This window comes from Macrosteles quadrilineatus, unplaced genomic scaffold, assembly GCF_028750875.1.
Source record: "Macrosteles quadrilineatus isolate MER2022 unplaced genomic scaffold, UCM_ALF_1.0 Scaffold_2__2_contigs__length_208266976, whole genome shotgun sequence".
Taxonomy (NCBI): Eukaryota; Metazoa; Arthropoda; class Insecta; order Hemiptera; family Cicadellidae; genus Macrosteles; species Macrosteles quadrilineatus.
Genome location: NW_026542595.1, coordinates 58,615,035 through 58,903,392, shown reverse-complemented (window position 1 = coordinate 58,903,392; position 288,358 = coordinate 58,615,035). Strand labels below are relative to the sequence as shown.

The 288,358-nt window shown below is 35.9% G+C and overlaps 4 protein-coding genes and 1 long non-coding RNA gene across 9 annotated transcripts; 3 read left to right on the top strand and 2 right to left on the bottom strand.

Moving 5' to 3' along the window:
* Positions 1-37,829: 37,829 nt before the first annotated feature.
* Positions 37,830-39,723, top strand: LOC128984249 (trichohyalin-like). Its single transcript, XM_054403551.1, has 2 exons — positions 37,830-37,906; positions 39,222-39,723. Exons 1-2 carry the CDS (start codon positions 37,830-37,832, stop codon positions 39,721-39,723), a joined length of 579 nt encoding a protein of 192 aa, XP_054259526.1.
* Positions 39,724-85,851: 46,128 nt separating this feature from the next.
* On the bottom strand, positions 85,852-142,163 carry LOC128985777 (transmembrane protein 165). Of its 3 annotated transcripts, none has more exons than XM_054405645.1 (7): positions 141,400-142,163; positions 131,628-131,838; positions 115,259-115,434; positions 112,091-112,204; positions 98,548-98,718; positions 93,174-93,279; positions 85,852-87,168 (listed from the first exon to the last, which is right to left on the bottom strand). In XM_054405645.1, the coding sequence occupies exons 1-7, from the start codon at positions 141,529-141,531 to the stop codon at positions 87,080-87,082; spliced, it is 999 nt and encodes a 332-aa protein (XP_054261620.1). In that variant the 5' UTR covers positions 141,532-142,163; the 3' UTR covers positions 85,852-87,079. The 3 variants fall into 3 exon arrangements, with proteins under 3 accessions (XP_054261620.1, XP_054261622.1, XP_054261621.1); XM_054405647.1 differs by lacking the exon at positions 141,400-142,163 and adding an exon at positions 133,026-133,119; XM_054405646.1 differs by lacking the exon at positions 112,091-112,204 and having other exon boundaries at positions 141,400-142,161.
* A 15,190-nt stretch (positions 142,164-157,353) lies between these two features.
* Positions 157,354-163,265, top strand: LOC128987435 (uncharacterized). The gene is made up of 3 exons (XR_008490239.1): positions 157,354-157,662; positions 161,122-161,293; positions 163,126-163,265. It is a non-coding gene; the product is annotated as an uncharacterized LOC128987435 (long non-coding RNA).
* A 1,227-nt stretch (positions 163,266-164,492) lies between these two features.
* Positions 164,493-197,639, top strand: LOC128986897 (serine--tRNA ligase, cytoplasmic). Of its 3 annotated transcripts, XM_054407501.1 has the most exons (11): positions 164,493-164,686; positions 173,036-173,106; positions 181,512-181,757; positions 185,249-185,482; positions 186,713-186,853; positions 188,093-188,248; positions 190,960-191,184; positions 192,275-192,464; positions 193,105-193,202; positions 193,945-194,074; positions 197,375-197,639. In XM_054407501.1, the coding sequence occupies exons 1-11, from the start codon at positions 164,551-164,553 to the stop codon at positions 197,473-197,475; spliced, it is 1,728 nt and encodes a 575-aa protein (XP_054263476.1). In that variant the 5' UTR covers positions 164,493-164,550; the 3' UTR covers positions 197,476-197,639. The 3 variants fall into 3 exon arrangements, with proteins under 3 accessions (XP_054263476.1, XP_054263477.1, XP_054263478.1); XM_054407502.1 differs by lacking the exon at positions 181,512-181,757 and having other exon boundaries at positions 197,375-197,631; XM_054407503.1 differs by lacking the exons at positions 164,493-164,686; positions 173,036-173,106 and adding an exon at positions 179,672-179,700 and having other exon boundaries at positions 181,595-181,757; positions 197,375-197,635.
* Positions 197,640-199,622: 1,983 nt separating this feature from the next.
* On the bottom strand, positions 199,623-287,554 carry LOC128984247 (uncharacterized). The gene is made up of 16 exons (XM_054403549.1): positions 287,492-287,554; positions 271,521-271,639; positions 271,325-271,459; positions 262,251-262,501; positions 261,276-261,334; positions 248,502-248,797; positions 246,785-246,971; positions 243,535-243,710; positions 242,439-242,586; positions 237,467-237,628; positions 235,946-236,197; positions 235,241-235,354; positions 233,721-233,900; positions 230,561-230,680; positions 227,475-227,594; positions 199,623-201,212 (listed from the first exon to the last, which is right to left on the bottom strand). The coding sequence occupies exons 1-16, from the start codon at positions 287,543-287,545 to the stop codon at positions 199,650-199,652; spliced, it is 3,936 nt and encodes a 1,311-aa protein (XP_054259524.1). The 5' UTR covers positions 287,546-287,554; the 3' UTR covers positions 199,623-199,649.
* Positions 287,555-288,358: the final 804 nt, after the last annotated feature.

Here is a 288,358-nt window from a genome sequence, read left to right as displayed (position 1 = left end):
TAAACTTCGATATATCAAGTATTGCCAGTATTGGATTTGAGTCAGAGGGAGGAAGCGTCGGTTTCAGTCCACAAATCCATCGAGTTTCATTATTGAGTCCAACCACCAATCAGAGGTCTACAACTTTATCGATTGAGTGAAGATGGGATGTAGCAACCGTTGGAGCGAAGAGTATGAAGTGGTAGAGGCGTACTATATAAAATATTTTACAGTGACGAAATGAAATTCAGAATGCGGTCAGGCAGTCGATGCGCGCTTAAAGACTGAGATGAAATATTTAGTGGGTGATCAGTCCGCTAGTCTGTATGTAGGCGTTGCTGAATTTCAGAGCGTTACAATCAACTCTGGCATCCATGGCGGCAGCAGCAGCAGCAGCAACAGACACCGACACCCCCACAGCCATCACCCCCCCCCCCAGCGACGCGATTCGTTTGTCCGGACTGTGGTTGAGCCTTTGCCAGAAGATTTTGTCTTAGGAGACATATGGAGGCCAACTGTCCGGCCTTTAAGACCAAGAATGTCGCCGTTCTCCGGTCCACCGACATAGACGAACTGTGCAGTAATTTGTTTCAAAAGTTGGTGGACGAAAAGGAGGCGTGCGAAAGGATGGACTCGGGATGGACCTTCGCAAGGATCATAGACATGGAGAATTATAAGATTATAGATGTAACAGGCTTTCTTGAAATAATAATCACTTTAGATCAAACCATAATTTATATTAGTTCACCCGCTAAATATTTCATCTCAGTCTTTAAGCGCGCATCGACTGCCTGACCGCATTCTGAATTTCATTTCGTCACTGTAAAATATTTTATATAGTACGCCTCTACCACTTCATACTCTTCGCTCCAACGGTTGCTACATCCCATCTTCACTCAATCGATAAAGTTGTAGACCTCTGATTGGTGGTTGGACTCAATAATGAAACTCGATGGATTTGTGGACTGAAACCGACGCTTCCTCCCTCTTCTCCTCTAGCCATGATTTTGTGACGAAGACAAAAAAATTAGAAGTTGATTTTTTTTGTTAATCAAGAATGAGATGTCATCTAAATTCAACTAAATTTACTTAAAATGAATCACCCTCGAGGGATATGTGCGGGGCATGCTGGCTCGTGAGATGTCCTTGTCTGCTGGATGAGACCTGGTCACCTATACAAGACTAGGCCTGCCTATCTTCTAGCCCTTCTAGTTGAACCGCACTGGAATCCTGTTTGTCTCGCCAAATACAGTGTTGTGAAAGGACCTGATACGCCTTACCGCTAAGTAGACCAATTAAGTTATCCTAAACTTCACTTTAAATTCTTTTTTTTTGACAAATTGATCTCATAACTGTTACCGGTATCTAACTTGTATTTCTTTTACTGTTCATTGCTATTTGTCTTAATTTATTTATAAGTTAGACAGAGTTATTCAACTTAAGTTAAGGTGGCCACCAATATTTAACTATGTTTTAAACTCATATTTGATTGAGCTTTGAGTTATTGTTATCCCATAATTATGATATGAAATCTGTTCGACTATCGTTAACTTTTGTGTCAATATCTTGCTTTGGAGAGTTGTAATCCTCTTAAATCTTAATTTGCTTATTAAATTATTGTAATTCAAATTGTAATTGTTGTGTTTTCACTATATTAATAATATTCCTACTGTGTTTAAAATCAAACTTTAGTCACTCCCTTACAAATTAATTTTACTCCTCACGCTCATGCAAAAAACCATTAGCGACATTAACACATTAAATTGTCTAGGCTTAGTAAATGAGTGAGTCTGAATGATAAGCTAAGTGGTCCTCGAGGGTAAACCCTTAAATCTCAACCCTGTACTGCCATTGGACTTCCTTGTTGGCCGGTGGACGTTCCGCAGTAAACAAGGTGGCGCCTTCCCGAAGAGGATCCTTTCTGACATTGTGACTCTTTGAAAGCATTCAGTAATAACCCCCCCCTTTCTCTGAGTTAACCTGGGCTTAGTTCAATTAACCTATAACTATTAAAATTAAAAAAAAAAGGTTACAAAAGTTTTTGCTTCCGAAGTCAAGTATGGTTATGGGTGGATTAGTCTAGTAACTTAAGCGAACAATTTAGAAGAATTTATAGTCAATTATTAGTGTATTAAATTATTATTACAATAGCATTACAATCAAAGATCAAGATGGTTTAAAGTTAAGGATCAAGATGATTAAAAGTTTAGTTTAATCGTAATTTTAAATTGGAGATGGGCCCACGAGGGGGACATTTCTATAAGTGTTAATATTATATAGTGTATGTGTATATATACAAAATGGGTAATTATAAAGAATGGATAGTTGTGAGTGGATTGTGAAGAACTTAGTTGGTGGGGTTGTTGATCGACAAGCGCTGGAAGAAGTTAGACACTGTGTTAGCCGTAGGGAAAATTTGCTTCAATATATTAAGGATGGTTCATCTTTAATACCAGGTGTATCTGAATCAATCACTGGCATTTCGAGATGCGGACTTAAATTAACGGTTGATCTTATTATTCCTAGATGGGTTCAGAATCCTCCTCGAACAGTTCCCCGAGCTCTTGTATATTCTGAATGTGAAGGTGGATTTACAAAAACGACTTGGCAGTACATACCGACCTTTGATGCTAGTCATTTCCTAAGAGAGATTGAACGACTAGATCCCAGCGATCGAACAGTCAGAGACAAGGTTCTGATAAGACTTTTGGAAAAATCTGGTTATCAAGCTAGGGTTGGTAGTATTTGGAGAGAGGTCGCGACAGCTGTGCTTGCAATTTCCGCTGTAAAGGGGAGGGATCATTTGTTGCTGCGCTATATAAGAGGTTTGCTATGGGGAGTTACTGTTCCACCGTTTTTCGAGCAAAACGATGTGATAACCTGGACGAGAGAGGGATCGAGCTTGTCAATTCACCTACTCTTGCTTCTCGGAGCGTGCAATCTAGCGACTCTAGTCTTAACCGACGCAATCGCCGAAATAGATATCGCTTACTGTATCCTTCATTGGATGGAATGCGGCAAGGAGACCTTCCAAGACAAGAAACTTTTCACCCAGAAGGCATGTCGAAATTGGCTTCCAGAAGCTCTCAATCTTCTTGGTATAGAGATAATACCAGACTGGAAAATTGGAGGTGTTCTGAAGGGGGTCAAAGAGAAAAAGATGAAGGAGCCAAGGGTAGTGACGAAGACCTTTCCGGAGGCTCAATCCAAGAGGAGAGAGAGACTCAGTCATCCGCTGAACGTTTTAATAGACAATATGATACAGTTGAAGAATTTGGAGAGAATCAAGGATGGATATCAGACAAGCCGAATAATTTCGAACGACGGGACGTATTATATTTCTCTTTCAGAGCTGACGATAGATGCAGCTGTACTACCAAAGACGCCCGAGGGAGTATTAGGGACTTTAGCACCACTGTTAACTTTGGAGACCGGGCAAGTCCTTCATTACGATTTAGAGAGCGTCGCCGAATTTGTGCCAACTTGGAAGTATTTGAAGAGGGCTGTCCCTAAATGGGTCTCAGAGTTACGTGGCTTAAATATGACCGAAGAAATTCTTCCTTTTTTGACGACTTCCTCGGCTGGTAGGCAACAGGTAGACACCTACAATCGACCTGAATATAGTCCTAAAGTTAACCAGCTCTTTAAAAAGCGAATAGGTGCTTATACTATTCAACAGGAAGACCTTAATAGTCGTACCAGATTTTTGAGAGGCCTTCAAGCTCCCATTAAAGCGGTAAAACGTGAGCAGATTAGTCGTAGGCAAAGAGCTGTAGCCGGCGTGAACAACGAGAGACTATTAGGCTCTTTGCCAGCTTTGAGAGTTTATGAACTTTTCCAAAAGGTGCTAGGCCATGCTTCTTCTGGGAAACAACAGGGTCATTAAGGGGATATCAGTTTATTGTTACTTTGGAGTAGTGAGGATAACGTGGTTCTGAATGGACTTGATGTGACAGGATTTGACGCCAGTGTACGGATGGTGTCACAGACATTCTTCCTCGACTTCGCTTCTCAAATGGTCGGTCAATATTTTAAGGACACATATTTATGCTATTCGACGGCCGAGGTGGAAGTCATAAATCGCGATGGTGGGCGAGAGAGGAGAACGGCTTCGCCATTCCAGATGCTAATGAGCGATGTGATGATGCACTTTCAGCCACAGTCAACAAGGGTGAAGGGATATGTGGTTCCTTACGTTACGACCAAGGATCCAACTTTTCCTTCTGGGTTAGCGTATACTACTGTTCATCACACGGTTAGATTAATAGGAGGCATTATTGGTTCGATTTGTGAAATGATGACTTCTAGACCGAACCCTTCCGTCTCAACTCTCCAGTCGTTGAGAGTTCAAGGTGATGATATGTTCTTGGCCTACTATGGCAGTGATGATATGATAGAAAGAGATTTAAACTTCGATATATCAAGTATTGCCAGTATTGGATTTGAGTCAGAGGGAGGAAGCGTCGGTTTCAGTCCACAAATCCATCGAGTTTCATTATTGAGTCCAACCACCAATCAGAGGTCTACAACTTTATCGATTGAGTGAAGATGGGATGTAGCAACCGTTGGAGCGAAGAGTATGAAGTGGTAGAGGCGTACTATATAAAATATTTTACAGTGACGAAATGAAATTCAGAATGCGGTCAGGCAGTCGATGCGCGCTTAAAGACTGAGATGAAATATTTAGTGGGTGATCAGTCCGCTAGTCTGTATGTAGGCGTTGCTGAATTTCAGAGCGTTACAATCAACTCTGGCATCCATGGCAGCAGCAGCAGCAGCAACAGACACCGACACCCCCACAGCCATCACCCCCCCCCCCCCAGCGACGCGATTCGTTTGTCCGGACTGTGGTTGAGCCTTTGCCAGAAGATTTTGTCTTAGGAGACATATGGAGGCCAACTGTCCGGCCTTTAAGACCAAGAATGTCGCCGTTCTCCGGTCCACCGACATAGACGAACTGTGCAGTAATTTGTTTCAAAAGTTGGTGGACGAAAAGGAGGCGTGCGAAAGGATGGACTCGGGATGGACCTTCGCAAGGATCATAGACATGGAGAATTATAAGATTATAGATGTAACAGGCTTTCTTGAAATAATAATCACTTTAGATCAAACCATAATTTATATTAGTTCACCCGCTAAATATTTCATCTCAGTCTTTAAGCGCGCATCGACTGCCTGACCGCATTCTGAATTTCATTTCGTCACTGTAAAATATTTTATATAGTACGCCTCTACCACTTCATACTCTTCGCTCCAACGGTTGCTACATCCCATCTTCACTCAATCGATAAAGTTGTAGACCTCTGATTGGTGGTTGGACTCAATAATGAAACTCGATGGATTTGTGGACTGAAACCGACGCTTCCTCCCTCTTCTCCTCTAGCCATGATTTTGTGACGAAGACAAAAAAATTAGAAGTTGATTTTTTTTGTTAATCAAGAATGAGATGTCATCTAAATTCAACTAAATTTACTTAAAATGAATCACCCTCGAGGGATATGTGCGGGGCATGCTGGCTCGTGAGATGTCCTTGTCTGCTGGATGAGACCTGGTCACCTATACAAGACTAGGCCTGCCTATCTTCTAGCCCTTCTAGTTGAACCGCACTGGAATCCTGTTTGTCTCGCCAAATACAGTGTTGTGAAAGGACCTGATACGCCTTACCGCTAAGTAGACCAATTAAGTTATCCTAAACTTCACTTTAAATTCTTTTTTTTTGACAAATTGATCTCATAACTGTTACCGGTATCTAACTTGTATTTCTTTTACTGTTCATTGCTATTTGTCTTAATTTATTTATAAGTTAGACAGAGTTATTCAACTTAAGTTAAGGTGGCCACCAATATTTAACTATGTTTTAAACTCATATTTGATTGAGCTTTGAGTTATTGTTATCCCATAATTATGATATGAAATCTGTTCGACTATCGTTAACTTTTGTGTCAATATCTTGCTTTGGAGAGTTGTAATCCTCTTAAATCTTAATTTGCTTATTAAATTATTGTAATTCAAATTGTAATTGTTGTGTTTTCACTATATTAATAATATTCCTACTGTGTTTAAAATCAAACTTTAGTCACTCCCTTACAAATTAATTTTACTCCTCACGCTCATGCAAAAAACCATTAGCGACATTAACACATTAAATTGTCTAGGCTTAGTAAATGAGTGAGTCTGAATGATAAGCTAAGTGGTCCTCGAGGGTAAACCCTTAAATCTCAACCCTGTACTGCCATTGGACTTCCTTGTTGGCCGGTGGACGTTCCGCAGTAAACAAGGTGGCGCCTTCCCGAAGAGGATCCTTTCTGACATTGTGACTCTTTGAAAGCATTCAGTAATAACCCCCCCCTTTCTCTGAGTTAACCTGGGCTTAGTTCAATTAACCTATAACTATTAAAATTAAAAAAAAAAGGTTACAAAAGTTTTTGCTTCCGAAGTCAAGTATGGTTATGGGTGGATTAGTCTAGTAACTTAAGCGAACAATTTAGAAGAATTTATAGTCAATTATTAGTGTATTAAATTATTATTACAATAGCATTACAATCAAAGATCAAGATGGTTTAAAGTTAAGGATCAAGATGATTAAAAGTTTAGTTTAATCGTAATTTTAAATTGGAGATGGGCCCACGAGGGGGACATTTCTATAAGTGTTAATATTATATAGTGTATGTGTATATATACAAAATGGGTAATTATAAAGAATGGATAGTTGTGAGTGGATTGTGAAGAACTTAGTTGGTGGGGTTGTTGATCGACAAGCGCTGGAAGAAGTTAGACACTGTGTTAGCCGTAGGGAAAATTTGCTTCAATATATTAAGGATGGTCCATCTTTAATACCAGGTGTATCTGAATCAATCACTGGCATTTCGAGATGCGGACTTAAATTAACGGTTGATCTTATTATTCCTAGATGGGTTCAGAATCCTCCTCGAACAGTTCCCGGAGCTCTTGTATATTCTGAATGTGAAGGTGGATTTACAAAAACGACTTGGCAGTACATACCGACCTTTGATGCTAGTCATTTCCTAAGAGAGATTGAACGACTAGATCCCAGCGATCGAACAGTTAGAGACAAGGTTCTGATAAGACTTTTGGAAAAATCTGGTTATCAAGCTAGGGTTGGTAGTATTTGGAGAGAGGTCGCGACAGCTGTGCTTGCAATTTCCGCTGTAAAGGGGAGGGATAATTTGTTGCTGCGCTATATAAGAGGTTTGCTATGGGGAGTTACTGTTCCACCGTTTTTCGAGCAAAACGATGTGATAACCTGGACGAGAGAGGGATCGAGCTTGTCAATTCTCCCACTCTTGCTTCTCGGAGCGTGCAATCTAGCGACTCTAGTCTTAACCGACGCAATCGCCGAAATAGATATCGCTTACTGTATCCTTCATTGGATGGAATGCGGCAAGGAGACCTTCCAAGACAAGAAACTTTTCACCCAGAAGGCATGTCGAAATTGGCTTCCAGAAGCTCTCAATCTTCTTGGTATAGAGATAATACCAGACTGGAAAATTGGAGGTGTTCTGAAGGGGATCAAAGAGAAAAAGATGAAGGAGCCAAGGGTAGTGACGAAGACCTTTCCGGAGGCTCAATCCAAGAGGAGAGAGAGACTCAGTCATCCGCTGAACGTTTTAATAGACAATATGATACAGTTGAAGAATTTGGAGAGAATCAAGGATGGATATCAGACAAGCCGAATAATTTCGAACGACGGGACGTATTATATTTCTCTTTCAGAGCTGACGATAGATGCAGCTGTACTACCAAAGACGCCCGAGGGAGTATTAGGGACTTTAGCACCACTGTTAACTTTGGAGACCGGGCAAGTCCTTCATTACGATTTAGAGAGCGTCGCCGAATTTGTGCCAACTTGGAAGTATTTGAAGAGGGCTGTCCCTAAATGGGTCTCAGAGTTACGTGGCTTAAATATGACCGAAGAAATTCTTCCTTTTTTGACGACTTCCTCGGCTGGTAGGCAACAGGTAGACACCTACAATCGACCTGAATATAGTCCTAAAGTTAACCAGCTCTTTAAAAAGCGAATAGGTGCTTATACTATTCAACAGGAAGACCTTAATAGTCGTACCAGATTTTTGAGAGGCCTTCAAGCTCCCATTAAAGCGGTAAAACGTGAGCAGATTAGTCGTTGGCAAAGAGCTGTAGCCGGCGTGAACAACGAGAGACTATTAGGCTCTTTGCCAGCTTTGAGAGTTTATGAACTTTTCCAAAAGGTGCTAGGCCATGCTTCTTCTGGGAAACAACAGGGTCATTAAGGGGATATCAGTTTATTGTTATTTTGGAGTAGTGAGGATAACGTGGTTCTGAATGGACTTGATGTGACAGGATTTGACGCCAGTGTACAGATGGTTTCACAGACATTCTTCCTCGACTTCGCTTCTCAAATGGTCGGTCAATATTTTAAGGACACATATTTATGCTATTCGACGGCCGAGGTGGAAGTCATAAATCGCGATGGTGGGCGAGAGAGGAGAACGGCTTCGCCATTCCAGATGCTAATGAGCGATGTGATGATGCACTTTCAGCCACAGTCAACAAGGGTGAAGGGATATGTGGTTCCTTACGTTACGACCAAGGATCCAACTTTTCCTTCAGGGTTAGCGTATACTACTGTTCATCACAAGGTTAGATTAATAGGAGGCATTATTGGTTCGATTTGTGAAAGGATGACTTCTAGACCGAACCCTTCCGTCTCAACTCTCCAGTCGTTGAGAGTTCAAGGTGATGATATGTTCTTGGCCTACTATGGCAGTGATGATATGATAGAAAGAGATTTAAACTTCGATATATCAAGTATTGCCAGTATTGGATTTGAGTCAGAGGGAGGAAGCGTCGGTTTCAGTCCACAAATCCATCGAGTTTCATTATTGAGTCCAACCACCAATCAGAGGTCTACAACTTTATCGATTGAGTGAAGATGGGATATAGCAACCGTTGGAGCGAAGAGTATGAAGTGGTAGAGGCGTACTATATAAAATATTTTACAGTGACGAAATGAAATTCAGAATGCGGTCAGGCAGTCGATGCGCGCTTAAAGACTGAGATGAAATATTTAGCGGGTGATCAGTCCGCTAGTCTGTATGTAGGCGTTGCTGAATTTCAGAGCGTTACAATCAACTCTGGCATCCATGGCAGCAGCAGCAGCAGCAACAGACACCGACACCCCCACAGCCATCACCCCCCCCCCCCAGCGACGCGATTCGTTTGTCCGGACTGTGGTTGAGCCTTTGCCAGAAGATTTTGTCTTAGGAGACATATGGAGGCCAACTGTCCGGCAATGAGATCCTTCAAGAGATTTCGGTGCCCTGAGTGCGGCCACCAGTTCAAAACTGAGTACAGCATGAACAGATATTTTCGGTTTCACTGCAGGTCGAAGAGATCGACAAAATGGGGCACCGAGAATTCTCCTCCACCACCCCCGCCGCCACCACCGACACCGCCTCCACCAGCTGCGGGACCATCCAATCAATATGGAGGCCTAGGCAGCCAAGGTAGTAGCTACAGCCCTAGTGGTAGTGGTAGTGACGAACCGTCAGACATTCCGGGGAATATTGCACCCGAGAATTTTGAAGAAGTCGAGACGGCGTTTCGCGGACGTTTAAAAACATACAGATTACGCGACGAAGCACCCTCTCGGCTTACTATCCCGGAGTTTCTGACTCAATTGTTTGAGGATCTTGTAAAGCTTATGCACCGCATATTGGAACACGTGACAGCCGTCAAGACCAACCTGTGGTTAGATTGCGAATTCACGAACGTTCACGACCAAACGTGTCAACGCGCCTTTAAGACCAAGAATGTCGCCGTTCTCCGGTCCACCGACATAGACGAACTGTGCAGTAATTTGTTTCAAAAGTTGGTGGACGAAAAGGAGGCGTGCGAAAGGATGGACTCGGGATGGACCTTCGCAAGGATCATAGACATGGAGAATTATAAGATTATAGATGTAACAGGCTTTCTGGAAATAATAATCACTTTAGAACATACCATAATTTATATTAGTTCACCCGCTAAATATTTCATCTCAGTCTTTAAGCGCGCATCGACTGCCTGACCGCATTCTGAATTTAATTTCGTCACTGTAAAATATTTTATATAGTACGCCTCTACCACTTCATACTCTTCGCTCCAACGGTTGCTACATCCCATCTTCACTCAATCAATAAAGTTGTGGACCTCTGATTGGTGGTTGGACTCAATAATGAAACTCGATGGATTTGTGGACTGAAACCGACGCTCCCTCCCTCTTCTCCTCTAGCCATGATTTTGTGACGAAGACAAAAAAATTAGAAGTTGATTTTTTTTGTTAATCAAGAATGAGATGTCATCTAAATTCAACTAAATTTACTTAAAATGAATCACCCTCGAGGGATATGTGCGGGGCATGCTGGCTCGTGAGATGTCCTTGTCTGCTGGATGAGACCTGGTCACCTATACAAGACTAGGCCTGCCTATCTTCTAGCCCTTCTAGTTGAACCGCACTGGAATCCTGTTTGTCTCGCCAAATACAGTGTTGTGAAAGGACCTGATACGCCTTACCGCTAAGTAGACCAATTAAGTTATCCTAAACTTCACTTTAAATTCTTTTTTTTTTTGAACAAATTGACCTCATAACTATTACCGGTATCTAACTTGTATTTCTTTTACTGTTCATTGCTATTTGTCTTAATTTATTTATAAGTTAGACAGAGTTATTCAACTTAAGTTAAGGTGGCCACCAATATTTAACTATGTTTTAAACTCATATTTGATTGAGCTTTGAGTTATTGTTATCCCATAATTATGATATGAAATCTGTTCGACTATCGTTAACTTTTGTGTCAATATCTTGCTTTGGAGAGTTGTAATCCTCTTAAATCTTAATTTGCTTATTAAATTATTGTAATTCAAATTGTAATTGTTGTGTTTTCACTATATTAATAATATTCCTACTGTGTTTAAAATCAAACTTTAGTCACTCCCTTACAAATTAATTTTACTCCTCACGCTCATGCAAAAAACCATTAGCGACATTAACACATTAAATTGTCTAGGCTTAGTAAATGAGTGAGTCTGAATGATAAGCTAAGTGGTCCTCGAGGGTAAACCCTTAAATCTCAACCCTGTACTGCCATTGGACTTCCTTGTTGGCCGGTGGACGTTCCGCAGTAAACAAGGTGGCGCCTTCCCGAAGAGGATCCTTTCTGACATTGTGACTCTTTGAAAGCATTCAGTAATAACCCCCCCCTTTCTCTGAGTTAACCTGGGCTTAGTTCAATTAACCTATAACTATTAAAATTAAAAAAAAAGGTTACAAAAGTTTTTGCTTCCGAAGTCAAGTATGGTTATGGGTGGATTAGTCTAGTAACTTAAGCGAACAATTTAGAAGAATTTATAGTCAATTATTAGTGTATTAAATTATTATTACAATAGCATTACAATCAAAGATCAAGATGGTTTAAAGTTAAGGATCAAGATGATTAAAAGTTTAGTTTAATCGTAATTTTAAATTGGAGATGGGCCCACGAGGGGGACATTTCTATAAGTGTTAATATTATATAGTGTATGTGTATATATACAAAATGGGTAATTATAAAGAATGGATAGTTGTGAGTGGATTGTGAAGAACTTAGTTGGTGGGGTTGTTGATCGACAAGCGCTGGAAGAAGTTAGACACTGTGTTAGCCGTAGGGAAAATTTGCTTCAATATATTAAGGATGGTCCATCTTTAATACCAGGTGTATCTGAATCAATCACTGGCATTTCGAGATGCGGACTTAAATTAACGGTTGATCTTATTATTCCTAGATGGGTTCAGAATCCTCCTCGAACAGTTCCCCGAGCTCTTGTATATTCTGAATGTGAAGGTGGATTTACAAAAACGACTTGGCAGTACATACCGACCTTTGATGCTAGTCATTTCCTAAGAGAGATTGAACGACTAGATCCCAGCGATCGAACAGTCAGAGACAAGGTTCTGATAAGACTTTTGGAAAAATCTGGTTATCAAGCTAGGGTTGGTAGTATTTGGAGAGAGGTCGCGACAGCTGTGCTTGCAATTTCCGCTGTAAAGGGGAGGGATCATTTGTTGCTGCGCTATATAAGAGGTTTGCTATGGGGAGTTACTGTTCCACCGTTTTTCGAGCAAAACGATGTGATAACCTGGACGAGAGAGGGATCGAGCTTGTCAATTCACCTACTCTTGCTTCTCGGAGCGTGCAATCTAGCGACTCTAGTCTTAACCGACGCAATCGCCGAAATAGATATCGCTTACTGTATCCTTCATTGGATGGAATGCGGCAAGGAGACCTTCCAAGACAAGAAACTTTTCACCCAGAAGGCATGTCGAAATTGGCTTCCAGAAGCTCTCAATCTTCTTGGTATAGAGATAATACCAGACTGGAAAATTGGAGGTGTTCTGAAGGGGATCAAAGAGAAAAAGATGAAGGAGCCAAGGGTAGTGACGAAGACCTTTCCGGAGGCTCAATCCAAGAGGAGAGAGAGACTCAGTCATCCGCTGAACGTTTTAATAGACAATATGATACAGTTGAAGAATTTGGAGAGAATCAAGGATGGATATCAGACAAGCCGAATAATTTCGAACGACGGGACGTATTATATTTCTCTTTCAGAGCTGACGATAGATGCAGCTGTACTACCAAAGACGCCCGAGGGAGTATTAGGGACTTTAGCACCACTGTTAACTTTGGAGACCGGGCAAGTCCTTCATTACGATTTAGAGAGCGTCGCCGAATTTGTGCCAACTTGGAAGTATTTGAAGAGGGCTGTCCCTAAATGGGTCTCAGAGTTACGTGGCTTAAATATGACCGAAGAAATTCTTCCTTTTTTGACGACTTCCTCGGCTGGTAGGCAACAGGTAGACACCTACAATCGACCTGAATATAGTCCTAAAGTTAACCAGCTCTTTAAAAAGCGAATAGGTGCTTATACTATTCAACAGGAAGACCTTAATAGTCGTACCAGATTTTTGAGAGGCCTTCAAGCTCCCATTAAAGCGGTAAAACGTGAGCAGATTAGTCGTAGGCAAAGAGCTGTAGCCGGCGTGAACAACGAGAGACTATTAGGCTCTTTGCCAGCTTTGAGAGTTTATGAACTTTTCCAAAAGGTGCTAGGCCATGCTTCTTCTGGGAAACAACAGGGTCATTAAGGGGATATCAGTTTATTGTTATTTTGGAGTAGTGAGGATAACGTGGTTCTGAATGGACTTGATGTGACAGGATTTGACGCCAGTGTACGGATGGTGTCACAGACATTCTTCCTCGACTTCGCTTCTCAAATGGTCGGTCAATATTTTAAGGACACATATTTATGCTATTCGACGGCCGAGGTGGAAGTCATAAATCGCGATGGTGGGCGAGAGAGGAGAACGGCTTCGCCATTCCAGATGCTAATGAGCGATGTGATGATGCACTTTCAGCCACAGTCAACAAGGGTGAAGGGATATGTGGTTCCTTACGTTACGACCAAGGATCCAACTTTTCCTTCTGGGTTAGCGTATACTACTGTTCATCACACGGTTAGATTAATAGGAGGCATTATTGGTTCGATTTGTGAAATGATGACTTCTAGACCGAACCCTTCCGTCTCAACTCTCCAGTCGTTGAGAGTTCAAGGTGATGATATGTTCTTGGCCTACTATGGCAGTGATGATATGATAGAAAGAGATTTAAACTTCGATATATCAAGTATTGCCAGTATTGGATTTGAGTCAGAGGGAGGAAGCGTCGGTTTCAGTCCACAAATCCATCGAGTTTCATTATTGAGTCCAACCACCAATCAGAGGTCTACAACTTTATCGATTGAGTGAAGATGGGATGTAGCAACCGTTGGAGCGAAGAGTATGAAGTGGTAGAGGCGTACTATATAAAATATTTTACAGTGACGAAATGAAATTCAGAATGCGGTCAGGCAGTCGATGCGCGCTTAAAGACTGAGATGAAATATTTAGTGGGTGATCAGTCCGCTAGTCTGTATGTAGGCGTTGCTGAATTTCAGAGCGTTACAATCAACTCTGGCATCCATGGCAGCAGCAGCAGCAGCAACAGACACCGACACCCCCACAGCCATCACCCCCCCCCCCCCAGCGACGCGATTCGTTTGTCCGGACTGTGGTTGAGCCTTTGCCAGAAGATTTTGTCTTAGGAGACATATGGAGGCCAACTGTCCGGCCTTTAAGACCAAGAATGTCGCCGTTCTCCGGTCCACCGACATAGACGAACTGTGCAGTAATTTGTTTCAAAAGTTGGTGGACGAAAAGGAGGCGTGCGAAAGGATGGACTCGGGATGGACCTTCGCAAGGATCATAGACATGGAGAATTATAAGATTATAGATGTAACAGGCTTTCTTGAAATAATAATCACTTTAGATCAAACCATAATTTATATTAGTTCACCCGCTAAATATTTCATCTCAGTCTTTAAGCGCGCATCGACTGCCTGACCGCATTCTGAATTTCATTTCGTCACTGTAAAATATTTTATATAGTACGCCTCTACCACTTCATACTCTTCGCTCCAACGGTTGCTACATCCCATCTTCACTCAATCGATAAAGTTGTAGACCTCTGATTGGTGGTTGGACTCAATAATGAAACTCGATGGATTTGTGGACTGAAACCGACGCTTCCTCCCTCTTCTCCTCTAGCCATGATTTTGTGACGAAGACAAAAAAATTAGAAGTTGATTTTTTTTGTTAATCAAGAATGAGATGTCATCTAAATTCAACTAAATTTACTTAAAATGAATCACCCTCGAGGGATATGTGCGGGGCATGCTGGCTCGTGAGATGTCCTTGTCTGCTGGATGAGACCTGGTCACCTATACAAGACTAGGCCTGCCTATCTTCTAGCCCTTCTAGTTGAACCGCACTGGAATCCTGTTTGTCTCGCCAAATACAGTGTTGTGAAAGGACCTGATACGCCTTACCGCTAAGTAGACCAATTAAGTTATCCTAAACTTCACTTTAAATTCTTTTTTTTTTTGAACAAATTGACCTCATAACTATTACCGGTATCTAACTTGTATTTCTTTTACTGTTCATTGCTATTTGTCTTAATTTATTTATAAGTTAGACAGAGTTATTCAACTTAAGTTAAGGTGGCCACCAATATTTAACTATGTTTTAAACTCATATTTGATTGAGCTTTGAGTTATTGTTATCCCATAATTATGATATGAAATCTGTTCGACTATCGTTAACTTTTGTGTCAATATCTTGCTTTGGAGAGTTGTAATCCTCTTAAATCTTAATTTGCTTATTAAATTATTGTAATTCAAATTGTAATTGTTGTGTTTTCACTATATTAATAATATTCCTACTGTGTTTAAAATCAAACTTTAGTCACTCCCTTACAAATTAATTTTACTCCTCACGCTCATGCAAAAAACCATTAGCGACATTAACACATTAAATTGTCTAGGCTTAGTAAATGAGTGAGTCTGAATGATAAGCTAAGTGGTCCTCGAGGGTAAACCCTTAAATCTCAACCCTGTACTGCCATTGGACTTCCTTGTTGGCCGGTGGACGTTCCGCAGTAAACAAGGTGGCGCCTTCCCGAAGAGGATCCTTTCTGACATTGTGACTCTTTGAAAGCATTCAGTAATAACCCCCCCCTTTCTCTGAGTTAACCTGGGCTTAGTTCAATTAACCTATAACTATTAAAATTAAAAAAAAGGTTACAAAAGTTTTTGCTTCCGAAGTCAAGTATGGTTATGGGTGGATTAGTCTAGTAACTTAAGCGAACAATTTAGAAGAATTTATAGTCAATTATTAGTGTATTAAATTATTATTACAATAGCATTACAATCAAAGATCAAGATGGTTTAAAGTTAAGGATCAAGATGATTAAAAGTTTAGTTTAATCGTAATTTTAAATTGGAGATGGGCCCACGAGGGGGACATTTCTATAAGTGTTAATATTATATAGTGTATGTGTATATATACAAAATGGGTAATTATAAAGAATGGATAGTTGTGAGTGGATTGTGAAGAACTTAGTTGGTGGGGTTGTTGATCGACAAGCGCTGGAAGAAGTTAGACACTGTGTTAGCCGTAGGGAAAATTTGCTTCAATATATTAAGGATGGTCCATCTTTAATACCAGGTGTATCTGAATCAATCACTGGCATTTCGAGATGCGGACTTAAATTAACGGTTGATCTTATTATTCCTAGATGGGTTCAGAATCCTCCTCGAACAGTTCCCGGAGCTCTTGTATATTCTGAATGTGAAGGTGGATTTACAAAAACGACTTGGCAGTACATACCGACCTTTGATGCTAGTCATTTCCTAAGAGAGATTGAACGACTAGATCCCAGCGATCGAACAGTCAGAGACAAGGTTCTGATAAGACTTTTGGAAAAATCTGGTTATCAAGCTAGGGTTGGTAGTATTTGGAGAGAGGTCGCGACAGCTGTGCTTGCAATTTCCGCTGTAAAGGGGAGGGATCATTTGTTGCTGCGCTATATAAGAGGTTTGCTATGGGGAGTTACTGTTCCACCGTTTTTCGAGCAAAACGATGTGATAACCTGGACGAGAGAGGGATCGAGCTTGTCAATTCTCCCACTCTTGCTTCTCGGAGCGTGCAATCTAGCGACTCTAGTCTTAACCGACGCAATCGCCGAAATAGATATCGCTTACTGTATCCTTCATTGGATGGAATGCGGCAAGGAGACCTTCCAAGACAAGAAACTTTTCACCCAGAAGGCATGTCGAAATTGGCTTCCAGAAGCTCTCAATCTTCTTGGTATAGAGATAATACCAGACTGGAAAATTGGAGGTGTTCTGAAGGGGATCAAAGAGAAAAAGATGAAGGAGCCAAGGGTAGTGACGAAGACCTTTCCGGAGGCTCAATCCAAGAGGAGAGAGAGACTCAGTCATCCGCTGAACGTTTTAATAGACAATATGATACAGTTGAAGAATTTGGAGAGAATCAAGGATGGATATCAGACAAGCCGAATAATTTCGAACGACGGGTCGTATTATATTTCTCTTTCAGAGCTGACGATAGATGCAGCTGTACTACCAAAGACGCCCGAGGGAGTATTAGGGACTTTAGCACCACTGTTAACTTTGGAGACCGGGCAAGTCCTTCATTACGATTTAGAGAGCGTCGCCGAATTTGTGCCAACTTGGAAGTATTTGAAGAGGGCTGTCCCTAAATGGGTCTCAGAGTTACGTGGCTTAAATATGACCGAAGAAATTCTTCCTTTTTTGACGACTTCCTCGGCTGGTAGGCAACAGGTAGACACCTACAATCGACCTGAATATAGTCCTAAAGTTAACCAGCTCTTTAAAAAGCGAATAGGTGCTTATACTATTCAACAGGAAGACCTTAATAGTCGTACCAGATTTTTGAGAGGCCTTCAAGCTCCCATTAAAGCGGTAAAACGTGAGCAGATTAGTCGTAGGCAAAGAGCTGTAGCCGGCGTGAACAACGAGAGACTATTAGGCTCTTTGCCAGCTTTGAGAGTGTATGAACTTTTCCAAAAGGTGCTAGGCCATGCTTCTTCTGGGAAACAACAGGGTCATTAAGGGGATATCAGTTTATTGTTATTTTGGAGTAGTGAGGATAACGTGGTTCTGAATGGACTTGATGTGACAGGATTTGACGCCAGTGTACAGATGGTGTCACAGACATTCTTCCTCGACTTCGCTTCTCAAATGGTCGGTCAATATTTTAAGGACACATATTTATGCTATTCGACGGCCGAGGTGGAAGTCATAAATCGCGATGGTGGGCGAGAGAGGAGAACGGCTTCGCCATTCCAGATGCTAATGAGCGATGTGATGATGCACTTTCAGCCACAGTCAACAAGGGTGAAGGGATATGTGGTTCCTTACGTTACGACCAAGGATCCAACTTTTCCTTCTGGGTTAGCGTATACTACTGTTCATCACACGGTTAGATTAATAGGAGGCATTATTGGTTCGATTTGTGAAATGATGACTTCTAGACCGAACCCTTCCGTCTCAACTCTCCAGTCGTTGAGAGTTCAAGGTGATGATATGTTCTTGGCCTACTATGGCAGTGATGATATGATAGAAAGAGATTTAAACTTCGATATATCAAGTATTGCCAGTATTGGATTTGAGTCAGAGGGAGGAAGCGTCGGTTTCAGTCCACAAATCCATCGAGTTTCATTATTGAGTCCAACCACCAATCAGAGGTCTAAAACTTTATCGATTGAGTGAAGATGGGATGTAGCAACCGTTGGAGCGAAGAGTATGAAGTGGTAGAGGCGTACTATATAAAATATTTTACAGTGACGAAATGAAATTCAGAATGCGGTCAGGCAGTCGATGCGCGCTTAAAGACTGAGATGAAATATTTAGCGGGTAATCAGTCCGCTAGTCTGTATGTAGGCGTTGCTGAATTTCAGAGCGTTACAATCAACTCTGGCATCCATGGCAGCAGCAGCAGCAGCAACAGACACCGACACCCCCACAGCCATCACCCCCCCCCCCCCCAGCGACGCGATTCGTTTGTCCGGACTGTGGTTGAGCCTTTGCCAGAAGATTTTGTCTTAGGAGACATATGGAGGCCAACTGTCCGGCAATGAGATCCTTCAAGAGATTTCGGTGCCCTGAGTGCGGCCACCAGTTCAAAACTGAGTACAGCATGAACAGATATTTTCGGTTTCACTGCAGGTCGAAGAGGGCGACAAAATGGGGCACCGAGAATTCTCCTCCACCACCCCCGCCGCCACCACCGACACCGCCTCCACCAGCTGCTGGACCATCCAATCAATATGGAGGCGGTGGCAGCCAAGGTAGTAGCTACAGCCCTAGTGGTAGTGGTAGTGACGAACCGTCAGACATTCCGGGGAATATTGCACCCGAGAATTTTGAAGAAGTCGAGACGGCGTTTCGCGGACGTTTAAAAACATACAGATTACGCGACGAAGCACCCTCTCGGCTTACTATCCCGGAGTTTCTGACTCAATTGTTTGAGAATCTTGTAAAGCTTATGCACCGCATATTGGAACACGTGACAGCCGTCAAGACCAACCTGTGGTTAGATTGCGAATTCACGAACGTTCACGACCAAACGTGTCAACGCGCCTTTAAGACCAAGAATGTCGCCGTTCTCCGGTCCACCGACATAGACGAACTGTGCAGTAATTTGTTTCAAAAGTTGGTGGACGAAAAGGAGGCGTGCGAAAGGATGGACTCGGGATGGACCTTCGCAAGGATCATAGACATGGAGAATTATAAGATTATAGATGTAACAGGCTTTCTTGAAATAATAATCACTTTAGATCAAACCATAATTTATATTAGTTTGCCTATCAACTAATATTTTTCAAACTGAATCTAGTAACAAAAGTCCAAGCATATTAGAAACAGGTGTTGCCTAAACTAATACACGCAAATTGTGATATTTCAGACTACCTATTAATAGTGAACAGGCCAGTATGAAAACTAATATTAGATATTAGATATTTCCAACTAATATGGAAGTAACTAATATTGAGAAACATCTAATATGGCACATCCCCTAGAGGGGAATTATGGATAAAATTATAGTAGCAATATTTACCTTGTAGTGATGATGAATGTGGAGAACGTCTATTCAATATATTGAACAGTAGACGTACCTCGTATATATACGGTTGGGAGAGGAAACGCTTGAGGTTACCACATTATTTCCCCTACTCCAGCTCCAATGCTTTACTATCAGTCACAGCTTTGCAAGATGCCCGACGCTAGAGACGGTTTTGTCTGTCGGCGATTTGTATATTGCTGTACGTTAATACAGATTTGGGACGATGGAATTTACATTTGCTGTAGGTATGTATCTTTAAACTTAGTTTTGTCTCATGTAGGATTTAATTATGTATTGTTTTTAATGCTCTGCTTATGTGATTGATAGATGTGAGATGTTAGGGCCGGCAGAATTTGTGGCAGCATATTTTGGCCCATATCAAGAGATTAATATCAGATGTGAGCATGAGGCTGTGGATGGTGGATGATTGGTAAGTTGTTACTTTTAAAAATTTCACTTCGGTTACCCAAGATTCCACACCACAGTAGACCAATAGGTCAGGCTGTACGGTTCTCGGCGTGTTGATGTATAATTTACGTGGGCATCATCCCCTGTAGGCCTACCCCACGGTCTAAACAATTTTTTTTTTACTTTTTATGGTTTTTTTTGTGGCTCTAAGTTCTATTCCTACGGGCTTGTTGTACACCAAGCCGTTCCTTGGAGAATCACAGGTTCTTCTAAATCTGAGCTTCTCTTAAAAAAATATCTTTATGATTGGATTTATTTCAATAACGATTGTTCTTTACAATTAACTGCTATAAATTAACAATCGATTGAAGAAACTGATCATTTGATTTCAGAGAGCCGTTCTGCTAGTATGCAGGAGGAGGAGGAGGCAGACATAACGGCTGGTCCATTGTCGGGAATTTTGTCACCCTCTTCTGTCGCTGCCACAGTTGACAATAATTCCAAAGGAGACAGTGTCAACGACGTCGACGACGACAATGTAGACCACAACTCGTCACCCGACAATTTTATCATCGGTAATTATTATTTTTACTTAAAATATGTATATCCTATTTGTGAAAAAAGTCTTTATTATCTTAAACAGAAATATATCAAATAAATTTCACTTGATTAACTTAAAACAAAAAAATAAAATAAATTAATAACATAATTGAATAATAAATTAAAATGTCACATCAGCAGCCGCCGCCCCAGCCGCATCAACTCTGGCATCCATGGCAGCAGCAGCAGCAACAGACACCGACACGCCCACAGCCATCACCCCCCCCCCCCAGCGACGCGATTCGTTTGTCCGGACTGTGGTCGAGCCTTTGCCAGAAGATTTTGTCTTAGGAGACATATGGAGGCCAACTGTCCGGCAATGAGATCCTTCAAGAGATTTCGGTGCCCTGAGTGCGGCCACCAGTTCAAAACTGAGTACAGCATGAACAGACATTTTCGATTTCACTGCAGATCGAAGAGGCCGACAAAATGGGGCATCGAGAATTCTCCTCCACCACCCCCACCGCCACTACCGACACCGCCTCCACCAACTGCGGGACCATCCAATCAATATGGGGGCGGTGGCAGCCAAGGTAGTAGTTACAGCCCTAGTGGTAGTGGTAGTGACGAACCGTCAGAAATTCCGGGGAATATTGCACCCGAGAATTTTAAAGAAGTTGAGACGGCGTTTCGCGGACCTTTAAAAACATACAGATTACGCGACGAAGCACCCTCTCGGCTTACTATCCCGGAGTTTCTGACTCAATTGTTTGAGGATCTTGTAAAGCTTATGCACCGCATATTGGAACACGTGACAGCCGTCAAGACCAACCTGTGGTTAGATTGCGAATTCACGAACGTTCACGACCAAACGTGTCAACGCGCCTTTAAGACCAAGAATGTCGCCGTTCTCCGGTCCACCGACATAGACGAACTGTGCAGTAATTTGTTTCAAAAGTTGGTGGACGAAAAGGAGGCGTGCGAAAGGATGGACTCGGGATGGACCTTCGCAAGGATCATAGACATGGAGAATTATAAGATTATAGATATAACAGGCTTTCTTGAAATAATAATCACGTTAGATCAAACCATAATTTATATTAGTTTGCCTATCAACTAATATTTTTCAAACTGAATCTAGTAACAAAAGTCCAAGCATATTAGAAACAGGTGTTGCCTAAACTAATACACGCAAATTGTAATATTTCAGACTACCTATTAATAGTGAACAGGCCAGTATGAAAACTAATATTAGATATTAGATATTTCCAACTAATATGGAAGTAACTAATATTGAGAAACATCTAATATGGCACATCCCCTAGAGGGGAATTATGGCTAAAATTATAGTAGCAATATTTACCTTGTAGTGATGATGAATGTGGAGAACGTCTATTCAATATATTGAACAGTAGACGTACCTCGTATATATACGGTTGGGAGAGGAAACGCTTGAGGTTACCACATTCTTTCCTTACTCCAGCTCCTATGATTTACTATCAGTCACAGCTTTGCAAGATGCCCGACACTAAAAACGGTTTTGTCTGTCGGTGATTTGTATATTGCTATACGTTAATACAGATTTGGGACGATGGAATTTACATTTGCTGTAGGTATGTATCTTTAAACTTAGTTTTGTCTCATGTAGGATTTAATTATGTATTGTTTTTAATGCTCTGCTTATGTGATTGATAGAGGTGAGATGTTAGGGCCAGCAGAATTTGTGGCAGCACATTTTGGCCCATATCAAGAGTTTAATATCAGATGTGAGCATGAGGCTGTGGATGGTGGATGATTGGTAAGTTGTTACTTTTAAAAATGTCACTTAGGTGACCCAAGTTTCCACACCACAGTAGACCAATAAGGTCAGGCTGTACGGGTCTCGGCGTGTTGATGTATATTTTACGTGGGCATCATCCCCTGTAGGCTTACCCCACGGTCTAAACTATTTTTTTTACTTTTTTTTTTGTGGCTCTAAGTTCTACTATTCCTACGGGCTTGTTGTACACCAAACCGTTCCAAGGAGAATCACAGGTTCTTCTAAATCTGAGCTTCTCAATTTACTAGGATTTGTGCCCATAATAAGAAACCAGTGTTCTACGGCTTATTAGGCCAACCTGTTCGTCTGCCTAAGGACTTACAATGGCTAAGCTCGGCCTTTTTTGAGTAGGTGACAGTATACAGACACCAAATTTTAAGCACAGAGTAACTCTGCTTTGCCATACTTAACTTTGCGTAGTATCACTAAGAAAGTATCGACAGTTTTGGTAATGTAGATGAACCCCTAGATGTGGATAATGTAGCTTTAGATAGCTTGAACTTGGGAGATATCGATATCCAAATCCTTGAATTTGATCAATGAAGCAGATCTTGTAAATTTTATTCTTTTAACTAGTAGTTTGAATAGTTTACAAACCTTGTAACGATTAGCACTAGTAATAATCAACATCTTATTATCAATAATAGTAATATTGTTGAACCGACAACCACTTCAGTAGAGCCTATTTTTATTACCGTAGATGCAGATCACAATCACACCAGAGATGTGGAACAGAACATTGAACTTAACCTATAGGATGAAGATGACGAGACTGTGGGTGATATTTCAAATGATTTTAACGTAAATTTTACTGTAGTAAGTGTTCACCAAGAATGCAAAGATGTTCAAAGTTTTTGGAAAAACACAAATAATAAACCTGTAGTTCATGAATTTACAGGAAAAAAGGAAATCCTTATCGATTCAATTAATTCTATTGAAATATTTTCAAATTCACCAGATGAAAGTATTTCATCTGATATTGTAACTTAAATAAAAGGGGTGTACGTTTACAAGGGAACCCACCAAGTACACACTCTAAATTGTGGTACTGGAAACCAACTACCATGCAGGGACTAAAACAGTTCTTGGGAATATGTAAGTTGATGGGGCATGTAAATCTACCGTCCATAAAACACTACTGATCATAAGTGAGCTTTATTCTCACCCAATCTTTGGGAAAACGATGTATAGAAACATATTTGAAATATTATTGCAATGTTTATGTTTTTATGATATCAAAGCCCCTCACGGAAACAGCAAGCTGTACAAGATAGAGAAGGTTTTGAACCAAATTTTGGCATATTTTAAGAAGGCTTTTAGTCCAGGTAGATGTTTATCCTTAGACAAAGCCATGATCCTCTGGAGAGGCAGGTTCAGGTTGTCTTTTAGACAATATTTTAAGAACAAAAGGCACAAATATGGCATCAAATTATACCAACTCTGCACTCTTGATGGGTTCATACTTAACATTATAGTCTATACCGGAAAAGGGACTATCATTGATTACACGCCTCATTGAGGATTACCTGGACAAGGGACACACAGTGTTCCTCGACAACTTCTACAATAGTGTTGCCTTGGCAGAACACCTAATGGAGCTCCATACCAACATGTGTGGGACCCTTCAAGCCAACAGAGAGATATCACCATCATAAACCATCAGTCGCCAAAAAGAAAATGTCACAGCAATGAAGTGAAAGGATAAAAAGAAAGTCCTGACTATTTCCACCACACATGGACCTGAAACTGAAATCGTGACAAATAAAAGGGAGAATCTGTTACCAAGCCTCTAATGGTAGTAGAATATAACAAGAACATGTCTGGGATCGATTCATCCAATCGAGTCATGGGATCGAAGTGATCAAATGATATCATATTGTTCTACACCCAGCAAATCGTTACGATGGTATATCAAGACTCTCTTTGATCTAATTGATGCTTGCCTATGGAATGGGACATTCATTTATTCAAAGAAAATGAATAGGAATAATACCTACTTAAACTTCGGAGAAATTATAATTCGGGACCTACTTGGAGTACAACCTACTACCCCCTAAACTTTTTTAGCTAAAAAGCTAAGACAAGTGGGGCATGTCACATCTGCAGAGCAAGGGCAAACTGTAACAATGTAATGCATTAGGGAATAGTATCCCACCTATTTTATATTCCCGTGTATGAAAACAAACCCTGCTTTCCTATTTGGCCCTCCACCAGGATCTACCGCAGCTGCCCACATTTCAATATTTTTTTAACACTTTGTGAAATTTGTGCTCCAAGCAGAATAAAACACTCCTTATTTTAGATAAACATGAGAGTCACATCTCATTAACAGCCATAGATTATGCACGAGCGAATGGAATTGTGCTACTGACATTTCCTTCCCACTGCTCTCATCGCCTCCAGCCACTTCGTGTGGGAGTCTATTCTGCTTTCAAGAACTATTACAATCAGCAGTGTTCAAACCGAATAACAGTAGAGAATCCTAGACAGAATCCATTGACAGTATACAATGTATCTGAAATGGTTGGTAGGGGATTCTCACTTGCATTTACAGCCGGAAATATTACCAGTGGATTTTCAGCATCAGGCATTTATCCCCTGAATATAAATAAATTCACAGAGGCTGATTTTCTGTGTGCATCTATGACAGATAGACCTTATGAAGAAGAATCGGCCTACATTGAGAATGAAAAATCAGCATGCCAAACAGGACAGCATCCTACTGAGACAGTTTTACCATCTTCATACATTGTTAGTCCAGTTCAAGGTCCATCCTTTCCTGGATTTGCTGTCAGTCCTCAAGATATTTTACCTTATCTTAAAGCAGGTAAAAGAAAATTGACTATCAGAGGTAAAAAGAAAGGCAAAACAATGGTTGCAACTGATAAGCCAAACAAGAGCGAAATTGAAATATAAAAAAAAAAAACAGTGTAAAGAAAATAATAAACTCCAAGAGAAAAAGAAAAAAAAACTCTATTTACAAATTCAGTGTCATAAGTTGAAGTGTCCTATAGTTCAGACTCGGACTGTAATTTTGCTGATTTTAAAACTGATAGTAGGGCTGACAGGATATTCCGATGAAGAATTTACAGTTAAGTTTGCTTGCAGGATTGATGGTAACAAGTTCGAGTGGCCAGAAGGGGATGATATTTCTGCTGTCGATGTGGACCAAATAGAGTCGACTGGACCCTCCCCAGTTCTCTCATCAAAATGACAGAATCACCAAGTTTGAGTTAAGGCCTAAAGGTCTCCTGTCCTGAAAACTGACTATTGACTTTAGGCTATAATTTCTGTATCTCGTTAATAAAAACTGATAGGCTATTATTTATTAAGTACTTCCTTTATTGACTTGCTGAATAATGTGTTTACTTATTGTTTGGTAAACTGGGTTATTTTGTGCTTTTGAATGTGTACATTTTATTAGTAATCCATCAAAATTCCTTAAGTGGGAGGCTGGGTCAAATCTCCCAATGTCCTGGGTCAAGTCTCCCTACGGTTGGGGTCACTAGACCCTTTTGCAGAGTTTTACTAAATAATTTGTAGTAATTTTATGGATTAGTAAAACTATTACATGTTTATTAATTATGTATATTAGGTACTAAACTACACATTTCTGTTGTTTCAGCTTAAACAAAAATTTTAAACTGAAAATTGGGCCAAGTCTCCCACTTCCCCCTAATTGATTACATTATCTTTGAGTTGACACCTATAAGTCATTGAAAATTGTGACTGTTATTGATTTTGAAATTACGCTTGTAATATTTTACAATAGATCAAATTGGAGCAACAGGTGCACTAGTATGACTATAAGAGGCAAGTACATTGTTCAAAACTAAACATCCAACAGCCGAGATTAGTAAGTCCAAATTCTATTAGCTTGGACAGGACAACATTGTTTTAGCTACAGAAATCCTGCAGAGTGTATGTGTATGACTGGCAACTGTGCAAAATGTGTCGTTAATTTACACAGTAGTATGTGAATCTGAGGTTTACTGGAAGCAGTGGAAAGATGATAATGTGGGCCGACCAAAAGTGGACTAAAGGGATTATGGATGAAACTGTGAATGAGCTAAAAACCAGTTTCTTTAAAAAAAAAAAAAAAAAAAAAAAAACATTGTTTGTGAAGAAGCTACAAACAAAAACCTTTGAAAAGGATGAAGTTGTACTTCAAGTAGACTACACTGAAAATAACTTGGCAACATCACAAGATGAAATTCAACGCGCTCATTGGAGCCACCAACAAATCAGTGTGTTTACTGCCTGCCCCTGGACAAAAGGGGAAAGCGTATTGCCTTTGCTGGAGTTAGTGATGAGACAACTCATGATAAGTATTCTGTTTTTGCCTGCTTGAAGCTAATAATTGAAAATACAAAAAAAGTTCCTAACTTATTGGATATGATGGAAGATTATTGTGTAAATGATCAGGTGTTGTATTTAGGGCATGGAAGAAATGTGCAAAAGCTGCAGCTTTAATCCATCAGGTCACGATTCTTGCTGATATTGTCTCTAAGCCACCACACTATGAAGAGTTTAAAAATCAACGAACATCCTAGTCAACAACTCAATTATGTTTTTGAGGTTAAACAAATGTGGTGGGAGAATGTTGCCAACATACTAAACCAAAAGGTAGTAACTGTTATGTTACTAAGATAAAAGTAGTATTTTCACTATAGCAAGACATCACCAATAAGAATGTCCCAGATTTTATTAACCCATTGGCCTTGTATCACGGAACCGTTCCGTGACAGCTGTTATGGGCTCAATGACATCACCTAAACAATACTCGAGTGTTGATCAATTTTGTTAATATCTCTATGACTTTTATTCTCTCCTGTGTTGACTTACGTCAGTTATAACAAACATAACCAACATCTATCTGTGTCTGTCAGTTGTAAACATAACCATCTGTAGTGACTTTGTTTATAAACAGTTTGTTGGTTTAGCTGAACGACACTATTATGTTGCCGTTGTGTTGTGATGTGAAAGTTATGTGATATAATGGCAAGTTCTTATAAGAATAATTTTGATAGCATTTTATCAAGTGAAATAGACAGACTATTAGAAGAATCAGATGATGAAAGTAGTGATACATCCAGTGACTGTGGTTAGATTGATGAAGCACAAAAGCTAGATATAAGGGATAAAACACATGACATGAACTTAGGCCCAGAAGAGGATACCCCAGACAAAGGTGAGGGTTCAGAATTTTTTGACATTGATGAGGTTATGAGGATTTACAGCAAAGAGGAATCTTAAGCAGTTGTTGAAGAGATAGGCCAAGGGGATGATTTAAATAGAAGAGATCATGTAAACTTAGATGTAGACCCACAGCATATTTACATACCAGAATAAACAGATTGCTTACCCGTAGACATAGATGATAATTATAATGAAGAAGGGGAAATTGAAGTTTATCAATTCACAGAAATAGGTAGTGCTCTACCAAGTCGGCCTAGGAAGAGGGGGAGGCCTAGAGGCAAGAAAAACAAATCTGCAAGGCATAGGGGTATGCCTAAACATAAAAAAATCAAGAAGTATGATGGATGGAAGTGGGACAACTGTGATAACACTGTGAAAGATATCGCTTTTATAAATATATCAGGATTGAACGCTATTTCGAGTCGAAGGCTAGGTAGTAACCCTACAGCCCTTCAATGTCTAAATGAATTTCTTTGGGACGAATTTTTTAGCATAATTGCAATCGAAACAAATGACTATGCTCAAAAAATTCTATCCGATCCAAACCGACAGAAAAAACGTTTTGAGGAGGCATGGAAGCCAGTTGACATAAACGAAATAAAAGCTTACTTGGCTTTATACATGCTGATGGTGCAGGTTAAAAAGCCCAGTAGGGTAGAATGGGTGAAATCGGTGGTAGGGTGGAATGGGGGAAGTCGGTGTGGTCCGAAAGTGGGGTAAATTGGAGGTAAATTTGAAAATAATTATTTAACCCTTTTTGAAATGTTTTAATTAGGTTTTAAAATCACTAAAACATTGTTTACATATTTTCTAGTAATAAAAAACAACTACTAAAAAACTATAGACTAAAAAAATAGAAAAAAATTAAACGATTAATCCGTTTTTTCAAAATCTCCGAACCCAGAACATTATTCGTTTTAAATTAATATTTTTTACCCTACACTATACAGATGTAGAAAAAATGTTCCAAATCTGTCCCTATAAGAAAAAGGACATTCTAAACTACAATTATTTATATTTAAAGAAGGTATTATATAAAGAAGATTATATTTAAAAGGCCATTGGGGGGGAGGGGGTTAAAATTTTACCTCCAAAATTACCCCACGTGGGTAAATTGGTGGACATGTTTTTTTTTTTTTTTTTCTCTTTGTTTAAACATAAAATCATTTGAAAATGCCATAAACATCTTGTTAAAGGCATATACTATCATCCCAAGACTAAATTAAGACTTTTTTAAAGTACCACCAAATTACCCCACATGAGGTAAATTGGAGATATTTTTTGCATTGCAAAACTGTATGTTTGGTAACACTGGTTATTTTGGTTTGTTTTAGGTTATGTGTTCTGAGGACTGTTGTTGTATGAAGATAGTATCATTAATTATTTTAAAGTGTTGGAACTGTTTAATTTTAAGTGTTTGAACTTTTTTAAACAACATGCCTCGCACCTATCGGAAGAAACGTGTTGTAAATTACAACTTAGATGATCTCATCACCTAATGTAGTGAAAGGACCTGGAAGGAATCAGTTAGTTCCAAAAGAGGTTGAAGATGAGTTAGCCTCTCATACTGTATTCCTGAGTGAGATTCAACAACCATTGACAAGGTTGGAAATACTAAACTTAGTTCAAGAATACTTTTCAACAGCCAAGATAAAAAATCCATTTTCAAAAGTTGGTCGTGGACCTGGAAGGGAATGGTTAATGAATTTCCTTTAAAGATATCCGGAAATCGAAAATCGTAAGGCCCAACCCCTACAAAAGGCGCGTGCTCAATGCGCAACTGTAGAATCATTCACTAAATTCTTCAATATGTTAGAAGAATACGTTGCTAAACTACAGATTAAGAATTGTTTTTTTGTTTGTTTTTTTTTTAATAGAGGTTGGCGGCCTTTTTTAACCTTGCACTTGCCCGTCCGCACAGACTAAGCGTCCGTGCGTGGATCGTTAACAGCAAAGCAAGGAGTGAGCCGATACAGTACAAAGGTGAACTGTACTGATAAAATGTTATCGGCAGTGACCAGGATCCGAAAACACGACATCGCTGCCTTGGGCCCAAAGTCCGCGACGCTACCGACTCACTAAATCACAGAATGCATCACAATAATAAATTTAATAATACATTTTTTTATGCATCACAGATAATAAATTTAGATGAAACGGAATACGCATCAAGTATTGGTACAACTGTTTTAGCAAAGAAAGGCACACGATGTGTCCCTCAAATCCAAGGAGGGTCAGTATATGTTTCATCTGACAATGGTTGGCAAGACAAAAAAACTTTCAAATCCTATTTTGCCAAATTCATCGAGTGGACTAAAGACTGGCAGAAAGATTAGATATTAGCCTATTTTAATCATTAAAGAAATTACTGTAAGTTGGTAGGCTAGATGGGTAGCTAAATTTAAAGTTTATTTGAGAGTTTCATGTATTATTGTGTTGTTGTGTTTATTTAAATGGTTAATTACAACTCGTTTCTCTCAAATAGTGCGTTGTTCTTGAACCTCCATCCATGGTTCTCACTTTGTTTTTTTTTTGTGGGCCGCTCCTCGGGCCTGCACATGGATTCACGCTTCCAAGTTGTTAGCCTGGGTGCAGGCACGAGGGCGTGGTTCAGATGGTAGCAGAGCGTGGTTACCTGGTTGCGTCCTGGGTGCCCTGTCGTGAACCTCGTGGTTTAACGACTGGGTGACTTAGGGATCCGATCGTTGTCCACGTTCTGATTTGTTTTAGAATGACCGTGGATGGATCGTGTGGATGGAAAGTTCTGGCCTGGCAGTTTTGGGAAAAGGTCTTGTTGTTGTTGTGGTGGGGCGTAAACACATTTTCTTCGGAGCTCGCCCTTTGGCCGAGTCACCGGGTGGAATCGGTGGTAATGACTTGCATCCTTCGGGAGCAAGAGTCTCTAAAGCATGGTCATCTCTCTCTCTCTCTCTCTCAAAAAAAAAAGGTTTCTGTGAAAATTCCATTACACAAGTGTTAGGTGTTGTCTAGTGTACATCTGTGCATGTCTTTGTGTGTGTACGTTCGTGGGTCATTTGTTGTTTTTTTTTGCGGAACATGCGGTATGAATGGGCATGTTCTTCTTTTTGAGCCCCATCATGTGCGTAGGCATCAACGTCCAGAACCCTTAGGAATTAGATTTTTGTGTTCAAGTGATGTTTTTTGTTGAATGTGTTGAGTTTGATACTGACTGGGGGCAAAATGGGTTTGGAAATGTTGTGTCGGGGCGAGATAGGGGCGCAGACTCGAAGTTTGTTTGCGCCACTGCCTCACCCCGTTGCGTCTGTTTTAAGTGGGGTTTGTCCAGTAAATGCGTTGGAAGTGTTACCTTTGCTGGGATTTTTAGAGAAGGGATTGTACTTGAGGGAGTTTCCAGGTATGACGGACCCGGTAGTGATGGAATTGCTGGCTCCGTTCTGCCTGAGGCCTCTTAGTGACCGACTGTTAGATTGTTTGAGACGGGGTATGGATTTTGACACCTTCCACAGTGAGGTGCTTGAACTCTTTGTTCCCCTCAGAGATAGAGAGAAACTGAAAGTTGAGAAGTTGTTTCGACCGCAAAACTTTGATGAAGCTCTCAGTCAGTATTTTTGTGACATTCGCATGGTGGAACTTGTCTTGCGACTGGGGATCGGTGAGCTTGAGCTCATTGACATTGTGCTTCAGGGGTTGAAACCTGAGGAACGCTCTCGTTTGGTTTTTGCGCAACGACCATCATCTTTTGCGGATCTGGACAGGGTTTCCATCTTTTCAAGGTCTGTCCAGGACGCTGATCTCCACAGAGACCAAGCAGCGGGGCATCATTCCCCAATTGGTCAACACACCGTTATAGCACCCGTGGGGTTGGGTCCCGAACCGCCGCAGTGGCAGAGGCAGCCTATTGTTGGTTTTGCTTGTGGTCAATCAGGGCACATAAGGCGGTTTTGTCGCCAGAGGTTGGGTCGTGTGTCTTGGCCCAAAAATTTGAGTTACTCACAAGGGAAAATTTTGCCTGAATCGCCCTGTGAGGTTGTTGTGGAGAAAGAGAGCAATAATTTTAACGTTTGTTCAAGTACAGTAAGGTCAAAGTCTAAGTTAAAGTCTGAAAATGTTTCTGTTGCCTCCCCTTCTGGGAGTTGTGTGCCTGTGACTGAGCCTCTGCTGCGGGGGATTGCGGGCCTTGCTTCCATGGGCGTGAAAGCGGCGCGCTCAACTTGCCCACGTCTAAACATCTTAATAGGTTCCACGGTGCAGAAGGCCCTAGTGGATTCTGGGTCAGCCCGTTGTCTCATTTCCTTGTCCCTTTTTGAAAACTAGAATCGTCTGGGCTTATCAAGCAAGTTAAGCGAAAAACCCCTATCTGCTGGACCGCGTCAAATTCACCCCTTCCAATCATCTATGAAGCCCGTTTCATGTTCAAAATTGAACATTTTTCTTGGGTTTGGAGTTTTTGGGTGGCAAAGGACCTTTGTTTTCCTGTCATTTTGGGAGCGGATTTTATCAAGCACACTGGCCTAATTTTGGATTTCGGCAGAGGTCAGTGTTTACTCCGATTTGGATAGGAAGAAGAAAAGTTAGGAACCTTTTTTGAAGATGACACCGTTTCCCGTATGTGCCCAGGCAAGAACGATGTAAAACGATTTGGTAAAAAGAAGAAGCAGAGGCGCATTTTAACTGACACAATGAAACACTTGTATGAGCTATATATTAAAGAATGTAACTCAACTATCTCGTACACTTCATTCACAAGAAGCCGCCCTTTTTGGGTAACACCACCGAAAGCCTCTGATAGGGATACATGTTTATGTTCCATTCACAGCAACATGGAAATGATTATTGCGGGACTAAAGAATTTTAATTCAATAGCAGAAAAAAAATACTAGAGAAGTACTTAACTCAGTCGTCTGCTCAATAAAAAATTAGAACTGTGTAAAAGGAAATTGCACTACTTGCAGAAATAATGAGATTGAATTTACTGCAGATGGTGACATAAACGTGAAATACTACCAGTGGAAAACTGAAAAAAGGATCATCAAAGGCTATGAAAAGGAAGTAAAACAAATAACAAACTAAAGAAATTGCTTAACTTTCTGTTCTGAAAGAAAAGTTCACTGTTATGTTGGCAAAGTTCAAGAAACGTGTTTTAAATTGCATTCATCAAGCAGCACAGATGAAAGCTGTAAAGGCAAATTTAAAGCAAGACGAACTGATGTTCATTGTGGATTTCTCAGAAAACTTTATAGAAAGTGAAATACAGTGAAATACGATGCATTTTGGCACATCGAAAAACCAGATCTCCCTTCATACTGGCATAAGGTACAGTAATGTAGAAAAAAGGTTTCTGCACTGTCTCGGTTGAACTAGTCCATCAAGTCTATGAAGTCTGGGCGCACTTGCAACCCATTTTTAAAGATTCTTCAAACTTGTACCCTTTAACTAAAACTATTCACATTTTTACAGACAGCCCATCCTCCCAATATAGAAATCGGTCTAATATACACCTGTTAAAAACTCTTCCTCTGCTATAAGTATTTTCCTCTGCTACAAGAAACAACATGGAATTTATCTGAGCCAGGCCATGGGAAGGGACCCATGGATGGCATTGGCGGTACGCTTAAAAGAAGAGCAGATGAACATGTACTTCATGGGAACGACATCTCTTCTGCTACAGATTTTGTCAAGTCTTTTGAAAACAGTAAAATAATGGTAGTTGGAGTTGAGATAAAGATTTATTTGAGGCTATGAAGAAAAAGATTCAAGCTGATATCCAGCCGGTGTCAAAAATTATGCAAATCAGGCAAATAACCTACAATAAATTGGAAGGATTCATGGATGGACGATCACCATCTTGCTTTCAATGTCCAACTGACCAAATTTGTCCTCACTATTCTGTTACTAAGTCTAATATACTGTTCAATAGTGACAAAAAATCCAAGAAATTTAGAAGAGAACACACAATAAAAGCAAAAAAAGGTCACTTCAAAAAGAGGTAGGAAAACGAAACCCAGCTCCAGTGATGATAATGACCAAGACGAGTTTTCGCCGAGAGATTCTGATTCTGACTTAATTTTGAGCGTGTTAACTGATGAAGAGTTTGAGACAGGTGCAGTTTCAGAAGAAACCAATAAGCCAAAGAAAACATCATTGGAAATGGAAGATATTCAACCAGAAACGTTTTTTAATGTTGATTAGCAGTATCTTTTAAAGAAAATACTAAGAAAGAAATAAAAAAAACAATTCTACACTACTGTTCATGATAAAGACATAAAAAAGGGATAGTAAGTTAGTAAGTTAGTTACTACAGAATGGGTTTGACTTTTCAAAATTTGAAAATGTAGAATAGATGTTTTTTATAGTTGCTAAACTCCCTGCCTCTTTAGGCCTAGGTATCTAGTGGAGGTACTGAGCAAGTGGCCCTCAAAATGAACTTTGGTTTTGTGAATAATGAACTACAATTCCCTCCATTTCTTCATCTTTTTGTTGGTCATTGAAGTTGGTTGCTAAAATACATGAATTGTTAAGTGTCTGTACTTTTGGAAGTGTGCACATTATTTCTATCTGAATTCAGGTAAGATATATATTTTTTAACAGCTACACTCATTTTATAGTTAAACAATAACTTTAACTAGCATTAACTTCGTTTCTATGGCAAATAATTGTTTATTTTTTCAGGTTATGTTTTCGGAAATATGGGGTTACTTTACTCCACGTTTTTGTTGGGGTAAAGTAACCCCAATGTTTTTTCCTTGCCTTTTAATTTGTATCGCATTGTTTCAAGGTGCCAAGGACCTATAAAAGTAAACCTGGATCCAGGAAATATTCTGATTATACATCAGAACAGCTAAACGAATCAGAAATGGTGAGATAACTCACCGCCAAGGTGAGTCTCAATACAATATACCAAGGAAAACTATATACAATAAGCTGAAAGGGAAGCAACAAAAAGCACCTGGAAAACCACAGGTATTTTCAATTGAAGAAGAATTATCATTTGTAAATTGTATTACAAAATGTGCAGAATCTGGCTTCCCCTTAGATTCTTTTGATGTACGAATGATTGCCAAGTCGTATCTTGATAGTAAAGGGAGAAAAGGGAGAAAAGTGAAAACGTTCAAAAACAATGTACCATGATCAGAATGGGTTAAATCATTCTTGAAAAGACATCCAACCTTAACTGGAGCTTGATTTGCTGCTAACATAAACAGGAGCAGAGCTGCCATAAATAAGGAAGTTTTAACAGAATACATTGATAATATGAAAGAGGTCACAGAAGGTGTTCCTCCCGGGAACTATGATGAATCCAACCTAACTGATGATCATGAAAAAAAAGGTAATAAGCTTAATCAAACGTGGTTCCAAGTATCCCAAGAGGATCATGAACAGTACTAAAACCAGTATATCTGTTATGTTTTGTGGTCTCCCACCATTTGTAGTATAAAAATCCTTAAATGTGTGGGATACTTGGACACAGAACGGTCCTTTGGGGGCTAGCTATACAAACTCTAAATCAGGTTGGTTTGAGGCTGCTTCCTTTTCTGATTGGTTTGAAACTCTGCTTCTACCACGCCTTAGAAAACTACCTGGGAAGAAAGTGGTCATTGGTGACAATTTGTCAACACATCTGTCGTTGAATGTTCTAAGATTATGTGAAACTCATGACATAAGCTTCGTTTGCCTAGCAGCAAACAGTACCCACCTTAAAAGAGGATGGAGAAAACTTCTGTCAGAGTGGAAAGAGAATGGAGGTTTCTCTTGTGCAACACTCCAGAAACAGGATTTCCCCTTGCTTTTAAAAAAGCTTGTGGAATTCATTGAACCTTCTTCTGCAACAAATCTGATATCTGGCTTCAGGACTTGTGGGATATATCCGATAAACATAGAAGAGCTGTTAAAGAAAATTCCACAAGCACCTGTTAATGTCAGCGACATTGAAGACTTGTTTTTGAAATCCTTGGAGCAAAAACGAAGCCAGTGGACCGAAAAAACTAAGAAGGGGAGAAAGAAGAAATTAAATGTGGCTCCAGGAAAAAGCATCGGGCCTGAGGAATTAGACAAAGAAGATGAAAACATAAGTCCAATGCCTGGAACAAGTGGAACGGCCTCGAAAAAGAATCTTGGAAAGAAGAAGACGGTGAATACGATATTTCCAAAAAGGAAGATGGCTAAAGAAGATGATGAGAGTGACATGGATATTGACTTGAACGAAATGGTAGAGGAATACAAGAGAGAAAAATTAGAAGAAAATAAATTTGAAGAATTTTTAGGGAAAAAAATGGAATTGGACACGCATCTTGTTTTGGAAAAATGTAAAAAAAAGTGGGCGAGTATGTTGTGTTTAAGTACGAAGGTGAGCAATTTCCAGGAAGAATTGTGAAGTTTGATTATTTAGAAGTAACGATCACATCAATGCAGAAATCTCTGAAATCATGGAAATGGCCAGAGCCAGAAGATGCCCATAATTATCCATGGGAGGACGTAGTGGGTAGGATTGAACCACCAAAACTTAAATCAAAATGTGGATTTTATCTTGTGCCCGAACTTGATCGGTTGTGGTTAAATTAACTCAGTTGCCTAGCCTGGAATTATTATTAAATCCCAGCTATGTTGGGTTTTTTATTGAAAAAGACTTATTGTCGTTAAGGACTTCAATTATATAAAAAATATGCTAATCTTTCATTTTTTACCAACTATTTAGAAGTTTTTTTTAACAATAGGACTATTTTATGTTGAAATAAACCTGTAAGTTCATTTTAAACTGTATTTGAGTATTTTATTACCTTAACATGGGGTTACTACACTCCATTCATTGATTCTTATGTGTTTTTAATGTTATTTTTAAGCTGGAGTAAAGTAAGCCCACTTTATGAGTATGAGGTAACTTTACCCCAAAAATAATAAAATATGAAAAATTACCATTAAAATGCATCTGGACTTGTTTTGTGTTTTACTTCTTTTTAACTGTATTAAGTAATTGGCTTTTGGCTTTTACAATATTATAAGACTTAAAACTGGAAAATTCTTGAAAAAGTGCAGAAACCGGAGTTAAGTAAACCCTGCTGACGGTAGGCCTAAAAATAATTATTTTTTGTTTTTTTTAATTCCAAGCCTGATAATTTAAAGAAGTGTTTACGACCGGGTCAAACCTCCCATACTATGGGTCAAGCCTCCCATATACTGGGAATGACCATACTTGCAAGCCTTTTTAATTTTAATTTTTTTAAGGGTGTGTATTAGGCCTAGAGTATTAGGTTTCAGTAACTTAACACGTTCGCTGCTACCGACGTTCCGGAACGTCAAACGGGCCACAGCGCCAGGAGCTAGGAACGTCGCCGTTCATTGATGTTTAACGTGACCATGGATCAGCCAGCTCGTCACGAGTGTTTTATATTTCTTTGCAGCTCGAGGGGACGTACTTTTCTGACAATAAAAAATATAGTTTCCCAAAATTACCACCAGGGTCGTTTAGAACAGGGCTTTGTCCCACCTCTTTCCTGCTAGATAGCGACACTACTTTACCAACTGCAACCTGGGTAGTACTGCTATCTATCAGAATCACTTAGTACTATGTCCAAAGCCAGTTTTATAGCAGAACATTGCCATCCAGTACGACTACTGTTGTTTTTACTGTAATTCAGTGTATCCGCAGCAATGTTTACGCAGCGGCGAGCGTTAATTCAGCTCCTGGCGCCGTCCCGGCATCTAGCGGTCAGCAGCGAACGTGTTAAGGCATCACAAATCCCTCTTGAGTTTGTGATGATTTAGGGATATCTAGGATGGAGTGACCAGTAATTAATTGATCAGGTGCCAGTAATTGATCAATGCCAACTTATTTAGGGGAAAACTAGGGTAATTGTTGGTTTTGGTGAGATTTGTTGGTAAATTATGTTCTATGTTGGTATACCTGATGTTTTGTTAGTTGATGTGGTAAAAAAAAAACACATCAGATGTCCTGTGACATTTTTTTTTAGTCTCCCTCCTTTTTCTGAAGACTGCCTAATAAGGAACTCTGCACATGCCAGGTAAGTGTTTTTTCAAAAATGTTCTGGTTAGAAGTAAAGGTAATATACATTATTTATGCTTAAAATAAGCTGCATTTAACCCTCTTTAAGATGATATCACTGGGAAGACCAGAAATCAAACATTAAGGTATAGATTAAGAAAGATCAATTACTAAAATTTACCATGTGCTTCAGAACAGTAATTGATCAAATTGACCAATCATACACTTTCCTTATGTTGAAGTAATTGATCGGCTTGACCAATCACTTGTTTTTTTAAGTACAAGTAATTAATCACACAAAATTGCTTGTTGCTGGTTTCTAATAAAACATATTTGCTTTCAGAATGAATAGAGGTTGCACAAAGAAACGTAAGGGAGAAGGAGGAGGCACCCCAACAGCCGTCCGACCACAAAAGAAACCGTAATTTCTCTACTCTGAGGAGGCCATGACTGGTGCGCTACAAGCGGTTCGTCAAGGAATCTCATGTAGAGAAGCTGCCAGGCGTTTTGCCTGGTAGTAAGGTCCAAAGGTGATCTTGAGAAGTACCTTTCTCAAGCCTTCAATATAAGGTCAAAGGTAAAGTACCAAAAGGGTGCAGGATGGGGCCAAAACCAGTGCTGTCAGATGAAGAGGAAACCTTATTGGCAAAGTATATAGTTGCTAAAGCCAAGAAAGGATTTCCTCTTCAAAAAAGAACTCTAATTGAAACAGTAAAGAATATTGTTTCTGAAGATTAGCGATAAACACCTTTTGTAAACAATAAGCCTGGGATATCGTGGCTAAGGGGGTTTTTAAAGCGCCACCCACAATTGACTCAGTGCCATGCAGAAGTTATAAACCGGGGAAGAGCTGCAGTCACTGAGGAGAAGATCAGAGGTTGGGGGAAAGGATTAAAAACCATTTTAAGGAGGAAAATGCTTTAGACATCTTGGATGATCCAAAACGAATATATAATGCTGATGAATCTGGATTCAGAACGAACCCGGAAACTGGATAGGTTTTGGGGCCAGTTAATTATGACAATTTTTACATAATCAAAGACGGCTCTGAAAAGGAGAGTATATCCTGCCTTGTGACAGCTAATGCAAATGGGGACATTTTGCCTCCATGTGTCGTATACCCATATGTCAGGATCCCTCGACACATCGCTGAGGCTGCACCTAGAGGGAAAGATTGGGTGCTAGGGAGATCATCGAGTGGTTGGATGACCGGCCAAGTTTTTTTTTTTTGCTTTATTGGCAATTCTTTTTTGCCCTGGCTAAAAAAGGAAAAAGTAAAATTTCCTGTTTTGTAATAGATGGGCACAGGAGCCATTTGACACTCAATGTTTGCCGCCTTTGCAGCGAAAATCAAATCCTGCTATACGCACTTCTGCCAAATGCCACCCACATAATACAGCCCCTTGACGTCTCTGTCTTTCGGCCTCTCAAGGCAGGGTGAAGGACCTTGGTTGAGGACTGGAATGAAAAATAAAAAAAACAAAGTAATAAGCAGGGCACAGTTCCTTAGCCTATTTGCCGTTGTTATATCAGAAAAGGCTACTCCCAAAGTGATCCAGAATGGGTTTAGAAAGTGTGGCATCTATCCGTTTAATTTAGATGCAATTGATTATACAAAATGTATATCAGATGCCTCAAGAGTTGGTGAAGTTAGTCTACAAAAAAACTTTCTGTCAGCTAAACCAACTGACTTTGGAATAACCCATCTTTTGTATATCGAATCTCTGATGGGAAAGAGCTGAAGAGTTTAGGGCAAAAAAGGGGAAAGAATGGGACGGAGATGAGTCCGCCAAAGAGCTATTTCTCTTATGGCAGAAACATAGAAAAAAATGTTTACTACAATGTGAAGAAGAAAAGATAAGCTGTAGCGGTAGAACAGAAACTCATCAAAGAGCAGACGAAGAGGCCGTAGATGATCCTGCCATAATTGAAGAAGTGGAAGCGGAGGTAGTAGAAGACCTCTCTGGCAAAGAAAGCTCAGATATTGCCCCAGAAAAAGAAAAAAATATCAAACAGAAGAAAAGACTAATGAAACAGGAGAAGAGGCTGAGACAAGAGGAGAAGAAAAGACAGATGAAACAGGAGAAGAGACTGAGACAAGAGAAGAAAAGAGTAATGAAACAGAAGAAAAGACTGAGACAAAAGGAGAAGAAAAGACTAATGAAACAGGAGAAAAAGAGACTGAGACAAGAGGAGAAGAAAAGACTGATACAAAAGGAGAAGAAAAGACTGATTTAGGAATAGAAAACAAACGTACCGTAACTGAAGTAAGCCAATCTGAAATTATGTACCCAAGTACTAGCAGCTACGAGAATCCAAGAGAAGTTTCAACGCCATCAAAAAGTATTGTGAAAACTCTCAAGAAAATTCCTTAGTGTAAGATGAATATCAGCCCAGCATTTGTTTCGAACATTGTGTGGCCGGTTGAATCCCCCAACAAAAATCCAACCAAAGGGACTAAAAAAGAGCGTTTACCACATGCTGCTACATCTCGCAAGTGGTTAAACTACTGGGAAGGAGAGGAAGAAAAGAAGGTAAAAAAAGCTGAAGAAAAAGAGAATAAGAGACAAGAAAGAATTGAAAAAGCAGATTTGAAGAAAAAAGACAAACCAACAAAAACTGGTAAGGCAAAGAAGACCAAGAAAGACTGGATCTGTCCACACTGTAAGGGTAGTTACAACTATGACGTTGGAATGTGCAATGGGCGAGTATGGATAGGGCCAAGCAACGAGTGTAAAAACTGGTTTCATAAAAAATGCATATAAAAAGATTCTTACTGAATTTGGGTTGGATGAAGACAATGTGGAAGATGAGGACACAGAATTTGTGTGTGATATGTGCTATGGAGACACAGATGACGAAATGTACCAAGACTTGTTCGATGGACTTGAAGACAATGATAGTCATTAAATACTTTGTTATTTATTTTACGATGTTAGACCTAAAGAATACAATCAGTGCTCATTAATGTTTTTTTGTAGTCAAGTGACAACATTAAACCTGGTAAATTTAGCCTAAGTAAATGTAAGTTGAGTTGCGTACTTTTATTAAATCCAACAGAAGTTACCTAGCCTATGTAACGGGAGTTGGGTACCTCATGTGATTTTTTTGGCTAAATTACATAAAAAAATATAGGCCTAATGCATTAAGGACAATCTATTTGTAAATAAAATTTTATGGTTGGTTACTAATTTATTTTTATTTACCTACCTATATTGGCCGTGTTACCTCAGTAGGCACAATTTTTCTTGTTTAAATATAACTGATCAATTAATTACTGGCTATTACAGTATATCAATTAATGGCCTCACCCAATTAATCACTGGCACTTAAATTATTTGTAATTTGTTTATTTTTTAAATAATACTTACTAAAATTAAAACGGGATTTGCCATATATCAAAAGAATTGCAATAAAAAAAAAAAAAACTAGGGTAAACATACCAATAGTGGACATCAAGCCAGTAGTGGACACCCCATCAGGTTTTTTAGGAATATTTCCTAACCTATAATTGGTTTATCCACCCTTTCTTTACCACTTAACGTAAGTTAGTAACCAATCATATGATGTCATCATAAGTTGTCCAGCTGATCAGTTTTGGAGGGAAGAGTAAGATATTCTACATGACATCACAGTTCGTCCTCCTTTACTTTCAAAATTAGGTAAGTAAGTGTTTTAGGTATTAAGTTATATATTATAAGTAATTGTAAGTATATTATAAGTAACACTCTAAAGAGTGTATAAATGTGTTTTTATTATTTATTTATCATGTAATAAGCTAACAAAGTTATTTGCTTTCAAATGGCACCCAATAATTTTTATTGTGGGAGTCCTCTACTAACTTACAATTCTAGTGAAATTTTAATAGTGGACACTCTTATGTCCACCTCTCAAATAAAGAATTCTATAGTGGACACCTTGGTTAATCACTTTAAAAACTTCCAACTACATACATTGTTTTTTTAAAATTTCTTATGTTTTTTGTAATAATAAATATATGAAGATATTATTATTAAAGTCTCATGATCTCTGAATAAAAAATCACCAATATTTAGTGTTAATAATCTTGTTTTTCAAGTTCACATACTAACTTTCATAACCCATAAGTAAATCTATAATCCCTCTTAAATAAGCTAATAATATTAAAAGAGTGCCTTCTTTGTTATTATTTTCAAATTACATTATAATGAGACTTTATAATATTAATTTTTCTATTAATTGGTTTATTAGAAACCTTTAAGTTATAGTTTTAGCTGGGTGTCCACTACCAACTTTCAACTAACGAAGAAAAGCTATTAGTGGACACTACATTTAAGTACTTTGGTATTTTAAGGCAGGCTACTCTTATACAGCACACTGCGGAGGTTATGTTAGGTTAGGTTATTATTATTATGTTTCTAAGGCCTTCCTCTTTAGTTACGAATCAAATAACACACCAGATAAGTTACACTTCTGCTTGCCAAGCCCTCTTTGAACAGGCCAAGGTCGTAAAGGTGTTAGGAGCTTGCACATTAATTGTCAGTGCTTATGCCTGGGCATTGTCGTGCGACAGTACGGCTCATCTGGTATCATTCAGTTTGTACCCAAAACGAGGAAAGTCCTACAAACATATTTAGGCTATAATAACTAAACCTAACTGCCACAGTGGGTTGTGAAAGGGTGAGTTGATCTCCATATTAGCAGCAGCGACGTGTTCAACACAAGTATCGCTGACATCGCCTCCTTCAATGCAATGAGGAAAATTCCTGTCTCAAATAGTGTTATAGTAATATGACCCACCAGATCTTTGTATTTTATTTCTTTTTTCAGAAAAATCAAAGATGAGCGATATTGAAGAGATGACTCAACCTAAGAGGAAGCCAAAAACAAAAAAGATGCCAAAGGCCAAATTAAAAAAGGTCTTTTTCTGTACAACAAAGATAATATGAGTGAAGCTGTAGATGCAGTCAGAAGTGGACATATGAGCATGAAAAAGGCTGCTAAAACATTTGACGTCCCGAGGACATCTTTGATAAGGAAAGTAAGGGGAGAGATTCCTGTTGTTACAAAGATGGGGCCCCAAACTATTTTGACAAAGGAAGAGGAAAACATGTTAGAGACATATATTATCTCTAAAAAAAGGGTCTAAAAAAGGGTTCCCCTCGCACAGAGAGAATATACTGGACAGCGTCGGGAAATTAATGAAGGAGACACAGAGGGAAAATGCTTTCCCTAATGGGACGCCCTGGCATTTCATGGTTCAAGGCATTTTTACAGAGGCACCCAATATATCAGAAAAAGAGTCAGAGTCGTTGACCAAAGCTAGAGCTGCTGTGTCTGAAGAGGGGGTGAACAAATGGTTTGACCATGTTGAAAACTATTTCCAGGAGGAAAAACTACAAAACGTATTAAAAGACCCTTCTTGCATATTTAATGCAGATGAGACTGGGTTCATGTTGTGCCCAAAAACTGGAAAGGTTCTAAGTTAGAAAGGAGAAAGATATTGCTACAAGCAAGTTAGGAACAATGAGAAAGAACAGTTGACCGTTTTGTGTGCATTTTCAGCAGATGGAAAAAAAGTCCCGCCGACAATTGACCCCTACAAGAGAAAATTGCAACGCACCATTGCAGACAATGTTCCAGATGATTGGGGGACTGGTATTTCATCTTCTGGGTGGATGAATGGTGAAGTTTTCTATAGTTACATAGCCAATGCATTTATCCCTTACATTGCTGAAAACAAAATAGAATTGCCTGTTGTATTGTTTGTTGATGGCTATTCATCTCATGTGACTCTTCAAGTTAGTGAGCTGTGTTCTGAAAACCAAATAGTGCTGATTGCCTTACACCCCAACAGCACACATTTTCTACAACCAGCAGATGAGTCTGTTTTTGGACCTTTAAAGAAAAGTTGGAAACAAGTTGTACGTAAGTGGCAGTATGAAAATTACCCCAGTTCAATTACACGCCAAACATTTGCAAAAATATTTCAGGCTGCCTTAGAAAACATCACAGAAGAAACGATCAAAAACGGGTTTAGAACATGTGGAATTTATCCCTTCACGTCAAATGGCATAAACTTTGATAAACTCATCAAGGCCAGAAATATTGAAAAAGTGACAGAAGCAGTTTCATCAGAAGTTCCTAAAAGTTCGCCGAAACCAACAAAGGCAAGTGGAGCTCTTGCTGCAATCGAAAAGTACATTGAGGAAGATCGGTTAATAATGTTTGAAGAGGTTTTTGCATCAAAAAATGAATGGTTTGAGGAACAACCAACAGAAATAAGAGCGACAGAGTTATACCAAGTTTGGCGAGCTTTAAAAAATGAAGCAATATGGGAGCACTCTGATTCCACAAGTTGTCTGATTAACACTGGTATACCCCAGAGCAGTTGTAGCAATCCTCTCTCAGAGGGTTCTGATGTTCCAATGATGTTCAGCAATGTTTTGTCTTCTGGTGAACCAATAGTTATAAATGTACCTTCGCTTGAAATAGACATAGAATCTGAAGAAGATTTGGAAAATCTCTACAATAATGAAATACCCCTATTTGACATTAAAGAAGTAGAGGTACTTGATGCCTCTGTATGCAATGCTTTTAAAAATTCTGAAACTATTGATCAACCTAAGGCCCTAGATTTAAACGACATTACTATTGAAAATGCATCAGATGAACAAGTACCTAGTACATCATCTTCAAGTAATCAAATTGGGCACAAGAAGAAGTTTTCTAATGTAAGCCCTTTCAAAAATTGTCCGTTATGGCCCAAAACACCACCAAAAAAAGGGCCTTCTAGATCCTCTCGCCGAAAATTGTTTCCCGTGGTAAGTGAAATAAAACATAGCAACATGTCAATCCGAACATAGCCTGCATACCAGTCAAGCTATATTTTCAAGACAACTACAGTATTAGCATGGTTTTAGTTTCTGGTTTTATAAACTAGGCCTCTATTGGTTTTTATAATAAATTTGCTAAAAAAAGTAGGTTGGGGAAGCTGTTGTACCCGGGACCCAATGTACCCAAGTCCTAGTGCTTATTACAACACCATCTGTTGAGGAAATTCTAAACTGTTACTAATAGATTTAGTATTGCCACCAGAGGTCTCAAAAATCCTCTCCTTTCTTACTTGCTGCCATGTGTAAGCCAGAGAGAAAAACACAAATTTTCAACTGCAAATCGTAAGTAATTTTTCAGATTAATATTACTTTATATTCTTTTAGTGCTATAAATTTGATCAGAACAAAGGATCTACTGGGTAAAAGCATTTATTCAGGATTAATTTGATATGCATAACATTGGTTCTGAAATAACCTCAAAGGCAGTATTCACTCTTTAAATTACAAGTACAGAAGTTGTACCCAGGACCTATTGTTGACGTTGTACCCAGGACCTATTGTTGACGTTGTACCCAGGTCCTATGTCCTGGGTACATCACTGGCTCCTAAGGTTGTGTTTGAAGATTACTTTTTTGCAATTCAATTAGTAATTTTTTATGTTATGAAGTATGTGTGTGTTTTAATTCCACAAATAATGTTAAGTAGGCATTTATAAAGATGTTAGGTCCTATGTCCTGGGTACATCACTTGCTCCTAAGGTTGTGTTTGAAGATTACTTTTTTGCAATTCAATTAGTAATTATTTATGTTATGAAGTATGTGTGTGTTTTAATTCCACAAATAATGTTAAGTAGGCATTTATAAAGATGTTCCTGTTACTAGACAAACAGGGTTAGGCCTAGTATTTTACTTTGTTTTTGCAATGGATATGTGACACTGTGAGAAACTTAAAAAATAAACTGAACTAATTTATTTATTTAATTTTTTAATTGTTGTTTCAAACAACTAGGCCTAATAAGGTATTTTCTGATTCCCGGTTAAGCCTACTGCAACCATGCCAAGAAATAAAGATGGAAAGAAAGATGATCCCGTTAATGAAGTTGATTTAGCTGTAGCAGTTGAGCGCATCGGAAAGGGTGAACTGACATACTACAGAGCCGCAAAAGACTACAACTTGTCAAAAACAACTTTGATTAGACAGGTGAAAAAGTTGAAAAATTCAGGTGAACTGAGTTTTTAATACCACCATAATCGAGACAAAATAGTTATTTGTGTACATAGTGGTGAAAGTGGCAATTTGCTACACACGAGAGCAGCGGAATGATCTGAGTGCAGCAAAGGCCTTTTTCACTCGTGTTACACATTATATTTTGCCTACAGTCACTATAAAGCATATAAATAATTAATCTTTCAAACACTATACAACACGTTTTTAGGTTCAGCTGGCAACACAAATAGGTGCCCTAGAGAAAGTAGTAGGGGAGACCGGGGTAATACCGTGCAGCGGGGCAATACCGTTCACCTTATTTTCTTGTCCCCTGGTGGTTGGAGCGAGTACTATGAAGTGCTGCTCCTAGCGGTGACGATTTGAAACAGATTGAGCCGTTCGCGACGCTTCTACCACTACTCACGTTAATGTGACGAAAGATTTTTGTGTTTTGGCTGATTTTCTTCTTATTTGAGATATTTACTGGAACTGAGGTAAGTAATGCATAATATTAGTGACTATTTTTAAACATGTAGTTTTGAATAGACCATATTATTGGCTATTTTTTAGTACCAAACTCAAGTCCTTACGAGTTCTTATTAGAGGTTAGGTTTTTAAAATGCTGTGTCATGTCGTTTTGGGGCAATGCCGTGCACTTAGTATGGGGCAATACCGCACAAGGCACGAGGTGTACGGTATTGCCCCATGTTTTACAATATTGACCTATGTTATAAAAAGATTATTTATTGGCATCCTAAGCATTCAAGTATTGATATTTAAGGTGTATATATGAAGTTCTTTTGAATTAATGATATTCCAGCCATGCCAAGTATTGCCTTATCACATAATTTAATTTAAATATAGTTTGAAATACAACTTTATTGTTTTTTTTACAGATGGTGCGAAAAAGAAAGAGGACAACCGAGAGGGGGGACGGATGGGGTGAACACGAAATGAGCTGTGCCATAAATGATGTGAGGGAAAATGGTATGTCACAACGAGAGGTATCAAAGAGGTATGAAATTCCACTTTCTACTCTGAGAGATAGATTAAAAAGTGGTGATTGCACTAAGGTGAACCTAGGCAGAAAACCAGTGTTCACCAAAGAGCAAGAAGAAGACATTGCCAAACACGTATTGTTATTGGCAAAGACGTTTTATGGAATATCTGCCGTAGAACTTAGAAGATTGGTTTTTGAGTATGCTGAAGCAAATGAAATTCAACACACATTTAATAAGTCAACAAAAATGGCAGGTCCGGATTGGTTAATTGGATTTCTTAGAAGAAATTCATCGATTAGTGTGAGAAAGCCAGAGGCCACGAGTCTTAACCGCATCTCAGCATTTAATTCGAATGAGGTTAAGCTGTTTTTCTCCAACCTATCTTCTATGATGGAGATTCACAAATTTGATGCGTCAAGGATATATAACTTTGACGAAACTGGAATTTCCACGGTACAGAAACCGGGAAAGATTTTAGCGCCTAAAGGAGCCAAACAAGTCGGATCTGCAACTAGTTGGGAGAGAGGAAAAAACATAACAGTATGCTGTGCGGTCAGTGCAAGTGGAACCTATGTTCCTCCAATGTTTATTTTCCCCCGGCAAAGGATGACACCTGCACTGGAAAGAGGAGGACCGCCAAATTCTGTGTACCAATGCACTAAAAATGGTTGGATGACAGAGGATCTTTTTCCGAGATGGTTGAAGCATTTTGCTGCGTTTACAAAGTCGTCGAAGGATAATACTGTACTCTTGATCATGGACAACCACACAAGTCATGTTACGTTAGAGGCTTACAACTTTTGTAAGAACAATGGGATAGTTGTTGTTACATTACCACCACATTGTTCACATCGACTACAGCCCTTAGATGTAACCATCTTCAGTAGCTTAAAAGCTGCTTTTAATCAAGAATGTGACAACTTCATGAGAACAAACCCTTATCAGAAAATAACACCTTATGACATTTGTCCGATCTTCACAAAAGCCTACTCAAGAATTGCCAACATAGAAAAGGGCGTCTCTGGGTTCTCTAAAACTGGAATATATCCGTTCGATCCTACAAAATTTACTGAAGACGACTTTGTCCAACTACACCAGGAAGAAGAACCTAATTTTGGTTGTCCTGTCATAGAAGAAGATGATGCTGCCACAATTGATAGAGCTACCGACTTCTCCATCCCGACAACTTCTAGTAGGCCTGCAGAAACTGCTTTTGACCTTGACGACGAAGAGGAGGACCCGGAAAACCAGCCAACAATTGCTTTGCCTTTTAAAGATATTTCTCCACTACCTGTTCTTCTTGAACCGAAGAAAAGCGGCAGAAAACAACATTCGACCATTTTCACTTTGACCCCCAATAAAGATAAATTGGAGAAGGCTGCAGTCGTGAAAAAAGAAAAGCTACAAAAGAAAGAAAACAAAGCAAATTCACTAGCATTAGGTAAATCTAAGTTTAAGGTCAAAGGTAAAAGCAAACCACGGAAGTATGCGTCAAAGGTCGGCCATCAACACGTCGATAAAAAGAAATGCCGTCGCAACATCTCTTTCGAGTCATCATCAGAAGATGATCATTTGGATCCTAAGAAACTTTGTAACGATGAAGAGATTGATGACATTGATCCTGCTGACTTCAGGGGAACTCCGATGAAAAGATCCAACACTGATAAAGACTCTGTCTGCTTACTTTGTGGTGAATTTGGAAAAAACAAGGAACTGTGGTTCAGGTGTGTTTTTTGCAGTGGCTGGGTACATGCTGAATGTAGTGGATATGACACAGCAGAAAATTTCGTTTGTGACTTTTGCAAAAACTGACCTGCATAAGATAACGGCAACACAAAAGCTCATTAACTTTTCATTTTTTAAATTCCAAAGACGATATCTTGAGCCATGATTCTATTTCATTTTAAGCTTATAAAACAATACTCTTTTTTTGTGTTTAGGCTATGTGTCTTTGTTGTATTTTGCTCTTGTTAGATTTAACTGCAGTACAATAATTGTATGTTGTCATAAAACAGTTTTCCTTTTAGTTTTCATGCTGTACAATTCCCTAAGCGCTCTAAACAGAGATTGATTTTATTTTAATGTAATTAGAAATGCTACAGTATGTGTTTACTTATTTGTGTAGTTAAATAAAACGTTAAACTAAATGTTCTATATTTTTTCTGCTGCCTCACTAGTAATGTTAATCATGATGGGGCAATACCGCACAGGGCGGTATTGCCCCTAACTTGCGTGCGGTATTGCCCCGGCACTCGGGGCAATACCGCACATTGTAAGGGTTTAGTAAAGTTAGATTAACACTCAAAGTTAATTTGATATTCCAATTTTGAACCAAGGAAATTGTAACAAATTACCATTCCTTTAAAATGTGATAATCGTCAATTTCATAGAAGCTTTAGAATTAAATATATAAAACAATAATGCTTAAGTGTACGGTATTACCCCGCCCTCCCCTACCCGCGGTCCGTATCATTCCGCTATTTTTCCTCGGCAAGAAATGTGTTCCGCGTTTTGAGAATATAGTTCCGTATGTTTTTGTAATTTGAAGTGGTTTCCGCAACAACAAAAAATGCTTTAAAGGTATTTTCTTGTTTATTAAGATCGTAGGAATGTTTTAAAAACGTTTAAAAGAAAAGTCCAGAAAGTTCAGAAATACCGAAACTATAAACACGAAATGACAGGTTAAATCGTAGTTATAATAGTCAATCAGCTGCTCATAGTATTATTATCTTTAAGTGTCCCCAACCTATTTCCAAGCGTACACGGATTACGTGCATAATAGAACCACGCTGTTTTGTGTTGTTTCATTGGAATAAACATTTATGCGCAAAGTATAAACCGTACGATAAAGTATAAACCGTACGGCAAAGTATAAATATGCAGCAATTAGCAGCTTTCTGTACTATAAACAGTACAAGGAAGCCAACTTTGTCGGGTGACTGTAGGAAAAGAAGGTTTTTGATGAAGCCGAAGAACTACAATTAGTTGAATACATAGAAACAGCGGCTTATCTCCGTTACGGATTAATACTGAAAGACATAAAAATATTAGCTTACGAGTTTCCAAAAAAAAAAAAAAAACAATAAGAATTACGATAAATCTTGGGATGAGAACGGCATGGCTGGTGAGTTCTGGTTAAGACTCTTTCGGTCAAAGTACAGTGATCGCATATCCCCGAGAAAACCTGAAGCCAGTAGTTTGGCCCGTGCCACAGCATTCAACAGAGCAAACGTTGCTACTTTTTTTGAAAATTTCTGTAACACTGTCAAAAAGATTCCAAACCTACTTCCACAAAGAATTTGGAATTGCGATGAGACTGGCGTAACTAATGTTCACCCGCCAAGCAAAGGTCATGGCAAAAAAGGGGGTCAAACAACTAGGTGCTATGACCAATACAGAGTGTGGCACCAATGTAACAGTGATAGCAGCTATTAATGCTGGTGGAGGTTACATCCCTCCTATGATAACATTTCCCAGGGTAAATTACCGTGATCACATGATCAAAGGAGCTCCAGTTGGTAGTATCGGAGGCGCCAATATCTCCGGATGGTCAAATGAAGAGCTTTTTGTTCAATTTCTCTTACACTTATAAAGCATTCAGGTGCTAGTATTGAGAATCCAGTAATTTTGCTGCTTGATAGCCTAACCACGAGTCACATATCTCAGTTGCAGCTATTCAGACAGCAAAAAGCAACGGTGTAATAATGGTTACCTTTCATCCCCACACCTCACATAAGATGCAACCATTAGATGTAGGTGTTTTCGGTCCCTTCAAAACGTTTTACATGAAGGACTGGATGACCAGACCAGAGAACGTTGCTAAGCCAGCTACTATCTATGACATTCCTGAGCTAGTCAATCGTGCCTTTTTAGAAGCATTTACACCCAAAAATATCTTGGCTGGTTTTGAAAAAACTGGAATATCGCCTTTGAACTGTGACATTTTTAGTGAAATCGACTTCTTGTCTAGCAGTGTAACCGATAGACCCCAGGAAGACCAACCTAATGAAAATGTTCCAGCTCTGCTGTCACCTTCCACGTCTACCTGTTTGGCACCTCCAGTTGAAACATCAACCACTTCTGCTCCGTCAACCAGTGGAATACTTTTCCCATTACGGTACACGATGGTCCATCATCCAGTAGGCTTAACACACCAGCAGCAAAAAACTCTTTATAAGGCTTCCTGCCACCAAAAAAATTTTCTCCAGAGGAAATACAACCTTTTCCAAAAGCTGCACCTCGAAAGCTGACCAGAAAGGGCAGGCCCAAAGGAAAATCTTGTATTGTAACAGATACGCCAGAAAAAAATCGTATCGAAGCTGAAAATAATGCAAGAGCAGCAAAGAAGATGAAAAAATGTGATAAAAAACAGCATCTGATTAAACGTAAAAAACCGCAAAAGAAGCTGTTTTTTATGACTCAGAATCAGACGTAGATAATCCAGAAAAGATCATGAGCAGCTCAAGTTCAGATGATGAAACAAATTAGCAACAAAACAATGTTGCAATTATAGTGGGGAGTTTTGTTCTAGTTCAAATCACTACTACAAGGAAGGACAAAAAGTACTTTATAGCAGAGGTGAATGAAGTTCATGACGATCACTACAAAATTAGCTAATTGAAGAAGCTTCAAGATTCGTTCAAATTTATTAGAGCTGATTACACCAGTTATGATGTTGACAAAGACGATGTGCATCTCAAGTTACCACCACCAAAAATCGAGGGAGGAACAGCAAAGCAGCTTGTAAACCTGACTTTTGGAGTCAACTTATCAACATTTAATATGGAATGAAATGTTAATTAAGTTTCATAGAAGTTTGAAGAATTTTTGAAGCCTTTGCTACTTTTTTTATTAGGCCTATCATTTACTTTAATTCATTAACTATTAATTAAGTTTATGTAATTCATTCAAGATATTATAATTCTTAAAACCAAAACCAAATAAACTGAATAAAAACATAGTTTTGACATTTACTTGAACCTAGCCTACTTTTAAGTTTACTTTGATGACTATTGAAAAACTTAATTTCACATTTTACTAATATTTCACAATCAGGACCTGGGTACATCAGGTGTAGGACCTAGGTACATCGTGGCGTTGTACCCAGGTCCGATTGGTCTTATTTTACAAATTATAACACATTATAAGAAGGGAGAAAAACAAAATACCCCCGCCGCAGCAAACCTGCAGACTAAGCGAATTTCCATTTGACTGATTGGATTTACACTGAAATGTGTACTTAAAAATATAAAATTTATTCCCTATTTAAATAGAAGTTTAACAAGTACTTAGGTTTGCTACATCAGGGAGGGTCAAACTGTTTTTTTTGTAAAATGTTAATTGATATGTTTAACTTCATCGGGTATCCAATGTATTGGGAACCCTACAGATTTGTCATAGTTAGTAAGAAATAAAAACATTTTCCAAATTTGATAAAAATATGTTCATAAACAAGCAAACTACAACAGTTGACTTATTCTCCATAAGAATAACATGGGAATTTTAAATTTACAATTTTTGGAATTTTCTCCGTAACCATTAGGCGCATAATAACACTTCAATATACTAAATTATTTGTTTTTTAGAGCTCTACAAAATGGTTTGGAAAGAAAATGCTAAATTTTATGTTTTTTTGGTCAAAAATGGGAAAAACCTATTTTTACCCCATAAAACCCCCCGTAAACCTTGTTCCCATGGTCCGATCATGCTTACTGCTTACTGCTTACTGCTTACTGCTGTTCTTCTCCTCCGCAGTCATCAAGAATGGGGGAGGCGTCATCTTTTTCTTTATCTTTATCTTCTTAGTTGTATCTTGGTTTTTTATTGTCTTCTGTTAAAAGTATGGTCATCCAGGAATTCATTTAAACTGTAGTAGGGTCGTTCGAGGAGATAGTTTTTCAGTTGGTTAGCAAATTTTTTCGGGTCTGTAATAGCTTTTAGCCGATGTGGTAATAAGTTGTAAAGTTTCATCCCTCTATATGTTGGGGTTTTTGCTGTTTTTTCTAATCTGTGTTGCGGTAGGTTCAGATCGGTTTTTTTCCTGGTGTTGTAGTTATGAGTTTCTGATCGTTTAGTGGGATTCAGTTTCATTGTTTGGGTTATCACTTCAATCAAGTATAAGGATGTTAATGCGAGAATTTTGTTTTTTATAAAAAATGGTTTGCAATGTTCTTGATAGTGGGTATTATTTAGGGTTCTTATTGCTTCCTTTTGTAATATGAAAATTGATTGGAAAAGGTCTGTATTTGCTGCGCCCCAGGCAACTATTCCAAAGCGGAGGTGTGATTCTATGAGTGCATGGTAGGCAATTTTAGCTGTAGTAAAGTCGGTTAGGTTAGTTATCCTTCTCATAGCATAGATTGATGTAGATAGTTTTTGTTGCAGTGAATTAATATGGTGTTCCCATTTTAGGTTTTCGTCTATTTCTATTCCCAGAAATTTGGTATGGTCTGATCTGTTTGGGTTTGAGTTACCTAGAGGGGCTTTGTTTGGGTTTGATTTGCAGGAAAATTCTATTGTAACAGTTTTGGCGTTATTGATTCTAAGGTCTATTGATTTGCAGAATTGCTCGATATGTTTTAAAATATTTTCTATTCCTCCGTTAGTTATGAGGTGATGATCTCGAGGGATTAGTACTGTGGTGTCATCGGCAAAAATAATACAGTCCGTTCCTGTTGGCAGGTTTTCTGGAAAATTGTTCATATATATGATGAATAGGAGGGGGCCGAGGATGCTTCCTTGTGGAATTCCTTGGGTCATATCTTGAAGTCTAGATTTGGTTTTAAGTTCAATGTTGTTTTTTATATAGCCTATTTCTACTTGTTGTTTTCTGTTTGTGAGATAACTTTTGATCCATTTTTGAGCGTCCTGTTTTATGTTAAGTGCATTTAATTTACTTATAAGGGTTTTCCAGTTTAGACTGTCAAATGCTTTTTCTATATCCAGGTATATTCCTATGACATTGTTATTTTCTTCCCAGTTTTTTGTTATAAAGTCACAGAATTGAAATACTGCTGTAGTAATGGATTTTTGAGGTCTAAAACCATGTTGTTTTTCAGTTAGGAGGTTGTTTTCGTTTAGATGGTCCATTATCTGGTTAAAAATTATTTTCTCTATATATTTTGAGAGGGTGGGTAGTATTGAGATTGGCCTGTAGTTTGTTTTTAAATTTTTTTCTCCTTTTTTATATTTTGGGTAAATTGTTGCTATTTTCATTTTATCAGGTACATGTGAATTTAGGATTGAACTGTTTATGATGTCTAGTAGGGGGTTTATTAGTTCTTCCTTGCAGTATTTTATAACAGAGTTGGGGACTTCATCAAAGCCGCAGACATTTTTTGAATCAATAGTTTTAAATATATTGTTTAATTCGGTTTTGTTTATTGTATTGAATTTTGATAGAATTCCTAGTGAGGGTTCTTGAGGGGTTTGCATTTCTTCTTGTTCTTGCGATATTTCCCTGTTGTTGTGGGAGTTTTCAGCAGAGCCTCCGATTTTGATAAAATAGTCGTTAAAAAGTTCACTTATTTTTTCTGGGCACGAGATGATTTCATTTCCCTCCCTAAGCATAATATTCTCTCTGTTGTATGGGTTTTTATTTATTTCTTTATTTATGATTCTCCAGATTTCTTTATTTTTGTTTTTTGATTCTTCAATTTTAGATGATATTTTTGACCTTTTCTTTAGTTTTATTTCGGAGTCATACTTCTTTTTTGTTTCTGTAAAAGTAGCTTTATCCTCAGGCCTATTTGTTGTTAAGTATTTTAGGTGTGAGTGTTTCATCTCCTGTCGTAGTTCATTTATATTGTCATCATAAACGAATTCGTTTATGCCATTATTGCCATTTTTTAAGGTTTTGTAGGTCTTTGGCATGTGTGTCTGCAAGATTTCCACGATGGTTCTTAGGAATGTATTATATTTTTCCTCTGTGCATTTCTGTCGATAAACTATTGACCAGTCCACGTTTGATAGTGCATGTTTTACATCAGAGAGGGATTTAGTTGTTATCTGTCTTGAGTATTTTTTTATATTTGATGGTTTAGGATTGAAAAGGTTTATTTTGCAAAAAACTCCGAGATGGTCGGAAATAAAGTTTTGTGTGGTTTCGGATTTTATATTTGCAGGGTTTATATCTGTGTAGCAGCAGTCTATACTAGTTTTTGTAGTGTGTGTAATTCTGGTATGGGGCAGTTCTTCTATTCTTATGTCAAAAATATTTAGTAGAGCAGTAAGATCTTTGATGTTGCTTTTGTCTTTGTCGATTATATTTAGGTTTGAATCGCCCATAATGATGATCTTCTTCCGGGGTTTTGAGTGAGTGTGTAGTAGGTTTTGTAGGTTTGAGAAAAAAGTTTGTAGGTCCCCATTGGGTGGTCTGTAGAGTCCCAAGATTAGAAGGTTTCTTCTCCTTTCCTTAATTTCTATTGCCGCCAGTTCAATATTCATTTCATCTGTATAGGCTTCCATGTTTACTTTTTCCACATTTAGTGGCATTGCTTCAATGGTGTAGATAGCCACCCCACCCCATCTATGAGATCTTCTTGAGAAGTGAGAAATTAAATTGTATCCTGGTATGTGGGTTATTTCAAGTTTTTCACTTTGTGTACCATGTTCGGTGATGATAAGTATATGAGGTTTTAAGTCGCTAATTTCTATAAGAAATTTATCTATTTTTCGTTGTAGGCCTCTTTGTATATTTAAATGAAAGATTTTTAGTCCTTGTTCTATTGTAGTTTTGGCTATCGGTTTTTTGGTAGCTTTTTGGGGTATAGGTGTGCTGGGTCTATTGGTTTGGTTAGGTCTATTGCTTTGGTTTAGTTTTTTTGAGGGGTTTGTTTGAAGTTTGGGGGGTTTTTTTGGTTGTTTGTCAGGTCCTGTGATGGGGTTCCGTGCTGTGATGGTCTATTTTCTTGACATTTTTCTGGAGTGTTTTGGGTAACTGGGCTTTGTATCTGCAGGGGGAGTTGAGATCGGTCGAAAGATGCATTAGGATCTGGGCATGTTGAAATTTCAGTTAGGCCTATATGTTTTGGGGTTTCGGGCCGTTTTTCCGGGTTTGTTACATTTTTTTCTGATTTTGTTAGTTCTGCTTTAGTAAAATAGTACAGGGTTCCTTCGATGAAATTCACCAGATTCTGTGCTCCTCTTTGGTTCAGATGGAGTCCGTCCCTTCTGTAAGAGTCTGAGTTCAGTCTTTTGTTAGGGTTAGCATATCCAACATTTAGCTGTTCACACATAAATTTAAACGAGTCATTTACTTCTGAGATTGTACGGGAATAGTAGTCTTCTCTGTAGAGTATTCCATTCACTATCCAAGTGGTAGTTGGGGATCTTTTTTTATTTGCTTCAATGGTAAGCCACAAAGGCCGCATGATGTGGTTTGCGTTTTTTGCATCGGGTAGATTATTTGTTCCTATGTGGATGTAGACAATTTCGGGGAGTGCATCTAGGCTGTTTAGGTATCTGCTCAGGTCTCTTATTTTACCGCCAGGCATTACATGGGACTGTAGTCCTTTCTGCCGGAGCAAGCCTGCAGCTTCCGATATTATCGAGTCTCCGACTAAGAGAATTTTTTGGCGTTTAGGCCTATTTGTTTCTGGGTGGTTAATATTGTTAGCCAATTTATCATCAGTTTTTGAGGTATTGTTGGGTTTAGATGAGTTTTCTAGGGGCCTTTGTGTATTTTTGCATATTTCCATGGTTGTTGGGTTTTCTGGGGAGGCAAGATTATATAAATTTCCCTTTGTTAGGTCATGTACCAATTTTTCCAGTTTGTATATTACTTCCATCTTTACTACAATTTTTTCAGAGAGCCTATTATTTTCATCAGACTTTAGGTTGAGTTCATGTCTTAAAGAGTCAATTTCCTGAAGTAGAATATCTATTAAAGATTCATATTGTTTTAGTTTCTTTTCCTCATGAGTTTCATTGAATTCTGCATTTGATAGTGATTGTGAGGTCTTATCTTCGGGTGGTTTTGTATTTTGAGTGTTCTCCAGATTTTGGATTTGACCAAGGGGTGTAGGCCTGCTTTTGTGGGTTTCTTTTGCTTTAGTGAGTTTTTTTTTGCATTCAGGGCAGAGCCATTCAATAGGTTTATTTGAGGGGGCGTTGTTTATTTTATTATAAAGGATTTTACTAATTTTACCGCACAGTCTGTGGTGCCATGATTCACATTTGTCACAAGTCACTGCCTCACATTCCTCAGATACATCCTCCTTACAAACAGGGCAGAGAGGCTGCGACTGAGGTGAGCTAGGCTGAGTGTTATTTCGGCTCGCTGGTGTGGAGCTATTGTCCTTAGGTCTAATCATTTCTAGTTTGTCGGAAGGTTTAGTAGTAGATCTATTATTTGTTTTAATACTTTGCCTAAGTTTAGGGGTTTTCATTATTTCCAGTTTTGTTTACGTAACTCAGTAAGTTACTCTTTCCCCTTTGTGACTGTCCCTAGGCTACTTTTTGGTTTAAGCCTGGGTAATTTTATTTATTTTACTATTTTTTTGTTATTAACTTTTGCTGTATTTTCTTTTGTTGGCAGGCAAATTTTTCGTATTTAGAAAAAATATGTTTTCTTGTAAAGCCTATATTAGTTTGCAGATGGCCAGATTTTATTTTTGCTTAGCCTACTCTCCTCTATGCTAGCTGCTTAATTTGCAATAGAAAAGCTTTTAAAAGATAGTTTTTCTCTAATCCATGCAATATTATTCTAGATATCGTCATATGAATTCTATACTAGAGATAGGTCTCACTGTCTAGTTGATGGTCCTTCCTAGTAGCTTTTAAAGCTTGTTCCTGGTTGGCTAGTTTGTGGGATGTTCTTCTTCTTCTAGCTTCTCTGAGCCAATCACAGTTTTTGAAAGGAAATCTTATACTGACGACATCTTGAGCAATTGCTATTTGGTGTTGAAAAATCACTTTTAAGTATTTATAAAAAAGGGGTAGTTGTCAAGAAAATTAAAATATGTTTGCTCACTGTAGCTTAAATGTATTGAAAGATTGGAAAAGGTCGTTACTACTTTAAATATAGGTGAAAACTGATTTTGAAAATTTGCAGACTGTGTGAAACGGCGTGGTGAAGCCACCGGACAGAAATTACACTTTTAAAAGAAAATAAACACTTCCGCACTGAAATTATTTCATCAGACCCTTTAAAAAACTTATAGAAACTGTTTTGAACTAAAAATTAGGTTTAAAAACTGTTAGAACTTTGCAAAAACGATTTATTTCCAAGCAGGTATCACAGAGAAACTTACTTCGGCAAGCAGGCCTGCCAACCTCTCTAGTATCAACATCTATGTCTTGTGGTGCTGGATCGCGAACTCGTTCAAATAAACGTAGGTTTACACGTTTGTACCAAATTTCATCAAAATCGGATCATTTTTGCTCGAGTTATCGTGCTAACGGACACATATATATATATATATATGAATTTGAACGGATGGTGATTTTAGCCTCTAGGGACCTCAAAACGAAAAAAAAAAATTGGTCCCGCGTCCAGGTCTTACTATGAGTACTACGGTAATAGCTTATTCCCTATATGGGAAATTCGCTAAAATGCAAAAAGAAGTCAAAAGAAACAACAAGAAAAAGAGAAGCAAATCAAGTACCGGCACAGAAGACGATTGGGTTTGCAAAGAATGTAATTCTAGTTGGAAAAAATAAAATAAAGAAAAGACAGGTCTAAAGTGGGTCAACTGTGATAAGTGTAAAGCAGCTTTCCATTTTGGATACCAAAAAGGGCATCGAGGCAGTTTTGGATTGGAAAGCGATAGCGAAGACGAAGATAATGTTACTTTTGAATATCATTACTGTGTAGTCTCAGAAGAAAGTGACTTTGAGTAAGTTTAGTTATTCGTGTGATTTTAAAAACTGTAGCTATTGGACTACACTGTATTTCTGTGATACTACCTGTGGCTTTCAACTTAATAAGAGAGTATCTATGGCCTGATTAGTTCCTATGTCACTTTAATTTTATGTTGTTGGTTTTACATAAGTTTATATATGTTTAAGATAATAGTTCGAGCAACTGAAATAGGACATGTTAAGCTATTTGTTATAATTGTTGTTATAATGAGTCTTATGATATTTTTATTAGACTTGAAGGTGATTTTATAAGTAACCAATGATCTCAAATAGTATTGTTGTGTTAGGGTTACTCTTTGACTAAACTCTTGAGTTTTACTATATTAACTGCTTAGATCTGAAGACTAAGTTTTTTAAAAGACTGTTAGTTATGAAACAAGATACCAAAATGAATTGTTATTGGTGTTATCTTTAAAAGTTGAAGAGTTTTAAAGTTCAACATTTTAAGAGTTTAACCCTCCGAGTGTTATTTGTCGCTGCAGCGACACATAACACACTTTGCGTAGTGTTTTGTGTCGCTGCAGCGACTCACAAACACTGTTTACGGCGAAGGCTCTATGACTGACAAAATCGGATTGAACTGGATCGAGCTAGGTATCGTTTTATTTTACAGATTCAGAGCTTTCTCTGGAGGTCTGTCTCTACGCGCTTTTCATTGTAGTTCCGAAAATATTGTAGCAGACAGCTGACGTGCGTATTTGTAAACAGCTTGGTTAACCTTGAACCGATGACTGACGTGTTTTATTACGTTTATCATTGTTAGCGAATTTCCCTATAGGGAAGTAGGCTAGCTATTACCGTAGGTGGCATGGTAAGACCTAAGCCCGGGAGCGATTTACTTTTTCATTTTGATGTCCCCAGAGGCCAAAAACACCATTCGTTCAAATTTTTATATATGTATATATATATATATATATATATATATATATATGTGTCCGTGAACGCAATAACTTGAGTAATTTTTGTCCGATTTAGATGAAATTTGGTTTAAAGGTGTAAAGCGGGATAAACTTGAATGAGTTCGCGAACCAGCATGATCGGACCATGGGAACAGGGCTTTACGGGGGGTTTTATGGGGTAAAAATTGGTTTTTCTCACTTTTGACCTTCAAAACACAAAGTTTCCCAATTTCTCTTTAGACCTTTTTAAAGAGCTTAAAAAAACAAATAATTTAGTATATAAAAGTATTTTTGTACGGTTATTGGTAACGGAGAAAATTTAAAAAATTGTAAATTTAAAATTCCCATGTTATTCTTATGGAGAATATTGTAAAATATTGTAGTTCGGTTGTTTATGGATATATTTTGATCAAACTTGGCAAACTTATTTATTTTGTACTAAGCTATTAATATTTTACTAAAAAACACACTTTATTATTTTCCTTGTAGCAGCAAACCTAGGTACTCGACCTATAATGTTATTTAAATGTATATTTAATTGAAAATCAATTCAGACAAATGGAAATTCGCTTAATTGTCAGGTTTGCTGCGACGGGGGTATTTTAGTGTTAAAAATCAAAAGTAGTGATATACGTGGTGCATTATAAGAAGATTTAAGTGATTTTGAAGGGCTGGTTGATGATCCTGAAGAAGTAGGTAGTGATATTGATGTAAATTATCAGCCAGATTCCTAGCTATGGTTAGGCTATGCATTCTTAGCTAAACGTTATGTACTGAAATCTATTTTTTGCCCATAACTTATTTATTTGCAAATCTACTTCCTTATATAATTATATATTTGTAATCCTCATAAAATTTAGAACAAAGTGGCTATTTTCAAATATTTATAGGCCTATAATTTATACAATTTTATTGAGCGCGAACTTATTTTCTTTTTGAAAATTTTCCAAAATATTTTTTTATTTACCTAAAAAAATTTTTTGAAACAAATGTTCCTTATGTTTTATGTATAATATTGAAGCCCATGATTTTCCAAACAAAATGGTATATATAACAGTATAATTAACATTGTTTTCAAGCTTCTCAGATCCGTTTTATTTTAATGAAACCTTGCAAATGAGCAATAAATAGGCAGACATTAAGGCCAAAACAAGGGACACTCGGAGGGTTAAAGAATTACCTCCAATTATAATAGGTAGGCCTACTGGTCATGATAAACCGACATTATTTTATAAGTTTAATAAAGAGTTCTGATTTCTGAGACTATAATTATTGTCAATTTATTAACTTCCTTACGTTAAAGTCCAATGCCTAATTATATTTTACATTAAGACATTATTTAACCTAGCAAGGTTTGCATTAACGTTGGAAGGAAGGCTGCTTTTTACAGATAATAGGGTGTTCACTATAGGTTTTGCATGTGGTCCCTACTGGTATTTTGGGGTCCACTTATGACATTTTCACAATTATTGAGTTTAAGTGTGTTATTATCACGGCCGCCTTTAACTCCAGGCCGCGGCCTTCGAAGTGGCAACGTCGCAAGTGGTGTTGTAAAAGCTGTTTTGTTTGGAAGCCGCTGATGGCATTTGTGTAACTTATTTACGAAAGATTGGTTACTGGACTATGACAATATTGACCCCGCTAAAAAGTGTAACTTACAGATTTAGATTTTTTATTCATATTGTTTAGGTTTTCAATTCTGTATGTTTTTCTTCAATATTTATGTTCATAAATTTAAATTTAAATCAATAAAGTGTGAATTAATGAGCTGATGTCACCTGTCTGCCATGTTATCTTGGGACGTCTGTCACTAAACATCACCATTGCCAATTCTACCAGGCCGCGGCCTGTAGTTAAAGCTGGTTGTGGTTATTATGCTTAATAATTTCATTCGTCATTAATTATAAGTGTGTATATTACTCTTTAATTCCTATAGTATGCATAAATGTTACCATTGGTCCTACCAATTGGTACCTATTTTACTGGCTAAAAACTTAATAAATTCAGAATATGGCCACTATCAGAATAAAGGGTGTCCACTATTGGTATGTTTAGGCCTAGGCCTACCCTATAGGCCTACAAAGATTTTTGCTTGAAGTAGCCTACTTTAGAAAATAAATAAGTTAAACACTCAGCAAAATATATTCCAAAATGACATAAGTCGATCAATTACTGGTCACTCCATTCTATATAAAGAAATAAAAAATAAAAGTAAAAACGTGGTCAAACCTCCCCTGCCTCCCTTAGGCCTACTGAAATAGCCTATGTGCAGAGACAATTGAATAAATTAACTTTAGTAGGCCTACCTAGATCTAGACAAACTAACTTAGGCCTACGCCTAGAACACACTTCTTGAACTGTACCACTGTGCCGGTAATTTTACAAGATGTGACACTGAAATTGAAAAGAGACCTGACCTAAGAAATCGAATTGATGAATAGCTAAGCCTATTGAAATTGAAACATTGAAACGAAACACTGATATCCCGGTACAAGCCAGCACAAACCAACAGCACTAAATACGATTAGAAACAAGAAAACCTCATCTCGATTTTATAGACTAAGAAATTAATCGAAAAATATGTATCAAAACAATGCTGAAATGAATAACTACTAAACAACGAGCACATAATATAATAAATATGGGCGCTATACCAGAAGAACCACTCTGCTTAAAGCCTGTGTCACACTACGCTACTTTACTAGCAGCTAGCGAAATAGCAGCTACTAAGTAGCCAATGTGACATAGGCAGTAGCAGCTACTAAGAGTAGCGCGCTAGTGAAATTTTACTAGCATGGAAAGTTGAACATGTCCAACTTTCCGTGCTACTAAACTGTGCTAGTGAGTCACGTGACCAACTAGCAGCTATCAAGTAGCGACTGTCGCCCAGTGTGACAGCTTCAATAGCAGACTAGCGGCTACTTGCACCACGTGCTGTCTGCCTGATTTGTTTATTCTCGTTCATTTTGAATAATTTCTGAAGTAATCATGAGTGATCCGAAGTGGGGTGGGGGAGATGTGATTAATTTTTTGAACCTGTATAGAAAATATCCGTGTCTTTGGGACATAACCTCTCTTGAGCTAGACTAGTAGTAGCAGCTAGTGAATAGACGCTACCAAAATAAGTGTGACAGGAAAAGTAGCTGCTATTTCAGTAGCTGCTACTAGGTAGCTGCTAGTAAGTAGCCAAGTGTGACACAGGCTTAATGCTTAAGCACGGGTCACACTAGGCTGGCATCAGCGGCGAATTGAAAGAAGCCGCGACTGTCAGCTTAATGTGACCACAAAATTCGCAGCTGACACTGAGCTGACTCAGCTTGGATTGGTGAGCCGGTGATGCTAGTGCCAGCTGCTGATCACCAGCGGCTGGCGAACAGCCTAGTGTGACCCGTGCTTTAGTGTCGGTCGCCAATTCCGCCATATTGAATTGGTCAAAGAGACAAAGAGCAAAGAGTAAAGAAAGAGAAAGACTCAAAGAAAAGCGGTGAGAGAATATACGGAAATGGGATTATTACAATTTTTCAGAATTTAAAGGACTACATACTACCATAGATAAAACATACTCCCTTAGTAGATTTCTCATCCTTATGGAACAGCTGAAGACAATTTTATTGTTAGTTCTGTACGGTTTTCTGTAGAGGTCGTGTTTTGTTTACAATTTGTTTCCCGTTATTACAGCCATTTAAAACCTCGTTTAACCAAATAATACTATCTAATCATAAACAATAACCTGTCCCCTAGGCACGATTTTTATTTCAGCTGCAGTTTTTTAATACGGACAAAATGAGAGTTTAAAAATTAGAAATTAAAAAAAAAATTATTGTAGGCCTAAAACTAAAAAAATATATAGTTAATTTTTTAATTAAACTGTCATAACCTAACCTAACTAACCAAACTTGCTGATAATGAAAAAAATTGAATGAAGGTTTACTAATAGAAAAAATAATTCTGTTCACAAAATAAAACTATAAATGCCTCAAATTAAATTTTATATTTTTTAATTATAAAATTAAACTGTGATAACCTAACCAAACTAACCAAACTTGCTGATAATGAAAAAATTGAATGAAGGTTTACTAATCGAAAAAAAGTTCTGTTCATAAAATAAAACTATAAATAGCTCAAATTCAATTTTATAAGGTTTTAATTATAAAATTTAACTGTTATAACCTAACAAAACTAACCAAACTTGCTGATAATGCAAAAATCTTAGATAAAAAGTTAGTGCCCCAGATGGGTTTCGAACCTGGTACCATAAGTTTCGTGGCCAGGCACGCTATCCACTAGACCACCGAGGCTAATGGCTTCATTCCGTTTCATTGCACTAATGGTGTTCCCTCAGCCAATAGAATGCTCTCATTTTGTTCTTATTAAAATAACTGCAGCTGAAATAAAAATTGTGCGTCCCCTAGTTATATAACCAAACGGTAAAGCACAAATCAAGAAATTAACCCTAAAATAATAGAAACAAAGTTTCGTTGACACTAGCGCCTTTGTGTCACTTACATGAACTAGACACGAAAAACGTGCTTCAAAATTTACAAGATACTACATTTTTATCAAAATCGTTTTGGCCATTTTTGTGTAAGTCCGATTTTTCCTGTTATTTTATGGGGTTTTAATGGGAAAATGACATAATTAGAAATTCCATTCCAGACATTAGTCACATACTAACTTATAGTACGTGTTCTGTGCTATAACATACCAAATTTTTATCAACATCCTTCGGGCCGTTTTTGGGGAAATCCTATTTTTCCGTTATTTTATGGGGTTTTATCGGAAAATTCTCATTAAAAATAAAAAATTTTAAAAATGAAAAACTATCAAAATTTTAAGGACCATAACATACTATGTTAAATTAAAACCAGATTTTTTTCTAAAATCCTACTTTTCTTTTTTTATGGGGTTTTTTTTATGGAAAAATGACATAATTTACCATAACTTTTGAAGCGTAATTTTTACAGAAATGGGATTGGTACAACTTTGTTCAGAATTTAAAGGGCTACAACATACTAACAAAATCGTTCGGGCCATTTTCGAGAAAATCCGGTTTTCCGGTATTTTATGGGTTTTTATGGGAAAATCCACATTAAAAATCAAAATTTCTAAAAAATGAAAAAAAAAAACGCCTGGAGATACCATGGATTGGAACCTACATGCCAAATTTCATCGAAATCGGACCACAGGTGTAGTCCCTAGCTCTGTACACATCCAGACACATACACACACACACAGACATCACTTCGAAAAGCACTTTTTGGGTCCAGGGGGACCCAAAACGTATATATCCACTCAAAACTCAAACTCGAAAATTTTAACGAAAGCAACTTTCTCCATATACTATGGTATAGGGGGAGAAAGTAAAAAGATGTGGGCCTACGTATTGTCTGCAAAGCCTCTTGTAGTTTGATAGCTTTAGGTTTGGTTCTCGCTCTTATTATTGCTCTCTGATTTCGTGATTTGACTAGTCATGTCGGATTCGAAGAATCTGGTTCTCTGATCCTAGATTGTATTTGTATTATGTTGAAGAGAGAAGACCAGCAGTTCAACGATCCGCTTCATACTCTTAATAGTACAGGAAAAATACTATATAAAAATGAAAAAATTAGTTCAGGGATGAAACTTTGGTTTTAACTTCGTTTTATCAATAGAAGTCAAGATCCGATGAGTCCCTAACAGTCCCGATGGGGGAACGTGGTTTTTAGGGGGTGGGGAGGGGGAATTTTGATATAATTAATTATTCACGATTTGAAGTCATTTAGGAAGTCGTTTTTAAGGTTTGTATACACGGTGAATCGATAGGAACCATATTTAGGTCGATAGAACCACCTCTATAAGAGATTTAGCATATTGGTACATGTTTAGTTGTTATTTTTTCTAGGAGGGGTTGGGTAATTTTAAATAATTTATGATCTTTGACTTATGACTTGTTGGGTGTCGTTTTCAATGGATTTCTACATGCCAAATAGAATGGAACCACTATTTTGTCGATATCACTACATTATTTACAGATTTGGCGTGCTATCTGACTGAAATAAAATAAATGTTTGTGCACAAAATTAATTATTTAATATTTAAACATAAAAAATAAAACAATTAACTTAACATCAAGTATTAATTGAATGAATTTATTTTTACAATAAATTTAATTTTACAATAAATTTAATTTTTCCTATTAAAATAAAATACCCCCTCGCAGCAAACCTGCAGACCAAGCAAATTTTCATTTACCTGACAGGATTACTATTTATTTTCTATTTAAATAACATTAATTTTAATGAGGCATTATGTTTGTTGCTACAGGGGAGGTAATAGGGGTTGTTTTTATTGAAATGTTGATAGCTTAGTATAAAATAAACAAAATTGCCAAGTTTAATTTAAATACATATATCCACAAACAAGCGACTACAACAGTTTATTTATTTTCCATTAGTATAACATGGGAATTTTAAATTTACATTTTTTTTAATTATCTCCTTAATCTTAAAGGATAAGAATCCTTAAGGATAAGAAGTCGGTGAAAAATTACTTTAATTTTTACGGAAAGTAAATAAAAGAAACGTAAATAAAAAGAAACTTATTTAATAAAAAAAAAATTAAAGTACTTTTTTACAATGTAATGATGGAATGGCAATTTTTACAGTGTATGGTTTGTATATTTTTAAAACTATTCAGCAGGTTTATAAAGATAAAACACTGAAGTATCCAATAAATACAACACAAGGTGGAACAATCTTACTGTAAAAAGTCATCATCGGCTGAAACTTTCAAAAATGAAACCTTCGTATATCGACAATTTATTCATAAGAAGTTTGCCTGCCTTACTAAAAAAAGATCAAAACAAACCCAATTTTTTAAAGAAATTAAAATCATTCTTAATTAATCTGGCTCCTTATAGTACTGTATAGATGAGTTTCTAAATAAAAAATGAATTAGCTATACATTCTAAAATAATTGTAAAATTGTATGGTTAAGTCTTATAGATTAAGTTGTATAACCAATTGTGTACGCTTTGACACTATTCATGTATGTAAAATGTATAAAGTGAATAAAGATAATTTGATTTGATTTGATTTTAACCGTTATGCGTACAACTAGACATATACTAAACTATTTAATCTTTTAAGCTCTAGAAAGTGGTTTGGAAAGAAATTTGTGAAATTCTTTGTTGATGAGGTCAAAATGGGAAAACCCAATTTTCTCCCCATCAATATTCCCATAAACCCCTGTTCCCATAGTCCAATCTAGCTGGTTCGCAAACTCGTTCGAATAAATTTAAGTTTACACGTTTGTACCGAATTACATCAAAATCGGATAATTTGTGCTCGAGTTATCACGCTAAACGGACACATGTATATATGAATTTGAAAGGATGGTGTTTTTGACTTCTGGGGACCTCAAAACAAAAATGTAAATTGGTTCCGGGTCTAAGTCTTACCATGAGACCTACGGTAATACCTTATTCCCTAGGGCCTATATGGGAAATTCGCTAAAAACCTCGTTGAAACTTAGAATGTATTCCTTTGACTTGCTGAAGGATATAAAAACAGTATACATATGTACAAAACATATCAACCATATATACAAACTTTGTAGGGGCTACGCAAAGGGTAATACATATTTACTTGAACTTTAAATCATAAAACATGGTTTAAACCCTGACTTAATGTCAATGTATTGCAATGTATTATGGGTGTATGGAGACTTTTGTGGGGAGAAATTGTTTTTTCCCATTTTTGACCCCATCAACAAAGAATTTCACAATTTCTTTCCAAACCACTTTCTAGAGCTTAAAAGATGTAATAATTTAGTATATGCCTTGTTGTACGCCTAACGGTTAAGGAGATGATAAAAAAAATGTAAATTTAAAATTCCCATGTTATTCTAATGGAAAATAAATAAACTTTTGTAGATAAATAAACTTGTTTGTGGATATATTTAAACCAAACTTGGCAATTTTGTTTATTTCATACTAAGCTATCAACATTTTAATAAAAACCACCCCCATTACATCCCTGTAGCAGCAAACCTAATTATTAATTAAAAATAATGTTATTTAAATAGAAAATAAATCTGACAGTTTCTAGGACAAATTTTAGTAGAAATCCTGCCAGATAATTGGAAATTCGCTTGGTCTGCAGGTTTGCTGCGAGGGGCTATTTTTTATAATGGGAAAATTGAATTTATTGTAAAAATAAACTCATTCAATTAATACTTGATGTTTAGATAATAGTTTTAATTTTTATGTTTAAATATTAAATAATTAATTTTGTTTACAAACATTTATTTTATTTCAGTCAGATAGCACTCCAAATCTGTTAATAATGTAGTTATATCGACAAAATAGTGGTTCCATTCTATTTGGCATGTAGAAATCCATTGAAAACGACACCCAACAAGTCATAAGTCAAAAACATAAATTATTTAAAATTCCCCCTACCCCTCCTAGAAAAAATAACAACTATACCTGTACCAATATGCTAAATCTCTTATGGAGGTGGTTCTATCGACCTAAATATGGTTCCTATTGATTCACCGTGTATACAAACCTTAAAAACGACTTCCTAAATGACTTCAAATCGTGAATAATTAATTATATCAAAATTCCCCCTCCCCACCCCCTAAAAACCACGTTCCCCCATCGGGACTGTTAGGGACTCATCGGATCTTGACTTCTATTGGTAAAACAAAGTTAAAACCAAAGTTTCATCCCTGAACTAATTTTTTTGTTTTTTTGGCGAATTTTAATCTATTTTGCCTGTACTATAATAATAAAGATAAAGATAGGATAATTGATGGAATTTACTGTTACTGAATTCTATCAAGTACTGGTCACAGCGATTTCGGAATTCGGACGAGTCACGAACGGTACTTTTCGCTACACTACTGTGAAATCACCCCTGTTTTCATTTTAATGTTTATCACCTGCGAAAATTCACCAATACATTGCTGACTCCAGAAAATTATGTTTTTTTATGCGAAAGTAATGTTTACTATTTTATGGAGTTAGCTGACGAAAACAAACAATCAATTGCTATTGTTTTGTCAACTGTTTATATTTTCAACAACCAAAACTGTATAGCCAAAGTAAATTTTTAACTTTTAATTGGAGGCATTACCTTAAAATGTCGTGAGTTTTGTATTGTTCCTAACTGTATGAATAAATACTCAATGTCTGTTTTAATTGAGAAAATAATTTTTTAGTCTTTGAAGTGTATCCAGACACACACACACACACACACACAGACATCACTTCGAAAACCACTTTTTTGGGTCCAGGGGGCCCAAAACGAATATATCCACTGAAAACTCAAACTCGAAAATTTTGACGAAAACAATACTTTCTCCATATACTATAGAGGAGAAAGTAAAAATCATCCAATTTTCATGAAATTTGGTATAAACGTGTAAATCTACATTTATTCGAACGAGTTCGCAAACCAGCCTAATCGGACCATGGGAACGGGGGTTTATGGATGGTTTTATGGGGTAAAAATGGGCTTTCCCCATTTTTCACCCTAAAAACATAAAATGTTGGAATTTCTTTTTTAACCATTTTATATAGCTTAAAAAAGAAATAATTTAGTATATTGCAGCATTGTTGTATGCCTAATGGTTACGGAGAAAATACAAAAAGTGCATATTTAAAATTCCCATGTTATTTTTATGGAGAAAATGAAAACTGTTGTGGTAAACTTGTTTATGGATATACTATGTTGATCAAATTTGGCAAATTTATTTATTTCATCCTATACTATTGTCGTTTGGTCAAAAGACACTGTTTACCTTCCCCGTAGAAGCAAACCTAAGCACTACAGTAGTTAAATCTAATATGTTTTTTAAATTGGGAATAAATATGTCTTATTTTTATGGAAATATTTTAGTAAATATGTAATCAGACAAGTTGAAATTCGCTTAGTCTGCAGGTTCGCTGCGGCGGGGGTATTTTTTAAGAGGTTGGCGGCCTCTTTTTATCTTGAATTTGCCCATCCACATAGACTAACCGCCCGTGTGTGGAACTTATACAGCAAAGCAAGGAGTGAGCCGGTACAGTACAAAGTTGAACTACTGTACTGATAAATTTTAGTGGCAGTGACCAGAATCCGAACCCACGACATCGCTGCCTTGGGCCCGAAGTCCGCGACGCTACCGACTGAGCCACCGACTCACTATTTTGAGCAAATTAACATTCGTAGTGCTGTTATCAAGACGACGCCGATCACAGCAGGGAAATGGTGGATCCATCCAATATTAAGCAACGGAAAGTGCGAAGGGATGTTCCACACATTGCATACTAAACTACAAAAGTATTCAGACAAGTTTTTTTTTATATTATTGAATGTCCCAAAACTCATTTGGTTCTTAATAGAATCAGTATCAACGCGTTTTAAGACGGATACCAAACTAAGAGAAGCGATTGGAGTAGAGGAAAGGCTTTCATAGTGGCATTAAGGTAATTTTAGTGTACTGCATTTTAACTAAATAATTTTATACAGTGAACCCTCAATTCAACAATCCTTGGTGTGTCGAATTACTCTACTTTAATGGTCATTTTATCTCTATTTCTATTCTATTTTAATTTTATTCCACTCATTCACCCTCAGAAGTAATATTTCTTAAGTAACCAAAGTAAGGTGAATATCAATGAGTTTCGTGAGTTTTTGTTGTAGGCCTATTAATAATAATCTAAAACAGCCATTAGGAACTTTTTATTATAGGGCTAATAATCATAACAATTGTACGACTGCTGCATTTAAAAACAAATTGAATGTTTTCAGGTATTTGTTTCTCCAATCACTACTGTATTACTTTATAATATTAAGTAGGAAACCCCTACACAACCTCTATAAAACAAGATTCATACACTCCCGATGTAATAATTTCACAGTTCAGGCTCCATTGATTAGAAATCAATCCACAAAAAAAAAAAAAAAAAAAAAAAAAAAAAAAAAAAAAAAAAAACTAAGGACACCAAAAAGTCGAGGCTGATTGTAGCGTGTGTCTTGTCCATGTATGCCGGTCGCCTATACGTACACTACACTCAGGGCCGGGGATAGTAGCTAGTACCCCTACTAGCTAGATAGTACTAATCCCCGGCCCTGCACTACACTGACTTGGCGCGGCACTAAAATCTACAGCTAGTGGATCCACCTGTTGGCTGCAAAATGAAGCGCGAAAATGGTCCGAGTTCCATTCCCGCGCGACGCTACATTCTACCATTGACTATATATACCTACAGTAGGTATATATAGTCAATGATTCTACCTACGGCGCGCCGTAAAATGTAGCGCGCTGCAGACTGTCGCTAGTGGAGCCACCTTCGTTTGATCGCTGCCTTCCCATTTCCTCAACTGACCAGCTACAATTTGCAGCACGGCAAGTGGAGCCGCGGCCTAAGCGAATTTCTATTTGCCTGATTGGATTTACACTAAAATGTCTCCTTAAAAATTTAACATTTATTCCCTATTTAAATAACATTAGTTTAACGAGTACCTACTTAGGTTGCTGCAACAGGGTAAAAAGGTGTTTTTTTTTGTAAAATGTTAATAGTTTAGTATGAAATGAATGCATTTTCCAAATTTGATAAAAATATATTCATAAACAAGCAACTACAACAGTTTACTTATTCTCCATAAGAATAACATGGGAATTTTAAATTTACAGTTTTTTGGAATTTGTTACGTAACCATTAGGCGGGAGTATTTCAAAAGTTCCAAAATCGGAAGATCCAAAGAAAATATTGCCGATCGGAAGTTCCAAAATCGTAAGATCCAACGTTTATATTGCCAATCGGATGTTCCAAAATCGGAAGATCCAAAATCGAAAGATCCAAAGAAAATATTGCCGATCGGAAGTTCCAAAATCGTAAGATCCAAAAGTACAGTCATAGCTAGAAGTACAAATTTATTTCTTAAAGTAAACTTATGAAATAGACTGTCCGTTTCACTTTGGAGCTTGTGATCATATGCCGGGTCGGAAGATCCAAAACTCTAGTAATCAGATCGGAAGATCCAAAATACTAGAACTGTTGCGTCTCTCAGATTGAAGGCGTTTAAACACACTTCGTCACGAGCAACGCTAATGGTTATTTGTTTTGTTAATTGATGTTTTTAATTAATAGTTTTGTATTCATATTTCCAAGTACACACACTTAAATACACAAATATATTTATATATATTTTTAAATGCAGTGTTGGTATTGTTTACTTTTTATTTACAGTCAATAGTAAAATATCGTGTTTTTTATTTTTAAAAGATGGTTTAAGTATTAACCTTGACAATAACAATACTAAAATTATCTGGCAAACGTCTTAAAGAGATAATAACTTATTTTTATAGCTTATGAAAACGTTTGTTTACTCCGTAAGAGAATCCAGAATAAATCATTTGAAAAATGAAAAGATAATGAATTTGTCGTGGTTTATTTGAGCTGAACTATTAAGTTATAATCGTGTACTAGTAACCAACGCTAAATATTTGAAGTTGTTTCCGGTTGTTGTAACAAGCAGGTAGTTTTAAATTTAATTAAATTGAAATGGTAATGTTAAATTATATTTATTATCCCCACAACTAGCGAATGTCTGCTGTAACCTAATTTAAGTGAAATGTAATTTTTTCCTCGTGAGTGTGAGTGTACAGGCGTCAACTCAATGTTTCACCCGTATTTAATGGTAGATTGTACAAATTGTAAACACTTTTTTTGATAGTTGAAACAAATTATGGACAGGTCTAATCAGTAACATAATTATTGAAATTCATTATTTAATTATAATAATCTTTCCAGTAAACAATTTAAGCTCCAATAGGACTTATCAGTCTTCGACTTCAACTAATCAACGAAAAGTCTAGTGTGGTACCGAGAAATAAAGTATGCCCCTTACCTATGAAAATAATCATATTTTTCATGATAAATGTTTTAAAAAACTGGAGTAGGATCTTAAATATTATTTTTTTTTTACTGCATACCTTATTCAAGTAGTTCTGCGATCAAATTTCTATGGTATTTAATAAAAATTATATTTGTATTGTAATACAACATGTCTGTTTAGTATATTTCTTTAACAATTAAATGTAATTAACCAAACCCAGCAAGGATCAGTCCCCCGTTACTACCTTTTAGTTTAATATTCATTTATTTTTGTTTAAGGTATATCATTTTCTACAATTTAAAAACATTTATTAGAAGTCTAATTGTCTAAATGCAAATTTACTTGCTTTTATTGTCCTGCCATGTATAAACTAATGTTAGTTAGTCCAAATTAAACTACATAATTTAGTTTAACGAACATCTGTTATACTTTCTACAAAGTGTCTATGAGGGAACGCGCCAAGGCGCCACCACGTCAACCCGCCACCAAGTCAACCCGCCATCAAAAAGAAGAAGAAGTTTGAGATGGCGGGTTGACGTGGTGGCTCGTTGTCGGGGTGGCACGTTGACTCTAGGGTGCACGACAACCCGCCACCTCGGAAAAATGTGTGGTGGCGGGTTGTCGTGGTGGCACGTTGTCCTGGTGGTGCTTAGACATGTTCATACACGTCAACCAGCCACCTCTTTAGTGTGGTGGCGGGTTGACGTGGTGGCTGGTTGACGTCTACGTGCGAGGTGGTGGGTTGACGACACCGAACATTAAGCGTACACGACAACCCGCCACCTCATAAAATAGTGATGGCGGGTTGACGTGGTGGCACGTTGTCGCTTACATGCGAGGTGGCGGGTTGACGAGAGTTAACATGTGGCGTACACGACAACCCGCCATCTTTGTTGGCAAAAGCCGCTGTTGTCTGTGTATTATAAAATGCATCACTTTTTGCAGTTTACCTGGACTTGTGTTATCTAGTTTACTGTTAAGTTAACTAGACATTAGTTATTGTGAATTCATTGTGGTTAAAATAATAATACATTCAACCAAAAACATAAAACAAAATATACATCGTTGATACAGAGTACAACAGATTAAATGTACTTTGTGTGGACTAGCGCGCACCTGTTTTTCTATTTAGAAGAATTTGAGAAAGGATACAGAACTAGACTCGACCCAACCGGTAACGTACTTTGACCTCTTGAGTCAAGGATATTGCCCAGAGAAGTTTATACCAGACAGATATATTCCAAAAATATCATTAGGAGATATCTTAAACCAAGATTTCTATTGAATTTATCATGCTCTGCTTGAAATTCCATTTCATGCTTCAGGAAATACCGTACCGTTACTTTGGTATTATTCGGAGGCCACTTGTTTTCTAGAGGGATTTTTTTACCTAAGACAAAAAAAAACACATAATTAGAAAGAACATACTTGAATTAACTTACTGTCCAAATATGATTGCAATTGCAATTAGCGGTTTTTGAGTTATGCCTCCCAGAAGGCAAGATTGAGTTGAATGCGTCACCGCCCCTAGCTTCCACACGAACTCCACCGAGTAGATACTGAGTAAATAGGCCCTACTGCGCGCTGTAGCGGTTATGTTAGGTTGGGTTTCCTCGTTTCATTATGAATCTAACAATACAACATGAGTGACGATACCTGAGATACAGGCGGTGACAGGTGATGCGCGCGCTCCGGCCATTGGTCAACGACCTGACCTTGGCCTACTTGGAGGGGATTTGGCGATGGTATGACTCATCTGGTATCATTCCATCCATAACAAAACTAAGAAAGTTCTACAAACATATTTATGATAACCCAACCTAACATAACCGCCGCAGCACGCTGTATAAGGGTGGCCTCCGGATTATCAAAGTAGCATTAATACCGTACTTTTACTCTTGGCACAATGGGTTCGGGGCATTCCACTAATGTACTGTTGAAAATTGTATGAAATAATTGATTCATATTTAAAAGTATCTTTTACTAACTAAACTAAATCTGTGTACAACTTGTAAACAAATCAAATATAAACAATAACAATAATCACATAATAATGACATCGATCTATCCACCTATCATCTTCTAAATCTATCTATACTATTATAAAGAAGAGGTGGTGTTTGTGTGTTTGTATGAGATAAAGTATAAGCTACTGAACCGATTGGACTCAAATTGGACAAAAATCAAGCTACCGCTCCGAGGATTAGAACTACCCCCCACCTTCAATATTGAACTAGTATCTGCTCCACGGGCTTTCAAAATTCTGAGGTGAGGGATTTTTAAATTATTTAATACGCAAGCAGGTTTTTCTTTTACATTTACTCCTCCGAAACTACTAAACCGATTGGCATGTTTTTTGTGTCATTTGGAAAGAGCGTAACGTGAAGTTGTGCAGGAAACTTTCTTTTTAGGGAAATAATTAGGGTGAGGCCCTGGGGCCCTTTACGGGTTCATATTTCTCCATAAGATTCATGGGAAACAGACATTGTTATGTAACTCCAGCTGTTGTCAGAAATTAAAAACGAGAAGAAGAACATATGTTAATTGTAAACATTATGTAATTTACACAACTATGTGGTAGGTTTATTTATGCAATTGATTATTGAAATGAAGAAAAATTCTATAACCATAAGTTATAAAAATTATGTTATTGATATATTTTAATGTAAACAGTAGGGTAATTACAATGTAAGGCATACATTTTTGTAAAAATTTGATTGCTATTTGTTTAAAAATTCAATCTAATTAACAAGTGTTTGGATTAGGCAGTATGGACTTTTGGTACATCTTCCCGTTGCGAATCACGGGCACAGCAGCTAGTTCCGTTTATTCACTAATTGAAATTGTAAATAAATTATAACGTAAAGATATAATTGACAGTTGGTAGGAAGATGATTACACTAAACAGGTCGCCAATTGTTTTCAGATAACGTATTATCTCGTCACATTATGGTATTTGGTAAGTGACGTTTTAGTACAATTTTAAAGAAACGTGTCCAATATCACTCAAAACAGTGATTTGGATTGTTTTGTCTAAAAATAATTCAAAAAGTATAATCCGACGACTAAATAAAATAAATTAATACAAGAAATAGAATAGTTTTATCAACAGCAGAATATTAGTTTGGTTCTCTTTTGTGATTACTACGTGAAATGAAAACAGTATTTAGGTTGGAAATTAAAGGACAATCGCGATCTCGCAACTACGGGAAAGTGAACTGACCTGATTGACCCGACACCTCAATAACTGGAATGGTTGATGTGAAAGAAAAATCTAAGAAATTTCAGATTAAGTCCATTCGTAGAAACGTGCGAGGGGATTAACGGGACATCCCTGAATTCGGTTCCCTAATATTTCCTTTAAAGTCCCCAGTACTGACTGTAATGGGTTTGTTTATATTAAACAATTGGCCAAATACTTTGCACCAGGTGTCCACGTCTACATTTTACAACATGCATTTCGTTCACCTTTCCCAGTAATAATTCGCGGTTCGTTCCTGATTTTTTAATAATGAGGCATATTGTGCTATTGTTCTAAATACATACGAGAGATATTCAAAAAGGCAAAAAGAAAGAAAACAGTTTTGAGGTAATAAAAAGCCTATATTTTAATCAGGAAAGTTCCAAATCAAAAAAAAAAAAAAAAAAAAAAAAAAAAAAAGTGCCTGAAAGTGCCAAATTTCAGCCTAATCCCGATGTGCCCAATGAATTGTTATTGAATGATTGAACCCCAAACAAACACACAAACATTCATTTGTAATATTAGTAAAGTAGTACTTCAACGTATGAATCAGGCCGTAACTTGAAATACACGCTTAGGCCAGTTACATTTTTAACATCCAAATGTAATATTATTTCGCCAAACACCGTTGATCAGTTATTAAACGGAGGCAACTGGTACCAAAAGTCATTATCTTACGAAAAAAAAACAATTTTTTCAAACAAAAATCAGGTTAATAAAAAAAGGACTTTGGCTTTGACTTTTTTCAGGTTATAATCCTAAGTCAAATTTGTATCTAATCGTATAATGAAACTGCTTGATGCATAATTGAGGTTCAAATGAATCAGTAATATTATTTTAACCTATGTAGTAGATACGATATCCTGCACATTGTGAAAATTGTTTAGTCGAGGATACATTTACACATAAACATCATCATTATTTAAATATTTAATTGGCCAACACAAATGTTGTGATTATTGTTTTGAAACTGCTACACATCCGATCATCAAGTTTAAGGTGTCGTTGGATAGGTCGTGACATGTAAATTTGCCATAAAACAAAACACATTTGAAATTCCATCAGGGCTCTGCCCCAGTGGCCTTCAGCCAATTGAAACCTTCAATATACGTGATTCAATTTATTTCATATCACGGACGATTACTTAATATCAAACATTAGAAATGACAAAATAAATGTAAAAATAAACGGTATCAGCATTCTGAAACATACTTTCTCCCATAAGCTTGTTAACATCCTATATCATGGGAAAGCGGTGATAGTATATAGTTCAAAATCACAAAAGCTGAAATATTTAACTTTTGGACCATGATTGTTACAGTAATGGGATGTTGTAATATTTTTTAAAACATCATTTGTTTATGTTTATAATCCATACCGGGTCTCTTCTAGTACTCGTGGTCTAATCACAGAATACCGATAATTTCACCCGAATTACCTTTTGAATTCATGTGAATACAATTTTCTTTGCGTCTTGCTTTCGCAATCACCATTATAAAATGGCACAAGACTATCCCTGACTATCGCCGGTTTAAATGTATAAAATGCATGCTTTTCACACGTATGTTGCGTGCGCACGTGGTGGTAGGTGCGCATAAAAACTTATATATATATGTATATACGCCTAATGAAAAAAATGTAATTCACTGGCAATTAAGTAAAATAACTATTCCATTTTTGTTTTTGGTATACGTTTTTATCATCTCATATTAATACGCGAGGACTGTGTTTTGTGAACACTACTCCTCCTTTATTTGTGGACAAATTTCAACGTTTAAGGTGTTGGTGTTAAAGGATTCGGACCAATTCGTAGTTTTGCATTAAGGTTTTAGAATTTAAAAGTTCCTACCCTTAAGGGCGTGAGACCCTTTCAAATGTCGGGTTTTCACCATGTTAATAATTGTATTACCCACGTATTACCTATCAATCTTTCTTCCGAAAATAAACTAAAATGTCCAGATATGCTATTTAAGAGTTAGGTACATTAACTTTCTCTAAATTAACTGAATCAAAGTACAATATATTTAATGCTACAGAATATAAATCCAACCGATTTATTTATTGATAAATCCAACCGCGAGATGGCGGGTTGTCGAGGTGGCACGTTGTCGCCTATGAGCGAGGTGGCGCGTTGACGGCACCGAACACTGAGCGTACACGTCAACCCGCCACCTCGTAAAAGAGTGGTGGCGGGTTGACAGGGTGGCACGTTGTCGCCTACGTACGAGGTGGCGGGTTGCCGACATCGAACATGGAGCTTCACGACAACCCGCCACCTCTGATAAAAACTGGTGTTGGCGGGTTGTCGTGGTGGCTTGTTGTCGTGGTGGCTCATTGACTTGAGTGTGTACGACAACCCGCCACCTCGGAAAATTGTGTGGTGGTGGGTTGTCGTGGTGGCCTGTTGTCGAGGTGGCGGGTTGACCTGTACGTACAGGTCAACCCACCACCTCGGTTTTTTTGTGGTGGCGGGTTGACGCCTCTGACCAAAACACCGAGGTGGCGGTTTGACGTGGTGGCGCATTGACAGCGACCCGTCTATGAAATGTACGTTATGAGTAGTTTACCTAATGTTGAACGATATATTTTATCATTATATGAAATGTAGTTTTTAATATCAAAAAGGCTTGTAATAAATTCATACTGCAAAACAAAAAGTGCTCCGGTGCTTAAATTCTCATTAAAGATTTTGTTAGTCCTATTCAAAAACAATTATAATTCGTCTGAAAAACATCTGATATACTTTCTGCAAAGTGTCGCTGGAAATGTTCACTTTCAAGTTTTTACAACATGTTGACCGTTGGTCTATTTTATGATTATACGAGATGTAGGTAGTTTTTTCCTATCGAAAAATATTTCAGTTTTTGGAAAAAAAAATATAATTTTGTACTACATAACCCTAAATGTTAAATTTAATTAAGATTTGTCGTAAATTCATACTTCCAAACAATAAGTGTTTCAGTGATTTTTATTGGAAGTTGCGTTAGTCTTATTCAAATGTACGAATGATGATCTGATCATCAATCATCATGGATGATTGAACTAAATATAACCAATCAATTAAACTAAATATTGGTCTATTAAACTATAAATATAACCAAACACAAAACTGCAATACAATTTACATACACATAAATTATTAATACCATTGACTATACACAGAATAATAATAACTAGTTCAATAAAGTTAGAGTTTTGACAACGCGATAATTTATATTGGCATTTACCTTTTCAATGGAGAGCTTAGCATTGTATACCTTTTATTTACAACAAAAATGTGTAATCACTAAACAGTAGAGACTTTGACTTTCGTATAAAATATTAAGGTATGGAGGTGTTGTGTTTGTAACTATCATTACATATGCTAATAGGAAATAGTGTTCAATGTTAATAATTCAATACGTTTTTAGATACCTTTTTAGAGTTTTTAGATTCTTTTTTTTAGTTTGTCCAATAATCGTCTTAATGACCACTACTACTAGGTCTGGCTAGTTTAAGTGCGAAGATTTCCAGCAATCGCCGTTTTCCAACTACGATATGACGGAAATATTAGTTAATATTTTTTATGAGGTGGAATAACCTCAATGGCTACTCTTAAAACATAACCTGGGAATAAACGTAAAATAGGTTCGTACAGGAAATATATATTTGTTAATTAAGTAAGTACTATAACAAGTTCCAATTGGAGGAAAAACAATATTTTTTGGATATTTAAACAGGTACTGTCTTTTGCTCGCAAAAAATTAAGAATCAGCCGATGATTAAGCCATAAACTTACACTAGTTATAATTTTTTATGTTGATCAGAAAAAAATTAGGGTTAAGTTTGGTCAAAAGGATGCCTTTTTACTTTGCCCTAATGTTGTTAAGCCTTAACAAAAGGAGTATACACTTTGAAATATTAACTGGGTAGGGATACACTCCTTTATTTACCTTTTCATATTTGACGAAGACAATTTCCAAAATTCCAATCAGGGAAGTCTTTTTTATCACCATTAACAACAAGACCAAAGCTACCTAAATAAACCAGCATCATATTTATTCACCAGTGGCGTAACAGTATTTCCCCGGGCCCCCCCGCAAATATGTCTGTGGGCCCCCTACTACCCCTCCCATTCCCCACCACAGCACTATATACCACAACCATCACCACACCACAACTATCACATGACGTAGGTGACGGCAGGCATACGGCCTACACGATCAGACTGGCAGAGGATGGTCTCTAGCAATATCAAGTATCTTACCTATTCTTCAACCACACGACCAGAGTCGTCCTTGAAACATATTTTATATTTTGTCACTGTCACAGTGATAATAAACTTGGGAGTTATGTTTGTGATTAATATATATGGGCTACTCCATTACTCCACCATTCACATTCATTACTAAACTCAACCAAGCTTCCAACTATAATTTGAGTCGGGACCACGAAAGTTTGCAGTTGAGGGAGTAGCATATTTACCATTTGACTTCAAATGAGCCAATGAGGGCAGTGCGGTGTTGCCAAATCGAATAATACCAGCTGTTTTAAAAATATTGTTTAGTATTTTAATTAGTGTCGTCAAAGGGCGATATGGCAACGTCGCACTAGTCTTGTGATTGGCTGCCGCCAACTGCAAACTTTCGTGGTCCCAACTGTAAATGTTAGTGCTTCACTAAATTAGCCCAATTTAATGACATGCCACCTGATTGAGAAACTCTCGCGACATGCACTACTGACGAGTCACTCGCAATCCGCATGGAATGGATCTCCAAAATTAGGTGATCTACGGTCAGCTGAGTAGACGTGAGCGGGTAGTGGGGGAGGGGGGAGGGCCGAGGGGCTGGCTCCGAGTGTGTGTCGCCACGGCGCTGCGGCAGGCCGGCAGGCAGGCACACAGCTCCTAGCGCATGAAGCTACACAACCGCACTGACAATACACATCGTCGGGTGATCGTAGTGAGCGTTGGCGTTTCGTTAACAATATTGTTAATTAAAAGATAAAACTTTAGTAGATTTGGCAGAATAAAAGTATCTACCAACACATCGTTTTTTTATTTATAATTTGTCAGGAGAGAAAAACATTTGTGAACAAAGGATCGGTTTTACGGACGGTTTTATGAGAAAAGGGTATCTTAACCTCGCGGGCCCCCCCGCACCGCGGGGTCTGCGGGGGCGGCTGTTACGCCACTGTTATTCACAATCAATCATATGTTTGCTGTCTTTAGCATAGTTAAACGGTTAAACCTAAGTAGTGATTCGATTGTTTTTAATGAAAAAAAAAACATCAAAGACAAACAACTCTGTTTTACACAAAATCTTTTTCAACTTAACAGCAAAATTTTGAGTTAATGTTTATCGCAGCAAGAGGTAATAAGAACACGTGGTTTTTTAACATCGACTAAATATAGCTATTAAATATTATTGAGGTTGTAAAGATTTTTGATCGCTGCAGATTACTTAATGTTTTCCATTTTTTAAATTTCTTGAATAAATTGCCCGTTTCATTTAATTATTCATAACATAGGCTAGTCCAAAGTTAATCAAAAATGGCATTTTATACGTACATATTATATTCATGTACGTTGCAGCTTTGACTATTACTATTAATACGTTGCAGTGAAAAGAGATTTTATTTAAAAAACTAATTCATATCACCTAAGAAACCCTATTAACTAAACTTTTTCCCCGACATTAGCAACGCGGCTGGTTACAGCGTTCATCGCCTTCAATCTGAGAGACGCAACAGTTATAGCATTTTGGATCTTCCGATCTGACTAGTAGTGTTTTGGATCTTCTGACCCGACATACGATCGCAAGATCCAAAGTGAAACGGACAGTCTATTTCATAAGTTTACTTTAAGAAATAAATTTGTACTTCTAGTTATGACTGTACTTTTGGATCTTACGATTTTGGAACTTCCGATCGGCATTATTTTCATTGGATCTTTCGATTTTGGATCTTCCGACCCGCTAAATAACCTTTGGAACTTCCGATTTTGGAACATCCGATCGGCAATATAAACGTTGGATCTTACGATTTTGGAACTTCCGATCGGCAATATTTTCTTTGGATCTTCCGATTTTGGAACTTTTGAAGACCATCCCATTAGGCGCATAATAACACTTTAATATATTAAATTATTTGTTTTTTAAGCTCTACAAAATTGTTTGGAAAGAAAATGCTAAATTTTAAGTTTGTAGGGTCAAAAATGGGAAAACCCCATTTTTACCCTATAAAACCCCCCATAAACCCCTGTTCCCATAGTCCGATCATGCTGGTTCGCGAACTCAAGGTACAAGGTTTACACGTTTGTACCAAATTTCATAAAAATCGGATGATTTTTGCTCGAGTTATCACGCTAACGGACACATATAAATATATATATATATATTAATAAATATATACTTATTTAAATATATTAATATATATATATATATATATATATATACTAGCTGTACCCGCGGGCTTTGCCCCGTTTAACTTCATAAGTATTCGCATGGCTCATTCACGTCCTGGTTGAAGTTCGTTCGCTACGCTCGCTCACCTTTAGTTTGGAGCTCGTTCGCTGCGCTCACTTGCCTTCAGGTTAGCTCGTTCGCTACGCTAACTCGCCTCCAGGTTGAAGTTCGTTCGCTACGCTCACTCACCTTTTGGTTGGAAATTAGCTATTGTCATAAATAAAATAAAATAATAGTGCTGCACCCTGTTGGTAATCCTTGTAACTTTTATGCTATTGAAGTTGGTTCTGTTCTATGATGTTCAATACTATTGAACATCATAGAACAGAACCAACTTGTTCAATTGAAACAGCTGTTAAGATTCACTAATTCCTTTTAAATATGAAAAATCATAAGGTTAACATGGGGAACTACAGAGCCACTGGGGCGGAGCCCGAAAGGATTTTTGGGATAAGGATATGCTTGAATGTTAATCGGGAATGTGAGCTATCATCATGCCAAATTTTAGCCCAATCCGTCCAGTAGTTTATGCGTGATTGAGCAACAAACACACACACAAACTTTCAGATTTATAATATTAGTAAGATATTAATAAATATATAAATATATATATGAATTTGAACGGATGGTGTTTTTAGCCTCTAGGGACCTCAAAACGAAAAAGTAAATCGGTCCCGGGTCCAGGTCTTACCATGAGTACTACGGTAATAGCTTTATTCCCTAAATGGAAATTCGCTAAAAGCTAATAACCAAACAGTGAGATACAAACAATGAGAACCTAACAATAAAATCATGTAAACTAAACGATAATAAATTATGAAGCATAATTTATTAACATGAAAAATCTTAAATATTAAAAAAATTTGGTTTTTCTTTTCCGACTGGAGTTTAACTAATTTAACTGGAGTTCGTTAGGCTCTGCTAAGCGATCGATTTTCATGATCGAGGTCTCAAATTGAAGGTATGCATGCACAGATTTACCACCAAGCATCGGCATATATTTATGTGTAATCCCACTTGGCTTATACATAAACGAAATTAGCTCCCCATGTATTTCTTATGGAAGTTAAATTTGGTATTTCTTTTCCGAGTTCATTTGGGTCTTCTACCCGACCGACTTTCATGATTGAGGTCTAAAATTAAAGGTATGCACACAGTAATAATAATAATTTTGACGCTGAATACCAAAGGTTTATTTGAACTATTAGATGCAAAATTGCAAATGTGTGAGTATATATTAATTATGAGCAAGAGCAATGATGTAGACAGTACGATGGGTGAAGCGCGATTGATACCTAGATGACAATGCCCGTGTGCCCACTCCCCTATTCCAATACGGGATCATAGTAACTTTAACGCGTCTCTTTGTTCTTACATTGAAATCACGTGATTCGCCGTTAGATAAGCCTAAAAGGCTGAAAATAAGTAATTGTCGCGGCCACGGCTAAATCATGAACATCTGCCGCGGGCCTCAATCACGGGGACATCATCATCGACACTTGCGACCGCGGCTAATTCTTAAACCTCTCCCGCGGGCTTCGATCATGAGGACACATCACCGTCACCCGTGGCCACGGCTAAATCTTGAACATCTCCTGCGGACCACAATCATGGAGACATCATCATTGACAACTCACGACTAACTGTTTATGGGCAATATATTTTTGATTCAATTTTAATTTTAAAAAATCAAACCTCATTCGATGTATCCAATCTTACAAATATGAAACGAGGAAAAAAAATCTGTTTTTGCAAAATAGGCACAGATTAAAGTTTAATGAAAAAAGCCATCATTTGCTTGTAAAAGTTTTTTTTTAACATATCCCTGAAGGAAATAGAAATGAAAAAAATCCAAAAAAGTTTAAAGCAAAACTAAAAAAATTCTTAATAAACATGGCCATTTATTCTCAAGAAGAATTTTCCACCTAACTCAAGAATACTAGATATTAAGAAGGCATCTGTAAGGAGAGATGTTTTTTTTTAATTTATAATTTATTTTTTAATCTGTATTTTATATTTTAACTAGCTGGCCCGACAGACGTCGTCCTGTCCTAATGTGGTTTTATGTCAACGCTAGTTCATTTTCAAGATGAGCTTGTTCGCATGGCTCAATCACGTCCTGGTTGAAGTTCGTTTGCTACGTTTACTCACCTTTAGGTTGGAGCTCGTTCGCTAAGCTCACTCGCCTTCAGGTTAGCTCGTTCGCTAAGCTAACTCACCTCCAGGTCGAAGTTCGTTCGCTACGCTCACTCCCCTTTTGGTTGCAAATTAGCTGTTGTCATAAATTAAAAAAAATAATAGTGTGGCACCCTGTTGGTAAACTTATTAACTTTTTAATGCTATTGAACATCACAGAATCAAATTGCTTAGTTGTTCCAGCTGTTAAGATTCTTTAATTCCATTTAAATTTGAGTACTCATAAGGTTAACATGGGAAACTCCAGAGCCACTGGGGCGAAGCCCTTTTGACGGATCTGCACCAAACTTTATTCAAACCATACTTGAATAATGCCTGAAAGTTTCATTACAATCTGCTGAGCGGTTTCGGAGTCCACAAAGGACAAACATACATACATTGGATTTTATACATATAGAAAACTAGCTGTTGTACCCGTGCTTTGCAACGGGAAGAGAACACGAAATAGAAACATTTTAAAATTTACATCTGTTGATAAAATAGTTACACATAAGCCTTTTAAAACAAAATTTAACCTTTATGGCCTTTATAGGATATAATAGATGTTGTCATAAATGTAAAAAAATAATAGTACTGCACCCTGTTGGTAAACCTTGTAACTTTTTAATGCTATTCAATATCATAGAACCAACTTGGATAGTTGAAACAGCTGACAAAATCATTTTATTCCTTTTAAATATGATTACTCATAAGGTTAACATGGGAAACTCCAGAGCCACTGGGGCAGAGCCCGAAAGGACTTTTGAGATAAGAATGCGTCTATATGTTAATCGGGAATGTGAGCTATCATCATACCAAATTTCAGCACAATCCGACCAGTATTTTTCGCGTTTACTTGTTACAAACATACATCCAAACTTTCTCATTTATAATATTAGTAGCATAGTAGGATTGTAATCTTTGACACTATTAAAATGCTGTATTATGTATAGGCTACTTCTCAATGAATAAAGAAATTTAAAATTAACTATAGACTACCAGTAAGCATTAAAATGCATAAACATAGGCTTGTACATTTAGTTACCATTCTTCGTAATGTAATGCCATATTTGATGTAATATAATGATAATTAAATGCTAGAAACTCAGTATCCATATCCCGTAAACTGATGCTGAGCCGGCCGAGCTCCTAGCGCCAATGCCGCACAAAGCGATTTTATGCCTATTTTTAATCGCTTAAAAATTATACAAGCAGACTCCGTATAAAAAAAGCTCCAAATAAAAAATAAAATTCATACTTTGATCTAAAACTTTGCTGCAGGATCTTTTTCCTGACCAAAAAATAAAAAAGTTCCTCGCTTACTACATTTTTCATGTTTTTAATGGTGTTAAAAAACAATAATCAGTTTTAATTTGAATAAATAAATTATAAAAAATATGTTAAGAAAAAAACTAACTAAAAAAAAAAGCACTGGCACTCCACCAGTGCTCTCTCCAGTGGTATAAGCACTGGTTTTCCAGAAAAATAAAATATCAATTTGAAATTTTTATATTTACAAATAAGTGTAGCAGAGCAGGTTGAGTGAATGTATGTTTGTGTAAAACAGAGAGGTTCATACCCGGTATCCTGCCAATTCGAATGGTGGGCACGGACCGATTTGGCACCACACAGCGCACTATCCAGTAGAGTAGTTATTATACATCGATGTGTTTAACAAGGACTCAAAAAATCACTAATTTTCTGAGCCAGGTGATGGCCGAGTTATCCAGACTGCCGGGTTATCGAATGCCGAGTTTGCGGGACTCTACTGTATTTTCAACCAGTGTTGGAACTGGCCCCACATTTTGTCAAATAAGTTTAGTCACAGGTTGGAAAATGAAAAAGAACAACTAACTAAATACAAAAAATGTATTTGCCATTTAAACTGGTGTTTATTGTTTAATAGAACTCAAAACATCATTAATAAATAACACAATACTGATTAACAAAGAAAAATGATACTAGCTTATCATATATACAATATTACACATAAGATTACAGATTACTTTTGAAGTTCATAGAACTAAAATACCAATCACAGTCACTTCCTAAATTAAATAAGTTAGTGTGAAGATGAAGTATTTATGTTAGCTGACAATATTTACACATACTAAGTATATTTTATTATGTACATGTTAGAAAAATAAGGTAACATTTTAAATATAAAATGTAACAATTTCATTTTATTTATCTTTTAACTTTTTCAACAAAAATTAAATGCAATGCCAGTAATTAAAAAAAATTACCTAATACCAATAAACGTCTATTAAGTTTTCTGAATACAGTTTAGTCATTTATTCTGAATCTCATAAATAAATTGGCATACAAAGACAATATTCCAAAGGATAGTAAATAATATAGGCCTACAGTATCTAAAACATTATGCAGGATAGATTACATTTATCATTAAATGTTATTCCTGCAACAACAATTTGCAACTAGGATCTTAAATTATAATTACCTCAGAAAAGTTAGATTGATTTGTACTGCGTGACAACATAATACTATTTTTAGTACATGCATCTAAAAAAATTGAGATAAAAAACTCAAGCAAATTTCACTAAAAAACGTAACTTATTAATAGGTAGTAATAAAATTTCACTAAGACAAAACTAAATAAGCGTAGAGTAACATTTATTATGTGCTATTAAGTGGAGAAAGCTATTGTTGAAAACTAGAAAAATTTTAAAATCAACTAACTCATATAGACTGAGCAGACACAATGAAAACACATTTTGTTACTGTTTAAAACATATCCTAAAAGCATGATAGCATTGTTGCAAGAGTTGACCATCATTTAACTACTGAGGGTTCTATGGAATTTTAAATGAAAATTGCTAAAATTATAGCAAATATTTCAAAAATCAGATATATTGTGCTAAATGATTAATTGTATTGTGAAACGGTTATAATTTTTTGGATGATTCACTTTAGTGATGCAAATAAATAATCATTTTCTCAGTAAAAACTCAAACCTCAAGACTCAAACCTAGTAGAGTGTAAGAAATAACCCTGGTGACCTAACAATAGTTTTTGTTAAAATGAGAGCTGTTGCCACTGCCACTGGCGGCAACACAGGGGTGTTATGACGAAACCTTGTCATCACTGAGGGGGTTGAAGATGAGAGCTGATAGGGCAAAGATGAGAAACACCACACCACCGATTATTGTCACTGAAATACACAATAACAACTTTATAAAAAAATGTTCTTTGTATTAATTTAAAAATTATATCATAAAATCGTATCAACATGCAACCAATTTGTCAGTTTTCTTCTATAATACTCATCAACAAAACCACTTTTTGGACAGGGATGCCTCTGAGCTCTGAGGCTTATCCTTTTTGTCTACATAATCTTACGACTTAAGGCAAACTCAATATCACTCAGCATTATCACTAAAACACCGTCGTCACAGAAAACCAGCAAAAATGAGCAAATTCCCGTTTGCCTGGTTGGATTTTTACTCAAATATTTCTTAAAAAATATCAAATTTATTCCCTTTGAAAATAATCAAGTTGTTTTATGAATAGGCCTACTTAGGTTTGACGCTATAAGGAAGGAAATAAACAAGTTTTTAGTGAAATGTTAAAGATTAATATAAAATAAGTAAATAAAAAAAATATCAAAATGTATCCATAAACAAGCAAACAAGCAAACTAGCAAAGAAGCAAACAGTTGACTTAATCTCCATTAGAATGTAATAAGAATTATACATTTTAGGCTAAAGCTTTTTTTATACCTCCCCATCTATTTAAGTGTACAAAGCTTCAATGTACAAAGGTTCAATGTAGGCCTACTACATTAATTGTTAATACCGTAATACCTCCTTTTTCGTCTTTTACCCACAATGTGGGATTGACAGTGTCACTTTACACGATTACTAATACAAAAAAACAATATTTACAACTATTTACATACTTCCGGCAGGCTACAGGCTTCTTAAATCATCCCCTAAATACTCTGAAATATCGTAATAGGCCCAGCTCTTGATGAAAGTGGTTAACACTGCCTCAAATGTTCTCAAGTCCAACAACTGGATCTGTCGTGGCAGATTATTAAACAGACTTATGGCTGACACACTATAACTAGCCTGGGTCCTAGATAGTCGCACCCTGGGTACATCAAGCTGATGGCGCTGCCTGGTGTTATACTGGTGGACGTCAACACGAGTGGTGAAGGTTGTTATATTAGCCCTAACGTGCACCAGACAGAGAAGTATGTAGTGGCCAACTACAATTAGCACACCAAGTCGTGCAAAGAGGGGTTTGCAATGAGCACGATACTCACTCCCAGTAATAATCCTTAATGCACGCTTCTGGAGCCTAAGCACTTCAACAACCTTTGGCGAGTGTCCCCAGAGAAGAAGACCATAGCTGACATGGCAGTGAAAGAGGGCATGGTACACCATCACCAAATATGCCTCCGTTACACAAAATTTAAGCTTGAAGAGGAGGAAACAGATCCGTGAGAGTCTGTTGGTGGTCTGGTCTATGTGATGTATCCAGCTGAACTTCCCATCAAGAACAAATCCAAGTAATTTGACTGGATCCTGAACCCCAGGCTGATCTCTGGAGAGGCTGCAGATGATGTGCTGCGTCTTATCCTCGTTCAGTTGGAAGCGGTTTGCCAGAAACCAGGCAGTTGTATCAAAACGCTGTCTGGAGATGGCCAAAGATTGATCGATGTTCGTACCAGCTGACAGGAGAGAAGTGTCGTCTGCAAACATGAGGGTAGTGCCAAGGTTGTCGAGATCATTGATCATGATGAGAAAAAGGGTAGGCCCAAGCACTGAACCCTGGGGAACACCAAAATCAACCGGCAAAGTGCCGGAGACAGCTCCACCAACTACAACGACCTGCGAGCGCCGTTCGAGGTAAGTACTCAGGATGGCAAGAGCGGCATCCCTGATCCCATAGAAGTGGAGTTTCCTTTTCAAGATGGAGTGGGAGACACAATCAAATGCTCTACTGATATCACAGAGAGTCAGAGAGAGAGCTTGGTGGTTTTCAAATGCATTTTCCACGCTTGCAGCAACTTTTGCAACAGCATCAACGGTTGACCTGCCCTTACAGAAGCCAAACTGCATATTCGAGAAGAGGTCAAGTCCCTCAAAAAATGCTTCAAGCTGGGGTTTTATGGTGGCTTCTACCACCTTTCCGAAGACAGGTGTTATGGAGATGGGCCGATAGCTATTAAGCCTCTGGTGGTCACCCTTCTTATAAATAGGGACAGTTTTCGAGGTCTTCAGAAAGTCCGGGAAGACGCCACAACTAAGGCAGTCGTTGACAGCAGCAGCAAGTGGAATGGCGATGGCATCAATAGTTTTTTGAAGTATATAGGTGGACATACCAAACACATCAGGGCTCCTTGATGGCTTGAAAGACAGAACCAGCTTTCTAAGGTTGTGAGGAGTTGTAGGTTGGAAAACTGTTAGAGTATCTGGTGGAGGATTCACTCTAGATTCCAGAAGCTGGATGGGGTCCACATCTACATCAGGTAAGGCTTCAGTGATAGCTCTTACAGAATCAATGAAAAAGCTGTTGAAGGTGTCAGGGCTTGCAAATTCAACAGGCCATCTAGTGCAAGACCTGTGCGAGTTGATGACATCCCATGCAGCCTTACAGCGATTTGGGACGAGTTCGATTTGTGACTCAGTAGCCTTCCTCTTCGCCATCTCAATTTGTCCCTTATAATAAGCCTTGGCCTGTCTATACCTTAAAAGGTACCTGTCATTTTCACCACCAGCTTCTTTTAAATTCTACAGATAACCCCCCCAGATTAAAGGTCTTGATCCCGTGATGGCGGGAAAATAGTGAAATTCCCAAAATTTTAACACAAAGTTAGATATAACGTAAAATGTTTCCCATCACAGCTGATTTTTGTTTACTTAAATATAGGTGATCGTGCTATATCTCCAAGCCAGTATTCAACACACGTAGTTGGTCTACTTCTTAGCCAGTGAATTCTGCAATATACTGTATTAAAAACCAGGGATAACGTTATCTATATTTGAGACTTTTTGAAAGCCACAAACAAAACCAATAATTTTCGTGTCAACTGTCAATTCTGATGGAAAGGAATTTTGTGATTTGCTATGACAACTGGGAAATTGAACCCTAAAACCATAAAATATTACTCAATGTGGCTAATAAAACTGTTCATTTTCTATAGTACTAATTTACTTCCCTAAAGTTTCATTACGATTGGATGGTCGTTTAGTAACGCATAAAGGACAAACATTGGATTTCATATACATAGATAAAAACAACCAAAGCAAACCATATCTTTTTTTGGACAAAGATATGGTACTTACTTTCCGTGTCCGGAAATCAGATTTCGCTTTTCCAAAAATTAGCCACCGTTATGGCTTTGTCATTCGCATGTAAAAGATCATCTAATGTGCAAGACTGATCTAGGCGTGGGCAGATCAGCAGATGGCCAGGATCCTGAACAGCACCACACGCGCATAAGATGTTTTCTTCGTCTGGTAAGAGACCCCATTTCTGCATGTATGTCTTGCATTTTGGTACAGTACCTCGACAATAATTCAATTTAGGGTCTTCTACACAGTGTAATGAAGGCCTCCACCAGGAGCCAGTTCCTCCCTCGCTGGTATGGGAGGGTTAGTCAACGTGGCCTCCCACCTTGCTACCCGATTGTTTGGATCTTTCCCAGGTTTGAGCAGTGCAGCTACACGAGCTTTCCTCCATGCCTTTGGTATATGCATTTGGCTTACGCACATGTTCATGAGGCTCAACAACCATTGCATGGCATTTTTACCTAGGTTCTTTAGTTGTTCGACTCTAATCTCGTCAATACCTGGAGCTCTATTAGTATTTAAGCTGGTAATGACTGCAGTTAGCTCGGACATGGTGAATGGTTCTTCCAGGAAGTGATTCTCACTTGCCTCATCACGCACAACAGGCTCCCGGTATTTCCTTCCATAGGTTTTGCCATTTAAAAGAAGGTTGATAGCGACTTGATCGGCAGTAACTGTTGTAAAGTTGCCTTTTGGTTTTGTCGCATCTCCATTTATGTTCTTGAGGAACTTCCAGGCCCGTCTGCTGTTCACCTGCATATCTAAACTCTCCACAAGATCACACCACTCAGTTCTGCGATTTTCGGCAATGACTGACATAAGCTCTTCACCTGCTAGAAGTGTGTCCTCAGCAAAGGGATCATTGTCAAAGAGACCTTGGTATCATTTTAGCAGTGGCTTTGCCTCTTCAGAGAGTCCTGCGATGTAATGGGTTCGACAGCCTCTAGGTATCATTTTTCTCGAGACCTGCTGGACAAGCTTAACGAAGGAGTCATACATATCAGGTTGTGGGGGGATATTGGCGATTTCTCTGTCAATTATCTCCCAAAAACCCGTCCAGTTGACCTTTTTGAAATTAAACCTGCGCCTTAGAGGAACAACTTCAGGTTTAACAAAAGCACTAACGGTGCATACTATAGGTCTGTGTTGAGTTTGGGGAATCGGATCACCTACAGACTTTTCACACTGGGAGGCAATCCTGCTGCTCACAAAGATGTTGTCAGGGTTATAACCCCTCTTCCATCTACCGCTGTTAAAGGAGCAAGGGAGCTTAGGATCGTGTATGAGCTGCAGGTCATTTGCCTCAGCCCAGGTTTCAAGTTTTGTCCCATTTTCACTTGTCTCTTTGTATCCCCAAGCAATGCTCTGACAGTTAAAATCCCCCATGACGAAATTAATGTCATCATAGCATAGATTATCGGGCTCTGTAAATACATACTGAGATTCGGGAGGCTTATACAAAGAGGTGACACTGTACTGTGGTGTCCTGACCGTTAGTATCTCAGTATTGTTCCTCTCAGTAAGCGAAGCTCAGGTGATGTCAATGTATGGCCTGGCAAAAACAGTACTACCATATTGATCATGAGGTCTCTCTAGAACCAGTCTCATTCCCTCTATGTTGGGTCTAGGTTTTAAAATGCCCCGGTGTGTTTCTTGCACAAGGAGGAAGTCGCATTCGTACGTCTTGCACATATCAGACAGTAATACTTCTTTGTCTCTCGATATTCCCTCGATATTAATTGAGATCATTATGGCCTTGAAAAAGACCGTTTAGGCAGATTCATTTTTCAAAGTCGTCCGGTTGTAGAAGGATTTGCCACTGACATGTCAGCGTTGCCCAAGGTGCGCCCGATTGTGATGTTGTTCATAGCGTGTAATGGTCACAATCTTCGGGGAGGCTCCTTCTGTGCACCCCGAAGATATGGTGTACAGGCATGTCCATCTTGACAAATAAATCATTTGAATCTTAGTATATTTGAATATTAAAATAAGTTTTTTTTACATTTTGAGCTTTCTCTAGATGCAGAACTTCTTTAATCTGCCATTTAATCTTTGAAACGGCTGCCATTTTTTACCCAGCTGATATTTTGAGCTGAAATATGCGGCATTGTATTATACTAATAAAAGACCTTTAATGTGATGTTCATATCAACCTATGTATGCTTAGGTTTAACATTTTCATCTGACATCTAGAAGGTGCCTCACAGTAGCCTATAATGAGCATTGCAAATTCAAGGAATATTTGAACAGCTGTAATTTTTGACAGTATTGTCTGCTTGAGTTTGGGTTTGTGGCATTGTATTTTACTAATGGAGATCTTTAATTTGATACCAAACTCGACCTGCTATTTAAGAATTTTGTCTGACTCCTTGTGGACCCTTCCCCAAAGGGGTTATCCGGCCGGTAATAGGGCTGATATGGGCGTTACTATAATTTAGGTAATTTTTACTATAATAGGTAATTTTTTAACAGCAGTTTATTTCTGTTACAAATCTTTTTAATGATTTCATTTTGACATGTTGCTTGATTGTGTTATTGTGTTAAAACCAACCATTTTTGTGATAAGAAAATTTCTAATCCAATATAAGCAAAGGCTGTGGTAGAACTGAGCATCCTATTGTCATCGAACGAGCTTGAAAATGGAGGGGGGATGTCAAGCAACTCAGCAATATAGTATTTAGCCTACGGGCTCACACCATTTGTCTCTTGTATAACAAGTCTCATAATTTTATAGCCACACCTCGTAATACAAACTTAAAAGAAAGGAAAATACATAGGCCTCAAGAGTTAAAATGATAGCGGTTTAACCTAAAAATAATAAAAATATCATAGAATTGATGTTAGTTTGTTGACTTACCAGTTCTGACAGATATCCTCTGAGCTACAAATCGACCACCAACGACTGCTATTCCCGTGCACAGGGAGTGACCTACTACACCTCCTAACATCACTCCATAGATGTCCTGTCACAAAACAAACAATCATATTATAGATATCTTCTGAGCTACAAGCCGGCCACCAACGACTACTATTCCCCTGCACAGGGAGTGACCTACTACACCTTCTAGCATCACTTCATAAATGTCCTGTCACAAAACAAACAATCATATTATAGATATCCCCTGTACTTGTGTATTTACAGCATTTTTGTTACTGTTCAAAAAAACTATCATAAAAAATAAAAATAAAATAGGGCTGCAATCTGTTGTTTAACCTTGAAAATTTTTTATTCTATTGACTATCGTGGAATCCAACTTATTTGTTTAGTTGAAACAGCTGTCAAGATTCTTTGATTCTTTAAAATAAAATAAAAAACTGTTAACTATTACAATATTTTATACAAAATTACAAAATATTCCAATTCAGAAATAACACTTCTACCTATTTCCTCATAAACACTGATTTATATTCTGGGTTATGTTTATTTGTTCCAGTCTCATGACAGTTTACTGTCATTTCGATTTGCTCTAAAGTCTCGTTTAAGAAACCAGCGTTAGTTTTGACATGTTTTAGTTAGTGAAATCAGAATTCCTTAACTGTGGTTTAAATCATCAGTGAGTTTTAACCGAAGAATAACTAAACCATCGTTGGCATGAATTTGGTGAAATTGGGCCTAATGTTTTTGCCTTAACAATTTCTATGACATCTAAATTTAAACAATTAGAACAGTTAAATTTGTTTTTAATCAGAATTTATTTTACAATATGTTCATATGAATATGAGAACAATAAGTAAAACATTTAACACAAAAAATTGGCAGGGAGCAAGCACCTGTTCATCAACAAGTCTTGCCAAAAATTGTATCAATCATTTAAAGAATTAAAGAAATCTGTAGCTCAGGTCCAACACATGAACAAGACTTTTTATTCTGGTAATACACTGACTATTGTCCAGCAGATTAACAGCAAGACTGTTTGGATGATATCCTAATTTTTCTTGGTACTTTTTGCTATGGTCTGTAATTTCTTCTTTCACTGATTTAATTTTGAAGTCATTCGTAATTGTAGTGTTAGATACGAACCATGGTGCTCCTATAATTCTTCTCGGCGTCTTAGCTTTAAATCGTTCAAGAATTTCGATGTTGGATTTGCTCGAGGTCTCCCAAAGTTGAATGCTGTATGTCCAAATTGGTTTGCTCATAACTTTATATAGTAAAATTTTGTTAGCCAATGATAATTTTGAATTCGTACCTAGTAGCCAATTGAACTTATGAATTTTTAATTCCATTTGCTGTCTCTTGCACCAGATATGAGATTTCCAATTTGATTTTTTGTCAAGAGTTAGGCCTAAATATTTTACACTGTCTGCCTCCGTTAAAGCTACATTATTAATGGATACTGGAGGATTGTACTCTGTTCTCGGAGTAAAAACAATATGTTTGGACTTGGTTTGTTGACTTTTATCCTCCACTTTTTTAATTGCGGTGTCATCAGCAAATGTAGCAACTGTGACGTTGGGGACCATAGGGATGTCTGCTGTATGTATCAAATATAGCAAGGGACCAAGGACACTCCCCTGAGGTACTCCAGACTAGATAACAAATTTTTGAATTTTATTTGATAAGATCAATTGGTCAGATATGATTTTAGAAGGTTATACAAAGAGTGAGGGAGAGACGTTTTGAGTTTAAACAGAAGTCCAACTTGCCACACCTTGTTAAAAGCCTGTTGAACATCCAAAAATGCAGCAGGACAGTACTGTTTTCTCTCAAATGCGTTGTTTATAATATCTACTGATCGGTGAGTTTGTTGAATGGTGGAATGTTGTTTGCGGAAGCCGAACAGTTAAATTGAATTTATTTTGCAATACCACACAGCTGGCTTGAGAAACTAAAATACATTATTCAGCAATAACATGTGGCAGGTTTATTAATTTAAGTTAAGGACATTGATAAAGGAAACAAGCTAGACTCTATAGCCATTGATTGTCTGTATTTGCTGTCGAAGCTAGCTTTCTTTCTAGGTTTTCAAAATTAACAATAGATATTTGTACAAAACAGTAGGAAAATTATTAAAAAATGACATTATTTAAATAATTTTGATATTTTTTGTTAACAATCCTAAATTAATTATATTTGTTTGGATGAGGCCATAAAATATAGATCATGCACATATTTTTACATATTAACACGTTCCCTACCGAGCGTCGTATATATGCGACACCACGATCATTACCATGGACTGAGGTATACAATTTAATCTTACACATAGACTGGCAGTGACTTGGTTAACAGTACACGCAGACTTTTCAAAAACAGTTTATAACTGAACAAATATAAAAGCTATGGGATAATGCAACATAGGCTATATACAGCGTACATACATACAGTGAAGCAGCAAAGTAAAGAACAGTTTTTTTCAACTATCATATGACGTCACCAATCAGTATATCCACAGACCAAGTGATACAGTTGTGTGTCAGACATCCCTGTAGACCACTGCAGAGAATTCAGTGCCTTTAAATAGACCGTTACAAAGATATTAGCGTTTTGGTAACATTAGAACACCGACACATATATACGACGGCAGTCTATGGGTAGAGAAACCAGCCGTGGCATATGTGCGACGCTGGTCCATATGAATGACAAATTTTGTACTATTGCGGTAGCGAACGTGTTAATAGTAATAATATTGTTAATAGCAGTGTTGGGAAGTAGCGCGCTACAAGTAGCGACGCTACAGTAGCGCGCTACTTTTTTTGTAGCGTTAGCTGTAGCGTCGCTACTTTTAAGATTTTGTAGCTTTAGCTGTAGCTAGCTACATTTTTAAAGTAGTTGTAGCGGAATTTTAGCTACTTTTCTCGCTACATTAACATTGTTTGAGATAGTGATTTTTACTATAACCTCAACCTTACGTGAAACAACATCTTTCAAACTGAGATTTTCAAAAAAATTAGGCCTACTTTCTTGGCTTCATACAGCTGGTTGCAGTTTTTCATTCCCTATTACAACGTTGTGTGGACATGGAGGCCATTAAATGAGTGTTATCCACATTTTTAGCTCTCATTTCCTTAATTTACTACTCTATGATTACTGTCAGATAAAATAAAATCGCTAGATGCAGACGACGTTTAAACGTTACCGGTACCGGTGACAAGACAAGCTATTGAATGCTTGCAAGTGATTGACAGGGAAATTAGTAATCAATTTAGTTTCTTTGTTATATCGATAGTGTTTTAACTTGGGTTTTAATGGAAACCAACACTAAACCTTAAAATAATGAGAAAGCTGGTCTATCAACCTTTGCTTCAGCTGTTGATTGTGGTTAATCATCACAAGCCCTTCCTTGGTTAGATTACAAAGATTTTTCCAAGGTTTACTAAATTAACAAAGAGGAAATTACCTGATGATATTTAAGATATGCCTAGACTACATGATAATTGTAACGAAAAAATCTCCATATAACATGAAACTTGCATTAAAAAAATACCATAGTTTGCTCCTGCTAACAGCTGCTGTATTGGACTATTCCTAGGCTATGCTATGGTTTAAGACGAATACCAAGTTCAATTATTAGGAATATATCTGTTTAGTCCTTGCAAGAACAAAGCTACTATAGCCAACTTGTTACATAGCCAAGTAGGCCTACATGTTATTTTTACTTTACGAATTTCAACATGTTTAAATTAAAAGCCGATTTCAGGATAAGTTGCTGAATACTGTTTTCTGTACCAACTAGGATGAAGCACAAACCTATGCATGATGACAATAAAGGACGATTTCTTGACATTGAAAAGTGTTATTCATAGAACAAGTAACTTATCACTATGGTTAAAAGTTACAGCAATGTCGTTTTTAACATTAAAAGTAAAGAAAGGCAATAAACTCAAATTTCAATAGGCTAGGCTCTGTAACACAAAAAAGTATTTTTAAATAATTGTTTTACAGTTTTAGTGGTCTTAATTGTTGATTAAGACATCTATAAATGAATCTATATTAAAGAAATAAAATGAGCTTTTAAAATATAGTTTGGTTGTATGTCCTTTGAACTTAATGAAATTTACATATAAGATGCTTAAAAATAATGCAATATTAAAAAATAAGTAGGCTACTAAATATGATGGGACACCCAACTATTTGATGCTGCTGTTGTAATGTTAGGTTTATCATGCCAACAAATTAAATACAATCTAGGAATAATTTGTTTTCCCAGTAATGTTCGATACAATACTGACATTTCTTGTTTAAATGTTTGTTCAATAAAAATGTTGTTGCAATTAATTTTACATTTACCTAATGTGCGTGGAATAAAAAGTAACGTCTTTGGGAAAGTAGCTAAAATTGTAGCTGTAGATACATTTCATTGTAGCTGTAGTTGTAGCTAGCTAATTTTTCGGAACTGTAGCTGTAGCTGTAGCTAAGCTACATTTTTGGAAATGTAGCAGTAGTTGTAGCTAGCTACATTTTAAAAGTAGCTTCCCCAACACTGGTTAATAGTAATAATATTAACACTTTTTGTTTTGCAATCATTTTGTAATCATACTTTACTTTTAGACTACCTATTTCATAAATCCTGATGGTTCTTTCTCAGCGATACCTGTTATATTTACATGAGTATAACTGCAATAACTAATTTATATGCTAGCCCCGTACGAAGGACAGATACTCTTCTATAATATAATATTATGAAAGTGAAAGTGTTTGTATATTAGTTTGTTCGGGGCTCAATCAACTACTGTTTGGATTGGACTGAAATTTGGCATGATGATTGCTCATATTACCGATTAAAATATAGGCTTATTTTTATCTCAAAATTCCTTTCTGGCTTTACCCCAGTGGCTCTGGAGTTTCCCATGTTAACCTATTGAGTATTCATTTATATTCATTTATTTAAAAGGAATTAAATAATCTTGACAGCTGTATCAAATCAACTAAACAAGTTGGTTATATGATTTTTAATAGCATTAAAAAGTTACAAGGTTTATCAACAGGGTGCAGCACAATTAATTGTTTTGTTTGGATTTAAGACAACAGCTAATTTGAAGCCGCAACAAAAAGCTTTGATAAAAAATGAAAACTGTTAAAGTAGGATTGGTAACAGTTATGTTTATGTTTTAATTAAATAAATAATTTGCGATATTGTGCAAATAGGAAAAAAAAATTTTAATTCATCAACTTATCGACTTTATTATTATTACTGTCAAACAATGGACTCCAATCCACGTAAAATATAGCCTATGTAGGCCTACATTGTGTATTTTGATTAAATTAGTTGTTAAGATTGTTAGTGTACCTCTCGAGCTGCGAGGACGATCGTTGTGAGTTGTGATCGGTCGCCCCACTCTGCGAGGAATGTCAGTGTGAAGGCTTGAAGGAAAATACGAGACACTACCTTGAGAATATTCTGTCTCCTCCTACGACCGCTCTCTGGGTCTGTGTTCATCATATGAACCTCCTTCTCTATCTACAACACCACACAACTGTTACAAATCTGTCTCACTCCAAACAATATAAAATACAGTAAAGCAAGATTGGTTAAATTTAGTTTTGAAAAGTTTAACTTACAAAATTAAAATAAATTATTCAGTTTGAATAGTTCAACACATTTTCATTATTGGGTAGAGTACCGTATTGGCTCAAGAGGTCCACAAACGGTACCATATTACATCATACGTTTAACATTTGAGTTTGGGATTGTATTATATTGTATTAAATGATTCTCCATAAGGGTACCGTATCTTCAGTAGACCTTTACTTACACCTTACTCCTATTACGTGTTTGATTAATTATTTTACAGCACAAGTGTATTAAAGAGTTTGATAGAGAGAACTTTTTGTGAAATCTTTTAGTTTACCTCTGTAAAACCCAATTAATCTAAATTAGTAAAATCAACATGGCAGACGTCGATACTTGTAGAATAGTTATAAAAAAAACTTTTGAAAAAATTGAACTGCAACAACAAACAGAGCTTGAGTTAGTAGTATGTAATTCTTGTCCAAGAGATTTAATATAAAATGTATTATGACTTAAAGCAAATATTGTTGATACCGGTACAAAGAATATGATGCTTACCATTCAATTCAACTAACACTCAAACTAAAAAATGACTACAGGCAACAAAACTAATTCATTAAGCACTTTTTATATTTACAAAACAAAAAGCTCAGCTTATTGGTGATTATCTGAAGCAACAAAATATGTTACACTGGAAAACAATATATTACGGCAAAAAACAAAACTTCAGATTGTCTATGAATCTGTTTAAACATTGACTAATAATAGAACCAGTTGTAAATACAAAAACCAAACTAAGTATAAGTACAAGAGTTACTGGGATTTGCATCTAAACATTTATGACTAAAACTAAACACCATTGATACACTGAAGGATCAGGTAAATCAAAGGTTCATTATGTGTATCTACAGTAATTTTTGTTGTTGTTGTGATACTGGTAATCATGTGAAGTCCAAACAGTTTTTTGAAAGCACTACAGTAATTAACCTCGTTAATTACTAAAAAATTATAAATAGAATATTACAAACTGTACCTATAGCTAAACATAGCTTTGTTTTAATGTAATGTTTCTCATGTTTTAATATTATACTTGCTGACGTTTTAAAAGGTCATATATTTTAGTTTTTGAGGACGTCAAGCAATCTTCAATTTATTATTATATTACGTACGATTGTAACTCTATATACAGAGAGCAATCCTATTGGAGGGGTTTGTTATAATATAAACTGAATGCTAAGAGTGTGAGAGTGTGTGCCAAAGCTACCTGCTTCACTCATCATGACTGTTATACTAACAAAGAATATGAATTCCTTGCAAGGTATAACACAGAGGAGTATGTCTATGTGGCTGTAATACATTAGATGAATAAAACAACTGTTAAGAAGTTTGCTAACCAAGTATGAAAAATTTAAAATGAATGAACTGTCCAAAAAATCGCTGATTTTATCTCCTATCTTCCATAGAGTAACTAATGTTAAATTTTGAAAACCTGAATTTTTTATGATTAAAATTTTTTTTTAATAAATTACTTGAAAGAAATCATGGAGACTATAACAAATACTTTTTATGAAGTTTTAACCATAGAAAAAACATTGACAATCATAATTTAAAACAAACCATTAAAATAACTGAAGAGAGCAGCCAAATAAATAGAATAATATCCTCACAAACACAACAGAAATGTTCTGCCATAAATTATGATTTCTTCCTATCTTAGCAACATACACAAGGCACAAGTCTATGGCTATGTGGCGCCTTACATAGCCATCAACTCCTTCAACTCTATGTCTACATTCCTGGCTATCCTTCATTTAAAATATCTACAAGACTACAGTAAAATAGAGTGACTAAAAACATAGAGTATCAAGTAGTATTGACAGACAGGGTAGCAGAGCAGATGAAGTTAGAGGATGTTCAACATATAAACTATGAAGTCCTATAATTATGAAGACAGTATGATGCTGGGAAAATATTGAGATAACCATTCAGTATATTACAAACTCCTAATATATTCAACTTGGAACTATTGAAAACTAATTACTCCTTTTAACAAAGTAAACAAGTTTAGTTGATGGGAGTAAATTTCTTTAACATTCGTACTTTTACAATTAGGACTACAAAGCTAATGCTGAACATATTTAAGACTTGCACATGGCCAAATTATAAAAAAAGTCTTGTTTTGGTCAGGAACAAATGATAAACGACACCATTACTTGGTAATTTTTAAAATTATTCTAGCAACGATGCAGGCGAAAATTAACATCAAAAGCCATGATAAAAGCAAACATTCCTACAATCATTTGATTGAATCAGCTCACATTGTTTTGTTGTTAGAGCAACATTTTTATAGCTTACGACTTCGTATACATAAAGTTGAAACAGGCACATCTCAAAAATATTCCTAATTGTACAAATAAATATTTTTTTAATTAGTTAAACAGAAATCAGCACTTAGCTGACTCGAACCATTCTATGAACATATTAAGATAGGAGATATATAGAAATGTTACAATGTAGCTCTGGCTGAGTATGGAATTTATAACGTTTAAAATCAAGAGCAATTTGTAGACCCAATTCTTTCTTCAATAAGTTTTACATTCAAGAACAACTGACTGCAGACCTAATAACATCAGTGATACTGATAACGTACGTAGTAGTTATAATTTGATGTAGCCCTTCAGTCTGTTATCAACCCCGGGCCATGTCAAACATATTATACATGATGGTGTAATCTAAATGTTTATCTGTACTTTTTTCATTAATTTTTCTGCCTGTTTAAATTATGTGTTGACAAAGTTGCAAGCTTTAAAAATGATGCCTTCACAATAAAACATATAAGCTGATTCAACCGAATAATCATGGGACTGTGACAAATTGACGGAGGTATGAATCAAAATCTGGACATTGTCATATTGTCTTTAATTTATAGAGTTTACTATGGGGATGATGGATATAACCAAGCATATGCACATGATTTTACCAAGATGTACTTGATGTCAATACTTGGTGTCAAACAACTTCTTTACTTTTGTTAAGGCATTAGGCTAGTGTTTTTATTTTGAAAAATTACACCTTTCATAAGTTACAAATCGTAAAAAATTGTATGTCTGAATTTGAGTCTTGTCAGTCCTACCAATGTTTGAATCAATTACATATCTGGTATATACCATGTTAGGTTTTAATTAAACTGATTAAACACAATGAAACAAATAGATTTAACAAATATAATCAATGGTTGAAATTTGTTTTTTGTAAACAATCTGGACCATGACAATGCTACGGCATATCCTCTAAACATTATCATCTACTAAAACTGGGCAGAAGACTCCTGCGTATAATGGACACAAATAATTTTTCTTATTACTTAATGTACATACACAAACTAAATAAGATCTCACAGAAATTTCAACCTTAGCTGAGAAATATAGCCAAAGTATAAATTTGTATCTTAGAAGTGATCCGTTGAATTTGAATACACCCAGCTAGGAACTAAATTATATAACACTTTGGCAACACCTTCATGACAAATCCTGACAATATTGTAAAGGAAACATAGGGTATATAGTCCAGGAGCTGAGGGGGGTTGAGCATGCGTGAAAGTAGTACGCAATGTTATTGCTGATTATTGTAATATGGACTGTGGTGATCAAAATTACGTATGTCGCCTATTTCAAAAGTGGTCGATAAGGTGGGGGGGAGGGGGCAAACATGGCGGTTTGCGCTATGCGTTAAAACGCTAATAGTTCGAAAACGGTAAAAGATAGAACATCGGTTAAAACGTCGTTGTAATCCTAAAAATGTGGACAACAATAATGGTCATTGGGTCCGAGGTCGTATCTCTATAAATAAACAAGTTATTGTATAAAATATGTAAAAATGGACTTTTCGTGTAGATTTTTTTACCGAAAGTAGAATTAATTTGTGAGTGTCGCAAAGAAGTAATATCAAATATCTTTGCTGATAGTTGTAATATGGACTGTGGTGATACAAAATACGCATGTCGCCTACTTTTCAGGTGGTTGAGAACTTGGGGGGAGGGGGGCAAAGATGGCGGAACGCGCTATACATCGAAATGACTGTAGCTCGAGAACGGTACGAGATAGGACATCGGTTAAAACGTAGTTTTAATCCAAAAAATATTACCAATAGAAAAGGTCAGTGGGTAAAAAGTCGTATCTTAACTAATAAAAAAGTTATAACAATAATAAGTTTAACAAAATCTACATCGTACAGCTATTTTTTTCGAAAATCGTATGGATTGTTGATAAATAATAGTGTAATTCCTTAATTACTTGGCTAAATATTAACTAGATGCATTTTCTTATAAGAAAAAATATATTATTACGAATACATTTGGTTTAAAATGTAAAACACGGCCTCCAAACTACATATAATACTTGGGGTTTCGCCGCAATCAAATGCATAATACAGACTACCACTACAAATCCAATTTTAATTATTATAATGTTGTAGGTTATTACAATATGATTATGTAACAGATTCTTATTTAATACAGTTATATGAAATAAAAAACATTACTACAAAAGTAAATACCTTATAATAAAAAATACGGCAAATCTCTTCATTCTATCCATAACAATTACACTGGTTGTTCATATTATTTGTTGAATTTAAATAGGTACCTTTTTAATTTCTCTTAGCACCTGTAATACAAATAAAAAATTGTAAATATTTTCTTTGATACAAATGTATATACATCTATATATAATTAATGCATGAGAGCGGTCAAGAAATTTAAAGTTTATGGTGTTTATATTTACAATGGAATTAAACTAATATACATTATATTTCATATTTAATTATTGTCTTATTTGTTTGATTATTTATTTATCATTATTTCATTTATATACTCAGTGTATAATGAAATACAAAATACAAGCAATCATTATTTTAAAAACAGCAGCAATTATAACGCAACCTAACGGACGAACCCCAAGGCGTTTGGAGGCCGTGTTTTACATTTTAAACCATATGTATTCGTAATAATATTTTTTTTTCTTATAAGAAAATGCATCTAGTTAATATTTAGCCGAGTAATTAAGTAATTGCACTATTATTTATCAACAATCCATACGATTTTCGAAAAAAAAAATAGCTGTACGATGTAGATTTTGTTAAACTTATTATTGTTATAACTTTTTTATTAGTTAAGATACGACTTTTTACCCACTGACCTTTTCTATTGGTAATATTTTTTGGATTAAAACTACGTTTTAACCGATGTCCTATCTCGTACCGTTCTCAAGCTACAGTCATTTCGATGTATAGCGCGTTCCGCCATCTTTGCCCCCCTCCCCCCAAGTTCTCGACCACCTGAAAAGTAGGCGACATGCGTATTTTGTATCACCACAGTCCATATTACAACTATCAGCAAAGATATTTGATATTACTTCTTTGCGACACTCACAAATTAATTCTACTTTCGGTAAAAAAACTACACAAAAAGTCCATTTTTACATATTTTATACAATAACTTGTTTATTTATAGAGATACGACCTCGGACCTAATAACCATTATTGTTGTCCACATTTTTAGAATTACAACGACGTTTTAACTGATGTTCTATCTTTTACCGTTTTCGAACTATCAGCGTTTTAACGCATAGCGCAAACCGCCATGTTTGCCCCCTCCCCCCCACCTTATCGACCACTTTTGAAATAGGCGACATACGTAATTTTGATCACCACAGTCCATATTACAATAATCAGCAATAACATTGCGTACTACTTTCATGCATGCTCAACCCCCCTCAGCTCCTGGACTAACAGTTAATTTACACACAACCAAATACCACCTATTAATTGATTGTAGTAGTGAGGAAGGAAAAGGGAATAAACCAGAATACAAATATAGGAACATACACTTCATTATCAATAATTATTATTCAAGTAGCAAGAAAGAAATTTCTTTTTTACACCAAATATATTATTTTTATAAAGAGTTATTGACCTCCTTCCTACATAAAAATAATTCCTACACAGAACACGATCCTTACTTGGCGGGAGTACTATGACAGTACTGGGAACCGGCTAGAATAGTAGTGGGTAAAGTAAGGCATTATTGCCTATTTAAATAAAATTGGTTTTAGTGAATATTTAGGTTTTCAGCTAGAAGATAATACAGCGTGTTTAAATTTTGTTGATAGCTTGGTAGGAGATAAACAAATTTGCCAATTTATAAAAAAGAGAGAATAGACACAACAAACAAACTACAACAGTTAATTAATATATAAAAAAGAAAGAAATACCTTAGGGATACTTTTTCTGTAACCTTCAAGTTTGCACAACAACACACTTCAATCGTACTAAATTAATTGCTTTTTAAGCTCTACAAAATGGCATAGAAAATAGGGTAATTGAAAAATGATATACTTTTACGGGACAAAAAAGGGGAGGGGGGAACTATCACCCTGTAAAACCCAATGGAGTTCAAGAATAAGTTTGAATAAATTTAAGGTTTACTCATAAAAAATCCTCTAAATCTAATAACATTTACTGGGGCTATCTGTAGATGTCTCTATGATCGTGGAGTCTGTTCAGGATGGAGCCATGACCACAAGATATATTGCCCAATGGTGCCAGGAGCAAGGGGCAAATTGCCGATGGAGCCGTTTCGGCAATACCGTGATCGTCACCTGTAATCGTGATTTCTTTATGATGTAAAAAGAGAAACGCCATCAAAGAATGGAGACTTGGTTATAGGCTATTGGTGGTTATTTTAAAATTCCTGTAAAAATCCCGGTTTCTGGTCAGTTAGACGTAAAAATGCTTAAAAAGAATATACAATAGTTAAGAAATAATATTTTGCCTAAGGTGCCAAAGCCATCTTTCTGCGGGTTGAGACAAAAACCAGAACAATTTTTTATGCTCTCTGATGAGTTGCGAATCATGAAAAACAAAATATACTTTGCAAGAAATATAATGTATTAAAATGCAATTATTTTGCAATTACTTATTACCTACCTACTTACTAATTATTAGTTATTAAAATTAATTACTTTGTAAGAAATTAAAATGCAATAAAGCTCCGGACGAAGATGGGGTCAAAGCAAAAGTAATCAAAAATGGAGGAAGCGTTTTGGAAAATGAAATCCACAACTTAATTACAACTGTATAGCAAAAAGAAAAGATACCTACTGAACGGCAACAATTATTCCTCTACACAAGAAGGGGGACAAACAAAATTGCAAGAACTACTGAGGAATTTCTTTATTAAATAATACATATAAAATACTTTCAAAAATCCTTGTCTCAAGACTAAACCCATGTGTAGAAACGCTAATTGAAGAACAACAAATTGGATTTATGAAAGGGAGGTCCACAATAGAGTAGATTTTTCTACTAAATCAGGCAATTTCAAAATATTGGGAGTCCAACAAGAATGTTAGTGAAATATTTATAGATTTCAAAAAAACATACAACAGCATAGACAAAATCAGCTTGTGGAAAAGTTAAAAAAAAGTATGGTTTGCCAGACAAATTAAATAAACTAACAGAAATGTGGATGAAAGACTCAAAAGCCAAAGTGAGAGTAGAAGGAGATCTATCTGAGGAGTTTTCCATCAACACGGGTGTAAGATGGCATATCTCCCATACTATTCAACTTGGCACTGGAAGAAGCCCTGCAGAAAACAAAATAAAAGAACTTGGATTGGGTGTAAGCTAGGAGTAGATCTAAACATATTGGCATTAGCTGATGATGTGGTCCTTTAGTCGGAAACAGTTGAAAACTTGGCAAGTTTATCAGAAGTACTTATCACAGAAGCAAACAAAATAGGACTGCAAGTAAATGTAGAGAAACCTAAAATCATTAACTTTGGAAGAAAAGCAAACAATAGAAACAGAAACATACAGATAAGGAATTTAACTATAAATTGTACAGGAAGTTTCAAATATTTAGGAGTAACTGTAAATAGTAGAATCTCAGAAGACGAAGAGATACTAAGTTATCAAATGCCAATAAAGCGTTTTGGAACCTGCAAGAAGTTGATCTCATCTAAGGTATTATCTCACAGAACCAAAATACAGTTATAAAAGACGATAATTCAACCTATTCTGTTATATGGTAGTGAAACATAGGTCTATGTTTCACTACCATATAACAGAATAGGTGAGATGTTGTCCAAGAAAAATGAAAAACAACTTATGGTGTTTAAAAATAAAGTCCTAAGAAAAATATTTGGACCAGTGCAGGAGGGAGAAATGTGGAGAATAAGGAAAAGAGAGCTAGGATCACTTTACACTGACCCAGATATTGATGCAATGGTTAAAGGAAGAAGGTTAAGTTGGATAGGGCATGTGCTAAGAAGAGAGAAAGGAACAAGACTATGTATGAAGTTTGGAGGTAAACAGGTGATCTTTTCGTTATTGGGAAGGCTGAAATTGAGATGGACTGACCAAGTATTAAACGACATCAGGACAATGGGTGCAAATGTCAACTTGGCAGAAGACAGAGAAGGGTGAAAGAGGCTGGTACATGAGGGAAGAATCGACTGAGATTTGTGGAGCCAGGGCATTAAATAAGTAAGAAATTTAATCCTTCATCTTTATGATCACAATGAACCTCAATAACATTTCATCGAATTGAAAATACATGTAGTCTGGAAAATAACTCTTAGCTGTCTTCTATCAAGGAACCTAGATACAGAATTACCTAACTGGCTTTGGAATTACTTTTGTAACTATTGTATCAGGCATTGTGTACAATTAAGTATAGTCCATTATTGATTGTACTTTGCAAGGGTTATTAATTTGTTAAATGTTTTGAGGGTCATTCATAACAATATGGAGGTTGAGACAGACGACACTTAAGGACATGAGGAATAGTACCTACTATTTCTAGAACTTGCAATTTGGTTTAAACAAAGATTGTTCTCCAATTCTTCGGATACAGCTGCATATGTAAAAATAGGTGACAATAAAAATTGGGACTGGAGAGAATAATTCTGAACACCTTTAAGTGAATTTCTGCAGAGCAGTAGAAAATGTTGGTAAACAAACTGTAGGCATCAAACTGAACCTAACTTTGCCGTATTGATTGAATGTATATATTTAAAAAGAATTTTATTTGAATATTTCCTTTATTTATTTATTTTATAAATTAATTAGTTTTAGATGATTTAAAATCTTCTGAACCCAAAGTTTCAGTCATTAAGTCAAGCAAAATTTCAGCCTACATTTTGTCACATTTATATTGCAAAGAACTTAAGCACGGTAAAATGATGTGTGTATTACTAAAATTTCACCTATTGAACACCCCACCATTAGAGTTTTTAGGAGATAATTTGAAAATAATTTACAAGTTGTAAAAGGCCCATAACCAAATAGTATATGTGATGGTCCAGAAAATTAAAAACGTTTAATATTGAACAAGGAAAAATAGTCAATACATATTTAAAATTATATCAAACCCAAACATACAAAAAGTAAACAAGTCAATTAACATTGAATCAGGTGATGATTTAAAAACCCAGTTTAGTATTACTCCTCCAACAATTTGTACCTTTGGAGTATCAGCATTTACAGAATATGAACTGGACCAGCAAGCAGGAAAAAAAGAGTGAAGCAAATAGCTCGACACAGAGGATTCAAGAACTCTAAATCAAAATATTGACTGATTTTGGAAAATACCCACAACACTTGTGTCGTACAATTTAAAATAATACTGCTCAGTTTAGTTTAAAGTTATCTTATCATGTTTTGGGCAAAAATTTATATTCCTTGGCAAAAAAATATTGTTTCCAAACTGAAAATAAATTTAACAACATTATTTCAGACCGATACAACAGCATTTAACAAAAAAGGATTTCCTAACCTCAAAAATTCATCTTATCAACAAATTTGGGTCGCTGGAATTGTACCCCCCAGAAATCTTACCCCTTAGGAAAAAAGAGAAATCTTTTTACATTAAAGCTCCGACTGTGAACACTTTCGTTGCACAAAATTAGTTGAAAGATTAGCAGTGAAACATTTTTAAAAAATCACTCAATTAAATTAAAAGTAACTTATTTTAAAAGATGCAGGTTGTGTTAGATTCCCAATAACTGACACAAACACAAGAAATATACCATGTTAGAATCCCAACTACACTAACACAAACACAAGGCACAAGCAATAACTTAATCACTTCGTACCTAACCACACCACATAGTTAAGATAATACTATTATAAAATACAAGCTGAAATGTATACTACTTTTTTGGTGTCTTATTTTTTGGATAATATGTTGTTAATTGATTGAAATTTCCATTAAAAAATGAATACAATAAAAGTATATTTAAGTTTTTAGAGATTAATCATACTAAAGTTTTTTAACTAAAAAGGGTTTTAATATAGGTATATAAATAAATCACTAAGCAAAAGCAGATTTTTTGAGGTGTAAATATATGAGGGCTACCCAGAAATTAGATTACGATTTTGTCTGTATCTGCTAGTGGCGAGGCTAGCGCGACCATCTTGGTGTTAGTTTGTTATGCAGCTCAGTCGGCATCTAGTTGTGCTAGAAAGAGGTTTCTGCTGTACTCCATTGAGTTACTGTGACTATTTAAAATGTCTGTGTTAATTGAAAATGCTGTGAACTATGAAGTGCATGCAGTTATACAGGGTGGCTGAAAAGTAACTTGCACCCCCCACTTAACTTCTTCAACCATTTGAGATATTTGAAGTCGGTTTGCGGCAACCTTCTTAGATATGAGGGGCTACAATAATTATGGTCAATTTTGAAAATTTTGCCCGTAGGGGAAGCGGGGGTAGGGGGAAGCTCAAAATTTTCAAATGACAAGTATAGTCGAGTTTGGTATCATTTTACAGGTTTTGACAAAACATAAACATTGACATAAAGAAAACCAAAATCGGCTCACTAATAACAAAATGGCGCCCTAAAACGTTTCAAATCCAAATAACCATTAGGGTGGCAAAAAATTAACTTGCACCCTCTTTAACTTTGTTACTATTTGAGATATTTGAAATCAGTTTGCGGCAACTTGTTTGGAAATGAAGGGCTACAATAATTATGGTCAGTTTTGAAAATTTTGCCCTTAGGGGTAGCGGGGGTAGGGGATAGCTCAAAATTTTTAAATAGCAAGTATAGTCGAGTTTGGTATCATTTTGTAGGTCTTGACAAATCATAACAATTAACATAAAGAAATAGAAATCGGACCATTATTAACAAAATGGCAGTTCAAAATTACTTTAAATAACCATTGTCTCAATCATTTTTAGCTGCCATTTTGTTATTAATGGTCCGATTTCTTTTTTCTTTATGTTATGACAGGACCTGTAAAATGATACCAAATTCGACTATACTTGCTATTGGAAGATTTTGAGCTACCCCCTACCCCCGCTACCCTTAAGGGCAAAATTTTCAAAACTGACCATAATTATTGTAGCCCTTCATATCCAAACAAGTTGCCGCAAACCGATTTCAAATATCTCAAATAGTAACAAAGTTAAAGAGGGTGCAAGTTAATTTTTTTGCCACCCTCATGGTTATTTGGATTTGAAACTTTTTAGGACGCCATTTTGTTATTAGTGAGCCGATTTTGGTTTTCTTTATGTCAATGTTTATGTTTTGTCAAGACCTGTAAAATGATACCAAACTCGACTATACTTGTCATTTGAAAATTTTTAGCTACCCCCTACCCCCGCTTCCCCTAAGGGCAAAATTTTCAAAATTGACCAAATTATATTAGCCCCTCATATCTAAGAAGGTTGCCGCAAACCGATTTCAAATATCTCAAATGGTTGAAAAGTTAAGTGGGGGTGCAAGTTACTTTTCAGCCACCCTGTATGGTTTTTGACTGCAAAAAACTGTAAACCGGTAAAAATCTATCAGCAACTTTGTAAGTTTATGGGGAAAACATTATTACTGAAGGAGTTTTGTCATCAAATTAAAAAATGGCCGAAACTAAGTTCATGACGAAGATCGAAGTGGAAGACCCAGCATTGTGACTGACAAACTTGTCGAAAAAGTCTATTCCGATGTCCGTAAAACTCGAAAGTTCACAATAACAGAACTCTCTATGGGTTTTCCACAAATTTTGCGAAGTTAGTTGCACGATATCATAACCTAAAAGCTTGGTTACCGTACCAAACTGTAACCAAAGAGTCCATTAAATTTTTTTGCACACATTTCACAGATCGCAGCATTTTGAATTAACACAGACATTTTAAACTGTCACAGTAACTCAATGGAGTACAGCAGAAACCTCTTACTAGCACGGCTAGATGCCGTCTGAGCTGCATAACGAACTATCACCAAGATGGTCGTGCTAGCCCCGCCCCTAGCGGATAAAGACAAAAACGTAATCTACTTTCTGGATAGCCCTCGTACTTATCATTTCTACATTCTCTGTTTTACAGAATATTACAAGGGCTATTCAGAAAGTAGAAAAACGCCGTTTGATGCTGATAGGCACACTTTCTAGTACAGACGTGTTCAATGATTGTCCAGCCATCGCAGTGGATAAGTCGTGAACGACCAGTGCTGTTGTCGCAATTTTATAGGTAAAAAAATGTGAGGTATTTGAAATATCACTAGTTGAGGGATGCGGTCTGGGTCTTTAAACTTAAATTGTATAGAAATTTATTGTCAAGGGTATGAAGTGTACAAAAAATAAATGAATGCTCTGTCTGGAAATGCTGCATTCAGTTTCATTCAAAACAACAAAACTAAAGTTGATATTCGAAATTTTGTTTTTGAATGACAATGCCCGACCTCTCACGTCAAATCACACACAAAATCTCATTCATTCAAATGGGAGATTTTCTCTTAACCACACTATGATTGCTCGGAGTGACTTTCACTTAACCCAAAATAAAGGCTTGGTTAGCAGCACAGCGCTTTGATTACAACGAGGAGCTCCAATCGTTGTCACCAGGTGGCTGAGTCGTAGGCGGCAGAGGAACAACAAAGGAATTTCAAAGGCCATCCATCGCTTTGAAAAGTGCCTCAATTATTTGTTTGGTGACTGAGGAGAAAAGTAGTATTTTAGGTGCTCTTTCAAATGTATATAACACCTTTTTACTGTACAAACTTTTTATTTTATTCAAAACGTTCTATTTACTTTCTCAATAGCCCTCATATTTTAACACGATAAATTGATGTGTGAAAACTAGATGTATTCAAGTCAAACACATAACAACTGAAGTATTTAAGCAGGCATAAAATATAACTCTGCAAACAAAAACTGCCAGGAATTTCCGTGAAAATTCCAAACAAATTTTGAAGGCTTAGAATGAACTAGGAGTTTAATCCAGAAAAGAGGGTTTAGTTTTCAGCTTGTTGCTATCGGATAGTAACCTTGGGCGCGTCTGGTTCAGAGTCGCTAGGCTTGACTTCCCCTTCCCCCTCGTCCACAATCTTGGTCTCCCCCACCACCACCTCCGGTTGGCTGTCCGCAACCTCCACGCCCGCCTACATACACTCACATACAGTTACTGTCATATCACCTGACACTTCTCACCTCCCATCTGCCGCATCCCTGAAATTCTATTATTCTGAATAATGAAATTAATGAATGGTGTGCATGATTATCTATCACAAAAACTGTCTTTTGGTTGATTTTAAATTTGTAATTCAACTGCTACCAGAAAGACTTTATGAACTATTAATGTGTTACATTTATAAATAAATCTATGAAAATGTCTATTTATTGGTACACAATGTACCGTTGTTCTTTTTAGGCAAACCTGCAGGAAACTTTTTGTTGTTGTATTGGTAAGCTACTAGAACAAATTAATTGAAAAAATATTATAATTGATAAATCAGGCAATTATTGTGTTAAAGTTTTTATTTTACTGCTTGCATCATAAAAAACCCATAACAGATCAGGACCATTCAGTCTGTCAGGAAAATGCCGAACTTAGTTTTCAAATGGAGGACCAGACTTCAGAACCCAGTATTTGCTTAACAGCTATATGATAGTGTATGACCACCTTCTGCTGAGGTATGTCTCAATTGAATTCAAAGTCCCTCAGAAACTTTGAGGCAGATGTGACCAGGTAACTAAGGTAAGCATACAGTTCACAGTTCACAGTGGTCAGTTAATACAGTTAACTAACCACATGTCTCAATTCCATTTTTGAGTTTAGTGAATTTGATGTGATTCCAAAAATTGCTGGATCCCTTTAAACGGGCCCTTCAATTTAAGTAGGGGAAAAAGTGCCACAGGCTTAATTTTTATAATTCTTTTATCCGAAAATGCAAATCTTCCTAAATTTTAAACAATCTTAAGCTTCAGGAAAGTTGAGGCCAATACAAATTTACCTATATTAGTCTTTATAAATTCCACACAATAGGTTGTTTGTGTATCATATATCTCAAGTTAAAAGTTAGTTACTTAATTATTTTTTTACATCCTTTTGTGAACATGGATGCTTCTCATAACGTTTCTTAAACAGAGAACTATACAACTTAGATCCACAATTAAGTTTTAACAATAGACCAGTTTTTTTTTTGTTTTTTTTTTTTTACTGTACAAAGAATCGAAAGAAAATCGCTACAACATAGCGACAAAAACATGATAGCACTGATTGTAAAAGTGTTTAGTGAACCAGTTCCATATCTTGTTGCACAGTATTCTAAATCTAGATTGTAACCTTGACTACAATGACACGTGCAAGGTAGAGCCGATGTTTCTGAAGTCTCAGCCTCAAAAAAGATCAAATGATGAGTTGTTGAAATGTTAGCCGGTGGCAATAGCATGTTGAGGATGTGCACAACAATTATTATTGTTATGATTTTAGTTTTTTACATGGCAGAAAAAAGGTTTTCAATCTCTAATGCAGTAATCAGATGGCTTGCAAAGAGTGGGATTTATCAAACAACAGCAATTGCTGACTCTATAGAAAATGGTGATTATCAGGAGTGTGGCCAATGGTTTTGATGTCTGTTGAGACAACCAAAGTAGTTGATTGCACAGATTCATTCAGAGTAGATTGCAAGAATGAATGCCAATCTTATATCTTTAGAGACTAACTAAATGCTCTTGAATATCAATTAAAAGTTGTTTGAAATTTCCCTGATCATGTACGCTGACCTTTTTTTTAATAACAATAAGACCGTGGTTTATACCGTTCCTTTTCAAAATATGTTAAATATGTTACTGTTGTAAAATATGAAAAATACATATATTTTAACTATTTTAAGAAGAGTAACAGAACTACATGTGGTGGCAAGCAACTATCAGAGGAATTTATAGATCAAAGTAAAATATTTTATGAGATACCTAACCACATGTTTTATGAAATACCTAATCACTGTAATGCATTCTGTTTTGTCATAGTACATTATTTAAATTTACTTGTTATACATAATTTGCCTCCAGGATTGATTTATTGACATAAAATGAGGTTGTTAGTAACCTCATTTTATGTTTACTTGTTAGTTTTAACTGTACAACACATTGTATTTGGAGTATTATATTAAAAAAAGAAAAATGTTGTAAATGAAAAATCTTGAATCTATTTTGGTACAAATATGTCCATTTCTTAAATGAATACAAAAATACTTACTTTAGGCGAATAAGTTTAAGAAATTCAAATCAATTGTCAATTGTGATTAGGTTTTAAATTAGTAATAATGAAAAAATTTGTATGTATTATTTTTTTAATAATGGTAATGAATGCGATGAAACTGTTGTGAGTTAAAAACATTGGACAATGAAGGCTTAAATGTTATAAACTAGCATTAATGTTTAGAGAAATTGTGTTGATCTGCTTCAAAATTGAAAAAAAAACACATTAAAAACATAATTTGTAAATTTTGAAACATATCAATGGAAATGGTAAACATATTAGTAAGAAAATACAAATCGTCTATGTTCTAGAATAGGATGGCTGCAAGAAAAATGTATCCAAGAAATAACCAAAAGGTGTTAATTTAAAATTAATAAAATGCAGAGCAACTTGTAGAAAAATGTATTCCTACCTTGTGTCTTCAAATCTCACCTTTCTCTGAAAGAAACAACTTAGAAAAATTGATACTACCAATTACACACACATCAAACTGCTAAATAGAATAATTCTTTCAAGAAAAGGTTATCAACGTATCCTCAGATTAAATAGCATCCTTCTCTTAGAATCTAAAAGACAGAACATGTTATGTAACATATGATCCAGGTTCATGCTGAAGCCCTGTTTAAGTTAACAGGTGAAATTAGTGGTTAAATTAGTTAGTAAGATTTCTTTTCAGACAACCAACGACATGATTTGTAGGCGCCACACAAATCACATCGACAATTGAAAGAAAAGAAAGGGACAGCAGCCAAAGGAAGTCAGGCAGAATTGTTAGTTGTTAAAATACAATAATGTCATGAATATTAAACGGTATTCTAACTAGCCTACAAAACTATTAAATACAAAAGGGTATAATATGTACTGTTGAGACATACAAAGGAAATAAAGTATTAGGCTCAGCAGTACAAACTAAACTCTAACTCAAGTTAGATCTAATCAGCAAGTAAAGTACCTCATCGTCTCGTTTACGCAAGTCGGCATGAACCTCCTCCATCTCTTCTTGGGCCCCACCAGGAGGCATGTGGTAGCCTTCCCACAACATCTTGACACCAAATATGGCAAACAGCGCAGTAGAGATGTAGTAGACGATGTTGCGAGGGATCACAGTTGCCAGCCAACCAAACAGCACTGAAACAATCATTATACGCTAGTTAGATTTGAAATAGGTAGGGAGGCTCCAAACTAGACGCTAGTGGTATTTAATTAATTCAACATCTATAATATGAATGTACCAAATAACACATGCATCAGTAGTGGGGAAGAGTTCTTGTGCATGCAAATTCATCTTACCACTTTAATCGACATGATCTATGTTCAATCTTGTAATCAAATGACATATGGAATATCTTTCCGACAGCCTAAATTTCAATTCAAGATGGCGTATTATATGGATTGAAATATAGTTTGGGAATGAACACGCTTTTATTTTAAAAGCTCTCTAAACATTCTAAAACTAATTTGGTTCCAATAATTGTGTGTTTTTTTTTCCTCTTAACATGTAAGAGCTTTGCAATCGAGGAGGGAAAATTAATTTTTAACTATTATTTAGAAGTTAAAATCACATGTGAAAAAGACTAATTTACGGATTTTCAATATGATTTTGTAAATATTTGAAGAAACAATTACGAAGTGTCAGTTCATCCAGTGCATAGGTTGGATGTTTGTGAATATTTTACAGTTCATTTCAACTAGATAAACACTTTAATAATGCCACGAGGTTCTATTTTGTAGGACCATGTTTACACGGTAACCTGCAGGCAGGTAGAACCCACTTAAACACAATTTATACTGAATAAGTTTTAAAACTATACTGTACTACAAAAGTACTAGAAGTTAGCCTAGTATTTAAACAAATTTGCAATTGCTAATGATTAAAACTCTTTTATAAATCAAATAAGGACTTAATATCCTAGCAGTTTTTAATACTGCTAAGGAGCAATAGTAAAAAGTTTGCATAGTGGTACCTTTTTAACATTTTTATGACAAATTCTAAAACAACTGAATCAGTTACGTTACACCAGTTCTTAAATTAACACTAAAAAAATTCCTGACAAAAAAAGTACGAACAACTGGAATTTTTAATGTCAACGTATGTATATATACATGATACTAATTTTTGTAAAAAGGTGGTTTGTTATAACTTTCTATGTAAACAACATTTAATGTGATATTAAGAATCATTATGTATTTGACTGTGTAATGTTTTAATCCTACAAAAAACCCACAAAATATTCTTAGACTTGATTATGTAACCATAATTTCCAAAATAGGGATTTGTTTAAGATTTAAAAATATTCAATAGTAATCAAGTAATCAAGAATGATAAATTGTAACAATGTACTAATTATATTCCTAAGAGTTATATCGTTAGTTACTCCTTTTAGAAAAATTTCTAAATTTAATATTTTTTCTCAGATTTATTTCAAACAATATATCTAAATACTTAATACAATGAAGGATTCTCTGTGAAATCCTCTTTTACTCTGTTCTACTTGAAAATTCTTTTCCATTGAGGTATAATTTTAAAGCTTATGTAGAGCAGGGACTAATTGTAACAAAAAAGGTAGGTTCCTTTAGGGATTCAGGGACTTAGGGAATATTTTTAATTTTCTAACTTTGCAAAATGTTGCAATGTAAAAAAAAAAACTAACGCGTCCAAACCCTTTTTGCTGGGACGCCATTATGAACCGCCAATTGAACTCCAAATAAGCTTAAGTACTTCAAACATAAAAAAATAATAGCCCAACTATTTTTCTTAAAGTTTCTAAATAACTCAAGTTTCTCTCATGTGAGAACTTTTTAGGCTTGTCGCCAATATTATATTATTATTGATTCAATAAAAGATAATTTATGAACTGATAATTACATATCAAAAAAAGAACATTGTTCAACAAGAATGGATTAGAGCTTGAATTAATGTGCATTGTTGATTGTTGGTAGGCATTTGCTTACCAACAATTATCAATCAATCAATTATTTAAGATGGGGACGCCACTATGTGCGTATTTTAACCCAAATATGAGTGAAGGATGAGTGTAGGATGAGTGGCGCGATCTTGTAGTCTTGTTAACAACAACCTTCTAAATTAAATCATAACAAATAATTATTTTTCTGGTTATATACTAAAGTAAATCAAAATAAACTTTTCTTGAATGTTAAATTTGTCCATCTACAAAGAAATCTTTTAAAGGATAAAGGGGGACGACTCTTGAATCTGTCTAAAATGTGCAATTAGCACATGTCTACTCAATTTTACGTAAATTCATCAACTAAGATCATGACTGTTAAATGTAAGTTTCATACACAGACAAAACGCCCTTGAGTAACAAAAGGTGATTTACAATTGAAGCATCTGAAAGATACCTTCCAGCCAATCAAGCAGCGAGACAGAGACAAGACTATTATGAAAGTGACCCAATTATAAACAGTTCTTGACCTTCATGGTCTCCAGTTCCTGCAGCTGATAATGACCAAGACCACGGTCACTACAGCCATTCATGGATGAACACTCCATGGTCCCTTCCGGGATTCTTAACCTAGAGTCTACCTAACCAAAGCACGAATCATTTAGAGGTTAAAATTTTGAATTTGTAACACATTATCTTTCTACTAGATGTACGGAGATGATTTTTTGTCATTGATCATAGGTTCTTAATGAAATTCAAAGGTTTGGAATGTTTTTCAATTGAAGGCCGTGTTTTAATTATAAACCTTTTTAAGATAGTCAAATTTACTATTTTTTTATTTTTGTACAATTTGGAGCACAAAAATTGAACAATAAAGTGATGGAAAATTTCACGTAAGGGCTGAAGTCTGAAAGGATGCACAAGGCAATCATTTAATAGATATAGGTTATAATATGTAAACAATATATCACAGCAGTATTGTTTTATAACATTAGTACCGTATTGATAGTGCCTTGATAAAAATTCTTTTGTCAACCTTTAACAAATGTGTCTGAATAAAAATATACCCACCGAGTAAGCTATAATATTGTGTATTAATTCATTTTTAATTTTAACCTCTGACTGAATCACCCTTTATAATTATGTATTGTTCTGTACTAATTTTAAAATCTGTTACAAGTTATCTTATGAGCATTAGGGTCAAGAAAAAAATAGCCTTAAGTATTAATATCTTTAAGATAAGCTTGAAAACAATCTATTTATAAAATGTCCATGGAAATAATCCTTAACAAAGCATGTGTTAGTCAATAACCAGGATTGCCATTTGCTATAAACATGAATCAAGCACTTTCTAATTCCATACAAAAAGGTCATATTTAGAACTTTATATTTGGTTGGTATAAACAAAGTCCCTCTAATGTGCAATTCCCACCTTCTTTGTTAAGTAAGAGTTATAAATAATGTGTATATTTTGTACTAATGACTAAAAGATTTTGATAGTTTTTCAAGTCTAGTTTTGAATTGATCGAAAGGTAAGACCCTGGAAAACTCTTTTGACCAATATATGCAAATTTGATTAAATCAAATAATAAATAAAACATTTTTTTAATAAACTTCTATGAACAGTAATATATTGTTGTGCAAATATGTGGAGATAACTAGTAGAAGATACCAAGAAAATATTATTTTAAATTTAAATGTTTATATTATAGTTGAAAGGCAACAACAAAAATGCAGCAAAAAAGTTTATGTAGTAATAAGTAAATTAACGTCCAACCCACAGCACTGAAAGTAGCGTTTGGCACCTGGCCCGCTAAATAAACACTATTTTGTACCTACTTTGAATGGCATTACAAAAACAGCTGATGATTGCTTAGCGTGGCAAAAATATGAAGTTGGGTAGATAGGCATGTAGTATAAATGTGGGTTCATTACAAACAGTTGATTAATCTGGCAAGACAAATCAGCCAAGACAAGCTATGAAATGACAACAATATGGAAGTCAGATAACAATCATGATACAGTTTAGCAACTACTAATTTCAATTACTTTTCATTACTAAAAACTTGATTTAATAGATGAATAACAAAACGACTAAAATGGTTAAGCTGGACCAAGATAGTACATTTTGGCAAGGTTACAATTAGACAGGTTATTTGTGGGTCAAGTGAAAGCAAACTGTAAATTCAAGGATTAACTCAAATATATTCATTCCTCAGTAAGCCTAAATGTTCTAAATAGGAATGGATTTTAAGAAAAATAAATATTAACACTGAGTTGGACCCTACATCCGAATAACATTTTTCTTACACTATTATTGTATAGAACCGTGCACGTCTGCATAATTATTTTGTTTTTCCTTGAATATGATAATTATTCTTTATTTCTCATGAAAATGATATTGGATCATTATGAGCTTGAATTGTATATATAAGGTTAATAATCTATAATCATGGTTGTATCAATTACATGGGCATACTTAAATTAAAAGTGGTGAAATTTGGAATTTTAATCGACAAAAACTAGAGTTTTATAACTTTTATTGAACAATACAACACAATGAAGTATTATCCTTTTTAGCGAATTTCCCATATAGGGAATAAGCTATTACCGTAGTACTCATGGTAAGACCTGGACCCGAGACCGATCTAATTTTTCATTTTGAGGTCCCTTGAGGCCAAAAACACCATCCGTTCAAATTCATATATATATATATATATATTTATATATTATTTTCTTGCATTTTTAGGGCTACTAATATAATAAAATTAAAACATATATAACAAAGTACCCTTTTAGTACACAAACAATATATATATATATGTGTCCGTTAGCGCGATAACTCGAGCAAAAATTATCCAATTTTGATGAAATTTGGTATAAACGTGTAAACCTACGTTTATTCGAACGAGTTCGCGATCCAGCATAATCGGACCATGGGAACGGGGCATTATAGGGGGTTTTATGGGGTAAAAATGGGTTTTTCCCATTTTTGAACCTAAAATCAAAAAATTTTGCGATTTCTTTCTAAAACATTTTGTAGAGCTTAAAAAAAGAAATAATTTAGTATATTGAAGCGCTGTTGTATGCCTAACAGTCACGAAGAAAATTCAAAAATAGTGTAATTTAAAATTCCCATGTTATTCTTATGGAGAAAATGAAAATTGTTGTAGTTACTTGTTTATGGGTATATATTGATAAAATTTGGCAAATTTATTTATTTCATCCTATACTATTGATGTATGGTCAAAAAACACTTTTTACCTTCCCCGTAGCAGCAAACCTAAGCACTTGTTAAATCTAATGTTATTTAAATAGGGAATAATATGTCTTATTTATGGAAATATTTTAGTAAAAATGTAATCAGACAAGTTGAAATTCGCTTAGTCTGCAGGTTTGCTGCGGCGGGGGTATTTTATAGTTAATAGTAAAATGATCTGATTTACTTAGTTTGGAATTGAAAGAGAAGAGACAGTTAAGTGTAGCCTAAATATAGCAATAATTGTAAACATATAACTTTAATTGTCATATAATTAGTTTTTTTTTTACATCTTAAGACACTAGGTTCTAGCCTAGAACGGTTTACACATTACTTCAGGCTAGTCCTAGAGGATTGCAGCATTATCATATGGATAAAATCCATTGGTGATTGGCAATATTTGAACCCGGAAGCTTGGGCCCCAAGCTTCACTGGCCACAACTAGACCAGCATGCTCCTCTCATATCATTACAGTAGAACTCAAATTATTTTAATCAATTGGGACTGGACCCCATCCAGATAGTAACAAATTTGGATTGTTGTATTATTCATGAATACAGTTACAACAGGTGGAAGACTGTGACACTACAGACGACTCATTGACAACACTATAATAGACTCGTCATCACATGATAGACACAAGTGGCACACATTATAATAAATAACAAATTACTCTAAACTGCAAATAACAGCAGTAAACTTTATTTTTAAGGATGATTCTATTATTTTTTTCCTTGAGGTGCTCCGGTGGTTGGAGTTAGGATATGGAGTCCTACTTTATCTCGAAAGTATCATAAAATAGGATCACTTGTAAAGCGAGACAAAAAAAGGTGAGTTTAGAAATTATGATTCAGCATCAGAATATGGCTTCTGAGACAAGGCTTGAACAATATTTCAAATTGTGATCCAGGATACACTATTAAAGAAAAATAAACCCGTTATAACACAGTATATTATATCCTTAGGCTGGTTTGCTTTTGGTATAAGTCCCAAACGTATCATGTTCATAATGTAAGAGAAGCGTTTTTCAAACTAAATTGAAATGAAACCTCTCTTTTTGAAACAGAGTGATTCAATGAATATATTCCACCTTGCAAATAGATTGTGGTTTGATAAGAAACTATAAATTTAAAAGACAGTAAAAATATTTTTATTTCAAAATCCTATGGAACAAATTGAATTAATTTAACAAAAATCATAAGTATTCTTTTACATGTTTGTAACAATCTAAAAAGAATAAGAAATCATAGTAGAGTCGTAAGGCATTTACTACATTGGTGAAATGATAAGGTTATTCACACTGGCAAAACACATTGTTTGAATGGACAGATGTGAGCAGTCACATGATGTTATCAGGCCTTGAACATCCATCCATCAGATGATGGCTTGTATGACTGCAACTCACACAAGGCACATTTGTTGGTCCCTCCTACAAGGTCGTCACTTTAAACCAACCGAGTAAACAAATTTGAGTTGCAGTTTAAAAGTTAAATTATCTTGCGTTGTTTATCATTGCACAGGTCCTTACACCGAATTAAATATTGTATACAATTGAAATACAATCAAAACTACAGTGTGATGCTTAACAACAATGTTGAAGTTTAAACTCTCATCGTAGATTACAAAAATTTTGTGATTCTAAAAATACCAGCCAAAAGTTAAATATGTAAACAATATGGACATATTGGAGTCTAAAACAGTTAACTGTAACATGATATAAACAAAGTGTTTATACAACCTAGGAAGGCCTTGAAACATGCAAGTTCAAAGAGATAACACAGGTACTACTATGAATCTATTTTTTATAAATAATGTTGATAAACCATGTCTGCTCATGTAATGACCTTGATAATGTCATGTTTCTATCCTTGGAAATATCAGAGACAAACTGTAACAATACCATGTTACAGGAAAGTAATCAATAAAAAAAAATGTAATTGGGTTAGTTGGACCGTTGGACGACTCATTGAGAAATTTTTTTACTTATAACTATTGAGAAACCGTTAATATAGTTATCAATTAATTATTAGGTATAACACTTTTTGTTTCACAAATATGTAAATAAATTATAATGTAAATTATTGTAAACATAGTGGACGAATGGAAATATTAGGGCTACCTAGAATTACCTAAAAAGGTAATGATATGCAAATTGTCAAATGGAGAAGGCATGCATATATTGCAAGCATGCATGGGGAATTGCATGTTGAAACTTGTTGCTGGGTGAGGTTCAAACATTACAAGATATAGAGAGCATAATCTAACAAGAATCAGTTTCACATAATGTATTTATGTATCCTGCTATCTTATGAAGTATTAAAGTATGCAAAATATTCAATTTAAAAAGTGCCTTGTTAGAATCACATCGCTTAGGTAAGACAAGTAAGAATATGACCTATTAAAACACCATATTAATGTTCCAATCTATTACAGTACAAATTCCATTCAATGTCTTACAATAATCTACTACAACCCTTCTTTTCTTCTTGTAGCCTGAATGAGATTTTAAAATGTGTTGTTGTGGTAATTTTGTAAAATAAAAAGTAGCACAGACAGTCTGATATGGTTGTTTAGGGGTTGTTTATAAACCAAGATCATCACCTGCTTCATTATCACTTAATTGGTGTTCTTACAGAACAGTAGAACTCAAAATTTAGGCATATCTGAATAAATTGGACCCGGACCTCATTCGAATGATAACAAATTTGTATAGTTGGATTTTTACCAAAATTCAAGGCCTTTTTAAAGAAAATAGGCCGAGTCATGCTGAGCTTTTACTATTGCGATCGCAGAACGTGTCTGCAAAGATTTTGAGATCGGAAAATTTAGGCTTCCCCCGGTATTGCGGATTACGATTATGATTTTCTGTGACTGCGGGAGATGATGATGGTGTCAACACGACTGTGGGAACATTTCGCTGCAATCGCAAAAAATGATGACTTTGACCTGTTATCACCACCCTAGGTCTGGCATACCCCCACGCACAAGCTTGTGTTACCGGTACTGTGTTCATGGGGGGGTCTAATGTACCTCCGTGCGCATAGTAGTGTCTCAGTTTTATTACCATAATTAGTATTAATAACTTTATTACCTGCTTTATTATTATAATTGTAATATTATTATGTAATATTATTGTAAAGTATCTGTAAACCAATTGGATGGAAATGTCCAACCATAGAATGCACTGATCTAGCCTCAAAATGCAAAGGTGCGGGGCACCGTCTGCACACGACAAAAAGAGACTAAAGCCAAGACCAAATTTACGGTGTAAAACCAACCCAAAGAAAACAAATGTGCCAGGGACAAATGTAAAACATTTGTAAAGTGTGTTTAAAAGAACTTCTAAACTAACTAACCACAGGACGAGGATGTTTAAAAAAAACATATATTATTAAAGAAAGTTTTTATTTTTTTTATTTGTTGAACAGTATTTTCTATTAACCGGGAAATGTATTCATTCATGAAATGTTTCAAAGATTGGTTTTTCAAGCTGCTTGTTTAATGAAATATTTTAATGAAACTTGGCAAATATGTTTAGCCTACTTCATAATGAGCTATCAACATATCAATAGAAAAACACACCTTGTTACCTTCCCTGTAGCAGCAAACCTAAATACTCATTAAAATTAAAGTTATTTTAATAGGAAATTAAATCTGACAATTGAGAATATTTGAGTGGAAATCCAGCCAGGTAAATAGAAATGTGCTTAGACTGCAGGTTTGCTGCAGAAGTGGTATTTAAAATCTATAACAGATTAACTTGTGGTGTTAGTATAAGTGATGTACTGGAATGTTACTAGTCATTACAAGTAGTTTCCTCTGGCTTCACATAAAAAATTGCTATTTAAATTTGAGTTTATGTCTACTTTTCCTAGTTAATAAATCTATTGAATGTTTGTGTTAACAATATCTAAATTAAAGAAATAAACAATGTGTACAGCTAAACAATTAGTCAATATTTTTCTATATAATAAGACAGGTCATTAAACAATGAGTTTTGAGTTAGCATTTTATAATTAAGCCCATGATGCAAGCACAAATGGAGAGAAAGAAAAACATGCATTCATGACAAATTCTTCATTGATAACTTCAATTCTAGCACGAGACAAAAAGTTTTTATGTTTCAATCATCGAGACGGCTTGTGAACCAGAGTTTTTCTCTATAAACTTGAGCTCAGCTATGACCATGACCTGTGCAAGTGTTGATGGTTAGTCGTAAAAGTTGGAAGAGAGAGAGAGATAAATAGAGATAGAGAGAGAAGGGCAGTGGAGGGGGCCGCGTGACCTGCAGTAATCAGAGATAAGACACTGTCTAAGCTGAGGCCACAATAGCATAACACATACACAGACACACACACTATTATCATTATACCAACAAATTAGTTGCCTTATCTTGATTTATAAACTGTTTTGTTATACTTGAAGGAGCCGTTATCAGTGAAATTATAATCATAAACTTTCACTTGAAAAATTGGCTTCATTAATCTAAGTAAATAGTATAAGTCAGGCCAACAAACTGAATGCTGGGTTATTAGTATGTAACAGGGGAAAAAACTAAATTTATGGTTAACATGCTGACTGAAATACTGATAGACTAGTCTTAATCTTAGTGTCTACAAATGGCGCTACGTCTAAATGGTGAGGTGTATTCTTTGTAACTATTGAAGCTACCTGTATTGTAGGTTCTCACTGAGTGCTGTCAAAATTATGTAGCAATTATCTAATTATTTGCAGGGAAATCCAGATTGCCAGAGTGTCAAGTTTGTTGGATTTTACTGTTTATGTTTAATAGCCAAACAAAGAATTACATATCATTCTATTACTAAATAAGTTTAGTTGGAAACAAACTGTTAATTGTGATATTCTAAAAAGAACAATATAATATGAAGACTAATATTTAAAACATCACGATGTTGATAGTAAAAATTAATTTTCAACTATTGGGTTTTTGTGACATTGCTGTATTGGGTATTGATATATCATAAATGCTTGGTTTTGTTTGTTTTTCTATAAGTTATGATTATGCTCACTACAGGTTTTTTGCCTTAAACCCTACAATTTCACTTGCAAACAAGTAAAAAGCATTGACTTTCACAAAAAAACTTTATAGAACAAAAGTTACATAAAACTAGACGACTGTGTCGAATCAATATTTTTAATTCTATGAAATTAGTGTACAAACTATGACCGTTTTATTGAATGTGGGTTTATAATGAACGGTGTGGGAACTGTTGTTGATCCTTTCCAAATAATAAATCTGAAAGAGTTTATGACTACTAAAGAAGTAATATATTTGTGAATAGTGATGACACAGGAGCATCATGTTGGACAGGATCCATCTAATTGCACCAATTAATTGTTATTTAGTTTTTTTTACTTTGGTAGGCTTTAAGGCCGCTAGATAAACTCATTATGTTTGAAGGGGCAGATCTTGTTATTCTAATAATAAATAAGTTTGTGCTGGTATCAATTAATTAATATAAATTCAGATATTCTCATTCAGCTCTCATGTTGCAATAGTGAGTGATAAGCTCTTGACAGATAGAGAATCTCTCTCTACAATCATGAAACTGATAGGATTAATCAACTCTGCTCTCATCATCGCATTGCTCTTACTAGTAGTTAATAGTCAAATTATACATTTTAATTTATAGATTTCACTTTAAAGTTTTTCAATATTCTTTGGCTCAAAATTACAATTTTAAGCTTGACCATAAAAGCATATTTTAAGCTTTCTTTAATTCAAATAAACAGTTAATTTTCTAAAACTTTAATGAGACTCGGTAACCTACTGTACATTAAAAAATGTATAGCATATAAAATATTTAATTTTCTCGCAAAGACAAGAATTAGAGAAATTAATTGAAATATCTGCTATGAAACATGATCATCATAACTGCTGAGTAAACACAGGTTGCGAAACATGAAGAGAAAAATAACTAGGAATTTTTGAAGTGCTAATATTTGATTTATAATGTTACATTTACATTGAAAAGTAAAAACAATGACATGCAAGAAGTATGTAACATATTTCTTATCAGATTCACCTTTGACCCAAATCTTCTTATCAAGTTTGTCACAATAATTAATATTCTCTAAATAACTTTTTGGTTTTGTCATGTAATATTTATTAATGGAGTATGTAACAGTTATGATATTTTGTAATAATAGTTCCAAAGGATTCAGTTTTATAATTACTTTTCTTTAACCTACTCCATGTGTATTAAAAAATCTTCTTAACGTGACATATTTACTAGTGCTTTTCGATAAAGGAAAATACAATAGTGGATATTTAAGACCTAATTACTAAGAAAGTCAGATCTTCATCTAACCTAGATGGCATCTTTCAACGTCTTAAATGAGAGTGACCCTCAACTGATTAACAGTTTAGCAATATACGCATGCTTGGCTCAGAATCGATTGTTCAAATTACCAGACTTTTCTCATCTTAGATTACATGTTAGAGGACTCACGTTTTCGTGGTCGATAATCGACCCTTACCAGATCAAGGATTAAATCATAATTAGGCATCATAATTGTATATTTTACCACCTGTGGTAAGCAAATTTTTAGCAAATTTTGCTAATAATAATAATATGAAATTTAGTGTTACAAACAAAATTGTCTTTTAAAATGAATTTTCATTAAATAATAAATTTTGCTAATAATAATAATATGAAATTTAGTGTTACATACAAAATTGTCTTTTAAAATGAATTTGTATCACGGGTGGTAAAATATACAATTATGATGCCTAATTATGATTTAATCCTTGATCTGATAAGGGTCGATTATCGACCACTAAAACGTGAGTCCTCTAACATGTAATCTAAGATGAGAAAAAGCAAATGGGTTCATTTTTATTTGTTCAATGAAATGGCTGCAGTTTACAACGTACAGTGCTATTATAAAGCCCTTGGATGCACCTCTTGGTCTATAAACATATCCTTTGCGAATACAATTCATTTAACCAGTTGTAGGTTGAATGTGGGTTTTCCCCGCAGGTGTTACTTCAAACATTATCCTTGTTTGATGTGTGCTTTATCTACCAAAAGAGCGAAATGTTTGAGGGGGATAACTTTGATACTTTACATAAGATAGTACTAATGACTAAGAAATAATTTAACTTGTGATTGTTTGTTATATTTGTGTTTAACCTTGTACTTGTACTCTAGAAAAACTACAAAACTGAAAATAAAATAAATTACTGTATAAAAAATTACCTATTAATAGCTTGATACCACGAACTCCTTTATTCTTCTTTACAGTTGTTGTAAAAAAACAACCATTGGCCCTGGCCTACTTTTTAATTTGTTTTAATTGGTTTATGTTTTTACAGTATCAGATATTATTGTATTTTCTCCTTGTAATTAAAAAAATAAATTGAAGTTAAAGGCCTTTGATTACAGTTTGGGTCAAACAGTTCTTAAAACATTCAAGTGTGAGAAAGTGAAGTCCAAAAATAAAAGCTAACATACGTTAGCTGTCAAAAGACTAATGTGTTATAAGAATTGGCACACCAACCTAGAGGCAGCATACATAGCCTTGACGCATAGACAAAGTTACCTATTTGTTGGCATGAATTAGCTACGAACACTGTATAAAACAGCTACACTTTATAACATTGAATGTACTTGAAAATTGAATTTGCATCAGTCACTAAAACATACTTCAGCTATCCTATTAACTATAAAATAAAATAAAACTAAGAACATCAGAAGAATCAGAAAAAAACTCAGAGGAGATTTACAGTATATCCACTAAAATCATTTTCCAATCAAATATTTTTACAAAATTCCCTTCCACCAAAACCAAGCAAGTATTGGAGAGAATAAAGTAGATTCAAATTTTATTGTTGGACAAAATTGTGAAAATCTTAAACTCTATTCAAACCTATTTGAAATAACTGTTGATTTGATAAAAACAATATTTTTAAATCATAAAAACGTCAATTTGAGACCTTCGGTAATTATTGCTTACTCCCTAAAAGGGAAGTTCGCCAAAAATATTTCTTTGAAAGCACCAATGGATTGTACAGATCAATTCATAGTCGCAGACTAAACCAATTCTGTACAGAGGGGGAGTGAGCTAGTCTAGTGGTTAGAGCACGGGACTTCAGTCCCTGAGGTCCCAGGTTGAAATGCTGCAAAATCACCAATGGATTTGATCTAAGTGGCTATGCTGCAACCCCTAGGTCTAGCCTGAAGTAATGAGAAAAACAATCCCGGGCAACAATAGTGCCTAGCGTCCTTAAAAAAAATTGATTGTACAGACTAGGAGGGATTCCTTAACATTACTTATGTAACATTACATTAACAGATGTGATATTTTTCAATCGAAAATCCATGCCATAGGGAGTTGTAATTTAATAGGTTACTTAATTCCGTTTAAGATTTGAATTTGGAAGGAGTTTCAATTTTCCAGGACAAAAATGTTAACACTAAATTTAACTATTAAAACTTCCTTTGGTATTAAATTTCTATGAATTGTAAATCAATATAAACAACTATAAACACCATAAGAATCTATCTTTTGCACAACTATTTTGTTTACTTGGTTGACACTTTTAACAGCCATTAATAAGGGAACTGAGATCAATGGGGCCCTAAGGAAGAGTATTGTCTAACTCTAGAAACAAGAAAGTCCTAATAATAACATAAGTATATTTAAAATCCATCTTTTATATTTTTACTTATTTACATATAAATTATGAACATTAAACAAATTTCCCATAATCTTACAAAATATCTGGCGTGTTGTTAGCTAGTTTTGAGCGTTTGTCATGTTCATTATGTGACAATCAGTACTATTGTGACAAGTGAGCAGTGACATGATGAGATGGGCATTGGCACGTGAGCCGTTCAGGGCCACCAACACACAGGAAAAAGACACATTTACTTCAGTTTGTCAACTATTATTGCAATTTTGAAGGGGAATGGACATTTTACTTGGTTGTTCAACACCTCCTAATTTGTATGAAACGAAACACATAGGCCTAATAAAAATGTTGATATTTGTAAAAATACTGTCACAAGCTGGTGCCAAGTTATTTATTGTGCTCCCAGAATGTATAACAAATTCACCTGGTAAAAATACAATTTGAAACTCAAATACAAATTTTACTGATATCCAATGCATTTTATTTAGTGGATAGGTTCATAACTTATTGCCGCTGGAATCACTAGGGGATGGCTTCTAACATAAATCTGTTATGGAATGAGTACCAGACTAGCTGTTTTATTGATGGATGTACGGTGTCCAGCAAAGAGGTTTAGACGTTTTATTTCATATTACTTTACCATTTATGCAGCAACACTTTTGAAACTTAACACAATTGATCGATGGGTTTTGAAAATATTCTGTAAATCAGCTTCCTTACACTTGTGGGAACAAAATTGTGGCAAATTGAAAATTTTAAGATTTTATTCCTTTTCAAATTACAGATTGAGTTATTTACCTGATTTGTTACTGTGTGTAACTCAAATTTACAGAATAAAATATTTATTGGGTTGATATTTGTAATCATTTCATGGACACAATCAATAATGTTTTTAACAGTTTAGATTGGGGTTAACAACGCATGTTAATTTGGAATTTTTTAGCTGCATATGTTTTTAATACTGCTGAAGTATTGTAAAAATAAAGATTTAGGGTTGATTTGATTTGCTAATACTATGCACATTTATAACATGATTAATGTGAGGATAAATTTAAGTAATAAGTATGTTTGACATGCTAAAGAGTTGTACTGAAAGGCAATTCATTAACTAAGTTTGTCAGCCATCTATCATGTACACAATGGCACTGATTGTTGTACTTACAATGACTAGAGAGTCTTCAAACAATTACAGTACCTAACGGAACAGCCATCATAAAACTGACTCCATTAGATGAGAGTGCATTGTTTTAGTGAAAAATTTCAAAACTAACTGTCTCTTTAGACAAGAACATTTATTGAAAGCCCAAAGATCATAAGCAACTGAGTCAGTTTTGAACCAGCTTGTTGCTTAGTCTTTCACAATATTTGGATTTGACACCAAAACAATGTACATGTCAGATTATTTATGAACATCGTGTGTATACCAGAATTAAATAACAGTGACCAGTGTTTCAGACATTTTGGTCTCTGAATTGGAAAAGTTCATTGGTTCAGGACATGTGTCAAGTGGTCCAGCAGGTACTAGTACAGTTTGTTGAGTGGTGATGTTGTAACACTAACTTATGTAATAGATAGTTTCCTTCCTTGAGGTATGAACATAAATGCAAAATATGTTTTTTTTTTTACATCCAAACATACTAAGTGTAGTTTAATAGAAGTACTATGCCACAAATAAATAAGCCACATTCTTCGTGTTCTAGTTCTGTAATATAAGATCTCAGATCCAGAAAATGTCAAATGAAGTTAAAATGTACACTGTATTTAGTAAAGATGTCTTTCTCCCTTATTACATGGACATGTAAAGAAAGTAAATAAAACACCCTTTAGGATTTCAATGAAATGGTTATAGTATATACAAAGAGTTACCATAGTTATTTAGGTCTTAAGTTCTTTAGCAAGTTACCAAAAGCCTGGCTGAATTTATCAGAAAGAAAATTTGCAAAAGTATTGTATTCCTGGCTAGTAAAAAATCCTTTTTATGACATAGATGAATTTATGAAATATGAGTTTTTGTTGCATAGTTAAGATGACCTTATTGTAGACAGATTAGATATTGCATTTTTGTGACATTTATTTATGTATTATATGTATCTTTTGACAGAACAAATATTTGTTGCCTTGATATTTTGTTATTGCTTGTTAAGTTTGACGATGTCTATTACAATATGTGTATATTGTTGAAGGAATAAAGAATTTGTCTATTGTCTATTGTCTATTGTCTATATAGGCTGATAGTTGAACTGTAACCAACTGATCAGACACTTTTAAACAGAGAAGTAAAAATATGTGAAAAGGAAAAAGTGACAAAATGATTGATCCCATAGCAAGGTGGGGGGAGGGCGAGGATTGAAAGGTAAAAAATTATCTTGTGTGAAATCAACCCCAAAAACACACCAACCCCAACTCAACACACAATAACCCTTATTCTCACTGATCCCACATGCTTAGATTTCTTCACTTACTATTTTAAATTCTAGCTATGGTATCAAGGTCTTACCTGATAGGATGGTCATGAGAACAAGGGCCGATATCGCTCCCAAAAACACAGTCAGTCTCGAGTGCTTCATTGCCATAATGGCAGCTATGAAGAAGGTTTTGTCTCCGATCTCAGAGACAATAATGACGGACAGTGATGCGACGAAGGCATGAATGAAGCCTGGAAGAGTGATCTCTGACGGCTGCTCCAGCGTTGGCAGCTCAACTGCTGACTGAAACATAAAACAACCCACATCAGATGTCATGTGAGAATTAAATGATCCAGAAATTATTATCATGTTACCGTACTTTATGTTACCGATTGAGATGGGGATACAACTGGGCGAACTTGGACCAAAATATGAGTGAAGTATGATTTTAAAATTAGAGAAATGCCTTGTGTAGTAGCTTTGTGTCGACCAGCTGTTCTTCAGCCAGGATAATTTATCTTATGTTCAATGATCAAGGAAAACTTGGTCCACCAAAATGATCAAACTGGCAACCTTTTCAAAGCTAGCTTGCGCGACTGAAATATTGTCTGGCCATCAAAAATGTACTATCTACTGCATCCCAGAAGAAAAGAGTTAGTGGTGTAGTTAAAAACTCATCCAACACACATGATTACACCGAGTAGCATTAAGGAACTGATTCTTCTGAATAAGACTGGACTGGGAAATCCAGTTCAGAGTTTTGGAGACCCATCCAGTAATAGGAAGCAACAAGAGTTCAAGATAGAATGTTAACACTGGATAGCTAAAGGACTTACAAATAGTGTGTGGAATTCATTTTTGCTGTAGGCCTACCCAAGACAACCTTCTTCAAAATTGTTTCTGGATATACCTAAAGAAATCAGATACATTTCTCACTTAAATCGTAGAGAACATATACTGTAAATGTATTCTCTGTGTTTTTAATCCAAGTGGTTTCAAATATTGCCAACAAGTTTCAAGAGCTGACATAAAAATGATTAACATTTAAAATAATCCAAACTGAATAATACAGACATACAAAAGGATAACTAAAGGAAGGTTATGAATGGGAGTTGAGTTAGTTTTGATGTAAAAGGAACAATTTTCTATGTTATGCAATGTCAGCTTGCCAAGGTTTATAGTATAAGTAGTAAATACCTCGCTGCAGCAAACCTGCAGAGTAAGCGAATTTCTATTTGCCTGATTGGATTTACACTAAATATAATGTTCCTTTAAAAATATCACATTTATTCCCTATTAGGCCTAGTATTAAATAGTATAAGTTTAACGAGTACTTAGGTTTGCTGCAACAGGGAGGATACATTTTTTATGGTAATAGTTTATTATGAAATAAATGCATTTTCTAATTTTGATCGAAATATGTTCATAAACAAGCAAACGACAACAGTTTACTTATTTTTCGTTTAGATACTAAACAAAAGACAACTTACAATAGTGTCATTCATGTTGAAAGCGGCTGATTATGCAGTAAGCAGGTGAAATGTTCTGCCAGCAAGGGAGGACACTAGACACAACTAAGTCCACATCAGACAAAAGAAAGCTAACTGAAGTGAAGGCTTTTTAACCACCTATCTTGAGGCTTATCAGCACAACAAGGATTACTGAAGAGTTAATGGTCTTATTAATTTGATATCTAAGTGGTATAATGAAAACTAACAATAAATTGATTTAATTTGTAAGGGAGTTTTATTACAATTCAGTAGGCCTATTTGTCATGTTCTCTACAACTTACAGTATACCTACTCAATTATAAATACCCCCACTGCAACAAATTTTTTTTTTGTTTTTGTACATTTTTTTGTAAATTTGATTAAAAACAGTAATTTTCCACTTTTTTACAAGACATTTTTTATTTAAAAATTTGGTAACAAGTAAATATTGCTAAATCTTTTGAATTACATGTGAAAAACACTTGTAAACTTATGACATGTTGTGTATCATCATGAGTATTATGGTTCTTTTAATGTTATCAAGTTACAACATTTTGGTAGAAGAGGACACAATTGGGCATATTCCAACCCAAGTAAGAAAAAGCTATAAAGGTGGAATGGGTATGATTGTTTTTGTAGCTTTGTTAATTACTTGATCCTGGTTAAGACAAGCAGATTTTTAAGGCCGGTGTCTTTAATTCAAAAACCAATGAACAGAGATAGCTGGGTCAGGTTCTTACCCGGGATAAACTTTTAGGTAGGGACTTTTTGTAGTAGCTAAAACTTATTTAATAGGTGTCTGCAGTATTCATCACCACCGAACTTCAAGTGAATCCTCCCAAAGTTGTCTGTAAAGCCTTGAATAAATATTTTTAGATTGTAAAAAAATGTGAGAAAAAGTGTTTGGAATTTAATTAAAACCATCTGTCTTTAAACCTACTTCTTCACTAAGTTATTCATTTGATATTATAGAGTCGATTATAAGATGGATGTCAAATAGTTAAGTTTTAAAAAATTTTTTGAATAATGAAGTCAAAAGTGTAAATGATTTCTTCTTTGTTCTTATATTACTGTACAGTTGTAATTGTTTTGTTAATGAGAAAATATTTATGTTGCCAACCAAATAGACAGTCAACATTGACAAATGTTTAATAAGTGTTAGGTATTGTTAAGCAGTATGTTATTTTATGTTAACTTTAGTTTTGTGTATTTCGTACATTTATGGAGGTCTACTATTTGTAGTTTGGTAACAATAAAGCACTTTTTTTGTTTCATTTCATATGAGACGGATTCAACATCACTGACTCAATAATTCAAGTTGTTTAATTCAATACATGTTTTGCCTACTATTAGCAAAAATAAGTAGTATACTGGTTGAATATAATAAATACAATATAATAAATATCTAATTATCAATTTACACATGGAACATAACTTTTTGTTATTTGCAAAGATAAATGGCTCAGCTTTGAATTCTTTATTGTCAGACTGCCAATAATGCCCTACTATTGATCAGGTCTCATCAATTCAAGTAGAAGTTTATTGTTGAGGAACTGATGGATGGCTGTCAAACCAGATCTATGGATTCAACACTTTCAAGTTAATACAAGGAATTGAGACAAGTGACACCATAAAATACTTAATAAAGTTGTACAAAAATTATATGTAGGGTAACAAAAGATTATTTTTACAGTATGCAGCTTGTCAAACAAATTGTAAATAGAACAAAATGAAAATAAACGGTAGCAGCAATCTGACGGATACTTTCTCCCATTAGCTTGTCAACAACCTTTATCATGGATAAGCGACGAGAGTAACTAATGATATTTAATAGGTAAAATCACAAAAGGTGCAATAATTTTTAAACCGTAATTTTCACAGCAATAGGGGTTGCCCTAAATTGTTAAGAACTATAAGGACCATCACATAATAATTTCAATCAAAACCAGTTGTTTTTTTTTCAAAAATACAATTTCCTCTTATTTTATGGGGTTTTTATGGGAAAATAACATCAGTTAGGCCTAATTTACAATAACTTTTGGACCGTAATTTTTACAGCAATATGAGTTCTACCATTTTCTTCGGAAATTAAAGGGCTACAATAAACTAAATTTGTATCAAAACAGTTTGGGCCATTTTATAGAAAATACAATTTTCTGTTATTTTATGGGTTTAATGGGAAATAACTCGTAAATTCATCGTAAATAACTACAATCAATTTGAACGGAAGAAGGTAATATTAAATTATTATTTATTCATGGGAAAATCACCATTAAAAATCAATTTTTTTAAATCTAAACACACCTGGAGATACCATGGATCCAGCCACAATGATAAATAAAAGGGTACCTTAAATAAGAGGGTAAGGGGGGGGTAGGGGGGGTTTTGGTAAACCCTACCTACATACCATATTTCATCAAAATCGGTACACATCCATACACACAGACACACACAGACATCACTTCGAAAACCAATTTTTTGGGTTCAGAGGGAGCCAAAACGGATATCCACCCAAAAACTCCAAAATTTTTCCAAAAACAATACTTTCTCCATATACTATGTATAGAGGGAGAAAGTAAAAATTACAAATGAAAATTCGCTGTGTGACAATAAGATTGGGAGAGAGGAAAAGGGGGTTAAAGAACAGACAGTAAATTAAATTGAAGATAGGTGAAGGATGTCATGAACATACTAAACTCATGTATTCAAATCAAAGCCATCTAACGTGACGCAAATAGTAAATAAGCCTATGATGACACGCTTTCACCCAGTGGGATCCCAAATCTCCACAAGACAAAGTACTGTAAGTTTACTAAAACTGTCATTTGTTAGTTAAATATTTTTCTAATACCGCAACTCAAAAAAGATTAAAAGATAAACCCAGTAAAAGAAATTAGGCTAAAGTATCCAAGTTTTTGTCTTCTAAAAAAGTTAAAAGTTAGGTGTTTGGGGGGGGGGGATCTTAAATTCCTTTTGGGCTAAAAAAAAACTAAAATATGTATCAATTTCTTTGGCCAACCAGCAATCTTGTCCAACATGTTGCAACAGCCAAACGTATAGGCTGGGGATAAGGTTGGAACAAATATCAAGTAGATGTGTACCGTACCTACTTAAATTAAATTTGTAATACACTACAATTTTAAAGGTAGCCCCACTCTACAAAGTTTAACAGGGGACCTATAAAATGAAATTGGCAGATAAAATAAAAGTTAGTATTGATGAAAGACAACATTATACTATCTTGATAATATTGCTGTTTAGTAGGAGAGTAAAATCTAAATTCTTACTTTAATACTTTTTACTTTTCTTTGAAATGGCGACCATACAAATTAGGTATTTTAAGCCAAGTATGAATGGAGATGAGTGGTGCGATCTTGTAGTCTTGTTAGTGACTAAGGCCGACATATTCCTTAGACACAGCTGTTAATTAATAGCCCATACAAGTTAAGGCAACTAAGGGACCTACAGTTTATAGTGGAATCCGAACCACATTTTTACCTTGGTATTAACAAATTGGTCTAATCATCAGGATAGTAGGCCTACTGCGGATAGTCGTAGTACTCACTAGCGTGGACGTTAATCCACACTGTAACGGGTAGGACTTATTTTTCTTATTTACTAGAATCAAAAATCAAAATACCGCTTAACTACATGAATGGCTGATAGCGCGCTCTACAATGCGACTTAATTCAAAACTCGGCCACTAGGGGCAGCACTCTACGGGGCAAAATGTCTAGTGGACGAGTCCAAAGCCTGGATACAGGGGAGTAGCGTATTGAGTGGGGGTGAGAGATAAAAGACCTAAGACAAGAGAGATGAGAGGAGCCCGGTGTTGAGTGAGGGTGGACGGTAATAGAGTTAGTCACTGGATGTTAATTTAATTAATTTGGATCATCAGGACCTAGTTAGTGACGTGTTGCCCTGTGGAAACTATTTACACAATAAATACTACATTATAAACTCAACACAACGTGTCTTATTGTTACTACCAGTCTTGACAACTACTATTGTGAGGTGAAGGTAATCGTGAAGCCGAGGAACAAGATGGAGATAGGCCTACAGGTGATCGACTGAACTGTACTAGACTACAACGACGGAGACGAGAAACAAGATGATGACACCGGTGATACAGGTGACCGATTGAATTGGAACACAACTACAACGACAGGTGATCGACTGAACTGGACTACAACTTCAACGACGGAGATCGAGTAACAAGACTAAGTAGCCAACTTAGCGACGTGACGAAGCGGCGCCAGGGACGGAGCTTCGACCCAGGAAGCGGCACTAAGATTAAGCTAAGTGTTAATCATAAGAATTCAATAAATTAATAAGAATTGGGCCTACATAACATAATAAATCAAAAATAAATAAAAAGACACCGTTACAACACCAGGGAGTATCGTATCCACAGTGCATGCCTATATATATCCAAAATTCGTGACCTCCTAGTAGCTGGATTACAGGACGTCGCCAATACACTTAAAATACACCCAAGTTAGAGTGACATTAAAAAACAACTCTCCACTTATATGCTAGTAAAAGTTGGAATTGTGGCTTGATAAAATATATAGCATCAAATATCTTGATTACAGGCCTTAGACTTAAGTTATGGGTTATAAAAAAACAATTTAATTGATTGGTAGGTGTGAATAGTCAATATAAATTTTATCAAGGATACTTAAATTTGGTCCTGACACAACATTAGTTCTAAAGTGTTCATGATTTTATTTTAGATGTTTTGACTGTCCGGACTTTATTGATGTGCATTTTACTGCACACTGACAAACAAACATCAGTATAATGGTAGGTTTCATACTCATTGCTGTCTCCTTTTCTTAGATTATTTAAAATTTAGGCAACAACAAAAATTTCATGAGCTCTTCAGACCAACTTTTGCCAACAAAATGTTGACAAGTTCATCTGAAAAGTTTTTCTGCTGGCTGCCACATGCCTGTGTTGTGTACATTAACCCACAATTTATAACTTATCTTTCCTCGCTCTCATTTATGACTGTTTGTTCATTTTCCGTTGCTTTTTACACTTTTGACCCTGAAAAAGACTATGGTACTCTACTTTCACTGAGTATTTTTATTTGTAAATATACTTAAATCTATTCTTATTTAATACGCAAGCAGATTTTTTGTGACAATTACTCCTCCGAAACTACTGAACCGATTGTCATGTTTTTGGTGTCATTGGAAAGAGCGTAACGTGAAGTTGTGCAGGAAACTTTTTTTTAGGGAAATAATGAGAGAGTAAGGCCCTGGAGCCCTTTAAAGTTTCGTATTTTTCCATAAGATTAACATTGGAAACAAAAACTGTTATGAAACTCCAGCTGTTGTCAGAAATCAAAAGTGAGAAGAAGAGCATATATGTCAATAATTGTAAACAGTCAATAAGTTTGCTAATGTAACAGTTTGCGACAAATATTTGCTGACTTGGTTGAAATTCGTTTTAAAATAACGCCTGTAATACTTAGCAATTGCTCGAATTCGATCAACAGGGACACTAGTTATTTAAAATTAACATAACATTATGTTATGTTAGAAAACATAAGTGTATTAATTATACACTATGTAATCTAAATGCTGCTGATAACAATTGTTACTTCCTTAATAGCGAGATTTACAATAAAATGAAACAATCGACATAGGCTATCGATAGTTTTAGTAAAAATTTCAATCGAGTGAATGTGGAGCGTAAGTCTAAATATAACTGAACTTATATTCTTAAATAATTGAATGAATGAAAATGATAATAATAAAGAATTATGATTAAGTCCTTCAATTATTTGGAAAAACTTATACAAGTTAACCGAATCCATCGTATAACTTAGCCTAATTAAACATGAAAATATTTTGATTCAATCTACAGCTAAACTTAACACGTTAAGTGGGGCCGTTCCCGATCAGGTACGGTGCCCAACCCCTGTACCTGATCGGGAATGCTCGGCAATGCCTTTTGTATATCTTCGTTTTTGCTCTAGCGTCATTCGAAAGCGGACCTATACCATGTTAGTGTGAAGTGTGTGACTTGCATTTTGTTGTGGTGTAGGTTGGTTGTAAATTTCCCATAAAATCCCCATCTGGCAAGCTTAAAAATCAACTTTTTGTCCTGTCTATTTCCCTCCATTTGACAATACAATTCCAATGGGACCGGCTACGTTCCAAGCAGTGCTGCTATCTGTGGGTGTTTAGCGAACTATGTCGACTCTCGTCGTAAAGCAGGACATTACACCGCACGTTATTTGCTATTCGTCAGACCGAAATTGAAAGCCAATCACACGCGGCAATCAGGTTTGCTGGACGCTGCGGGCTGGGCCACACTGGGGATACGCCTGCCATTCGACGTGCCGCAGCTAATGTGTTAACTTAGGCCTATCCAAACCAAAAATTAACTTTTAGGCCTCACTTCAGCAATTTTTTAATATGTCTACAATGGGATATCGTGTAATTTTTAGATATCTACTTACAGTTATTTTCACGCTGATTCCAAAAATGCAATCATTTTTTGTTGGAGAGATTCCTAAGTGGCCGTAAAACGAAGGTTAAAATTACGAATCTAAGGTTCATTGAGCGTTACTGATGGTATGGCGTGGTCTGGATGGGTCCGTATGTGGACTGAGTGAGGAGAGCAAACAGCTTTTTATACTCGACTTAATGCGGAATGAAATCAATTCGTTTTGAAACCAAATAATCAGCTCTTATTTAGGCATGCGGGGAAGGAAGGTCGGGTTTTATATGCGGATTCGTGATTGTATTACGGTAAGTGTTTTGAAGTGAGGTTAGGTTAGGCAGTTAAAGTTTAGTTTATAATGAACAGACTCATTAACTTCTTGCATTTGTGATATTGTTAAGTTATTTCATTGTTTTTCACCCACTATTTCAATTGGCAAAAACACTAGCATAAAGTAAGTTAAGTTAGCATAAATTAATGAGTCGGTTCATTATGACCAAAACTTTAACTTAGGCCTACCTAATATAACCTTACTTCAAAGGACTTAATAAACTGCAATCACGAATCCGCTTTAAGTCCGACCTATCTTCCTCACATGCCTTTTCTGTCATAAAATGTGATTTAAAAAATTAATATTTGGGTTGGGTTGGGTTAGGTTAGGTTATATTAGATTAGCTGATCTTAATTTAATAAAAAAGGGTTTCAAAAATAACTTCTCTACTGCAGCATGTCTTACTGCTAAGCCCCGTTCACACGGGGCGAGTTTACAAGCTACTCGCCAGCGTGTAAAAAGCCGGCGAGTTGGCGAGTGTGCTTGTATTCGTTCACACGGAGCTTGTCCACTAGCCACTAGCCAACTCGCCGGCGTGTAGAAAGACGCCGGCGAGTTGGCGAGTGTGCTTGTAGCCGTTCACACGATGCTTTTTCCACTCGCTCAGTAGCTGGCTTGAACCAAATCCTCCAACATCTTTGAGTAACAAGCGCACAAGCACAAGCAACTGTGTTCACACTGAGCTACTTTACACGCCTACTCGCTCAAAAGCTGGCGAGTTGGCGTGTAAAGTAGCGACAGCGTCAACTTTTTCCAGAGCTTTTTAACAAGCAGCTTTTGAGCGAGTACGTCGTTCACACTGAGCTATTTTACTAGCTGTGTGTAAAAAAGCCGGCGTGTAGCTTGTAAACTCGCCCCATGTGAACGGGGCTTACCGTTCACCGTTCATTAAATAAGAAAATATTGTTACTAAGCTTCGGATCTCTCATTGTTGGGGTCTCCTTATTAACTTACACATGTAATATCATTTATTAGTTGCTGATAGATAAAATTATACACTGTGGTACGTTAGTTAACAGACGTTGACGGTTGAAATGAGGACGATTGTCTCATTATTGGAAGTGGTAGTGGCATAGCTTCTAATTACTTGTATTTTAGGAGGAATAAATTCCATTGTTTTAAAACTTATACAATGACAAAGACTGATTGTATTTTTGGATTCAGCATGAAAAAACTGTAAGTACATAGGCCTAGACATCTAAAAATTAGGTTAGGCCCATGATACTAAGATAATAAGACGCTGATAATAAGACGCTTATTCAAGATTGTTATTATATAGTATCTATTTACTTGTTACTTGTTAATTTTTGTTCATTAATTATGTTCTTGCTGTTACCACTCACTGTTGCATGATTTTGCCATCTTTTAATATTGTATACATTCTTGTAAACTGGTGTAAACCGTTGGGAAATAAATAAATAAATAAATGATATCCCATTTTAGACATACTAAATAATTAGGGCCTACCCTAACTTATAGCTTGAAGTAGGCCTAGTAAAAATTTGTTATCACAGAGGAGCCTGCCTATCAAAGTTCTGTCAGTTAAAAACTTAATAGCTTAACTAATGGAAATACAAGACTTACCATAGGTGATGGAGTAATAGAGTCCGTTTTTATGATTTCATCCTCAACAGGCTCTTTCTCTGCACTTATAAATGATATAATGTTGTAAAAAACGTAAATACAAATGACAACACACTTGTAATATGCACCCATGTTAAGAAATTCTAAAGAATTGGCTCGGTAGAATTGGGGCAGAAATGTATAAAGTCAAATAAAAGTCTGTGACTTTAAATTGTAGAATAGGTAGGCCTATACCCTACCTTGGCCTTACGTATAGCTATCGCAAAGAATTTTAATATAGGCCTGACTTGTATGCTAGGGCCTAAACATAAGTTTAGCCCGGCTACCCGGAAAACTTATAGAGGATGGATGGATATTGGAGCCTTAAACTTCCTTGAACATAATAGTAGGCCTAAGATGACTATTATTTACGCTCACTTTATTTCAAAACTAAACTATCGTCGTCAGCCCCCATGCACACAGAGGTTCGTTTACTCTTCCTCAGACGATGTGTAAGTTAAACAATTGAAAGAGAGTTAAACACAGAATACTGTACTTCCAACTAAATTATAAATGAAAAAAGATAAATGAGTTTAGCTGAACTCAAGAATTAAGTCCTTGGTTTTGGTAAAACAAGGAAAATCCTGATTAAGAGATAAAACTATAGAACTGGATGGGTATATATTCTCAAGAAATGAAGAAACTAGAAACGTAAGAGTTGGCAGACGACAAAACGTTAAGAAAGAAACAATGCCAGTGACGGATTCACTGACACTAGCACTAGACTAGAGGAGGAAGTGCGACTGGAGGAGGGGTAAATACAGTAACTGATTCCGTCTTTCCGTCGAATCGAATACGAGCGGCATCTCAATGACTACGACTGGGACAGCGACAGACCATAGACTGCGACTGCACTGAAAGTACTGATTATACTTCCGTAAGTAACTGAAAGTACCTTCCGCAAAGATTAGTGGCGGCTGAGGGTTTAAGACGGTCGGGTGGTGTCCCAGCCCCTAAATTAGCCCTCGCTCGGCTGCTCTGGGTTTTGACAATGAGTCACCCACTGGGCTCAATGCATAGTTGTTACAATTTTTGTATATTACCACAAAGTGTATTAAATAACGTCATTTTTGTAACCTGCGTCAAATAACAAAAACATTGAGTCCAAACACGAAACAATTGCGATGATATTAAGTGTACACTTGCTGGTTTTAAAATAATATACAATTTTCAGAACAAGGTATGGTATATATTTAAAGTTACTGTATTTACAAACTATTTAAACTACTGTTTACAATTTCTAACTATTTAGTACAGTGATTACAATTATGTTCAGGGAATGTCGTCCAAATTCACGCAGGAGCTGAATGTGATAACAAATAATTGTGATATTATTAAGTTGGACAATATTCTCTGAACATAATTGTAAATAGTAAATAATTAGTAAACAGTAGTTTAAATAAATTGTAAATACATTGACCTTAATATATGCCTTGTTCTGAAAACAAACTGTTTATTATTTTAAAATCAAATGTAATATCATCGCAATTATTTCGTGTTTGGGCTCAATGTTCTTGTTATTTGATGCAGGTTACAAAAATGACGTTATTTAATACACTTCATGGTGATATACACAAATTTTACCAACTATCCATTGAGCCCAGTGGGTGACTCATGGTCAAAACCCAGCCCAGAGCAGCCAAGCGAGGGCTAATTTAGGGGCGGGACACTACCCGACCGTCCTTTTTTTTAACCCTCAGCCGCCACGAATCTTTGTGGAAGGTATAGGTACCGTGGAGAATTGGGAGAAGCAGAAGACGTCAACGATGGGACCGGGGATAGGGATTAGACTATACGACTATTCCCTACAACACAACATTAAAAAAAAAAAAACACCTCTCTGTCATGAGAGTGGCGACAGAGTACCAAAAAATTAATCATAATCTAGAAATTAGTCAAGCAGCTGAGTGTTTTATTCAGGCGGATCAGAGGTCTGCAGAAAGGATTGAACAGACTGAAGGTAACCGCAGCGCGCCCATTCAAGGTAAATGTAAACCTAGACGTAGCAATTTAAGAGTTTCTTACCTCTTACCTGAATGTACAATGTATAAGGTCTAAAATTAATTTAATCACACTATTTACAGAGAACCACCTACCTGATGTGTTTGAGTGAGCATTGGTTAACAGATGAAGAAGTACATGCTTATAATATTACTAGCAGTACCCGGCACGCGTTGCTGTGCTTAACAACTATTATTTTAAACGGTAATTTGAATTAAATTGTATACAAAAAATACCCCCACCGCAGCCGACTAAGCGAATTTCCATTCGTCTGAAATGATTTTCAATTATATCTATTTAACATTAGGTTTAACAAGTACCTAGGTTTGCTGCAACAAGGGAACTAATAAAGTGAGTTTTCTAGTAAAATATTAATAGCTTAGTATAAAATAAATAAAATTGCTAAGTTTGATAAAAATATATCCATATACAAGCAAACTATAACATTTTACAATATTCTCCAAAAGAATAACATGGGAATTTTCAATTATACATTTTTTGATATTTCTCCGTTAACAATAATCGTACAAAAACACTTTTGTATACTACATTATTTGTTTTTAATTTCTTTAAAAAGGTCTAGAGAGAAATTGGAAAATTTTGTGTTTTAGGGGTCAAAAATGAGAAAACCCAATTTTTACCCCATAAAACCCCCGTAAAACCCCGTTCCCATGGTCCGATCATGCTGGTTCGCGGACTCAATCAAGTTTATCCCGCCTTACACCTTTAAACCAAATTTCATCAAAATCGGACAAAAATTACTCAAGGTATCGCGTTTAAGGACACACACACATAAATCTATATAACTCACTGGACACATGTATATAGCGTTATTGCTTAGGTCCTTTTCCGACTCCAGAAGAGGGCAGTTAGGGCAGTCTTTGGTTTGAAAAGAAGAACATCTTGCAGGCAATACTTTCTTTCATCACACATTTTAACATTTCCCTCAATATACATTTTGGAAACTTTGATTCTCATAAAAAAAACTTACACCAATACCAATCTTCACTTACACATTCCTATTCACTTCGTAACAATTCTCATCTTAAATTGCCATCTCATTGAACTACATTTTTCAAGAGACACTTTCATTACAATGGCATTAAACTTTTCAATCTCCTCCCTCCCTCTCTTCAGCTGGAGTCGGACTTGAACAGCTTTAAAAAGCAAATCAAAAATACTCTTGGCCAAGGGTTACTACAGTGTTCGAGATTGTGTCGCTGATGGGTTTAGTTAGTTAGTTTTTTTGTTGTTGTAAGAAGTAATTGGTATTATTTTATTGAAGCAACATTGTCTATTGTTTATTTTAATATTAGTTCTATTAATTGACATGACCAATGCAAATTTTGTATTTGTTATTTTGGTTTAATAAATGAGTTATGAGTTATGAGGTCAAGACAAACACATTTCACCATAGGAACATGGGTCTCGGTGCCTAGTTTACCGGCTGTCGGTATTTATGTGTTTTTTACAAAAGATTAATAACTCCCACGATTACTAGAAAAATACCGGCATGGATCATAAACATAAACAAATGACGGTGTTGGCCCGAAGGCCGAAAATAAACATTATTTAACATTGCTTAAATGAAACTGTCAAAACATATGTTCAATGCTACATATTAGTATAGGATTCGGGCCAATAACGTCATTTGTTTATGTTTATGATCCATACCGGTATTTTTCTAGTAATCGTGATAACTCCTAAACGGTTTGGAATACAGCGTTGAGATTTTGCAAAACCGGTTATCTTATTAACAATTATCTTTGTTTAAAACTATACAAAAAAATCATTAATCGTTTCAAAATGGAAGTACTTTAAAATATTTGATGCCAAATTTCTCGAAAACCGTTAACTTAACGAAAAAATTGCAAGTGAAAAAAGATTTAGTAAATTTAATGTAGTTTTCAATGAAACCTTATTTGTTAAGAATGGATAAATAATAACAGAGAAATGCCTTCTTTTAGCGAATTTCCCATATAGGGAATAAGCTATTACCGTAGTACTCATGGTAAGACCTGGACACGGGACCGATTTTTTTTCGTTTTGAGGTCCCTAGAGGCCAAAAACACCATCCGTTCAAATTCATATATATATTTATATGTTATATATATATATATATTTGTGTGTGTGTGTGTGTGTTTGTGTGCGTGTGTGTGTGTGTGTGTGTGTGTGTGTGTGTGTGTGTGCGTGTGTGTCTGGATGTGTACAGAGCTAGGGACTACACCTGTGCTTTCGTGCTGCATAAGCTGTGGGGACATGAGTGTGAATGTGACCAGACTGTGTGGACCTGGTCGCTTATGTGGACATCACACACGTCCACACAATTTTCACAGGAAATACATTAACTTTGGGACTTAGTGATGTCTGACTCGTGTCGCTCCTACAGACTTTTTGGTGAACAAGGAAGGCTGCTGGCGGCTACTAGCAATGGGACTTGAGTGTTTGGCTTCCCAATCTCCTGATATAGAATACTCCTTGAACATTTCATAATAAATGAAGAACCCAATCAACTATTTAAATAATTCTTACAGTTTGGTTAAACATAGCATAATTATCATTTATACATATTTATATATTTATATAAATATTATTTTTTTAACTTTTTATGCCACTTAATATTTTTTCATAGTTATTTATTTCACTATTTGTTCTTGTGATTCCATTTAGCTCATATTTTCAACCATCTTCTTTCATTTATTTATTTTTTCTATTTGATCAAATAGAATTAGTTCAAAAGGTTAATTTAATTTATTCAGTTCATTTCACATTTATGTTTTTCTTTTCCATTAAATATTTGTGTACAATTTTTGTAAATACTTTGTTGGAATAAATATATAATTCATTCATCATAATAAATATAATGAGTGTGTGATATAATAAATCATTATCACATTTAAATGTTACATATATTATTCAATATAGTATTTAGTAAGTAAAAAAAAACAATTTGCAAGATCAATTTGCAACAATTTGCAAGTGAATAGACAGTGCTGGCCAGACTTCACAGTTTTAATCAGTTTTATCACTTTTTATTCTTTTTTTTTATAATTTGATCAACATGACTAGTTTTGACTATTGTGATTTTAACAGTATTTTAAAGAATCTTTTGACATACCACAATGTTAGTACATTGATTATGTGGTTGCATAATTACCTGACGAAGCTCTAAGGAACGAAACTAGTCGTCATACCAGCAACTGTGGTTGGATGAGGTAATCCTTTTACATTATTAATAAAACTTGTGTGTGTGTAATGGAAGCAAGTGGTTTACTAAGAACAAATAACAGAAGTCATTGGATTCATCCTTTTTGTCGTGAACGTGATGCAGGTGAACGTTTTCGTAAATGTATTTTTGTAAATAGCTAAAATCGTGTAAATAGAGGGATCAGTATTTTGTTTTGTCTTTAGTTTTAAGTTAGGATTAATTAATTCACAAGAGTCATCCTGTAAAACAGTTTGTACTGAGGAGCGCTTGCTAATAAAGACATTTTTATTTATTTACTAGCAGAGTACCCGTCCTTCGTACGGGGTTGGAATATAAGTATAAAATGCTTATTGCAGTTATACTCAAGCTTTGCGTTTGCAATAAGGGAGGAAACAGTTTGATAAAACTTTCTTTTTTAAATTTACAGTACCTATTCTATAGTATTACACATCTACCATAGCCATAATGTTCTACCACTTCACCTAAACAATAGAGAAAAATAAATTATCAACAATTCGCAAAATATCTCAAATTAAACAATCCTACTTTGACAGTTCTCATTGCGAATCACAGTTTTTTGTTGCTGCTTAGTTCAAATTAGCTGTTTTCATAAATGCAAAAAAATATATAGGTAGTGCTGCACCCTGTTGGTAAATCTTATAACATTTTAATGCTTTTCCATATCATAGATCCAACTTTTTTAGTTGAAACAGCTGACTAAATTCTTTAATTCCCTTTAAATATGAATACTCATAAGGTTAACATGGGGAATCACAGAGCCACTGGGGCGGAGCCCGAAAGGATTTTTGAGATAAGAATATGCCTATATGTTAATCGGGAATGTAAGCTATCATCATGCCAAATTTCAGCCCAATCCGTCCAGTGGTTTATGCGTGACTGAACTTCAAACAAACAAACACACAAACTTTCACATTTATAATATTAGTAAGATTATTTCGTACGTTTTACAAAACATCAGGAAACATGAGACAACGTTTTTTTATACTATCGTATGCCAGTCCAGTCATTCAATGAGCTTCTTCAGATCATGAGGCCTCAGATAACAAAAATAAACACGCATTTTAGGAATGCTATTCTATGCTATCAGAATATTATTATGCCTGTATGTCCCACAGTGATAGCTGGCCGTGAACATTTTCGATAAACTTATCAACATCAAACATTTCTAGTAGATTCTAAACAACCTCACACCGCAATAGGATAGTTTGCACGAACCCCCGAGACTGAACGAGTTTTAGGTCTTTGTCTGGTCGTACTAAGATGATTGATTAAATGCACTAAGTTAAATTTCAGTTGTGACAAAATTAGTCAGTACAGTTTTTATCCATGTCTTATTGCATTCTTCCATTACAAGTCCCATCATTAATTAAATGGCCATCATTAATTGTCTTTACTTTCTGGTTAATTGCGTCCTTAAGTACGTGGTTTGTGAGTGTAGATGCTAAGTTTGAGAACGCCTCACAAAAGAAATTTACACACGCTAAAATCTGGTGATCTAGGGGCCACGACATAATATCACGACATAAATATTGGGAAGAATAGAAATATAATAAATTTAATGAAAATTGAATCCTTATGGGCAGTGAATCTTGTTAAATTAACATTTATAAGGTTTAATGTATCTAACGTTGTTGTCTCACCTGTGACATAAAAAAGAGCAGCAAATTTTGTTTGTGGTATTGTAGGTTTGCATGAATTGTAAAGGTTATCAGATTATGGCATTAATAAATACGAATCTGAAAAATGAGGCTGTAGTTAACAATAATTTGTAACACTATAGGTGTAATCGTGTAATCAAAATGTAAACGTAATGTGGTATGAAGCTTATTTCTACCTGCATTAATCCATTTACACTATCGCCGATTATAGGCGCTAACTAGAGCTACAGTTCAACATAGTCAAGCTATAGTAAAATTTGAAACTGAATTGAGTACCTCATCTGAAAGGGCTTTCTGTTCAGAGACAAAGTCAGTTGGTGTCATAGATTAAGTCAAAACCAAATACAGCAAAGTATTTAATTTATATATTATTAATAGGCTATATATAAAATATTCAATTAATATTAATTAATAAATCAATATTGTAAAATATTAATATGAAATTAATACTATAAAATATTCATATCAAATTATACAATATTAATATATAATATTAAATTATATTAGTAATATGGAACCAAATCGATTGTATCACTGAAAAATATCGATAGTTCTCCAGCAATATCTTTATGAAGACATTGGTGTTTTGGCCTGATATTTTAATCTGACGAGAAACTGTATTTCTTACTTATTAAATTTTTTACAATGAATTAATACATGAATATTGTTATTTCATATGCTACATAGCAATTCGGATGTGACTAATATACAACGATTTGTTTATAAAGAAGAGTGGAGCCATAACCTAAATATACCGTCAAAATGCAACCAGTGAAATTCCCAAACTTTGTGGACATTAACACCTTCAAGCGAAAAAACACTCGATTGTGTCAAGAGTGTAGGACTTTCGGCCTGGGGTGATTATGAGAAACTTACCCTCCGCAACAAACAATAGGGAACGTGGGTAGCTCTGAGTCTGCTGTCCCCAAAAGATTCCCTATAGGTAAATTGAAAAGATTTTGTGGGTAAGAGGGAAGTAGGGAAGGGGTGATATGGGGTGTTTGACACAGCAAGCTGGCCAAAAACTATGAATAGGATTAGGTACGGTACTTCCAAGAAGGACCTGAGCCCCAGAGTACTCCAGAGCAAGAGCAGGTATTAGATGGATTTAAATCTAAGTTTAGGCTATAGTTTAGTTACAAACACCGTGCTAAAAGTTGTATATTTAAACAGTTTTTAACCAATTTTAACGACGATTTGACGACATATGTGTCACCTCAGTTCAAGATACAAAAACAGTGGATATGTATAAATTGACCATCATAATATTAGTTATAGATATTATAGTTTTGTATATACATTATAGCTTTTATAGATAGGCTACTGCAGAAGGTGGGGCCACCATCCGCCTATTGTCACTATAGCTTTCATAAATCACAAACGTTGACGAATTAGTCTCACTTAATATGATTTCAAGGCTTGTTTACAAGAATCCATCCACTCAATAGTACAAAAATATTATCCATACAACAGTATATTATATTATTACAGTGATACAATCAAATTTTATGTAAACGGTTAAGGCCATTTACCAAATAAAAATATAGGCATATGGCATATCAAAATGAAGCTTAGAGTGTGTAGATTTTGCCGAAAAGTATTGATATGGACGAACTCCCTAAGGGCTCTGCCACACAGGCTGATTTTCAAAAGGCTACGCCTTGCATGTTTTGGAAGTTATTATTTGATTAATTTAGTGAACAACAGCTGGCCAATGCAATCGACAATATAGTTTTCCTACAGTTACCTAACAATGTACATGTTCTCTCACTGATTTGAGAAAGCAAAGTGGCCAATTCGCTCATCAGTGAGACAATGTTAACATTGTCTCACTCTAATTACTTTGTCTCACTCCAGATTTGCAACGTGAAGGCACGAAATAGTGAGCGCGTTACACGCAGGCAACGTCATATGCGCGCTAAATGCGTTGGCAGCACTGGCTGTAAATCAGCTGGTCAGCTGTTGTACTGTTGTATTTGTCTCTTCACATTAAATGTTTTATTAAAAGTTCACTTCTGTGTAAAATAGGTTATGTTTCTTCACAAATTTATTTGTTCTATGGTAACAGTAGGAAAAGTATAATGTGCAACTCGAGTTCAAAGTACAGGCTCGTGAGGAATGGTTTCTCGAGTGAGGCAATTGTACTTTGAACTCGAGTTGCACATTATACTTTTCCTACAGTTACCATAGAACAAATAAATTTGTGAAGAAACATAACCTATTTTTACACAGAAGTGAACTTTTAATATAACATTTAATGTGAAGTGACAAATACAACTGTACAACAGCTGACCAGCTGATTTACAGCCAGTGCTGCCAACGTATTTCGCGCGCATACGACGTTGCCTGCATGTTACGCGCTCACTATTTCGTGCCTTCACGTTGCAAATCTGGAGTGAGACAAAGTAATTAGAATGAGACAATGTTAACATTGTCTCACTGATGAGCGAATTGGCCACTTTGCTTTCTCAAATCAGTGAGAGAACATGTACATTGTTAGGTAACTGTAGGAAAATAACTATTGTTTGCTTACATTTTTGTTTACTTATTTTATTATTTACTTTCACGTTCTTAAAAGAGTCGCGGTGAATGGACAGTGAAGCTATTTATAGCTGTTTGTTACAAGTGAGTAACTAAAGGTGTTCGAACCATGATGACTATGAAATTAACAAACCATGTATGTTGTTCGTTCCAAGAGGTTGTCACCGATCTTTAACAGATCGCAATTTCATTGAAAAGTATTAAAGATGCCGTGAAAGAGAGCTGCGTGTACAGGTACAACCTCGGCCAACCTTAGGACGTAAGGTATGAAGGTTCCACTGCCTTTAACATCCTTTCACATGAAAATTTCTCGAACTTGGGCCCTTTAAATGAAATATAAAGTCAAAGTTGATTAAATTAATTTAATGGTGGTTTCTGTTCACCCGTGAATTCACGGGTAGAACCTCTTGTTTCAGTTTAAAGTGTGAATTGTAGTTTAACAGCTGAATGTACATTCGTAGTACATTCATTCAGATAATTTAAACAAGAGACGTAGTATAAAAATAATGATAGGCCTACTTTAATTAAATTACAGTCTGGTGTAAGGTAAACAAAAAACTGCAGTGTTTAAAATAATGTTTACCTAAAAAAAACTTCTGGTAGTGCCTATTTACAAGCAAATACAAAGTGAAAGTAAATAACAATTTGTTATGTAAAAACCAGATAAACACTAAGTATAAAATACGAAATTAAAAACTAAACCAATGTAACAAGAGACAAGTATGTTATAAAAATGCGTTTAAAATATAATCCTATATATTAATTAACAGTCTGGTGTATTGGTACAACAAAATATTAAAATTAAACTTGTAACTGCAGTGTTTAAATGATCAATTACTACAAAAAGGCTTATAGTGATGTAGATATTTACAATCAATAAAAGAAATTTACAGTCTGTTATATACAAAATCAGAAAATTCAGTTGGATGGAATTAAATGCCCCTATGCATTTCATTCAACAATTAATTAATGTAATTTGCAATTTAATAATTGGAACACACAATTCAACATTGTGCATTTCCAACAAAAATTATGTTGGATGGAATTAAATGTACTGTTGTTATTAGGTGAAATAACACAGAACAAGTAAGTATCAAAATTAAACTTTTACGGCCAAAATTTAGCGTACGCAGCCAACAAAATAAAGAATTCAAGTTAAAATTACTACAAGTATTTTGCATTTAAAGGTTTCGTAATACAGTAAAGTTAAATAGACACCTTCTAGTGATGAAATGCACTATTTTGTATTTTTTTACTACCTTACACAAACATCTGTTACCTTTATATTTAGTGTTCGCGGTCAACGAAATAAATAATTCAAGTTCAAATTGCTACAAGTATTTTACATATAAACGTTTCGTAATACAGTACTGTTAAATAGGTACCCTCTAGTGATGAAATGCACTATTTTTTATTGTTTAACTACTGTACACGAACATCTGTTACATATTTAGCGTTCGCGGCCTAAGAAATAATGAATTCAAGTTCAAATAACTGCAAGTATTTTACATTTAAATTTGTCATAATACAGTACTAAAAACCACTATCATATACAGTATTAAAAGAAGCATAAAAGATTTATTATATGTAGTAAGAATTTGCGTATTTTTTAATCTAAAATTTTGAAACAAAAATAGGTTTATTTGGGGCGGATATCCACCACCCGTAGACACCATCACTTTCTGAGTCGTTAATGCCAAAGATTACAGCAGTATTCTAATACAATAGTAATGTATTTCCTAGAAGGTTGGCTCCAATGCTATTTGCCCTGTTTCCTGTGTCGACGACCCTGTCCACCACCCCACAGGTATTTCCGGGAGATTCCTGGGATTTAGTGGGTAAAGCGCAAGCTCAGGTCAGGTACCTACTCCCGAGAAACCTACCCTTTACACCACATAATAGGGGCAGCCCAGGCCGAGTCAGGGGCAGCGCAGGCCGAAAGTCCGTTTCCCATTGTGTCAACATTTGCATTATCTGTGTGGACATGTGTACTAGCTTTTGCATTATCTGTGGGGACATGACCGACTCCTGCATTAACTGTGGGGACGTCCACACAATTTTCATGATTTTTTACTACATTTTGACCAATAAACAAGGAGTGTTCTTTTATTCATCTTCAGTTTGAGGTTAGAAAGAACCTAGGATATTTTTTCAGCCGTGTGCCTTGATGTCCACATAGTTTGGTTAAAAACCCATGTCCACACAAGTATAGGGATGGCGTGTATGTGTGGTCCGATTTCGATGAAATTTGGTATGTAGGTTCTAATCCATGGTATCTCCAGGCTTTTTTTTCATTTTTTTTTTGAAATTTTGATTTTTAATGGGGATTTTCCCATAAAAACCCATATAAAACCGCAAAAATCTACTTTTCTCAAAAATGGCCCGAACGATTTTGATAAAAATTTAGTATGTTGTAGCCCTTTAAATTTTAAACAAAATGGTACAAATTTCATTTCTGTAAAAATTACGGTTCAAAAGTTATAGTAAATTATGTTATTTTCCCATACAAAAAAACCCATAAAACAGCGAAAAATAGGATTATCAAAACAAATCCGGTTTTGATTTAACATAGTATGTTATGGTCCTTACCATTTTCATGGTTTTTTATTTTTTAGAAATGTTGATTTTCAATGGGGATTTTCCCATAAAACCCCATAAAATAACGGAAAAATAAGATTTTCGCAAAAATGGCGCGAACGATTTTGATAAAAATTTTGTATTTAATAGTCCTTTAAATTCTGAACAAAATTTTACAAATCCCATTTCCGTATATTTACTCTCACCGCTTACACATGATAAAGGTCGTTGACAAACTTATGGGAGAAAGTATGTGTCAGAATGCTGATACCGTTTATTAAAGATTGTTTTGAACAAAGTGCAGCTTTTGACTGTTTACTGCTGTCAGTAAACCTTCTATTTAATTGTTGCAAAATACTCTCTCAATACATGAGGGTCAAGATTGGACCTGGGTTTAGAGCATGGGACTTCTGTCCTGGAGATCCAAATGTTACTTATGAAAAGGATTGTTGCTTTGCGATTAGTCAATAGTCCATAGAACACCTTTAGAACAGTGGATCCTCCTATCTAGAAAACGAAAAAAGGTATTTATCAGATGTGGGGAGGACTTTCTCTGTAGAGAACTAACAGAGACTAACAGCAATACGGTGGTTGTTAAATACAAACAATAATTATTTTTATTAGAAATTATGTTAGTTTACAATTCATTACTGAAGAATTAGAACATTAAGTGCGACTATTCAAGAAACGCTCTTGACGTCCCAAACCTTTCTGTAAATGAGCTTGTGTTTTGATATACAAAAATGTTTAGTTTGTTTATGTCAGGGAACAACTCATCTGATCCAAAACAATTTCTTATCATAGTTCAAGTTTTTAGTAGCCTACACAATGTTCACTGGTGTGACGAGACAATTTTAATTTATTTATTTATTTCCCCAACGGATTGCACCTTTTTACAAAATATGTGTATACAATATGAGATGGCATTTGCAATATTACTAACTAGAAAAGTAATAACAATGGTAATAACAAAGTGATAATAAATAGTAATAGCAAGTAATAACAAATAGTGATAACAATAGTAATAACAAATAGTGATAACAATAGTAATATCAAAGTAATAACAAATATTAATAACAGAAGAATAAACTAAAAAGAGTATCAACAAAGAATATGAACAGCAGGTTTCAACGATGACAATACAAATATTATGCAGATGTGCTGGAGTGTGGTTGCTCAAGTGATCAGGGAGACCTTCTTTTTGAACGGGCGGGGCTTCTCACCGAAGAAATCCAGTTGAGCAGCCGCCGTGCTACCAGCCTTGAGTAGACGGCAAATTCCGCTGTTGTAAGAGTAGTAGGCTGGGAGAAAGTGTCTGCTGAATATAGTCCTGGAGCGGGTGCCTCTGGGCAAGGTAATGTCGATACCACTCAGGATGTTGGGGCAATCGACAAACCCGTTAACCAGCTTGTAGAGCATGAATATGTTGGCATGATGACGTCGGAGTGACAAAGGCAGAAGATCGAAGGACTTCTCCACATCGTCAACCGGGGTAGTGCGGTAGGTGAAACCAAGTCTCGGTCCAAGCATCCGTATGAAGCGGGTTTGTATGATCTCCAGTTGGCTGACGTGGTTCTTCTGGAAGGGAGACCAGATGATAGACCCATACTCCAGCAGCGGGCGTACCAGGGACTTGTAGAGCGTGATCAAGGTGAAAGGTGAGTTGAAATTCCTAGTTGATCTGAATATGAAACCAAGCAGGGAGCTAGCTTTGGTTGCAATGTGGGCAATGTGCTCATGAGGGTTGAGCGAAGGGGTCATTGTCACTCCGAGATCTCGTACCCTGTCCACTCTCTTCAGTGTAGATCCATTTAGGACGTAGTCATATTAGGTCTTCATGGAGTATTTAAGGAGTATTTCATCACAAAATACTACACTTACACAATATTGAGTATGTGTGAGTGTTTGTTTGTATGTCTGGTAGTAGTGTGTGCTTTGTGTAAGTCATTAATCTATAATCAATGAATGAATGAATAAATCCTTCCACCACAACCAAATGCACGTCTAGGCCACGTGGTGCGGCACACGGGAGCTTGGAAAGCTGGAATATGGGAAACGTGCCACAGTCATGGAACGTAGAAATGTACCAAACGATTACTTTCCAGTACCAGGTACAACCGATACTATTACAGCTGAGTACCTGATACCGAGTAGCGAGTACTTTGTACTCGCGATTACTTTTCAACACGACTCCTGTGTAATCTAGAACTTCTGTACTCGCGATTCCTACTTGAGTACTTGTACCCAATTCCACTAAAAACTCCCGAGTACAATGTACTACCATGGAATATGGATACTTTTAACAGTACTAGGCCAGAGGCCTACTAAGTGAGTCAATTGTAAGAGGATATAATATTTGTCGGCTCTGGTAGCATACCGTGTGTATACATATTTGCAATCAGGAATTAAACATATCAGCAATATTATTATCACTACTCTGAAACAATGCTGTAAATAGATTCAGAGGTTAAATACATATTGTAATAAAATAATAATATTTTATAAAACAAATATGTAAAAATGAATAAATTAAATTTATTTCTAAATCCAGGAATCGAAGTAGGCCTACCGGTTCTTTATATTATTAAACGTTTAAACATCAAACAAATATTTTCTTTTTTGTCAGTAGTTTTAAAGTCAAGAGAAATGCGATTAGCCACTATCATCAGACTTTTTAGACTGTACTCGATACTTTTGTAACAATTACAGCAACAGTAGACAGTCTAAGTCAACACTTCGCTACAATTAAGGAATCGTTTAGTACTTGTACTCGTCTAGTACTTGTACTCGTCTAATACTACCCGTAACAGGGAGTACAAGAGTAATCGCTAACCTCACTCGTACATCTACAAAACTAGATACTAAAAGTAATCGCGATTACTTTGTATCTGATACTTGGTACTCAACACTTTCAGTATCTAGGTACTTTTGGAATGGCGAGTACCTAGTTCAAAGTAGCGACTACTGATCCTTCGGGGGTAGCGGATTTTTATCCCCCTGGAATTTTACCCCCTAGGCAAACATGACGTCACAAACCAGGGGGTAAAATTCCGGCCGCGAACTTTTGAGTTTCGTGACATCAGCTCTATGGATTAAACGTGGAATTAAACATATATTTTCACGGTTGTGAATTTAATCAGAACACATCAAATTATAAAAACCTAGAATGTACGGCCCGGATTTTTACCCCCGGAATTTTACCCCCGGAATTTTACGCCCGGAAATTGACCCCCTGGCCAGATATATAAATTAGTGAGAATGATTAATTATCTTCATTCAGTTTAAATGTAATAGTAAACATTTTTGTATTAAGTAGGTAGCCTATCTTAATTTATTTGCAACATTAACTAATCGAACAGGTTTTTAATTTTAATTTTGAGATTCGAATATCAGGATTCGATCTTTGAAGCCAACTGTTGGTTAATATGATCAAATAAAACAGCGAATTCTGTTTACTTAGTTGAGATTACAAAATAAATCCGGGGGTAAAAATTCGGGGTCGAAATCCGGCCCGTACATCTTCAAGTTGTCTAAACGCTAGTTATATGGACAGGGGGTAAAATTCCGGTTTTATCGCTAATCTAATTAATCACGCTCTGACTATTTTCATTAGACTTCCAAATCCGCGGGGGTAAAATTCCGGCCGCTGATAAACTTTTGGCCACTCAGGTTACTACGTCATAGTGACGCCAGCTTTGCACAGGGAGTAAAATGCCAGGGGGATAAAATTCCGGCGACCCGGTGACCCACCTCTACATGGAACGTCCTTTGAGTTTGAGCCTTGCGGCAACTCGACCCGCAGTCCACGCCATGCCTTCATTGCCTTCACCTTCACCAATTTTCGTCATCGTAGCTAATCAACGCTTCGCTGACGCTGCTAGCTAAAAAGCTAACTACTTGTTCGTGGCGAGCGTTTCAGGGCAGGAATTGGACTAGCCTACTGCGCATGCGCAAACCGTAAAATTGAGCTGATCTCAAATGAACGACTCTCACACAATTGAAGCAAAAGAGTTGTTTACTGTTCTGTCGTTCTGTCATCTGTCTGCCCCTGCTGTGCCCCAGCGATTGTAGTTTTCAAAGTCTTTAAGCTGTGTTTTTTTTTTAATAATTTGAGGTTTTATCGAAGTATCGTATGTTTTGAAGTCGGATTTGATTTAAGTGTATAAAAGAGTGTTTATTGTTATGCGTTCTACCGTGCCATCCCCGTGCACCCTACTTGTAAGTTAAAGTTAGTTTTTATACTGTAGGCCTAGTCTTTTTTTTATTAAAAGTGTTTGTTGTGTTTTGTTCCAAGTGTTGTTCAAATAAAACAAGGATACAGTTTCTTAACTGGCTACACTAATATCGATTGAAACTATCGATTCGATTAGTAAACTGCGATTTTTTCACCATCAACAAGTTTGGTTAGCCTAGTTAGGTTAGGTTATGGTAGATTAATTTTTTAATAGACATTATATTTTAAAATATCGATTATTAATCAATATTTCAATTCGATAGTTCCAATCGATATTAGGGTAGCCCAGTTAAGAAACTGTTGTACCCCTGTGGGGTCACACAGTTAGGTCATGGTTAGGACTACCGACATTTCCCATAAACATTGCAAAAGGACGAATCTTATAATTATATTAGAACTGTCTAGGCTGTGTGGTAAAAGGCACTTACAAAATAAGTTACCAAGCGGTGTAACTTTCATATTAGAAACCCTTGGGTGAGTTGTATTTTAAAGGCCTAATCTTTAGGTTGACACATTTAAACCTATAGCCTGTAAACCATTAACTGTTTCGAAAAAAGTCTATGCCGTAGACTAAATATGGTCCTTAATCCAATTAAATGTGTAGGCTAACTAACTAAAATTTAAATAACTTAGGCCTTGGCTAGGCTTTGCATTACCCTGGCGTAGGGCAAGGCTAGGTTCCGCTATCGATAGACAGGCCTACACTATAGTATCCTATTAGGTTACTATATTATATTGGGTCTCTCACTCTTTGGCAGTTTTCTGTTAAAGGGAACATTCATTATTATCGATGATTTCTTTTCGATTTAAGCTTATCAATATTTTTGTTTTACTTCACGATTCATAACTTATTCCTTCTGTTATCTTCAAACACATTTAAATTATCTAGGTACTAATTTAGAAGTAGGCCGAACCTTGTTTAGGCAAACATTTAATAGCCTAGTTTATTGGATTATAAAATCAAACTAAGCTAATCTAACCTAAGTTATAACATAACTAACTTTTGCTGTATAGGCTAAACTTATGTTACCGTTTCAAAATTCCGTTTAATAACAGAAAAGGAATGGGGAATGGCTGTTTAACGGACAGAAAAATAAAATTTTGATATTCGAAAAGAAATTGTCTATAATAAATGTTCCCTTTAACAGGAAAGTAGGCCTACCCATTCTTTACATTATGCCATAGACAAAAAGAATTAAATATAGACCGTCAGCTGTGCTGCGGTTACCATAGGTTCTGGCGCACACCGCTTGGAGCACCACGGTAGTTACGGCGTACGCGCTGCGTAAACTACAGCGGTGTGCGCCGGAACCTATGGTAACCATGGCAACCGCAGCACGGCTGGTAGTCTATATATAATTTTTTTTTGTCTATGATTATACTTGCTACTCATACACACATATAGTCTCTAACTTAATAAGAATGCTGTAACCTCGACTTTGGAAGTAGCCTCGTCCTGGGAGGTGAAAAACCTAGCCCCCAAAGGGGAGGTAACTGCTCGGTGTTGGTATCGGCATTTTCAAGTAGGCCACAGACATGGACGACTGGGCATTGGGTCCCAGTGACATTCCTTTATCCAGGATGGAGGGGTGTTTAGCTCTAGGAGAGATGGAAGTGCATCATATTCTCTAACCTACCTGTGTCTGTGGTTCTTTGGGCTTCGGCCTGCTTGTTGTGTGCGACCAGCATTCAGTGTGGCAAATCCTCGACTTTGGAAGTAACCTTTCCTGGAGGTGAAAACGGGCAAGTACCCGTAGCTCACGGGGACACTCAAGGGCAACGTAACTTTCCGCAGTGTGAGGGTAACGGTTTGTAGGCACTTATGCAAACCAATCCCTGTCTCTGAGCACGGACGGTATGGTTATCTTGAGTGTGGGGGGTTCTTCCCGGAACCTCAATTGAGTCAAGGGTGTCGCCACCTCTGGTGGATAGGTTCATCCGGGTGGGTCCCACTTCTATACCTGCCTCCTTTTGGGAAACCCTGATGGCCTGGCAGTGATGTTGGGTCTGACGGGCAAACGAAGTAGATCGGGTGCTGGGTCCGAGCCCGCCAGGGGTATCTGGGGATCTATCGCTCTGGTTATCTCTGGTTTCCCAGCAACTGGGTAAGGCCTCGATCGGGTAGTGGTGTAAATGGGAGGTTGGGGTTCCCCGTCAGCGTGCTGACGGTCCCCTTCCTTCTGGCTATTGATGGCGGGTTTGCCTGTCAGGGATTAGATAGGTCCCGAGTGTTACTTGCACTAAATGCGTCGGGGCGCTCTACCATGGTCCTCTAGGTCCCGACCTAGTGGAACCCAGGTGGAGTGACGCTTAAACAAGTAGCCGGAAACCCTGGTTAGGATTGAGGGGCAACCCTCTTTCCGAAGGGTCTGCTTCGGCAGCCGGTGAGCCTGATGACCTTAAGTCATCCGCCCATGATGTGCAAAAGGTTGATGTGTAAGCTTCGGCCTACATCATGGGGCCCGGGTAAGTCTCACGATAGGTACCGGGTATGTAGTCAGGGGGCTTCGGCTCTCATGACAAATATTGAAATTGAATTGAATTGAATTGTAACCTTTTGAAAGAGGCATTTCCTCGCGCTGTTGTAACAGTCAGAATATTAAAACATCGTTTGTTTAATTTAAATAGCGGTTTGTTTGAAATTATTTAGAGTAACATGGCCATGAGAAACATGCTATATTTGAAACTCCAACAACAGGAAAATATACGTTAAGTTTTATAAACGATTAAATTGTAGGCTAGTTATTTGTAGCGGCCAAAAACTGTTGTCCCGTTACCTACTTTTAGGAATAAACAATTTGTCCTCTACTTAGTGATGTAAAAATCATTATACAGGTTGTTATGGTCATATTATTATAAAGATCAAAATAACTAGGCCTACAATTTATTCTTTAGTTGGGGTAATTTTGATGAAACAAATAACAATACATTTACAGTCTTCATTTTATGCTAGAATGTTTTACTATAAACAATGTAGGCTATTAAGAACCGCAGTAAAGTCCTTTAGAGAACCTGCAATATCAGTACCTTCAATACCTTCAATATATATTGGGTGAAATATCAGTTTGTTATACAAATAGTACTTTATATTATTCCCTGCGATATAAATTCCGATTTTTGTTTTGAGTATTAAAGGTACTGTATCGTGATATGAATATTTAAAGCCATAGATTCTTTTTAAATAGACTTTCACACTGTGCTGTGGTGGTTAAAACAGGTTAGTCCTATAGTTTATGTTAATAAAAACCAGGTAACACCTAAATAAATACAAATTGTTCCAATAGCATCATCATTGGGTTGGGTTAGTGTTGTACAGTTTTCTATCAAAACTGATTGTCAAAAGCGCCAAATTATACCTAGTCGTGTCTTTTCATGAGTAACTTAGCTTATAGAAAAAAGCTAAACGTTTTGTTAATGATACCTTGTTTGTTTATAAACTATAGGCCTACCACTTTCAAAAGAACCTGCGCAGAACCATGGCTGTCTCGCGCATGTAGGGGTGAAGGGTAATGGCGGGGAAGGGTCTGGAGCAGTGGTGGGGATAAGTCGTTGGGGCGAGGTGTCTTTCCCCACCACTCTGACTCTCCTGCTGTCCTGCATGCACGACTCATACAGGTGCGTGGTTTTTTTCTATGTGGTAGGCCTATAAGCTAACATAACCTAAACGCCGCAATGGTCTGTAAAAGATTGGTGGGTGGTCCTCTTTTTAAAAAGACCCATAGGCTAACAGATTAATAAGCAGGCCTATTTCCTAATCAATATATATTATATAAATTTGAAGCTATTGTCAGTAGGCCTATTAATTTATAGAAACTGAAAATTTGATAGGATAGTATAATACATTGAAGTTTCTCTGCAGAACTTTACCCCATAACATTGCTGTTGCAGTGCAATGTAATTTTCAGAATCAGTCTTCTTCGCTTTGTATTTAGGCTAAGTAAAATTGATTTTCCTTGCTGCATATTAGGGAACATTATTACTATGTTTAATAGCCATGATAAGGTACAGTAGACTCCCTCTTATTCAGACACCTTTTAACCTGACATCGGTTTAACCAGACAACACTCGGTGGAAATTACATCTCTTAAGGCCTATTTTGCTTGGAGCGACTGTAGCGATAGTCGCACAGCGATTATCGCTCAGCTACTATAGCTGACAAGGCGGCCGTTTTGCTTAGAGCGATTGATTTTCGGTCGCACAGCGATTTTTCATAGTTAGTTAAATATCAGCACTCACAATGGTGAAGTCATGAGTGCGAATTGTAAGTCATTAAAGCGTCTCCTCGGTGAGGATTTAGGAGACGAGGCTCCACTCGACCCTAGTGGAAGTATCAATGGACGATCGATTGAAAATACATAGTGATACGTAGGATTAGGGACGGATACGTATCACTAGAGGTCACTAGATAGGACATAAATAGAAAACTGTAGTGATATCAATAAGAGTACATGAATGTTGGAAAATAAAACCTGGAGTCTAAATTTTAAAAAAATATTCACACAAAAACTGACACAGTATTAACGCCCACACTACGTAAATAACACATAACAACATGGAACAGTCAAGCATTTTATATTTAATAATTTGAATAGACGTAAATTACCTTAACAAATTTAAACAAGTCGCCTGTTTCTACTAAAATTTAATTTAGAAAATGAAATTAATGTGTAATGAAATATAACCAAAACAGTAGAATCGTAACAGCACATGAATAGAAAAATTAATGTGAACAAAAAAGTAAATTATGGTTAATTTAACCCCTATTATGTGCCTACTGAGTGAACTGCACTGTTTTGAGGTTCTGCACATCAGTCGCGGCGCGATTATCGCTCAGACTGGTCCCCGGGGCAGTGGTCCGCGACTGTAGCTAGCGACTCTTGCGATAGTCGCTCCAGGCAAAACAGGACAACGCAAACTCCATCAGAGCAGTGCCCGCCTACTATCGCGGAGCGATTATCGCCACGCGACTATCGCTGCAATCGCTCCAAGCAAAATAGGCCTTTAACCGGGCAATTTTTATCAGCACATCGGTTTAACCGGACTAGGTCGGCAGGAAGTGGGAGGTAAGCGTTACTGAAACGACTGTTCTTGTGTTAAGGATATGAGAACAGTGATTATGCTCTACTACATTTTAGTCAAATACTGTATATACAGTATGCATTTAAACGGTCAGTTTTAATGAGTTTGTGGGACGTCAGTTTAACGAGAAAACCCATTATCCGGACTGACCTCGGTCCCAAGAGTCTGGATAAGAGGGAGTCTATTGTACTGTACATTTTACTATGTTATAGTGACACAAATAAAAAAATAACAGCCAAAACTTCATGCAATAACCCCATAGTACCACATACAATATGTTTACTAGTGTGAACTACACTGTAGGCTACACATTGAATGTGTTTCCCATGTTTATTAAATTAACCTAAAACAGAGTTTTTTTGTTACAGAGTCATTGATTGAGGTGCTGGTGAACTAATTGAAGACTTAAAAATGTTTTGTTATTAGTGTGAGGTGTGATAGTACGGACTGTTGTGATAAATTACCACTGTTTATGATTTACTTTATATGTTTTAAAATAAATGTTCTACATAAACTATTAAAATTGAATGATCATTTACAATGCCAATATTTCCAGCTGTAATAATTTTTTTTATACTTCTTTTAATTATGTTTTACTTTGTTTCTAAACATAAGTTCTGATGTAGTCAATATTTGCATAATATGCACTTTCAAAAATATAAGATAGTAAACACAACAGCTTTTTATATACCATTGTTATTATTTATTGGTGTTTTTGTATTGCAATCGTTAAGTTGCATGCGTACCGGTAGTTGCAGATGAATTGGTCTGTTTAAATGTATAAAGGAACTAAAATAAAATCTGAAAATTCCAGACTAACATAAAGATTATTCAAACAAAGGAGGTTGAAGTATGTACAAAATTCCAAAAACTCTTATTTTGAATTTGGTAAGTTTAATTTGATACCAAATATCGTTGACCTTATTTCCTATATTTTCTCTGGATGGTATTTCAATTTATTTTATAGTTGATATGATTCTGCTCCACTCAAATTCCAGGGCATGGACTGCAATCAATATCTGCCAACATCAAATTCGAGAAAATCTAAAAATTTGTTAACTCACTTGTATATACCGTATAACATTTAAATACAACATGAAAAATAATAGGATTTCCTGGAATTTTTCTAAAATGTTTGAGATCATTCTCAACATCCCAGGCAATTTCCTTGAATATACTCAGATCATTCATAAAAAATATTCTAAGAAAATTTTTATATAGCCTAGAAATCTGGAGAACATTCTCAGAATATATTCTGGAAAAGTACTCTGAAATTTTCATGGTATATTCTGAACATATTAAGTTTAAATTATTAATTTTGTCAAGTATCACAAAATAACTTGAAAAATACAAAAAACAATGTTTTTAGGGTAAAAAATGGGAAAACTCAATGTTTAGTGCATTCCCATAATTAGTAAAATGCAACGGATGATGGGGGTGACAGAGATGACTGACTCAAGTCGTCAATCGTCACGGAGGTAGCTGCTAACAGCAGCAGAACTGAAACTGAACTGAACTAGTAAGTTATGGCTCCTGAGTCGACTCGTTGAAGACCAAATACAACTGAATTGGTTCTTTCTGGCGCATGCGCAGTAGGCTAGTCCAATTCCTGCCCTGAAACGCTCGCTTGTTCGTGGTACTTAGTTACTTCTGACGTTCTCCTCGTTGTTCAGGTTAATCAGCAGGTTCAGGTTGTTCTTGTTCTTGTTGACGTTGGTTGGTTGTACCAGGTGTATATAGTCAATGGTTGTACTTGTATTGTGTCTTGCATTTTTAGGTTAGTAAAATCGAAAATGGTTTTAGATCTGGATTTATTTCGTCCTGATAAGGGAGCAAATCCCGATAACATTCGTGACAATCAAAAGAAGAGATTCAAAGATGTGGGCTTAGTAGATGCAGTTGTAGACAACGACTCTAAATGGAGACAATGTAAGTGAGGTTATGATCAAATTAGTCATTCCAGCAAAACATTAACAATTCGCATGTTTTTGGCCTAACTTAAACCTTTTGGATCTAGGTTGCACTTTAGTTTACGTCATACATTACTTGCCTATTATACATTAACCTAACTACCAGCTGATTATAAAATGAAACTGTTCTAAACTAAACCTAACCTTAACCAAACTGCATGGTACCCTTTCTATGTTAAGTACAAATAAAAACCGTTACTATTCCTTGTAATGATCAACGACCTTGATAGAGATGGAGGGGTGGTGCTTTTTGCCGACGATACAACCCTGGTATCACGGGGCCCCAAATTGAGCTGTCCACAGCAGATGCAAACCGGCATCTCACTGAAGCATCCCGGTGGTTTGAAGAAAATGGTTTCCAGCTCAACCAGGATAAAACCCAGGCACTGGTCTGCAGTCTGGCGAGAAATGCCCCACGGGATGAGCCAGTGAAGCTCCTTGGATTTCATCTGGATGAGTTAGGAAGTTGGCGTGGAACAATCACATACAGTAAGCAAAGTTAGTAGCAAACTTTTTAGGGTATGTTGCCTGCTGCTCAAGCTACGAAATTTCATCACTCAGCCATACCTGCTGAACATCTACCATGCTATGTTCCACTGCCATGTGAGCTACGGCCTACTGATATGGGGTCATGCTGCGGATGTTGAGGACATTTTAGTGCTGCAAAAGCGTGCTGTAAGACTCATTACTCTTAGTGACCACATTGCCCACTGTAAACCCATCTTCGCAAAATTGGGAATTCTCACAGTTTACAGCCTCTATATCCTGGCATGCTCACTACTGGTATATGACAATTACGACAATCTCCAACTCCGTTCAGCATTTCACAACCACCAAACAAGGCAGCACGAGCTACTGGATGTGCCTAGGGTTAGGGTTAGGCTTGCAAGATCGCAAAGGAGTTATAATACAGTGGCAATTCAAATTTTTAATAAGCTGCCTCACTCAATCAAGCGTCTTGGGCGTAAACTTTTTATGAAGAAGCTTGTCCCTCTCCTTAAGTCAAGAGCGTACTACTCACTAAAGGATTTTTTTGAGGATAGATTTCCTGAATTTTCTGACTAAACCGCATATCCACACGCCAAAGTTTTTGTAAATATTTTTGTTTGTATCTACTCGAATCAGTTTTGTTTTAAATGTACTTTGCATATTGAAATTCTGACGCCATCAATCCCTTATTGGGTAAAAGATGAAGACATGGTAATAAGGTAATAGGCAAAAATATTAAGAAACTTCAGTTACTTACCCTGCTTCAAGACTTTATTGACTGAGGACATTTTTATAGGGACATTGGGATAAGCCTACTATCGATACCGGTAGTTATCGATATTATTACTTCGATACCAGTGGTGTCGGTCTCGGAAGCAATACTTAATCAGTATCGAAAGAAAATATGCATTATTAGTACTGTATCGAAAGAAAGTAGGCCTATCTAAGTTATGCATTATCACTATAAAAACGTAGCTCCTAGTTAGGCCTAGTTTTCTCTATTTTTTTACTGTAAAACCCAATGTGGAAAGGGATAATCTTCAAAAGTTTCTTTGTAAAAAAATAGGCTATACACGTCCGGTAACAGGACGTGGATTAGGCGTCCGGCAGTGACGTCACTGGGTGGTGGGGGCCCGGAACACCATTACCGCAATCATACTAGGTGCAGCCATCAGTGTTCGTGGTGTAGTGGATAGAGTAACTTACTCGGCTGATGTCCAAGAGGTATCCAAATCTAATCCCAACACACTAACTTTTTGTCAAAAGATTTTACTTAGAATGCGATTTCTTCTTAACTGTACATCTTTTGTTAGAATTTGAGGCATTTATAATTTTATTTTATGAACAGAACCTTCTTTCGAGTTTTTCATTAACAGTAAGTTTGGTTGGTTAGGTTAGGTTATGCAGTAACTGCCGCATGCCTAATCCACATCCGGTTACCAGACGCGTATCCTCCGCGTAAAAAATATAAGGCTGAGTAATGAATTCAAACAAGCTTTAGGAATATGTTGGGCTACTACCTATTTAGAGTGTTTTTCATTTAAATGGCGACCATTCTAGTAGATATTTTAATGGCCAAATATGAACGGAGATGAGTGTTCTGTTTGATCTTGTATTCTTGTTAGTGCCTAAGGCCGTGAAGAGGAGCGCCAATGTAACTTAAGATGTAAGATATTCCTTAGACATAGCTGTTAATTAATAGCTCATACAGCTCTTGGCAACTAAGGGACCGACCTACAGTTTAGTGGAATCCGAACCATTTTTTTGCCTCTGGTGTTTACGAATTGGTCTAATTATCAGGATAGTAGGCCTATTGTGTATAGTCGTAGTACTCACTAGTGCGGACGTTAATCCACACCAGGGAGTATCGCATCCACAGTGCATGCCTATAAATATCCACAATTTGTGACCTAGTAGCTAGATTACAGGGCAACGCCACTCAATAGCAACAGCAGATCCTTTCGCATCACCTCTTTCATTTGACATAGGCTATGTTAATTGCTTTGATCTTCCTAAGCGCAATAAAAAAACAATCTGAATTGTATCAAATAAACTTGTATTCAATCTAGAATTAAAAGAAGTGTTGCGGAGTTAGAATTTAAAGAGTCTTTTAAAACTATCCAAGGGTCACAGATCTATGACCCTCATGAAATGTTATTGAATAAGAATAAGTTAAATCTAAGGCTTACCTTACGATCCATTTTATTTTGTAATGGAGACATAGGTTTCTACGTCAAAAAGTTATCGTCAGTTGTCTCCTAGGCTAGCTAAACTTTTAGTTTTCTATCTCTTACTTGAGATATTGTCAATTTGGTATAATTTAAGTACAAACATTGAACACATATAATTATTTACAAGGACACATCTTCTATATTATATTTAATAGGCCAACATTAATTTTGTGATAATTGTTTCGAAGCTGCTACGCATCCAATCACCATGTTTAAGGTGTCGTTGTGGCACGTAAATTTGCCATCAAACAAAACATTTTTGAAAATCAATCAGGGCTCAGCCCTCCAGACGCCTTCAAAGTTCCTGTGTTATCCTTATGGAGAAAATAACTTTTTACATTTGAACACATGAAATTTACACTAAATGGTTGTATTATAATTGAAACTGGTGGAAACATGAGCTATAAAGGATTTATTAGATTAGGCCTAGTTGAATAGATCAATATTTAGGCCTACTCTATTTTTGTGGTTTAAAACTTGGTGTTTCACAGCATGCCAACTTTGGTTAAATTAATTTAAATATTAAGATACAGTAGTTATACTATTTCTTTGTTTTACTGAAACAAAATAACAGGATATTATTTAATGAGAGGAGGATATCGATGTCAAAGGAACAGTTCTTTTTTTTATCAAGTCCCATCCATTGTAAGGGATATCGAATAGGTCAGGATGATCGGGTTCGGTCATTTGCCAAGATCATAGAAGACTATGATGACGTTTCCGTGACGGCGGGAGACAACGATAATGTCTACAAACCATACTAGATATCCAAGATTTTGCCGCGATCGCAGAAGACCATGCTAACATTTCCGAGACCGCGGGAGACAATGATGAAGACCACACAATCACGGGAGATATTCTTGATTTCACCACAATCCCGGGAAACAATTTTTTTTACCTTATGTAATTATGATGATAATGAAAACAATCATGATATTAGGGATTATTATTTTTTCAATACTAGCTCGCACTGAAATTTGGAGCAATTAGAATTATACAAATTTAATGTAGTATGAGGGCATACTTAGGTTGTAGACCTTGAATTAAAATTGGTTATAGCTTACAGCTAAACACTGTCACGGTAACCAGGAAAAAACTTCCAAATCCAGGGATTCCTGGAATCCCACTTTTTAACCCATTGGCACCGACTTACGAGCGTTACTCGTACGGCCGCTGCAGGCCCGGCGGCCGACTTACGAGTGCCGCTCGTGTCACCGCTAGCACAGAAAACATATTACTATAACCCAGAATGCCAACCGCGTGGTAAAAAGCATTAAGTGTTTTGAGAGAGCTTTGCCTGTCAATCGTAGGCAGCGCCACCAGCGTTGCCATGCACTCAGCATAGCAACGCTGCCTACGATTGACAGGCAAAGCTCTCTCAAAACACTTAATGCTTATTACCATGCGGTTGGCATTCTGGGTTATAGTAGTATGTTTTCTGTGCCGCTAGGCAGCGTCATTAGTTATTTAGTTATTATTATTTTTTGCCCTTTTTGTTTCTTCTTACTATTATAATGTTTATAAATATCTTGCTTCTTGATTTGCATATAACAAACAATTTTGTGTTGCCATGGAAACCACATATCACCAAAAATCAGCTGCGGTAAGGTAAACAAACAAAAAAAAAAAAAATTATTACTCATAAAAGTACACAACTTTTGATTTTTCTACGTAGGGAATCGATTGAACTTTATAATAGTAGTGTTATTTGGTGTCTGGATTAATCTTGGAATTTGTATATCAAGTTTACTTTCAAAATATTGTTTTTAAAATTTTTATTTTTATAATCTTTATATTTATATTTTTTTTTAGTTTAGAACTTTGATTATCCAATTACCACTTTTCTGTAGACAATTTTACTGTGAACAAAATGGTGAAAGAATTATTAATTTATTACCTAAGGTTTTCTTTCTATAGCAGTTAGAGTAAAAGTCTACAAATTCGGTAAAATTAATTGCCGCCAGAGGGTGCTGTAGGTAGCGCATTAATTCCTTCCCCAATGGGTTAAACATAGTATATTCCTTGAATTACTAATGTTTTTATGTCTGGTTTTTGGAGAGGTGTATGTGAAATAAGTTGAAATGGTCCAGCATGAGTTGGTATTTATGGTCCAGCATGAGTTTTGTGATAGTTGTTTTTACGCTGTCACGCAATCAATCACCATGTCCAAGGTGATTTCCCAATAGAATAGAATAGAATAGAATAGATTTATTGGTCATTCAGTAATCTATATAATTAATACGCTACATGAAACTTTGTCGGTTGAACTCCTCCGCCATTTCTTAACCGATTTTATCCATTGACGTCTCATTGGAAAGAGCGTGTAACGTAGATTTGCAAACTGGCCTTACATTTTTGAAAACGTCCCTTGGGCTCTGCCCCAGTGGCTTTTAAAGTTCCCATGTTATCCTTATGGAGAATATAATTGTTTACATTTTGATCAGCTGTATAATTTAATTGCTGTTATTTATTTTTCAATTCAACGAAACGCATTGGGTATCACTGATTTTGCTGAAATGAAAAATACATTTTGGATGCATTGCGATTGCATTTTGTTGATAAAAATCAAGAAAGCCTGGGCAATTTGATATATTTTACCAAATAAGAAAATTGAATTGACAGGGTAGGCCTCTACCCTTCCTTGAGCAATCGTAGAAATAACCGATTTTGTGCCATGGATACATAGGATAGTCATAGAAGGCCACCAAGTAGAAGAAATATAGATTTAAGAAAAACATTTACTGTCGTTATCATACTATATAATGAAGAACAACTACAATATGAAGATTCCCACAAACAATGAACAAGGATGTTACCCGAACTGTTACTATTTTGTAGGAAACACGGACTTAACTTTATGATGATTGGCAAAGGAAAACACTCTAAGGCTGAATTAAACTGGTATGGCAAGGACATTAAATATATGTTTTCATAAAAGTCGAGTGATTAAGAAATAATATGACTACATCCAAGAAACCTTAATAAAACTTTCACTAAAGGATTTGCATTATTCACATTTGAGGGAAACAAAACACCATTTGAACAACATTAGGCCATTCAATTCTGCATTTTTTTAGAGAGGTTATGCAGAAAATCAGGCAGTTCTTAAGTAATGTAAACAAAATGTTATCGCTATAAAAAATGACTGAAATTTTTAAACCTACTGGCGACAACGGGTAGTACTATGCATAGGCCTTCTACATTATCATTGACGAAGATCAACATGGACAACCCAATGCGGCTATAAGTGGGAAAGATTTGTAGAATAGGTACACTAAAAAAACAGATCAGCTTTTGAAAAATGATAAAATATTTACAAGAAATGTTGGTTACATGGAACTGTAGGTACGTTAAATCTATGAGTTGAGTCTTTTAAACTCATCGAAAATTATGACTTTTATTTGTTTTTAAATAAGTTATTTGTTTTTAAATACTGTAACTACTTTACTTTTTTGCAATTGCTCGATTTCGAGCAACATGTAAACTAGTTACACTATAATTACAATAGACTTTGTCAAGTTTAAACAATAGATAGTCAATTGAGTGAGGTAGGCTCATGCTTTTAACAATGGTTCTTTATTGCAGCAACTTAAAATTTATACAGATCCTCCTACCAGCGGTACCTCATGTGAACATGAGTGGGACGCTATGAGCAATGCGCCAAGTCCTTCACAGCATTTCATGAGATCAAGCAAATCACACAAAGAAATGATATGATATCTTTGGCATTCAAACAAGAATTCATGGTTTTTCCCTTAGTGTCTCGGTTATGTGATCCTGGAACCCAGAATTTGAATACAATGTAATTGAGATAGCCTACCACAAAATCTAATTGTTTCGGACAATCCTGTTGCTATAATACTTACGGGAACATGTATGCACTCCTTAAGAGCAAAGACATAATTGACCGTGCCATTTTGTGTTAAAAAATTAAGACTCGGCCTACTACAAAATTAATACTATAGTGCCATCATGGACAATATTCCTGGTCAGTGCCAACAATAATTAAGCTGCGATAAGGTACTTACGGAAAACGACGCTGGGCAAAATAGTTACTATACCGAAAAAAGTGGTTTATCTTTTGGGGATGGGATTGGTCGATAACTTAGACCGGTTTGGAAAGATAAAATAAAAAAATGGAGGGATCGCTTGCTTGTGGTCCTTTTGTCCTTGGATAGATGAGAGGCTTACCTTGTCCAAAATGATGTATTTAACCTTGATGATATAGCAACACATTGCCTCTTCAATTATCTTATTGGTTAAGGTTAGAATCTGTTTATTACATAAAACAGCAATACACTCCTAAGAAACCATCGCTTTAATAAAAAAAGGCTCACATGCATTTCAACAAAGCTTAACCTCTTTTGAGCACAAACCCAATCATATGAAGTTATTTCAGACACTGTTTATATTAAATTCAAATTATCCTTAAATTTAACACAATTGTCAAAGAATATCTGGCGACACCAAGTTTCTATGACATTGACAGCTAGTTAAGTTTCTAGATATTCCTGACCAATCCAATTCCTTGTCTCAAAGGACCACAAATGGAAGATTCATGTTATATCATGCTTAGTTAAGCGTGACCATCTGAAGAGTTAAAAAATAGGCCCTACTGTTGACCATATTATTTAATAAATAGCCCCTAAACTTGTTATGGTTCTAATTTAAAAAGGAGTTAAAATGTTTTCCCATTTTTAAAGTGAAGTGGATTGTGTAAGACCCTCAAGAACATTACTTAAACTGCTGCCTAAACGATCTAGACCTAGCCTACTAAAGTTTGAATTCCTAATATGACCCTGCCATCACCTGTACCTATTTATAGTGGTAGAAATTTGGAAATCCCACAACATATTCACGGTGGTTCCGTTGTCCGTCAGTCTCAGGGTTGCTACTCATTCCGATTCGGTTGAGACAGTCTTGATTTTGGTCCCTTGTGTTAGTGTTTATGCCTATGTAATTGGGGGGAATGTTTCGTGTTTCCGTGTGCTATGTGTTTTGTTACCTATTTATTAAACTTTTGACGAACTCCACTACGAGGAATATCTAATCCCAATGAAGACTACTTGACGTTGTTCCGACCTGAAGATGTACTCCTTTGAAGCATGAAACAGCTGTAGTCTCACATACTACGAAGGATCGTTTTGACAGTAACAAGGTATTTTAAACCACTATATAGTTAATTCAGACGATCTAGAGGCCATTCCATCATGAAACTAGTCTGGATACCGACTGAGCCACCGATTCGCCACTCGAACTTGCTTTTATGCAGTGCCGGCCGCTATCAAAAGCTCCCAGTGTTTTGTTATAGCAGCTTTAGGACAAAAATGAATTTTTTCCTCAAGTTAATAATTTGCCACGCTCTCAGATGACGATGAAAATATCCTCGTGATCGTGGGAGATGATCATGATTTTGCGGCAATTGAGGGTGGCAATGATGATGTATCCTAAGTAAGTGGATACGACAATCACGCCGCAACCTGCAGTGAAGTTCTACCTAAGAAGCGAGGGCCGCTCAGGTTAATTGAGCCTACCGCAAGAACCCTAAATCCGGCAATGCATTTATGTTTGTTTTCGTTATGTTTCAGTTCGTCACAATGGTGACAGCTACAACAGACTTAAGAACGCATGCAGCAAAGAAATTGGGGAAAAAATGAAAGTAAGTTCTTGAAATTTTAGTGTTATTAAATAAATATAGCTCATAATAAATGTTAGCTAGTGCACCTGTTGCTTGAATTCAAGCAATTGCAAAGTATTACAGGCATTATTTTAAAATAAATAACAATCATAATTTCCGATTACTTAAAAGAGTCAACCCAAAGATAATGTAATCAATCACTCCACTCCAGTTATCGAAACTGAAAACGGAAAACGAGCTCACTCTTATTACGAACGCTTTTGTGCGTATCATGTGTTTACTATGAACAGCTGTTAGTGCAAATTATTCGTCTGTTTAAGTAAACAAAATCTTTTCTTCGTAAGAAATACATTAGGATTTTCATGGACTGTGGGGCAAAGCCCGAGGACTTTTATTACAGGAATTGGTAAAAGGGGGCGTCTACACAAAAAATTCTTAATTTTGACACATCGTTTGTAGAAATCCATCCATTATTAAGGGAGGAGTAGTGTTTTGTAAAAAATTCCTTCACATATTATACAGGGATCGGCAAAATGATTTGATGGTTTTCTTTGCCGCCCTGTCGAGCGAATGAGTGGCGTAGGGTGGTGGGAATAGGGGCGTTACAAAGCCAACGTGTGGACATTTTTAGTAGCCATGGAGCCGTGGGTTAGCTGAGAAACATGTATTTGTAGTAGAAGTGTTTTTAAAAGTGGAAATTCCTGTGTAGCTGTTCAGTACACGTTTCAATGTGGGTTAAAGAAGAAAAATCCCAACTCGAAACACCATTTTGCTGTGGGTGGGTAACTTTAGAACAACTAGTTCAGCATTGAAACTAAAATCTGACTACGTGGTGTGAAACTAAAGAGAGTGAGGAAGACTGTATGTTGTGGTTGAAAGTGTGATTCGTCGCTCATAATGAAAATGTTGTTACACGCAAGAAAATCAATCACTACTTGTTCTGAAAAAGAGATGCGCTTTGCATAACCCCTGGGTTTCAACTGTTGCACAATTGCCATTTTGTATGAATGGAAATGCAGGTCGTATTGTAATACTCTTCTACCGAGCGGCCAGACAAGTACAGAGCTGCAGCTTAACGTTTAGGCCACTGAGGACTAACTTCCACAGCTTCTCTTACTCTCTCAGCGTTCTCTGGCGTCCGGGCTGACCTTGGACTTGGACAGCCTGTTGGCTTTTTTTCAATGCTGAACTAGTAGCTCTGAAGTTACCTACTCACAGCAAAATGGTTTTTTGAGTTGGGACTTTTCCCCTTGGACCCACATTGAAATGTGTACTGAACCGCTACACAGGAATTTCCACTTTTAAAATCACTTCTACTACAAATACATGTTTCTCAGCTATCCCACGGCTCCATGGCTACTAAAAATGTCCAAGCGTTGGCTTTGTAACGCCCCTATTCCCACCACTCAATTGTTGTGAATTGTTTTTTGTACCCTACGCCACTCATTCGCTCGACAGGGCGGCAAAGAAAACCTTCAGATCATTTTGCCGCTCCCTGTATATAGGAACAAGAGGTTCTACCCGCGAATTCACGGGTGTACAGAACCACCATTTAATTTAATCAACTTTGACTTTATATTTCATTTTAAGGACCCAAGTTCGAGAAATTATTATCTGAAAGAATGTTAAAAGCAGTGGAACCTTCATACCTTACGTTGCCGAGGTGGGTATCGTACGATAGTACTGAGCTCGCCGCTCTCTTTCACGACATACTTTAATACTTTACTTTAACACTTTTCAATGAAATGGCGACCTGTAAAAGATCGGTGACAACCTCTTAGAACGAACAACATACATGGTTTGTTGATCTCATATTCATCGTTTTTCGAACACCTTTAAACAGCTAGAAAGCTTCACTGTTCATTCATCGCACCTCTTTTAAGAACATAAAAGTAAATAATAAAATATGTAAACAAAAATGTAAACAAACAAACTATGTTGTCAATTGCATTGGCCAGCTGTTGTTAAGTAAATTAATCAAATAACCTTAACTTCCAAAACATGCAAGGCGTAGCCCTATGTAAATCAGCCTGTGGGGCAGAGCCCTTAGGGAGTTCGTTCATATCATCACTGTTCGGCAAATCTACACACTCTAAGATTCACTTTGGTATGCCATATGCCTATATTTTTATTTGGTAAATGACCTTTACCGTTTAGGCCTACATAAAATGTTATTGTATCGCTTAAATAATATAATAGATAATATCTTTTATTCCCTAATAAAAAACCTTGCTAAGGAGATAAAACACATACCGGTACTTAGTAGCTTATTAAAGGGAAGTGGAGAAAATTATCAATGAGAACTTGAAAGATGTTTGTGTTATAGCAAAGAGGAAGGGGTTTAATAAAAGGATTTGAATTACTCACGACAAATTCAAACTCCTAAGAGAACAGAAGCAATATGAGAGTGAAAATTTAAAAACGTACGTTTTCAGGAAAAGCACTTTGCAAATTTTTTTCCCCTTTTTTCAAAACTTTTATTATTTTTTTTATTTCATTATCATTTGAAGTTTCATAAAATGTCCATGGTAACGCAATATCTTTGGTAGTTTCTTTTTAAAAGAGCATCTTTAGTGGAAAAACACAAAATCCTGTCACGACCATAACGGACGTTTATATGAATATTAAAAATAGTTAATATTATTTTTATAGCTATGTTTTGCTATAAACTAATTTACTTTTATGACCATTATACAATAAAAAGGTCACTGAGCTTTTGGTATATTTGGTCTTTCTAGAAAAAAATAATAAAACTCAAAAAATTGAAAAAAAGCCAATAAAATCTTCTTAAGTTTGTATAACTCCGAAAAAACTTACCTGAGACCCGAAAAATCGTTATGTTTGTATAGAGGTGTGCATCTTTTGTGTATAAAACATTAAAATATGACGATATTTTAATTTTTTTAATTTTTATGATAGAAATCATAAACGTGATGGTCAGGGACAAGCGGTACGGTCGTGAATTGTCTGGAAAAATCTAAATCTTTCTAAACAATCCTTCAATTATCCTGTTAGTTATAATAAAAATATGTGTTTCAATTGAACTAAACTGCTCAATTTACAATTATATTAAAGTTATTGTCACGACCAAACACATTATAATCCATAAGGCTGGACTGGTCGTGAAAAAACCCACGATGGTCGTGAAACTTTGGTCGTGATATTACGTGTTATTTGGCTCTGTTCTGGCGGTAGCCCTGCACCTCATGTTCGAGGATACAAAGTGGACTTCTAGGTTAATCTAGCAATTGAAATATCTTATAAACAAAAATTAACACCATGTCTACTTCATCGAATGACTACGTACGGTCATGGACACACCAAAATTACAAAAAACACAATCTTTCCTTTATTAATCTTGTAATTCCTCCTTTCAACTCGAAACGACCGGCACTACAATCCTGACGTACACCCCGAACTAGTCTCTAAAACCAACTGACTCCATTGACGCCAGGCTTGCCACTGTCGTGCTCCAAAGTTGAAAATTTTTCCCAAATGGTTGTGACGCCAAATCGAGGGACAGACTTATTTTGTCATGGTAGTCAGTTTGCAATGACAATAAAATTATAATATGCTCCTTTTTTGTAAATTTAATAACCATTGATGACATAAAAATATGGCTTTATATATTTTGACATGAATAATTAGTCTAAAAACAGCGTGAAAGTTGGAAAATGTACCCTAGGGACACGTCATGGTCGGGAATTTCGAGACTTTAAAAATACGAAAAAAATACCTAGAACCTATTTAAAACTAAATAAATGTGTGTAACATGTTGCCCCCGTCCCAAAAAATATTAAAACACATAATAATAAACTACAAATCCAGTATCTAGGAAGTAAGAGGCCAGGGACATAAAAACGTACGTTTTTAAATTTTCACTCATGAACTTCTTAAGGGTTTTAAAGTTAAGCTTTAAAACTTTCATAAGTTTTAAGTCTCATGTGAACATTTAAATTCAAACTAGTGGCTTGTAGGGACATAAGTCCCTAAAAAGCTGAAATGTAAAACAACATATTGCAATTCCGGTATTTAAACAAACTCAGAATAGCATTATCTATGTGTCAGAATAGGCATCCCTACACCATATCTTTTGTGTAAAAACCAGTTTGTTGTTCTTCTTTGTTTGCTTTTGTTGATGTCATTTTCAATAAATAATTTGAATCACTCCAGTGGTTTAACATGAAAAGGCAGCAAACATATCATTGTTTGTGAATAAATACTGGTTTACTAAGGTAGCTTTGGTATTGTGGTTAATGAGGATAAATAAAAGCTTCTCTGTTTGGAATTTTAAAAATTAATTGGAGGTTCGCCTTCAGATGAATTGAAGACGCCTGCAATTTCATCTGCAGTAGGCTTATTATACCTACGACGATCCATATTTATCCTGTCTACAAACCTAAGTTCTAATTCACTGTCACCTTGTACAACCATTTCTTCCGAAGCTCTTTTGTAAATTTGTGCAAATGGATTTTCTAATAGAATTTCAGCTAGTTTCGACAATATTTCAGGTTTTAAGTCACTATTTTCTCGACGCCTTTGACGAATTTCTGTTGCTGTTGATGTGTCAATAATGTACAATTGGCCATACACGGGGTCTTCATCATGTTGAGGCAGCAAATCTGAGATTGAACGATAAATCTGTCCTTGAATTTTGAAACAGTATGGTCCTTTTCTTGGAATATCTTTCTTACTGGCTGAAAAATAAGCAAAAGCCATCGCACTGTTGTATTGTCGAATGAATTTATACAGTTGTGGGCTCTCTTCAAACAAATTTTTAAGTTCTACATTAGTTTTTGGCTGAGGAAGGTTAATAAGTCCGTTATGGCAACATGTCATAAAATTATTATTCGTTAGTTCTTCTCTAAAATGAAGAGCACTACATTGAATGCACTCTTGGTCCAGTAATCCTGCATCATGGATATTTACATTTCTCTCGTTTACCATGGGTCTCCTAAAAAGGGGTTGTAACATCTATTATATTATTAAAGTGATACAATCAAATTTTATGTAAACGGTTAAGGCAATTTACCAAATAAAAATATAGGCATATGGCATATCAAAATGAAGCTTTGAGCGTGTAGATTTGCCGAAAAGTATTGATATGAACGAACTCCCTAAGGGCTCTGTCCCACGGGCTGATTTCCAAAGGGCTACGCCTTGCATGTTTTGGAAGTTATTATTCGATGAATTTAGTGAACAACAGCTGGCCAATGCAATTGACAATATAGTTTGTTTGTTTAAATTTTTGTTTACTTATTTTATTATTTACTTTTATGTTCTTAACCCTCCGAGGGTCACGCGTCAAAAAATAGACGCACAACACACTTTGTGTAGGGTCACGCGTCTAGTTTAAGACGCACAAACATCGTTTACGGCGAAGGCTCTATGACTGACTGAATCGGATTGAACTGGATCGAGTTAGGTATCGTTCTTTTCATTAGATTCTAAGCTTTCTAAAGGTCTGTCTCTAAGCGCTGTTTGTTCTCTGAGCCGATCGTAATTGTTAGCAGACAGCTGACGTGCATATTAGTAAACAGGTTACTTAACCTCGGACCGATGACTGATGTGTTTTATTATGTTTATCATTGTTTTAGTGTTAAAAATCAAAAGTAGTGATATACGTGGTGCATTATAAGAAGATTTAAGTGGTTTTGAAGTGCTGGTTGATGATCCTGAAGAAGTAGGTAGTGATATTGATGTAAATTATCAGCCAGATTCCTAGCTATGGTTAGGCTATGCATTCTTAGCTAAACGCTATGTACTGAAATCCGTTTTTCGCTCATAACTTATTTATTTGATAACTTACCTCGCTATATGATTATATATTTGTAATCCTCATTAAATTTAGAACAAAGTGGCTATTTTCAAATATTTATAGGCCTATAATTTATACAATTTCATTGAGCGCAAACTTATTTTTTTTTTGAAAATTTTCGAAATTATATTTTTTTTACCTAAAAATTTTTTTTTGAAAAAATGTTCCTTATGTTTTATATATAATATTGAAGCCCATGATTTTCCAAACAAAATGGTATATAGAACATTAGAATTAACATTGTTTTAAGCTTCTCAGATCCGTTTTAATAAAACCTTGCAAAGGGGCCAAAAATAGGTGGACATTAAGGCCTAAACTATGGACCTTTGGAGGGTTAAAAGAAGTGCGGCGAATGGACGGTGAAGCTATTTCTAGCTGTTAGATACAAGTGAGTGATTAACCCTCCGAGGGTCACGCGTCAAAAAATAGACGCACAACACACTTTGTGTAGTGTCACGCGTCTAGTTTTAGACGCACAAACATCGTTTACGGCGAAGGCTCTATGACTGACTGAATCGGATTGAACTGGATCGAGTTAGGTATCGTTCTTTCCGTAATATTCTAAGCTTTCTCCAGAGGTCTGTCTCTAAGCGCTATTCATTTTAGTTCCGAAAATATTGTAGCAGACAGCTGACGTGCGTGTATTTGTAAACAGCTAGGTTCCCCCGGACCGATGACTGATGTGTTTTATTACGTTTATCATTGTTTTAGTGTTAAAAATCAAAAGTAGTGATATACGTGGTGCATTATAAGAAGATTTAAGTGGTTTTGAAGTGCTGGTTGATGATCCTGAAGAAGTAGGTAGTGATATTGATGTAAATTATCAGCCAGATTCCTAGCTATGGTTAGGCTATGCATTCTTAGCTAAACGCTATGTACTGAAATCCGTTTTTCGCTCATAACTTATTTATTTGATAACTTACCTCGCTATATGATTATATATTTGTAATCCTCATTAAATTTAGAACAAAGTGGCTATTTTCAAATATTTATAGGCCTATAATTTATACAATTTCATTGAGCGCGAACTTATTTTTTTTTTTGAAAATTTTCAAAATTATATTTTTTTTTACCTAAAAATTTTTTTTTTAAAATGTTCCTTATGTTTTATATATAATATTGAAGCCCATGATTTTCCAAACAAAATGGTATATAGAACATTAGAATTAACATTGTTTTAAGCTTCTCAGATCCGTTTTAATAAAACCTTGCAAAGGGGCCAAAAATAGGTGGACATTAAGGCCTAAACTATGGACCTTTGGAGGGCTAAAGGTGATCGAAACACAATAAATATGGGATTAAAACCATGTATGTTCTTCGTTCCAAGAGGTTGTCACCGATCTTTAACAGGTCGCAATTTCATTGATAAGTATTAAAGTAAAGTATTAAAGACGTCGTGAAAGAGAGCTGCGTTTACAGGTACAACATCGGCCAACCTTAGGACGTAAGGTATGAAGGTTCCACTGCTTTTAACACCCTTTCAGATGACAATTTCTCGAACTTGGGCCCTTTAAATGAAATATAAAGTCAAAGTTGATTAAATTAATTTAATGGTGGCTTCTGTTCGCCCGTGAATTCGCGGGTAGAACCTCTCGTATCTTGATTAAGTTCGTCATTATCTACTCTTGCTCTTCTACGCGCACTGTCATTCCTATGAACAGCTCCCCGCCTTTGTGGTCTTCCCCTGGCGTTCATATTAATTACAGTACTTATAATGAAAAGAATATATATCCAGCAGCCTACATACCACAACATCTTGAATCCCTGGTGATTTTATAAAAGTATGATCGAATATGATTACTCTACGTTGTATATTCACCGCACTAAAAAAATATTTACTTACGAAGGAATGCAAATACACCATTTTAGAACCAATAACATTTGTTTTTTATTTTAGTTGTATATATTAACACAACCTTAACCTTAAAATGTGTAGAAATATAAAAAAAACAACATCATTTAAAATAAACTTGAACATATGGTTTAAAAAAAAAAAAAAAACAGAAGTTAGATTTAATTTCGACTCTTTGATTATTTATACAGAATATTTATTCTATGTCGTTTATTCCTTTAACACGACAATAACGTAAAAGCATGAAAAAATGAAACTTGAGTATATGATTTAAATATAAACTAAGAATGGAGAGGTTTTTCCGATTAATCTTCAAGATTTCAGTTTTATTATAGTATACATTTCATAGTAGACTGGCTAAAAGTAAACCAAATATGCGTGTATTGATCACTGTTTTCAAGATATAGCACGATCAGCTGTATTGAAGTAAACAGAAATCAGCAGTAAATGACTTCTGTTTTAATTTCAAAACATGTAAACAAACTAAACCCCATGTTGTTTTAATGGGAAAAGTTTTATTCTGTTGCGAATTTATGGTAAAAAAATAAGAAAAATGAATAGTTTTCCCTCAAAATTCACGTCAAGACCTTTAAAATAAGACCCCTCCCATCCTTCTACGGCCATCCAGTCACTCACAATTTCTTTACAAAAATTTGACCTACGGAATTATATATATAGATTAATTACGGTATAAACTTAGAATTTGTATTTGCAAGTTATACGTTCAGTTTAGTATAAGGTTCTATTCAATTGCAGAAAACGAAAAAGGGAACACCTAAAGATGTAACACCAAAAAAGGTAGACATAAAATCAATTAATACCTTCTTTGCTGACCACAGCTATGTGGATGGCTTCATTCCCTCCACTGCTGATACTGATCTTTGGGACCAAGTTTCAAAGGAATATACTCCTGCCGAGATCGAAGCTTTAGCTCACATTCATAGGTGGTTTCAACACATTAAAAGTTTAAACTCAATTAATCATTCATTTCAGCCTTCCCAGGTAAGCAAGTCTTGTTAGCTTGCCTGCTATAGTTGCCTGCTGTGTGTTATTTTCGTCCTAATGATCGTTGTGCTTCAGTTTACCTAATGTTTTTATTTCTATTTCATCTTCCGTCTTTTTATGACCATTGATCATATTTTAATGGGTTTAAATTTTGATTCTGGACTTCAAATATTTCTAGTGTCAAATAACAACACTTTTGCTGTGAGAAATGGTTCAGTATTAAATGGCCAACCTTTATAGTCTGTGGTTTTTAGCCTAGAGCAATGAACACATTCACCTCTTCCCATATTGAAGTGATCTGTAATTGTTGACCTACTACTACTACTCCTAGGCAGACCAACTACTCACTCACACTGTAAGAGCCTGTTATCCATGGTCCTTCTAAGTCCAAGAAATATCACCCCCTTTCACTCAGTGAGAAATAACAGTCAGGAATGTTCCTTGGCTCTTCGGTAACAGTTGAAATAATACTATTACTATTATTTTTATCACTTATTACTGCCTTGTCCAGTACACTTTATCCAGGCATTCTAATTCTAAAGCAGGATAAGTCTTTGTTATTTTACTCCATAATTTTTATCAGTTTATTCTATCAGTAGGTCCAATCCTCTAGACCAGGTTCTATTTTTATATTGTTTGTTGATAACTATTTTCTTCTTGATCTGTTTGTTACTATATACATACAAGCCACATACTACACCTTACGTCGCTTGATTATCGTTACATTATCTTTTCATTATGGGCACAAAAATAATAGAATTAACTACAAGCCAGGAAATAAAGTTTCCAACATGAAGTTTGGGTTTCTCTGCAACATATTTTGGTTTATTCTAAACGTAACTTAGTAAATATCAATTTAATAAAATTCACTGTAGATGATTTTTACTATGATTTGTTATACATATATTATTGTTTATTTATTATTATTATAACCTAATAGACATTATAAGGGTTGTAATGTCTATTCAATGTGTTTGGAATGTACCCTTCTACAATAGATATAACGTTATTTAACAATTTTCTGCCGTAACAATAAGCACAGATAGAATATTTATATTATTTTGCGATGCTCGCTATAATGGGAAGAAATTATCAGCAGGTTAGTTGTTTTACTTGCTTGTTCAAATAGTTAAGATGGCATTACAAATATAACAGGGTATTCACAGGAATGTATTTCCAATATTAGTATTTATTATATTAAGTTGAAATATCATGCCCACCTCTACCTCCAACTAAGCTTCTTCTAATTGAGCCATAAGAACACACCAGTGTACACATCTTTTTGACTATTTTAACCGAGCAAATTTGAAGAACCAGGTTGTGAAACACCAACTTACTGTATAAGGATTACAAAGAATGAAGTGTGTTAATTTACTTATTTTGATATAAAAGTCCTTCAGATGGCTGATAAGCTAAATACTCAAGATTTTTCCACCCAAAAATATTTAGCTCAAAAGGTCAGACAAAGACAATTTTTCTTTTAATACTCTCTAAAGGAAAAAAATTGGAAATCTCCTTCATGTACTATGGGGATCATCTTTTTTGGTGATAGTTTGTTAGATTCTTTTTTAAATTGATGTAATTAGTTAATTTTGCATGCGATACAACGTATTTATTTTGCTTTTTATGATAGAAAATTTAAAAACTAATTTTTAAGAAATCAACTAGATCTTTGCACATACAATTTTTTTGCCTGTTGAAATACAATTTCTCATTTCAGATGTAAGTTGTAGCAGTAGTGTAATATATTTTTATTGTAAGTGCAAGGCCTCACTAGAAAAACTATAAATCTTTTTTTAGCAAGTGTTTTCTAGTGGGGCCTTGGTAAGTGCCACATAATGCAAGGACTGCTTGTTTGCTGTAAGCAACAATCTGCACACTACACATTTGTAATTAATTAAAAAAATACTCCAAGCTGATAAAAAAACCCTTAGTCAATTAATGTTACACTAGTGTACCTGTTGCTCGAATTCGAGCAATTGCGAAACATTACAGGCGACTAAAAGATTATGGAAATACTCACGATCTACACAACAGTTAGATATAATCAAAATCTTTTGTAAATATCTTATCTTTTTTCAAAAAGCTGATCTTGTTTTTTTATTGTTTTTAGTGTAAAAAAACATTATTTCTATTTCTTCTACTTGGTTCTGTTCTATGACTTTTTCTATGTTTCCATTGTTTTCAAATCGGTATTTCAATGATTGCTCAAGAAATGTAGCACAGTGTTAATTCAGTTTTATTTTTAGCCTATATCAAATTGTCCAGGATTTCTCGCTCTTTTCCATTGTAATAATTACATTAACCCAAGTTTTGTGTACATATACAATATGCCAAAGAATATCACCTACGTACAATCTCCAAGAAGTGGTAGAAAAGGCAGAAACCAACCCATACAATAGATATAAGTTAACTCCATAAGAAATAATTTTAAAAGTTACTGTGATATTAAGATTTTCCACTGATTTGGTAATAGAACATTATGCAAAACATGACACGATGCAGAAGGAAATCAATTTTAAAATCAGAAAAACCCATTGCAAATACTGTACTTCATTTTGACAAATTCAATAAATCACAATTTAAATATAACAGCTGGTTCATTAAAAGTAGTGTAAAATTATCCATATGCTCGAAATGTAAAGAAAATTGCAGAGTAAACTTTAAAGGGCTCTGGGGCAGAGCCCCAAGGAAATTTACCTCGTTTCTCTTTTGAGGGCTCACCTACAGACCAATACCTTTCTTTAGACACCCCTACCAAGTTTCTACGTCCAGCCGTTCTCTCAAATTAGCTGTGACAAAAACCTTGTTTTCCTCCATAAGAATAACATGGGATGGGAATTTAAAGGCCACTGGGGCAGAGCCCCAAGAGAATTCTCCATGTTTCTCTTTTGATGGCTCATCTACAGACCAGGACCTTTCTTTAGACACCTCTACCGAGTTTCTACGCCCAGCCGTTCTCTCAAAATAGCTGTGACAAAGAAAAACAGTTTCAAATTAATATATAGATAAATACATATTGTGGGTGTGTAACATATATCCTCAAAACACTTTTTTATAAGTAGTTGAACATTTATTATATCTGATATATTCCAGATTAAATTGTAATTTATTTTTAGTGTCATATATTAATATTAGACTATTTACTTAGAGTCGGGACCACATAAGTTTGCAGTTGAGGGAGGAGCCTATTTACCATATGGGTTTGAATGAGCCAATGAGAACCGTGTGGTGTTGCCAAATCCCAAATCTAATAATACCAGCTGGTTTGAAAATATTGCTTAGTATATTTTATTAGTGCGATGTGGCAACGTTGCACTAGCCTTGTCTTGTGATTGGCTGTCACCAACTGCAAACTTACCTGGCCCCGACTCTAGTTTTGTTTATAACGTAGCTTTTATACAACAGTGTGATTTAAATGTCATAATATTTCAGATGCAAGTTTTTTTACAAGGGATGGTTTTAATTTTTTTGTACTTTTGTTTTAGAAAAAAGAACTTGCTGGAGATGATGATTTGCCTTCTTCTATAACAGTTGACAACTTGACGAATGATCTATTGAAGACACTTTCTATCAATCAAATAAAAAAATTCCGCACACTCTTGGACAAAGCAATAACAGAGAACGAAGGAAAAATTGCTGCTGCAGAGCAGGCTAGAAATGATGCTTTGTCAGAGATTGGCAACCTGCTTCACGAGTCTGTGCCCATCAGCAATGACGAGGTAATTGTGACTGACTGTAAGCAAAATGTATTTGTTGATACCAGAATTTTAAAATTAAGAATACACAACAATGAACAAAATCAAATATATTAAATATTTGCCTAAGTAAATGAAACAACAAATTTTCATGCTCCTATTTGAATGACAGTTGATTAATTTTAAACATAAAATAAATTTCTTAAGTGTAAAGCTTAGACATGATTCCAACCCACAATTTTTTAGAGTGATCTTAAATTGATTTCTCACTAATGAAGGTCATCTACATAAACTGCTGCTTAACAGTATGAACCAGAATGAATCGTCTACATCATCTTTGTTAATTGTCATTGGATCTAAACGTACAACTTTTGAAACTCTACTGGCAAAAAACCTTTATCTGTTGTGCCTTTTAGCGAATTTCTCTATAGGGAAGTAGCTAATACCGTAGGGCCCTTTTCACATTGAAAAATCAGCCAGTATATCAAAACAACTGAAAAGTGCAAGGTCAGTATTTGCTAACCCATTGGCCTAGATATACAGAATTGTTGTTCTGCTTAGGTCCCAGGTGTCAGACATAAGTATTACAATGGATTAATGCAGTCTTCGCCTCACAAAAGTAAATGTCACTTTTACCACTAGTTTTAATAGAAACCCTTGCCAACAGACCGCCACCGCCCACCACCACCCACCTCCGCTCGAGCGAACACCATTACCGCAACGATACGTTGTACAGCCATCGGTCTCGGTGGTGTAGTAGTGCACCGGGCTGATAATTCAAAGGTAGCCGCTTCAAAACCCACCGGAAGCATCAACTTTTTGATTCGATTTTTTCATTATCAGCAAGTTTGGTTGGTTTGGTTACATTATGATAGTTTAATTTTATAATTAAAAAAATATATAATTGATTTTGAGACATTTATAATTTTATTTTATGAACAGAACTATTTTTGTTATTAGTAAACCTTCATTCGATATTTTCATAATCAGCGAGTTTGGTAAGGTTATGACAGTTAAATATAAATAAATATAACCTACAAACGATACGTTTTGACAGCGACAATGATAGAGATAAGAATTTCCCACGAACAGTTTGGCTATGCACGGTATGATGCGTTCTGCACGGCGCGGTGGTGAGCGGTGGCGGTCTGTCAGCAACGTCTCGTGTTTTAATTGTTCCCTTCTTGCCGGGTTTTAAGCTTTTGGTTATCCTGGTGGTATAAGCAGGATTGCATTGTATTGTCTGTTTTGCAGGATGAAAATGCTGTTGTTTGCACGTTTGGGGACGTGAGTGTTCGCAAAAAGTACTCTCACGTAGACCTCGTGCATATGGTTGACGGAGTGGAGGCTGATGCTGGTGCAATAGTTGCTGGAAGTCGAGGGTATTACCTCAAGGTAAGTTCTGCTGTTTTCCTCTTTTCTATTGCCAGCCTCATTTAGTCCTCATTAACTCAATAAAGTATATCAAAACTGTTTTAGCCAAAGTTTCAGATATAGCTTGCTGTTTATAGCTGTAATAAAAATAACTGTTGTACTTGTAACAGGGACCACACTCAACTACATAAACCTTTAAACCATAAATGAACCACTAATTTTGTCAACCGTGAAATAACCAAAGGCTGTGAATTTTATGGCCACACCCTTAATGGGCCGATTCCCATCCTCGATTTCACAAAACTTTAAATATAAACGGTTTTGAAGAACTTTGTGACTCAGTATTCGTAGTGAAATTGTAATCACATTCAAAACTAATAAAAAATCATTTCACTTTAAACAAATTTCCCTTGGGAATAAGCTATATGACTGAGATCCGGGACCAATTTACTTTTTTATGCTCCAGAGGCCCTAAAAAATATTGATTTAAAAAAATCATATTTAGATACTTAATTTTTTTTTTGGTAATTAGACACAGTTTTATTTGTATTAATTGTTAGAATTTATTACTATTAATTGTGAAGGCCTATTATTAAGATATTATTATCAGTAAACAAGTTCTTTAAGCCTTTGTAACTATAAACTTGCTGTAGGCTTAATGTGCATTAATCACGATGACATTTAGACTATTTTGTCATCTGCAATCCCGGAGATATCATAATTGTTTTTTGCGTTTGTTGCGACATCGGAAATTTAAAATCACACAATCTTTGAAGACTATTTCTGCGACCGCGAGAACAAAAGCTAAGCTTGGCTTTATTTCCTGACTTGATGCAGATCATTCAAGCTTTCAGTCACTGGTAAGCCTATCATAATTTAGTTAGGATTCACATTCACATCCGATCTGGCCGGAGTCCAGCAAATTCAAGAAAATCACTGCAGTTTCCTCACACTGCTCCGTTTTATCTAAGGTCATCTACAAAATGCTGCAATCCTGTCATGATTCTGTCTATATCTAAACTAAGACCTTTAAATGTTATAAATGTCACAAAAAAAATGAAAATCAGCATGGAAATACTGTAAATAAAGAGTACGCCTAATGTAGTTCTTTAAGTTGACTGTTCAAAATATAATTAAATGTGAGAAAATGTCGGCCATGTTATGATCTGCCTTTGTCTAACTTTTCAGCCTTGTCAGTTCACACCGATAGCATACAAGTTCACCTCTTCATTATAATGTCATGTTAATATAATGTTTCAGGGCCCCTGCGTGTTGATGCAACTGGCCCTTGTCCAAATGGCTCTCCATCGCTGGATGGCCAAGGGATATGTTCCCATCTACACACCTTTCTTCATGCGTAAAGAGATCATGCAACAAGTCGCTCAGCTGGCTCAATTTGATGAAGAGCTATACAAGGTATTGTTAAAACACACTTGGTGTCTGTTCATCTGCAGATGGGACATAAGCGTGCAAAAGTCCAAAAGCTGTTGATAAACACTGAAAACACCGAATCCTCTGTCCACTGGATGGACGATCCACATCTCAGGTTTTTAAAAATGTCACGGTACAATTTCAGTCTTGTGTCCTTTTAGACATACGTGATCCATCACCTCTCCTATTAACTGTTCCATGTTTAAATTATAGTATACTTACTTACTCCAGGGCACTTTAAATCGGAGGTGATATTTCGCCGCACCAACAAATCTTCTGGAGGTGTTATCCGGTCTTCTGCATTTCCCTCTACTGCTCTAATTATCTCCATGTCTGCATTCACTTGTTTCCACCATCTTTGTTTTGGTCTTCCTCGAGGTCGCCTTCCAACCGTATTGCCCTTTAATACTCTTCTCAGTCTGCATTCTACATCTCCTTTCCATACGTGTCCAGCCCATCTGATTCTTCTGCAATCATATCTGTGCATAGTAATACAGTAGAACTCCAATACTATCCAATTAAATTGGGACCGGACCCCATTTGGATGGTTGGATTTTTACTGAAATTCAGAGCATTTTTAAAATTTACACTTTCGGAGTATGGATTTTCTGTGACCGCATGAGATGAGGTCCTGAAAGGGGCAAAATATCAGTTTAATGTGTACTTTTTAGTGTTCTATTGACCTTCTGGGACTCTTTATCCAGGTGAGTTAGTTGTGTATCCTTTCTTTCTCCTCCATAACAATTCTAAAGCCAAGTTGCTTTTTTTCCTTTAAAAAACTGAAGAAAATTTTTGCAATAGTTTTTCAAATATCATTAACAAGGCCATCTTTATAAATAATAAATATAATCAATGTTCATTGTTAACATTATATCACTGTATCAGTAATTACTCTGTATCATCATTTCATGTTGAGGTTAAAGTGCTAGAAACAATGTATTACCCAATGTTGTTATCTTTGGTAGCAGATAACTATTTTCATGACAGTCAAAAGAATTATGTTTACACTCTTATTATTTGCACTGATACTTTACTATTTGTGGTACAGCATTGAATGTTTTTCTTAAATTTTTATTATGCTTGTTTTATAGTTAATTAATTCTTCAGAATCCTCCTATTTAATTGAAAGAAATATCTCTAAAGCTTGACTGTACATTTGAATGGAAATGTTTAATATTTCTTATGTTCAATTATTATTATTTTACTGTGTAATAAACACAGACATTTCTATCCAGATTACTTCCATGTTCTTTTGATGAATTATTAATCAGTTACCAATCAATTATTAATATTTTTTTCTTAATCACTATCCTTTAATTAATTATCTGAATGCAAGAGCTTTGCTCAGGGAAAATATATTACCCCTTAAGGCTCCTTTGGTTTTTTTATATCCGTTTACCATATACTACTCATAATTTAGTCTATATCTTAATTTCTCACAATCTTTTGGATATGTCACATGTTTACAAAATTTCTTTAAACCTATGTCAAAAAAATTTTGATTATAAAATATTATAATTATTGTCATTGTTTTTGTCAAAACTGCCTGAAACTTTGTTTGTGCCAGCTGATATGTGATACCGAGGATTCAAGATCAGGTGATTTGCGTAGGCTGGATCATCTGCGGTCATGGTTGCAGATTATGGGTTCCCCTCCTTCTGTATTCTCCTTACTCTTCTTCACCCTTAAATCCTCGTACAGTACAACATTCCTAACCTTTCCTCCTGATATATGGCTTGTTTGGATTTGTTCTTACGACACCAATGATCCAAAATAAAACTTAACTATGCCAACACCAAAATCATGTAACAAAATTTGTCTTTTCTGCTGTAAAAACAAAGTTCATCGTGTGTAAAAGGTGTTATAGGTCTAAATAAAAAAATGTTGAGAGTAAATACTTTGTTTTAGTTCACTAATTGTATAAATTGGTTCTAACCTTTTCTTAACAATTACTGTTAAAAACTTGCAAAACAATGTATTCCCAAAATATGAAGGAAATAATGAAGGCTGTTTGATATGCTAAGCTTTTAAACCTTTTATATGGTTTGTTTGAGTTTATCTGTGCCATTGACATTTTAACATGTTTTTTTAATTCAAAACTTTATTTCTTACCATCTTAGATCTTACCATTTTACCATCTTACCATGTTAGATTGTATTATTGATTGACAACCCAATGACAAATGGCAACAGTGTAAAGATTTTTTTTTCAATTTCAATCTCTGTATTCTTTAAGAAGTATATAGTATACAGCACTTGAACATTGTCAAGATTTACTAATTATATATATAAAAATACAATTTCTTACAAAAATATATTTGTTTATATCTAGTATTGTTAAGAGAGGTGGAAAAATTCTTCTAGAGAATAAACAGCCTATTTTTTTTTATTGTGTTGCATCTCTTTCATTTATAATTCTTTAGGCATATATTTTAGAACACTCTTACCAGCAAATGATGGTTTTATCCATAAAACTTCAGTCTACCTTTGGATCGAAACAGTGATCTCAAGATTTGAATGCAAGCACTATAACCACTAAGCTTCCTGTTAATTGAATATAAACAGTATTGAACACAAACTTACAATATTTAAATGTTTAATCTTAGCACACTGAAGACAAATTTGTGAATGTATGAGTTAGTTTACCCTGAAATTAATCTTGGTGTGGAATTAACAAAAAACTCAAATGGATTTCAGGTGATTGGCAAAGGTAGTGAAAAGATAGGGGAAGTGGCTCCGGTAGATGAGAAGTATCTGATTGCTACATCAGAGCAGCCAATAGCAGCTCTACATCGTGACCAATGGCTGCCTGAGACCTCTCTACCCATCCGCTACGTAGGACAGTCTACGTGCTTCCGTCAGGAGGTGGGCTCCCATGGCAGAGACACTCGCGGCATCTTCCGAGTACATCAGTTTGAAAAGGTTTGATTATTGTATGGTAGATAAACCAAGTAATTAATATAAACATTATGTTGAGGACAGTTGCAAACTAAGAAACCCATACAAATTTTTTATTTGTATATTTTTAAATATCTCTTACTAGCAGAGTACCCGTCCTTCGTACGGGGTTGGCATATAAGTATCAAATGCTTATAGCAGTTATGAGTGAGGACATGGTTTAAGAAATTTCGGTTCTTTTTGAAGTTCGTTCGCTACGCTCACTCACCTTTAGGTTGGAGCTCGTTCGCTGCGCTCACTTTCCTTCAGGTTAGCTCGTTCGCTACGCTCACTTGCCTTCAGGTTAGCTCGTTCGCTACGCTCACTCGCCTCCAGGTTGAAGTTCGTTCGCTACGCTCACTCACCTTTTGCTGTTGTCATAAATGTAAAAGAAATAATAGTGCTAGTGCTGCACCCTGTTGGTAATCCTTGTAACTTTTAATGCTATTGAACATCATAGAACAGAACCAACTTGTTTAATTGAAACAGCTGTTGAGATTCATTAATTCCATTTCTCATAAGGTTAACATGGGAAACTCCAGAGCCACTGGGGCGGAGCCCCGAAGGATTTTTGGGATAAAAATATGCCTATATGTTAATCGGGAATGTGAGCTATCATCATGCCAAATTTCAGCCCGATCCGACCAGTAGTTTTTGAGATTAGCTCATACAAACACACACACAGACACCACCTCTTCTTTATAATAGTATAGATAGATAACATTGATGTGATACTGTGCTGGAATAATTAAATCAATTAGGGTTGGTTGTTTTCTGGAAAAAAATAACAAGCCTCAGAACCTAAATACTCTTTTAATCCTGTGCATGGTCCAGAAACCCTGTCTTCTGGATAAAAATCATGTATATAGAAACACTGCTTTAAATATTTTTGTGTTATCAATGTGACAAAGACATTTTTTTGATATTTATGTTCTCTTCTTATTCTTGATTTCAAATTTAATAATGGATCAAATGACCTGAAACTAGTATTCCTTCATTAACTAGGACTGCTTTAATAGGACTACAGACTGGCCTGGTGATTTAGCTTCCTAAGTGTTTGACTTGTATTTTGCAGATTGAACAGTTTGTGCTCACCTCGCCTCACGATAACAAGTCTTGGGAGATGATGGAGGAGATGATTGGTCTGTCAAAGCAGTTTTATGAGGATCTTGGTATTGCCTACAGAGTGGTTAACATTGTATCTGGAGCTTTAAATAACGCAGCAGCCAAGAAACTAGATCTGGAGGCTTGGTTTCCTGGATCAGGTAAATTAAAAAGTTTCAGTGTTACTATTTATGTTTTCCAGGCTCACACAATTATTGTAATACGTTAAATGTGTTTGTAAAAGAATTGGTACTAAATGATTTCATTAGTTTGATTTTTTTTTATGTGCTTGTCTAATAACTTAATCAGAATCAGAATACTTTATTCTTGAACATAAAGTACAGAATAGGCGTTCAGTTTTTGAATATATTATCTTTAGCCTAACTTTCTGGTAACCAAAAAAATGTGTGTAAATGCTATGAGGAACTGTAAAATTGTGATATATGTCCATAGCCTATGGTATTGTCCGTGGACACTAATTGTTTCTTTCCTATAACAGTTTGGATTTAGTTATCTTTTAAGATTGTCATAGTATAAGATGAACACAATTGCAGGAGATGTTCACAGTATTTTCATGATTACGAGAGCAACATTGGCCATTCACAGTTTAATAAAAATACATCAGTTTTTACTTTTGTATGCAATATTACTGCATTTCTAGCTGATCAGAACAATTTTGTCTTCCTATCCCTATTAGTTTGGCTTAGCGGACTCTGGTGTGTTAAGGTTTTACAAAATGAATTGTGTTTTTTTCTGTTAGCTTTACAAAGAGTTATTTATCTTGAACAATTCAACTTGCAGGAGCATTCAGAGAGTTAGTGTCTTGTAGCAACTGTCTAGACTATCAGGCAAGAAGGCTTCTTGTACGTTATGGGCAGACTAAGAAAATGAATGCTCAGGTAATGAATATTAAGTCATACAAACTTGTTTTGGTAGTGTGTTAACAATCTTCTAAACCGTGTAAAACTGGATAGTCTAGCCAATTCAACAATCCATTTAAATAAATATGAGGATTTAGTAAAGATAGTTGTTAACATCATTACACGAGCTATATGATTTTATTTTTATTTTAATATATTAGTAGAAATGTCTAAGAGTAGCGTAGCCTATTCCATTACTGTGTTGTTCATTTATAAATCTGATTTTACAATAGTTCATTTGTACTACAGTTTAGTAAAAGTGATTTTCAACTAAAAAAATACTAGCTAAACTTAGTAAACAGTAAAGAATACATAATATAAGTATTATAATATATGTGTTATAATATATATGTATAATATAAGTATAGACACTTCATAATATCCATGTAAATTTTAATGCTTTTCATTTTCCCACTTAAGTGCTACAAAAACAATATTGAAACTTTACAAGTGTGTTATTTATGTTTTATAGTGTTCCCACTAAGTAACACATACTTTTTTCTGCAAATTGCCCTTAGGCATTATAAAAATAACTATTCAAAAAATTATTAAAATCCGGGTGATCTTGTTTTAAACCCCAAGTGACAATGTATTTTCTTTAAGTAGTCGTAGTGTTCAATACAGATGGTTAAACATTGTGCTTTATTGATTGCAACTAGACTGTTCTATGACATTCAACCAATCAACAATCAGCCAGGTGACACTCATGTTTATCTTGCAGACTGATTATGTCCACATGTTGAATGCAACCGCATGTGCTACTACCAGGGTTATATGTGCAATATTGGAAACCTACCAAACAGAAACAGGCATCAAGATACCAGCTGCATTGAAGCCTTATTTCCCACCAGGTAATGTATATTTATTTATCTGTAATTTCAATTGATTAAAATAACAATTATTTAAATTTGTGATCGGCTCAAGTTTTAAATGTGTAAACATAAAAAAAGTAAATGACGATGTACACAGACAAAATCTTGACCGTCAAAACTAGCGATAACAGAATAACATTGACCATAAACATTAACCACACACTTGGGCTGACGTCATGTGGCAGAAGTCAAACTTGAGCACTCCTCTGTTTTTTTTTGTTTTTTTTTTTAATACTACTTTAGCGTAAACTGAGCACTATACAACAAATGTTGTTGAACATTAAGTACTAGGTATTCTGGTCACGACCGTGTCGGAATACTAGGTGGAGTTGCTAACAAAAGATTTCGGCTTATTTGCATATAGTCATCTTAAAGCTGGTGACAGGCACTAACTAACGCATGCTACGAGGACGAAGGTTATATAAGCAAGAAGGCTGCATCACATTTCCTTAGTAGGGGTGGATGGGTTGATGACGTCATGCTGGGCATTAGAGCTGGCATCTCACTGTCGTCTGGAATGTTCTATATGTTGTGTTGTGATTCCTTAGCGTCTGTGGGATTCTTTTCAAAACAGCGGTATTTCAAATTTCTTATTAACGAAGTTTATTACAACCTCCGTCTCTCGCAGCTTGCGCCAGTTCCTCTCACCAGCTCTGAAGATGGCTATCTGCAACGAAGCCGAAACGTTATCAACTAGTGTTCCACATAGTATTCCAATGCAGTCGTACCCAGAAGACCTAGTAGGCCTACTTAGTGTTAGTGATCGTGACCGTGGAAGCCTTGCTTCCTATGTTCAAATGAATGTTGTTGAAGTTAACTGAATTATGTCTATAAAATTAAGCAATTTTATGTTAAATTCACATTTACATTTTTGAGGTGATTTTTTTTTATTAATCCAAAATTTAACAAAATTTGAAAGTAAAGAACATTTATTCTCAGCCCAATGGATTAGTACCGTTATTATTGCAGGATCGGCAATTAGACCTTAAGTGAAACATTATTTTTAACTGCAAGACACAGTTTAACAATGAAAAGATAAAACAAAGTTTCCCTGTTTAATTGTAAATATGTAAATAAAATCTCGATTCTTTGTCAAGAATATCATGTCAACAATTACAGGTTAATATAAAATACCTTATCATAACTTAATTCATTATTATAGTAGGATGTTTGCAGACATTTGCCAAAACTGATTAGTAAAAACAATGTAATGGTAAATGTCTGCAAAATTCGAAGTAATGTAAAATTGCCATCACTAACTGGCGTAAAATTATTAACGGCGTAAAATAAAAAAAAGCATAAAAGTTACACATTTTACATTACAAAATCATGCTAACATTACAATATATTTATACTATGAAATTCTAATAAATATGGTATTTTGATGAAGTAAACTTTATTTAGAGTAGCCTAGTTTCAGCTCTATACGACTATTGTAATTCAAATAAATTTGAAGTTATATCATTTTCCGTAAAACCTTGCAAGTTTTATTTGTTTTGCTACCATTTTCCAAGATGGCAGATTTTGTTGAAATGGGATTTTTTGGGAATTCACAGGGAATGTTAAGGGGTGTGTCCCAGGCCCGTTTTTGACCCTGTCAGCGCCCTAGGCACATCTAATAGTAGCGCCCCTTTGCAATATATAACAGGGTGTCCACCGACCGGGAAATCTGGGAATCATGTGGGAGATTTTTGAACCGTGAATTTTGTATTTCTACCTGGAGTTTTCAATTTACCGTGATCGCGCATGACAACAGTGACGTTTCCGTGACTGCGGGAGACAATAATGTCTACACACGGCCGTGAGGGATGATCAGAATATTCCGCGATCACAGAAGACGATGATGATGTCTACAGAGCCGCAATGAATGATCAGAATATTGCCACGATCACGGAAAACGATGATAATGTCCACACGACCGCGGGAAACAGCAAGAACTTTGCCGCGATCGCGGAAGACGATTGATGATCTCCACAAAACTGCAGGACATGATTAAAATTTTGCCGCAATCGCGGGGGACGATTACCATGGATTCACGACTATACGTACGACGATACACGACGTATACGTGTGACGATACGTACGATATCTACAGGACCGCGAGAGATACAATAACTATTTCTACACGGCCACGAGGGATGATCAGAATATTGCCGTGATCACGGAAGATGATGATAATGTCCATACCACTGGAGGACATTATTAACATTTTACCACAATCGCGGGAGACAATAACGATGTCTTCATAACTGCGGGAAACGATTACGATGTCTACAGAACCACTAATACAATACAATAATGATTTCTACACGGCCACGAAGGATGATCACAATAATGCCGCGATCACTCAAGACGATGATAATGTCCACATGGCCGCAGGAAAAGATAAGAATTTTGCCTCATTCGCCGAAGACGGTTATCTCCATATGTCCGTGGGAGATGATTACCATTTTGCCACAATCGCGGGAGGCGATTAGGCCTACTATGTCCAAACGACCGCGGGGGATGATATAATGTCTTCACGGCCGTGAGAGGTGATCAGAATTTTATTGCAAAAGCGCAAGACGATGATAAAGGCCACACGATCGCGGGAAAAGGTCAAAATGTTGCCTAATTTGTGGAAGAGGATGATGATCTCCACAAGGTCAAGACCGAGGGAGATGATTACCATTTTGCCACAATCGCGGGAGGTGATATGTCCACACGACCGCGGGGGGCGATATAATGTCTTCACGGCCGCGAGGGGTGGTCAGAATTTGACCGTGATCGCGCAAGACGAGGATAATGTGTAATGTCCTCACGACCGAGGGAAAATATCAGGATTTTGCCTCATTTGCGGTAGACGATGATAATCTCCTCACGATCGCGGGATATGTGTTATATATTGCCTCGATCATGGAAGACAATAATTATATGTCCAAACGACCTGACTGCAGAAAATAGTTAGAATCTTGCCGCAAACGCGGGAGACGATTACGACGCCTACACGCTTGCGAGGGGTTATCAGAAGTTTACCGCGATAGCATGCAAATACTACCACGATTTTCCAAATTTTTGGCGCCCCCCAAGCCTTGCGCCCTAGGCACGTGCCTACCGTGCCTATTCGGTAAATCGGCCCTGAGTGTGTCCCAAACACATTCCAGAAGAGCTTACCCTTGAACTAATTTGTTTTAGGTTAATAACTATCTGTCCTGTACTATTTATAGTATACTGATTAAACCAACCTCAGGGTGTTTGACCAGATGAAAGATACAATTTTTTCAACCTCCCTGTTCACAGATTATCCAGAAGAGATTCCTTTTGTCAAACCAGCTCCCATTGACGAAGGAGAGACGAAAAAACAGAAGAAGCAAAAAGAGGGCATGGCAAAGAAGGCATAAGAACGTGGAAATAATTTGGGACAAAAGATGTGATATTGCTTGTGAAAATCTAATGAACATTATTACTTATTTATTATCAAATAATAATAATAATAATAATAGGGTTTTTACAAAAATATTTTGGTTTTTATTGTACTTTACGATCTTTGTACATTTGAGCAATCCTTTTTTAATCTAAAATGTATTAAATTATTTCCAGTTGTTTACTAACTAACAGCTTCTTCTGATACGATACTTTAATACTTTTCCCATTGTTAAATTGATCACTTGGGAGGATTGTTAAATAGTGCAAAAGCACATTTTAACCATCGTAACACAAATGTACGGTGTCAAGTTTTTATCTGTGCATATGCAGAGGCTAGCTGAACTCTATGCATTAAAAAAAAATTCCTAGCCAGTTTGCTTTCCTTTCAAATGCAGGGTTTTTTTTTCAAACGCAGCCAAAATGAGTACAATTATTGTGAGGAAGTATTTAACATTAAAACCAGCTCATATAATGGTGTCCCTGATTCTTTACTTCATTGCCGATCGACCAATATGCATCGTTTTAGTTATCTATGAGGTTATTATTATTGTTATCGTTTGAGATGGGGACACCACCTTGGTACGTAGGTGTAGTGTTAATGATAATTTATTATAAGTAAGATTTTATAAGAGTTTTTTCCACATGCTCAAACAGAGCTTGAGATAACTCAAAGTAGAGGTTTATTCACAATAAAATGCCTTTAATACGACTTATAAATAAACCATATAAACCATTCAACAATGCATATCAGCTGATTGGAAATGAAATAAAGAATTACAGGGACACCAAAATGTGAGCTTGTTTTGTCATTAAACAATGTTTTACCTAACCCGCCATGTTAAACTTCCCTATCCCAAGCGTGATGTATACAACTTCTTTAATTCACGAGTGATGTAAAGTTGAAAAAACTCACTCGGGGAGGTAATGAAACCCATTTAAATAACATTGAGTGGTTAACTGAAAAATTATACCTCTATGTTCAACGCTAGAAATCAGCTGTGCGCTTGAATTTTATTGTTATGCTTTGAAGAATTTTCCTAACCTAGCTTTTGTTTGTAAATGAACGTTACTGTTAGAAGATGAGTGAAATGTATAATGAAAGATATATTGTTCGTAACCTCCTGTATATTGTCGGGTCAGGTAAAATCTTGTACGATACACGTTACGCAAGAGCTTGTTTACATCACTTAGGAGAATTATGCAACTCGCACCTGCGTGATGGAAAAACGCTCTTACTACAATTGTAATGTAAATAGCTATTTTGGTACTTGTTATTTGGGTTGGGTAAAAAAAAACACCCTGCATAATCTATTTAAATAAAAGTAAGAAACCAATCTTACCCTTCACTTTTCATAGAAACGTGTTGCCGTGGACACCTTGATGGATGAGCAAAAATATATTAATACAGTTTAGAACTGGTCAATGAGCATGGCCTGTGTTTAGAATCCATTGAACAGGAATTGTAGAAGGCCTGGGGAGACTGTCACATAATTTACTGTTTGACAGAGGAGTTCAAGGAGGTAACGAGGACAACCTTAGTCTCTAGAGGAAGTCACCTGCCTAAGGAGAAACATTATTGGTTGACATCATACAGTTATCCTGATCGTAGTCTTTGAGCACTATAAATCATACTGCAGTACTAGCATAGACCAACCAACACAAGTACCTAACTTCTCATCCCACAGGTAATTTTGATGCTCTTTTTTCGTGTCAAGTTCATGTCTGCTGACACTGATCGCTAGCATCGACGAAGTTTTGTTTCTATTATTTTAGGGTTAATTTCATGATTTGTGTTTAATTGTTTGGTTATATAGCTAGGAGTTAAGTAATTGTTTATGATTAGATTGTTTTATAACCTTAAACAAGGATTTAAATGACTGAGATAACAAGAAACAAATTGTAAACAAAATACACCCTCTAGAGTGCACCGGACAGAACTAACAATAAAATAGGCTTCAGCTGTTTTATAAGGATGAGAAATCTACTAAGGGAGTATGTTTTATCTAGGGTTTTATGGTTTATAGTCAATCGTTTTTTGTTTTATCTATACTTCACCTTCCATTATACAACTTTAACACTAAATAAATGGAATTGTTAAGACAGAAATTAACCACATTTATTAAAAATCTTCACTTATAAAAAAATATAATTATTGAACTTGATTTATGTGGAGAGCACCCGTTAGACAAGTCTTAAGGTTTGAGGGTGATTTTGTCGTGGCAAAATTTCCTGCTGATTCATCATTCTGCTTACCCATTTTCCTTCCCTTCATCATCCCATCTTTTAAGTGTTGGACTTCATCTACATTATGAATATCCTCAACTTGACATGCTACGGACTTTTTGTTGTCTTTCAGAGACAATCTTCTTTTAGCGATCACCACTGAATCTCGATAGCTTGGACATGACATACTCTTTGTTATGATACTATGGAATCTCTGTTGGTTTGAAGCTATAAAACTTGCATGGTAGTCACATAAGAATTGTATTGATTTCGGCTCCTGATTTTTACAAATGTCACAGCTCAAGTCTTCATTTCCTTTGATTTTTAAAGAACTCCTTTGTGACACCAGCAAGAGTGAATCTCTATGACTTGATATGGTTTTTGTTTTTGACATTGGTATTTTGTGATTGGCAAGGTGTGTTTCAATGTTATTTTCAGAGTTATAAACCGAAGGTTCAGAATGGACATTTGGTAATTTATATGTTAGCATTCTGTAAGGATTTTTATAATCTGAAGTCTGTTTTTTGAGAGAATGGTGTTCTAATTGGTTGCCTGGTACATTGTATCCATTAGCTGTGGAGGTAATTCTTTTATGTGCAAGTTCAACAGAATCTCTTACAGTAAGCAGTGTTTCTCGTCTATTCAAATTTGTTTTATTAAAACCTTTAGAATGTATTTGAGGCAGAATTCCGTCAAAATAAGAATACTCAGATTGCTCTTTCTTTAATGATTTTTGCTTGATTTCTGTGCCTTGTAAATTATGTTCTGATACAGATTTTAAACTAGGTAGTTTACTGGAATAGTCTATTGAATTTTCATATTCCTCGGAATTATTCTCTGAAAACTCAATTTCTAAATGATCAATTCTAAATGGCTTTTTAGGATCCGTTTGATCTTTGGTTATTCCTTGCATGTTTTCACGAATTTCATCTTGATACATAGTCTCATAATAGCTATCTTTCTCAGATGAATCGTCTCTACTAATGTGATGTGATTTATCTATAGTAACTGCTAAAGGGGGTTTGTTGTAGCTACCTAAACTTTTTAACCTGTAGAAATTTTTGTAATCAGAAATTATATTTTTTATTTGATTATGAACTTGTATTTTGGATTTTATTTCTTTAGCTGATATCTTTTCTTTGTCGATGTCCTCTGAATGATCGTAGGGAGGAGTTAACATTTTTCTTGGACAGATCTCATCCCAAAGCTCTTTATTTCGGTCATCACACCCTTCAGCAATGATTGACTCATTAGACAATGGCTGTTGTGCCAAATTATTGAAGTAACTGATATCGTTAGTTAACTGATTTACAGCTTTTGCTAATTGGTCAGCACTCTGATCAACGGCTTCATGCTTTGCTATCTCGTCAGTTTCTTTGCTTTGGTTGAATTCATATGCCATCTGGAGCCTTTTTTGAAATAACTGTCTCTGAAGGTAGCTTTCAATGACAGAAGCTGGACTACTCCAAAATTTCAAAGATGGTAAATCCTTAAAAACAAAACAAACATAATGAAATTTTTATCACTAAAATATGTAGCATTCTAACTCCACTAACTTACTTAGGCACCTATTCCATACAGTTGTCTTCTTGAGTTATTTATTTATAATTTAAATTACATATCAATATCAGTTATGCAACTCAGATACGGTACTGTGGTAAGTTTAAACTACTGAAAATATTATTTTAGGATCCAGTTCTTTTTAACCCTGTACAGTGTACATTACAGCCTGCTAGTTCCTGCTGCCGCCATTTCAGTGTTTTAGCTTTGGTGGCAACAAGACTCATATTGTATAGTTTTGATGGGAACAGGGCTCACCTTGTATAGTTTTGGTGGGAACAAGAGTCACCTTATATAGTTAAGCAGTAACAAGACTCACCTTGTATAGTTTTGGTGGGAACAAGAGTCACCTTATATAGTTTAGTGGGAACAAGACTCTCCTCGTATAGTTTTGGCGGGAATTAGAATCACCTTGTATAGTTTTGGTGGGATCAAGATCAACTTGTATAGTTTTGATGGAACAAGACTCACCTGTATAGTTTTGGTGGGAAAAAGACTCGTATTGTATAGTTTGGTGGAAACAAGACTCATGTTGTAGCTTTGGTGGGAACAAGACTCATATTGTATAGTTTTGGCGGGAACAAGACTTACCTCGTATAGTTTTGGTGGGAACAAGAGTCACCTTATATAGTTTAGCGGGAACAAGACTTACCTCGTATAGTTTTGGTGGGAACAAGACTCACCTTGCAGTTTTGGTGGGAACAAGACTCGTATTGTATAGTTTGGTGGAAACAAGACTCATGTTGTAGCTTTGGTGGGAACAAGACTCATATTGTATAGTTTTGGCGGGAACAAGACTTACCTCGTATGGTTTTGGCGGGAACTAGACTCATCTTGTATAGTTTTGGTGGGAATAAGACTCACCTTGTATTTTTGGTGGGAACAAGACTCGCCTTGTATAGTTTTGGTGGGAACAAGACTCACCTTGTATATTTTTGGTGGGAACAAGAGTCACCTTGTATAGTTTGGCGGGAACAAGACCAGAACCGGCAAGAGCAGTTGCGGGCCCCGGGGTTGTACAACCACGCCCCCCCCCCCCCAAATCAAAATGTCTTATCGATGCTACTGTCAGGATTATTGCAGCTGCTCTCCTGGCAAATAATAATGACATAAAAAAACCTTCGGCCTTCACAGACATTTAGTAGATCTGTTGTGCCATTAATTGTTTGTTCCTCGTGTTCATAACCATTATTTTTGTGACACAACAAACATAAAATATAATAACTAGGTGGCGTTGGCAGAGGCATCCACAAGATTGAGCGGAGTCATCAGGGTTCCATATATATCGTTATTGACCTTCACCTACAGTTCTAGCTAGTTATAACCTAGAAATCAACCCTTTACAGTTTTGGATTCTACCATTTTGGCTATTAATAACTGCATAAGAGGACTTAATGTGATGGTGAGTATATAAGTGAAACCACAAAATATATTATCGTTACAAAAGTTATATTAACATTCCGATTTGCATTGATTTTGGTTGGGAGTTAAAGGAAGTTCGTCTGCAGGATCTTCGGATACAGGATAAAGAGGTCTGTTGTTCAAGTAAGATTCCACCTCGCAGAGTAAGGTTCTCAAAGTTTCTTCATGAGGAGCTTGGGAGTTCAAAATGACATATAAGAATTTTTCATTGACTGCACCAAACGTTTGTGTGCTCCTCCCATATGTGGACTAGCTGGTGGTAGGAAACTCCATTTTATCTTATTTTCTGTACAGAATGACAATAAGTGGTCTTCATCAAAAGATTGAAGAGCTTCTCTCAGTTCCCTCTCTGCTCCCTTGAAGTTCCATTGTCCGATATTAATTCATCAGGTCATCCTCTTCTTGCTGCAAATCTTCTTATGGCTTGTACGGCTGAGTCAGAGTTCAGTGATGTCGCAAGCTCCAAATGAACAGCTCGTACTGAGAGACATGTAAATAATGCTCCATAACGTTTTTCTCGCCTTCCACCCACTGTAACTTCTATAACGGGCCAAAATAATCCATCGACACACAGGTGAACAGTCTACCATAGGGGTCTAGCCTATAAGCAGGCAGAGGAGCCATTTCTGGGGTCTTGGGCATGGTTTGACAAATTTGACATCTTCTGCAGTTTTACAACTTAGGGGAAATTCCTTAAAAAATATTAAATATTCCCTTCAGGTTCTAACGAGTAATTAAAATAAAAACCTCTTTTATTCACTTACTAAAAGAAACTGTATTCTTAAAAAAATTTTGAGAATACTGTTTACTAATCAGAATAAAATTAAAATCAAACATATGATCATATGTTAGTTCCACACAGTACAGAAATTAATTAAACCAAAGTCTTTTAAATTGTGGGAATGAAACCAAAGTCAGTTAAATTCAATTCGTAACACACTCCCCACCTTTGTAAATTGAGGAGTTCGACAACAATTTACAAACACTTAATTCATAAAATTAGTAATCGTCACAATTCGTATAAAAGTATTCACATGTCTAGGATTTTCCGTGGTTTTATCTCTCGGCCACTTCGGGTTTTTACGTTGTTCTTTGTTGGACCTTGTGGTAACGAGATAGTTTCTTCCTGGTTCACAGTTAATCCACTAGTGTCAATTGTAGTATTTGATGGTGTCATCTCAGGTTCGAAGTTCCCATCAAAGCTGTCTTGAGATCCAATTTCTAAGGGATATAACCTCTGTACAGGTCGCAAAATTTCACCTTTCGCCGTTCTTAACTTGACAAGACGAACAATTCCATCACGTCCAGGAATCAATTCAGATACTCGTGCCAGGATCCATTCCAATCTTTTCTTTTCATTTTCTGACAAAACTACATCACCTACTGATAATGTTTTATGTTGTTGATGTTTCTTTGTGGTTCGCAAAAATCCCAGATATTCTTTATGGAATCGGATCTGAAGTCCGTTTCGAAGCTTTTGTATAAAACGTAGTCTTTTCTGAATAATCATATTTTCAATCTCATCAAGGTCAGTCATTTCAGAGCTCGGAAGACTTGAAAGGAATAAGGAAGGGCTGAGAAGAGTAAGTTCGTTTGAGTTGTCACTGACATAAGTCAAGGGACGGCTGTTCATAAGACACTCACACTCACATACTAACGTCATCAGTTCTTCGTAACACAGTGAGGCTCGTCCTAAGTTTTTCTTAAGAAGGTCCTTCAACACACGTATTAACCGCTTCCAATATCCTCCCCACCATGGTGCAGCGGGAGCATTAAATTTCCACTTTATTCGTTGAATACTGCATTCCTCTTCAATTTTGATCCTATATAAATCATTGAATGCGTTGTCAAGTCCAACAAAATTCATCGCATTATCTGATTGTATAATCTTCGGTCTTCCTCTTCTTGATATGAAGTGTCTGAGCGTTTGTATTAGGGTAGACGTACTCAGAGAAGTCAGGATCTCTAGGTGTACATTAATATTATTTAACTCATCTTCGGGAACTTTCTCGATTATTTCAAGATTAAGCCATGAATCAAACACAGAATCATAATCATCGTACTTACCAATAAGTTTCAGTTTTTTGGTAGTAGAACAAAGTCTCTTTTCTGCGACATATTTATTGTCCTCTAGTACAGGCTGTCCTTCACTCCAAGGAAGTTTGACAACATATCTCCCAGAATCTTCTTGTTGAACAGTATTTTCAAAAAACTCAGTTACTTGACTATCCTTTTCACTCTGAAGTTTTTTCGTACCAGGGTCCTTAATTCCTAAAAGTTCAAGTTTCCAAAAGTGAGAGAGATTAACTTGATTTGTAAGAGTCAATAACATCGAAGAAGTCATTCTAGTTTCACTGTCTGATTCAGATTCACCAACTAGTGTCCATCCTAGTTTTGTTTTCACAGCAGCCAAATCATTACCTACTTTTACATACTCCGATGTAATCAATTTAGGCCAACTGTCAGCTCCAAGAAGCAACTGTATATCACTTACTTCTTCTGAGGATTCACAAAAATCCGACAAAATCACACCTTTTGCTTTGAGATTTTCATATATTTTGACGTCCAACACTTTAGGTATGAATCCGCAGATACGAGGTGTGTCCAAAACTTAGAAATCCTCATTAAAACCATCAGTTGTGGATTGAAGTTTTACAGAATAAACTCCATGAGACCTTAAATTCGTTTTCCGTCCCCCAAACAACTCTTGACTCGTCATGGTTTTACCTATTCTCTTCAGTTTTAAATCAGTCGCACAAGATTTCAAAATATAGCTTTTTTGGCTTCCAGAGTCGATCAACGCACGAACTGTGTGTTCTTGGGATCCCACGACGATTTTCACAAGAAGCGTGCTTAGGTAAACCACTGTTGATTTACTAGTACTCGACACTAATACCTGACTTGTACTATCCTCAGAAATAGTTTTCTGTTCATCAGATTTTTTCACTTTTATTTAAGGAAAGGGTAGTTTTCTTTTGAAGATCTTCACACATAATCGGATAGTGTTTTCTTAAACAAGCTGCGCACTTTACCATAGCTTTACAGGAATTGCTCATGTGTCGACCTTTTAAACACTTGACACAAGATCCTTTCTTCTTTAAAATATCTTTTCGCTCAAGAAGAGTCATATCCAAAGCTTTCACACAATCTTGAGATCTGTGGTTTTTATCACAAAACACACAAGTCAATGAATAAGTACCTTCTGTAGTCGATACAAATGCCGCCGCCGAAGGCTGTTTCTCAAAAGGCTTCCGATTGTTTTGCTTCTCAAAACCTTTATTTGTTTTGATAGAAGATCCCCACAAATCTTCAGAGGAACTTGAAGGATGTTTTACATTGTGTTTGGTACTTGCAATTCCAAACCCTTCCAATGCTAGATACTTTTTGTTCTCCCTCTACCTCGTGTTTAAGGAACGTCAACAGATTCTCCAGAACTTCTTTGGAGGAACTTTCATGATTGTTAGAGTTATGGTTCGTTGTTCGCCTAGTTCTCCGTTAAACTCTTTTAGTTTCAAATAAGGTAGCTTGTATGAGCGTCGTGCTTTACTCGATCCTGAGCCTTTTTGCGTTATTTCACTCCTTTCATCTTGATGTGAATTCATTTCATTAATTTTTAGATGTTCCACTTTCTTAGAAATAAGATGATATTGTACAATATATTCATTTTGCCCTTGAAGTTCTTCATCAATGTCTTCATCTCTCGCATCACCTTCTAATAATTGATCATATATTGATGAATTTAGGTCATTGAGAGTGCAAAAATGAGTATTACTTCAAGCTGTGCTGATACTTGTATAAAATCAACTATTTCTTCCTTTAAAATATCTTCAAGTTTTTTAACTGTCACAGTAAATGTCCTTCGAATAGCCGATCTTGATTTCATTAGTTTTGTTAGTTCAGCCATGTTTTCCAATTCACTGTTTCAGTAATCAGTGTTCAATAAAACAGGGTCAAATTTACTCGTTATCACTTCCTGTCAGGGTCGCCATATTTTACAACTTAGGGGAAATTCCTTAAAAAATATTAAATATTCCCTTCAGGTTCTAACGAGTAATTAAAATAAAAACCTCTTTTATTCACTTACTAAAAGAAACTGTATTCTTAAAAAAATTCATAATATCACTACTATGTTTACTAATCAGAATAAAATTAAAATCAAACATATGATCATATGTTAGTTCCACACAGTACAGTAATTAATTAAACCAAAGTCTTTTAAATTGTGGGAATGAAACCAAAGTCAATTAAATTCAATTCGTAACATGCAGTTTGCACAACAACTTTTGGTAGCTTGTTTCATTCTTAAAATCCAAAACTTCTGTCTCATGTTGTTGACCATAGTTTCTTGTCCATGATGAGCCACTTTTTCGTGTTCGTGTTCGTGTTGTATTAAAAGAACTGTTAGTCACTGCTTAGGATCTAAAATGATTGGATTTTTTACGTCTTTACTGATTTATTTTCCGTATTCAGTTCTTCCACTCATTTTCAGAAGGTTTCCAGACAAAACAGGACTAAATATGAAAAGTCGGCTCTGTTTCAGACCACGTTTGTTTTCTTTAAGTGTCTTTAAATCTTGAGCAAATGATTCCTGTTGAGAAAACCTAAAGCAACATTCTTCAGCTTGCTGAACATCTTCAACACTGAGACTTGATTGCACACTTTTCTGATTTTTATTTCTTGCTTTATGTATGAACCGTTGAACCCATGCAACTGTTCTGATGAGCCTGGAGTACTTCGAAAATCTGTCCTTGTCAATAACAGAATTTTTACAGTTTTCTGATGCAATATATGATATTACTTCATAGCTTTCATTATTTTGTGGTTGACTCTCAACTTTTGGCCAGAAATCTTTTTCTTTTTTTTTTTTAGAAGAAAGGAGGGACCTTGAAGCCATCGGCAGTTGGAGAGACAACTAGAAATTTCTCTTGTCGACTCATCAGCTACATTTTCTGTAGTAGGTAGCCACCTCCATTGCTCTCTGTTGGAATTGTTTAAAATTTCTTTCACACGATTAGCAACATATATAGACTTCTGCTTGTGAGTTGATATTATCCAACACCATACTATTCTAGAATCTGTCCAGAGGTATGTCTCCGATATCTTCATCCTGTGAGATTGTTTAATTAGACACAAAATTCTACTGCCCAGCACTGCTGCTTGTAGTTCAAGCGTAGGGATGGTTGTTGCTTGTAAAGGGGCAACACCTAGCCAGGACAAAAGTAACTTCCACGCTATCCTCTGGTTTTTAAATCCTAAAATAAGAACAAAATCCTTTCTCACTTGTGTCACAGAAAATATGTAATGATACAGTGCAGTTTGCAGTCAAATTGTAGCATCGAGTTATTTTCAGATTTTCCTAAATCTTTACATCTTGCATCCAATTTCTCCATGCCTTTTCCAACTGCGCTGGAATTCTTTCATCCCACTGGACATTCATTTTCCACAGATTTTGTACCAGAATTTTACCCTTCATTGTGATTGGAGTGATAAAGCCTATTGGATCATAAATGGACACACAGCCTGGAGCACCTGTCGTTTGGTTGGTGGCTCTTTTAGATCAATGACTTCTTTCTTCACTTTTACAAAGTTGACAGTGAAAAGGAAGAAATCCTCATGGAAAATCCAGTGTATCTCGAGTACTCGCTCTGTGTTATCAGTTGTTAGTCCAACATCTTCTTCTTTCAAATAGTTTTTTGATCAACTTTTCTTTTGGCATTAACTCTGGTGAATTGCTAATAAAATTCCTCAAATTGAAACCACCTTTTTTGCATATGTTTACAACTCCTTCTATTAAGCTCTTAGCTTCTTGGTTGCTATCAAGATAATCATCCATGTAGAATTGTTGATTTACAGCTAGCTATGCATCTGGATGTTCCTCTCCATGTTTTTCACTATTTTTTCTAGTTACGTAAATGGCACTGGTTGGTGAGCAAACTGCCCCAAAAATCATTGATATCATGCACCACTCCTGTAATTTTCCGTTTGTTTCTCCCCATTGCGTGTTTTAAGGACGAAATGTAGGTATGTTTAAATTTATTTTTCCAGGGTCCAAGGGGTGTGCTACAGAGGCTAAGGCCCCCCCCCCCTTGGAACCGCCACTGGGCAGAGGCAGCAGTAAAAATAGCAGCAGCTGATGAAAAACTCGCCTGAGTGGAGGAAGAAGCCAAGCAGAAGGAAATAGAAATGAAGAAGAAGCTGCTTGAAGACAGACTGTCATCGCTTAGCAGGGGATCGTCGAGAACCAGCAGCAGATCATCTAGGGTTTAAATTTCTTCCCTTCCACGATCGTTGCCCACAAAGGAAGCTTTTGAAAAGTAGATGCTGACTAAGGATCCAGCTGAGGACATAATAAAAATAACGTTTTGAAGCCTTGTTCTAATGTTCCAGTAAATGTTATGAAGAGTGTACAGCAGGAGGTATCCTTGCCACATTACGAAGTACAGTCTAGTTTCCGGCCTCAAGAAGAAATCTGTGAAGATCTTCGATAAGCAAAGACTGTAGCTTTCAGCGAAGGTGGAGAAGGAAGGAGAATTCTTTGAGATGTTTCTTGATTCCCTCGAGATTGTCAACCTGATAAAATGATATTTAGAGAAGATGCCGGCGAGAATATTGTCAGCTCTACGTAATTTCAGCGGAGATCTAGACCAATGGCCCGCTTGGATAGCTGAATACAGGCGATCTACTGAAATGAATGAATACACTGATTTGGAGAATCTTCAAAGACTTCAAAAGTCTATTACTGGAAAAGCTAAAGAAATCATATCAGCAATGTTGATATATCCTGAGAACGTACCAGAAATTATTAATTTGTTGGAACGGCGTTTCGGAAGACCATATATAATAATTAAAAATCTCATAGCAACATCAACTAAGGACTACAAGCCTGACACTTTGGTTGCCTTTAGTGTCATCGTAAGGAACTTAGTGGTTACGGTAAAATCCTTGAAGCAGGACCACTACTTGTTTAACCCACAAGCTATGGAAGAGCTCACAGAAAAACTGTCCACCAACATGAAGCTCAACTGGGGAATGTTTGTCACTTCACCAGAGTCTCAATTGAAACAACCAATTGGCATAGACAGTTTTTCGATGTGGCTGCTTTATTGGGGGGTGCTCCACACCCCCCCCCCCTCCCAAACCCCCCGGTAGCCCCCCCCCCTTGACAAGGTCCTAGAACCGCCACTGCCTCTGCCTCTGCTTTCTCCGCCGCCGCCTTTGCTTTTAGCACATGATACAACCAGGGACGTTTCTTCTTCCTGTATCTTAATCAATTCGTCCATAACCTCTAAAACACTTTCATTCCTACTCGTACTTGAGCTAGTTTTATGAGATCCTACCGACATAGAAATATGCTTATCACTTAAACTGCCTCATTATTTTTACATCAATATCCTGAGATTTTATAGCAGACTTCTTGACTTTGGACCTTGTAAATGCTCCAGTAGTCGATATTTAGTTGATTCGCAAAAGTTTTGGCACCAATGTTCAAAATTAATATCTGTAAATCAAATACTATTGTTCCTTGGTAAACATTTAACAACACTAAATCTTTATTTATTATCAAATTGTAATACAAACATATTTTTTAAATCATCTGTTTAAAGACAAAATGCAATAACCCATGTGTTACACGTTAATAATTTGTATAATCCATCGGAAGGTGATTGAAGACGAAGATTAAGCCGTCAAGTTTTTGCTAAAATTGTTGTGCTTCCTAGTCGTCCTTGTTGATCTTGACAAGATCAAACTATTTGCTACGTAGCGGTATTTCAAACACATCATGAAATCCACAATTATTCAAGGAAACCAGCAACCAGTGTATGGATGATATGTAAATTTTGTAAATGTATGATTTTCATTGAAACTAATTCATCACTTTTTTATAAAAACGAATAGGCTATTAAAAATTCAGTTTTTCTCAAGTAAGCCAATCCCATAAAAAATATCAATTAACACACTATTATTTACAAAGCCATGTAAACACATAAACTTTGTTCGCATTAAAACCCATGGTTCTGTTCTCAAAAACCCCACAAGATTCATATACTAACTAGAGGACCCATGCTGCTCCTCTAGTTAAATAAATATCATATCCGAGAAATAATTAAATTTATGATTTTTGATTGAGAAATTCAGTATCTTGAACATAACTAAATCAAACGATCAATAGCTCAAATTCTAGTCTATAATTTACTTATTATTTTCAGTCTAAATCATATAAAAACACATAAACAATACTGAAGCTATTTTTTTTTTTTTATCATAGAAAACCCTTATAAAATATAATTTTCATGTTGATTGTGTTCACCTTGCGTTTGCTTGAAACTCGTACAATTTGAATAACTAATAGCTAAAATGAAAGCCGGTATTTCACTGAAAGTTCTTAGACCAAAATATACAGGATTGTATAATTAAACTGGTGAAATTCATTTAAATAGTAAGAAATCGAAAATAAATTAAACTTTTCGGTTTTTGGTCGAGTAATACAGTAGATAAATATATGCCAATACTTTATGTGAAATCTTTGCGTGCATACCATCAATTTGAGACCTCAATCATGAAATTGGTTGGGTAGAAGAGCCAAAAAACAAAATTTGGTTGGGGAAGAGACAACCCAATTCTTTTTATCATATACTAATTCAGAAACCAATTCATTGCTAATATACTTACTTACTGCCGTGGCTCCACAAATCTCAGTTAATTTTTCACCTCATGTACCAGCCTCTTCCACCCTTCTCTGTCTTCAGCCAAGTTGACATTTGCACCCATTGTCCTGATGTTGTTCAATACTTGGTCAGTCCATCTCAATTTCGGCCTTCCCAATGGACGTTTACCTCCAGGTGTGGCTCTCCAAACTTCATACAGTCTTGTTCCTTTCTCTCTTCTTAGCACATGCCCTATCCAACTTAACCTTCTTCCTTTAACTATTGCAACAATATCTGGGTCGGTGTATAGTGATCTTAACTCTCTATTTTTCCTTATTCTCCACATTTTTCTCTCCTGCACTGGACCAAATATTTTTCTTAGGACTTTATTTTCAAACACCATGAGTCGGTTTTCATTTTTCTTGGACAATAACCATTTTTCACTTCCATATAACAGAATAGGTTGAATTATTGTCTTATATAACTCATCGCTGATATAGGGGTTACTAAAAATATTACATAAGGTTTCCTCAAGTAAGCCTAGAACAGGCCTTCAAACACTACTTCAACTGTTAATTTAGTTGGATGAACTCAAAGCAAACATGTTCGTTTTATTATTCAAAATGGAACTGTCAACAAACGCCCAAACAAGATGTTAAGGTTATTAGTATACGATTCAGGCTAGTGTCGTCATTTGATTATATTATTTATGATCTATACCGTTTCTGTTCTAATATCCGTAGAATAATGCTATCAGCTATTTCTTGATCTACTTCATTCAAAAGTCACCACCTGATCTTATGCCTCTGTTTATGTGTCAAATACTGCTTCCATAAGGATTACATTGAAACTTTGCGGGCCCGTGGGGCGGATTCCTAAGAGATTTGTTTGACGCTATATAGATGTTGGCACTCACCGATATGGTCTTTATCACCATGCAAAATTTGGAAACGATTACTTCAGCCGTCTAGGAGGAGTTTGCGTATTACGAAAGAGCTTCGCTCACTCCGCTCAATAAAAGATAACCTTTAATAAATATATTTGTTGCATACACCTTTTTATATTATTTTTGGAACCTTTTTGTTTGAAAACTTACCATCAATAATACTCCTATACGGTACTGATAGTGTAAAATCCCAAATAGGCTAGTAGCAAAAGAAAGTTTTAAAAAACTTTCTTAGTTAACAAACGTAATGTAAAAATAAGGCGACTTTTAGCTTTAGGTAAAACTAACAAAGGCCTACTTTATTGTTAATTTATCAACACGCTGCTTGACTATCTTTTAAGTCGTCCCAATAAACTGTAAGAAGTTAAATAAATACGAATAAGATCTTTTTATGGATTTCATCTAAACAGCCAATGCAACAACTAAATTTTTACTTATGGGGGGGGGGGTGCATTATGTTTAATTAAGTAAAGACGATTTTATTTACAATAAAAATTAAATTTAACTTAAGTAGATACATTTTTATCAGGTTTAAAAAGAACAGTCTTAAGATCTTTGTTACGGACGATAGCCTCCCTTACAACAATGGGCCAAGTTTCTGAACCGCCCCAAAAAAGGTGATTGCAGCTGGACAGCTTTCCGCAGCCTGCTCCCCACATAGATTTAATGAGTGGCAAGTGCAAGCTGATAAACAGCATCACTATTAGCTGCGAGTATTCTGGCCTGTTCTATAGACCGTCCCCCGTTTCACATTACTTCCGTTGTCATATCCCTGGCCTTTGCAGTCTTCTATCGGGATTCCATTGCACTCCAGCTTCTTCAAGATGAGCTCAGCAATAGCTTCTCCACTTTTTTTAGAACAATCAGGGTCTTTATGGTGGCACATCAAATTTTAACCTAAACAGCATTCTGGAACTTCAGAAAAAAGCAATTCGCATCATGCTAAAACTAAAATCAAAAGAATCCGCAAAAGAGCACTTTAAAGAAATAGGAATTATGACTGTTTTTAGCTTATACATTTATCAAATAGCCCTTTATATTAAATCAAACCATGAAAGATTGCCAAAATTGAACTCTTTTCATATGTATTCAACCAGAAAAGGTAATGAATTGGCATTCAACAGACACAATTTATCGGTTTCCGTAAAAATCCCATCTTATAGTGGTGTTAAATATTTCAATAGCTTGCCTGACAATTTAAAAAATATAACTAATTTTAATTCATTTAAAAAATGTTTGAAATTATTTCTCACCAACAGACCCTTGTATAAATTACAAGATTTTTTCCAACTTCCTGAAATTAGATTTTTTTGATAGTGACAAATCAAATCAAATATGTCTTTATTCATAATATGTACAATTTATGTACAATGAATGGTGTCAGATCTTATTTCTAAGAAATAAAAATAAGTACATTAAAATTAAAATTAGCCTATTTACAAGTATAATACAATATACCTAAATCTTACCAACAACGCCATTTTTGTTATTTAAAAACTCATTAATTGAATAATAAGTGTTCTCAATCATGAATGCCTTTGATTTTTTTTTTAATTTCTTAATATTAATCTCACTTTTCAAACTCTCTGGCAATCTATTAAAGAATTTGGCGCCCTTATATGTGGTCTTTTTTTTTAAAAATTCTAATTTATGTGTTTCTAATTTCAAATTATTTTTGTGCCTAGTGTTGTAAGTATGATTATGGCCAAGAAAACTGGTATTAGTCATGTTTTGTTTCACATACATTACACATTCATATACATATAAATTAAATACTGATAAAATTCCCAGTTCACTAAACCTATCCTTTACATGAGCCTTGTACTTCAAACCTAGCATGATTCTTATACATTTCTTTTGGAGTTTCAATAACTTTTTTAAGTTTTTATGAGTTGTTGCTCCGTATACACAAATGTTATATGCCAAATGTGAATGAATCAAGCTAAAATATATTACTTTTAAAGTGGCTAAATCGCAGAATTTAGATAATCTTCTAAGGACATAAATTCCTGAATTCATTTTGCCTTTAACTTTGTTAATATGTTTATTCCAGTTGAAATTGCAATCCACAGTTAACCCCAAAAATTTAGCATCCGTTACTTCTGAAATAATGTTGTCATTTAATTTTATTTCTGTTGAAAAACCATTTTGGTTCTTATTTGTATTAAAATTTATAAAGTTTGTTTTATTTAAATTTATCTGTAAGTTTAGATTTGTCAAAAATGAAACTATGTTATTTAACTCTTCTTCTGCAGATCTTTTAATATGTAATCAGTTGGTCCTGAAACTTTCAAATTTGAATCATCAGCATACAAAACTACTTTGTTGGCATTCTGATCAACCAATATATCATTAATTCCATTTATGTAGATAATGAATAATAATGGGCCTAATATTGACCCCTGTGTGACTCCAAATTTTATGCACTGTGTTTTCGAATTTATTTTTGTTTGTTTTTCTCCATTTGTATAAGCTATTTCAACAAACTGTTGCCTATCGGTTGGATATGATCTGAACCAATCAAGTGCTTTGCCTTTAATACCAAACTGTGTTAAAATTTTAACCATGGTACCATGACAGACTCTATCAAATGCCTTTTTTAGGTCCATAAATAGTCCAATACATTTTTCACCCCTATCAATGGCATCAATAATGGAATCGATAAATTGAACGGTTGCTGTTTTGGTCGACTTTTCCGTCCTAAATCCATGTTGATTGTCATTAATTAAGCGGTTACTTTCGAGGAAATACATTAATCTAGTATTGACAGATTTTTCGTAAATTTTTGAAATTGTGGGTAAAATTGACAGTGGCCTGTAATTTGATGGGTTTTTTGGACAATCTTTTTTGTGTATAGGAATAACTTTGGCAATTTTAAGTTTTGATGGAAATATACCAGACACAAAAGATGAGTTTATTAAGTGAACTAAGACCTTAACAATAGCTTTATCAACATGTTTAATCACTTTAATAGGCACTTCATCATAACCACTAGCAGGTTTGTTTTTTAGATTTTGAATAATGGTTAGTATTTCTTTTTCATCAACTGGTGTTAAACGGAAAGAATTTTTGATATTATTCCTATCTACTTGATTACAATTTTCATTGGCAGAACCAAAACTATTGCCATTTAACGATTCCTGTGTAATATTAATGAAATAATCATTAAAAGTATTAGCTACATGTAAAGGATCAGTAACAGTGGTATTATTTTTTTCTAAACGAATGTTTTTTGTATTCAACTTACATGCGCCGGTTTCCTGATGAATTATTTGCCAAACATCTTTACTAATATTTTTTGATCTTAGGATTTTCTGCTTGTAGTAATTTCTTTTGTTATTAATGGCATTTTTATGATAGTTTATGTTTTTTTGTTTAATTATTTTACCTAGCATTTTATTTTTGTTTGATCTATAAGTTAGCGCCAGCTCTGATATTTCTTTCTTTTCTTCTATTAGTGAATTACATATCCACATGTTTCTAGCCTTATACTTTCTAGTTTTAATTTTTGGAAATGATATATTAAAATAATATGTAAAAAGATTGAAAAAACAGTCATATTTTAACTCAACTGGAGCTGCGTACACAGAATACCAGTTTTCTAGGCACAAATGATTTTTAAATAATGCCATATTTTCATCTGTGTATGCTCTTTTACTTATTGTAATTTTTTGAACATTATTGTGATCGGTATTGTTTAAACGAGACAACATTAACAATTGGGCATCATGATCTGAGAGACTTGTAATAATACCTTCAACATGAATTTTACTTTTGTCAATATTGGAAACAAAATTATCAATTGCTGTAGCTGTTGACTCAGTAACTCTAGTGGGAAAATTAACATAATATTTGCAACCAAATCTTTTTAGTAAATTAACAAATTCATTTCTCATTAACTGATCTTTAGCATCCTCTAAGACATTAATGTTAAAATCTCCTGCTATAATTATGTAAGGACAAATCCCAGTAATAATTTCTAGAGCATTATTGAGTTTTTCCAAAAACACCTTATCACTAGCTGCAGGTGATCTGTAGACCCCCATCAGTGCAATTTTATCTTTCCCGTTTTTAATTGATACAAAGCAACATTCAAATATTTTATCTATACATAAGTCTGTTATGCTTGGTATATTAAGGTTTTCCCACTTCACACTGCCATTCGCCATTATCACCACCCCACCATTGGATGTATATCTAGAGTAAAAAGAACACATTTTATATCCATTGACATTTATTTGATCAAATTCGTCATGTTTTAAGTTGTGCTCTGTTAATACCAAAAATGCTGGATCAATTTCTTCAAGTATTATTTCCAATGACTCGATTTTATGTATCAAACCTCTTATATTTTGATTTAATATTGTTATGTATTTCTTGGGTGCATTACAAACTATCCTGGGTTTGTGATTTTGGCGGTATGGGAGTTTAAAGTGTTGGAATTTACACTACTATCTACCTGTTGGACATTGGTATTTATACAACTATTTACAAGATTATTAACAGCGCCATTTACAACAGCATTTTTAGTATGCTCAGCAAGAGATGACAACCGGGGACTCACATCACTTACACCCCCACTAACTGCACTTTGCTCTGCTTTCAAACCCCCCTTGTCACATGACACGGCAGCGGCTTCTGCGTAGGAGTGGTGTCCAGGTGTGACTCTAGGTTGGCTGGGGCTGGGGCTGGTCTGATGTGATGTGTTGAGGCTTGTCTCCACCGAAGCACCTGGTGATGAAGGGCCATGATGAGTAGCTGATGACGGAATATGCTGTGTTGAATTTCTAATGTCTGATTTTGGTTGGGTTGCCTTTTCTTTGCTGTTGTTATATTTTAAAAAGTCCAGAGAATTGATAAATGATGTTTTTTGTTGATGTTGGTTGGCAATTATTAGGCGTAATAGTTTGACAAAATATTTGTGTGTCACACCATTCCATAATATTCTTGATGATGTTTGATTGTAGCTAACTATGTCCACTGTTGCTCCAGTAAAGGTGTGGAAGTCATATAACTTTTCAACAAAGTGGTGGGGTGATATCCGGTCCCTGACACAACCCATTGCCGAACAGACTAGCTTTTTCAACCCTTTAGCTTTGAAATCCTCCTTTAGCTTTGTAAATGCTGTGTCATAGTCTATGATTGTAGGTTTGCCATTATATGTTGCCTTAGTAATCAGGCTGTAAATAATTGCTCCTCCTGTCGTCTTTTGGCATGCCAGGGGCCTATTGCATAAAACTACAAGTACAAGTTTACATATTTACAGTTTACAGGTCCCTGTAATTACAATTTATCAGTTACAGGTGTTGCTAGAATAATTTGTATACTTGTAAGAACAAGTACAAAAAGTGTTAACAGCTGATACGTCTTCGAATTTCCCATATAGGGAATAAGCTATTACCGTAGGTCTTATGGTAAGACCTAGACCCGGGAACGATTTACTTTTTCGATTTGACGCCAAAAACACCATCCGACCAAATTCATATATATTTGTGTGTTTGTGTGTGTCCGTTAGCGCGATTACTCGAGCAAAAATGATTTGATTTTGATGAAATTTGGTACAAACGTGTAATCTACGTTTATTCGTACGAGTTCGTGAACCAGCATGATCGGGCCAAGGGAACGGGGTTTTACGGGGGGGGGGGGGGGGGGGGGTTTATGGGGTAAAAAATAATTTTCTAATTTTTGACCCTCAAAACACAAAATTTCCCAATTTCTCTTCAGACCTTTTTAAAGAGTTTAAAAAACAAATAATTTAGTAAATCAAAGTATTTTTGTACGGTTATTGGTAACGGAGAAAGTTAAAAAAAAACTTTAAATTTGTCTGACTCCCATGTTATTCTTATGGAGAATATTGTAAAATGTTGTAGTTTGCTTGGTTATTGATATATTTTGATCAAACTTTGCAAATTTATTTATTTTATACTAAGCTATTATTATTTTACTGAAAATACACTATTAGTTGCCTTGTAGCAGCAAACCTACGTACTCGTTAAGCCTAATGTTATTTAAATAGATTTAGGTTAATTAAAAATCAATTCAGACAAATGGAAATTTGCTAAGTTGGCAGGGTTGCTGCGGTGGGGGCATTTATAGTTAGTAGATTGTCTATTAAATTAATGTTAATCAATAGTTAACTAATTAATTTAGTGATCATCAATTATATATTCCTTATTTGACTATGTTATCTACAACATGTAGTTGTTTAGTTTTAAATTCCAGTTTGAAGTTCCTTCTTCGACGTTGTGGATCAAAAGAATCATCACTATTCCACATCTTTGTCTTAAAAAAGAATAACTTGTACAATAGCAACAAAGGTTTACAGGCCAAAGAAGCTAGGTAAAAAATTCTTACATTTTTACAGGTATATGTAAAATTGTAATAACTTTATTGCAAATACAAGTTTACACACCTGTAAAATTGTAAAAAAATGCCTGTAAATTTGGGTTTTTGAGTAGTTGTTACAAGTCTGTAACTTGTAGTCCTTGCAACACCTGTAATTACAATTTCTGAAGAATTCTTCAGAAATTTGCCTGTAAACTTGTAAAATTGTAAAATTGTAGTTTTATGCAATAGGGCCCAGGTGGTTGTTTATACGATCTTCGGCCTTCGGTCGTCCAAACATTTTCCTAAATGACACAGCAACACCACCGCTCATGTTTCTTGAGCTATCCAGGTCTGCGGATATGGTATGAGCAAAACCTACGCCCTTGTCACTTTGATACTTAATTATAGCATCTGTCATATTCATTTCAACCACCCTGATGAATTTCTCTATGTTGTTTGACGTCGTAGGCTTGGTACTGGCTGCTCCTTTTGGCTTATCAGGTTGAGCAGTTGACATTGTCGGGATTGTATTAACGATGCATTTTTTTACTGGCTTGGAGGTGTTCAGAGTCTTATTTACTGCATTTATTAGCCAGTCTGCCACTTGGCATTTTCCTTTTTTGTTCAAGTGCAGGCCGTGCTTAGTGAAATGCTTTTGTTTCAAAGTATCAAGTTTGATTATGTGCAAGTTTTCTAGTCTGCCTTCCAGTGCTGAAGTTATTTACTAGCTCTAGTTTCAAGTAGCTGTCAGGTTCCATGTGTAGGCTGTATGGTATGGTTGCTAAAAATATTGGGACTTCCTTGTTGAATGATTTTAATTCCTCTTCTAATTTACTAACAATGCTATCAATGTTACCTTGTAACACATCATTAATTCCTCCAAGCAAGAAAACAGCTGATTTGATAGACGGGTTATTAGCACTTTTAACGATAGGTAGCAGCTTGGCGTTTGTCATTACCATACCTGTAGCTTCAATTTCACCATTGCCTTTGTTGTTAATGATACTTGCTATGTGCCTGCCTTGACTGTCTGAAAAGAACTCAATTCTAATACAGGGTTTTGGTTTAAATCTATTTTTTATTTTATTTCCAAATTTGGAACAAATTTTTGATTGAGTGTTTTGTTGTTTCGTAGGTTTTGTAGGTTTTGTCAGACTGGAATCCGTACTGCTTTCTTCTGTTGCTTCAGTAACATCCTTGAGTGCTAAATATCTGTTGGTTATTGGAATGTGATTGTCTTTGTCAAGCAGTCCATCTGTTGTTACTTTTCTCTGTTGCATAACAGTTTGTGTGAGCTTTTTATTTATATTTGTTACTACAGTCCATTCGTTATTGTTTGTTGCGGAGGAATGATCTTGAAGGTCTGTTTGTTGTTGACAGTCAACAGTGTTTTTATGTTGGACACTTTTACTGCCGTCACAAAGAAAATGGGATATTACTTCAGTCTTCATTACACTATAATTTGTTATTAGATAAGCAATCACAGACCGTTTGGTTATTAATTCTTTTTCATTCAATGCCGGGATAAAAATTGTTTTCAGTGAAGTAGCTGTGTCATTTTCAATCTGATTTATAATAGTCTCTGCAATATGTATAATATGTATACCACAGTCGTACAGGTTAGTTTGCTGAGGTGTGCTGCAAATAGTAATTAAGGGTTCCATAGTTTCTATGTTTGAGGTATTCAGATTCAACACAATTCTGTTTGCCAATTTTTTTGCATGCGGCAGATTATAACCTGCTATTGTATCGTAGTAATAGAATCTTGTATCACTAGTTCTGCATACAAGTAGGCTCCAGTGAGAGCCACCATCTCCACCTGCGCCTGAGCTGTCGTTTACTGGCATTATCAGAAACTGGTAATCCTGCAGGTTAAGTGGGTTCAGCACATCTGAAGCATCCTCTAACACTTTGCCGCTTGACATATTGCTGGGTCAATGCACTTAATCCTCACAGTTTGCATTACGTGTTTATTTAATAAGTCTAAATATACTGTTATTACTTCGTCATTGATCCAGTTTGTCCCAAGCAACTCCCGGATGTTAGCAATGTTAGAATTGTTTGAAGACCTGCCAAGTGATTCTGTTTGTGTTCCTCTTGACTGTTGCTGGTAATGTTGCCGGTTCGTAATCTCCTCCTGGTTAGTATTCATGCTAGTTTCAATCTTAGACTCCAAATTTTGTATTCTGGTTTTTAAGTTATTTTCACTCTCATTGAGGTGAGATATCTTAGACATTAGTGTTGTCTTGTCAGACTCAAGCTGTACTATAATATTTTCATTGAAAATTCTGTCCTTAATTATTTTACTTTCCAACTTATTTATTCTTTCACTGTAATCTTCTTTGATGCCTTCAAGACTATTTTCTAGTTCGATTTTATCATCCTGCAATTTTATAATTTTGTCTTCTAGATCTAGTTCGACTTTAGATTTGTTATTTTTGAGTTCATGCATTTTTTGATGTAAGGTTTGATTTTCGATCAGGAGTGCGTTGCCTACTTCTGCGGCCAATGTTAAGGATGTTTCAAGGTCGACGTCTTCTTCAGAACTTATATTGTTTAACTTAGCTTCTATTTCTGTCAAATTAATTTCCTTATTATCGATTTTTTCATCTATTTCGGTAACTTTTTGACATTTTTTACATCTCCATGTCGATGGCTCGCCATTACACATTTTTTTGAATGTTTGATCTGTAATGTCTGTACATCTCCTATGAAACCACGTTTCACAAGGCCCCCTGCATAACACTGAATTTGCCCTTACTCCTTTATAGCATAAACCACAACGATTAATAGTCATTTTTCTTATTTTAAAACATAAACAATATTTATTTAAGATGTTTACTATAAGAAACTTGTGAAAATAAAACCTGAATTTTATAAAAATCCCCAAAATATGGAAAACAGGGATAAAAATGTACAGCAAAATCCCAAAACAGGGAAAATAGGGATTTAAGTGTATTTAAATATCCCAGTCAAGAACTAATATTGAAAATGAAACAGTTTCCTTATGATTGTTATAAGCCCAGTCAAGATAAGGGTGACCAAAGTCCAACTACTGACCCTTCTTATCTGGGTTGATAACCTGATCTTGAATAGTTTTTACTAATCTATGCAGGTAGATTTAACAGTTTTTTGCACTTAACTTGTTAGTCCTTTGGCACCATAATATTTAAGGTTGTTATATCTGTTCACTGATTTAAACCCAATAAGAACTTGTAAAAACTTTATCAGAAAAACCAATATTTGCACACTAGAAAAAGAAAATAACCAGGAGCACTAATTCACATCAGCTAACTTGTCTGGGTCTTCCCCCACTACTCAATACAATACAATATTCTCTGTAAGTAGTCTTAAGTTTAATATTGTGTTTTATAACTGACTCCATTCTGTACAAAATGTGCAATATGAATACAGTTATTTTGATTGATTGATTGATTGAAGCATAGCAGTCTCTCTTCAATAGCTTTTTAAATCGCTTTTCTCTCGAAAACCCTTCAGGAAGTGCAAAATAAAATCGTTTTGGATGAGGCAAGCTGCTAAATAATTTACAAGGTAAACAGTAAAACGCTTGTTTAACCTTGCTCCAAACAAGCCAATCGCGGGAGACGAAATCACCATTTTTCAATTATTTTTTAAATATTGAAATCAGAACTGAATTTCCCGCAGAATCAATTGGGAAATGGTTTGGCAATGGATCATTAGTCCAGTCAATGAATGCTGTATTGTTCAGCTTGTGGGCTTCACTCACCTTAATTTGTTAATCCAGGACTCGTCAAATGTAACACAACGAAGACACAAACACACATACACGCACATAAAAATCGTCCTTGGATTAATTTACTCCGACGTTTCGCGGGACCAAGATAACGTCCCGCTTCCTCAGGGAATTAAAACTTTGTTTATCTCGCGTACACGAGCCTAACGCCTAACCACGACTGCCGGATCAGCTGTTCCAGTAGAGGGGGGGAGGGCAGGGGGGTTGGTGGACGTACTGGTTATTGTAGATAAGCCTTTGACATCCTTGGCCTTGTCTCTCAGCTGTTCTAGTTCTTCTTTAATTATTGGTAAATAAACAGTACTAACATCCACCGATGGTCGTGATAGAGGCTCATCTTCAATAGCCATAAATAGCGACTCTGCGAATGTTCCGTTTCCTCCAATCCGGTTCTTTGTATAGAATTTTGCTGGAATCCCATTTTACTGTATGCTTTGTCTCTAATACATGTTCACAGATTCTCGAGCCATACCTATCCTTATTTTTAACCTTTTTAACGTGTTCGTTAATCCTCACCGACACTGGCCTTGACGTTTGCCCTACATAGTTTCTACCACACGAACAAGGAATTTTATAGATAATATTTTTTGTGTTTTGCTGTTCATTTTCAGGTTTTAGTTTGTTGAGACGGCTACTAATTGTGTCTTTACTTTTGAAAACTGTACGAATTTTGTATTTTGAATTTATGCGCCTTAATTTTTCTGAGACATTTTTATACCCTATAGAGAAACAAAGTTTTAATTCCCTGAGGAAGCGGGACGTTATCTTGGTCCCGCGAAACGTCGGAGTAAATTAATCCAAGGACGATTTTTATGTGCGTGTATGTGTGTTTGTGTCTTCGTTGTGTTACATTTGACGAGTCCTGGATTAACAAATTAAGGTGAGTGAAGCCCACAAGCTGACCAATACAGTATAATAAACCTCGCCTAAAAACATGTCTTTCAAAAATAGTCAATGAATGCTCAAAAGGGGGGTGTAGAGGACATGGAGAGGGGGAAATTTTTTTTCTGCGGGAATGTGTTCGGGGTAGTTAGAAGATAAAAATACAAAAAGTCCCCGCCCCTGGCCCTGCTGCTTCAGCAGGGAGGGGGGAAAGACCCCATTTTTTTGGTTTTTTACTTCTACACTGAAAACCGTGCATCGTACGGAAAAAATGTAAATTATAAAAAGAAAGATGATGAAATTCTCTACAAGAATGGTTGTATTCATTTCTTCCGTATATGCATTGGTTTAAAATATATTCTCAAAATAATATAAAAATTCTTAAATAAATTGATTTTTCATGCGTTTTTTGTCAAATAAGTTTATATAATCCATTAGCCTGTTGTTGTTTTACATTAATCAGGATAGAAAACAGGGTTTTTAACACTAACCTATATAATATAATATATCAATCGTATATATTGTGTTAAAAATAGTATAGATAAATTTATATAAGTTATGTATATTTGTCATGGAAACAAGTAATTTTGGCATAATTATTACACTAAAAATTAAAAAGATTATAGTTGTAGCTATATTTGTCCAGGTTGATTTATAACAATTACCGAAACCAAGACTTAATATTGTTGTTCATGGTCTGGCTCACTTGGGACGAGAGGGTCCGACTTCTGTCCCAAAAACTGGTGCCATCTGGAACTGAAAACCACCATCTAGGACTTCTCCATCATTCAATTCTTGTTGATAGACTCAATATTGGCTATCAAAGTGAGAATTTGGTGTAGGCCTATATATTCTTCATCTTCCTCATTCATCAGAATGGGCATTTCATGTAAAAAGTTCCCTTAGCAGTTCTGGCATAACGGAGAACAATTATTGGACATTTTCTTGCATGCACAAATTGCACATCTGGCACTGTTATAATCTTTAGTATATTTGCAAAACACTTGGTTAAGGGATTAACTGTTCCTGGTTACTATAATTTTGGTGTCTATGTTGAAATGAATATCTACTGACCAGTGGCGGTCCCTTAGGGGGGGGGGGGGGAGGTATATATCCTCTCCAAAATATTTTATTAGCTAACATAAATACTATTAGCTTGAAGATATTTTAGAGCTCAAATGCATATCAAAATACGTTATTGTGCTTTAAATTCCACATTTTTCCGGGGGGGGGGGGGGGGTTAACCACCAGAGGCCCCCCCCCCAGAAATTAAATCCTGGGACCGCCACTGCTACTGATTTTTTCAATCTGTAGCGTCTTTCTTGGTCTGCCATCTTCGTGCTGTTTTCTGAATCGCTATATCCGTCAAAAACAACAATGCATTATCTTACAAGGTAATAGGTATCCACGTACCTCACGTATCCATCACATATCGCAGACACTGAAGATCCCCTTTGCCATATAACCTTATGCGTGAGAAATAGCCCATCGATAACCAAATTAAAATTCCTTAAAACTGTTGTTGGTTGGTTCCAAAGAACTTGAATAGTGCAGGCATTTTTGGTCTTTACTCATACCACTCTCATTAAATAAAGGGAAATGGAGCAAGTTCAAATCGTTAACAATCCATTAAATCTTGATAACTTTTTTAACTTATACAAATCCTTTGAAACAGAATTAAAGGTTTTGCTGCAACGTTTTAATCATTGATATCGATGGTTGAACTCACAGAGGACAAAGGGAGAGCCATATTTTCCCGTGACAGCTTATTGTCTGCAAATGATTACAATTTGATTAATTACTCGCAGACTACGTAATACAGCATCGTAACAGTTAACGGATTCATCTCCTACAACCCCAGATGCTATTGACATGATGTCTTGAGTTTCAGGGAAGAGTGAGTGATTTTCAAACATTGCTGTCAGTTTAGAAATATTTGATATTTCATCATTTGTATCATTTAATCAAGGACAACTCTGTTTGGAAAACCAACTACCTTCAGGAATGTAGGATTGGGAGCGCAAAAAAGGTAATCTATTCCCAGTTTTAACCAATGAACCACCTAACCCACGAGAAATATTGGGCTTGTTTTTTGCAAATATACTAAAGATTGTAGCAATGGAAGATGTACATGCAATGAAATGTCCATTAAATGTTTCTCATTGGCCGTTATGCCAGAACTGCAAAGGGGACCGTTTAAATAGAATGCCAATTCTGATAAATGAGGATGATGAAGAATATATACACTGCACTCTCACATCGATAGCAGATATTGAGTCTAATGAACTAGAATTGGATTATGGAGAGACCATGAACAATAGTATTAAGTCTTGGTTTCGGTAATTGATATAAATAAACCTGGACAAATATAGCTACAAACATAATCTTTTTAATTTTTAGTGTGATAATTATGCCAAAATTACTTGTTAAACTTGTTTCAATGACAAATATACATAACTTATTTAAATTTATATAAACTATTTTTAACACAATATATACGATTGATATATTATATTATATAGGTTAGTGTTAAAAAACCTGTTTTCTATCCTGATTAATGTGAAACAACAACAGGCTAATGGATTATATAAACTTATTTGACAAAAAACGCATGAAAAATCAATTTATTTAAGAATTTTTATATTATTTTGAGAATATCTGTTAAACCAATGCATATACGGAAGAAATGAATACAACCATTCTTGTAGAGAATTTCATCATCTTTCTTTTTATAATTTACATTTTTTCCGTACTATGCACGGTTTTCAGTGTAGAAGTAAAAAACTAAAAAATTTGGTCTTTCCCCCCCTCCCCCCGCTGAAGCAGCAGGGCCAGGGGCGGGGACTTTTGGTATTTTTATCTTCTAACTACCCCGAACACATTCCTGCAGAAAAAAAATTTCCCCCTCCCCATGTCCTCTACAATCCCTTTATTGACTGGTGTTTTGGGGCGGGGACTTTTGGTATTTTTATCTTCTAACTACCCCGAACACATTCCTGCAGAAAAAAAATTTCCCCCTCTCCATGTCCTCTACAATCCCTTTATTGACTGGACTACATGGGTATATTTCGAATCAATACTGGGATCAAATTTAGGGTTGCCTATGTCAAGGTACCTGCTGCAAGGCCATGAGGAAGTAATACTCGCTTTGGTTGTGGTTGATAACAGCTAGTTACATCAAAATGTGATCAAATCACTGCGGTCGCAGCAATGTAGTCCTGACGCGCGCACATTTGATATCATGTTCAAGACAGCTATATATGAGCGGGTTTTAAATGGCCAGGGCCCCACGGCACAGACTTGGGGCTAACCCGCCGTGGAGCAGGCTTTAGCTTAGTCCGTATAGGAGTAGGCTCAGGCCCGGCCTGTGTAGAATCAGCAAGGGCTAATATTTTTGACGTAAGGATCACATTTTGACGTATCGAAACAGGCTCGGGCCTTTCACTATAGAAACAGACTTGGGCCTGTCCCTATCGAAAAAGCAAGTGCAGGTATTAGACAGGCAAAGAGAGAATATTTGACAAATCTTGACGTATCGTAACAGGTGCGGGTCCAGCCCATATCGAAATAGGCTCCGGCCCCCCTGCCACGCCCTCTCGCCGGCCCTGAACAAGACTCACTTCTGATAGTTTTGGCGGAAGAAGACTCATCTTGTATAGTTTTGATGGGAACAAGACTCACCTTGTTTAGCTTTGGTGGGAACAAGACTCATATTGTATAGTTTGGCGGGAACAAGACTCACCTTGTTCAGCTTTTGTGGGAACAAGACTCATATTGTATTGTTTTGGTGGGGACAAGACTCACCTTGAATAATTTGGTGGAAACAAGACTCACCTTGTAGCTTTGGTGGAAACAAGACTCATGTTGTATAGTTTTGGTGGGAAAAATACTCACCTTGTATAGTTTTGGTGGGAACAAGAGTCACCTTGTATAGTTTGGCGGGAACAAGAATCACCTCATTTAGTTTTGGTGGAAACAAGACTCACCTTGTATAGTTTGGTGGAAACATGACTCACCTTTTAGCTTTGGTGGGAACAAGATTCGTATAGTTTTGGTGGGAACCAGACTCACCTTGTATAGTTTTGGTGGGAACAAGAGTCACCTTGTATAGTTTGGCGGGAACAAGACCCACCTCATATGGTTTGGTGGGAACAAGACTCACCTTTGTATAGTTTTGGCGGGAACAAGACTCACCTCATGTAGTTTTGGCGGGAACATATCGAGCCGAGGACAGATATAGAGTCTTCTGATGAGTTCCTCTTCCTCTTCCGCAGTAAGGAAGGTTCTCCTTACAACAGGTACTGGATACAAGTACTGTTCATTTGTAAAATACATCAAAATAATAAGATAAATATATATATATAAAAAAAACATAAATCTACTTTTTAAGTATTACTTTAAAAATTAAATTGAAGTTTTAATCTAAGGATTTTACAGAGTATATGCTAACAAAATCTGTAAAAAAGTGTTACTGGGAACATATAAGGGTCTAAATTATTTACTATGCAGTAAAGTATAATGCTTAGAAAGCAAATTTTACCAAACCTATTCATTTCTTATAATGGAAATAAAACTTACAACAAAACTGTATGAACGCTTTCAAATCACACAGATACATAAAGTGTAATTTATCTAAAAAATCCCTAACTGAACAAATCAGTTGAATCTAAAACACTTCTGTTGGGATTCAAACAACTCATTTAATAGAATTTTATTTTTATTACTTATTATTTGATAATCCAAATTATAAGAAAGAAAAAGATAAGAGCAGATTATGGGTTAGTTACATGGAAGCTGTATCAATCCATACACATTAAGAATGTTAAACAATATTTTTAATCCCAAATTTAACGTTGAGTCAAAGACACTTTTTGTCGGGATCCAAACAACGAGTTTATTAAAATTGTTAAATTGTTTTAGTTATGTTTTGATGGTTCAAAATAAGAGGTAGGAAAGGATAAAGAAAATGCATGGATTCAATTTTGGTTTCCAGGTAGAAAATAAAAACAGTAACATTCCATATAAATATATTTACCTAAATATTTGGCACAATAATTATTTAACATGTGATCAGATCTTTAATCCTATCTTTACGATATGTACTCCTTGTTGTGAACCGAATAAGCCGAATCCCTACTTGACAAGTTTGAGTTCGTTCAATTCCAGGTCTATTTTCAACATCCATTTTTACCCTTAAAATGAAATAAATATGTTCTTATTCATAATGAATAAAGCTATTTTGATCCTAATCATTTCAACAACAACTAACCGTGCCTAATAGTTAACAGAACTTCTTTTTAGGAACATAAAAAAAATAACTAGAGTATCTTCATACAATAAGTTTATAGAGTCAAATTAGAGCAATGTTCTATGTCAGAAAACTGGTACTTCTACAAGTATTTGACTAACTACTGCATAATTAATTATTTATATGTTGCAACATAAAAGAGGAAGATTAATTTCTGAATGTTACAGAGTTGTCTGTTAATCAAGGCTTATAACATGACATTTTATTCCACTTTTTGGTTTTACTTACACTTTGAAAGAATGAATTAGGCCTACACAAAACGTGCATGTTACATATGTAACTGTAAATAGTATTTAAGTTGGAATTTGACTGTATGATACTCATAAAATCAGTTAACATAATAGTAGTTTACCCAACAATAGCGTAAAGATAGTGTTAAAAACACAAGTCGAAAATTTAAGGCGAGTGCCTTAAAAAATTTCTACGAGTGTCGTTAACACTATTTACGCGAGTTGGGTACACTACTTTACCTTTGACCGGTTTTTAATTTCTAATAATCACTACCTTACCTACTCAAAAATTCTAAGAGAGGTTATGTTTTTGTTTATAACCTCTCATTGCCATTAAAATTGATGCAACGACTCATTGGACCAATACCAATAACTAATTGCACCAATCCAATCATTAACAATTAAATTGGTAAACAGCTGATTAGTTAAAGTTCGAAGCATTACAATTTTACTTCTTCTCTCTCAATCCTTGTACATCATGGTCCGTTACAAGGGGATGTTAAGTAAAACTATGCTGTTATATAAGTAAGCAATGCTGTTATGTAAAAATGTTTAATTCTAAGAACTGAACTGAAACTGCTACTTTAAAAAAAGGTCGTAGGTAAAATATTTAAAGCATCGCCAATTATCAAACAGGGGTTTATAATGAACACAACTTGTCTTGTCTCTAAAATGATAACAGACACTAACAGTTGCAATATAAACAAAAGAGTTTAAATAAATCTGTTAGGAGTCAATTAATATTATGATCATATATTGTTAAGTTAAATTCAGTTTAAAAACAATGGGAATTGAGAACAATGTTAGCACTTCTGCTACTCCCTTTGGTATATGGTATCAAAAAAGTATGTTAGTTATTCAAAAACAGGTTTCTTGTCTTGTCTGGAATGCGAAAATTTTATATCTTACTGTGTGTCCCATGACATAATAAACTTTATGTACATCCAATCCAATATATTTTGTTTTATAAGAATCAACAGTTCACAGCCTATGGTTTACTAATCTATTTTTGTGTTTTTATGACACAATAGTTTCTTATAAGTAGGTACTTAAAGATTAATTTGTATGTTCACAACTATTGATGTTTTGTATAAAAAAATGACACCGATTATACAAAAATTACACCTTGCCATGAACACCTTGTACGTCTCTTGATTTAATTTGCTTCCAACCTGTTCAAACTAGTGGAATCTTTACCAGAACAAAAATAATAACATTATCAGACTAAATGCAAGGTTATGTTTCTTAAGTATCACACACTTAGGCAGTGGTATTGGTATTAACACTTTTTGTTGCATAGTTGTGCCACATCAGTATAGTTAGCCATTGTGATAGTTAATTATACAACGGGAAAAGCTGTTTGGCAAGATTTAAGTTTTATTCTGAGACCAGATTTTTCTCTTTAAAATTCACGCAGCCAAGTCAAGGTGAACTGGAATTAAACTATAAATTGAGATAATCAATATAGACTTTGAATGCTATGACGCAACCGAATGAGTATAAGTGTCAGGGACCGAGCTTGGAAGAGATAAATAAGGCGCAAAATCTTCAGTATCAGATCTGAACTCAATGGAGTTGACATGGACAGGAAATGTGTCACGGGGCTGTTTGGTCTTAACGACGATGGGTTTGTGTTTGCGCCGGGTGAGGCGTAGGGGTGGCAGTACGATGTCGGGATTGTTGACCAGAGTGAGCAGATACACGGACAACTCGCGCCACCACACCCTGGGCGTGTGACTCACCGAGGGTGTCCCGTCGTGAGCAAGGTGATGGGTAAAGCGTGGACAGTCCTTAGTAGAAGGTGGATGGATGTCTCGTAGCAGCGAGGCACGTGTGGGGGCAGCTATACGTTCCATCTCCACCTGTCACATACATCACTAATTTTTGTCTAATATATAAATAGCCTACATCATCCAAATCATGGAGGACTTTGTCCAACTTAAATAAACACAGAGCTTGAACATATTGCAACACTCTCATTATATAAAATTCTTACATTTAATTGAAAAAATAAAGTAAACCTATAGGTATAAACTTTATAAATCAATAACATATAGCATTTTAACCTTATCAGTATAATTTACCTGAAGAACCATTTGTTTATACAACCTTACCATACCGTAAATCTTGTATCCAACCTCAGATCTTGCCTTTTAATTATTACGTTACTAGTCCTGAAATAGGTGTTTACCGGAAGAGTGTGGTAGTTCCCGTGTGAGATGGAAGTCGACTGCAGGATTACCATAAGAGTCCGGTAAAAACATTTTGGACGAGTGACGTACAATATTTTATGCCATACTATTCTAAGCTTACTTAACAATAAAGAATCCTCCGACTAAAGGACTTATAATAACTACTCATAACCTCTAAGAGAGGTTATATATTTTTTTATAACCACTCAATGCCAAATATAATTAGCTGCTTGTCATCCGGTAAAAAATCATTACAGTACAGTAGTACGTAATGAAAACCCATTTGACCAAGCTAGCGGCAAATAGCTGTTTTCTGGACTAAATCCTTGCGTGGGAAGTTCGTTAAAACAATTTAGTGTGGTGTAAAATACATTTATAGCTCTTGTGCCTCAAACTAAAAAAAGGTTAAGTTTGTGATTGACGCATGCTAGTAACCTAGGTTAGTGATGGGATAACTGAATGGTTTCCATGACCGAATAATCAATCAGTTACTTTTTAGCATCAATCCGTGATTTTCGAACGAATCACCGAATAAATTTTAGTTTCCTGATGATGTGACAAACTAAATAACTAAATCACCGGTAAGACTAATTTAACCGAACCAGGATAAAATAACCGAATTAGTCTATTCAGCATCAATAACTGATTGATTCGGTTATTTTCATTCGGTGATTCCCCATCACTAACCTAGGTGGTAAAGAATATGTTGCTGACAGGATAAGTGCTATGTTTAGTCAAATATGTTTTACATTTTCAAATTACTGTGTGTGCACAACTTAAAAATGGAACTTGAAGCAATATGTATATTACATTATATTTCCAAAGTTATATTAAGTTTGGCTTTGTTGAGTTGAGATTGCTCGGCTTTAGATAAACTGAAAATTATTTTTTTTACTAGAGGGTCATCCAGGAAGTAAAGAGCTTTTTAGCATGGTTAAATAAAAACTAAAGATGTCAACACCACGAGTTTATTTACAAAGCCCAGTACCTTATCTTTCTTTTCTACGTTATCCCCATTGTTGTCTCGGCACTTATTGAACATGAGACCATCAGGATGAGCATGAGAGCATCAGAATCTCTATTTCGATGTTGTATTCATCAGTTGCGGGAAATTTGAGCTATCTAGTTACTGCTTGTCCTTTCTAAACTGCTTAACATTCAATAATTCCTTTAATTTTGGAATTGGTGAAAATCACTTGATGCAAGGCCAGGGCTGTAGGGTTCTAGATATCGCGGTGTGCCTTGGAAATTTTCTCAAGGGGAAAAAGGCTAAATATACACACTGTGTGTATGTGTTGGACCCTAGTTTTAGAGTATGTCAGTTATTTAATAATTATAAAGAGGAGTGTAAAATAAAAATCTGTAAAAAACATACTTTTCTTAAAAAAATATTGTGTAAAAAAAACTCATACTATGGTTATGTATTATCCATATCATAAAAGCTTTTAATTGACTGTTGTTCCAAGTGTACAGATATAAGGAAAACTGGTGATACTCATGCAGTGAATGTAAAAGTGTTTAATACAAGTGTAAACTAATTTATATGTGAAAACTGAAGAACTTGGTGTGGGATTTGTGGTGATGTGTGAATAAACATGCCAGTAATATTCCACTTAGGATTTTTTTTGCACAAGATAGAAATGTTAGGGGTATCGGAAAAAGTACAATAAGGTGGATACCAATTTTTTTGGGCTTGTGATCCACCAACATTAATACAGCATGTTATGGGGGAATTTATAGGTATGAAATGTAGAGAGATTAAAAAAAATACTCCTCAAAGTATACTTACCTACCTAGTCCTTTGTCATTGTGATACAAATGTGTGTATAAGTTTTAATCCAAGATTTCCAAAACTAGTATGTGACTCTACAGTACAGACACTCTAAATCTTAAGGGTTCTGCAATTCATGTACCACCCACAAATGGCTTAATGATGAGCTGTTTGAAAAATATTGTTTTCAAGTAATGCCCAAACAGATGCCAATTATAGGCAATCTTCGATGTAACTTTGTGACAGAATACTGACTTTGTTCTATAAGTTACATTAGGGCTGATTCAGTAGCCGTGAATTTAAACTCATTTTAACTAGAACCATTTACAAAATCTATTATTTTAAGGAATTTTTATTTAGAAAAAAGTTTATGAAACCCACAAGATGAAGGATTTATCTAACTTCGTCTAAGATGGTTTTTTTTTGTTCAAACATTGTTTAATTAAATTTATTAGTTAACAGACATTTTTACTCCAACAAAATTGCACCATCCAGATCTCTGTAAAAACTACAGATAACAAGTAACTAGTAAAAAAATATATTGCAAAATTTAAAAAAATATCAGGAAGATATAATGATTGTTGGTGAATGAATAGTGTTACTTTTATTTATTAACCTGCAAAAATATTTTTTCATGCTAATTTTTGACTGAAAATATTTAATAAGCTAAAATGTGATTTACACTAGTTTGAAAAAAAGATTTGCTTTAATTTCCGATTCCCTTAATTTGTGTTAATGTAATAATCATGTTTGGGATATATCCCTGGGTGTAAGTGTGTTGATTATTGCTAACAACCGATTTCCCTTACCACTTGAACCTTACTATCAATATATGTTTATCCATAAGAGTAAAACACCCAAGTAGTCAAAGATTATTCACTTTTTTTACCATGTCTATCGTCTACTCCTAACCAATGCTCTGTTTTGCTGTTTACTCACCTTGACTTTAGTCTTGTTTTTCTCCATGGAGTCCGATCGCGCCTGTAGTGCTGCCAATGCAGCTTTAGCCCGAGCAGTCTGACCCGGAGTCTTGGCCTTGGGAGAAGCGTCCGGCCGCCCAAACAACCCTCTCGCCTCCGCCATCTGGATCATGTACTTGGGGTCCAGCCGTGTGATTTCCTATAAATTGGCCCTATATGTTAGTACAGTAAGTTTCAATTATCTTACACTACTTTTACTCATGTTCTGATAGTATAAATTATTAGTTCATTTAAATAATCTACATAAGGTGATTATTAATAACCCTAACCCACTACTAACACTGGGACTGTAGCTGGTGTTGAGCTACTCCATTTCCCAAACGGCATGATCTGAATTCTAAATTTCTGCAGCAATCTAAACAGTCTAAACACAATGGCAACAGAGAAACAGCTGTTTAAAAAGTGTCAGGATTTTTTAAACCTACCATCATAAGATCTATAGATAGGTACATGTTTGTAACTCTATGTATTATGAAATCAGGTGCCAGGAAACTTTAGGGAATTAGCGACATATTATATGAGGGAAGTTTTATATCTTTGTGTTTTGATATTGACCCATGGCTCTGCTTGATGAGCTTTAAAAGGTGACTTTATTTAAGAATGCTATAGAGCTGAATAAAATAAATTAAATAGAATATTTTGTCAAACTATAGTTATTTGTGCAACTAGTGAGCAATTGACTCACTCGAGAGAAATACTTACTCACGAGCCGTAGGCGAGTGAGGAATGGTTTCTCGAGTGAGGCAATTTTACTTTGCACTCGAGTTGCACATTATATTTTTCCTACAGTTACCATAAAACAAATAAATTGGGAAAGAAACGTAACATATTTTAACACAGAAGTGAACTTTTAATATGACATTTAATGACACAACAGTACAACAGCTGACCAGCTGATTTACAGCCAGTGCTGCCAACGTATTCCGCGCGCATACGACCTTGTCTGCATGTTACGCACTCACTATTTCGTGCCTTCACGTTGCAAATCTGGAGTGAGTGAGACAAAGTAATTAGAGTGAGGATGAGCGAATTGGCCACTTTGCTTTCTAAAATCAGTGAGAGAACATGTACATTGTTAGGTTACTGAAGGAAAAATTGTTTATTTATTCCTTTGAAATTATACATATGATTACAGAAAATGTGTATCATTCGCACATATTTAGAATCTATGTGGCTCATGGTGGCTCACTGCAGGCCTTTATTCTGATTTTTTTGGTGGATGTTAAGGGGTTTAGAAATACACCTGGTAATGTTTACTTAATTAATTTGACCCTTTGTTTAGTTCGATCCGTTTGAAAAAAGACCTACAAGGCTTTGAGTCTTAGCTAATATATAATTCAATTTCATTTTTTTGGAACATCAGTGGGCTAGACTATTTTTTCCCTTTGAGACGGGTATTGTATAATAATATAATATCATATAATAACAAATAATATAGGTACAATTCTAAAGTAATTCCTTATTCAGCCCATTAGTTACCTTTCGCTTGATCACTGCTATGTAAGTTCCTTCACTCTGCAGGTCCAGGCAGTTTTCCATGTTTGGACAGAGGTCTGGAACTTCAGCAATCTCAAACAAATCTGACGGAGGTATCTGAAATAGGAAGTTTCACAGTCACCTTTTTTAAAATCTATTTAACTGGGAACTCCAAGATATGAGGATTGAATAGAAACATGCTTGTCAATGGTCTCTCAACTTTTGACAATCGTCGACTTTTGAGATAGTAAACTGATTCAAAAGTGTAAAATGTACTTTTAAGACAACAAAGATTCTGAAATAGAATAAATAAAACCATTTCCAAAAATGTATACACCAAAACTTACCAACCAAACGAAAAGAGAATCAAAAGTTTTATGAGCATTTTATTTTTTAAGTAACACTTTTCAAGGTTTCAGGAGAAACTTAACTTCAACATTTTGGTCTCCAGGGTAAAACCTACATTCAAACTGCTCATATCACCCAATAATCAGTAGGTCACCGGTTATATCCTGAGATATTTCTATTGTTATTTAATGGTTTGATACTGAATCCAACAGTCATTGATTATTGGACCTTCAACAAAATAGTCCCTCTATCTATGTATACAGGTTAAAATACACTTTGCTTGCAACCCAACCTCATATCAGTAATAAGATGGTTCAACTGATGTGATAGTTGGTGACTGTCTTGTTTGGTGATAGCTACCTGAACAGATTGTGTGGGAGAGGGCAGTGGGAGTGCAAGTTCCTCTTCCACTTTTATTGTAGGAACGTCTGCCGCAGCCTCAGTTGCCTCCGCCTGACATCTCTCTCTCTCCTGAGTCTCTCCTTGCGCTCGACGCATCTCCTCCAGGTGAACCTCTCTCGCGTAGTTGTTCAACTCGTTTACCAGATTTGTTGCCATCTCCTCGTTTTCACAATGGAATCGTGAATGAGTTTCGTACACGATAAACTGAATCTGCAACCAAGAATTGAGTGCTATGGAACTTCTATATCATACGACATGTTCAATAAATGTTTACTTTTATAAAATCTTTGGCCAAACAACGTGTATCCTTATGTAATACCCCTTTATACCAGAAAGAAATTAGTACTGTTCGAATTAGATTACATTTATATAACATTGACACAACAGGGGTTTTTTTAAGGTGAAATGAGTGAAGGATGGGTGTTGAATTTATGAGATGGTAGGACTATTTAGTTAAAGCTTAATGAACAAGGAGACAGGGTTGATTTCAAACAATCAAAAAAGGTTATTGACTTTTCTCAGGATGAAACTGGCAGCACTATATCCATCAGCTATTGAGTATAAATCACCTTATGAGTATATATTATACCATGTTTATGAAGAGTATGCCTATATGCTTTGCATTCAGAGGTTATTGATACATTGTAAACACAGAACTTTGAAATTAGTTCAAGCAATCGGTTCAATGAATTGATTGTCCTCAATCATTATTATTGACATGACAAAACATACAAAACAAGTGTACATGAATGTGTCATCAACCTAAAACTACTTCAAATAATTTAACCTACTTCCCTACTTAGTCATACAGTTTTTTTTTTTTTTTTTTTTTTGCTACAGTGTAAAAAATTATCTGAACTATAAAATTCACTATCAATTAAAAACCCCTTAATTTTGTTTTTGAATTTATTTACGCTACCTTCCTTTCTAATACTGCTGGGGAGGGAATGCATGAATTTAATTCCAATATAATTAGGACTTTCCTTAAATTTTTCTTTTATGTTTTTTAGTTATGAAATTTAGTTTGTTTCTAGTGTTATATTTTTGTACGTCTTTGAAGTCCTGATTCATGGTTTGTAACATACATTATCGTCTTATAAATATAGAAACTGTACACAAAGAACTCTAATTCTTTAAAATGATTTTTACGTGAATTGATGATAAAATTTGAAGGAGCCTACATGATTCTTAACGTTTTCTCATATCCACTACTTAAGATATTACCTTAGAACCTCCAATTCATCAAATCCTTTTGATTTACAATGTTAGCAAGCAGAGAGTCCTAGAGAGATATTTCAATCTGTTCTTATTCCTTCCCCAAGCTTCATCAAGTAAATCCAAAATTTTGATTTTCTATGTGCATTTGTACATTTGCTTATGTTCAGATGACTGAGATAGCAAATTTTGAAAATCACAACAGAAGACTGTCAGTTTTACAGCAATCAGTTTTATGCTGATGACGATACAACATAGCAGTACCTGAGGCTTGGACATACCACGCCGCAATGTATCTCTCTGATCTCGCAGGAACTTGTTGATATTGTCACCTCTTGGGGTCGAGGCATAGTCATCGTCTGTGAGCTGTTGCAAAATCTGAAGGTCGCCTCCTCGTGCGACCGCTAAGTCCACCGGGTCCACAACCTAAGACAGATATTCCCAGTTTCTTGTCAAAAATATATTGTTGTTTTGGATAACTAGATGCAAATTGAAAACAAAATAAAAGTGACATTTGAATAGCCTCACTTATTGGCAGTTATCGAATAAACTCAAAAATGTTAAGCTAATTGACGTTGGTTGATCAATTTCAATTTCAATTTTCAATTTCTTTATTCATTGAGAAGTATACATAATACAGCATTTGAATAGTGTCAAAGATTACAATTATTAAAATATAAAATACAGATTAAAAATAAATCTTAAATTAAAAAATACATCTCCCCATACAGATGCCTTCTTCTAGTATTCTTGAGGGAGGTGGAAAAATTCTTCTTGAGAATAAATTGCCATGTTTATTAAGAAATTTTTTAGTTTTGTTTTAAACTTTTTTGGATCTTTTTCATTTCTAATTCCTCCGGGGATATGTTTAAAAAAACTTTTACCAGCAAATGATGGCTTTTTTTCATAAAACTTTAATCTGTGCCTATTTTGCAAAATCTGATTTTTTTTTCTCGTTTCATATCGGTGAACCGGTAGATTGGATACATCGGATGAGGTTTTATTTTTAAAAATTAAAATTGAATCATAAATATACTGCCCATAAACAGTTAGTATGTTTAGCTGTTTAAAGTGCTCTTTTACCGAGACATCAGAATTTAGTCTGAGCATTACTCTCACTGCTCTTTTTTGATGTTTTAATATTTTATCTAGATTGATTTGAGTTGTTGCTCCATATAGACAGATACCAAAGGAAATATGTGAATGGATATATGCAAAGTAAATGTTTTTCAAAGTTTTGACATCACAGTACACAGACATTTTTGAAAGGGCAAAAATTCCAGAGTTGATTTTTGAAACTATTTTTTTTGTATGATCATTCCAATTCAAATTTTGATCTATTGTTAGACCCAAAAAGTTTGTGCTGGTCTTTTGCTCAATAAGTTGCGAGTCATACATTATTATTGGGTGATTGGAATTTTTATTTTGTGGTGTTTTAAATGTGATAAAATTAGTTTTTTTGTTATTTAATTTTAGGTTTTGGCACACCAGATAACTGCCCAAATTTCCAAGTTCTAGAAAAGCAGAAATTTCCGTTTGTTCCAGTGTAGGAGAGGAAATAATTAAATTAGCATCGTCAGCATACAGGCACAATTCACTTCTAGGTCTACATACTAGGACACTGCTTATGTCCTTTAAATAGCACAAAAATAGCAATGGTCCTAAAATAGACCCTTGAGGCACTCCATATTTTATTATTTTAATTTCTGAGGCAGTTTGAATAATTTTATTATTTTTTAATTGAGTAATTTCAACATATTGTGTTCTATTACTCAGATAGGAATTAAACCATTGCAATGCATTTTTAGTTATTCCAAGCAATTTCAATTTATTCAATAATATTGGATGTTTTACACTATCAAAAGCTTTAGATAGATCCATGAATATGCCAATTGTTGTTTCACCTCTATCAACCGATTCAATAACTGACTCTAAAAATGATACTGCTGCAGTGACTACCGACCTTCCAGGCCTAAAACCATGCTGGTAATCATCAAGTAAGTTAAACTTTTCAAGATAATCACTCAACTGATTGTAAACAATTTTTTCATAAATTTTGGAAACAGTTGGAAGAAGTGAAATGGGTCTGTAGTTTATTACATCTGTCTCATCGTCTTTTTTATGCAGAGGGATAATTTTTGCCTTTTTTAATTGATCTGGAAACAAACCAGAAATGAAGGAAGAGTTTATCAGGTGAGCCAAAACTTTACTGATATTATGACCTACTTTCTTAAGTAAATTAATAGGTACATCATCATGGCCGCTAGACTTTTTGTTCTTTAGCGATTTCAATATGTTTTCCACCTCCTTCTCACAAACACTCTTAAAACTAAACTTAGGTTTCAGAAAGACATCTTGTTGAAAACTGGATGGGATTTCATGTGTTACATTTGAATCCCATTGGCTGTTATTAGAATCTAGATCTTCCACCACATTTAAAAAATATTCATTGAAGATATTTGAAATTAATATGGGATCCTCAACAAGATGCGTGCCTCTTAACAGTTTTATTTTATTAAGGTGTTTTTGTTTTTTATTTCCAACTTCCGAGTTAATAATGTCCCATACAGTTTTTTGGATATTAGAAGAATTATTAATTTTTTTTGCAAAATAGTTAGATTTGGTTTGATTCAATATTTTCTTAAAGTCTTTTACTTCTGTTTTGAAAATATCCTTGTATTCATGTTTTTTGTTGTTTCTGATTTCCTTGCTGATTTCTATGAGTCTGTGACGTTTGATTTTTATTTCTTCTGTAAGCCAATTATTTTTTTTATTTTTTTTTGTTATTAAAGTTTTTGGAAAAGCCAATTCAAAGTAATAACTAAATGTTTTTTGGAAGATGTCAAATTTATTTTCTACAGGAGCTAAATAAACATCAAGCCATTTTTCATCTTTTATAAGTTTAACAAAATATTCTATGTTTTCACAAGAAAACTTACGAATTTCTTGCTTAATAAATGGCGGATTGTAATGCTTTTCTAAGTTGGGAATTTTAATTTTTAAGATTTGCCCGTCATGATCTGATAAACATGTTATTATGCCTGTAATCGTCATATCACAAGATTTTGATGCATTTACAAGAAAGTTGTCAATGGCTGTTCTTGATCAAAGTTCTAGGAAGACTACAGTAATGCAGGCCTGTCTTGAAATCGTTGTACTATGTTGTTACATGCAAAAGGCCCAAAATGCATCAATGAACCACTTATTTTGGTTTGATAGGTCTATTCTAAGTACCAAAAATATGACCTTAGTCCTCTTAACACACTTGGGCTGACTGAAAAAATGTATTAAAATGCTTTACTAAATTAGTAGAACAGAATAAAAACTTTGTCAACTCAGTGCAGTCCAATCAACCTTTGGGTTCACAATGCAAAGAACTATTTTCACTGTTTTGCTTTTTAAGTGCACTAATAAAAAATTTAATTGAGCCATAATAAAAAAATATAGCACTCTTAACACATTAAAACACTTAAAAACGACTATTCTAAATATTGCAGGATGGCTTCACATCAGTTTGATTGTTTTTAACTGTTCAGCTTGAATAAAGTGCTGTGATGTATAGATTATTGTATATGTATGCTAGGCAGGCCCGTTTTTGACAATGTCAGCGCCCTAGGCACAACTAATAGTAGCGCCCCTTTGCAATATACAGGGTGTCCCGTAAGTAAACAGCCATACTCCGGGAAATGGTTCTATGACTTCTATGGGTCAAAATAAAGAGAAAATCAAAAATAAAATTTTTCTAAAATGGCTTCGTTAACCAGATACTTGCAATTTTTTTCACATAATATTTTTATCTTAAAAGTTTTCAACCGATCATTATGAAACTTGGTATGTATGTTAAGGTAATAGACACCCATGATAGAAAAAAATCATTTTGATTCATCATAAAATTTTAAAATGGTGGCCATTTTAATTTGTTAACCTTAAATTACAAAATAATTAATTGTAGATTTTATGAAAAAACACTTTTATTTGGCATTTTAATTCCCTATCAAACGATACCAAGCTCAAAAAGATTGAATAAGAAATAGTTGAAATATTACGATTTTTAGTTGTAAAATGGGGTAGAAAAAGGCTAGTCAGGTTTGCCCCATTACAACTAAAAATCGTGAATGTTATATTTCTACCTGGATTTGTCAATTTAACGCGATCGCGCTTGACAACAGTGAGTGACCTTTACATGACCGCGGGAGACGATAATAAGTCTACACACGGCCGAGAGGGATGATCAGAACTTTACCGCGATTGCAGAAGACGATGATGATCTTCACACGACTGCGGGATATGATCAACATTTTGTCGCAATCGCGGGAGGCAATTACGACGTCTTCACGACCGGAGGAGGTGGCGATTACGATCTCTACATTACCGAAGGAGATACAATAATGATACAGTATTCGCCGCGAGTGATTATAAGAATTTTAACGCGATCGTGCAATACATTTAATGTCCACACGACCGAGGGAAAAGATCAGAATTTTGCCTCATTCGCGGTAGACGAAGATAATCTCCTCACGACCGCGGGATGTTCATATATTGCTACGATCATGGAAGACGATAATTATGTCCACACGACCATGGGAAATATTTAGATTTTGCCACGATCGCGGGAGACGATAATGATATCCATATGGCCACGGGAGACGATAATGATGTCAACACGGCCGAGAGGGATTATCAGAGGTTTACCGCGATCGTATGTAAATAGCCTACAATTACAAAATTAATTTTTTATTTTCCAAGTTTGGCGCCCCCCAAAAAAGCCAATTGCCTCGCGCCCTAAGTGCCTTTGGTAAATCGGCCCTGATACTAGGTATTAGTATTTGCACTCCTGTCTCCTATATCATCACCTGCTCCAGAGACGTGAGACAAACAAAAATGAAAGGGAAAGAAACTTTTGTTTTTGACAGGTTAACTTCAAAAATCAGTTCATAAAAGTTACTAAATTACCTAATTATGTGTTCAAACATTTAAAAACTCAATTATTTTGATGTTTGGCTGAAAATTGTTTTAAGGGAAAAACATAGGAAAATTATGTAATACTACCTTCTATTGGAAATTAAATATCTTTAAGAATAAATTGAAAATTTGGAAGTGTAAATCAAGAATAATCCACCCACATTTGAAATAGGACTAAATAGTAAGTTATAGTTGATGGGCAAAAATCATAACCATGACAAAATATGTTGCTCGATCCCTGTACCTTAATTAAATTAAAATCTGACAGACCTACCGAACTATTAGTGTTGGGAGGAGTTGCTAATACAGCAATGACGTTGTCCAGGACTCTGTTCTCTGGTGACAATGTAGCAAAATTCTCAGAGAACACTAAAGTATTCTTCACACCCAGCTCTTTCAGGTACTGCTCACACGCTTCCTTCCTACAAACAATTAAAACTGAAAATGTTTTTTTCCAAAAACAACAGCACGTTAACTGCAAGTTAGTTTGCATTTCAAAACTCGAAGTGCATAAATGGGTTATGGAGTCAAAAAATTACCATGAACATGTACATTTTGGAGGGTATTATGTTTTTGGTGGGTACCCAGACTTCTCACAGAAGACCACAAAGGAAATTGTTTTCACGGCCATATTTATGATCCCCATTTCTGCACTTTACCAGAACTCAGAGCTTCTGTGCTCTTTGTGACAGGAGATTAAAATATTCAATAAATTCTCTAAACACACAGCAAAGCTTACATGTCAGCTACAGAGCAGCGAGCTACCTCGTTGCGAACTTAGGAGTTACAGGCAAAAAAAGCCCCTACTCAAAAAACAACCCTTGTAGTTCAGGTCCTATTCTCCTGTAATTTGGTTGCTCCCTTATTACCCATGAGACACATTTTCTCCTCGTAGCAAACTGTAACTTCTCACCATTCTTTAATAGAAATATTACCTTGTCATACTAGGATAACCCCCCTTCCCTCGTGTACCTATACATTAATATGGGGTACCTGTCATAGCAATTTTAAGTAGGTAGCACATTTAATGAGCAATTAAGTTGGCTGTAACTTTTTTCTGATTTTATAGCAGAATTAAATCATGTATGATTTAGAGCTAGTACATTGTAATAGTACATCCGTCACAAGCTTAATCCCACAGCTTAGTTCAGTATCTCAGGCAAATCCTTTTACATTTCCAATTTATAAGGAACCATACAAACTTATTCAGTTTCTGGTTTGTAATAGTACTTGTGAAAAAAGAACCAAAACTGTATTTTTCACATCAGTAATACTAAACATAATTTTGCGTTCATAATTATCTTCTACAATCATATATTATACATGTGAGATTATATTATTAATTGTGACATTATTTGTTTAATTCTTACCTATATCCAGCGCCAAAAACCAGGAGGGATTCAATTTTGTCGTTGTTTATGAGGAGGTTGGCAAAGTAAGCCATTGTGATAGGGGAATTGACATGAGTCTGCGCCACTTTGCCGCTAAGTGCAAAGTCTTTAAGTAGCTGTGCCATAACTGCTGGACCCAGGCAGAATGTGCGTTCCTGCATCAACATCAAAAAAATATGTTCTTCAAAGAAATTAAAAACATTTATTATGGTTTATTTAGCTTAGTTTTATAATATCACTGTTATTTTAATTCAAAATAAGCATATCTTTTTCAAATTTGTTATATTGTATGAATATTTTTTATCTTTTAGTGGATTGACCATAGTTTTCTGGTGACAAACTATTGCTAAAATATAATTTTATACCACTTTTCCATGGACTCTTATCCTTAGTGAAGAAAATGTTTTCTCCAATTCATAGGATATTTACAAGTGATTTCTGTAATCTTTGTCAAAAATGTTTTGACTACCCGTATTACACCAAATTTAATCAACTGACTTGGAAGCTAACAGGCAGGGCCGGTTCTAGGAATTTTTCAGAGTTAAGCGAACACCCGAATCAGCGCCACTTAGAATTCCCCCCCCCCCCAAACCCATGAACATATAACTTAACCGTATTTGTGAATTTTTTCCAATAATTTTGGGAAGAACTTTTTTTATAAGTTTAGGTAGAAGAATACTAACTTGCAATAAAATACTGTTTATTATTTGCTGAAATGTGACATTTATACACTTTTACTCATCATATAAACTATAGCAAAACCAAGGACACACTAAAAAAACAGGCCGTAATGCTCGTCAAGCATGACGTCACGATAGAAGACGGCAATGACGTAATGTTTGCCGTTTGTGATCAGCTGCTTGTTTTAATTTTTCCTTGGAAAATAAATAAATAAATAAATACCTACGTCATTGCCGTCTTCTATCGTGACTTCTTTGGGCTGACTGGACTCGCCACCAGATGATTTCTACAAAAATCTACTCATTTGATTTGGCTTTTTTTTCTTCCTCTTTCAAATTCGCCTTATGCTTTCTATAATAAGTGCCAGACGGTTTCTTTTTTTCTGCCATTGTTTTCATAGTATCAGCTCGCAAGATGTTTTACTCATTCATTCAGTTTAAACTTTCTTCTTATTTAATGCGCTAATTATAAATTAAACTTAAAACACTCGTAATAATTTGCTTATCAACAATCATGAATCATCAAAACAATGCCAATACGATACCGATACGGTATAGGCCTACGTATACAACTAAAAGAGTGCAATACAACGTAATGCTCTGCTCTAGGATCAGAGGCAGAAAGGAGTGAAAGAAAGGGGAAGTTTCTTGTTGTGACAAGTGGCGCTGCGTGCTAGCTTATCTCGATTCGCGAGCATGATTGAGTCGTGAAATGAAACCCATAGAGGTGCCGCGCTGGCGCTGACGCTGCCGACTGCCGAGCGTCAGCTCACTTCAAATCGAAACTGCAAATGGCATTGAGTCCTTGAGTTGTAGTGCTGTACAAAGTTTTATAGTGCTGTTGGTACAAACAGAATAAATGCCTTTATTTTGGTGCTTTGAATACTTGAACTCTGAGCAAAAATAAACAAAATTACGTTGTTCACGTAAAAAAAAAATGTTCCGTTGGCGCCATGGCGCCACTTATTCGTGGCACCAAATGCGGCCGCGTAGTTCGCGTATGGGTTAAACCGGCCCTGCTAACAGGTTTGATTGATAGAAGTAGACATTACACAACTAAGTATTTAAGCTGTAGCAATTAGTTGAATTAAGCCACTATAAAAGTGTGCTGATGTCTATATTTACCAATTTCTGTAGAATATGACAAATAAAAAAATCCAAACTGAAACGACAACTTATTGTATACTTACTACGGTAAACTATTTTTGCAAATATTATTAATGCTTTGCATTGTCCTTAGTTTACTTTAAATTTTACTATCTACATGTTTTTTCATAACTTTACTCCTTGGCCCCCAAACTTAAGTTTAATCAGGAATTAAATTTTCTACATAACCCATTCATGTGTTTTCCGAAAATTTCACCCCTGCACCCCAAAAAAAAAACGCCTTATTTTCAAAAACTTGTAATTTTCTTCCGAATTTTTATTGGTTTTCGCTATATTGACCCCTAAAATTAAATTTTAATGCCAAATTTGAATTATTTTTTCACTTTTACAAGGTTATAACAGATTCTTTATCTATTCTATGGGCGCAAGGGTATGGAAACTATACACTGTTTATTATTGTATTAGGGCGTTCATAATGCTATGAATATAAAAGGAACATAAAAAATCCCCCCCCCCCCTAAATTGATTTCCTCTCTTATATCTACCACATAGACATCACAGGTTCATCGGTCTAAATCATGTTTACCCACTTCTAGATTCAAGATAAGCCAGAGATCTGAAATTTGGCACGATTGTAGGTCTTGCACCCTTTTCCAAAAGTGACATTTTAAAATCATGACCCCCCCCCCCCCCCAAATGTTGACTCCCCCCTCCAATGTTATTACAGGTTAATCAGTCAAAATCACGTTTACCCATTCATAGATTAACTGGAGATCTGATATTTGGCACGATTATAGGTCTTGCGTCCATTTCGAAAAGTTAAATTTTACAATAACAACCCCCCCCCCCTCGAAATATCGACTTCCCCAATGTTATTCCTGCAGGTACATAGATTTTAAACCACGTTTACACACTTTAAGATTAGCTGGAGATATTAAATTTTATAGGATTGTTGGTCTTGGTCCCAAACAACCTAGAACATTACCAAAAGTTACATTTTCCAATAATAAAAACCCCCCTTCCCCGATTTTAACGATTTCTCTCCCCATTATGTCATTCTTATGGGAAATAACATTGGAAGTTTCTGACTTTAGTATGGACATCAGAACCATTTACTTGAAATATGACAGAGACTTAAGAAATGCTGAGAGTGCTATCTACACCACTTCTAGGTGTGCTACGGACTTGAAATTTCCCCGGCTTCTTGGTGATGGCCTCTCTCCCCTTCCTAAATTTCTAAATGATGACTAACAGGTAGGTCCAACAGGTAACAGGTAGAGCCAAAGGCGAGTGGTGAAAATATAATTGTGTCCCGTATCACACTCTGTGAGTGGCTCACACAACTATGTTTTATTTTAATAGATGGGATGTCTATTTCATTATCCAAAAGTCCATGGTTTTATAAACTCCTCTACCCAGAAGTTTGTTACAAGTTTACTAACCTGCATGACAATGTGGTGATCTTGGACCAGCAGAGACTCTACCAGTTCTTCTCTTACATTAGGCATGATGTGGAGGAACCTGGGCAGCAGATGGTCAGTCTTATAGGTGAGAGGCTCGAGGACTTCTCTGTCTTTTGGTAGTGGTTCAAACCCACTGTTTTCCAGGTAAGCACAAGTGTCCACCAAGCTGTAACATTCAATGGACATTCAAGCTTTGGCTGACTTTTATAAACTCTTTTTCAGATGTTGTTAACCTTAGTCAAATTAGTAGTTTCAATGTAACATTAACAAATGATGTCCACTCCATAAGTGGTGTAAACACTCAGATAAACATTATAAATGAACTAACCATTTGCTGTTTCTGTAGTACACTACTAACTCAATTCAAATATATAATTTAAATATTAAAATGTTCTTAATTTTATCAGTTCCTATACCCTAAAAGCAAGTTTCAATTTGTGTTTCTTAAACTCCTTGAACATTGTGATCCTACTCATCATTTCCTGTTTTGAACACTTGATCTCTGTAGCTCTTAGTCCTATTCATCATTTCCTATTTTCAACCATTTCCAATCAATAGACAGTGTAGGCTTGTTCCTATATACGGAAGTGCAAACTGTGAATTTTTTTCTGGTGACACTGAGACTGTAGATATGTTAATTAACTTCTGGAATATTCTACCATGTGTCCAACTCACGTGGAATCACCAGCTGAAATGAGTCCTGTTCTGTATTATGCATCACCACCCATTGGCCAAAAAATTCCACCCTTTCGAGTGACCCTCTGAACAAGCTGTAGGACAGAAATCTCCAGTATCCAGGAAATCAGCTTATTGGGAGTTTCAAAGTGTCCAAAATCATCTCATTCGTAGTAGTGTCATGGCTTGTGTTGTGTGTGGAATTGGTGTCTGCCATCGTGTTGTCCAATCGACCTGACCCAGTGGCGTAAATAACACCCTAGCAAAGTCCGATTGTCACTGCTCACTGCAATCACGGAAAAAGGTAACATTGTTCCCGTGACTGCGGGAGAGGATGATCATGTCTTCAATATTGCGGAAGTTGCCACCATCACAAAAAATGAAGACGATGTTTCCATGACTGTGGGAGAAAATAAAAAAAAATTCTGCCGTCGAGTTTTTGGATTTTGCCTTTCTAAACAACAATTCTTATTAATATTTTTTATGTTTTTTTTATTCTTTCTGTAAGCAGTTCAGATAATTTTTGAGTTCTACTGTACCTACTGAACTTTTACTTATGAATCGTTCACTTATCACGCATATATTTTAGAAGGTCGGATTGAGCTTGTATTGTTAGCCTACAGATCCTTTGCCGAGCTCAATCTCATTAAAATATTTTTGAGAAATGCAAAGAAAAACACAAGACTCTCTAGCCTTACCAAGCATTGAAAGAGAACAAGTTCACGCTCTTGACTTATGCAAGCTAGCCTTTTTCCTGACTATTACAATGAGATAAACTAATAGAACAGATGTGGTGATATTTTGGTTGAGCGCACAACGTACTTACGCCACTGACCTAACTGCGATAATAGTGACCGTGTATATGTAATTATAAACTATAGAGTTGGTGATAAGAAGATGAATACACAAGATGACCCCTGAAAATGTCACACAAGTTGGTAAAATGCATAGGGTGGCACAAACATTTTATCTACAAGAACTCGTGCAACAACAATAAAGGTAGATCTAACATAAGACTGACTTGGTCTTGAAGATGTTGACCCAGCCGCTGATGATATTCTCCTGCTGAGCCGACCTGTTGACCTTGAGGTGTCGAGGTAGTAGGTCGCTGAGGGAGTGAGCTCCACTCTTGATCCTCAGTCTTGACACAGTGGCTGCCAATTTGACTCTCAGTTGCCACAACACCTCATCAACCTCAAACAGACCTTGGGCTCGGAACAGAGCCTCCACGTCAGCGTCCAGAGGGTCCCGTAGGGTGAAGTCTCTCTTGTACAGGTCTAGGAACAGCAGCCACACTAGGTGGCAGCGCTCCTTCAGCTGGGCAAAACCACAACTACATCTAACTGTATTACAATGAGTTTCAATTTACCAGATTGATAACTTACAGATTTAAAATGGTAAGAGTCGTTCATTTAAAGATTTTGGGAGACAATGCTGATTGTGTACGTAACTATAAGTCCTTAAGCTACATAGCTTACCAATGTTATGGAACGATAAAAAAACAAGTTAGACTAAACAAATCCCACCTGAGATCTCCTATCTATGTCACACAAAATCCTAACAACCCTGTTAAACATAAACCAAAATAAAAATATTTTTTACTTTATTTTGACCCAACCTAATCCCAACATTCGTGAACTACTTATCGTATCCCTGAATTTATAAATGAGCCTATATTTCTGTGATAGCTGGGAGGTCCTAGGTTTTTGACTAGTTACCATAATTCAATGTTTGTTTATGATGCCATCACCCTGGGAATAAATATATTTCATGGAATTTTGGTTACTGAACTGACACATAAAGTATACTCATAACATTTAAAATGTGTATGTATCCGTTCTTAGAATATCTAAACCTACAGCAAAAGTAGGTGAAATAAAATTTTCTTGCAAGCTTTATGCTGTGTTCAACCAACTGTTTCCTAATTTCTTTTATTTATCATATGACTTTGTTTACATTAATTTGTTTTTGTTTTGTTTCACTGAAAAAGCTAACTCACAATAATTTGCTACAGAATAAAAATTTGTATTAAAACATAAATCAACTTTCTTTTCATAGTACATAGCAGATGGCGACGAGGAACTTTATTTTTGAACCCTTTGATGATAATGAAGAAACATGGAACAGCTACCTAGAAAGACTAGAAATAGCTTTTGTATTCAACAATATTTCTGAGGAAAACAAGACAATAACACTCCTACATGTTATTGGAAAGAAAACTTATGGAACACTTAAAGATTTGTTACAACCTAAATTGCCTACGGAGTTTTCGTATAAAGAATTAATTAAACAACTCACCAAACACTTTTCACCACCACCAAACGAAATAGCAGAAGCTTTCAAATTCCACAATAGACGTCAACAGGAAGGTGAAGACATACAACACTTTGCAACGGAATTGAAAGGTTTGTCAAGATACTGCAACTTTGGCAACTTTCTCAACACAGCATTACGAAATCAGTTCATACAAGGATTGAGAAATGAAGCGATTCAAGCCAAATTGATCAGCGAATCGGTCTCAACTATGGACAAAGCACTGGAGCTGGCAACTACACTCGAGAAAGCCTACCAGGATGCAGCAACACTACACCGTGGTGATAACATATCAATTGGAGTTGACAAAGTAAGTAACAACATCCATCCTAATAAAGTTTGCTACAGATGTGGAAAATCACATACAACACCTTGTCCACATATCAACACCTTTTGTAATTATTGCAAAAAAATTGGTCATATTGCTAAAGTCTGTTTGTCAAATCCAAATGCAGTGATAAAATTAACAACTAAAAAGTTTGGAACTATTTCTACAGCTAAAAATGTTAAAGCTGTACACAAAGAGTTAAATCTAACATCCGACACAGTATGTGTCCATGATCCCACACACAATGTTGTTGATATTTTGTATAATTCCAAAGGTTCAAATGATAAGATCTTGCTAAAAGTTAATCTTAATGACCGACCAACTACAATGGAATTAGACACTGGGTCTGGAGCGTCAATCATGTCGCACTATAACTTTAAAAGAATGTTTCCAAGCCACAGACCGTTGCAACCAAGCAATGTTATTTTCAGAGATTACAATAAACACTGTTTTTCTCCAATAGGTAAAACTATGGTAAAAGTTAACTATCATGGACAGACCAAAGTTTTACCTCTATACATTGTGGAAGGAGGCCGTGATACTCTATTTGGTAGGGATTGGTTGAAACAAATAAAAATTGACTGGCAAGAAATCAACCAACTGAGTTCGAAAAATAACTTGGGCTTGGAAAATCTTTTAAAACAATATGAAAATGACCTATTTGTTAAAAACATAGGCAAACTTCAGGGATTGGAAGCACAACTTTATTTAAAACCCGATTCTAAACCAGTTTTTAAGAAAGCTCGATCAGTTCCTTTTGCACTCATTCCTAGAGTGAATGAGGAACTTGATAGACTCGAAAGAGAAGGTATTATTTCTAAAGTAGATTACAGCAGCTGGGCAACACCAGTAGTTCCAATAGTAAAGGCCAATGGTAACATACGACTGTGCGGTGATTTCAAAGTCACACTCAACCCATCTCTTCTTGTCCCTGAGTACCCAGTTCCAGCAATTGAACAAATCTTATCTAAAATTGGTAACAGTATCACCTACAGTAAAATTGACGTATCGGAGGCTTTTCTTCATATGCCCATAAGAGAGTCGGATCGTTATTTGTTAACAATAAATTACAGAGGTTTGTACCAATATAATAGATTTCAATTCGGAATATCTGCAGCTCCTGCTATTTGGCAAAAAGCAATGGAGAAAGTTGTTGAAGGGATAGAAGGGGTACAAGTCTTTTATGATGATATACCGGTAGTTGTTTCAGGCACCACTAACGAACAACATCTTAGCCGTTTAAAACAGGTATTTGAGAGGTTCAAGCAGTTCAATCTTAGAATTAATAGACAAAAACCAAGCTTTATGGTAAATGAGATTGAGTATTTGGGGTATAAAATTAGCAACAAAGGGATATACAAAACTCAAAAACTAACTGAAGCTATTGACCATTTGCCTCGCCCTTCAAACATACATGAAGTCAGACACGTCCTTGGTCTGATTAATTACTACAGAAGGTTCATTTCAAACATAAGTGAGAAATTATAAATCTCACCAAGTCATCTACGAAATTCTTTTGGTCTGAGGACTGTGAAAGAACATTCCAAAACATTAAAGAGGAAATGAAATCAGACATATTTCTTACTCATTTTGATCCTAACTTACCACTCATCTTAGCTACAGATGCAAGCCAGCATGTCATCTCATCTGTTCTTTCACATGTTTATCCGGATGGGTCTGAAAGACCTATTGCAATGGCATCACGAACATTAAACTCCTCGGAAATGAAGAACAGTGTCATAATGAAAGAAGCATTAGCCATCTACTTTGCTGTAAAACGTTTTTATTACTTCCTGTATGGCCATCACTTTACTCTTTTCACCGACCACAAACCATTGACATATATATTTGGTGACAAAAAAGGTATACCAATTCTAGCAGCTACTAGATTACAAAATTATGCTGTTTTCCTCCAAGCCTTTAATTTCGACATCAAATACAAATCTACTGATGAAAATGCCAACGCAGATGCCTTATCCCGTTTACCTTCAAATATTTGCCAAGATGTTAACCAAATAGACAACGTTGATGTTTTTGAAATACAACAACTCCAAACCCTTCCCGTTTCAAGCAAACTAATAGCAGAAGAATCTCAAAAAGATCAGGAACTGTCAGACATCTATGAAGCTCTTAATGAAGGAAAGCTCATAAACCATTCAAGTGAGTTCAGAGACACTGAATCAGAATGGAGCTATCAAATGGGGTGCTTATTTAAAGGACATAGAGTTGTAATACCAAAATCATTAAGAAACAAAATTCTTCAAGAACTTCATGAAGCACATGGTTCGGATGAAAGCTTTAGCTTGCTCCTATGTCTGGTGGAAAAATATTGACCATGATATTGAAACATTGGTTCGAAATTGCAAAAATTGTTGCAGCATCGTAATGATCCAACCAAAGTACCTGTACATCCATGGTCTGCTCCTGAAAAACCTATGGGGAGAATTCACGTTGAAATCGCTGGACCATTTATGAACAGCTACTTTTTAATTATTGTGGATGCGTACAGTAAATGGCCAGAAGTTATTCCAATGAATTCTACAACTACAAACAAAACCATTGACTGCCTGCGAACATTCTTCAGCAATTTTGGCATTCCACATATCTTGGTTTCAGACAACGGTCCACAATATACTTCTCAAGAATTTAAAAACTTCTTAGAACTGAATGGCATATGCCATAAACGTTCTGCTCCATATCATCCAGGTACCAATGGGCAGGTCGAAAGATATGTTCAGACCTTAAAACAATCCCTTAGGTCTATGAAAGATGAACATGGTACCCTTAACCAAAAGGTTGCCAGATTTCTCATGGCATATAGGAGAACACCTCATGCAACTACAGGGTTAACACCTGCTCATCTTTTCATCGGCAGACCGTTGAGGTCAAGGCTTGATTTGACACTTCTTAACTCTTCAAATACTTGCACAAATGACCAGACTATCCAACAATCTTATGGGAGGAACTTTAAAGAAGGAGACTCTGTTTCTTTTAGAATCTACGGAACGCCACAAAAGTGGAGATTTGGAAGGATTCTACAAAAACTGGGCAAATATTTTTATTAAAAGATTTATAACTCGGGTTGTTAATACGACACAAAGTTATTTTTGGTCTCAAATACTCAGTAAATGTTTGGCTTTAATTTTATTGATCACTAAACAAAATCTGACAATTTTAAAATGAGTCATGGACCATAATTTAACATTAAAATGTATTTATATTGAAATTTGACTTTATTTAAAGACGTATATCCCCAATTCAAAAAAACTCCCAAAACTCTTTATAGTCTTAAATAATTCGCCAAATTATTGACTTTTATTTAAGCTATGGATTACTTTCCGGGAGTTATTAGGGTTGGGGATGTATGTCCTTAACTAAAGACAAATTTCAAAATAAATACATTTTAATGTTAAATTAAGAACCATGACTCATTTTAAAATTGTCAGATTTTGTTTAGTGGTTAATAAAATCAAAGCTAAACATTCACTGAGTAATTTGAGACCAGAAAGAACTTGGTGACGTATTAATATCCCGAGTTATAAATCTTTTAATAAAAATATATTTCTAAAAAGTTAAATTTAATATTGTTCTGAGGTTCGTAGCTGGTCTTTAACTCGTCTGATTTTAATGATCAAGAGCTCAAATGGAAGCCCTTACATTACTGAATATTTTAAGCCTAGAACGAACTACAAGCGTCAATAAGAACTGGAGATATAAGAAAAATAATTTTAAAACCATTGTCAAACTACGAAACGTCCATAAGAAATGTATGGTGGAGAGTTTTCGTTTGAATATATCTTCTAAATTAATAAAGATATTTAAAAACGGATTTCAGCATTGAAATCAGTGTAAAAATGTAGTTGATAATGATGTGTCACAACACTATCATTACTTTGAAAAAAAATTATCTATGTCCAATATGGCGGATCCAAGATGGCGGCCAAAAACATGTTTCCTATCAAAATGAAGTACTAACCTTAACCACCCAATAAATACAGGCGGTGGTCCCAAGTCAATATCTCAAAAAATGTGCATAACAAATGCATGTGAAATGTGTTTTTTTAATTTGTCCAATGTTGGAAAAAGCCGCCATTTTAAATTGTGATTTTAGTGGTTTTCTCGTGCACCGATTTTTGGCAACTTTTAGTATGTCATTCTGCAAACCCAACTCTACAAAATAAAACCATAAAACGTTTTCTTGCAATTTTTTTAAGGTCATATCCTATATTTCTCCGACTAATTAATGTAACCACATTTACCTGACTTGACAAAACATCACAACTAAAAATATTTTTGTAAGTCAAATACTTATACTGTAACGTACTTTCTCGATTTTTCCTTACTTTACAGCTTTAGACCTTTTCGGGGGTTTTCAGGACTCAGATTGACTGAACACTTGTAGGAATTATGATACATTTATTGTTCTCAGGACTATTTACAAAACTATATACAATATTTACAAATATATTCTGTTTACGGGATACACCGGGCTCAACACACCTCTAGTGCGGGGACGGGATGCACCGACTCAACACCGACGAATGTCACGACTCATTTTCAGTGATCAAGTTGTTTTTGTATAGAGTGTAACTATTCACTCTTCAGGTTGGTTTTGCCATCTAACTGTTCGACGTTTATCAGAGATACTCTGTGCGTCACAAATTCTTCTTACTCCTGCCGAGGAATCGTCATAGGCTCCGAGACTGCTAAAACGTCAACCTCGTAGCAATTATTATTTTTAGCATCTACCTTTTGGTGTTTTAATATGCTAAGTAGTTCTTATTTTCCATTTTTGTACTGTGCTTAGTCTACGATGATGTGTCTAAGATCACCGAGTGTGTCTGATGGGTAAGTTTTGGATAATTTTCTTTGTACTTAGGTTAGTTGCACTGAGCACATTGTTTTACTGGCTTTGAACCTAGGACTGGAGTGCGTTGAATCGTTTGTTGCTTAGTTTTCTTATTGCATTTTTTTGCTCTTTTCAAGACTTTCCCCAGGATGCTAGGACGGAAATTAACTGAGAAATGTTTGGTTGGTTGAACCGCTGATTGAGAGAAACTGCCTAAGTCAGTCCAGACTCCTTGATTCCATCTTTCATGACGTCAAGTTCAAATTTGTGTTTAATTATCTCGACGATTGATCTTCTGGTGTACAGTGAGAGTTTCGAAGACCATCTGATTCATCTAGAAGAAGTAATGAGTAGATCGAATAGGGCTAGCCTTACCGTAAATCCTGACAAGATTAGATTTCCGAAGCCTGAAATTTCGGCATGGTTGGTTTCTATCGACGCTTTATTCCCAATGTTGCTGAATTGGCAGCCCCTCTCAATGAGTTCCGGAAGAAGGGCATCAAGTCTGTGTGTGGTAAAGCGCAGCAGACGTCTTTTGACCTTCTGAAGGAGGCCGTTATGTAGCCCCCTGTTTTCTATAAAATTCCCTCTTCACCAAGTCAATTTCTTCTGATCTGCTCATTAGGATGTTTTTCTTTAAATGTCGGCTGGAAAAAATGGCCACTACTTGCGAATTCAGTTTAATTGTAATTGCACCAGAAATATTTATGTCGTTATTAGACATTAGATTCCTTTACTTAATTAGATCGTGGATTTTTCTCACTACCACGACCGTAAATTCTAGCCTTTTCTAACCAATTATCTTTAAAATCAAAATTCTCTTGAGCGGTTCAAAGTTAGTAAGGCGGTTAGAAGAATGAGAAGAGAACAGAAAACAGCGGACATTTGCTCTCAAAGGAAAGGGATTCATAAGAAGTTGGGAGGAAAAGCAAAGAGAAGGTCTTGATGGGATTGATGGTTCTCTATTTGTTATTAAAAAGTATAATCATCGAGGTAAAAGACAACGTATATGCAAGCGTTCAAACTTTCGAGGAACATCGAACATTAACATCTAGGGTGGGGAAGAGAGTTCCGGAGGGTGCACATTTCTCATTTAAAGCCCTCCCGCGGAACTCTCCCGTAAGCAATTCTTCCTGCCTCTTGTGTCTGGGTGGGAAGTGCATGCACTAGGCTAGAGAACCTGATCAATATTTTTGTCCCCTGAGTTCTGCAAAGGTATTTAACTTAGTAAATTTTCCAGCTCTGGCCAGAGCAAGCCCTGGGGTTGAGTTTTTCCCCAATATTTGGAAGTCCCTTGGCTTCCCCACCCCAGACGTCTGAGTTTTCAATGGTGTCGTGTTTCTTAAGGATGTGGGAGAGAGGCCTTGTTTTTTTCTTTGGAGAGGCATGTCCTCTTTTGGGGGCAGGGGGAGGTTGAGCTGTGACTACTTTCCACCGACCAATGTCTCGACTCATTTTCAGTGTTCAAGTTGTTTTTGTATAGTGTGTGTTTTGTCATGTAACTGTTCGACGTTCCTCAACAGTTTGACCGCTTGCGTCTACTTTGTCTTTTACCTCGATCATTATACTTTTGAATAAAAAATAGAGAACCATCAATCCCATCAAGACCTTCTCTTTGTTTTTCCTCCCAACTTCTTATGATTCCCTTTCCTTTGAGAGCAAATGTCCGCTGTTTTCTGTTCTCTTCTCATTCTTCTAAACGTCTTACTAACTTTGAACCGCTCAAGAGAATTTTTATTTTAAAGATAAATTAGTTAGAATAGGCTAGAATTTACGGTCATGGTAGTGAGGAAAACCCACAATCTAATTAAGTAAAGGAATCTAATGTATAATAACGACATAAATATTTCTGGCGCAGTTAGAATTAAACTGGATTCACCGGTAGAGGCCATTTTTTTCCAGCCGACATTTAAAGAAAAACAACCTAATGAGCAGATCAGAAGGAATTGACTTGGTGAAGAGGGAATTTTATAGAAAACAGGGGGCTGCATGATGGCTTCCTTAAGAAGGTCAAAAGACGTCTGCTGCGCTTAACCCCACACAAACTTGGCGCCCTTCTTCCGGAGCTCATTGAGAGGAGCTGCCAACTCAGCCACATTGGTAATAAAGCGTCGGCAGAAACCTATCATGCTAAAATTTCCGGCTTCGCAAAACTAACCTTGTCAGGATTTACGGTAAGGCTAGCCCTATTAAATCTACTCATTACTTCTTCTAGATGAATTAAATGGCCTTCAAAACTCTCACTGTACACCAGAATATCGTCAAGATGATTGAACACCAATTTAAACTTGACGTCATGAAAGATGGAATCAAGGAGTCTGGACTGACTGGGCAGTTTCCCCCAAAAAGCGGTTTTTAACCAAACATTTCCCAGTTTATTTCTGTCCTAGCATCCCGGGTATAGTCTTGAAAAGAGCAAAAACAGTGTAATTAGAAAACAAGTAACAAACTGTTCAACGCACCCGAATCCTAGGTTCAAAGCCAGTGAAACAATGTGCTCAGAGCAACTAACCTAAGTCCAAAGAAAATTATCCATAACCTACCCATCTGAGACACATAATTTGTGTTCAATTATCTCGACGATATTCTGGTGTACAGTGAGAGTTTCGAAGACCATCTGATTCATCTAGAAGAAGTAATGAGTAGATTGAATAGGGATAGCCTTACCGTAACTCCTGACAAGGTTAATTTTGCGAAGCCGGAAATTTCAGCATGGTAGGTTTCTACCGACGCTTTATTCCCAATGTTGCTGAATTGGCGGCCCCTCTCAATGAGTTCCGGAAGAAGGGCGCCAAGTTTGTGTGGGGTAAAGTGCAGCAGACGTCTTTTGACCTTCTTAAGGAGGCCATCATGCAGCCTCCTGTTTTCTATAAAATTCCTTCTTCAACAATTTAATTCCTTCTGATCTGCTCATTTGGATGTTTTTTCTATAAATGTCGGCCGGAAAAAAATGGCCTCTACCTGCGAATCCAGTTGAATTCTAACTGCGCCAGAAATATTTATGTCGTTATTAGACATTATATTCCTTTACTTAATTAGATCGTGGGTTTTTCCTCACTACCACGACCGTAAATTCTAGCCTTTTCTAACCAATTATCTTTAAAATCAAAATTCTCTTGAGCGGTTCAAAGTTAGTAAGACGGTTAGAAGAATGAGAAGAGAACAGAAAACAGCGGACATTTGCTCTCAAAGGAAAGGGATTCATAAGAAGTTGGGAGGAAAAACAAACAGAAGGTCTTGATGGGATTGATGGTTCTCTATTTCGTTATTAAATGTATAATCATCGAGGTAAAAGACAAAGTAGACGCAAGCGGTCAAACTCTCGACGAACGTCGAACAGTTACATGACAAAACACACACTATACAAAAACAATTGAATATTGAAAATGAGTCGTGACATTCATCGGTGGAAAGTAGTCACAGCTCAACCTCCCCCCATCCCCAAAAGAGGACACTCCTCTCCAAAGGGACAAACAAGGCCTCTCTCCCACTTCCTTAAGAAACACGACACCAATGACAACTTAGGTGTCTGGGGGTGGGGAATCCCAAGGGCTTCCAAAACTTAGGGGAAAACTCAACCCCAGGGTTTGCTCTGGCCAGAGCTGGAAAATTTACTAAAGGGAAATACCTTCGCAGAACACAGGGGACAGAAGAATTGATCAGGTTCTCTGGCTCAGTGCACTTCCCACCCAGACACAAGGGGCAGGAAGAATTGCTTACGGGAGAGTTCTGCGGAAGGACTTTACATGAGAAATGTGCACCCTCCGGAACTCTCTTCCCCACCCTAGATGTAAATGTTCGACCCTCCTCAAAACTTTGTCCGTTTGCGTCTACGTTGTCTTTTTCCTCGATGATTATACTTTTTAATAACGAAATAGAGAACCATCAATCCCATCAAGACCTTCTCTTTGTTTCTCCTCTCAACTTCTTATAAATCCCTTTCCTTTGGGAGCAAATATCCTCTGTTTTCTGTTCTCTTCTCATTCCTCTAACCGCATTACTAACTTTGAACCGCTCAAGAGAATTTTTATTTGAAAGATAATTGGTTAGAAAAGGCTAGAATTTACGGTTGTGGTAGTGAAGAAAAACCCACGATCTAATTAAGTAAAGGAATCTAATGTTTAATAACGACATAAATATTTTTGACGCAGTTAGAATTAAACTGGATTCGCCGGTAGAGGCAATTTTTTTCCAGCCGACATTTAAAGAAAAACATCCTAATGAGCTGATCAGAAGGAATTGACTTGGTGAAGAGGGAATTATATAGAAAACAGGGGGCTGCATGATGGCCTCCTTAAGAAGGTCAAAAGATGTCTGCTGCGCTTAACCCCACACAAACTTGGCGCCCTTCTTCCGGAGCTCATTGAGAGGAGCTGCCAATTCAGCCACATTGGGAATAAAGCGTCGGCAGAAACCTACCATGCTGAAATTTCCGGCTTCACAAAACTAACCTTGTCAGGATTTACGGTAAGGCTAGCCCTATTCAATCTACTCATTACTTCTTCTAGATGAATCAGATGGTCTTCAATACTCTCACTGTACACCAGAAGATCGTCGAGATGATTGAACACGAATTTAAACTTGACGTCATGAAAGATGGAATCAAGGAGTCTGGACTGACTGGGCAGTTTCTCACAAACAGCGGTTTTCAACCAAACATTTCCCAGTTTTTTTCTGTCCTAGCATCCCGGGTAAAGTCTTGAAAAGAGCAAAAACAATGCAATTAGAAAACAAGCAACAAACTGTTCGACGCACCCAAATCCTAGGTTCAAAGCCAGTGAAACAATGTGCTCAGAGCAACTAACCTGAGTATAAAGAAAATTATCCAAAACTTACCCATCAGGCATACTCGGCGATCTTAGACACATCATCGTAGACTAAGCACAGTACAAAAATGGAAAATAAGAGCTACTTAAAACACCAAAAGGTAGATGCTAAAAGATGGAAAATAAATGCTACGAGGTTGATGTTTTAGCAGTCTCGGAGCCTATGGCGATTCCGCGGCAGGAGTAAGAAGAATTTGTGACGCATTGAGAATCTCTGAGGAACATCAAACAGTTACATTGCAAAACACACTCTATACAAAAAACAACTTGAACACTGAAATTAAGTCGTGACATTCGTCAGTGGAAAGTAGTCATGGCTCAACCTCCCCCCACCCCCCCCTAAAGAGGACACTCCTCTCCAAAGGGACAAACAAGGCCTCTCTCCCACTTCCTGAAGAAAAACGACCATTGACAACTCAGGTTTCTGGGGTGGGGAAAGAGAGTTCCAGAGGGTGCAAATTTCTCATCTAAAGCCCTTTCGCGGAACTCTCCTGTGGGCAATTCTTCCTTCCTCTTGTGTCTGGGTGGGAAGTGTATTGTACCATAGAACCTGATCAATTCTTCTGATAAATTCCTGTGTTCTGCGAAGGTATTTCCCTTAGTAAATTTTCCAGCTCTGGCCAGAGCAAACCTTGGGGTGAGTTTTCCCCTCAGTTATTGACGCCACTTGGCGTTCCCCATCCCAGACACCTGAGTTAAGGGGAACCCCAGTACCCAGTCCCCAGCGAAAGTCCTGCGCACTTTACTCTCTGCACTTTCCTTGTGTTCTTTTTCCTTAGGGAATTCACTCCGCACTTTTTCTGGTGCTTTGTAGTTTTTGCCCATATGAAATTCCCTTACATTTGCCTTCTTGAACACTTCATTACAATACTGTTTAGATGTGAGTTCACATAGAGTAACATATAGGAGATTTTTTAGATATATGAACCTCTTAGCAAAGTACCACCTCCCGATTTTTAAGCATACCGCAATTTGATTGATCCCCAGGTTCCTATTAATCAAGAATAAATTTTGGATGCTGAGCAACATACTTAAAATCTGGCAAGAGGAAAATGGGAGTAATATCAATAGCCAATTTTGGCAACCGCTTCCATATTGGATTACTTGTAATACAATATGGACTGAACTGAACAACTGTCATATAACGTTTCTTCCAGGATTGCTGACATATTGACAGCTCGATTATCTGTCTTTCCAACTTACACGACATATTTTGTTGTATATTTATACAGTTACTGTTCCTATCAATGTTCTTCCTCTGAATTCTTATCCTCCAGAGATTGCCTTGATTGTGTATTAATTTGTACAATTTAAAAATTACTATATTGAAACTATGCATGTTATTATTCTTATTTTACAGTAAATGACTTTTGATTTTGGGATTGAGTTTGTTTATTTTTATGTACTTTTATAAACAGTTGGTGTAAGAGATTTTCCTGGATATAAAAATCTTAGAAGTGCTTGAATTTGAAAACTTACGTAAGAGTAGCGGCTGAAGAAATAAACATCACTGAGGGCTTGGTTCAGTACAGATTTATCTAAAACAAAAAGCTAAATCAATAAAAAAGTTGTTTTGATGACCATTTTTATCATCAGAAAATTATTCTTGTGTAAAGCATACAGTGAAGATTGTAAAGCTGACATATTGTCTCTCAAATTAGCCACCTCATACGTTTTAGGAAATTTCCCATATAGCGAATAAGCTATTACCGTAGTACTCATGTTAAGACCTGGACCCGGGACCGATTTGATTTTTCATTTTGAGGTCCCTAGAGGCCAAAAACACCATAAGTTCAAATTCATATATATTATATATATGAGTCCGTTAGCGCGATAACTCAAGCAAAAATGATCCGATTTTGATTAAATTTGGTACAAACGTGTAAACCTACGTTTATTCGAATGAGTTCACGATCCAGGATAATCGGACCATGGGAACGGGGTTTTATGGGGTAAAAATGGGTTTTAACCATTTTTGACCCTAAAAACAAAAGAATTTGCAATTTCTTTTCAAACCGTTTTGTAGAGCTTAAAAAAAAATTTTTGTATATTGAAGCGATGTTGTATGCCTAACGGTCACGGAGAAAATTCAAAAATAGTGTAATTTAAAATCCCATGTTATAGAGAAAATTAAAATTGTTGTAGTTAACTTGTTTATGGATATATTGATACAATTTGGCAAATTTATTTATTTCATCTTATACTATTGATGTATGGTCAAAAAACACGTTTTACCTTCCCCTAAGCACTTGATAAATCTAATGTTATTTAAATAGGGAATAAATATGTCTTATTTATGGAAATATTGTAGTAAAAATGTAATTAGACAAGTTGAAATTCGCTTAGTCTGCAGGTTTGCTGCGGCGGGGGTATAGGTCTAAAAAAACTTGGATACTAAGATTAATATTTACTGATAAAATATTGTCTTAAACGTACACTTAAAAAAAAACTTACAACGAAGGACATCATAGACGAGGGTGAATACCCGTCTTTTCTCCTCTACGTTGCTGACTGTTATTGTTGGAAACCTGGCGTTGGGTGTCTCTAAAAGTTTGGCAGCAAGTGCAAGGTCAGAGGAAGACCAGCAGACACCACCAGCACTCTGTATACTGCGTCGACACTCTCGGCTGCGTCCAATGTCCTCTGAGACTCGTGGTCGCTTTGCTTCACTCTCCTCCTCAGTCTCAGGCCAGGGGACTGGCATTCTGTAACAAGCCATCACATTATACACCACCAGCACTTGTATAATGTGAAAAAATTCACAGTATTATCCAATGTCCTCTGAAACCCGTGGTTTACTTGGCATCAATGTCTTACTCAGTCTCAGTCCAAAAGACTTGCTTGCTTTACAAACCACAGATGATACATTACCAGCACTCTGTATACTGTAACTCTGGTCAATGGTCATGGCTCTCAGGCCAAGATGCTGATAAATTATAACAATCGGTTTTAGATTTATAACAGCTTCACTATAAGGTAATAGCCATTATTAATAAAGGTTTGTGTAATAATTTTAAAAGAATACCAATTATAGTTAAGTAGTCTATCGCAGTATATTACAGCAGCACCTCCGGTTTACAGTGACCTAGCTTTTATGTTGAGAATGTCAAGTGTAAATTGTTTTTAACAGTTATGAAGATATATTGCTCAGACACTGACGATTGACGTAGGTCATATTTTTTTAGTCTTAGTATTGCAAGTGCAGTAGTATAATGGTTAGTAAGAAATGTGTAGGTAGATTGCTGTGACAATCACAAAGGTGTAGGTAAATTGCAGAGACAGTAACAGAGATTAATTTAGATTGGAGTGACAATAACAGAGGTGTAGGTGAATTGCAGTGGCAATAAAGAGGTGTAGGTAGATTTCAAAGACAATAACAGAGGTGTAGATAGATTGCAGTGATAATTACAGAGGTGTAGGTAGATTTCAGTAGAATAACAGAGGTGTAGGTAGATTGCAGTGACAATCACAGAGGTGTAGGGAAATTGGAGAGCCAATAATAGAGGTGGGTGTAGGTAAATTACAGAGGTGTAGGTAATTTGCAGTAGCAATAACGGATGTGTAGGTACATTGCAGAACAAAAACGGAGGTGTAGGTAAATTGCAGAGACAGTAACAGAGATTAATGTAGATTGGAGTGACAATAACAGAGGTGTAGGTAGATTGCAGTAACAATAACGGAGCTGTAGGTGAATTTCAATGACAGTAACAGAGGAGTAGGTAGATTGCAGAAACAGTAACAGAGGTGTAGGTAGATTGCAGAGACATTACCAGATATGTATGTAGATTGCAGTGACAATAACAGAGGTGTAGATAGATTGCAGTGACAATTACAGAGGTGTAGGTAGATTTCAGTGGAATAACAGAGGTGTAGGTAAATTGCAGTAACAATAACAGAGGTGAAGATAGATTGCAGTGACAATAACAGAGGTGTAGGTAGATTGCAGTGACAATAAAAGAGGTGTAGATAGATTGCAGTGGCAATAACAGAGGTGTAGGTAGATTGCAGTGACAATAACAGAGGTGTAGGGAAATCGGAGAGACAATAATAGAGGTGGGTGTAGGTTAATTGCAGAGAAAATGACAGAGTAACAGAGTAATAATAACGGAGGTGTAGAAACATTCCAGAGACAGTAAAAGAGATTTATGTAGATTGCAGTGATAATAACGTAGGTGTGGTAAATTGCTGGGACAGTATCAGGGATGTATGTAGATTGCAGTGACAATAACGTAGGTGTAGGTAAATTGCAGAGACTGTTATCAGAGATGTATGTGGATTGCAGTGACAATAACGTAGGTGTAGGTAAATTTCAGAGACTGTTATCAGAGATGTATGTAGATTGCAGTGACAATAACGTAGGTGTAGGTAAATTGCAGAGACTGTATCAGAGATGTATGTATATTGCAGTGACAATAACGTAGGTGTAGGTAAATTGCAGAGACAGTATCAGAGATGTATGTAGATTGCAGTGACAATAACGGAGGTGTCGGTACACACCTCACACAATGACAGTATCAGAGGCGTAGGTGGATTTCAGAAACAGTAACAGAGGTGTAGGTAAATTGCAGGGACAGTATCTGAGATGTATATAGATTGCAGTGACAAAAATAGAGGTGTAGGTAGATTGCAAAGACAATAACAGGAGTGTAGGTAGATGGCATGACAATAACAGACGTGTAGGTAAAATGCAAAGATAATAACAGAGGTGTACGTAGATGGCATGACAATAACAGACGTGTAGGTAAAATGCAAAGACAATAACAGAGTTGTAGGTGCAGAGACAATAACAGAAGTCTCGGTAAAATTCAATGAGTGTAACCGAGGTTAAGATATATGGCAGTGACAATCGCAGAGGTATGGGTAGATTGCAGTGACAATCACAGAGATGTAGGTAGATTGCAGTGACAATAACGTAGGTGTAGGTAAATTGCAGAGACAAATACAAGAGGTGTAGGTAGATTGCAGTGACAATAACTGAAGTGTAGGTGAGACAGTAACAGAGGTAACTGCAAATTCCAGTGACTATAACAGAGGTATAGGTAAATTGCAGTGTCAATCACAGAGGTGTAGGTAGATTGCTGTGCCATAACAGAGTTGTAACAGAGGTGTGGGTAGATTGCAGAGACACTGTTTGAGGCAGGTCACTTCACACGCGATCTTCTGTGTTGCCTGACAACCGACCTTCTAACTTGGAGAGTCCGGAAGCCAAATTGATATTTAGGCCAACTCGTTATGAAACTAACATTATTTTAAACAACCGCTCTCTGTTTCAGTTTTTCTTTGCAAAGTGTTTCGTTTGAGATTGCGTTTTCATCAGAGTCTAAGTCGTCACGTGCTTTGGAGCATTAACATTAAAAGCGAAATTGTGTTTTAGCCGAACCCATTCTAGTTGAGAGACGTATTCTATGAATATTGCGGGTAATCGTCCCCTCCTCGTACATTTCCAGGACCCTACTACACGTAGCACACTTGGCTTGTCAACGTAGGCTACACCCTTCCTCATTTTTTAGGTGAACAAAGACTGCATTTCCTATTTATGTTATGCTATAGAAAGTTGTTACGATTACCATACGACATTCAACTCTATATCAGTTATATTCTACAGTGCACAATATAAGCAAATATGTTATCATTATACTATTAGCAACATTGTCCCCGGACCCAGCACACTGTAATTTAAGGTTAAAGCTGTGACTAATAATAGCTACCTACACTAGATGGATAGCATTTGCGAAAACACACTATTTGTGATAGTTTACTCTTTATTAAATTGTGCTACAAATTTAAGCTACATGTGCCCAAGCCTTGTGTGCCCAACTTATCATCAGTTCGTCAATTAGCCTAATTAAGATAATTTTATAACATAAACCTAATCTGATCGCCAAATCAAATATTTAAGTAAAGAAACACATTTCCGTTTGTTTTAGCGAATTTCCCATTTAGGAAATAAGCTATTTTTTCATCGTATTACGGTTTTTAATGTTATTGCTAGTTTACGAAAATTCCTTTCCCTTACCTTAATTCTGTGTCAAACGTTCAAGGTTTAGAGCAGACTATAATACATCTCAGGTCATTAAAACACACTCACTAATCATAAATATATCCGAAGGAACTTTGAATAAGACCAAATGAAGACATTGTTATTTAAACGATTCGAAAGATATAAACACTAGAGATTTCACACGTTGTAACAGTCTGGTGGCAAATGCAGTTTTGTTTACACCAATCAGCTTGTTTCAATTTTTGAAGCATATACTGTAAACATATTATATTGTTGATCACAGATAATTACAAACAGGACTAAAGCAATGAATACGAGAGATCACGCGGCCCAACAAAGTTCTATTGCAACCGCACAGTGATACAATATCCGCAAAGAACTAAAACAACTAACAAAGGGGTCATGGAACAACATTTCACCTACAGGTTCTAATCCAGTTTATTTTAAAGTACGGCAAACAAAGTCAATGGATACGTCATCCATGGCTGTATTGACAATACATTAGACAGAGACGAGTTTTCATCATGCGAAACTCTCATCCCGTCTCTGACAAACAAGCCTTACGATGAAACCACCGTATCTCGACCGTAGGAATAAAGCGATAGTTTAGAAAATGTTTTCACTGAGGTATGATGTCTTTATTAGGACGGGTGCAACTGTACTACAACTCCAATGAGCTCTTAATCAAAGGCTGGTTAAGTAATAATTGTTCACTAGGATTGTTATTACAGTTCACTAAATATTTTAGTATAGTATAAGTAGCTGATATTATTTCTTTAGTATTATATTAACAAATAGCTTATTCCCTATATGGGAAATTCGCTAAAAGAAACATATGTCTTATCTATGATATAACCCATTGTCTATAGGTTATTTCACACGAGTCTTTATTATTACAATCCTACGGAGGTGCGTAAATCATAAGATGGTTTGAACACATTATATGCGTTAAAAGGAATTGATTATTCAAGTGTTTGATACAACAGGTATGCGTGTCGATCAAATTGTAGTTTTCATCACTAGGAGCGAAAGTAGCTCTTTTTGTTACGCAGTAGAGCTGAGCTTGGAAATACGATTAAGTACCAAAAAGACACTTTTGCTCCTTGTGAACTATTTTCACCATACTGTGGAAATAACCTTCAAATCGTTACAAAATTAGACCATATAATTTGAGGTTATACTAAGATATCATCAATGTTTACATTTCTGTTGTTTACAAACATAACTTTAAATATCGTTATAATCCATTCATCTCTATGTTGATTAGCAGCGTTTTCTTAATGCACAGATACAGTTTTGAGAATAGCGAACCGAAAGATTTACAATGTTTTTTTTTCTGTTCCCTGTTATTAAGTTTTATGAAAACGATGATTTTGCTGACGATTTAGAAAACTAAAAACGGCTGCTTTCCGGACAGTATGATAAAAACTGTTTTTTGGCACTGAAAAATAAAGTTCATGTGTAAGGTGAATGGATAAGAGACTCTTGCAGCCAAACACTCTATGTTTACACATACAGCGACACTGCCTAATTCACCAGCAAATATATGGTTGGAGGTAGATTGCTGCGAGTTATTCAAGCCATTTTGGAATGCATTATTTTACGAGGTAAAGGCTAGTTGTGGAGTACGGTTCCCAAACTTTTTCCATGTCTTGTATTATTTGTGGCCCATTTTTCATGTTACGTGGTTTACATGAAGTGACGTGCGGTAACACGCTGAGATGGAGAAACTGCAACAGAACTGTCATGTCAATCGGCCGCGTCACGAAGCTCACAAATAAATATTTTTTGTCAAAAGTACAACTCGACTTGTGATAAATGTTATCATCTGCAAGTGTTACTGTTAATGACAAACGGTTGCATGCATGTCATAGACGGACAGACGGACACGAACGCCTTACACTCCAACTGTCAAAATATCAAAGTAGTTGTTTTATTTAGATTTTTACTTGAATGCGCCACTGCTAATGATAAGTAATGGAGGGGATTTTGCCCGAGCTAATTTTGAATACAGTTTTTGTTGTCTCTCTGATTATTGGGTAAATATGAGGGTTATTTTCAGATGTTCACCATTATTTGCCCAACACTGTTACTTAACTGTTCTGAGCAGGTGTTGTCGTACCATAGACTAACCAACACAAGTAGACTTCTCCTCATCCCACTGTAAATTCTGAAGTTGTTTTTCATGTCTTGTGCATGACGGGGACCCTGGACACGTTAGTGTCGACGAAATTATTTTTATAATATTTTAGGGACAATTTTATGATAACGCTTTACATATGGTAAATAACTAAAGGACGAGATATTGTTTATGTTTAAACGAGGTTTAAAATAACTGAGAACAAGAAACAACATGTAAACTAAAACACGCCCCTAGCGGCACCGGACGGAACTAACTTTGCAACTGTCTTCAGCTTATGGTGTAGTCATAAATGTTAAAGTACGAGAAAACTCACGATTGTCGAAAAATATGGGTCGCCTATCAATTAAGTACATAGTTCTCAGTACGCGTTCCCACTCCAATACACCACTGCAGTTCAACTGATTCACTTGCCTTCAGGAAACTGGAGTAGACGTCCAACAATATGGACCAGCTGTGGATTTTTATTTACGTAATAAATGGCGTGGTTGCGCGGGCCACTCACTTAGTGTGCTACACAGGTGATATTAGATTTTCTCCATTAGTTTTTGTTAGTGAAATAGTTTATGACATAAATTATGCTACGTTATCTTTCAAAATAAGCTTGGTTAAAAGGTTGGTATTTCATAAGAATGCCTATCGGTGGACACAACTACCTCTGTCCAACTCACAACAAATGTAACAAGAAAATTGAATGTCTAGTTCTGATTTAGTACAAATGTAACATGAAGAACAACTTTTTTTTAAGCATTAATAGGAACTAGGAGAGGCAACATCATTTTAGATTTTCTCTGTGAGTGGTTCAATCAACTGTCAAACTGCGCTCTTTCGAAAAATTGTTCCTGCTACTCCATAAAGATCTACTAGAGTCTTCAAAATATCAATGGTTGGAATAGGTAGATTTGATTAAGAAACGCCATATTTTTTGTTTTGTTTTACCGTTGTATTGCTAAAACAATCAATTTAACAGGTTGGAATTGGGGACTTTGTAACTTGACATTTTGGCTATAAACAAATTGGAAGTTTAGTGAAAATACAATTAAAATTTAATGAATACGTGTATTCGGCAGTAAGGGGAGATGGATTGCTCCGGCCGAGACGAGATAAGGAGACTGAAAGAAGTAAACAAAAAATTACGTTTAACTTTTATGATGTCGTTAACTGTTTACGCGCACCGGTAACCATGAAATCGTACTTGGATTTTTATATAACACACAGTGTACTAACTGCAAGATACTGAGTTGTGAGGTATATCTACACCAATACTGTCATAATCGCCACTACAATCACAGACTCCGTATAGAGGATCGCACCGTTGGTATCACTGCGTTACCTTCCATAGACGACCGACTAGAAAAATCACTGGATTGAACTGTGAGATTTTTATGTCTACTTCAAGACCCTCACGTTTGTCACTATTCACGGATTTCTCTGGCTCTCCAGCATCCTAAAGTAGATCTCGAGACATCATAGGGAATGTCAGGATCACCGGTCAGTTATCAACCTTACTTAGTTTACAATATAATAAGTTAACTTAGTTAACAAACAATACGAATAACATGTAACACCTGTAAGACTCTCCTGATAGCTACTCACGGATTCTTCTGGTTCTCCAGCATCCTGAAGTATATATCCAGACGCCACTGAGGGTCGCTAGGCAACACCACGGGGATCTCCTCGTCCTCGACATCACATAAACTCTCCAACGACATTATGACCGATGACGTGACCACACACACACACAACTACATATAGCTACATAATCGAACAATTATTTAGCGCATTGTAGCAATGTTTAATTCACGAAGGCGTACACGGAAACGTTCGGCACATGGAGTTAGTTTTACTTTGAAATTAATTAGAGGTGTGTATTTTTGTATAGGCCTACGCTACAAATTTGACGATTAAAATTGTAGACTAGTATAATTTTGTATCGGATTAACTCTTTTTTGTTGTGGCTTACAATAAATATAAAATATAAGAGAAATATAAATCAAACGTTGTCTCGCAACAGAAGTACCAAGTGCTATGGTTGTGGTGTTAGTCCAACCCAACCCAAGACAACAAGTGGATAGGAGTATCGTCGTGTTTAGACAAAAGATATAGCTGGTGGTGGGGTACCCCCCCCCCCCAACCCCCTAGTTGCACCCCTCTACTGTCTCTCCAAAGAGGGAAAGAATAAATTACTGAAACTGAAGTGTACCATGAAAGTGCGTGAGCTGTAATGAATGCCCGTATTAACACGTTCATTCTTTCAGTTCTTAATTTTTCCAACCGAGATACACTAGCGTATTTATTTTAACCATACAAATTGTTCCCCTTATAGATAATAAGCACCTTGGGACCGAGCCTTGCTCAGGAAAATAATTAGCATGCTCTAAAAGCAGTCTTTGGTCAAAGTAATTTATCCTAATATTATTTTGCAGTCTACTTCTACTAAGTAAAATAATAATATCGTAGTCGACTTTCAGACTTCGTTTATGTAGGCAACACTTATTATTCTTATGTAATATATATATATATATTCTGTTGATATTTTTTGTAACCAACACATCCATCAATCTAAGTATTTTTTTTTTTTTAATCTAATAATATACTACATTTTGTGGTAGGAACATGTTTCCCACAAATAATCGATTTATAAAATTGAAGTTTAAAGTAGGCAATATAAGCTTTAAAAAATAAATAATTGAGTATATTGAAGCGCTTTTGTATGCCTAACGGTCACGGAGGAAAATAAAAATAGTGTAATAAAAAATTCCTATATTATTCTTATGGAGAAAATGAAAACTGTTGTTGCTTATTTGTTTATGGATATATATTGATAAAATTTGGAAAATTTTTCATCATATACTATTGACGTATGGTCAAAAAACAGTTTTTACCTTCCCCGTAGCAGCAAGCCTAAGCACTCATTAAATCTAAAGTTATTTAAATTTGGGAATAAATATGTCTTATTTATGGAAATATTTTTGTAAAAATGTAATCAGACAAGTTTAAATTCGCTTAGTCTGCAGGTTTGCTGCAGCGAGGGTATTCATACTTTTTTAACCAAAGTTTTTATTAATCTACATCTCTTAAAAATTCTAATATAACTATGTAAACAACTGTTCTTATAATTAAATATTTTAATTCACTACTAGATCCACATGCGTAGGACGTATTCTCAGATACTTTTAATTATAAAGAGATTGCAACGTTTAGAATATGAAAATTAATCTTAAAAAAATTTGCTATATAGTTGCTAAAACTTATTATTTCCCAGCTTGTACCCAGAATGTGTCATCTACGTTTACCCTGGTTGTGGTTGTGTGGTCGTGGTTGTGGTTGTGTAGTTGTGGTTGTGTAGTTGTGGTTGTGGTTGTGTAGTTGTGTCGTTGTACTTACGGTTGTCGCTCGGAGGGAGGGTTGTTGCGTTGCCTCTCTACCAGTTTGTAGTAGTTGTGGTTGTGTAGTTTTGGTTGTGTGGTTGTGGTTGTACTTACGGTTGTCGCTCGGAGGGAGGGTTGTTGCGTTGCCTCTCTACCAGTTTGTAGTAGTTGTGGTTGTGTAGTTTTGGTTGTGTGGTTGTGGTTGTACTTACGGTTGTCGCTCGGAGGGAGGGTTGTTGCGTTGCCTCTCTACCAGTTTGTAGTAGTTGTGAGTGCGCCATGCCTTGTCACTTGGTAGCACTATCTGCAGGTATGCCAACTCCCCATCCATCTAAAAAAAATAAATTAATGTGTGTATTATAAATTCTAAAATAAGGAAAATACTTTTTATTATTATTTTATTTTTAACATCTAACGAGCTGTAGGCCCGTCCAACATACGGGAATTGAGTGTTCAACTAAAACTGAAGTTATATCAATATTTCCATTTCTAATCCAACAAAGTTCAATTGGTTAAACATTTACTGAAAACAAAAAAAGCTGCCAAGTTGAATTAAAACATGTAAACATAGTTATTTTCCAATTCTTTCCTCAAACAGTCGAACAGACAAATAATTTGCATAAGCTTTCCTTTGAAAACCCTTTGTATACATCAGTGGTTATAGAATCTTACTTATTTCCTATAATCAATGGCAAAATCACAGAATAAAAAAAAACTAACCTGATAGTTCTAAAGAATACTTTTATATTTAACCAGCTGTTAGTTAAAACAAATTATATTGCTCTAAAACAAATCGAAGATTACAATGATTGCCTTAAAAAATAATTTGAACATCCTAGTATTTTACTATGTATATTTAATTAATCTGTCATCCTCTTACAGAAGAATTGAACGTATCAATGATTAGCATTACACATAGTATAAATAAGTCTACCCTAAGTATGTCTTTACATTATTATCCAAATGCTGAATTTGTGACACAAACGCTGAATGTTTACAGCTGTTATATTAAGCAAATTATTTTATGCCAAAAGCTAGTTTAGAATCTTAGCGTCGGCTGCTAGACTTTTTAAAAATTAAAATTTAATTTCTAAAAAACTGGGACCCTAAACTAAAATTATGGCTTCGACATTCCCTAGTTCTCAAAATTATCTTTCTTTCAACACAAAAATCATGAAAATCCGTCGAGTGGTTGATTCAGAATCGTGAAATAAAAAAACACTGTTTCGTTTTAATATTATAGATTTCCGGACTAATGATTTTAACTCAGCATTTTTTATATAAATAATATTTGTAAAAATTGATAATAATTGCCAAGCTACTGATGCAGACTTTTACTAGTTGACTACATTTGTACATAGAATTGAAACCATCTAGGTTCAGGATAATTAATACTTTAAAACTTTTACTGTATTAGAAATGACTACAACCATACGAAGGAATGTATTTTAAGCCAAGTATGGAGATGTATGTATGGTCCACATTCGAAAAGTTTGGGGTGAAACATTAAAGAAAGAAACCAAACACCTTTATCACAATCATAAACAATTTACATTTTTATATAATTGTTACAATCTTTCCGCAAAAATGAGAGACGGTAGTTAAGTTTGTCTCCGTGATCGTCTTGTGAGTTTACCACAATCTCAGCCGATGATCAGCATGGTTTTGTAGCTATGGTGGGAGAAGATCACGATGTCTCCATAATCGCGGATAATTTCAATGATTTCGCCACGACCGCGGGAGATGATCACAATATTATGATGTTCCGTGATAATTAAGTCTGCGTCCTAAACTTATGCTGGCCTATGCGTTTATTAGATCATTAAAATTTACCTTAAAAAACAATGTTAAGATGTGTGATTTACATTTTTATAGTTCTAACTAGCTGATGTACCCGTGCTTTGCAACGGGGAGAACAAAAGAATTATAGTGCTGCACTCTGTTGTTAAACCTTAACTTTAAATGCTATTGATCAACATAGAACCCAACTTGTTAGTTTATTTGAAACAGCTGTCAATATTCTTTGATTCTTTTAATGCATTTAAAATATATGCAAATGTCTAATTCATTAACCAAAGGGCACTCATTTAAACAAATACAAATAGCACAATGAAACATGCCATTTATTTACATCACCTGTTTTACATTTTACTTTCATATGTTTTGTTAGTAAACAAATCTAACAAAAATTCTTTCAAAATCCCTGACTTGGGTACATTTAAGATGGGCCCGTTTTTCTAGTCCTGAAAATTATCCCGAAATTGATATCCTCCATGCAATTCTACATGTATGTATCAAGTTTTGTGGCCATCGATCCAGTGGTGTCTAATTTTATCACTGCCAAATATATATATACAAATAAATATACAAAACAACTATTTTATACTTATAGAGTGTTAATATCTGAATTCTGTAAAAAATTGTTACTAATAGGTCTCTAAGTTAACCAAAAACTGTACAAAACATAACATATTTTGAAAATTTAATTTTGCCTCATCTACTACATATATTCCATGTGCATATACTTAATTTGTAAAACATTTGCATTCTATCATTTATAACTTAAATAATCAACGCTTTATATTTAACGTACGATTCCTAACTCGTCTCGTCCTGGAAATATGGGACAAAATCACCACCCACCATCACCTTTCAATCTTTGTTCTGAAAACCTTGAATAAATCTCTAATTCGTACAAAATTGTAACCTAATGGTCTGTTGAAAACTACTTTCTTTTAAAGTATTTTAGTGTCTGCTTTAATTGGTATACTAGTTATTTACATAAAACTTTATCCTTTTTAACTCACAAATATGTCTTTTAATGACTCGCTGCCATTTAAAAAGATTTAACTGGACAAAATATGTACTGTAATTACATAATCCTTCCCATCTTATTAATTATTCTTAGGTCCCCTGAAAATCTTTCCAAACTCAGCGCCCATGATCGACAACAGCCAAAATAATATTCCTCATATCTTGGAAAAGTTCTAAAAAAACTTAATATTTTCAATAACATCGCGTGTTCCAACTCGCTTAAGCTGTTTACGCACTTTCCGGACGGGAAAATGATTACAAAGTGCCCGGGCGATTCATCGTCTCAACGCAACTTTGCAGCGTGGGAAACATACCCTGACAGCACAGACGTCGCTTGACTTGCCTAATAAACTTGATAAAGTGGCCTACCTTCCACGTGGAATGAACGTGGCTTAATGGTTTGTTTATATGAAGCTCGTTATTTGACAAAAGTTTATAATTGGCAATCAAATAATATTTAGTGTAGTGCGTGTTTTTAATTTAAATCACTGGTCTGTATGTTTGACTTAAATTTCATAATTATTGGGATTTCTATGATTTTTTAAACTAATTTATTTGATTATACAGTGTTTGAAATCTTGAACATCATCAAATATCTAAGTAAAAAATAGAAAGGTAAAGCCAAGAGGTCGTGTTACAATAGCGGGAAAGTGTCATAAACTGGAAAGTGGCTCGTATTTCCACCTAGCCTCATTGTCAGTGATCACCCTGAGGGTTAAGTTTAAAAAAAAATCAAGTAAATATAACAGTGCTTTCAAGATTACTTCGTGTATGATTAAGCATATTGTTAAACGCGGCTTCTTGCCTACATCGTGTCCTCTCCCTGGAAAACTTTATGTTTTGTGTATAAAACACAAATTTTCCCCGTTTTTTACATTAAACTATCACGTTGAAGCTGATTTCTTTCTTTATTTCTCCTACTTTGACAAGAATAACAATTTTGTTATTATTTCCAATGAACGCGAATTGAATAATTAGTCATTTTAAGTACCTAAGAAAGTTTACAAGTAAATAATTTATTATGGTTTGTTTGATAGGTTTTGGCAAAAAAATAACACATCAAAATTAGACCAACATTTTCAGGATAAATTCAATTTACGACATTCCATTTAATATACAGTGCCAAGACAATCAATGAAACCTAACTATTAAATGAACACAGTATTGTCAGTCTGTGCTCCAATATAAAATAATATAGGCTATGAAGTATTGGAGAAGAGCAAAGTCATGGACACAACGACTTGATGATGGGAGCAGCAATCGGAAAACTACATACTGTAGCAAACACTGTGCGTATCTTCAACTATATACAACATTCCTGTATATCCGATATACTAGGAGTGTTGTATATCGTTGGGTATCATCGGCCGCGCCTCCTGCAACGACTGGGATTTGTTAAGGACGTAAAATAAAAAGTCACACAGGGAAAAGTCTTTCTACGAAATATGTTATATGTTCAACATAAAAAACACATTATACCATATAAATACGAGTACAATCCAACTAACCTTTACCGTATATTTTCACAGTGTATTTTATTTCGTATCTTTTTGAAATGTTCTTTTTGTCAATTAGGCTAAAAATGAACTATTGTATAAATGTTGTCATTGAACCCCATCCCCACCCTGTAAACCTGCTTTTGTGTTTCATTGCCATATTTTAAAGTGCTTCGAGAATTATACCTTTATTGGTAGTTAATTTCCGCCGTCCGATAGTTTATATAAATTATTTTTACTTGTATTTAAAATTGTATGAATTTATTTCACGAAAAATTGCCCCAGCGAAAAGCGTTCTTGTGGTTGGGATGTAGTGCAGCAAGCATGGATCGCATTCTGTCGGATGTCAACTGAACCTTCTGTGTGTTGCATGTTAAGAGAAATAGCTTAGAAAAATGTTTAAACTTTTTTGGGAATTCCTCAACAAAGAGCACATAAATATACGATTTGTCTTGTATGTTAAACAACAATATTTATGGTTGATACTCATAATAGGCATGTATTGATTGTTGGCTCATATTGAATACGTTTGGTGAATTATATTATATGTATATGAATCATTTTACAAGAATATTGCAAAGCCTACGAGAATCCAAAATCGACATCAGACTTTATACATTTACATAATAAAAGCATCGCCCACACAATGAGCTCAAGAAGAATAAAACTAATTAACTAAGGTTCTGAGTGAAGCTCAATGAAAAACAAGTATCGGCGTATTCTTACAATGCTTTGAATATTGAATCTTTGCGTGAGATAAATAACTGTTTGCTTGAAATCCGTTGAATGCATCTGAAACATTAGAACATTTTACGACACTTAAAAGCACGCGGTAAAAGATAGTAAATAATTAATCAAGAAAGCACAAGAATATATAATTACTTATTTAAATCCATACAAGGGAGAATATAAATCAGTACACAACATCACAATCTTAAAACCGTTACGAAAATTTGAATTAAAAATCCATATCAGTAGCTAATTTTATGTTTTTAATAACTCGTGTTGTAGGTACAGTAATATAAATTGGTGATACACTTGGATCAATAACCAATAACCATGCTCACTTAAAATTTGAAGTTTATCGTTATTAGTTAATTTCTTACTGTATATCAATATAGTATCTTGATAATATTAAGCACATTTATTTTTGTCTGCATGAGTGGTTTTTAACTAAAACTTGTTCAAAATTATGTTCTATGACTAGTACAAAGACCCGGCCAAAGCTGGACAATCAGCACAGTACTTGATACAATAAGAGTTTTCTCTTTTACATCCAGTCGTCCTACTTAACAGATTTATACTACTGATATCTCGTCTTAAAGCCTATGATTTAGCCAAGGTTAAGCCATATTAATAACTGTAAAGGTAAATTCCTTTATTTAATTCTAGATTTAGGTGATCAGTGATTCTGACCATCTACCTGTCTTTATACAGGTAAATAAAATTAGAGTTTTTTCTGTACATTGCTCAGAATTATATATTTTTTGTTATTTTTACGTTTTATACATTAAAGAAGCCGAAAAAAGTCTTATCTTAATTTCTGTCTGTCTGTCACGGCCCAAAAGGCATTTTACGCGGCCTTTTCCTGAAAAACGGATCAGGATTTAAGTTATATACCAGTATTGAAAACATTTTGACAATGTCCTTAGCTTTGAAAAAAGTAATTAACTCTTTTTAACAGTAATAATAATCGTTTAAAAACCCAGTATTGTGCGATTTTGGACACATTTATTCTAAACTAGCAGAGTACCCGTCCTTCGTAAGGGGTTACTTATAATGCTTATTGTAGTTAGCTTTGCGTTTGCAATGGGGAAGAACACAGTTTTATAACATTTGCTTCTTTAAATTTATGGTATACTATGGTATTACACATCTACCATAGCCATAATTTTCTACCACTTCACCTAAACAACAAAGAAAAAAAAATTATTAAAAATTTGCAAAAATCACAAATTATTTATGACATTAAAAACATAAACATAAATGTAAACAATCCTACTTTGACAGTTCTCATTGCGTATCACAGTTTTTTGTTGCTGCTTAGTTTAAATTAGATTTTTACATTAATGCAAAAGAAATTATAGTGCTGCACCCTGTTGGTAAATCTTATAACTTTTTAATGCTTTTGCATATTATTGACTATTGGATACAGATAGAACCAACTTACAACAACAAATCACGAGATTTATCATGACATATCAATCAGCTGTTCTCAAATATTCTCTCTGATAACTGTCACTGAGTTGTTTACTAAGCTGCTAACAACTTCATGATCGTTGCTTCCAAACTATATGTTATTGTTTTACTTTCCTTTCTTTTCTTGTTTATTTAGCAGTTAATGCAGAGAAATTGATATAAAGGATTATGGACGATTTATTTAATAATATCAGAACCATGTCGGCATACTAATATTTTTGGTTGGCAAAACAAATGTCAATTATTGTAGTAGGTGTCTAGAAAACTTTCCGATAAGCTGCAGGGTGTCAGTAGAAACCAAATTCGATTAATCCCATACCATATTATTCCAGTATAACTTTATGGTTCAGAAACTTGGACCCTGTCTAAAGAACCAAAAAAACTTATTGCTGTGTTTGAGAATAGAGTGTAGAGAAAATATACGGGTAATTTCAAGATAACGGCGGTTGAGATACGAAAGAACAGAGAGTTAAGAGGAATATTTAAACACCCAGATATATGGGCGCTTTCCAGAAGATAAGACTCGGATGGACAGGCTATATGCGTGGAGGAGAGGAGATAAATCAACTTAAAAATGTGTTCCAAGGAGTAGGCCTACCACACGTAAGACGACCATTTGGGGGACCAAGCAATGAAAGACTTCTCCAGACAAGCAATTAAAGACTTCTCCGGACTGAGTTCAACATTAGAAGAGGCAAGGGATAGTGTGCAATGGAAGGGGGTGTAGCTACTGTACTTTAAACCAGTAACCAGTGTGTTTAAATCGACCAACAATCTCACTAATCAACACTTTTCAAATCAACACAATCACTGTTTTATTTTAAATTTTCGAATTTAAAATGCATATCGTATGGGCCTATGATCGGATGAAATAAATAGGTGGTCACGTGATATTTGTTTACAAGATGATTTTCCCTATTAAAACTGCCAGAATTTTTCTTTATGCGTGTAAAGTAGATGTTCTGGATTATATCTTTTAGACATCCCATCCCCATGTTATATTTGTAGCCAGTTGTTTAACCAAAATCGTTGTAGTTAGTGTGAGCCACCGACAGATTGTGCTGTTCCAAATTACTGATTTCTGTTGAATACACAATTTTTTTACAAATTCAAACTAATGGAATGACTTATTGTAAGCTATAGCAACTGTTATGACCCATCAACTTAGCCAGCAACAAAAATAAGGTAGAAAATAGAGTTTTAGTCACTAGCGCATTCTGTGACTGGCTCACACAACTACATACTTTTTTATAACCCAGACCTCAGTAATTATACCCAACTAATGACTGTCTCAAATTTGTAAAATAAAACGGTTACATTATTCTTTTTGCCACAAAAACGAATTGCGAACCTTTTTAAAATGCACGATTTGCCCACAGGTCCCCTCGTTATAATACGATACAGTAATATAGCAAAACTAGTTCGGTGTCACATTTGAACCCGAATCTTTGTGATGACTTTGTTTTTTACTAATCGTGATGAAAATTCCAGCAGTAATGAATGAAATGACACTATTTTGTTTGTTTTGCCTGTACTCAAAATATCCATGATGGTTGTAAATAGGAAAGTAATTTATTTGGTTTTAGCATTTTCACCGAAAACTCTAAGAAGCAACTGGTAGTGTTCTCGTTCAGCAAGTTATACAAATGCAACTTGCTTATAGTTAAGTAACATGTTCGACGATGGTACTATATTGGTACCACCTTATATCAGATCTTATATTGGCAAAATTGTATAACCACTTATCCACCACAATACTACCGAGCTGCCACGTCCGTATACATCGCCACACTGACAAGCTACCTGTACTTACTTACGTGCTACGAGGTAGAATAGTGTTTGCTACGTGATAGCATTGACTATATAACACTAAGTAGTGTTATATAGTCAATGGTGATATGTGAGGTGTGAGCATGAGATCCACCACTTATCCACCACAATACTACCGAGCTGCCACGTCCGTGTCTATCGCCACACTGACAAGCTCCTGTACTTACTTACGTGCTACGAGGTAGAATAGTGTTTGCTACGTGATAGCATTGACTATATAACACTAAGTAGTGTTATATAGTCAATGGTGATATGTGAGGTGTGAGCATGAGATCCACCACTTATCCACCACAATACTACCGAGCTGCCACGTCCGTGTACATCGCCACATTGACAAGCTACCTGTACTTACTTACGTGCTACGAGGTAGAATAGTGTTTGCTACGTGATAGCATTGACTATATAACACTAAGTAGTGTTATATAGTCAATGGTGATATGTGAGGTGTGAGCATGAGATCCACCACTTATCCACCACAATACTACCGAGCTGCCACGTCCGTGTCTATCGCCACACTGACAAGCTCCTGTACTTACTTACGTGCTACGAGGTAGAATAGTGTTTGCTACGTGATAGCATTGACTATATAACACTAAGTAGTGTTATATAGTCAATGGTGATATGTGAGGTGTGAGCATGAGATCCACCACTTATCCACCACAATACTACCGAGCTGCCACGTCCGTGTCTATCGCCACACTGACAAGCTACTGTACTTACTTACGTGCTACGAGGTAGAATAGTGTTTGCTACGTGATAGCATTGACTATATAACACTAAGTAGTGTTATATAGTCAATGGTGATATGTGAGGTGTGAGCATGAGATCCACCACTTATCCACCACAATACTACCGAGCTGCCACGTCCGTGTCTATCGCCACACTGACAAGCTACTGTACTTACTTACGTGCTACGAGGTAGAATAGTGTTTGCTACGTGATAGCATTGACTATATAACACTAAGTAGTGTTATATAGTCAATGGTGATATGTGAGGTGTGAGCATGAGATCCACCACTTATCCACCACAATACTACCGAGCTGCCACGTCCGTGTACATCGCCACATTGACAAGCTACCTGTACTTACTTACGTGCTATGAGGTGTAGTAGTGTTTGCTACGTGGTAGGTGTGAGATGATACTCACCACCACCTTATCCACCACAATACTACCGAGCTGCCACGTCCGTGTCTATCGCCACACTGACAAGCTCCTGTACTTACTTACGTGCTACGAGGTGAAGTAGTGTTTGCTATGTGGTAGGTTTGAGATGTTACTCACCACCACCTTACCCACCACAATACTACAGAGCCGCCACGTCCGTGTCTACCGTCACACTGACAAGCTACTGTACTTACTTACGTGCTACGATGTGGAGGAGTTTTTGCTACGTGATAGGTGTGAGATGATACCCACTACAATACTACCGAGCTGCCACGTCCGTGTCTATCGCCACACTGACAAGCTACTGTAATTACTTACGTGCTACAATGTGGAGGAGTTTTTGCTACGTGATAGGTGTGAGATGATACCCACTACAATACTACCGAGCTGCCACGTCCGTGTCTATCGCCACACTGACAAGCTCCTCACCCCCTTTCACTATTCTAGCTCGCTCTGCTGATAATTTAACCCACTTCTTTCCGTCAAACCACCGATATTTTATGCATTCGATTCCGTCTCCACTGAGGTATACGACTGTTCTCTACTCTATGGCTTTCGTGTGCTTTATCGTATCGGCGTCTGCACGGCAAGTTGTGCTAGGCGTCATAAATATTGAAAAAGTTGACACTAAGTTTAGGTGGAACATTGTTCTGCATATAAAGGAGTTTTCACCAATGTCGTAACAGAAATTGCATTCGAACCCTTAAGTAATTACTTAGCGCATGACATCTAGCTGTAATATGGCATTAGTTTGAAAGTTTTTAATTTTTATTAAAATGTTTGTCAATGTCCTTAAAATATTTTATTTAGGACCTTACTTGAGAGTCCCTAATCCCTTCAAACTTTCACATAGAAATACCACTTCGGTTGGTTATCAGCGAAGAGTACTTAAGATATCAAGCTTAACAGTTTAAAACAGCACAGAGATATCAAGGTGGATTCGTAACTTAGAGATGGGTTTTGTGTCAACATGTTGCCAAACTTTGCCTGTAACCTTTTTTTACTGAAGAACGGCAAAAATAGGCGCAGTTGTCTATTTAATCGAACAAAAAGTAATTCGTTACATCATTGTATTTGTTGGAGAAAATCAAGTTAAACGGTTCAATTTTAAATGCAATTTATTGTATTAAAGTACATTATTCATCAAAAGTAATTATAGTAGTAACCATAGTAGTTATACATGTTATAAAAAAACTTCACTCTTTATATAATTGTTAATTTATAATTTTTGGTTAATTTTCTTACATTACGTATGTAATCATGTTATAAAAACTGAACATTTATCGCACAACTTATTTGACTTTTAAAATCAATCATCGCATTTAAAATGTAAAAATAAACGGTATCAGCATTCTGACACATACTTTCTCCCATAAGTTTGTCACAACCTTTATCATGAGAGTAGATATACGGAAATGGGATATGTACAATTTCGTTCAGAATTTAAAGGACTATAACATACTAAATTTTTGTCAAAATCGTTCTGGCCATTTTTGGAAAAATCCTCTTTTTCCGTTATTTTATGGGGTTTTATGGGAAAATCCCCATTAAAAATCAAAATTTCTAAAAAATCTTTTTACTACTATTTTCCGTTATTTTATAGGGTTTTTATTGGAAAATAACATAATTTACAATAACTTTTGAACCGTAATTTTTACAGGAATGGGATTTGAACCATTTTGTTCGGAATTTAAAGGGCTACAACATACTAAATTTTTATCAAAATCGTTCAGGCCATTTTTGAGAAAATCCGATTTTTCCGGTTTTTTTATGGATTTTTATGGGGAAATCCCCATTAAAAATCAAAATTTCAAAAAAATGAAAAAAATGCCTGGAGATACTATGGATTAGAACCTCCATACCAAATTTCATCGAAATCGGACCACAGGTGTAGTCCCTAGCTCTGTACACATCCAGACACACACACACACACACACACACACAGACATCACTTCGAAAACCACTTTCCACTTCGAAAACGGTAATATCCACTCAAAACTCAAACTCGAAAATTTTGACGAAAACAATACTTTCTCCATATACTATGGTATAGGGAGAGAAAGTAATATATGATTTTTCTTCTATAGAATTACGCAAACATAGCTATAGAAAGTATACTAACTTGCAGTGATGAGCTCACAACGCTGCATAATGTAGACTATAAAAGTATCGAATACGTCTGTTACGCCGCGCAAACTGACGATGATACTATGTAATTGATTAGGGTGATATTTTGGTGTTTGTTAATTTGAAATCACTGTAAGTATATTTCATGACTAATAATTAATTGTATGGAGAAAAATAAATTTTTAAGTTGGATATATCAATAACTGAGGCAATCGTTGGGAAAATCCTAGTATTGACGGTTGTTCAGACAGTTATTCGTGAAATAACATAAGGTAAGGTTGTTTAAACCTTAGCTACGATTTACTCAAAATAAATAAACAATTAAGTAATAATTCAATAATATTATTGCTAAGTAAAAAAAGTCTTATAAAGTATTAACTGTGATAATATTTAAATTAATTTAATGTATTACAGTACTTACTTACATTTAACCCAGGGTACCCTAATTTATAACCTTGGTCCTCCTACTATTTTTCGTCAATTTAAGTATTGCAAAAATGCATGCACAATATAAATATTAATTAATCAAGACAAATCCAAAAGCACTGAGGCATTCGACACACATTCAAGCACGAACTGAACTGAAATAACAGCTGCAGTAATGTAGAACATTAAACATAAGTATTATTGGTTTTAGAAGGGTACGCTGCACGTGAAGATATTGTATTATTAAAATGAGATAGGATAATCATGAATGTTGCGTGCATGTACCCGCGCCTTGTGTATTGGAGGGTTTATACGGGCTGTCACATCCGGTACCACACGCCACGCGCTATCCCATCTTGTCTTCTCTCCTCAGTGACCTACTCTAAACATTCCCTCTGGATTGGGTTTTTTATACGGGATGTCACATCCAATACCACACTCCACGCACTATTCCATCTTGTCTTCTCTCGGTGACCTGCTTTAAACATCCCCTCTGGATTGAGGTGTGTATACCGGGTGTCACATCCGGTACAACGCACTATCCCATCTTGTCTTCTCTCGGTGACCTACTCTAAACATTCCCTCTGGATTGAGGTGTGTATACCGGGTGTCACATCCGGTACAACGCACTATCCCATCTTGTCTTCTCTCGGTGACCTGCTTTAAACATTCCCTCTGGATTGAGGTGTGTATACCGGGTGTCACATCCGGTACAACGCACTATTCCATCTTGTCTTCTCTCGGTGACCTGCTCTAAACATTCCCTCTGGATTGAGGTGTGTATACCGGGTGTCACATCCGGTACAACGCACTATCCCATCTTGTCTTCTCTCGGTGACCTGCTTTAAACATTCCCTCTGGATTGAGGTGTGTATACCGGGTGTCACATCCGGTACAACGCACTATTCCATCTTGTCTTTTCTCGGTGACCTGCTTTAAACATTCCCTCTGGATTGAGGTGTGTATACCGGGTGTCACATCCGGTACAACGCACTATCCCATCTTGTCTTCTATCGGTGACCTACTCTAAACATTCCCTCTGGATTGAGGTGTGTATACCGGGTGTCACATCCGGTACAACGCACTATCGCATCTTGTCTTCTCTCGGTGACCTGCTCTAAACATTCCCTCTGGATTGAGGTGTGTATACCGGGTGTCACATCCGGTGCAACGCACTATCCCATCTTGTCTTCTCTCGGTGACCTGCTTTAAACATTCCCTCTGGATTGAGGTGTGTATACCGGGTGTCACATCCGGTGCAACGCACTATCCCATCTTGTCTTCTCTCGGTGACCTGCTTTAAACATTCCCTCTGGATTGAGGTGTGTATACCGGGTGTCACATCCGGTACAACGCACTATCCCATCTTGTCTTCTCTCGGTGACCTGCTTTAAACATTCCCTCTGGATTGAGGTGTGTATACCGGGTGTCACATCCGGTGCAACGCACTATCCCATCTTGTCTTCTCTCGGTGACCTGCTTTAAACATTCCCTCTGGATTGAGGTGTGTATACCGGGTGTCACATCCGGTACAACGCACTATCCCATCTTGTCTTCTATCGGTGACCTACTCTAAACATTCCCTCTGGATTGAGGTGTGTATACCGGGTGTCACATCCGGTGCAACGCACTATCCCATCTTGTCTTCTCTCGGTGACCTGCTTTAAACATTCCCTCTGGATTGAGGTGTGTATACCAGGTGTCACATCCGGTGCAACGCACTATCCCATCTTGTCTTCTCTCGGTGACCTGCTTTAAACATTCCCTCTGGATTGAGGTGTGTATACCGGGTGTCACATCCGGTACAACGCACTATCCCATCTTGTCTTCTATCGGTGACCTACTCTAAACATTCCCTCTGGATTGAGGTGTGTATACCGGGTGTCACATCCGGTGCAACGCACTATCCCTTCTTGTCTTCTCTCGGTGACCTGCTCTAAACATTCCCTCTAGATTGAGGTGTGTATACCGGGTGTCACATCCGGTGCAACGCACTATCCCATCTTGTCTTCTCTCGGTGACCTGCTCTAAACATCCCCTCTGGATTGAGGTGTGTATACCGGGTGTCACATCCGGTACAACGCACTATCCCATCTTGTCTTCTCTCGGTGACCTGCTCTAAACATTCCCTCTGGATTGAGGTGTGTATACCGGGTGTCACATCCGGTACAACGCACTATCCCATCTTGTCTTCTCTCGGTGACCTGCTCTAAACATTCCCTCTGGATTGAGGTGTGTATACCGGGTGTCACATCCGGTACAACGCACTATCCCATCTTGTCTTCTCTCGGTGACCTGCTCTAAACATTCCCTCTGGATTGAGGTGTGTATACCGGGTGTCACATCCGGTGCAACGCACTATCCCATCTTGTCTTCTCTCGGTGACCTGCTCTAAACATTCCCTCTGGATTGAGGTGTGTATACCGGGTGTCACATCCGGTGCAACGCACTATCCCATCTTGTCTTCTCTCGGTGACTTGCTTTAAACATTCCCTCTGGATTGAGGTGTGTATACCGGGTGTCACATCCGGTGCAACGCACTATCCCATCTTGTCTTCTCTCGGTGACCTGCTTTAAACATTCCCTCTGGATTGAGGTGTGTATACCGGGTGTCACATCTGGTACAACGCACTATCCCATCTTGTCTTCTCTCGGTGACCAGCTCTAAACATTCCCTCTGGATTGAGGTGTGTATACCGGGTGTCACATCCGATACAACGCACTATCCCATCTTGTCTTCTCTCGGTGACCTGCTCTAAACATTCCCTCTGGATTGAGGTGTGTATACCGGGTGTCACATCCGGTGCAACGCACTATCCCATCTTGTCTTCTCTCGGTGACCTGCTCTAAACATCCCCTCTGGATTGAGGTGTGTATACCGGGTGTCACATCCGGTACAACGCACTATCCCATCTTGTCTTCTCTCGGTGACCTGCTCTAAACATTCCCTCTGGATTGAGGTGTGTATACCGGGTGTCACATCCGGTACAACGCACTATCCCATCTTGTCTTCTCTCGGTGACCTGCTCTAAACATTCCCTCTGGATTGGGTTGTTTATCTTAAATAACATCCAGTCCCACAGAGCAATTGGCGCAATTCCATGTCTTCTCTCGAACGTTCTTCTCGATGTTGCTATTCTTTGAAACCCTCATTTATCTCTTCTTTTATCCTTTTATTATTTTGTCCATATAGCCCTCAAAGGCCTGTTTATGTACTCTGTTTAGCAGAGCCGGCCCTAGGCCATTGCGAGCGAAATCTGTGGCCCTGCGCTTGGTTTAATCTACAAAGAAAACAAATTTTTTTGAATTATACGCATTTAGGTCGATAGTGAAAAAAGAAAAGGGGGAGTATAAATACTAGTATTATACAATGAGATTTTGTCAGGTAGTATTGTGTTGGAATAGTGCAGGGCCCTGCACCACCATAGGTCTGATCTGGTTTTCAGCAAAGCGAGGCGTGGTGTGAACTCGAAAATTGCTGGGTAGCTGATGTGGTTAATGTGCTCACCTAACAATCAAAAAGGTTGCTTGATCGATCCTGAGAAATCTAGTTAGCTTTTTGATGGTTCGAAACTGAATCCAGCTTACCTTCATCATTGGACTTGGATCCTGACCTTGTCATTGACACAGAGATCATCTCACTTACGAATATTATAACAGAGAACTTACCATACAAATATATATACGAATAAATATTAATATTTACATTGCGATACTACTGATTTATATATTTTCGATTTTCAAATGTAAAAACTTTTTAACTACTTTTGTTATCACGTATTAATCGTGTTGTGTTTGTTCTAGTAATCGTAATCCTAAATTTTACCCCCATCGTTCACTCATATATTTTAAGTTAAAATACGTCCTAGATGGTGTCTCCATATCAATTGACGATAATGATGATGATCTCGTTACAAGATATTATACCCCCCCGCTATTCCTAAACATCGCCGTCCTGGTTGCACAGCCCGTCACCCTAACGAAGAGCCACACTCTCACCTTACCCCGCACAATTTCTGCTTGAAGTTCGAAACTAGAGTAATATTAATTTTAGTAAACAGCACAAGAACTACTATACACGTCACTGTAATCTTCTAATAATGCCTAGTATTTGTTAAAAACTCACCGCCGTCCTCTTGCGCACCCTGGCAGGGACTCTGGACGAGGCTCGCTGCTCCATGGTTGTAGCGTTTCCATTCACTGCTGTAGTCCACGTAGGCCTACTACACACTGCTGTGCTCTACTTGCTATAGGCGTTATAGACTCTGATGTGCGGCTAGTGGAGATGGATGCGTGCCATGCATTACACACGCATTATAACAATTAGGGCATCGACGAAGTTGCACTCACCAACCTTGTTGTTTAACTTGTAGCTTGCAAAACAAGTTACTTCCCCCAAACTCGAACTTTTAGAATTAACTAATATGCAACACATAGGGACCAACCACAAATCATTATGCGTTGGATGAAATTTTGAATTTTTAAATATTCGACATTGGAATAGACTAACTTTTGTGTGTAAAGGAAGCTATTAAAAGCTGTGACTAATGCGATCTTCTATAGTTAAAATGTAGATGAACCAGAATATTTAAAACAATACTCCGATGCCAAAGTAATGTCAGAATCGGCATTCGCTAGTTTACAGTGTTAAGGATACTAACCTCTGCATACTGACGCAGACTAGGATGAAAGTAGGCATCATGCAATGAGGGAGGAGTCTTCGGGGGTTCCTGCAACATTAAATAACAATATCTCATAATTATATTTGATAAGTTATAAAATACAAAATACACTATTAACTGCAGTAAAACTGCTGTTGCAGTGTGTTTTAATTCAAAATCACACAGTAAAAGTTAAGTAACAAATGAGTTTTCAGACGATATCACCTTAACAGTACCGGTGGGCCGAGCCGGTGGGCTTGGTATGTTTATTTTGATTGTAAAAACAATATAATGGAAACTCGCGTTAACTAATTTCGGCTCTCATTATTTAA

Excerpts from the sequence above, each read along its gene's own strand:
- LOC128984249 (XM_054403551.1), top strand. The coding sequence starts at position 37,830 with ATGAATAGAGGTTGCACAAAGAAACGTAAGGGAGAAGGAGGAGGCACC. Across the intron at positions 37,907-39,221 it reads GTCCGACCACAAAAGAAACC|AGCTGAAGAGTTTAGGGCAA; the intron begins GTAATTTCTCTA and ends CTGATGGGAAAG.
- LOC128985777 (XM_054405645.1), bottom strand. The coding sequence starts at position 141,531 with ATGGGTGCATATTACAAGTGTGTTGTCATTTGTATTTACGTTTTTTAC. Across the intron at positions 131,839-141,399 it reads CTATTACTCCATCACCTATG|TCAGCAGTTGAGCTGCCAAC; the intron begins GTAAGTCTTGTA and ends TTTATGTTTCAG. Across the intron at positions 87,169-93,173 it reads GAGGATATCTGTCAGAACTG|TGACAATAATCGGTGGTGTG; the intron begins GTAAGTCAACAA and ends TGTGTATTTCAG.
- LOC128986897 (XM_054407501.1), top strand. The coding sequence starts at position 164,551 with ATGGTTTTAGATCTGGATTTATTTCGTCCTGATAAGGGAGCAAATCCC. Across the intron at positions 185,483-186,712 it reads TGCCCATCAGCAATGACGAG|GATGAAAATGCTGTTGTTTG; the intron begins GTAATTGTGACT and ends TCTGTTTTGCAG. Across the intron at positions 186,854-188,092 it reads GTCGAGGGTATTACCTCAAG|GGCCCCTGCGTGTTGATGCA; the intron begins GTAAGTTCTGCT and ends ATAATGTTTCAG.
- LOC128984247 (XM_054403549.1), bottom strand. The coding sequence starts at position 287,545 with ATGGAGCAGCGAGCCTCGTCCAGAGTCCCTGCCAGGGTGCGCAAGAGG. Across the intron at positions 248,798-261,275 it reads TCTTCAGCCGCTACTCTTAC|CTGAAGGAGCGCTGCCACCT; the intron begins GTAAGTTTTCAA and ends GGTTTTGCCCAG. Across the intron at positions 201,213-227,474 it reads TCCCGCCAAAACTACATGAG|GATTTACCATCTTTGAAATT; the intron begins GTGAGTCTTGTT and ends TTTGTTTTTAAG.